This window comes from Motacilla alba, chromosome 23 (genome assembly GCF_015832195.1).
Source record: "Motacilla alba alba isolate MOTALB_02 chromosome 23, Motacilla_alba_V1.0_pri, whole genome shotgun sequence".
NCBI classification, from domain to species: domain Eukaryota; kingdom Metazoa; phylum Chordata; class Aves; order Passeriformes; family Motacillidae; genus Motacilla; species Motacilla alba.
Genome location: NC_052038.1, coordinates 3,779,343 through 4,050,504, shown reverse-complemented (window position 1 = coordinate 4,050,504; position 271,162 = coordinate 3,779,343). Strand labels below are relative to the sequence as shown.

The following is a 271,162-nucleotide window of genomic DNA, read 5'->3' as shown; positions in this document are numbered from 1 at the left end:
CCAGTGCCTGTGCCACTCTCCTAGTGCCAGTGACACTCTCCCAGTGCCAGTGACACCCTCCCAGTGCCAGTGACACCCTCCCAGTGCCAGTGACGCCCTCCCAGTGCCTGCAATGCGGGGGGCAGGATCTGTGCTTGAGCAGGAGCTGCGGGCGCGTGGGAATGCACAGAGAGCAGAGCGGGGTGGGAGGAGGGGAGCGCACGAAGCCAGAGCTCCCCCCACGCTGCTCCCGATCCCTCACCTGGCAACAGGGACCGGGTCCCAGCGGGACTGTGGCACCGGGGCAGGGGGGGCAGGACCCTGGTGCCCACCCCGCTAGGAGGAGGTGAAGGAGGATGCTCGGGCGCCAGGCGCTGGCCCGGGCGGGGCCGGCGGGGGAAGCGGGAAGCACCGGCCGAGCTTGCGGAGGGTCCGATGCAGGTCGGCGCGGAAACGCCGGATGGAGAAGCAGTAGACGACGGGGTCCAGGCAGCTGTTGAGGCTGAGCAGGGCCACGCTCAGCGTGTGCAGCACATCCAGGGTGTCGGGGGGCCCACAGAGCGGTGCGGGGGGCCGGCTGCCCACCCAGGGGGCCAGCGTCAGGTGGTAGGGGGCCACACAGACCACAAAGACCAGCAGCATCCCCAGCACCATGGCACGGGCCTGCTGCCGGTGGGAGCCCGGCGAGGCAGCGGCGGGCACCGAGAGCGCCCGGGCGATGGAGGCGTAGGTGCCCAGCACCACCAGGAAGGCGGCGGAGAAGAAAGCCACCATGGCGTAGGCATAGCCCCGCTGCCGCCCGTGCTGCTCAAAGCAGGCGGTGGTCCCGGCGCGGGTGGGGAAGGTCTGGTGGGTGGCCAGGGTGGGCACGGCGCAGCCCAGCCCCAGCAGCCAGGCCAGGGCGCAGGCCAGCGCGGCGCCGCGGGGCCCGGTCAGCGGCAGCACCCGCCGCGCCGCCCGCACCGCGCAGAACCGGTTGAAGCTGATGAGGGCCATGAAGGTGATGGCGCTGTAGGTCGCCAGGTAGTAGGCGGCCCCCGCCAGGCGACAGGTGGCCTCCGAGAGTAGCCAGTCCCCCCCAGCCAGGTAGTAGTGGATCCAGAGGGGAAGGGTGAGGTTGAAGAGGATGTCAGCCAGCGTCAGGTTGATGAGGTAGATGCGGATGGCCTTCCTCACCTTGCCGCTCTGCAGGAAGACCAGCAACGCCACCAGGTTGCCCGGCAGCCCCACACACAGCACCAGGCAGTAGGTGATGGGCACCAGCACAAACTGCACCGGGTTGTTGGGCACACACTCGCCGGGGTGTTCCACCAGCAGCGGTCCCGGCACCGAGCCGTTCATCCCGGGCTCCTGCAAAGATGGGCAACAGTCAGTGGCAGCCCTTAGGGACAGGGGAGGGACGCTGACCTGGACAGGACGACCTCTCTGGCTGGCACCCGCAGTAGCTGCTGGGCACTGGGGGCAGAGCCCTGCCGGGATGCCATCGTGTGCTGGAGGGGCTCAGTGTACACAAGAGAGGAGGAGACCCCAGCTCTGTCCCCCCACACAGCAAGGGAGCCTAAAGGCCACTGTCAACTGCCCAGCTAGAGCTCGCAGGGAGTGGCAGGCACAGCTGCAGCACAGCCAAGGGACAGAGCTGCAGCCGGAGGCACCCGAAGGTGCCACACTGGCTCCAGTCAGCAGCTGCAGGGCTTAACACCTCCCACACAGCACGTGCCTGTGGGGCCACCCACCCCAGCCCTCTCCCAGCACCCCAAATTCCCCATGGAGCCAGGCATGAGGAAGTCACTGACTGGCTCAGTGAGCTGCAGAATGGAGAAACCCAGGTAGGGACAGGGGGTACAGACACGGGGCCAGCATCCCCCCACGCCCCCCAGTCCTGCACAGCAGGGTTTGTCTCCGGTCCTGGCCATGGAAAAGCACACTGTGCTGCAGTGGCTGTATCCAGGGCTGCAGATATTTCACCTCCCATCACTGCCTGCCCACACCTCGCCAACGAAGGCACTGAGTCACCAGCTGGTGTTTTCCAGCACAGCAGGGCTGGATTCGGCACACGCAGCACCTAGCCCCGGGTTCAGGCACGGAAAGCACGAGCTACTGAGCCTGGGAGACCTCATTTGGATCCCAAAGGAACCTCTGAATCCCTCAGTGGTCCCCTTTTCCTCCTCCTTCCCCATCACACACACAGTGAATGCTCCATCTCACCCACACCACGATTGTTACTTACCTCGTCGGGTCAGGCAGGAGCGGCTCCGTCCCCTCTGGCTGCTCCTCACTCTGACCCAGCCAGGCTGGGGACGGCTTTAAGTGCTGTGGGAGGCAGGGGCTGCCTGACCCCCACCCACCATCCCAAGCCCCGCTGTGTGTTAGTGCCTGTGGGACAGCAGCTGGAGCGGGGAGAGCACCTGTGTGTGTATGTAATGGGGAATTCCCTGCTGGAGCCACCCTAAGATCCCCTGCGCCGGCTGACGGGGCTGGGGACGTGTGGGAGTGGCCAGTACTGGCCTGGCTGACCCCCTCCCGTGCCCCCAGCCACATCTAATACCATTTCCCAGGGCCCTTCTCCCACCCACGCCTGGATGAAAGCAGCAGAGGGTCAAGTTTCTGCAGCCGGCAGCTGGGGAGAAGAGGGATGCCCCAAAGGGATCAAAGCAGGAATCTGTCTCCCCCTGGCTCTTTGTGCCTTTGTTGGCTTCAAAGCTGGTTTTAAGGGGAGCAGCCCTACAGGCCCCCCCAAGATCTGTGAGCATCTGACTCGCTGCTTTGTGTGGCCCTGCAATTTGTGTGTGTTCCTTTGGGACACCAAAGATGTCACCCCGAGGTAGTTCAGGTCCCACTAGGGGAAGAGGGGTGTCTTACACCCCTTGCTCATCCCAACAGCCAGATTCCTCACCCAGCCATCCCAGCCCCCTTGCTGGGAGACACTTCAGGTGAACTGTGGTGCATCCCGAGTGTGCTGTGCCCACCTGGGGTGGCAGAGGGTGACTCCTTGTGGGAGCAAGATCCACAAAAAACACATGCCTGCCTGGGCACTCACTCCTGTCACTCCCTGGGTGTGCAGCAAGGGGCCTGGCACGTTGTTGGGGGGCTGTGGGTGGCTGAGGGATCCCACCCCAGATGGGCTCTCCCCACTGTCCATCTGTCTCTGTGCCAGCTCCTGCACCAGCTCCCACACATGCCCAGGCCTTGTGTCCAGGCACTGTCCCCAGGGACTGGGTCCTCCTGCCCCAGGACATCCCCTCAGCCCCCAAGGCTCAGCGTGGAGGGAGGCAGAAATAAACGGGGAGGCAAAACATTAAAAACAAGAGGTTTTATTCCAAAATTTGAAAGCCCCCAAGAGAGCAGAGCCAGCCCCTGCTTAGTGTAGCCAAACACTGGAAAGAGCCGGACACGTCGTGCGAGTTCAGCAGTGGAGCAGTGCCACGGCAGCATCGCAGTGGCATGGCCACCATCCCACAGCAGCAGCCCAGGTCCCACAGTGCGGGGACAACCAGCACCAGAGTCACTGGCAGAGGCAGGAGAGGACACACTGTGTCTCATCAGCAAGTTATCCTGCAGGATGCGACGTCGTCCCTGAAAACACCATAGAGGCGTCGCTCCCCAGCGGCCGCGCCGTCTGTCCTTCCTGTCTGTCCTTCCCGCCTCTCGTCACTCGAACTTGGGCCGGGGGGCAGCTGGGTACCCACGGATGTTGAGCAGCAGGAGGAGGCCGAGGGACACGGTGGCTGGGGCACACATGGCCAGCGGCTCCTGCAGCGCCAGCAGCGTGTAGATGGCACCTGGGCGAGGAGCAGAGCATAGGAATGGGGGTCTCTGGCCACGGGTGTCCCAAGACCCCACAATGGGCAGTGGGCGCCCGCTGGCTCTCACCGATCATGACGACGCTGAGGATGAAGTTGCTGATCTCCTGCAGCAGCTGGGGCCCAAATGCCAGCAACAGCCCGGCCGTCACCTCCACCCAGCCCACGGCCGCCAGGTACCTGCCCGGCTCTGGCACAAACCCCAGGTCCTTCAGGGGAAACACCTTGGCAAAGCGCACGAACTCCGATGCCTGGGAAGGGTGGGAGGAGAGCAAAGCAGCCCTGAGCCTGGGGCTGGGGAGATACAGCCCCTCCAGTGTGTCTGCTCTGCCCTGCCCTGTCTTCCAAGGGGATCAGTTCTACATCCTAAATAACTCCAGCTCTGCATCCTAAATAACTCAACCGCACACCCTAAGGGGATCAGCCCTGCACTCCAAGGGACTCTGGCTGACTCACAATGAAGGGCTCAGCCTCGTACCCAAGCACTCCACCCTGACCCCTGTAATCCCAACCTGCTCATTCTCACCCAAGGCTCAGCCCCACACCACAACAGGATCAGCCCTACACCCCAACCTGTTCCTTTCCTTTCCCCTGGGGCTCAGCCCTACACCCCAACCTGTTCCTTTCCTTTCCCCCGGAGCTCAGCCCTACACCCCAACCTGTTCCTTTCCTTTCCCCTGTGGTTCAGCCCTACACCCCAACCTGTTCCTTTCCTTTCCCCTGGGGCTCAGCCCTACACCCCAACCTGTTCCTTTCCTTTCCCCCGGAGCTCAGCCCTACACCCCAACCTGTTCCTTTCCTTTCCCCTGTGGTTCAGCCCTACACCCCAACCTGTTCCTTTCCTTTCCCCTGGGGCTCAGCCCTACACCCCAACCTGTTCCTTTCCTTTCCCCTGTGGTTCAGCCCTACACCCCAACCTGTTCCTTTCCTTTCCCCTGGGGCTCAGCCCTACACCCCAACCTGTTCCTTTCCTTTCCCCCGGAGCTCAGCCCTGAAAGCCAAAGCGCTCTTTGCTCTTTGCACTGCCCCCATCCTGCTCATTCTCCCCGGGCTCGGCCCTGCGGCCCCCGAGCCCGCCGAGCCCGCGGCCGCGCTCACCATGTGCCGGTGCAGGTCGGCAGAGAGCCAGTCCGAGACCTTCAGGACGCCCGTGAGGAAGAAGAAGAGCCCAAGCAGGACACGGAGGGCGGTGAAGGCCGCCGCCATGGCGGGACGGGCGGGCCCGGGGGCGGAGCGGGGCGGAGCGGCCCGGCCCGGTTCCCAGCCCGGCGCCGTTCCGTGCCCAGCCCCGTTCCATTCCCAGCCCGGCGCCGTGCCCAGCCCGGCCCCGTTCCATTCCCGGCCCCGTTCCGTGCCCAGCCCCGTTCCATTCCCAGCCCGGCCCCGCTCCAGTCCCTGCCCAGCCCCGCAGGCTCAGGGACCCCCTAGCCCTTGGGGGCTGCCGGGGGCAGGGGTGCTGATGTGCAGCGTCACCCCCCAGGCTGTGACACGTCCTCTCCCGAAACAGAGCCGGAGGAAAAAGGGAAACTCCCACCCCCCCGCAGCTGGGGGCTCGTGGGCTCTGTGAGCAGCGGCGATCCACGGCAGCACCGGCCGGCTTGGGGTGCGAGGGGCCCGGAGGCCGATGGCAGGCAGCGCACGGGCAGTGCCGGGCACAGCTCCGGAGCAGGCTGCAGCCCGTGGGGCAGGCAGCGAGGGGGCCCTGGCCCCAGGGAGGCCGCGCTCCCCCGGGCTCTGCGGCACCGCCCGCGCTGCTCCAGCAGCGGCACGGGCCGAGCGCCCCGGCACGGCAGCTCGGCATCGGCGAGAGCCAGGCCCAGGGCAGCCGCGGGCGCTGACGCTTGTGTAATTCAAGTGGAAATATTTTTTTTAATGCCAATAAATCATGAGAGCCCGAAGTGTTTTCCAGGCACGAGGAAGCGCTGTGGGGCACAGAAAGCACGGCCAGCCTGGACCAGCACCGGCCCCAGCTCGGCCACCCGGTTGCAGGGGCTGCCACAGGCACTGGTTGGACAGCGGCCAGGGGCAGTGACGCTATTTTTACTCCTGGCAGCACATGATTCTTCAGCTGCTCAACATGATTCGGAGCTAGGGTTGGCACACCATGCAATGACAGCAACAGGCCAGGGCAGGCTCCAGGCCTTCACGGCTTGGAAAGCTCCTTGGTTACAAAGGAATTAAAAAATAAACATCAAAACCTGAAAAAATGAGTGCAGCAGCTCAGCGCACACGCAGGGCTGCGGGATCAGGGCAGCACATACTGCTCCCAGGATATTGTTCAAGTGTATCTGCTCTCAGTCTCTGATCTTTTATTGATTACAGAGGCTACTTAATGAACTATTTGGTGGAACAAGGTGTCAGCCTCAGCAGAGGACACCTCAGGTGATGGGAACAGCCAAGAGCAGCATCAGGGAAAATCCATCCTGTCCCCACAGGACACAGGCTGCAGTTAGCTCGTAGCAGGGAGCTGAGGAGATGCAGCTCAGCACATGGAACGCTGGAACACTTTCTCACAGGAAGCAGCCAGTGCTGCAACAGTGGAAATGAGGACAAGTTACTGGAAAATAACAGAATCTGAAGAAAAAAACGCTGCACAAGCTGCAGTAGCTGTGGAGACAAAGACACTGAACCCCAGCCCCTGCAGGGCAGCTATTGAGGAGCCACAAACCTCACTGAAGCTCTTTCAGGATCCACACAATACCACAAAGTCATCAAATCAGAGTGAAACACCTCAGACTGCCCTCAACCAGCACCCGGTTTCCTGAGAGAGAACAACAGCAGCTCCTAATGCAGCACCAACCCTCCCGGCCACAGGCACTCCCAGGCATTCAGACCCCTCTCAAGCGTTTCATACCACTTTGCCACATGAAAATCCATTTATTTTCATGCTTCTGATCTGGCAAAGCAGGCCCCAGCCAAATGCTGATGACTCTTTGTGCCACTGCAGGAGGAAACCCTGCTACAATGAGCAGAGCCACCATTGGTGTATTTCACCACTTAAACAACTTGATATTTGAACAAAGGATTGTATTTAATCAGTGACAGCATGAACCACAGGGCAGTTGCCAAAGCATCAAGTGAAGCAACGTGAACCACTGCAATTTGTGCTGCAACAGCTAAACCCAGCACTGCTCTGGGTTTTAGAGAACTCTAACTCTTGGCATCTCAGGCTTAGTTACTACAGTCATCACCAAGAAAGTTATTACAAACCAACCAGGCACAGGTAAACGTGGGATTCTACAGTACAAACTATCTAACACACAAAATGGGAGTAAGGAATAAGTGAAGTTTCTAGAAATTTGTGTTTCTCAGATCCAGCCATACCACTCCACACTCTCAGACTGCTTATTCACTGAATACCCTCTGGAATAAAACAGAAGGAATTTATAAAAAATATTTAAATATTTTATTTTTAAAAGCTGTATGTTCCTGGTTCCTCTTCATTGCACTCAGACTTCTTTTTCTGCAAGTGCAAAGCACACAATTAGAAAGATCTTGAAAGAAAGACAGAAAACAACAGCAGAAACTACATGACATGGAATCACCATTCAGATTCACAGGCCACGGGCCTGCCAAATAGTCTCAAGTATTCACATCAGACTTTAGATTAAAAGAACAGAATTCGTGTATTTTTAAGATCAGATATGGCTTTGGTTTTTTTCCTACCCCACAGCAAGGAGGAGCAGTGACAAACCACAGAGGATTCAACAGGAATTCACCCACTGAATCCCACTGGCTTCACACTTTACAGCTCTATTGTTACTTACCTGTGACTCCCGAGTTAAGGTACTCAGCATGTTGCTCCTCAAACAAGATTTTAAATAGCTGAAGTTTCCCCTTGTAGTTTAGTGGCAAATTAGAGGGAACATGTCATTAATTCCAGCTCTGGAAGTTGGTTTACTTCCCTGAACTGCTATTTGCTTTACTCCTATACATGCTGATTTATACTCCAGGTTATTTTTTTAATTCCTTGTTAAAGTATTTCAGCAAATAGCTTTTTAACAAGGTTTAGTTGAATTAACATCTGAGAAGCAGCTGTTCTATTTTCCTTTTCCCATGCTGACAATCACCAACTGCAGCCTGAGTGCAGGAATGGTCATTTCTTGTTTGACCACCTGCTGCACACAAAGGACAGAATTTATTTGCTGCTGCGGGGCTGAAAAGCCTCAGACAACGGTTACATTTTGGCTCTACAAAAGCAAGATGCAGAAACTTTATCTAGAACTGAGATTAATCACACGTTTCAGGCAGGAATTACATAACCCAGCACAGGGTGATGGGCTACAGAGCCCTCACAGCAGTGTAAGGACACCAACTACTTACTTGTCCACCTGCTCCCTTGGTCCCTCCACACACCACTGGGCACCGTGCTGGATGTGCTCATGTTCAACTCCTCAACTGGAAAAACATTCCCAAGTTATTACACCCCCAAGTGATTTTGAAATCTTTTGTACAAACCCACGTCTAGAAAGGTATTTTTAGCTGCTGCTGTCAAGATATCAAGCCCAGGTGGAGTCAGGGTGCTCAAGCCCACAGTGTGACAGCAGGAACTGTGTTCTACCCTACACATTTAATGTATCCATTCACCCCAACTTCTCCGTGTCCCCCAATTCAAAGGTACCCAGTGACTGAACAGCAAGTGTCCAAAAACCTTTTTTATTTCATCCATCCAGGACAAAAAAGAAATACTTACTTCCAGTGGATGAGCACTCCGGTGTCACTCAGCTTTCATCTTCACCTAAAGGATAACAACTGAAGTTATTAGAGTCATACACAGCAAATTGTGACCATTTCAAAACTAACTTTAAAATAAGGTTTTAACATACATGGACTGATTAGTTATGAGGGGGAACTTATCAATTATTCCAAACTATTACGTGGAAGAATAAGGGGCAGAAATAGGCTAGCCTCAACACTCATCAAGAGCTGAAGGAATATGCAGGCAGTTGCCTGAAGAACTGCACCCTGAGCACAAACCGTAACCCCAGTCTGAGCACAGTGAGGTTTGATTGCAGCCAGAGGTATACTATCCCTTATGTGAAGGCTTTAATTTCGTCAGCTACTTCAACTCTGTGACCCTATTTGTCTCCTGTAGCGATGCCCTCTCTCTTCCCCTTCCTGAGGGAGTGCAGTGGTCCTGGCCTCTTGGAGCTCTCGTGCTCTTCAGTCGAGCAAGTGCTTCAGAAGCCAAAGGCAGACGCTAGAGGTTGGCACTGTCACTGCTTTTATCCTCAGCAAGTTCTTCCCTCCTCAAGGCCTCCCTTTACTATAGCTGAGGGCAGCCTGCAGTGGTGAGAGCTGGGGATGTGGTGCAAGGCTCTGCACAGCTCCAGTTGGGAGGCAGATCCCACCATGGGCACAGCATGATCTGACCAGGCAGGGACAACTTCAGCCTTTAGTCTCCAACCCACCACCCACCTGGGTTTCCTCACAGCCCTTGGGAGCAGGAGAGTTATGCACGTTTTGTTTTCTCTGCCATAGCAACAAACACCATGCATAAGGGATACTATATCTTTGTGCATCCTTTGAACGCTGCAGATTCCCTGCTAGCCACGCTCCTCCCAGCCCTCCCCAGTTAGCTCTTCAGTACTGGTGTTCAGAAGCAACATTTATAGAGATGGGGTGTTCACAGACCACTGCGGGATTGCACAGCCAAGTCCTAACGTGTCAATCATTACCTAGCAGCAATGACACAGGTGGGAGAAGGCCAATCCTCCCTTTTTTCCTTTTCCAGGCAGCAGCTATTTAACAGCCCCACTAGCTGGTATGGAGAGTGAAAAAAAATCTGAAGCTAATTAGCCGATTCCAAAACTTGCTGGTAGTGGAAGAAGCCAAGTGATTCCCCAGAGCAGCATACTTGGATGCATCCTTCCCAACATGCTCAGCCTCATTGAACATAATGGAACAGAACACTGGCCTTCCTGATCATGTCACTGCAGCTGGCAATGATTAACAGAGACATGCAACCCCAGTACTGCTCCAGTCCTAAAACTACTCACAGGCCTCAGTGTTTAGCTATGGGGAGAACTGCAAGCAAATCAACACTTTGTATGCTTAATGTTACAATAAAGCCCCATCCACGCTGTGCTGTGCTCTCCTGCCAGCACCAGGCTCTGCTCGGAGGGCCTAGCAGTACGCAGATGTATTCTGACACCACACTTCTGAGCTTCAGGTAAGCTTTTGAGAAAAAGTGTATTTCACACACAGATAAAACCAAGATGAAACACAATGCAAGCACTTGAATGTCATTTCTTGTACCCACTTGTTACAGACTGACTTAGAGCAGACATGACTAAGTTTGCTACCACACCAAGTTTCATTACTGCAGCCAGAGCTGGTTTGAGCCCCATGGTTTCAGTCACAAATTGCTTGCTCCAAGAGTGTCAAAAACCTGCTTAGTTCAAGTACGTAGAATGAGGCAGATGTGCCAATAACCCCTCCATGACATTCCCGCAGGTCAAGTATCCAGAGCACAATGGAAAAACTTATGTCAGATCTTGAGCAATGGTTTAAGATCACTAATTCAGTTTTGCTACCTGACAGCACAGTGGCTGCCAGCAGGTTTGCTACTGGATCCCAGTCCCAGGTAAGGATAAGCCATCACAAAATGGATTCAAGTCACGGGTAAAGGTAAACCATCATGAAAAGCCAAACTGACTTGGTGACAAGGTGTCACTGTGTGACCAGCTGGCGTGGGCTACACCGACTGTGGTGTAACCAAAGACCTGTTGTAATTAACTTATGGTGCACCTGCTACTTCAAGGGTTCAATGGAACATGGAAAGGTGGCTACAGCGGAGGGTAAGGTTGTCCAGCAAGATCCCTGTTCACCAGCAAGAGTCCTGCCTGGAAGGTAACAAAGAAGGGTCCAGAAGTGACAATAATACCAGAAACAAGTATGCAAAGCAGAACTTTGCAGAACAAGGGAAAACACATTACAACACCTGTGAAATAAAACTGAGTATCAGACAAGAGCCAGATCATTCGCTGGAACAAGGGACCTTGAAATTCAGGTTCAAGAGCTAATGCAAAAGAGCTGGAGATCAGCAAGTCTGGATGTCTAGCAACGTAAGCATGTTAATCCTGGAACACTATAGTCAGGAGTTCTAGTAATGAAGAGTTTAGAATTACATCCCAAGACTGATGAAAAATGAAATTGTACATTACACTATCAAGATGACTCTACGAGGCAGAAGTACAGAATCTCATCACTGTCAATTAAAGCAGAGGAATATATCAGGCTTGTCAATCAAAGTTTAAAATAAAAGACTACTGCAATGTCCAATAAGCTCTATGAAACTCACAGGGATATTCAATCAAGCACTCATTTATGTCCTCAAAAATATTCTGGATCAGTCTCAGAAATGCTTGTACCAGTAGCTTGAGGTGACTCTCACACAGCATACACGAGGCAAGAGCAGTGGTTACTAACACATCCCCACCGAGCCAAGCAAGACTCTACACAAGGATGAGCTGCAGATGGGCCAACTTCATCACTACAGAAAGTTTCAACGTGTTCTTTTGCAGGCACTGAGAGCACCTTGTCAACTACTCAGCTGAGCGTAAGATCACATTCCCTCTTTCCCCACAGAGCTCATTTAAGAATATCTTCGTTACATCGGAACTAAGAAAAATCCACCCAAGCCAAGTCGTAAGCACAGAGGAATCGGGTCTGGAAATCCTCAGCTAAGAACCACAGTAAGTTACTTGTTGTCTCTGAACGAGACAAAAGCTTCAAACCGAAAACCACACAGCTTTGATGCGAGCTCAGCATACAGGTATGGAGTGCTGCACTGTAATTCCACAGTCAGAAGTGTGATGTCAGAATACCCACAGTATAAGATTACATAGAAAGTCACCAAGTTATATGATATTGCTTGTTACCTACCTGTACGCAGTCGGCAATGAGAATCTTGGAGCAAGCAGGAATACTACATCCGGGTCCTAATGTCCATTGCCATTTGTGGTACTACGTTCCTCACAGTTATGAACTGCAGAAATGCTGGCTAAGTGCAGTTATGTAGCAGGCCACTAGTTTAAAGTGTAAATTGCAGTCTCAAACTCCAGCAAGAACTTGCTGCCACAGAGTAAATGGTTGCCAAGGAGAAGCCAAGATTTTGTCTACCACAAAAATACCACAAAATCTCAAAAGCATTTTCAATTTCTCATCAGCTGTATAAATGATTAGTGTATCTACGCCAGAAGGTAAGATTATTCTGTATTCATTTCTGAGAAAGTGTGAAGACATATGTGTAACGATACCAGTTTCTACTTGCTGCAGTTTTTAGAGCTCTGAGTGTCAAAATGGGCTCAATTTTGATAAAACAAGCTAAATTGCAACAGCCAATGTCCTCCAAGTCCAGTACAAAAATGTTATGTGATCCAGACCATCCAAAAACAGGTCTGACCAGCAAAGCACTTCTCTGATTTTAGAAGATTCAATTATATAAATCTGAGTTTATGAAAGAAGTCCAAAACCTCATAGGAATAGATCAAAGGAATGTCACTTTCTTGCCTCCCACATTTAGTAACTTTTATCAGATTTTGAAGTTGACATGTTTGCCAGCTTTTAAGACACCATCTTTAAAAGGTCTTGAAAAGAAGTTGGCTAGTTCATCATATGCCTGTTTAGTACATGCAACTCAAAGCAGAACTTGTTTTAGAAATTCTGCTTATGCAGCTACAACAAAGCCAGATTTAACCAAACTTTCAGATCTTTTGAAAACTGCCAAATCTTTCAAATATATTTACTAATCATGGTTTTGCAGCTCAGCTATTTTAATACCTAGCAACAGTAGCTTACGTACAAAACAGGGGTACCCAAAGAAAAGCTCTGTAAGGTACAAAGACAGCAGCATCCTTCACTCTTCCAAGTTACAGAACTATAAAAGAACATACTTTAGGATATGCACCAGCATCTCTTTTAATAAAGAATGACATGTAATCTGAAAAATAAACTGAAAAAATTAATTTAATGATCACGTTCAGAATTCCCCACCTCGGACACCTTCACCTTTTGAGGGTGTCCCATGAACACCCTCCAGAAAAGATAACGTTTAAACCCGCTTCAATAATGCAAATTGCATCGATACTGCTCGTTTGTAAACTAGCCAATACAAGTAACTTCCAAATACTTGGGCTGCAGTTTAGGAACTGCCAATTTAGAATTTCCTCCTCAAGAGCAATTCATTGTTGCAGCATGTTATCAACCCCCAAACTTTTCTGGGTAAACAAAAAGCATTCACCAAACGAGCTGAATCACTCTTTAGTGAGCTTCGTGTCCCACGTCAGTGTTACCTGTATCAGCATTTCCCAACTTGCTATTCTGGCATTTCAGGGGTAACAGTACTTCAAGAGGGATCAGCCATCTGTACCCTAAAACCCTGCAATCTGACACTTTAGGTTTAAAGCACAGGGAAAATTTAGCAGAAAATTTAGAATTGGCCAATGCTCAGCACGAGGAATGGAAGGATATTGGGAAGATTAAAGCTATTCACAGAACTCAGGTGGTTGGGGATCATGTGAAGGTACAGCCAAGCTAAGTTTACCTACTTTGTGCCAAGCAGGTTGATGTGTCCTGCGTTAACACTGAGGCATTTGACACTGGGAAGTCACGTTCCCAGTTTACCTGGTACATTGTAATAACAAGCAAAGCAGCTACCTTACCAATGAGTCCAGAATGCTTTGAAATTCTTCTGGGGCTAAATAAAATGAACAGCAAACTAACGAATTCATCAGATCTTCTACAAAAAGAACCTTAAAGGGAGTTTATTTGCACTGTGTAGTAGTAACTCTTAAAACTCCAGATTCAGATACTACTTTTGAAGCATTATCTCCAAACATCAATAATAAAAAAGCGATAACCATCATGCAAGCAAGCTGATTGCTGTATTTTACATACAGGATTTTCGGATTTGCCCACCAGCTACACAATTTAAGAATAGTTCCTGCAGTCCCCATAATACAGATGATTGTATTCTGAACTAGGCAAATTAGTCCACTGTTAGCATGAGGACATAAGCAAATTAACCTTAATCACTCGAGTAACACTTCTGGTCTTTTTGCCAAGCAATTTCAGGCAGGTGTACAATATGGAGCAAGGCCAGATCCTGTAATCTCAAGACAGCTTAAGAGCATATAAATATCACATTAACAATCCTTTAGTGAGGAAGTCAGCCAATACAAGGCATTCTATGAATTTATTTTAAAATAACCATTGCTAGTCTTCTGCTTAAAGTCTTTGAAAGATTCCAAGCAGTAACTGCCAGGGTGGTAAGTGCTACCATCCCACCACCCATAGCTAAAATATGGAATTCATTACTGGTACTGCTTGCAGTGAAGCTTTAAATAATGTATCTTACAGCATTTGTAAGATTTCCATTTGCTTCCTTGTTGCAGCACAATTACTGCTCAAAAAATCTGCACCTACTGCAAAGTTCGGCTACAATTTAACCCAATCTTTGGCTAGAGAGGCACTGTGGGAAGAGATCTCACTCTTCACTGCAGTTCCACACCCTGGTCTAGGTCCGACCTCAGCTCGAGGCTCTCAGGTTACTGTGGCAGGTGTGGTATTTGGCCTCGTTTGTTTAACCACGACTGGCAAGAAGAGTTACTACATTTAGTTTTCTATTTATTTTAAGCACAGTAAAAAAAAGGTTGGTACACTTTGGGAATTCAGTGGCACAAGGTACACTGCCATCAAGTTAGGGACGTTATACATCAAAAAAACAGCTAAATTTGATTTTGAAACACTGCATTACATAATTAAATTGTACTCGCCCAAACAGACCACTTACAAATATTAGGTCAGTAAGTTTCTAACATCCATAAAAACGTAGCTTTCTTACTAAAATGCAAGAATTAAGAAGTCGGTGTCTAAACAAGACAGACAAAAACAAACTGGAATGAAACTACAGGTCACATCTAAAATCGGGGCTTTTTGTTTGGGGCTTCATATTCTTCTCTCCCTCTACCATATCCTGCTGGTGTTCCAGGCCCCATTCCTCTAGGACCCTGGCCACCCACGGGCCCCGCACCTCCCTGCCCAAAGCGTTCAGGACGCTATTGGAACAGAATTAACAGTTCATTATAAGTAGTTGATGTCCATGTGTGTTAAGTATATATTTTTAGAAGGTTCCGTAGTCAAGGTTCGTCGATACAATCACCATTGAGCCGATCCACAGGTACCGGGAACATAGAAAGGAAAAAAGGGTAATTTAAAAATTAGTTTATTGTAATACATGCCTTGAGGTATGTTCCCACTTGATGCATTCTCATACATCTGTTACAAAGAACAGATCCTCCCTGCAGTGCTAGAAATGTAAGCATTAGTGCAGATGTGAATTAACAACTTTTCCAAATGAGCTCTAGCAAAATTTTCAACCAAGTTAATGCAAATAGCTTGTGAACGTCTCACCTTTAGTGCAGTAAAAGCTCAGATTACATCACTGTCATTTCCAAATAAGCCTAATGAGAGAATGCAGCTCCAGTTGGCTGAAGCGGGAGCTGACATTCATCAAATGTAACAGAATGCCTACTCACCAGGACTGGCATGTGCTGTCTAGAGACCATGTGCTTTTCAAGATGGGGTTAAGACTACGGTCTGCTGCCTAAACTGCAGAGGCCTTTGGCAGTACCAAAACTCATTGTGAGCACTACTGCATTGCAAGAAGAAAAAAAAAAAATGTGAAAAAAGCTACTGACCAGTGCTTTACCTAACCAACGCAACTGCTCGAGCAAAGACTGGCACTTGTTCAAACCCAACGTACTCCGGAGCTGCTGGTGCTGCATCAGATGCAAAACGTGTTCCAAGCACTCAGTGTTTCCAGTTAGAGCTATGCACAGAGGGTTGTGTGCATCCAGGCAGTATCTCCCTTCCCACCCCACCTTCACCACAAGCTCTTGGAAAATTCACAGCTTCACAGCAATTGAAAAGGTTTCACACCAGGGTGTAACAGCTAAGTTACTCTGCAATAAAGCAGAGGCTTTAGGTCTATTTACTAGCACCTCTAGTTGCATGTACTTTGTTCAGTTACTGTATTACTAGGTGTGATCAGCATTCAACCTACAGAAGTTACACATTATGAGGTCAAAGAGAGCTTTAAATTTTCATTTCAACCAAGGTTCCCACTACCGAGTCACAGAACAATGGTAGGTGGTTTGTTACAAAAACTATCTGCAACTGAAATTGCACACTTCAGAGCTCCTGACTTCTGAAAGTCAGCATCAATCCTTCCAAGAAAGGAGTTTCACAAATATTACTTAGGTTATTTCTGCCTAGTTCATGGCAGCTTCAGCTCATCTCCAGTTCTGCTTAAAGGTATCAGCCCAGGAACTGTGACCGCATTGTGTGGCAGAGATCCCCAAGCTGAGAAACTCCAGGCAGTTAATCCACCTCACTGTCACATCTTTTGACCAGATCACATTTCAGGTATTACACAAGTTCAACATGCACCTGTTACCATGGTTTTCAGGAGAAAAATGTACATAGTATCCACCACACACTGCCTAACTGCTCACAGGAAGCTCAGGAACTGCTCATGTATCAGCAGGTTATTGAGGTACCTTAAGGCCAACAGCACTGCCTACTCAATCAATGATGCTCTAGGAAGTTACCATTCCAAAGATATGTTCCCCAAAAAGATAAAACAGAAGGTTTCTGACAAGCTACTATGGTAGCTCAGCTCATTAAGGCAGAGGCCTAAACCCACCCAAAAATCATTTAGTTCAGCTTGTGCTGCAAGTGTACACCCTTTCAGGAGGGTGAAAGCACACTGGTATCGCCACCTAAGCCAACAGATTCCCATCCTGCCCATCAAACACCTCTGTCATCTGCATCCGTGGTGCTTCAGTGTAGGAACACCAAACAGGCTCCAAGCCCAGTCACACATGTAGTGTGCCAGGAATTAGTACAGTTTGGAAACATACCTCGGAACAGGAGATATGCTGCAGTTTTAACAGGCTCTACCTTTGTGTCATGCCCAACACAGGAAAACAGACCGGGCCAGCATTCCTTTGGGAGACAGGACCCACAAACGGCTACAGTCCAGGATAGCTGGAACATGCCTGAAGCTAAAAACCAGCACTTCTGCTCTTCTACAGCAACATCAGCACAGACTAAGGGATATGCTGTTTACCATAGATAATTTAAGTTTATCTGCTGCTGGAACAGACCTGAGCGCAGATTTTGGACTGAACAGCACACCCAGACCAACATGCATCCAGCCTACCTAGGCTTGGAAGGGCCAAAACAGTGTGACACATTGGGAAGGAGAACAAAAAAATATCTCTTGTCCATCAATACAGAACAGCAAATTACTGAAAAACTACCGCATTAAGTATTTTGATGAAATTTGTCAGATTCTCTAGAATTCATAAAAAATCCTTCCAAGCCTAACAGTGACGCAGAATTTCCAAAGTCCAATGAAGTCAGTTAATTGCAAATATGCTTAAGAGCACATTTGAATCCACTCACAAACAATTTCTGAGTGTGTAAGCTACCATAAAGGTCATCAACTACTCTAGTGCTACACACTGCCACGTTGTCCTGTGTTAAACACCTGACAAGAGAGTCAGCAGTTAACAGTGACATTTCCACAACCATCCGAACACTGGAGAACTCATTCCCAACCACAACAACTCCCTTGTGCTAAGCTAAAGCCACCACAGGATACGTTACCATGTCACTTCCCATCATAGAACCACTCATGGCTGCTTGGCCAACTCCTGGATTAGCTTCATAACCTATGCCGCCACCACCTCCCAGAGGTGGAAATTTCTGGGCTGCTGAAGCATAAGGATCTAAGAGAGAGAAATACATAATCATATTCTGACAATTTCTAAATTAGCCACACAAAGTAATTACTTGAAAGGTTCTTTACCTCCCATGTTCATTGTGGCAGCACCACCCATTCTCATGTCTCGCTCCCTCTGCATAGAAGAAACAACTTTTAACTTGGATAATCAATCACCAAAACCCAAACTTTTCAGGAGACAAAGCACACGTACAGCCAACTCCTGCCACTGCCCATACACACACAGTGCAACCGCCAACCCAAAGGAAGCAAACAGAGCCATCTTGAAAATACGTCTACAAAATTCCTGAGCGTGGTAACGTGACCCAAACCCACCACGACGCCACTTACTGGATCCATGTAACCCATTCTACTATAATTCTCTTCCCTCTGTCTTCTCATCTGCTCTTCCATCTCCCGCTGACGGATCATCATCTCCTCCTCCCGCCGGCGACGCTCCTCCTCCTGCCTGGTCACCACAAAGCAGATGTTAAACCCCACGAGTGGAGCACACTGAACACACACTAACATCAACTTCTCCAGCAATGTAAAGGCACTGAAGGATTACACTTCAGAAAAAAAAAAATACTCTATGATGTCAAAATATTTAAGGAGAAACTTACACAGGAGTTCAATTTCGCAAACACAAACTGAAGCAGCAATGGTGTTTCTTGAAAAATAAAAACTTTCATATGTAAGTAATTGAAAAAAGAAAAAGGTAAATGTAACTTTGAATAAAATCCCATGAAAGCCAAACTAACCTCAGCTGAATTTCCTTGCGTTTCTGCATTTCCTGATTATGAAGTTCTTCCATACGCCTCAGCTCCTCCTGGCGCCTCATGAGGTCTGCAGGAATGAAGCCTGTGAGCAGCTTTTCCACACAAGGTCTCATTTTAACTACACCCGAATTACACCTGCCTCAGCTGCACTGTGGCAGAGAAGAACCTTCCAGTATCACCGTTCTTACCAACACTGAAATATCAAAAAACTACCAGTTCCTCTTTAACTGTGACAATCTCAAGTTCACAGTCAGAAGCATGGACTTCCTCACTCAACCATTAAAGAGCCATACACTTAAGCCAGCATTCAAAGCATAAAGACAGTAAGAACTCAGAACCCGTTACCTTGACGCAGGAGGTTTGCCTGATGCTCATGATAAGCATCTTCCATCTCACTTTCAAGTTTGTCCTTGGCATCTTTCATGTTTTTTGCCACTTGCTCTCTCTGCTGCTTTTCCATTTCATCTAAAGATTTCCACCTTTGAGAATACTCAAATTCAAAACTGCCAGGCTGAGCAAAACGGGGAGGAGTCTCTCTTTCCCTGCAGAAAGGAAGATACTCAGAGTGGGCCATCCTGGAAACTCAAGGTCAATACAAGATCACAAGCAAAATAACTGAATTATCAGGGAACATCGAGGACACCCTGAGAGCACCTCACAGCCACGGGAGAGAGCAATGGCTCTGATGGAACTGCTGCATCTCACACACTTAGACAACAGCACTGAGCACAGATAATTATCACAGCACATGTGGACACTCCTGCACCATCACATCCAAGCAAATCTTCAGAGCTCCTGCTTGTTTGCCTCATTCTTAAATGTCTTTAGACACTTCACTGCTGACAACTGCAGGTGGAAATTCTTCAAAAAAGACAGGCCTTGGCCCAAGCAGGCACAAGCAAGGTGGGGTTTTCCAGTGCCAAAGCACTCTGTGTCAAAGGCAAAGAACAGCCTTCACTTTCAGGTAAATAGTTATAAAAGTGCCCGAGGGCCAACAGGTTGTTTTGTCATATAAATAAACCCCAATTTAAAATTCAGCCATTTATGGAACAAAACTACCGAGTTCAAAAGCTTTCATTGCATTGCCAATATGAATTATTCCAACTTTGGAATACTGGGTTAATCCACATTGTTCTCAAAGCTGCCTTTAAAACCACTTAGGTTTTGATTAAAGGAAGGAATTTTGAGCTCTTTCTAAGCCAAGCAAGACTGACTGGATCTCCCTCCCTGCACTCCTTTTTTGTGATCTGGGAAACTATAAAATCCCTACAACAGGTTTAATATACAGATTCTAAGACAAAACTGCTGTTTCAGAAAAGATTTCCCTTGATTCTTTAATACTCCTCTAGACTCTTTGTTCCTTTATGCCAGCAGTCAGCTCATAAGGCAAATCCACATGCAACAAGTTTATACAAATCAGGGAACGAGTTAAAATTTTACTTTGTTTCTCATTTCAAACCATGAATGTAAATTTTCAAGCTCCCCATGGGATCATCAACCCGAGACATGCCTTAAGGGAGATGACAGCTTTTAACAATAGCATGAAACAGTTCAAGTCTGATTTTTCAAGTTTCTACATACACCAAAACCATGTGTCAAGCTGCTATTTCTTTGTACTACAATGTAGAAAACTGCTTGTGTAACACTTAGTGAATACACTAAACAAACCATTGTTACTTTCAACTATGAACAAACAAAAAAAAAACCCCAAGAACTGGCAATACAACCGAAAATCTAAAGCCTGTTTCTGAAAAATTTTCCATAGTCCTCAGCACTAGGGACAATACCACTTAAAACATCATTAATGCCCTCTTTATATCAAAAGACAGTGCCTACTTTTGATACATCGGATTCTTCTGAGCAAGCTTTTCTGGAAGACCATCTTCATCATCCAGTTGTTCCAGTGGTTCCACAATAACTGGCCTGGGAGTGCTGAACAGAAAATACTCGTTTTACTCCTCTAAAAGCCCTTATTCTGAAAAACTAGATTCCTACAGTCTTTATTCAGCTTAAAAGTAAAAGATCCTGACAAAGTACTTACGTTGTCAACAAAAACACCCCCTCAGTACACCGTTCAAACGCTTTCCTTGCAGCTGGCTTTGATGCAAACTCAACAATGCCTTTTCCTGTTGATCTACCTCGATCATCTACAATCACAACAGCTCTTTCCACCGGACCGAACTGGGAAAAAGCCTCCTCGAGCAACTCGTTGGACACGTAGGGTGAGAGGTTCCGCACCGACAGGGCAGCGGCGTGAGTGGCAAAGCGAACGCGGAGCTGCCGGCCCCGCATGGGGGTATCGTCCAACTCTGCCTTTGCGATTTCTGCAAGAGCTCTAGATTCCTGGGGGAAGTGCAAAACCCAGCCTTAGAAAACCAAGCTGTACATCACCACACCGCGAGAATGAAACGGACGAACACACAACACCGATGCCTACCAATTTAATGAATCCAAAGCCTTTCCCTTTGTTGATAAAAACCTCTCCCGGCTCCCCATATTTGGCAAACAGTCTTTTAAAGTCTTCATCTGTGATATCGGCAGGCAAATTCCCAACAAACAATCGGCAGCGCTGTGTGTACGTCTTCTCCCCGGGCCGCCTCAGCAGAGAGAGGTTCGCTTTAAACCCCTACAAAGAATCAGACCAGACCGAGCTATCACTGAATGCTACGCACAGAATCGCGGGGAGCCCTGAGGACCCCCAGAGAACCCAAACCGCAACCCCGGGACCGCCCGGGCGCTGCGAGGGGATCCAAACCGCAGCCCTGTGGCACCGCGAAGAGACCCAAACCGCAGCCTCGGGCAAGGCGACGGAACGCAAACCGCAGCCCCGGGGCCGCCCTGACACCGGGGACCGCTCGCATCCCGCTGAGGCGCCGCCGCCTCAGCCCCGCTCCTCCCCTCAAGATGGCGGCGCGGGCGCGCGGAGCCGCCGCCATCTTGTGCCTGAGGGAGGTGTGGGGGGGCCGTGACTCACCTCGTCCGAGAGCTTCTCGCTCCTGTCTCCCGAGCTCTGCTGTGTCCCGAGGCTCTGCGGACCCTGGTGCTGCTGCCCGCGGCCCCGCGGCTCCCCGCCCGGCCCGCCGCGGTGCCCTGGGCCGCCCTTGTGGGGCCCCTGCTGCGGGCCGCCCGGCCCCTTGGGGCCGCCGCCGGGAGACTGTCCTTGTCCTTTCTTAGGGCCGCCGGCCGGTGTGGGGCTGGGGCTGGGCTTGGATTGCGGCGGTGCGCCGGAAGGAGACGAGGAAGGAGCCGAAACTGGCGGCTGCTGCTGTGGCTGCTGCCCCGCGGGAAGCGCGGAGGACGGAGGCGCTCCCGCCTGGCTGCCGGTGGGTCCCGCCGTGGTGGCGGAGGCTGAGGAGGATGAAGAAGGCGGAGCAGAGGTGGACGTGGGCGGCTTCGGCGGTTCGGGCTTCGGGCCTCCTCCCGGCGGACCGCCCGGGCCTTGCGGGCCGCCCGCCATCGGGCCCCGGTTCTGTCCCATGCCCATGCCGGGCGGCGGAGAGCGGAAATCGTGGTTGGGGCCGCCGCGTCCTCCACCGCCGCCACGCCGGTGAAAGCCGCCGCCACCGCCGCCACGGCTACGGAAGCGATCCCGCGACATGGTGTAGCGGAGGGAGGAGGCGGAGATGAAAAGAGAGCTCCGGCCGCCGCGGCTGCTACTGCTCAGCGACCGCTGCGCAAAATGGCGGTGAGCTGCACGGCCTCGCCGCCGCCTTTGTCCGCCCCTAATATAGTATGCCCGCCCCCGGAAGCCCCCCTCCTCCCCACCAGCCAACCACCGGCACCGGCGGCGGTGACTGACGAGCCAAGCCACCAATATCGTGTCGCAATTCCGCTAACTCTTTGATCTCATTGGTAACGAGCCTGCCCTCTGTCCATTGGCGCGTTTGACCGCCGACGTTGGCACGGGACGGTCCGTTAACCCCCCGCGTGCTGATTGGGCAGTTTGAGCGGCGGGAGGCGAAGTCACGGCGGGAGCGCGCATCGTGATTGGCTGGCTCGGCTGTCAGTCAGGCGGAGGCGCGGCCGGGCCCGGCTGCGCGGCCCCTCAGGGCGCACTCAACCCTGGCCGCGGCTGGAAAAATGTCAAATAAACGTATTTTCAATTACAGTTCGCTGCTTCAGCGCGGCCGGAACCTTCGCTTCTGCTTTGAAACCCAATCTGTGATAGAAAATATCCGGTTTATGCATTCGAGGGTGGTAGTGGAAGCCCGGCGCCAGCGTGGGGAGTCACGTTCAGTGTGTTTTGTGTGAAAAGTCAGGCAGGGAAGCGCCTAAAAAGAGCCCCGATCTGGGAACAGCGATCCGCAGTTACCTTCCAGACGCCCTAGGAAAGCAGGACACAGCCTGGTGCGAAGAAAAAGCGATGCCAGCTCCCCAAAATGTCCACGATGCGTTCTGAGGTGAAAAATAAAGCAGCTGTACGAAGACTGTAGTGGACACAGTCCCGACGTTCCATGTTCCATTACAGAAAACACGCCAAAGGCACATTCCGGCTCTTCAGTGTCCCTGGTTTCAGCAGTGCCACGCCAGAGAAACAACGCGACACCAGCACGGCGTTTTTATACCTTCCTCTCAGCAGTGTTTCCGTCCATCCCCCTCTCAAGCTCCCAGGAATGTTTCACATTCAGTTTCAGGTCTGAAATAAAATAAAAAAAAAAAAAAAATCAAACTCCGTGTGAAACCCAAGGGAAAGTCCCACGTTAATTTCACAGACCTGGAACTGTGGTAGTGCTGTGGTAAAACATCATCAATTGCATAAATATTTCTGATACCCTGGGGAAGTCAAAGGCCAATTCTTGATTGAATCATGGAATCACAGAGTAGTTTGGGTTGGAAGGGACCTTAAAGCCCATTCTGCTGCACTCCCTGCCATGGGCAGGGACATCTTCCACTGTCTCAAGTTGTTCCAAGCCCCATCCAGCCTGGCCTTGGGCACTGCCAGGGATCCAGGGGCAGCTACGGCACCCTGTGCCAGGGCCTGCCCACCCTCCCAGGGAACAATTCCTTCCCAATATCCTATCCATCTCTGCCCTCTGGCACTGGGAAGCCATTCCCCCTTGTCCCTTGTAAATTGTCTCTCTCCATCTTTCCTGTCAGCTCCTTCAGGTATTGGAAAGAATCAGCTCTTCCCAAAGTCTTTTCTGCCAGCTGAACAATCCCAATTCTCCCAGCCTTTCCTTATAGGAGAGCAATAAAATAAATCTCTCTCTGGCTTTTTATATTTTAAACAAAAAAATAAAGGAGCCACAGATTGATTCTGGCCCCGAATCAATGTTATACTGGCTGTGGGACTTCAGCCACTTCCAAGGCCTGCAGGATGGCAACTCCAGGTTGTTTTAAAATGGATTCTGGCCGTGGCCCTGCTGCCGGCAGTGAGTGTTTCCACCACGAGGTGTCTCAGAGGTTAAATCACTGCAAGAACAAATTTGGGACTGGCTCTTATCACGAACTAACAACTGGCATCGCCTTGCTGTCACATCTGGATCTGTCTCTTCAGGAAACAATGTTGAGTGGAAAAGGGTTGATTTTGCCTGTGTTGTGTATTAGGTATAAGGGAACTGTATTTTCTACTGGTTTTTATCATTCTTCAAAAGAAATAAAGAGTATAATTCTTCTCCTAATTCTGCAAAAATCGGCACAACAAAGATCAGAACAGAAAAAGTGAGGGCCAGCTCAGATCTCTGCTAGGTGTGACCAGGGACAGGACCCAAGGGAAGGGCTGGGGTTGTGGCAGGGGGATTGATGGAGTGTCTGGGCAGGACCAGGAGTTGGACTCAATGATCCCTCTGGGTCTCTTCCAACTCGAGATATTCTGTGGTTCTATGACTCAGTGAAAAATCTCTACAAGAATCTGTAGAATTGATCTGGAATCTGCAAAGTGGCTTTGAATTTCTCCAGATCTAGTAGAGGGTAAGAGTCCATGTTTTGCAGCTGCAATTTGAATGTTTATGTTGGTCTTCAAATCAGAGAAAAACTGATGCCTGAGCAGGACTTGAAGTAAAAACAGCCTCTGCTTACAATCACCTGTTTTGTAAGTGTTTGTGCTGGGCAGCTGCTGGTTTTGTATAAAAACAGGCACTGAGGAAAAAATCTTGGGATGTTCTTCCCAGTATGTTCCACTGTAAACAAATATATCTGAGACTGGAAATTCTCTGTGACACTTAGAGTAAGAGTCGAGGAATTTCTCCATCCTTACGTTGATCTGTTTATTGGGATGTTCAGTGCACACATACATTTGTTCAGTTTAATAGGGGCCACAGAGAGAAGCAAAAAAGGAAGAACTCCAGACCTTTCTTGCCCTCAAAATATTAATCTATTTAAAAATAACACTAGTGTTACTAATTCTGAGGATTTTTCATACTGTACAACTGATCTAAAAATTGAATTAAGCCATGGTAAGAAGCAGTCTGTGACTAATGAGGAAAAGACCTTAGAGGAATAAGACAGGGAATCGGGCTGACATGGAGGTGCCCAAAGTTCTGGATGTCTCAGCTGCCACGAGCACAGGATAATCCTCAGGTAATCCCTGTGTGAAGCTCAGCAGGTGATTGATTCAGATACATTTTTTTCCCTAAATTGTTTCCTCCTGTTGTAAACATAAACACAAGACTAGCAAGGAGAAATCTGAATTATGTCTGTATTATTAATTGCAGATTGTAGGAGGAAGGAGCAGCGTGTGTCCAAGTTGCTAATTAGGAATAATTACCCCATGAGGTTCTGTAAGTGTCCCAAGTACAAACAAACACAAATCCCACTAACATCCCTTCCTACTAAAGAAGCAAGTGAACGCTGTGAGGAGATGTCTGCACTCCCTGGGCATTCCCTGGAAAATTTTGACCCAGAAGAAAACAGTTAAAGGGCTGTGTGCACAAATTCCAGTACGTCCCAGAACTAGAGGTGCTCAGGAATTTAAAGAATCAGGAAGCAAAGGGAGGAGTGGGAAGGGAGAGGAGAGCAGGGAGGCACCCAGAAGGTGCAGGGTAGAGTCCTTGCCCTGCTGCAGGCTCTCCTAAACCAAGTCTGTGGTGCACTGGGATAAACCTGCCTGGAAGAATAGGGACTCCTGCAGAACCTTTCATCATTCTGGGGCTCACCACAGTGTCATGAAGTGACCTCTGATAGAATAAAGGAGGAAGCAAAATGCCAATAGCATCACCTGGTATCTGAAGGTGAGGCAGGATTGCAGGAGTGGCCAAGAGCTGCTGCAGAGGCTCTTCAGCTCACAGCAACTTTCCTTGGCACTCAGTGATGAGGGTTCTCCTCTCCCTCCAGTGCTGTTTTCACCTCTCCTTGAGCACTGATTAAATCTGCTCTCCAAGAGGTTTTTCCTCTGTACCATCACAAATCTGCTTCTAGGCTTAAAAATAGAGAGCTCTGAGGTTGGGAAGTTCTGTGACTTGACGAGATCACACAATCTGCATAAAGTGGTCTTTCCCTCCTCTTGCTGCCTGTTTCTCCTCTCTCAGCAGTAGCTGCTGTCAGTGGGCAGAGTGATCCTTGGACAGCTGAGCATGCCAAGACTGTCTTCAGAGAGGCTCCAAGAGCCCTCCGTGCCCAGTGATGTTAATTGGAGTTAAGGATGCTCACTGCCTTGCAGGAACACTCAGCACAGTTGTACGACGAAGCTGTCAATCCAGACATGTCCTTGAGCTGTGGAGAGAAATGAGATAGACATAACTAGAATATATCCCACTGCCCTACAGTTAACAGCATCCGTGTCATCTACTAAGAGAATTTCATTTTCTGTGGTTTTCTACTAGAAAGGATTTAATTTTGTATTTCTTTGATTAAGAGAATTTAAAACTCTGTCACGTTTTGTCACCTACTGGCCACGGTCCTTTAGATGCAGCCCTGAAATCCAGCTGTGCCCTGGGCTGCAGCCAAAGGACTGAGGCCAGCAGGCTGAGGAAGAGGATTCTCTCAGACTACCTGGGAATACTGCATCCAGTTCTGGTGCCCCCAGCATAAGGGGAACATGGAACTGTTGGAGAAAGTCCAGAGGAGAGATGTGAATTTGATAAAGGGGCTGGAGCACTTTCCCTATGAGACAGCCTGGGAGAGCTGGGGCTGTTCAGCTGGAGAAGAGAAGGTTGGCTGGAGACCCCACAGCATCTTCCAGGACCTGCATGGGCCTCCAGGAAAGCTGGAGAGGGACTCTGCATCAGAAACTAGAGTGACAGGACAAGGAATGGCTTCCACCGAAGAGGGGAAATTTAGGCTTGATACATGGAAGAAATTCTCCCTTGTGAGGGTGGGCACAGGCTGCCCAGAGAAGCTGTGGCTGCCTCTGGATCCCTGGAAGTGTCCAAAGACAGGCTGGACGGGGCTTGGAGAAACCTGGGATAGCGGAAGGTGTCCCTGCCCATGGCAGAGGGTGGAACTGGGTGGGTTTTAAGGTCCCTTCCAACCCAAACCAGTGTGGGATTCTGTGACAATAAATACGTGACAAGAATGGGATGTAACTGTTACAGAGAATCCTGTTCTCCCATCTGACAGAGACAAGCAAGGAAACAGATACCACAACTCTGCAAAATCCCAGCAGTTCTGAGCTGAGCTCTGGTTAATGTTTGGCTATGCATGGAATGTCAGTGGGGCAGAAGGGAGTAAACTCACAATGCTGTATTTCATCAGGCTGCCATGACTTCCTCAAAAATCTGAAGACTGGCAATGCCTTCTCTATAATTATTTTTTTTAATACACTGCTATTTCCAAAAGACAAATACAAAAGATGAAACAGAAAATCAAAACCTTTTTTTCTTCATAACACAAAAATGGTGGAAAAATTATAATAAACAGTTTTATTGTGATGTAGTCACAGCACAAATTCAGGATGATACTAAAAAGCAGCAACCAGAGTTTGTGAGTGGGCAGTAACTGCCAATAAAGATTTGAGAGGAGGTCTCCAAACAACACAAATGGCCAAAGAACTCCAGGGGTTATTCATGTCATTCTTCAGTGGCTCTCTGAAGACAAAGATAAAATTAATCCTGCTGTAGCAGCAGGCACTTGAAGAGACTTCCCAGGGGATGACTGCTCTGACAACCTGACACCTATCCCAGACCTTGGGCACAATCAGATTTTGCAGAAGTTTAACAGTTCCCTTTTGGAAAATCACTTTTGGCATCTTATTATGGCAAATAATAAGATCTAAACATCACAGTAACATGATGGCTAGCAGAGCCTGCGAGCAATCTGAAATGTCTTGTGCAGGTTTTACTGATCTCACCTCGTTTTACTCTGGGTGAGCTTGGTGCCAGCATGAACTCTCCCTCTGCCAAAGGACCGCGGGGTTGTCACAGGGAGGAGGTTCACTTGGGGTGGGAGTTTGGATTTTCTGCAGGGAGACAAGAGGAGATAGAAAATCCTGGCCAGTATCAGGAATGGTGTGGCCAGCAGGAGCAGGGAGGTCATTGTGCCCCTGCTCGGCTCTGGTGAGGCCACACCTCGAGTGCTGTGTCCAGTTGTAGCCCCTCAGTTCAGGAGGGACATTGAGAGGCTTGAGCACATCCAGAGGAGGAATGGTGTGGCCAGCAGGAGCAGGGAGGTCATTGTTCCCCTGTGCTCGGCACTGGTGAGGCCACACCTCGAGTGCAGTGTCCAGCTCTGGCCCCTCAGTTCAGGAGGGACGTTGAGATGCTCGAGCATGTCCAGAGGAGGAATGGTGTGGCCAGCAGGAGCAGGGAGGTCACTCTGCCCCTGTGCTTGGCACTGGTGAGGCCACACCTCGAGTGCTGTGTCCAGTTCTGGCCCCTCAGTTCAGGAGGGACCTTGAGATGCTCGAGCGTGTTCAAAGCAGAGCAACGAGGCTGCTGAGGGGCTGGGAACACAAACCCTGTGAGGAACTGAGGGAGCTGGGGGTGTTCAGCCTGGAGAAAAGGAGACTCAGAGGTGACCTTATCACTCTCCTCAGCCTCCTGAAGGGTGGCTGTGCTGAGCTGGGGTCGGTCTCTTTCTCCGGGCAACAACAGAACAAGAGGACACGGTCTCCAGCTGCACCAAGGGAGATCAAGGCTGGAATTAAGGAGGAAGTTTTTCACACAAAGAGTGGGCAAATCCTGGAATCATCTGCCCAGGGAGGTGGTGGAGTCACCATCCCTGGATGTGTTTAAAAACAGACTGGATGTGGCACTGGGTGCCATGATCTGGTTGAGGTGTTAGAACATGGCTTGGACTCGATGATCTTAAAGGTCTCTTCCATCCTAGGAATTCTGGGATTCTGTGAAAAACAAAAAGACCCAAAAGCTAAGAGAAAACTCACATTTCCATTCTTCTCCTTCAACAAAAGAATCTGCCATGAGCCTGCTACAAAACTTCTGTTACCATAAACTGGATTTCCATTAGAAAAACTTTCCTGCTAGCACAAGAAATGCATGAATAGAGCTGGGAAATAGATAATGACTGTATAAGAAGTGCAACAAAGAGAGATTTTCTGCTTGCTCTTATGGCAGACCACCAGTCTGCTGTGGATGAGATGCACCCATGTTCCAAGAGGGTGGTGTTCTACAGATAAATAAGAAACTCAGTTCTCTGTCTGGGTTTTGTGCTTCTAACGTAGAATTTTTCCCCACCAGATCACCCAGTACAAGAAAAAAAAGCTTCAAAATGGCGCACTGACAATTTTTAAGGCTCCAGAGTAAGAAAGATACAGAGTCCCTGCTGCAGAGCAGCATCAGCTGTTTGTAACACAGAATTAGCTATAAAAGTCTGCATCCCACATGTGCACATTGGTCACTGTCTGTTTAAATATTTCATGATGTGTGCAATTAAGTTCTTTCCTCCCTGTTGACTCTGTGACTTTAGAAATCCAAAGTACTTATCTTGACCCATGTGCTGGGCTTATTTTCACATTTGCACACTGACAATGAATCAAAACAATTTCTTTTTTATTTATAACCGGATTCACTTTGGGGAGCTGAGAGCTGCCATATTTGGTGTGCAAAAACTGCTGTCTGGCATGTTTGGAAACAAAAGCCTGCGTTATTGAGACTTAAAAAGAGGATGCAAAATAGATTTATAATTATTGTAATTAGAATAAAAGCATGATTGCACTGAACTTAAATCCTGGTCCAAATTTCATACACATGCACAAACCATCCAAACAGAAATTCTTAATTAATATTGGATCATTCCTATTACAAAAAAGGCATTATTAATTATTGATGATGCTTGTGCTTTTCCCGAGCTGTTTCCATCTTTTCCCCTCCAGCTCATGGAGTGCTGGGGGTAATGCAGCATGAACAAATAAATCACTCAGAGGTGTGTAAGTTACTCCACACTCCTGCACGCAGGAGGACCTGCTCTTGGATGTTCTTATCAAACAGAATACAGGGGGGCATTTGTTTGTACGAGCAGAGCTAGAATATTCTCTTTAGAGTTCAGCTTCCTCCTTTCATCCCACCCACCACCAGACACTTCCTGACATTTCTCCTGCAGGCAGAGCAAGGCAACTGCCTTTTTTTTTTTTTTTTTTTTCCTTTTTCAACGGCTGCTCCTTCAGTTATCTGTGTGTGGTGGGGGAAGGGGATGTTAACAGCAAACACAGCCAGAGCAAGTCTGGGAATGAGGGGGAGTTTCAGGATGGAAATAGGCCCCTGCCAGCCCTCCTGCGTCTGTGTGTCTATGACTAAGCGTTCGCTTTTTAAAACTTGGCTTTTCTCTTTCCTTGATCCTTGTTGTTTCCAAGCCTCCTGTTCCCCTTTGTCCTGGCAGCTCCTGACATCACCAGCGCCAGGGAAACCAAATCCCACCCAGCACGTGGAGGGACAAACCAGAGCAGCCCCGAGCTGGGACACAAAGCCGCGTCCTCACTGCCCCCGGGTCTCCCCTCTCTGCTCAGGGCTCAAGAGGAGACACCACTGCAATTGTTTTTCCCCTGAAATATTCCCTGTATTTTCTTACAGCATTACAGCCTTGCTTTGGAAGAGTCTGCAGTACGAGAGCACCTAAAATTAAGAGGTGTCCACAGTTTTGCCCATCTCTGGGATAGAAATGGCCACTGGCTGCTCATCTCCACATCCCATTTCAGCCCATGACAACAACAAGGACAAAGAAGAGCCCAAAGCACCACATGGTTAGTGGTGAATGTGGAGGTACTGCTGTGCTGATGGTTGGATTTGGTGATCTTAGAGGTCTTTTCCAACCTCAACCATTTCATGATTCTTTGTGGGTACAACATCTTCAACAGCCATGTTTTCCTCCACCCATCTCCCAAAGCTGCCCTATTTGGATGCTCACTGGAAAGGAAACAAGATTATTTGTTGTTACTAATTCATGTTTGGCCTGAAACACACAGCAGGGCTGTTCCACCTGCAGCTGGAATTCCCTGTGCTGGAGCAGAGGCAGGAGTGCCCAGCCCTGATCCACAGGGCTGGCAGCTTGGCAGGAGTGCCCATTCCCACTCGAGGGGCTGGCAGCTTTGCAGGAGTGCCCATTCCCACTCGAGGGGCTGGCAGCTTTGCAGGAGTGCCCATTCCCAATCCACGGGGCTGGCAGCTTTGCAGAAGTGCCCATTCCCAGTCCACGGGGCTGGCAGCTTTGCAGGAGTGCCCAGCCCCGCTCCACGGGGCTGGCAGCTTGGCAGGAGTGCCCATTCCCAATCCACGGGGCTGGCAGCTTTGCAGGAGTGCCCATTCCCACTCCACGGGGCTGGCAGCTTTGCAGGAGTGCCCATTCCCACTCCACGGGGCTGGCAGCTTTGCAGGAGTGCCCATTCCCACTCCACGGGGCTGGCAGCTTTGCAGGAGTGCCCATTCCCACTCGAGGGGCTGGCAGCTTTGCAGGAGTGCCCATTCCCGATCCACGGGGCTGGCAGCTTTGCAGGAGTGCCCATTCCCACTCGAGGGGCTGGCAGCTTTGCAGGAGTGCCCAGCACCACTCCACGGGGCTGGCAGCTTTGCAGGAGTGCCCAATCCATGGGGCTGGCAGCTTTGCAGGAGTGCCCATTCCCAATCCACGGGGCTGGCAGCTTTGCAGGAGTGCCCAGCCCCACTCTGTACAGCTGGCAGGTTTTCTGGGTGATCTATATTCAGCTGTGCATGCCCGTGGGGATGTGCAAAGATCATTCATCCAGTTCACTGAACTGCAGCCTGCATGTGGAGGGGGTTTCGTGGTTCCTTTTTAAATGTCACTGGTTTCAAGAGGAATAGTCTCACTCAGGATTGTGCAGCAGATTGGAATATGGGCACTCCAGAGGTGAATTAAAAAGCAATTCAAAAACAATAGTGTGGAACAATCTTATCTTTTCCCTGCCTTATCCAGGCATTTATCTTGGTCTGTTCTGCTGGAGTTACCTACGTATTCTGCAGTGTCTTTTTTAGCCACATTAGTGCACAGACAGTTCCTGTAGAATCACAGAATCATGGAATGGTTTGGGTCGGAAGGGACCTTAAAGATTATCTTCTTCCAAACCCTGCTGTGGGCAGGGACACCTTCCACTGTCCCAGGTCCATCCAAGCCCTGTCCAGCCTGGCCTTGGACACCACCAGGGATCCAGGAGCAGCCACAGCTTCTCTGGGCACCCTGTGCCAGAGCCTCCTGTGAACACACAGGGCCCCCTGTTCCTTCACAGGGAACAATTCCTTCCAAATCTCCCATCTAACCCTGCCCTCTGGCAGTGGAGAGCTGTTTCCCATCGCCCTGTCACTCCAGGCCTTGGAAACAGCCTCTCTCCATCTTCCCTGTTGTCCCCTTCAGGCACTGGAAAGCCACAGTCAGGTCTTCTCAAAACTGGGCCAAGAACACCCAAGAGTCACGAGTCTGGAGAAGCTGAAGAATGTCCTGCTCTGGTTCCAACACCCGACAGAGAACGGGTTTGGATAGCTCAGCTCACTCCAGGGTCCATCTGGCTTTAAATGGTGGCTCTCACTGTCACCCCTCGTCTGTCCATTGTGGCATCACCCTCAGCAAACCCGCAGCAGGCAGAGATTTCAACAGCACACGGCCGGTTTATCACCTGCTGTAGTGACAGGATCTGTTTCTCACAGAAGACTTTGGACAGTGGTCTGAAAGCATTTTCTGTTGGATGTTCAAAGTTCAGATATTTCCATCACTCCCTGGTTCACTTAGGTGTGGGGTCTCACCCCGGATTGGGGTGACCCCGAAAGATGGAAAAGTCTCTCCTCCAACCCGTGCCTTCAAAGAAAGGCTCAGCAGTCCTCTGTTGTCCGGTCTCAAGGTAGTTTATTGTTGGTTATCTAAAATATTCTTCTCCTGAGCTGCTGTGGCCCGTTCAGCAGGTCAGACAAAGGCACACTGCCCTCCCGGGGGCTGGTGCCATCTTTTATATCATATATTATGTGTTAGGTGTTTATATTTTTCCCCAATGCCTACTATCTATACTGAACGGTGACTTTCTACTCTAAACCAATCTGTGAGTGCCAACATCACCAAAGACATGGAGGCTAGGAAGGAGAAAGAAAGAGGACAGGGCACACCCAAATCCCTCCATCTTAGAACCCCTGACCCCCATGTACAAAACTTGGACCCCTGCATACAAGGCTTAAAACTCTGTACAGCACTCAAAAATCCTTCCTTTCACTTCGTGTACTTCTACTACAACACCTAAACTTCTGTGTGGCTTGTAATTCTTCATACAGAGCTGGTAATTTGCTCCACGGGCTAAGATCAAAACCCCACGTGTGTCTTTGGCTGCATGCCAGGGTCTCAGAGCCCCCTGCCAGCAGCTCTGGCCATCCAGGGCACCCAGAGGGATGTCCTGGGTTCTTCCACTTAGGAGAATCACACAATGGCACAAAGATGCCTGTTCCCATTAAAATGCTTGAACAAGTTCATTTTGTACCATACTACGGACATTTACAATGTAGCCCCAAGAAGTTACAGTGGTTTTCTCCAGTTCTCGTGGTATTTGAGGTTGTCCTGAGTGGCTGAGCATTTGGCACTGGGATGACACGAAAAAAAAGAGGTTTAGTCAACACAAAAACACCCAACATTTCTAAACTTCAGCCTGAAAACATGAAGGCAGCCTTTGCAAAGCCTCAGAAAGCAGAGGGCAAAAAGAAAAAGCAAGTTTTTTTTCCTAAATATCTGAATTCCTAAACCAAACTCAAAACTTTTAAGGTCTTCCTCATACTTGAATTTCTCAGCATTTTCGTGTATAAATATTTATTCTTTGTTATATTTATTATCTAGTAAATTCATTTCTCTATTTTCTGTCTTCCTAGAAAATCTCATTGAGAAATCTGTGCATCCCATTGAGAAATCTGTGCATATCTTCCTCATACTTGAATTTCTCAGCATTTTCGTGGATAAATATTTGTTCTTTGTTATATTTATTATCTAGTAAATGTATTTCTCTATTTTCCTAGAAAATCCCGTTGAGAAATGTGTGCATTTTCAGCTGGTCCACACAGGCACAGCACATCTGTGCTGGGACCCCACATGCTTTTGGGACAGCTGTGTGTTCACAGTGGACTTTGGTGCAAACACCTGGGGAACCCTGATGTGCAGCCCTAACCTGAGACAGTATAAGAATTTCTAACTGTTAAAAAATGAAATCCCTATTAACTTTTTGTTGTTATTCTATTTTGTCCCCATTAAAAAAACTAAAATATTCATTATTTTCTCTTAAAATTAGATAGCTACAAATAAAATAATTTTTTGAAAAAAATTTTTAAATTACTATAAAATTTCACATCAGGCTCACAGTTCCCATATAACACTTTTTGCCATTAAAAAAAACCCAAATTTTTTGGAGAAATTTCACAAAACAACTCATCAACTGTAATTATTTCAGACTTCAGGATAAGGATAATTCTAATTTACACTTGAGGATGAGGATTATTGCATAAGTGAAAAGCATTACTTATTAAATTATCACATTAATTATCTCTCTGTCCTTGGAATGCCATGATTTCTGAGAGAGACCTGACAGGATTTCCTAAATGAATCCCAATATTCTGCATCCAGCATTTCAGGCCAGCTGAAGGACAGTGTTTATATAAGGATCACTTCAGTCACCACTGAAATGCAGCTGCAGCTCAGCACCAGCCTGTAATTGTGCAAATCAGATAAACTGGGAAGTGGAGATTTCCTTTAAGACCAAGTTTTAATTAGCAGATAGATTATTTAATTATTAAAGAGACAAGAACACATTGTCCTTATCAACTTCTGGGTGCTGGCAATGTCCAACATCGCTTATAATAAAAAAAACCCTCAATAATCTGAATATCACATATGGCTTCAAAGGTTTTCTTAATAGGCCATCAGCGTTCATTGGCTACATGTTACATAGTTCTCTTTTAATTAGTGTTCTACTGGATAATGATTCTCTTGCTATTTGTGCTAATGAGTGCCATGCTCAGTGTTTCTTTTGGGCTGGTGGTTTCCTGGGTCAGTGGTCCGTGGGTTGGCAGTGATCTCCCCCTGCCATCATTACCCTTCACCCAGCTGCAGTCGGTTCAGCACAGTGGCCAGGTTGGTTTATCAGTTCGTTCCTTATCTCGCCGTTCTGCCAGATGTCTTTGTGGCCATCGATTGTGCATTTCCTGTGTCCACCGCCATTGGCACATCCTTCTCGCCAGGCTTTGTTCAACTCCCTCCAGGTGTGAGATCATGAAGTATGGCCAGGCCTAAACCTGAACAAGGCAAGTCTACCAACAATAACTTGTTTCTCTAAGGCCTGGACATCGCTTACATCCTGTGAGCTGCTATTTGTTCCACGGATTAAACCTCCCTCCTTGCTGACCAGGCTTGAAAGCGCCCACGCATCGAACATCGCAGAGCATCCTTAAGAAAATTTGACGTATCTCACCTTTTGCAACAGTACCAACACACGTTAAATTCACTTTAAAAAAAATTACTTAATTCAAAATTCATTCATTCACGAATGACGCAGCAGAGGCACAATAGGCAGGACAGGTGAGGTGGGCGCCGTGAGGGCGGCGCCAGACGAGCCAGGAGACCACCGACCACCTGCCGCCAGCTCGGCAGCCACGCCACGAGGTGGCCGCCGCCGTGTCGGCGCCGGCAGCGCCGTGAGGGCAGCGCCGTGAGGGCAGCGCCGTGAGGGCAGCGCCGTGAGGGCAGCGCCGTGAGGGCGGCGCGGCTCCGGGGCCGCTCCCGCCCGGGCTCCCGGCGCGTCCCCCCCGCCTCAGGGCACCCCCGACCCCGCGGCCCCGCCGAGCCCCCGCCGCGCCTGCGCGGGGCGCGCGCGGGCGTGCGGCGCATGCGCGGAGCGGCCCCGCGCTGGGCTGGTCGGGGCAGCTCCGGGAGCAGCGGCCGCGGCCTGGCGGGTCCGAGCCCCCCCCCCCCCCCCCCCGCCGCCCTCGGGGAGCCGCCGGGCCCCCCCTCAGCCCCGCCCGCCGCGCCGCGGAGCCCCCCGGAGCCGCCGCCCCCCGGAGCGCGGGGGAGGCTGAGAGGGAGTGACCCCCGGCCCCTCGCCCCGGGCTGGGACAGCTGAGGGGGGGCGCAACATGGCGGAGGCCAAGGAGGAGGGGCCCGGCCCCCGCGGCAGGGTGAGTGGGGGGCGCGGGGGGCGCGGGCGGGGGCGGGATGCGGCGGGCGAGGCGCGGCCCCGCCGGGGGTCGCGGGGGCACCGAGCCGCACGGGCTGCCCGGCCGCGGGCCAGCAGCGCTGCCCCTCGGGGCCCTTCAGCTCCCTCTCCCCCAGGGCAGTGTCCGAGCATCATCGCCACGAGCGTCTTGGCATCACTTAAATAATAAACTTGCAGCTAACCGGGAGCTGTCGTCACCGTCCGTCTCCTTGTTTAAAGCACGATGTCCTTGCTGCTCCTCTTAATTTCAGTTGTCCGTGTCAGGCCAGAGTGAGTCAAGATGGCAGCACCATCCAGTTCTTGGGTGCTCACGCTGTAACCATTGAATGACTTCTGTCAGCCGTGGCCATCCCAGGATTTGGCTGCAACCCTTGTGTGACTTGTGTTAGCTATGCCCCTTCCAGGACTTGGCTGTAACCCTCGTGCCAGTACCTTTAGCCATGAACATCCCAGCTCTTGGTCCTTCGGTGTCACAACTTGAGCCGTCATTGTCACCTCTTGGTCTCTAAGCACACTGTCCATTCTCATCTATTTGGTTTCATAGAATCATTAAGGTTGGAAAACACCTCCAAGATGATCAAGTCCAACTTTACTTGAAGAAATACTTCATCTCTTAAACCAGTGGAAGGTTCTTGGTGGCCAACACTTGTAGCTGTGAAGGATCTGTGGGTGAATGTTTTCAGCAGTGCTGAAAATTATCGTGCCATGAGTCCAGTCCTCTTCCCTGCACACATGTAGCATTTAGTTGAAAGCTTTTTGCCAGGAATGAGGTTTCAATCATGTTTCTGCTTGTGTGGAAGAGTCCATAGCCCACTACAAGACTGAGCTGTCCAGTTGCTTTTCCCAGAGATGAAGATTTCCCATCCTCCAGCCTTGGGGAAGACCAGAGCAGAGGCTCAAGTGTTCCGTTGGTGGGCAGGATTTGTATCAGGGAACTTGAAACTTGTGAAAGTAATTGTTGATAAACATTGAAACTAATTGTTACCAAACAGGACACGACCTCTCAGGGTCTCACTTGAGTGAGTTGTGTAGATGCCTGACTGCTCTGCAGTTAGGAAATGACAATCATCTGTGAATTTCTTAAACCTGTGTCTTTCCAAGCACTTCACTTACAGGCTCCAGGAATTTTGTGCAATTGCTCACAGAGTACACAAACGTGCAGGTCTTTGGGGCAATCAATATTGCCTAGCTGCAAGAAGCGCGAAGGGAAATGGCTGCATTTAGGACATTAGGACAGTGACTTGAGAAATCTTGCATGAAACTTCATTGCCAGTGATTGAAATGTTAGTGGACATAAAGAAACACTTGTACAGCATGAGGACTGTCACGTGTTGGAGCAGGTTGCTCAGAGGTCGTGCTGTCTGTCCTGGTGTCTCTGTTTTCTTCGTGCTCATTGCCTCGACATGCTCCTTTCATCTGTGGAGTTACTTGGTGTTACCTGCAGAAAAAGAGAATGTTGTCTTTTTTCTTCCCAAGCTTGTCACTTACCCACTGAGGAATAACAAATGTATCTGGTCAATATCATCTTTGTTGGTCTCAGGAAAAATCATTTCTCTCTTCGTTGGCTAATTGTTCCCTGGGTGCCAAGTGTGGAAGTCTCCATCACTTACTGCTCCACGTGTAGGGTATGGAAAGCTTCCCATGCTGTTGGCATTGACAACATTCTCTGCTCCTGCTGAAGCAGAGGACTCCAGTAAAATTTAGGAATGATCCAGGGAAGTAGTGTTGCCCTGGGGAAGTAAATTAGGAAAGAGGAAACACGACTTGCCCGTGAGGCATCGTCCCAAAGCTGGTTTTGCCACGAGATGTTCTTGAGGAACACGGGGAGAAGTGAATCCTGGGCTAACCTCACTCCTCACAGGCTCCATCAGCCTTGGGAGCAGCCCAGAGATCTCCTAATAATTAATGAGGTCATGGAAGACCTGCATATCCCAGTTCTCCTCCCCATGGTGGCCCAGTTCCCATTCTACAGGAGGTCATGATGTTGGATTCTCCCCAGTCTTGTGCCTAAGGCATAGCAAGCATTTCTTGTAAAAATCATTTTCCTTTGTGTGGAGAAAATAAAGAGTGATTTAATGATTTCTTCAGACAGGAGCTTAGCAGTTGGTGGTGTTTTCAGAGTTGTTCTTTTCAGTATTGGAATCTCTGCAATTATTCCAGAAACTGGCACGTTGCAAATCCCATGGATAAGCAGTCACCATCTTTTAACTCAATCCATGAATGAGCAACAAACTATAAAGAATAAAATTTTTGCCAGTGTAAGACTGACAGCAGTTTCTCTAATTTAATTTTTGATAGGTTTTGGGAAGTTTTTTATGGCTAAATTGTTTTAAAGCAGGTTAATTTCTGCCCTAAATCAAACTTGTGTATGCTAAGGAAAACATTTACTGCATAGGATCAATATTAACTTGAAAGATTTTTTTTTTGTGTAGTTTATAAAAATATTTTTGGCAATTCAACTTTAATTTGTGTATAATGTCATTGTTTTGAACAGTGAATTGTTTGGACTGGAATGCTCATTTATTTACAACAGTTGTGGATAACCCCTTGGACCAGGCAAGACAGTTTGGGCTGTACTGAAATTTGACACTTGGACTGTTGGAAATTCATGTGGTGTGAACAGGTGAACCCTTGGGCGTCCACATTAATAAAACAGATGTTTGCAAAAGATTTTTAATTTTGCACGACTGTAATTAAAAATTGAAGGAGATCGTCTTATTTAGGAAGTTTTGTGGCCAAATTACTCCAGAATGGTAGAAAGATTATGAAAATGTTCCTCTGCCAAGCCTTGCGCACCTCTCAAAGGATGTTTTAATGTCATAATCTTTGAATTCTCTTTCCAAAAATGAGCATAATGGATCCCAGGCATTTAGGTTAAGCCTTTTCACATTGTATAAAATACAGGAAGTTAAGTCAGCTATTTGTGCCCAATTCAAGGCCTTTGGCATCTTTAGGATTGTGGAATTTAATTCTGAAGTCGCTCACAATGTTCTTGAAGTGGTTATCTCAACTCTTCTCTCATTAGGGGTTGGAACTGGATGATCTTTAAGGTCCCTTCCAACCCAAACCATCCGGTGATTCTATGACTGATGACTCTTGTACCCCATCATTCCTTCCAGAATGCCTTGCCCTCAGTCTTACAGGAAGTTTTCTCTCACAAACTCTCTCACAAACACATTCTATGACTGATGACTCTTGTACCCCATCATTCCTTCCAGAATGCCTTGCCCTGAGTCTTACGGGAAGTTTTCTCTCACAAACTCCAAGGTTTTCTGTCAATGTCTGACTCATCAGTTCAGATGATTTCCATCATCCATCCCATGAGTGTGGTAAAGGCCTTGGACCTCACTCACATAACATTTGTTCTCTGGGATCCTCTGCGCTCTTCAAAAGAAGGTTTCTGCAGCAGAGACTATTTCATTGAGGACGTGTCAGCAGAACAGGGGTGCTTGCAGTGTCCATCCTCTCAGCCTGTGTTCTGCCTGTAGTGCCCATTCTTTTTTTCCTCTGGAAGAGTTCCTCAGAAATTCCAAGGGAAATAAGAAGTTTAAGAGAGTGTAATTTGGTTTACCAAACTGATATCTATCCAAAAATTATGTGTTGTATCTGTGCTTTCTGCAAATACTGATTGAAGAATGATGGTAATGTGTTTCATTTTGATTACTGTGTTTTCTACTGTTGTAGATAAATTCGTTTAATTTTAAAAGTAGCTGGGTGTATTATAGGCTTTGCCTCTACATTAGTTAGTTTAAAAGTGTGTTGTGTTTAATGCCTTTGAATTTTTTTTTAGTAAAAGAAGTGTGATGAGCAATTGTTGTCATAACCAAAGTTTAATACATCAGATTTTTGGTGACAAAGCCAAGACTTTAGTTCACATTTGGTCCTTTTCCCTTTTGATAGCTGGTCCACAGTCCCAGGGCAGGATAAATTGCTGCTGCCAGAATCCTTTAATTTCCTTTGGAAAGAGAGGAAACCTGAATCATTAGCCTAATAAACTAATGTTTAGTTGTCTAAATTTAGGTGAGAAGAACTTGAAACAGAATTAGCACAACTCTACAGAGTTATTCCCACAGGAGACATTTTGGAGTACTTCCTTTTTTTATTATTATTATTTTTAAAATAACTCATTTGTGTACTTCTGTGAATCTTGGTATTTCTTAAAAGACTTGAGAGCACATGAAAAGATTTCATCTGCATTGAAATTCATCTTTATATGGTGTTGTTTGCTCAGAAAGCTTTATGAAGTACAGTTAATGCAGGCTATTAACAGGTTTTTATTGTGTTTAATCGTGGAAGAGGCAAAGATAAAGCCAGAGTTAGGAAGGTACTTTGAAGAATGAAGTAGATATTTTGTCTCTTTAAGGACACAAATACTGAAATAGAATTGGATGTACATCCAGGCTCTCCCATTTGCTCCATCAATTGCTGTTGGCACTGAACTCTCAGGAGAAGGGAGAGGACTTGCAGTACCTGATGGAGCTGAGCCCAGTCACCAGAGTGGGGCTGGGAACACAAACCAGGCTGGGCAGGAGATGGTCCCGCTGAGTTTGTCAAGCAAAAAGTGCTACAGTTGTAAATGTTCCCAATTTGTTCACAAAACCACCTTGTGGGTTTCTTAATTGAGGACAGATTGTAATGAGGAGCAGAGAACTTCAGGTTCAAACAGTTCACTCTCTTTAAAAATTAATTTACAACGGGTTAGGTTTATTTTTTTCTCCTATTAGTAATATAGCTAGTAGCAACTAATTACTAACATAGTTAATCATCTTTCTGGAAGAGACGTTGAGTAGAGTGATCTTCCTGAGGTTCAGTGCTGCTGCTCCACCCTGGATTGTCACCCTTGGCACTTCTTAGTGTGATTCCATGGAATGGCTTTCCCTAAAGGACACAGTGATGGCTCTCTCTGAGTGAGCTGTTCAGCTTCTGAGCCAACTGGAATGAAGGGGATTCCATGCTTTGCAGAACCTAATCTTCTCACTAGCCATACTTTTGAAAGCTTTGGCCAAAAGCACCCATTTGTGATCTGGACAGTGCTGGCCTGCTTGTGGAAAAACCCAAACTGTGTGACTGAACTGAAGCACTTGGTGTGGAGTAAGTGACTGCTGAGCATCACAGCATAAACATATTGTGACACAGCCCCTGCTCTGATTTTGGGCATTTTTACATCCTTGTAATTTCCATTTAGTTCTCCTGCCTTATGCTGTGAGAAACTGGAATTATTTTGATTTCAGCTCATTTACAGCCTCAGTAAAACCAAAATCCCAGTCTTAGTGGTTGTTTATGTCTTACCAGCAGCAGAGAAGTTCAGCACAGAGCCAGGGGTGAGGTTTTGAGGGAAGAAGTTCTTTGTTTGGAAACAAAGTCTTTCTTGTGGATGTCTTTGTTTGTTTGCTTGCTGTGTGGTTTGTGTCTGTTTCTTAATTGAAAAGCCCAAAGCACATCAAAATCTGGTGTCTCTGCAAAGACCATTGCAAGGAAATTTGTTGTTAATAACAAATATTAGGGAGAAATTCTTCCCTTTGAGGGTAGTGAATCCCTGGCACAGGTTGCCCAGAGAAACTGTGGCTGCCCCCATTCCTGGAGGTGTCCAAGGCCAGGTTGGACAGGGTTTGGAGCAGCCTGGGATAGTGAGAGGTGTCCCTGCCCATGGAAGAAGGATCTTTAAGATCCTTTCCAACCCAAACCAAGCTGGGATCCTGTGATTGCCAGGTGAAACCATCACACGTGGAGCTGCTTCCTCCTGAAATCCATGATTTTGTGTGTGAATGGGAGAAGGGCTTGGATCATCCTATGGTTTTTGTAGGTACAGATTAAACCCACCAATATTCCAGAAAAAATAAGGTTCTCTGCAACTTCTGTGAGCTTGACAGATTCATCTTGGCCCCATTCATGTTGGTAACAGTGTGCAGGCTCTGTGTGTGTGCTGGGTGGGTATGGTAATGTTATGAATGAAGTTTTATACTTTGTTATTTTATCATAATTTTGCTCTTGCAAATTATTGATTCGATTTGATTGGCAATTTCATACATAACAGTTACTATAAGGTTTGTTTGGAATCGGCCTGTGAATATTCCAAAAGCTCAGGAATATCAGAAGAGCCTGGTGACAGAAAGGGACGATAAAATTCCATGCTGAACTTCCCTGTGAATAATCCAGAATTCTTAAAATGCAGAAATGACAGGGGAGCAACACATGCCTAAATCTTCTGTCCTGACACTTAAAAATTGAAGATGTGTAAGTGAGATGCGAGGTAAAATTGTATTTCTGGAACAGAATGTAGGGAGCCATGAGCAGCTGGGGAATACCTGCTCTTTTACATGGTTGGGATTTGCCTTTAAAAACTCCCATCACCATCTCCACTGTATTACGAGATTAAGAACAACCTTTTCAAGTGTTCAACATGGCTCGGGGAAGCCTCGGAGACACCCACGCTGCCGAGCTCAGGCTGTCGCTGTCCCCAGAGGGACTCGGAGCCTGTCCCCAGGCAGGAAGGCGCCGTGTCCCTGCGGTGCCGGGGGTCCCGGAGCCGGCTAGGGGGGGCTCTGCCGGCCACGCTCGGCTCTATGGCTGTGACCCCGGCAGGTTCTCTTCCTGCCGCAGCCTTTCTTTTCCTGTGGCAGGTATGTGCAGCAGCCTGGCTCTTTGTTACCCCGTCTCTTCCCTCCCCAGGTGCTCCGAAGGTAGGGATCCCTAGTTTGGCCGTGTTTCGGGGGGAAGCAGCTCCGGCAGGAGCCGCTGCGGAATTCCACGCGTGCCGCGGAGTTGAGCGGTGGCAGAGGTGCAGCGCGGCTGGCTGCCTGCCTGGCATCCCTCCTGGCATTCCTCCTGGCATCCCAGCCAGGGCCCTGCCATGAGGAAAAGGTCAGGGGATGCTTCCTGAACTCATCCACCTGCCTCAAGAACAGCGATTGCAATTTCAATTCTTTTTTTATTTGTTTTTTTGGTTTCAAACGGTGTCTCGTCAGTTGAATGAATTCTGGAGTGGGGGTTGCGCTGTGCATAGAGGGACAAGGAAACTACGGGCAAACTGAGAATCATTTCTGACTATTTTTAATTGCAGTTCTCTTAACATCTGCTTCCTTTCCACAGTTTGCTTATGGATATGTTAAAATCTAGGATCAAACTTCAGAAGCTTACTAGAAAGACATTCTGTGTGTGTAATGTGGATACACTGTTTTGTTTCTTTCTTAATGGAATTCTCTGTTTTGCATACAAAGCAATACTCTAGCCGTAGGCAGCTTCTCTCTTTATATTGCACCAAAATAATCTATGAATTGTTTGATTTATGGATGACATGGCTATGTTGAACACCATGAAGGTATGGATCAGCTTTTTAGTTATTTCAAATTAGCATGTTGTATTGAAGTGTAAATATGTGTCCTTCTGTTCCCTGCTCCCAGCAAAGGCAGGTTAGTGCTGGGACTGTGACACTGCTCCCTCAGAGTCTCATGTACATCTATTAAAACCAGTGACATATCTGGTGGAATTTTATTTTGTTTATAAAAGCAACGCTGTCTTTTTTTATAGAGTATTACTTTTAAACAAGTCACATTGCTTTCAGAAATACTTCATTGTTTTGTCACCGTTTCTCTATTCTTGTTTCATTCGATTGATTCATTTATTTGTTTTTTTACAGCCTGAGTAGGCAGAGGACCACTTTGTGTGCAGTCCTAGCTAATGAGGCAGTCACTAAAAAGGTATAGCCTAAAACACTGAATTTCACTAATACCAAACTCAAACTGTTCTGTATTAAACTCTTACAGAGTTAAATGATTAAAACCACCAAGAATTATTATTCTCTGGCAAATATTTGCCGAGGTGATTTAATGAAGGTGGTTTAGAATATTGTATTATTGAGTTTTGTTTTACAACTGCAAGTGTGTTTTGAGGACTGAGATGAAGAGTTGAAGCCTCAGTATTTGAACAGAAAACTCTGTTCCTGAGACTTTTCCTTTTGTAGTTATCAAAAATTTAATGTGAGGTGTTGAGGTGCCTTTCTCCTTAGATCTGACAAAAGTGACCAGAGGAAATGCCATCAGTTCCGTGTTTGCCCCTCAAGTGCTTTTGCTCCACTTCTCACTAAATCTTAAAAAATCTGACAGAAGAAATAAAAGGAATTAACACTGATGAAAGGAGGAGGGAATTGCCTTGCAGAATTGTAATAGAATAATATAGAAATAGTGAGCTGGGTGGTGTTGTTCACATTTCTGTGTGATACAAGACCATAATCCAGTTCAAAGCTAATGTACATGATTTATTAAAGTGATACATTTTTTTAACTGGTGAGACACAAAATTTCCTCCTAGGATGACATTGAACAAGGCTGCAGTGACATTGGGGAAGGGACTAGAAGTGTATAACTGAGAAAATACCCCACATTAATGCTGAAAAAAAAAAACAAACCTCTAATTTCAGGGACAGTCCAGTTATAGACTTATAGAATGAGTAATTTGGTGGGGATATATATATGTATATTTATGTGTTGTAGATACATATGTGTACACACACACAATCCCAACACTTTTCCTGGTTTTATCCCTTTTAATTTACACTATGTGGGAGTTCTGATGCTGTTCACAGTCAGAAACTAGATGGTGGCTTAGATAAAGCTGCTGGTATTGTCAGATGCTGGAGTTCCTGGTTTATAAATATTTCCAGGGAAAGCTTTAGACCACAGACACAGATCTTCCTCTGTTCTCAAAAACCTTTTGGAAGAAGAAGATATCCAAGAGGATCTCTTCTTTTCATATCCTCACAAAATAATGAGTGAAGAAACAGAACAGGGTTGTTTTTTTCCCTAGGATGACCTGGTGTTTGGGAAGTGTCTTGGGTTCTTTCCAGGTAGATTGTAAATGTTTTCCAGCTTCTCCAGAATGTTTATTAGGGGAGGGGAGTCCCTCATGCTCTTGCAGGTGGCCTCTTGTGCTGACTTGCCTGTTAAATGTTTCTTTGAATGAAACAGTGAGAGAGATCCACGCTGCAGAATGTATCCCTTGGTAATACAAGCATTCCTGGGCTTGTCAGCTGTTGGCAAAAGATTTGTTACCACCAGAAGAGGAGAAGGAATACCTAGGGTTTGGGTGTGTAAGGCAGCCAGGGTTGTGTAGGACCTGGAATATTTCCCCCCAGGTGCTTTGGCTCTCAGAAGAGTTAAAGAACTACTTTGATATAAATCTACTCTGAGAAAACGATGAGCTCATGCTTCATCTCAACTGAAAGTTCCCTTTATCCTACCCTCAAATTCTGTTGTGACATTTTTGGAGAGGGTAGAGAATTCCTGACAGGAAGCAAAAAAGGATCAAAAAAAGGTCAGTGTAGAGTCAAGGACCTGGGCTATTGTTTTTGCCTCCTAAAATTTCATGCTCTGATATTATTATCAAATGGCAACAAGTTCCTTTCCGTGTTCTTCTCTGAAAGCAGCCCACCCCTGCTGTCCATGTCCTCAGCAGCTGGTATGAGCACTTAGTATGTCCAGTATTTATGGGGATTAGTTTTACACCTGTGGAAACTTAGTTGACTGTTAATGGGCTTCTGGATCTACATTAAACTTCCATCTTGCAGACACTCCTGAGGTCATTACAGCAGGAACAGAGCTCAGGCCTTGCAAACCTTCCTGAGAGGTGTTTCCTTACTCTTTCCCCGTAGATAATTACATGGAGAAGACTTGCATCAGCCTTGTGGAACTGTAACCTTTTTTTTTTGTTTTGTTTTGGTTCTGTTTTACTTTTCCAGCCTCAAGTGTCTGCTCAGAGAAACTAGAAAGTTCTGGGGCAGTATCCAACTGACTTGATGCCATGCTGGACATGTCCTCACTATTCCATGTGTGTCCAGTTAAGCTGAAGGAGCTACCTTGTCTTTGCAGACCTGCAAGTGGTATTGGAAAGGGACATTTTGCCATCAAATGACCTCTAGGACAGTCTGTTGTCATCCTTTCCTTGAGCTGCCTGCTGCCAAACTGATAGCTCCCATCACAGTCCCGAGAAACACCGGATTTATCAGCTAAATGACTTGAGTTAAATGAAATTAGGGCTCATCCCTCTGCTATCAAATCCCATTACTTTCCCTAAGATGGCTTAAGAATTGCAGTGTGAGCAGGATCTAGCAGGAAAGAAGTGTAGAGGTGGCGACGCAGAGAAAGGAGAGAGGGCTTAAATGAATTCCTGTTATCTCTTGGGCAGAAAAGAAGGCTGCTAATGACTTGGACATTCTGAAGGAAACTTTAATTATCCTTCTCCAGGCAGCATCCAAGCATGCCAACAACTTCAACATCTGTCAGAGGATGTTTAATGCAGGCAGATGTTTGTGCAGCACTCAGCATCTGGGTCTTCTGTGCTTACGCTCACACTGGCTCTGGCTGTGTTGGGAAGTTAAGCACTGCATTTCCCTGTTCCTGGAAAGGGGAGAATTCCCTGGAAGAGAGGTGAAACCCTTAGGCCTGTGCAGCCCATGGCAGTGGGAGCTGCCCATGCTCCTGGTTTTCATTTATGCTGTTCAGAGGGAATGAAGGCTTTTGGAATATCAGGGCAGAATCTGTGGCCTTGACCTGGTACTGGTATCCCAGGCAGTAGAGAAAATTGACATTCCCTTTCCTCTCTCCTCTGGGAAGCAGCACTATTTCTAAATTTTCCTTGTGTGCCTTTTCTATGTATTCTGAACTCATTAGGGTTAGTGTGGCTTCTCAGTGATGGAACAGTCTTAATTCATAAAAATTTGCTTGGGGCAAGGAAGGAAGGAGGAGGAGGAAGAATTGTGATCCTTCTGCTTGGTTTTGCTCAGATGCTTTTTAGCAGAGTACATGGCAGCTGACCAAGACAATGACACAGTGCTTTCCTTTTTTACAGTTTGAAGATAAATCTGATGCGGTATTTGATATTACAGAAAAATGTAAGTATTTCTATTTATTCTCTAATGTCATAGTTTCACAAAGCCTGTCTTGGAAGTGTCATTGCTGCTGAACAAGACTGTCTTGCCCTCATCCCAGCCCTTCCTGCTCATTCCCTCCTGCATTGCCTTCTCCACAAGTGCTACAAGTGAGGTGAATGGAAATTAATATTTTTTGCTTTCTTTGGTTAGTTTTACTCAGTTCAGCTTCTGCTTCGGAGTGGTGAGGGCGACTGAACCATTCCTATGTCAGCAATGTTTTCACAGTAATGTTGGCCTGAGAGGGCTGAAAATATTCAAGGAATTAAAGCATCAGCCAGAATAGGACACTCACACTTCTCCTTCGTTACACATGAAATGGGTCCATTTTCTGACAGTTCACTGGGATTTTTTTCTCCCTAGGTGGTGAAATTCTGGATGCAGAGATGACTGAGGACGCTGACCACAACTTAGCACCCGCCCTGGGCAGCTTGTCTTACGGAGTAGCGAATCGAGCAGGAGCTGAGAATTCACTGCAGGGTGATGATCATGATTATTTTCTGAACTCTGGGGATCTTGCAGGCATACCTGTTGTTGGGAGTGACAACGAAGATGATCAGAATTTCACTCCAAAAGACACTCTTTCTTCAGCAATTCGTGATGAAGATCATCTGGAAGAGGGCAAGAGAGTTCCAGATCGTGAACTGGACGGTGAAAAAGAAATTCAGGTTCAGAATGCGATCCAGAAGGATCTCACTTCCCCTTTTGAGCAGGGCCCCGTATTTAAATCACTTCGAAAAGATTTTAGCATAACACGAGATAATGGCAAAGAGACTTTTTCAGCAAAGGACAAGAATAGAGAAGGACATTTTCAAGAACGTGAAAAACGGTTGGAAAAAATCCCTAAAGATATGGATTCTAGATTGAAAAGCAGTTTTCTTGACAAAGCAGGTAACTGTTGACATCATAGACCTGGCTGCCCAGCCAAGAGGAAGAAAGAACTAGTGAGAAATCAGCAATAGGGCTAATTACTAGAAACATCACCTTGATGTTGAAGAGAACAGGCAGAGCTGTGTGTAGGGGAGCATTTTGTGAAGAACCCTGAAATGCAATGAACTCTGTGTTAGGAGGAGGAGTTGCAAAGGGCTTGGCAGTGTCAGGGAGGTCTCATCCTCCACAGCTTGTTACAGAGCCTCAACATATCCTTTGTTGTTCTAAACCAAGCTGGGTGACAATTCAAGCTTCCTTTTGGTTTTTCTCACTGTTTTTTGTAGACCATGGAGCTTCTTAAAAGAGAAGGTGATGAAGTTTAGGTTAAGTTGATGGCCAGTAAAGATTTTTCAAGCAAAGCACCATTTCTTCACTAATGCCCAGGCATTTAAAGCAGTGTGGATTTGATAGTATCAGGGAAAGGCTTGCTAGGAAGGAGTTAGTGTCTGCAGGAACTAAGCCAGAACATAGCTTGAAATCTGCTTTTCCTGGGAGACTGCTCCCCTTCTTCCTCAAATACTTGTGTCTTGGACTTCATCCAGCCAACATGGAAAGAACCAAAGATGCCTAAATTCCCTTTCTCATTTGACAGCCTCCATAATCTTGCTGCCCACACGCTTATTTTTGTCTTCCCAAGCTCTGAAAGTTACAGCAGAACAGTGAATGAAGGAGTTAAGAATAACCAAGCAGGAACGCATGGTTTAATCTTATTCAGCAGAGGGAGGGTGAGCCAGCACGTGAGGGACTCCTGGCTGCTTGTTCACATTCACAGCTTATAGTTCTGAGGCTTAAACTTTAAATGTTCAGCAACAGCATCTTAAAATCAGTGCTTCCAGGTGGCACCAATGATAGAGAAGCAATAAAGATATCTTTTAAAATAAAATAACAGATGTATCTCTACTTTTACCTTCAGTTAGAAGTCAAGGGAAGAATGTTTCTGTACATAAGATGTATTTCAGGAAGTTGTAAACACCTACGGTTTAAAGATCAGGTAAAGTAGTCAGTAGTTGAAACCAGAATGATAAATGCTCATGGTAGCATCCAGTATCTAGGCAAATCCAGAGTTTTTAAATGATCTATTCTAAAAAAGCAGAAGATGCTGTTTCCTGAGAAGAGGGGAAAAGGCAAAAGAACAGCACAGCAAAGAAAAAGCTGGAAGATGTTGCTCTGAAAAGTGTTTTCTGACTTAAATGTCAAAACAGGGGAGTTCAGAATCTGCTGAGGTGTGGAAAATTCTGAATGAAGAATTTGCATCGGAAGTTTACAACTGTTTTGCTGGAATGGGAAAATAATGATCCAGTAGAACAATTAAAAAAGAGTCAATTCTCTTCAGGGATTACCACCTTACCTACAGGGAGGAGAAAGGGAGTAGTTTAATAGTGGTGAGGTGCTGTCAGACACTGGGGTTGGGGAGCAGGATGAGACTCTGATAGTTTTAAAGGAAATGCATTGGAACCTGTATTCATTTCTATTTAATGTATATGTTTTCCTCAGTTCATAATCAAGTAGAAGAAACATTACGGACGCAGTTAGCGCCACAAACTCCAGAAACTAACTTCAGGGTAAGCTATAGATCTTTCAACCACTTTTGCAAGTGCAGCAATATGCTGGAATAATTCAAAATACGTATTTTGTATTTGAGTGTAAATCTGAGTGTCAAGGAAACTGATCTTCTGACTCTTAGACGTCTTTGCTACTTAAACAGTAGATATAATTTTGTAAAATTTTCCTGAGCCTCTCTTTGGATTGAGGATTCTTTTGGTAGCCACTTTCCCGTTCAGCACGGTTGGAGTGACCGGTGAGCCGAACCTACAGCTGGATGCATCCACCTGACCTGCTGCTTTTTTTTCCACATGAGCCAGGGAACAGCTGTATCCACAGGAGACACTCCCAAACAACCAACTTACAGAGCTGGGTGTCTTCTGCTTTGGCCAGAGGAGTGGAAAGCATTGGGGGTGGGATGAGAGAGGGGGCTGCAGGGAGGTTGAGGCAGCAGCTGCTGCCCAGCATTTCTCCCACCTTGGCAGGACCCAAATCTCTTGGTCTGCAGCACAAACTCCCCTTGGCAGCAGCCCAACTCCTCATGGCAGATGCAGGAGGGTGAATTCTTTTTCATATTATTGTTTCAGGAGTCTAGCTACCTATTTTCTAGTAAGGAATCTATTGGACAAGAGCTGGGGAATTCCTTTGCACCAAATATTAGAATTAAGAAGGAGCCTTTGGATGACGAATATGCTAAAGCTATGGCCCCACAGCAGGGACTATTAGACAAAATTAAAGATGAACCTGGTAATTCTGAGGTAAGTTTCCCATTGCATTTCTCATTTTGGTCTGACAGCTGGCCGCTTAAGCTGAACAAAAATTCAGCCATTTATTTGGTTTGTTGGCCGAAACTTAGCTTGAAGAACATAGTTTAGTAGAAGGGTTTTTCCCTCTTAAACTACTATGAAAAAATTACCCACCCCCCCCCTCAGCTTTTTGATGTCTTGTTACCTTGTCTCTGAAAATGTTTTTCCTTTCAGTTAGAAACAAAGCCAAGTGCTCTAAAACTTCTGTAACTAAATCTGTGGCAACATAGACACTTTATCTAACTAGGAAACAAACTGTAAATCACATTTTGTTAAATAACTTATGAGTGGTCACAATTAGAGATATGGATTAAAGCAGCTATTGCTGCTGCTTCCTTCTTAAAAGCTGCCTTTGCAAGCACAGTAGTTTGTTCTTGTTTTAAATTAGCACTTAAAGGACTTAGCAAAATATTGAAATACTTACACATCAGTGAAGTCAATTTAAGTACATGTTTAAGTGACTTTCTCATTCAAGACTGACACTTTTTGTGATGATTCAGGTAAAACTCAGTGATTGCAACTTGGAGAAGGTCTGACCTGTGGATTTGAGCAGTGCTGGGGCCAGGGTTGCTGAGCTCCAGCCAATCTCTGTGCCACAAGTTTGCTGTGTGACACCAGGGAACAAGCTGTGCTGCAATTCCTGTCTCCTCACTGCTCATATCTGGGTTACATATCAGATTTTATATGTTAAAGGTGTGCAGAACTTCCCAAAATGATGCATCCCTTTGTGCCAACACGGCAGTGTTGGTGTTCCTGTGCAGGTGTTAGTTTTTAGCATCAGTCTTTGTCCTTCTGCTGAACCTCCTCTTCTCTCTGGGCCTGTCTTCCCAGCACTTTTTCTTCTTTTCCCATAATACTCTCAATTCAATAAGTAAAATATTTGCAACTTCACATTTTACTGTCCTTCTGATTTGTTCAGTCTCTGTGGGATTGTTTGGGTTTATTTTTCCTTGAACCTGTAGAATGTCAAACCACGTGTAGATTAGTTAAATCTGTCTCTTCTTTTGTCCTCCCAAGATGGCATCTGCTGTGTGGATTTGTGTGGAATGCAAGGCGAGATGTCTGTGGTTATCAAAGATCATATTAATAAGTAAAAATGAAGACTTGAAGAATTTAAATGTCAAATATCGTATGGTTCAAAAAATTCCTTCCTGGAGTAAAATCCTGTGATTATCAACTCTGCCTGATACTGGAAAAGTAGGAGAACTGAGTTAATTTTGTTTTGCTTTAGATTGGAATTACTATGGGGGGGATTTTATGGATTTTTTAAAAATATTTCCTGAAAGATAAGAGCATTTCTCGCTGTAACCAATAGTTGGAGCTGAAGGTTTTTGGCTTTCAGCACTCTTAAGCTGCTGTGAAACTGCTTGATCATGCACAGTTGATGTCAGGATTTGCCTCCATTTCTTTTCCTACTCTTGACTAATGATACAATTACAGTTAAAGTGCTTAAAAAACTGTATGTCTGCAAATGAATAATTTTAAAATAATAATAATAATAATAAAAATGGTGCTTAAGAATTTCATCACAGCATGCCCATACCCAGCTTTGAGCTTCTCACCCTGAGATTTGCTTGTTTCAGTCTGATGGTTCACATGGTCAAGGAATACCACTGCCTGTCTCCTGGGAAACATGTTGGGAAATGGTTTGGTTGTCTAGTATAGAAATTTCAAATTTTCCCACAGGAGCGAGAGGAGTGCTCAGTTTGAGCACGTGCTCAGTGGAGGTTGTTGTGGGATTTTGGGAGCTGGCAGAAGCCGGGGGAGCATCTCACTGCTACTGGGAAGGGAGAGCTTCCTTTTGCTTAGTGATTCTGAGTTGGTTTCCCTGGCAGCCAGGCAGCAGCTGTGAATTTAGCTCAGTCATAACATGACATCATGCCTCACTACTCCCAAACGACTGTAAGTAGGCTAAATCTTATCATCTCTGTAGTTCCAAGAGATTATGCTATTCAGCCTATTAAGATTTACATGTGGAGTGTTCCAAGCTGCTTTCTGGCTCAGATTTCTAGGGAGAGCAAGGCAGGAAGTGTGCTGTCAGTGTGAATAGCTGCTGGGGACTAAGCCAGTCATTTATAGCATGTCAGCTATTCCACCAGCAGCTGTCCAGGGATTTTCTCATCCTCTACCAAATGGGAGGTGATTCCCCTCGTGCTGGAGCTGGGACTGTGATGGTCTAGCCCTGCTGGTGCCAGCCTTGGTCTGCTGCAAAGCTTCACCTTAGGCTGCTCCAAGGTCCTGACTCCTGGTTAATACAGAGTGCTCCCCTACGAGGTCCCAGCTCTATTTCATTGCCATCCTCCTTTGTGTGAAGATAAAACTTCTTTCCCAGAACAAAAGCACTTCCAGCTGGAAAGCTGGAATGGAAAGCAGAGATTCCCTTAAGCTTTGGCTGAATTCTGAGGTGTCTTGGAGTGCAGCTGGAGAGGGGGATGCACCAGGCAGCTCCACCTGTCCATTTGTAACCCCCTCAGGTGTGGTTTGCTGTGGAGCTCTGAGCAGGAGCTGTGTGTGGTGCTCACTTGTCACCCAGCCTTTGGAGCAGGCTTAGGACACCCAGTCTTCCCCGAGGTTCAATGCAGCATTGTGAAAGAATGGAATCATGTAACCTGTTATTACATGTGTGTATTTGTTCTCCTTTTCCTTTCCCTTTGTTTTAGGAGTACGGCCAACAGCCAAAATCTCAGGAAGGGGAGCTGAAAATCAGTGCTGTATTTTCAGTCAGTGGCAATCCTCTTGGTAAGGAATAGACAAGACTAATTTCATTTAAATCTGTAAAATGTGTCACCTTTGCAAATAGTCTTGCAGGTCACTCTGCATTTCATTCGCCGTGTCTGATCCCAGTAGGAATGAAGAACTAGTTTGGTTTAGAGAGAATGAAATTGAGATTGTGAAATAATTGTGGTTTTGAGGCATAGGAAAATTGAATGTGAAGTGCATAGGAGAACTGAATGTTTTAAATAGTCTTAAGCTGAAGGAGGGCAGATTTAGATTAGGTCTTAGAAAACAATTGTTCCCCTGTGAGGGTGGGGAAACCCTGGCACAGGGTGCCCAGAGCAGCTGTGGCTGCCCCTGGATCCCTGGCAGTGTCCAAGGCCAGGTTGGACATCGGAGCTTGGAGCAACTTGGGATAATGGAAGGTGTCCCTCCCATGGCAGGGGGTGGAATGGGATGATCTTTAAAGTCCCTTCCCCCTAAACCATTCCATGATTCCATGAAAGGGATGTTAAAAGCGCATTCTCCATCTTCAGAGTAGTTATAAAAATCTGCTATGCAGAAAATCAGCACAGGGCATGTATTTGTGGAGAGTTCATCTGCTATTTGATTCTCCTCTAGACCCTGACAACCCAAATAAAGCCATGAGCCTTGTGCTTGCCCCTGCACACCAGTGAGTTCTTTGTAATGGATCTGTAACGCTTACTCTGTGTTTTCTCTGTGTGGTTTTTTTTTTAGTTCCACAGCTGTCATCAGGTTTCCAGCCTGCTGTGGCATCCTCTGGCATGAGTAAAATGCTACCCTCAGTTCCAAGCACAGCTGTTCGGGTTTCCTGTTCTGGCTGTAAAAAAATCCTGCAGAAGGGGCAAACTGCCTACCAGAGGAAAGGCTCGACCCAGCTCTTCTGCTCCACACTGTGCCTCACTGGATACACCATTCCAGCTTCTCGCCCACCAGCTTCTACCAAGAAAACCTGCTCAAGCTGCTCAAAGTAGGACAGTGCTTTCATTTGTTCTGCTAATAATTGATATTCAGGCAGATAATGAAAGGCTTCAGTTCTGTTCTTGTGCCCCTCGCTGTGTCGGAAGCGTTGCTCCTCTTAGGCTCCCCTTCAAAAATTGGTGGCTGATGCTGTTCTTTGTTAATTGGTCTGTCTGCTTGCAGTTCCATTTCCTTAATTGGGTTTTACACACACATAGATTTAAAAGCCTCTGTGGTGCAGAATGCATCTTCTCTTGTTTTGATTTAAATGAGCCAAATATGAAAAACTGTATTTCAAAAGGTCCAGCATCTTCCTGCCATTTCAAAATGTTATTGCACTCTCAGAATTACTAACAAGAGTACATTTTCAAAAAGTACTTTATGCATTATTTCTTCTAAAGAAAAATGGATTTATGAATCCCTAAAATGAAGTAAAACATGGGTGAGTTAATGTATTCAAGGTTTCAATTAAATGGATCCACATTCCTGGAGAATTAAATGGATCTAACATTCCTGGAGAAAGTTTCGTCTCCAGAATAAGCAAGAACAGCAAGTTGACATGAAAATCGCATTAATCCTTTATCTCTGTGTTTGTTTTTCTTTTTCCATAGAGAAATTCTAAATCCAAAGGACGTAATCACTGCCCAGTTTGACAACACAGACTTCAGTAAGGATTTCTGCAGCCAGTCTTGTCTGTCCACGTATGAACTGAAAAGGAAACCCATTGTGACTATCCACACCAACAGCATTTCCAGCAAGTGCAGCATGTGCCAGAAGAATGCAGTGGTAATTGCCAATTTCCTCGTTAGGATTTCTTTAGCTCAGCACAACTTGCTGTCTCAGAGATGCCCACGCATACTCTTCCTGTCCTTGCTGTATATTCCTTTTCTTCCAGATCAGGCACGAGGTGAATTACCAGAACGTGGTGCACAAGCTCTGCAGCGACGCCTGCTTCTCCCAGTTCCGCTCGGCCAACAACCTGACCATGAACTGCTGTGAATATTGTGGGGGATACTGCTACAGTGGCTCTGGCCAGTGTCACATCCTGCAGATAGAAGGACAGTCCAAAAAGTTCTGCAGTTCCATATGTGTGACAGGTTACAAACAGGTACATGTGATGGGACAAGGGGGAATGGATTCCCACTGCCAGAAGGCAGGTTTAGATGGACATTGGGAAGAAATTCTTCTCTGTGAGGGTGGGGAGGCCCTGGCACAGGCTGCCCTGAGAAGCTGTGGCTGCCCCTGCATCCCTGGCAGTGTCCAAGGCCAGGCTGGATGGGGCTTGGAGCAACCTGGGATAGTGGGAGGTGTCCCTGCCCATGGCAGGGGGTGGAACAGGGTGAGCTTTAAGGTCCCTTCCAACCCAAAACATTCTGGGATTCCATGATTCTGTATTTGGACAAAATACTAAAAATAGAATCCATCTAATTTTTTATTAGATTTTAAGTGTTTTAAGGAACACCCAATTTACTGGTTGGTTATTTCAGTTACTGTAGTGGTCTAAAGTAACTGCTTTTGTCATTTCAAGAATAACAGAATCATTAGGGTTGGGAAAGCCCTCCAAGATCATCAAGTCCATCCTTCAACCAAATACTCAATGCCCACTAAACCATATCACAAAGTGTCACAGGTCAAAGCGGGTTTTGAACACTTCCAGGGATCATAATTTGCTGCCTAATCTTTGCCCAAATGTGTTGCTCTGTTTTTTTCTCACCACTGGACCAGCTACCAGAGAATTCCAGTGTGGGAGAAGACACGGTGGGACCCCCCCAGCAGCAGCCTCCTGTGACTGTTTTCAGCCTTGAGATGCTCCTTAAAGAGTATTCTTTATTAAATTGTAGCCTTTGAATTAAGTGGAAAGGAAAAGTAATAATTAGTTGATAATTAGGATTTTAACTTTTAAACTTTTCATATTTATTTTTGATTACTGAAGACCTGAGTATTTAAGAGAACCTTAATTTATTATAATAGCTCAATTATTTTTGAATTATTTATTCTTATGCAATTGCTTCAGGAAAAATTGCCCTCTGATAAAAGAATGGAACTTCATTTTATGACTTGACTCTGCTGTCCCATTATCCAGGCCACTTAGGTCAAGAAGGCCTAATGAATTGAAAAAAAAATTATGGTAAATGTATTTCATCCAGAAAATTACCTTCAGAATGAGTTGTCCTCTGAAACAAATCTGGAGATAAAATTAAATAAGCTGGAAACATTTTCGTGCTGCTTTTATATCACACATCAAAAGCCCATATGTGATAGTTCTCTTGAAAATACAGTATGTTCAAAGCTTATAAGGTTAAGTCAAATCTATTTTTAATTGATTTTTAAACAGTATTCAGCTCAATTGTCAGGTACATTCTGATAGTTTCTGGAGGTTTGTGGGTGTTTTAAAATCCCTAAAAGCTTGTATTCTGTTCTGTCCTGTGAAGAGCTAGAATAGCTGGTGATAGAACAAAGTGCATTTTTAAGGCTGTCATACTAAAATAATCTGGTGCACGAATTCTCAAAGTTTTTTCCAAACCTAAAGACCTTAAAAAAAAAACAACCTTACACACAGATAATGTGTCTATGAAAATCAGGCTTTTTCCTGTGTCTCTCTTCAAAAGAAGTTTGTAGACCACACACTGAAAATGTGATTATTACTAGAATAAGGATCTCTTTCTCATTTTGCTATCAAACATCATCAGGGGGACCTGCTTCTCCCTGTTCCTTGTTTCCTCATCTCTTCAGTGGGAATATTATTTATCTACACAGCTGATGCATTAAAAACCAGAAGCAAAATGTCAATCCCCTCAGCAAGATGTTGGAAGCTGTCTGATACAAGGTGCTGATCTGTGCTAGTACCTGTAGGAGTGTTTGCAGTTCCCAGACAGCCTGGTACTGGTTAAAGTGGCCTGGGGAGCTGCTCAAACCACAGCTCAGATCAATGAATCTGCACCACAAATAACAGCTATAAATATAACTAATAGCTATAAAACAATTGCTGTTTCAAGCCCCTTTTATAAATATTTTAATATTAGTGAACAATTTCCAGGTTAATAAAAAATGCCGGGTTTCAAATGAACAAGCAATTTCCCTGTTTCCACAGAAGTCAGCTAAAATTACACCCTGCACACTGTGTAAATCTCTGAGATCTTCAGCTGAGATGGTGGAGGGCACAAATAACTTGGGGAAGATGGAACTGTTTTGTTCTGTTAACTGTTTGTCAGCATACAGAGTAAAAATGGTCACTTCTTCAGGTAAGCTTATCCTTTTACTTCTATAGAAACCTCATTTCCTGAGGCTCATATCCCAGCTTGATTTGTCTTGAAAGTTAAGCCTGATATTCTTTTTTTGGGAGGGTGGGAAGTGTTTTTTTTTTAAAGGGAAGTGCTGAGATGGGAATGACAGGGCATTCTATTGTAGATAAATGTAGCAGTGACAGTACAGCTATTTCAGTTTTGATTTTAGGGAACTCCACATGATAACCAATCTTAAATCTATTTTTTTTCTTGCTCTTGCAAGTGCAGCCCATGGGTTTTCCAGCTAGACAAACCTCTTGTGTGGACATGTGCCATACCACTGCTGGGACTCTCCTGGCCTTGTTCCCTGGGGTTGATCAGCTTTATTACCTCTGCCCAATGTTGCACGGAGCTAGGCAAATATTTTCAGCTCTTTTTCATGTGGAAATAGACAAATGCTTACTGACATCCTAGGGAAACTGGGAGATTAATTAGATTTCTGGCAAGCAACAGGCATAGCAGCTGCAGAGTCTGCTTCTGAATCTGTGGAAACGTCTCGGGCTTCTGTCTGTGCCTTGGCTCATCACTCAGCCTCTGTTTTTGTATGCACGGTGCAAAATTAGCTGCGATACAACTTGATGTTGCATAAATCACTTTTTCTTCTCTGTTTCACCCTCAGGTGTTCAAGTTCAGTGCAACAGCTGTAAAACCTCAGCAAACCCTCAGTATCACTTGGCCATGTCAGACGGGAGCATACGCAATTTTTGCAGCTACAATTGTGTAGTAGCTTTTCAGGTGTGCCATCTAGGATTTCTTCTTAGCTGAATTAACAGAATGCTCAATTGATGGTGGAAATATCCAGGTGCAAGATTTAATCCTGTAAAGTCAAGCCTGTCTATTTGCTTTCCCACAGAATCTGTTCAACAAACCTACGGGACTGAACTCCTCGGTGGTGCCCCTGTCTCAGGGCCAGGTCATTGTGAGCATCTCCTCGGGGACAGTGGTCTCAGCCACTGGCACCACCTCAACCGTGTCCCCCAGCTCCACGAGCACCCCAGCTGCAGCAGGGCTCCAGAGGTTGGCTGCCCAGTGCCAGCAGGTCACCTTTACCCGCTCTGTTGTGAAAATCAAGTGTCAGCACTGTAACAGATCGTTTGCCACCAAACCAGAACTGCTCGACTACAAGGTAATAAAGATCAGGGCTTGCAAAGCTCTTTTTTCACAACAGAAACTCAAAAAATTGTCGTTTATGTGCACTGGTCTGTCAGTACTGCTTTGTTGCTTTGCAAAGACCTGCTGTGGAGGGTTTTGAAACTGATTTGGTTTAACCAATATCAAATTAAACTGATACTATCTCTATGGTCTTAAAAGCAGAAAAAAAAAAAAGGTCTCCAAAAAAAACCCCAAACCAAACAATTGCCTGTCTAAATAAACACATCCTTGCCTCTTGGACCCAGGGATGTACCTGTTAATCCAAGGACAAAGAACATTGGTGAGGGCTTTCTGCAAGAAATTTTGCTTTATTATAAAACTAAATGGGGAGACTCATCTGCCAGTGCTCTGTTGCTGATTTCTAAGGGTATAAATACTCTTCTGCGTTTCTATTAACAATTTAAATGTATTATCTGGGATGTGACTCACTCAAACACTGAAACCAAAACATTCTGGCTGTGTTGCAGGGTAAAATGTTCCAGTTCTGTGGGAAGACCTGCTGTGATGAATATAAGAAGAAGGGCAATATGATGGCGTTGTGTGAATACTGCAGGTTTGAGAAAATTGTCAAGGAGACAGTGAGAGTCTCAGGCATAGATAAAACATTCTGTAGTGAAGGTAAGAAAGGGCAAAACCCTGCCTCAAAGAAATCAAGTGTTTTGCCTAAAAATTATCAGTAATACTAGAAGAAATCTAATATTTTTAAGTTAGGCATCTGTTTTTTAGGTTTAGGAACACAGAACCCTGTTCACACTTTACATTTTAATGGTATGTTTCAATGAATTATTACAGACTTCACTTAGTACAGGACTTAGGAGTGCTGAGGGATTATCATATTGGTATTAAAGAATGTTTTTGCTGTTTTCTTTTAGTTTGTAAACTGCTCTATAAACATGACTTGTCTAAGCGCTGGGGAAACCACTGTAAAATGTGCAGTTACTGTTTACAAACTTCCCCCAAACTGGTCCAGAATCACTTCGGGGGGAAAACGGAGGAATTTTGCTCAGAGGAGTGCATGTCTAAATTCACTGTTTTGTTTTACCAGGTAAGCTATATTCTCCCATCCTCTCGGTTTTTGTACCTATACCCCTTGCTGGTGTTTCCAAACGTGTTCAATTTCTCCCTGGCTCTGTTTTCCTAGATGGCAAAGTGTGATGGTTGTAAGAGACAAGGTAAACTCAACGAGTCCATCAAATGGCAAGGGGAGATGAAGCATTTTTGCAATCTGCTTTGTATTCTGTTGTTCTGTAAACAGCAAGGTGCTCCTGACCCTCCAGTCCCAAACAACACAGGTAAAGCAGGCTGGGGATGGCGTTGCCTTTTGATGTGTGGGGTGGTGAGATGGATGTTTATCTGCAAATTCACTTCAGTGAACTCTTTAAGATCTGTCTTCTCCTGGGGAGCTTGTCTGTTGCTGTTGAGTGGGCTTAGTTTAGATACCCTTACTTGAGACCATTTCAAACTTCTGGAGGTATGAAATGCAATTGCTTCGTGGACCCAACAAATTTTAAAGAAGGTGAAGCAAAACCACTTGCTTTCAGTCACTTTCATAAAACAGAGGCCTGTTTCATTGGGGTAAAATCTACTGATATCTAGTGCAGAAGTGTTAAATATCTAGCCTATCTTCATAACACCAAGAAGATATGGTAGAATGTTCATATTGTTTTAACAATCAGTGGTGAAATGAATAGACCTAATGTTGAAATTAATAGACTTAATTAGACTTAATTGGTATCCTATATATGCACTCAAACCAGCCATTTCTGTGCAGTCTGTAGGCATATGAAGACTTCCCATTTCTGTGTTGATTCTTGGGAAGTGTCAATCCCAAGGTGTACAAGTGCTGCAGCTGTTTCCTTGAGCAGGTGGAATGGGAGTCAGGGTAGAAACGAAGCCCACAGGAAAAGGAACGTTGAGTTTCTGTAGGGAATGAGACACAAAGGGATGAAAGGCCCTCAAAAACAGGAAGAGAAAGGAAAACAAAAGGCAGGAATATCACTGATCCTAAAGAGGGGCATCATTTCCCACTGAGTGGCTGCAAGAGTAGAATACCCAAAACCAATAAAATATTAACTGGCAGTTTTTGGTGTGCACCAGCCCCTGCTCAGCTTGGTGCACATTGTTTCAGTTTGGTGCAATCTGCTGCTTACATTGGTGGGAGCTCTTTTCCCTTCTTGCTTGATTTGCTTGTGGAACTAGCTCCTGTTTAAACTGAAACGCTGCAACTTGACACCTCCATCCCCTTCTCACACAGCAGCCTCTTTCATCTGGAGACAGATCTGAAGGGGGGGTGTTGTTTCAGAAATGCTTTTTTTTCTCAATTATCTTACTGCTTATTCTCATTTTCTTCTATCCACTGTGTCCAGCAAACCTTTCCATGGCACCAGCCTCCTCCTCAGGCCCTCCTTCTTTAAGAAAGGACTCAACCCCTGTCATAGCAAACGTGGTGTCCCTTGCAAGCACCCCAGCTGCCCAGCCTACTGTTAACTCCAACAATGTTTTACAGGGTAAGGCAGCTGAATACCATGCCTGTACTTTTACATCTCTATTCCTGAACATTTCTATTTGCTCAGGGATTTTACTGACAACAACGGCCACTTCTTCATTATGCTTCACATCAGTGCAGATGATTGCTTTTGTCCTTCCTTTATCTAGGTATAAATAATGACTTAAATTTATGTACATACATCAGGGAATGAGTTTTAATTGGAATTCTTTTGCTTGACCTTGGCAGAATATGGATTATTGTTCTTGATAATAAGCAGACATGTTATTGTATGGTTTTTTTTCCTTCACAGGTGCAGTCCCTACTGTGACAGCAAAAACAATAGGAGATGTAAGTTTTACAAGAGACTTTTTTCAGTTTTGCCCAGATTGTATCAATAATAAGTAAAGTATCCAAGAATTTGGCACTATCACTTTGTAACTAATTTTTGATGAGGATTTAAAATTCATCCAGCTTGCAGATGCTTTTAAAAAATGGATAGAACTTAGATGGTACAAAAGTCTTGTGTCCACTGACAGATTGAATGCTTTAAGGCACAACTTGTCAGATTGTAGCTCTTGAGGTGTCTGTGGTTCCCAAGTAATTCATGTGTGGCTTCTGCACTTGAGGCTGCCTTTTGTGCCCAGAATTGGGATAGGATAGTGAAAGGACCAGCCTGGGCTGCTGGGACTGACCCTACCAAGCTTCTGCAGCTTCATTTTCCTTCCCCACTCCCTGGCAGTGTGGTAACAGAGCTGTGGGGAACCACTGTCACCACTTATCCAGGAATAACTCAGAGAGTTCATGTGCCTGAGCCCTTTGAGGTGTGTGGTGTAACATCTTGCATTTCCTAAAATACAGAGATGCTTTTATGTAGCTTTAGGTTCTGGAAGACTGACAGCTTTGCTTTTAGCTGGAGTGTCACTTATGGATTAGAGTCTGAGTTTTCCCTCTTGAAATAGATCCTGTTATTTGAATGCATGACTGAAAATTACATTTAGCAGGACATTAGTACAAGCATGAATAGTCAGTCTGTGTGTATCAGGAAATGATGCTGCTGCTGCCAGCATTGCTGTTCATTTTTTACATTTATTTGTTTTCAGTGCTTTCACATTAGTTTACTCAGTTTTATCGGTGTCTGTATCAGCCAGACTTTTAGTCATCAAAAGTATCTTAACGTAATTCCTCTTTATATCTCTGCCATCAGTAAAACTCCAAGGTCAAAAGTTTACAGCAGTTTTCTGACGACAGAAACCAAATATTCTTGCAGATTTGTTCACTGCACTGTTAACAAAATAAGCTTTATTAGCAAAATTAGCTTTAAACAACATTATTGTTGGATCAAAGTAAATTAAGCTGGAGACCAGAAAGCATCAAATAAGCAAGCTTATTTTGCAGTAGTTTTTAAATGATCATTTTTATCAGCAGTTTTAAATTGTTTAACTTCCTTTAGTATAGAACAAATTCCAGTCTTACGTTAGCTTTCAAACCAATACTGACTCGACCCTCGTTTGTGTTTTCCAAACAGGCAAGTACCCAGACAGATGCCCTAAAGCTCCCATCATCAAAACCACCCAGGCTTCTGAAAAACAAAGCTTTATTGTGTAAGCCAATCACCCAGACTAAGGCCACCTCCTGCAAACCTCACACACAGCACAAAGAATGCCAGACAGGTGGGTGTCTGATCCCCCACCCCTGCTGGAATTGTCTTTACTGCAGTTGAGAGATTAATACATGATTTATGTATCAGAGAGTATTTTTGAATGCATTGTTAAACCTTAACTAGTTTTCAGGTTGTTGGATGGTGTTTTCCAATTATTTTTTGGTCTGTTCTGTTTTTGGTATAACAGAAGGAGAAGAAACGCCTGCTCAGCCCCAGATCATTGTGGTACCTGTTCCTGTACCAGTGTTTGTGCCAGTGCCCCTCCACCTCTACACCCAGTACACCCCAGTTCCCCTGGGAATGCCAGTACCTGTAAGTTATGCTGCAGTTCACTACAGAAGCCAGTGGTTTACGGGCTTGTTTTGCATCCAGCACACCCAGCACTGTGTCACTGGGTGCTGTGTCTGCTCATGCAAGTTTATTTGCAGTCCTTGAAGCCATTTCCTTCCTTATTACATCATATTTGTTTAAACATGATCACACAAAACTACCAAATTGTAGAGAGAGTACAGAGCTGTCCAGTCTGGAGTTATTTTTAATTTCATTTTAGTCGTCCTAAAATATACATAAGGTTAAATGGGAGGGATCTCCTGAGTGTATTTGCTGTTTCCCCTCACCCCTAAGTATGTTCTGATGTTTCCATGTGTTCCATAGGTACCAGTTCCCATGCTCATCCCAACCACCCCGGATAATGCTGATAAGATCATTGAAAATATTCAGGAAAACAAGGAAAAGATTTCCATTAATCCATTTGAAGCTGATCTCCTTCAGATGGCAGAAATGATTGCAGAAGATGCAGAGAGAGAAAAAACACACTCTCATGGCGGTAGGTGGTGGTTTTAAAAAGGATATGAAATGCAGTGAGGTGAAGTCCTCTCACCACAGAATTTCCCTTGCCTGATTCTACATGCTGATTTGACTTGTGGTGACAGGGACAGCTTAGCAGAGGTAGAAGCCTCCAGATCAGCACATCATCTGTTAGAAGGAAGAGTCAAAATCAAGAAGGCAGAGCAGCTGCCTTCTTAACCTTAAAAGAAAATTTTCCTATCAGGCTTTTTATGGAGGGTGAGGCAGGTCAGAATTTCTTGGAGAGCAACCAATCCATGCAATGAAAGTGAAACAAGCTGGAAAGAGATAAAATATCCTCCTGGTCTACAGATGACTCAAATAATAAACAGAGAGGGATGGAAGCCTTTGGGAAAGCAAACCTATGTTAGTTATGATTTCAGTTTTCCCTGCAATAGCATGACCAAGGTAGAAAGCTGCTAGGAGAGCTCCAGTGGAGGAGAAGGCACAGCATGTGTGTTCATGTTATGACCTGATAGATAGGTTTTTGCTGTTCAAAGTATTTTATATGAGTTGTGCAAACTGTCTGTCATGTGTAGATACAGATTTCCTTCTTTTTCTTGAAGGATCTCAAACATCTGAGCACGAGCTCTTCCTGGACCCCAAGATATTTGAGAAAGGTCAGTCAGATTTCTTTATTTCGCGAATGGATTTGATCCTGCTGCATCTTTTCTTGCAAACTCCTGGTTCTGCCTTTCCTGTAGCACATGGTCCCTGTGGTCCCTCTCGTTGCAGACCAGGGCAGCACGTACAGCGGAGATCTGGAATCAGAAGCAGTGTCCACCCCTCACAGCTGGGAGGAAGAGTTGAATCACTACGCCTTACGATCCAATGCCCTGCCAGAGCCTGATCCAGAGCTCAAGCCGTTCTCCAAAGGCGATGTGGAACAGGACCTGGAGGCAGATTTCCCATCAGGTCGGTGTCACGTGAGGAAAAACTCATTGTTTTATAAAAGCACACACAATTTTCTGCGTGAACGTTGTCCCAGCAGCCTGCTTGTGCATTTTCATGTAGCGACAGTGGATGTTTAAAGCTGCAATAGTTGATCACATCTACAAAATATTACTATTTTTAGAATATTACTGCTGTTTTTAAAGACAACACTCTGCAGAACCCCTGACAGGAATAGCAAGAAGTTCTTGCTTACCTCCTTTGAATTCATCACTTCTGTGTCCCTGGGTATAATTCGTGTGGAGTGGCTGCTAAGATATTTGCCTGAATAAATACACCCACTGTTTTGGGGGCTTTTTTGTCCTACTGAGAATTCACTATCTTTATACAGATTGCTTTATTAGTCAAATGTCAGGATCACTTGAATATACAGGTGTGATTGTCAGCTGTAAGGTGTTCCATAGTATCTCAGTGACAGTGACACTTCTACCCGGGCTGCTAAATCATGTGATTAAACTCTTCATGGTGTTGATTTGACTCCAGACTCATTTGACCCTCTCAGTAAAGGACCGGGTTTGCATTCACGTTCACGGGCAAGACGGAGACACAGGGACGGCTTCCCACAGCCAAAAAGAAGGGTAAGGAAGTACTTCTGGAACACAAATCCCTTACATTTTGAAATAACCACGTTATGTGCCCTAATCTAACCATCCGTGGATGAGGAGCTGATGAAATGCTGCTTTGTTTGGATGTCTTTGCTTGCCTGTAGGGTCGGAAGAAGTCTGTGGTTGCTGTGGAGCCCCGGAGTCTGATGCAGGGCTCCTACCCTGGCTGCTCTGTTTCTGGGATGACCCTAAAGTACATGTACGGGGTAAATGCCTGGAAAAACTGGGTGCAATGGAAAAATGCACAGGAGGAACAAGGGGACCTGAAGTTTTCAGGTAAATTTGGCTCTGAGTGGAAACAGAAATACTTAGTTGAAGAGCACTTGGCTCGATTCATTGTTCAGGTGAAAATTAGGACTAGATACCACTGAGTTTTGCAATGCCCATTAGTAGGAAACAGATTTTATAGAATTCTGACTTGCATCTTTCCATGCGTTTAAAAATCAGAGCTATTACATTCTTAATTGATGTTTCCTTTAAAAAAAAAGTCTCTAAAGCATTAGAAATCTCCACTTTGCCTTCTTTTGCACGCAGTAGTTAATTTCCAGCACAGATGCCTTATGCAGCTGCAGAGCTTTTCTGAGCTATTATAGAACCATGGAATTACAGATCCATCAGACCATAATTCTAAGTTGACAGCACCAACTTGGCCCCATCCATTTTATCTGTAGCTGGCACATTCCCAAAGTATTTGTTGGTCAGCAGAACTGTTTGCTGTAAAAAAAATTGTTTGATCCAACATCAAAATCTTAACACTTCATTTCTAGACTTCACAGCTGGAAAGAAACATTTCAAAAGTCTGCCCACTCTGTGCTGCAACCTGCCTGCAACTTAACTTTATTACACCTCCTGTCTCACAGGGGTGATTGATAATAATGACAATTAAATACAATTTTGTTTATTTTTTCAGTGATGATTTTTTTTACAAAAGCCCAGCAGAGCTGGGATTTGGCAGTGTCTAACTCCCCTTTCCCTGGTCTCAGATCTTACATCACTGCACTGAGTTTTGTGGGCAGATTTTCAGAGTCAGGCAGAGAATTTAAATTAGGAATAGAATTGAGCTCTTTGGGAATGGTGGGGAAGAGAGCAAACCATAATAAATACTTCTGCAATTCAAAGAACTAAGCATGGCAAGACTTAGATAAGAAAGACCTGCAAAGGGAAAAATCCTAGTTAGGATGAGATCTGCTTTTTCATCTCTTACTTGGAATTTTTGTTGTCACTCCATGAGAACAGCTGGGGTTTATTTCCCAGAAGAGGAGTATTCACCTGAGTTACTATGTTTTCTTCTTGAGGCCAAGGAAGTAAATATTACAGTCATTTCCAGGAAACTGTGCCCACTCCCAGAAAGATTTCCTGCTTATTTCCAAGCAGGAATTTCTGAGGTGTGGAGCAGCCAAGCCTGCTAATTCCATTGCAGATCATTTGATCAATCAGTTCCTGGTTGTGCTGCTTCCCTTTCCAGTCCCCTGCACGTCCCATTGAACCCTTCCTTCCTTCCTCCTTCAAGGGGGATATTTATTGAGAATTGATTGAACTGCACTCAACTCATGGCCAGAAATACTCAGGTCTTTCTCTGACTCTGGTGAGTGTCTCACTCCCCTGAGTCCAGCTGGAGGGGTGAAACCCATTTCTCAGCCTCGAGCTCGTTGCAGCCATTGCTGTCCCACATTTTGGGTTCAGCAGACTCTTAAACATTTACACGTCTGGGCTCCAAATTCCTGCAGCCTCAGTACTCATTGCAACATTTACACTGATTGCTCATGCAGCTGGTCTGGGTTTTATTGGCCAAATCATTCCATTCTCAGCCAACAGATAGCAAGGAGTTCCCCATTTAATCATGCAGGGTAATTCATGTATGAGACAGGAATTTAGGAGTTCTGCCTACATGGAATAATAAGGAAAGTGGCAAGATTTAATGTGCTGAATTAATTTTCTAATCATTTCCTCAGGCCCAGTTCATCCTGTGAAGCTCAAGGAGGACATTCTCTCATGCACATTTGCTGAGCTGAGTTTTGGCTTGTGCCAGTTTATTCAAGAGGTGCGGAGACCAAACGGAGAAAAATACGACCCTGACAGCATCTTATACTTGTGCCTTGGAATTCAGCAGGTAACTCTAGGACTTAGGGCACTGCTGAGAACACACAGAACTGCTCTGGGCACTGATGGGACATCCACAGTCCCACAGAGCAGCTTGGGCATTGTAGAGGAGGCAAGAATGTCTCTTTTTTGGGTTTCATTGTTTGCCTTAGTCCTATATAGAACCCATTTTTCTGGACTTTCTTATGGTCACAATGACCAAGTTCTTCTGTCCTTTTATAGGAGTGTGATGTTTGGGCTGAGCGTTTCTACCTAGACATAAGTGCTTGGATTTGGATTTTTTTTGGATAATTTTTCATATTTAGGAAAGATTTGCTCCTCAGAAATCCTTGTTTTAAGATGGAATGGTTCAGATCTAAAATAATTGCACAGAGCTCTTCCAATATATAACTTCATGTGGAAGAAGTTGCCCAGGAAGGATTCTCAGTGACAAGGCAGTACCTGTTGTGTTGGCAATATTTACAGAGAAAGTACACTGGGAATTACTGCATTGTAATTAGTGAATACTAAGAGTAAAGTAAATACTGCCAGCCTTACAACAGTAGCAGTACAAACCTTCAATAATGCTAATTTGTGTTTCAAACTCAATGTTCAGTACACTTCTGTTTCCTTTAGAACAGCCCTGTTCTGAAAGAGTCATTTTGAGATAAAGAGTCAAAAGCTATTTTGACATAAAACCTATTTAATTAGACATGGAATTATCTTAATTTTTTTTTCCTTGCTACGCTTGGACAAAGTGTAGAAAGAGTTAAAATTCAAAGTGCCACTGATAAGTTCTCAGAGTATCAGGGATTTTTGTGTCACAGTTTTGACTTATTTATTGATACAAACTCCTTTTAGAAAACATTTTTTAAACTGCTCCTTGAAAAGTTTAAGGAGTTTTTGTTCCTTGGTGCTGCAAATGGAGCAATTTCAGCAGCCCGTGTCTCTTGTCAGGAGGTATTAAGATGTAAAGTTCATTTCAACAGAAAAATTCTCAGTAACTATTCTGGGTTTTATAGGCAGACTCTTTCAAAAATATTTAGAGGAAGATGATTTTGCAGAAAACAGCTCTAGAGCTTGAAATATTAACCACAGTTCTTGCCTAGATCTCTCCTTTCATACCGGAGTGGTCCCAGTCCCTGCAGGAAATTTGATTTGCTGTTTTTCTGGAGATTCCCCCAAAGTGTTTGGCCCCATAAGCCACTGGGCCATAAGAAAGGAAAAGAATTTGATGTGCTGTGTCTTCTCCACAATGTTATATAACCATAAACTGCTTTTCTTCCTGGTTTTTTTTCTCTTGTAGTACCTGTTTGAGAATGGTAGAATAGATAACATTTTCACCGAGCCCTATTCCAGGTTTATGATTGAACTCACCAAACTTTTGAAAATCTGGGAACCTACAATTCTTCCAAATGGTAGGACAATCCTTTTGTTTTATGTGGCTGCATGACAAAGCTGTATCACAAATTCATGTTTTCTCAGGGCCAGGAAGAGAATGTGGTCTGAGGCTCTCACATTAGTCTCCCCTCTCCACACCATGGGTTTCTACCAGTTATGATTACACTTCAAAGTATCTTTGCCCCTGATCAATCTTTGGAAAAAAAAGGATTCCCATTCTGGCACTCAGCACATTAGTTTTCTTCTTTCCTCAAGTTTTAGCTCCTTTTTTTAATACAAGTAGCCAGAATTTAATACTATATTTGGGATGAGGTACTGCAAAATCTGTATACAGTTGCACTGATATTTCCCTGTTAGTGCTGGAAATACTCCTGGTGAGTTTGGGGATCACATTAGCAAACCATTGGAATCTTGTCTCAACTCCAAATTAAGACTTCCCAAATTCTGCAGATACTTTTAATTGGTTTTCAAGCCTGATTCTGTGGTTTATAGAGCTGGACACCAGCCCTATGAGCACACAACATCTTTGGAGTATCAGTGAAATTTGAATAAGGCTGGCAACTCCACAACTGCCTTTTTATTTAGAAAAATGAAGTTTTTATTTAATACAGAAATAATCCAATTACCTATGGTTTGCTGCACACAGTGATATTTTTTACAACTAATTTTTTCTAAGCCCCCACATCTCCCTTTCCTGATTTAGGATAATCACAACAGGCTGTTTATACATAAAATGGGACATTTTAAACTCATAACTCACATTGTAGGAATTACACATTGCTGCAGTTGGCTGACTGTGGTTTAATACAGTCAAATTGGAACTTAGTGAGAATCTGCTGGTGTCTGCAGTTCCTTTTTATCCTTCTCTTCAGGTCTTGGAAGATCATGCTGTTCCACAGCTTGGTTCTCCATGCTCCCTCTTCTGTTTGCCCCTGCAGTATTCTGGTTTTATTGGATTACAGTTGCTATAGGTGTGAATTTGATTTGGTATGTGGTTCATTAACTGAGGTGAGCTGGCAGAGGATTTATATCCATGAACAACCATTTTCTTTTTTCTTTGCTCGTTCTTTGTAGGTTATATGTTCTCAAGAATTGAAGAGGAACACTTGTGGGAATGTAAGCAGCTGGGTGCATATTCCCCCATCGTTTTGTTGAACACCCTTCTGTTCTTCAACACCAAATATTTCCAACTAAAGAATGTCAGTGAGCACCTGAAACTGTCCTTTGCCCATGTTATGAGGCGCACCCGAACTCTGAAGTATAATACTAAGATGACATATTTACGTTTTTTCCCACCCTTTCAAAAACAAGAGGTAGAATCAGGTGAGTGCTCTCTGATCACTGGTGTTTGGGCAGTCACATCTGTGTGGTCTGAGTTACAGAAGCAGAGAATTCTGTCATTTTGTGTTGTCTGCTTCTCTTTTAAAAAGGATTGGGGAGAAATATGTTCTGCAGTGAGCAGAGCTAAGCATATGCTGTTATCCTGAATGCATTTGCAGTATTTTTCACTGCTTTAAAGAGAAATTCTGAATGAGCCAAGGCACCCAGGAAAAACTTACAAAGGTGTCACAGATTTGGCTGTGAATTTGTTTAATAGTCTTTCATTACATCCTCAGCTTGCATAAAACTGTATTAAAGAGAAATTCTGAATGAGCCAAGGCACCCAGGAAAAACTTACAAAGGTGTCACAGATTTGGCTGTGAATTTGTTTAATAGTCTTTCATTACATCCTCAGCTTGCATAAAACTGTATTAATACTGCAAGAGTTAAAGGCCTTTTCTGAAGTCCTTTTCTCAGCACTTCATAATCTTAGGTTTTGCAGATCCAGACCTTTATTGTGCCTTTTTAATTCCCATATTTGTCCTGGGTTTGTGTGGGGAACAGACCAGGCAGCCCCAGTGCAGAATAACAGTATTGGGCTTGCACTCAGAGACAAAGACACACAGATTTTTGTTCTGTTAATTTTGGCACTTGGGAAAGGGAAGTCTTTGATCATTTTGGCTTCTTCAGTTCATAGTTTCAGTGCATTACATGAAATTATATCCTCCATATTTTCCTGCTAGTTCTTGTGGGTTTTCTAGGTGAGGAATGGGCTGTGGACCTGGCCTGTGGGATGTGCAGTCCTTGCCCACCCAGCAGATCACACCATGGTTGGATGGTGACATGTGACAGAACCAATTCAAGGAGTGGGTTTGGGTGGTGCAGAGTCACCACTGGGTGCTGGGCTGAAACACCAGGCCTTGTTTCTGAAGGTGCTGCTTTTCACTGAACTTCTGTGATGCCATTTTTGTGTATCCAGATAAATTATCAGTAGGCAAGAGGAAACGCAGTGAGGATGAGGAGGTTCCAACAGCAGTGGAAATGGCTGAAAACACAGATAATCCCCTCCGGTGTCCAGTCCGACTTTATGAATTTTACTTATCAAAATGGTGAGTGACAGAACTTGAGTTTTGGTCTGTGTGTAGACTAGAACAGGCATTTGGGCAAGGAGCTCACTCAGACCTTCTGTGCCTGTGCTGTGGTTCCTCTCCCCAGTTCCCAATCCCTCAGAGGGAGCAGAACAGGCATTCCAACAGCAGCTCTGCTGTGAGACCCCCAAACAGCTTTGTTTTGGTTTGTTTGTTACTGATGTTGTGTCAAGAACAGAGTTACAGAGAGAGGTGTAGTCTTTAAATAAATAAATTCTTTGTTATAAATGTGAGACATTGCTACAGTGCCCATGGCATTCTCATCTCCCTTAATTCCTATACACCATCCTTGTGAGGAGATTATAACTAATACCCAAGGAACCTCATGTTCCTTGTGAAGGAGTGTAGGAAAAGGGTGAAGTAGGTAAAACTCCTGATAAATTTTGCCTGCTGGGACATGAGATTAACTTGTGTTTAAGAGTTAGGAAGGAGACTAAAGCAAGGACAGAGATATAAATCATTTTTCTCTCCTGTTTCTGTATAAACTTCAGCTAGATCCTTGAGCAGGTGGAAGATGATGTTCTTCTCTCTTCAAAGGAAATACACGTGTAAAATGAAACAGCATCTCATTAATGTCAGCTGAAACTCAGATAAATCACCCTCAGAAATGTACCCACTGAGCTTACAACAAATATCCCATTACTGAGGCAGAGACAGGCGTGCAGCTCTCCAGCCTCTTTCTGTCCCTCTTCTTACCTTCCTTGTCTTCGCTGGCACATTATTAGAAGCTTTTAGTTGTTCTTGGGCTGGGGAAGCATTTTCCTGCTCCCCATCATATCTCATCGCTGAGCTTCTGAGTGGTGCAGGCAGCAGTAGAAATTCCCTTTGCTGTTTTGGTGTGATTATCCCAACCAGGCAGGAGGGACTTAGAACCCTACCAGAGCCTGGAAGCTGCCCTGGGGTCAGTCAGGCTTTCAGGCAGATGGGCTCAGCATTGCAGCATGGCCAGGCAAGCTGGGATTTGGTTTCACTCACTCTTAAACACCACCTTAGAATCATTTAGGTTCAAAAAGCCCTCTAAGCTCATCAAATTCAGCTGTTCCCCCAGCACTGCCAAGGGCACTACAACCCATGTCCCCAAGGGCCACATCCACAGGGCTGTTAAATCCCTCCAGGGACAGGGACTCCACCACTGCCCTGGGCAGCTGTGCCAGGGCTGGACAACCCTTTCAGTGAAGAAATTTTCACCAATTTCCAGCATCTGGAGTCCCAGAACCAGTTTCACTCAGAGATTGCCTGTCAAATGTATTTATCTCTCTCCCATTAATTGGATGACCCTGAAGAACCACTGCTGTAAAGAAGTTACTTTGATTTTCTTTGTTTCTTTAAAAGCAACTAATGCTGAGTGACCTGGAAACAACTTAACTGTTCCCTCTTAAGAAGGGGGGAGACAGTGTTGCCATGCCAATGTAACTTTTATTTCTTTGCCGACCCTCTCTTAAACTGTTGGTAAGATTGTAAACGCAGCCTGATGATCCTGAACCTCGTTTGCTTTGCCTTGGCAGCTCTGAAAGCGTGAAGCAGAGGAGTGATGTGTTCTACCTGCAGCCCGAGCGCTCCTGCGTCCCCAACAGCCCCATTTGGTATTCCACATTGCCAATAGACCCAGGAACCTTGGACATCATGTTAACAAGGATTCTTATGGTGAGGGAGGTACACGAAGAACTTGCCAAAGTCAAATCAGAGGACTCTGATATTGAGTTATCAGATTAACTGCAGCGGGGTATTTTCCTTTGAATACACATCAGAAGCACCAAAATGTGAATACGTCCAGCCTTTGGAAAATGTGTATCAAACAAGCCAAGAAAACGTCACCTACAGGCAGATTTTGTACCACAGTGGATGTACAAACTGGAACTGGAAGGAAGCAAGCTGCGTAAGCTGCAAATCCCAACGTCCTGCAGCACCAATCAATCCTCAGAACAAATCCAAGTGGAACTCGCCCATTGGATTGGTGCAGAAATCCTTTATCTGTTTAGGATTTTTTAAAGTTGTGAGATATTTTTAAGGAAAATGGTTGTGTAAAATCTACCCTCACACTGGTGGGTATGGAGAGCTAGATTGTGGCTCAGGTGACTTCCCAGCCTGCTGGCTGGCAGCCCTTGCTGCCAAGGAACACGTGGAGATCCTTGAGCTCTTCCAGAGGATACGAGAGAAAGGGGTGAGGTTTAGACAAGCAGACACCTTCCGTTATAAATACACCTACACTTTTATATTTTTTTTTTTTTTTTTGGAAACTGGGATCAAATGTTAGGAAGGCAGGAGCCACTGGCCATCCCAAGGGACAACTCTGGCTGCTGTTAACTGCTCACACGAGGCCGGGCTCCAGCTCCCGCTCCGGGCTCACACCAACTCTAGCTGTGTTGGAAGAGGTGCTCTAGGTCAAACTTCTGAGTGACCCTTGGGGAATGTCCAGGAGGGAATGTCCTGGGCTCTGTGCAGAATTCCTTTCCCAGCCCAGTAGCTCTGCAGTCTGTCCATATAACCCAGTGAATACTGTGGTGCACGGAAAGTTCATTTCCTTCAGGCAGCTTTCCTTTCTCCTCTTTCCCTGCTCCTACGGTTTGGATTCTTTTGTAAGGCAAATCTAGAGAGGGCTTTGTCATTTCAAACAGGAATACACACACACTCTTTCTCTTTCCACCTTTGCGACACGGGCAGTGTTGTACAAAGGATGCAGTATTACTTCTGACAGCAGAACTGTGGTAGAAAATGACCATGTGTGTTTTTATCCCACCCCACCCAAAGAGATTTAGTCATAGTGTTGGAAATTGAAAGAGATTTTTTTTTTTTTTTAAGGCTTGGCTGTTACTGAGTCTTTTGGAAGAGTAAAGCTCCCATGTGGTGTTTAGAGGACAGGACATTATCAGATACTGTCTGTAGCTCTGTTTTCTCAAGCTCTAGGTGTGTGTTTCTGATGACCAGTGGTCACAAATTCATTGGAAACTCAAGCTATTTTTGAAGAGGAGAATTATATGGTTTTTATCTAGCTCTGGTCAGTTATCCATCTTCTATAACAAGGGTCTGATATTTGAGCTTGTCACTAAAATTTCAAGAGATGAAAATCAACAGCCTTGAATAATATTTCAGGTTTTTTGTTTTGTTTTGGTTGGTTGTTTTTTTTTATTATTATTATTATTTTTTTAGCAGTTACAAAAGTAATTTAACAAAAATAAAATCAGAAAGTAGTCTATTGACGTTGTGTACTCGGTAGTCCTGTCCCTGCCTGTAACAGATTTCACTGATGTATTTTTTAATACAGAAAATTATGTGAAAAGTAAAACCTGCCCCTGATTCTGTCTGACCAAAGCTCATCCGTGTCTGTCATTTTTGAGCAAAGGTTCTGCTTTCTCCATGGCCTGGCGTTCCCAGGGGAAGTGCTTTGGCCACTCCTCATCATGGGATGCTCCTGCAGGCTCAGTTCTTGCTCCATAAACACCAACCTGCCCCTGATTCTGTCTGACCAAAGCTCACCCGTGTCTGTCATTTTTGAGCAAAGGTTCTGCTTTCTCCATGGCCTGGCATTCCCAGGGAAGTGCTTTGGCCACTCCTCATCATGGGATGCTCCTGCAGGCTCGGTTCTTGCTCCACGAACACCAACCTGCCCCTGATTCTGTCTGACCAAAGCTCACCCGTGTCTGTCATTTTTGAGCAAAGGTTCTGCTTTCTCCATGGCCTGGCATTCCCAGGGAGGTGCTTTGGCCACTCCTCAGCACAGGGATGCTCCTGCAGGCTCGGTTCTTGCTCCATGAACACCAACCTGCCCCTGCCCGTTTTACATCGAATAGTGACACTGCAGGCAGGGTGGTTTGCATTGGGAAGGTTCAGGGAAAACAAAATCCTGCTGGAAAGATCAGTTTCTAGGGGATTAAGGATGTCTGAGGCGTGTCTGCTGCTCACAGGTGTGCCCAGAGCCTCGCTGGCCGTAGCACAGGGGAGGCTCCAGGAATTCCTGTGTCTCCTGGGCAGCTGCTGGGGGTGCTCCCTCCTTCCCTGACCCCCCGGGAATGAGCAAGGCAGCAGTGAGGACAGGCTGTGGGGAGGGCAGGATGGGGATGGCGTGAAAAAATAATCCCAAAGTTGAGCATTCCTCAATAGACCCTAACAGAAATATTCCCATAGAATAACGTGGGATATCTGTACCCTATGAGAAACACTTTTCTTCCCCTGAACATCCTCACTGTTTCTTGTCTGGGAACACATTCATTGAGGTCATTTTTTTGCAGGCACCTAGCAAGAAAGGTACTTGCCTTTCAGATTCTCTCAGCAAGGCAAGTGAAATCACTTTAACTTTCACTGGCTGAGAGCAGAGCTGTTAAACGTTGTGTAAACTTTGGTGTGGTGGCTGTGACATGACAAACATTTCCTTGCTGTTCCATGGTAATAATTAACACAGTAAGTAGTTTTAGTTTCTATTTCTCTCCTGCTTGGAGGCCCTTTGGCAATGGTCTGCTTTTCCCAGGGTCTGCCTCTGGGCTGATTTTGCCTCTTGAGGGATTTCTTGTCAGCTCAACTCAAGTTCACACTGATAACACAAGAAGGATTACCATGAAGGATTAAAGTCTATACAAATTATACACACAGGCTCAAAGTTCTGAACACAGACTTGTTTGTAATCAACATTTCTGACTGCTGAGCACACAGAATTTATTGAAATAATCTTTTAAACAAAAAAAAAATCATGCTGTGTCCTGCTGAATCCTAGATTTAACTGGGCTGGAAAAGACCTTTGAGATCATGGAGTCCACCCTGAGACCTAAGCCCAGCTTGTCAACCAGACCATGGCACTGAGTGCCACATCCAGTCTTAAACTGGAGTTTCAGTGTGGACAGAGAAGCAATAAAGATGGGTGTGAGAAAGAAAAATGGAAAACTTCCTGCTGCCAGGGTTCCAGCAGCTCCCAGGGCAGGAGGTGCTCGGTGCAAACCTGCTGCTCCATCCTGGCTTCAGTTCACTAAAGAAGGGAACTGGGGGCACTCTGAAAGCCACAGAACTGGGTGCAAAAGGAACTTCAATTACCTTGAGAATTATTTTACCAACTGCTGCTAAAAAAAACCACCCCAAGATTTCTCTGGAATAGTTTCCAACTCCTCAGAGACTTAAAACAGCAGCAAAGTCCCTCCTCTTGTCCCCAGCTGTGCTGCTGCTTCAGTGCCAGGGCTCACAGAGGTGACTCACAGGAACGGGCAATAAAGTCATTGGGTTTTGGTGACAATCTCAGCAACTCCCCAGTCCCCTGAGCAGCAGTTTCACTGTTGCCTTAACAACCAAAGAACCCAGAGCAAACGCTCGTGTGCTCATAACCCTGCCATGGCTGGAGCTTTGCTGCCCTCAGCACAACAGGTTCCTCCCCATTCTTCCTTGGCCTCTTGTCCTTTTTAAACATTCCAGAGGCAAAACAAAGATTTGCTGCCTTCATTCAAGAGCTGCTCCCTGGCAGCACCATCAGCCCTGTAAGATGCTATGTAAGGAATACGTTTTGAGCCCTTGAGCTCCCAAGCATTAACTCTTGGGGTTTTTTTTTGCTTTACCTGTGTATGAGCACCAAAAGTCTGTAAAAATCACAGACCATTGCTGAAGAGAAAGGCTAGAAGGAGTTTTGGGAGCACTGAAATGGGTGTGTTGTGCCTCTGAGAGCTGCAGGTCTTGTCTCATGCTGCCAGAGCTTCCCACCTGCAATGGGTGAGGTGACAGAGGAGTCCCCACGGGATCCCCTCCTTTGCCTTACAGGGAAATCCCTTTGCTCCAGCTCCACAGAGCTGGGCAGGACTGAATCTGCTCTTGCACCTTCCCCAGGAGGAAACAATTGGTTTGGAAATGATGTGGGGGTCAAATGGTTTGGCACAATATTACTTTGTTTGTTAGGAAGTCGTCCCCAGCCCTTTTTTAGGTGTTTTTTTTTTTTAAACTAAGGAAAATAATCACTCCTTTAGTCTGACCATTAGCACCAACTTCTTCCAGCAGCAGAGCTATAAGACCTTGCCTTTTTTATCTTCACTTGCACCACCACAATCCCAAGGAGCATTCCAGAAGTTTTCTGTTGTGTTGTGCTTTCAGAGGGAACAATTTTGGACATGCCAGGAAGAGCAAGTGGCAAAAGAGCTGCTGCAAGGTGCTGGGAATGTGCTTTGGGGAGGCAGGTAATTGATGGTAGGTGGCAAAACACTGATATAAATATTAAGTCCCTAAGATTAATGGTTTTATATTGCAAACATCTCATTGAGGAGGTCCTTGGTGCTCAGCCACTGGCACCAGCGCTGGCTCTGCTCCAGGGAGTGTTGCACAGATGCAGAATGGTTTTTAAAGTCATAAAGGCTCAAAAGAGCTTGGGCAGCTTGGATTCCTCTAGCCACAGAACTGAGATGTCCATTGGACACCACATCACCTAAGCTGATGGATCTTCAGGAGACACTCATCTTTTATTAAAGAAACAAGACCTGGGGTACCTGACTTTCACCTCTCAGGTGGGAGAAGGGAATTTGTGACAATGAAACAGTGAAGTCAGACAGAGCTTTACAGCCCACATCTCAAAATGAATGCCAAGAACATGGTTTTAATCTTGCAAGATCCAAGTGGATGTGGGCAGCACAAGCCACACACCCCAGCTTGGTTGTACTGGTTCTTTGTCAACCTTTGGATTTGTCAACAGAGGAGCTTGGGCCTGTGAGTGCCGGGCTTTTTATCCTCTCTTTTGCATATTTATGGCACAAACAGCCAGAGCAATTTGCAAAGGTCTTTTTGACCTGCTGGGAGCCAGGCTGCAGCTTTGGAGAGAAGGGTGAGGGTGGTGGCACCTGAACTTTCTCCCCAGCTAAGCCACAGACTCATCCCCCAGCCCCAGCACACTGACAGATCCTGTCACTCCTGAGGATCGATGACCCCTCATGTCTTGTCCCTTCCAGTCTGTACCTGGGTTGTACCCTCTGCAAATTGGCCAGACTTTCCTACCTCGTTTGGGCATTATGAGGCAGAATTCCACAGGATGCTTTGCAGCCCTGTGATGAACGGTGCTATAGAACTGCAAAGTGTTACTTCAGAAGATGTAACTAGCTCACCTATATTAAACAGACATTTTCTAATATGGGAATTTCTAGAGTCCAATGTATGCTATTCATAAGTGAATTATTGAGATCCTTAAAAGACTCTTTGTTTCAATCGTATCTGTATTCTGGAAAAGTGATTAAAAACCTTTTACCTTAATAAAAGAGTGCAGCCATCCTCCTCTCCTCTATGATGTTGGAATCTAAAAGCAGTTTACAAACCAGTGCACAGTTTGAAAGCAGAACCTCACAGATTTCATATGGGGAGGGCTCAGCAGTGTCCAAGCCACAGTTAACACTGCAGCTGATCACCTGCACAGCAACCCCTGGTGGTGCCCATGTGGATTTCCCACTCACACTCAGGTTTGTTCCTCTGGCGCGGGCTGTAGCTACTGCCCTGCCCCAAACTGAGTGCAGGGGAACTGGGGGCACCAGCAGCGAGCAGCTCAGTCCTGGGACTCAACATCCCCTGTGCCCTGTCCCCCTCTAATGCCACCATCACCCTGAGCTGCAGCCACACAGGAACACCAACTCTGCTGCAAGCAAAGCACATTTATTGGCTTCAGGGAAATTGCTGCTCACAAGAATCAAAATATTTTAAAAGGGGAGGCAGAGACCTGAGGGGTCTCTGGGGGTTTCCCAGCACCTGCATTGTGCATGGCAAGGCCTTGGGATCAGGCACCTGCTTGGCTTCTCTTGGCTTCCTCCTCTGGAGTTGTCTCCTCCTCATGTTTGTCATCCAAGTTACTTTTTCTTGGATTTGTCACCTGGACTTTTATCCTTTTTTACCTTAGTCACTTGGAGGTTTCTTCCCTTTGGACAGCAAGGCACCGCCTGCTGCACCAGCAGAGCCAAGAGAGAGACCTGCAGCTCCTGCAGAGACAAATCGAGATGTGAACTCCCAGGAGCATCAAGGCTGCCTGCTGAGGGACCGAGCACTGGGCACAGCCAGCCAAGGACTCCTCCTGGACACGGAGAGCCCGGAGAGTTTGGAGCAACTCACACCAGGGAGGAGTTAACGGGTGGCTTTGGACCCAGCCTGTGCTCCCTGGCATGGAGATGAAGCCCAGCTCCCCTGCCCTCCCCACTCACCGACGGACTGCAGCACGGCCACGGTGCTGCCAGCAGCCACTCCGCCGCCGTTGGCGATGGCAGCTGCCGACATCATCTTGGCAGCGATGGAGCCAGCGGCGATGCCGGCCCCGGTGAACCCCAGCGCGCCGAGGCACACCGGGAGGCCAACCAGTGCCAATCCTGAGGGAGAACAGAGCAGCGTTAGGGTGCTGGCTGTGACCCACATCTCCCCCTGCCACCAGCACCTGAACCGGCCTCCCCAAAAGCACCCAGGGACCAGAGCGGGGAGCGAGGGCTGGGGCTGCAGGGACGGGGACACCCATGGGCGGCAGGAGAGGAACAGTGTGCAGGGCTGCAGCAGCGGGGACAGGCAGGATTCCAGGCCAGAGCTGCCCCTTCCCTCCCACCCGCACCCCAGTTCTCCCCAGCTCTGGTACTTGCAGCACTGGATGAACAGAGCCCTGTTACTGAGCTCTGCTCATCCAGTGCCAGACCCTCACCTGCTCCCACTGTGGCTCCAATGACAGTTCCAATGACACTTCCATTGTCCCCTGAGAAAGAAAATGGCAGAAGGGGAGGAAGGACATCAGCACGGACAGCAAGGCCTTCCTGACCAGCAGCAGCTCCTCCAGCCTCCCCCTGCCTTCATCTGCCTTCAGCCACTGAAGACCCCTAGGAAGAGGGCACTGCTGGGGTGGGTGCCACTGCCCCCCAGGCTGGGAGGAACAAGGAGAAGAGGAACACCCCGGAGTGCCCACCCACCCTGCTGTTCCATGCTCTGCCCAGCCCTGCTGTGCCCACCACCAACCCGGAACAGCACAGGATACACAGCACGTGTCAGCCCAATTTGTCACCTGCCACCAGCACGAGATGAGTCAGAGTTCATAACAAACTCACCCACTGCCTTGCCAGCCCTTCCCTGTGCAGGGCGAGAAGGAGCAGGGCTGGCCACACTGCCCACTGGAATCCCTTCCTGGGGCACAGCAAATCCCAGGGCACTCAGCAGGTACCAGGTCCCAACTGCACACCCACCACCAGTACAGCCCCTCCTGCAATGCTTCTGCTTTCGGGGCACCTATTGCCCCTGCAGCTCCTCAGAGGGTGCCCAAGCTGCTGGGGCTTCCCAGTGCCTACCAGGCTGCCTGGCAGAGATCTTGGCATCAAGCATCTGCTTGGCTTCTCTTGGGAAGTCACAAAGAATGACAGAATGAACTAGGCTGGAAAAGACCTTTGAGACCATCTAGTCCAGCCTATGTCCCAACACTCCCTTATCAACTTAACCATGGCACTGAGTGCCACATCCAGTGTCTTCTTAAACACATCCATGGATGGTGACTCTACCACCTCCATGGGTAGACAATGTCAGTGCCCAATCAGTCTTTCAGTGAAGAATTTTTTTCCTGATGTCTCTCCCAAACTTCCCCTGCACCTTACCTGGATTATCCCCATCCTTGGGACCATTGCCAGCACCATTGCCATGACCATCTCCAGGACCATTCCCAGGACCATCCCCATCCTTGGGTTTGTCACCATGATTTGTCTTATCCAAGGGTTTCTCATCTGAATTTGTCTCCTTCTTGGGCTCATCACCAGGAGTTGTGTGCTCCCCAGATTTTGCATATATAACTATCGGGATCCTGCGTTCCTCCTCTAGAGCTGGCTTTCTGTTGGACAGCTTGACAGAGTCTCCTGCACCGAGTGACAGCAGGGTAGGTGTCAGCCCAATTTTGGTACCAAGAGAGAAACCTGCAGCTCCAGGCCGGTGCTGCCCCTCCCTCAGCAGCGCCCCGAGTCTCTCGGGGCCCAGCACTCACAGCCCCCAGCCTGGCAGTGAACCCCAGTGCCAGACCTTAACCTGCCTGGGCAACCGCTCCAGTGGCAGCTCCTTTGCCTCTGTGTCTCACAGCTGAGAGGGAAAAAGGCAGAAAGACAGGAGGGAAAAGAGGAAGAGGAAAAGGAAAACCAAGAGGAAAAGGACAGGGAAGGTGGAAGAGGGAAGGCCCACGCTGCCCACCTGCCAGCAGTGCCCGATGGACTGGAATGGTCCCGCGGTGCCCGGTGGACTGGAATGGTCCCGCGGTGCCCGGTGCGCTGGAGAGGTCCCGCGGTGCCCGGTGGACAGGAACGGTGCCACGGTGCCCGGTGGACTGGAATGGTCCCGGTGCCCGCCCCGGGGCCGCCCCGTCCCGGCCACGCCCAGGCCGGAGGCAGAGGGCTGAGGGCGAGTCTTCATTCGAGCGGTCAGGTACAGCAAGGGGGGCACGGGACAGAGGTGGGGGTCCCAGCCGCGGTACCAGGGGGCTTCCAGAGTGTGGGGTCACGGCAGACAATGGCGAGGGTCCTGTTGTGTACCGGAGGGTCACGGCACGGCAGCCAAAGCAGAGCCCCGTGTGGCTGTCGAAGCTTAACCCCAGCCACCCCAAAGCGCCTCGCGGCCGCTTGCTCATCGCTCCCACCCCTCCACCCCACATCGGGACCAGGGAGAGAACGGAAGGGTAAAAACTAGAAAACTTGTGGGTTGAAAGAAACAGTTTAATAGGGAAAGCAAAAGCCGTGCACGCAAGCAAAGCAAACGCAGGAATTCCGTCCCTGCTTGCCGTGGGCAGGGAGGGGTTCAGCTCCTCCGGGAGAGCGGGGCTCCTGCAGACGGGACAGACGCGGGAAGAGAAACGCCATCATTCCGAATGTCCCCTCCTATATCCATTCATGTTATGTCACACGGTCTGGGATATCCCATTGGTCACTTGGGGTCACCTGTCCCTCCCGCGTCTCCTCCCAACCTCCCACACACCCCCAGATCCCTCCCCGGCATGGCCGTGTGAGTGCCTGGAAGTGCCTTGGCTCTGGGCAAGCTCAGCACTAACAAAACCTCAATATCACCAACCTCGTGTTTGGCAGAAAACCAAAACACAGCCCCAGAGCAGCCCCTGGGAGGAAAATTACCCCTATCCCAGCCCAAAGCAGCACGGTGACCAAGAGCTGTGAGGAGTCCTGAGGAAGAGGAGGAGAAATCAGCCCAGGGCTCCCCAGGTGGCCCTGCCTGAGCTTAGGGCCCCCACTATCCCCCCAACAAGGGGGAGCACCCTACGGAGGAGCAGATCCCCCAGATCTCAGCTCCCTGCTGCCATCAGGTGTCCCCACATCCAGGCAGCAGGGCCACACGGGGCACCCCTGGACCTGGACCCTGCTCCCATGGCCACCCCAGGCCTGGACATGGGCACACCCCTGGGAGGCCAAAGCTCAGGGTGCTGGGGAAATGCCGTGCTGCCCTGTTTACCAACACTGCTGCAGAATGAGTGTATTTGAGCTGAATAATAGAGACAATGCAGGAACTGAAACTCTGCTGGCTGTGGTCACACACGTGGCACAATACAGAACACACAGCCCTTGTCAAAGCAGAGTCACCTGTCACCAGCACAAGGTGATTCAAACGTGGTTTATACCAAAGCCATCCAATGCCTGGATGGGAGCCAATGGCCAGAAGTTGTGGAGGGGCTGTGGGGGGCACCTCCTGCCCACCCCCAGACCCACCCACAGCCCGTGCCAGGTGCAGCCCAGGCAGAGGCACTGCCCAGATGGCCCCTGTGCCTGTAGCCACCCAAGGGCTCCTCCTGTTTGGAGCCATGGCCAATCCATGGGTGCCTCAGAGCCAGAGCCCCTCAGTGGCTGGAAGGTGTTTTGGGGGGTGGCTGCCCTTTGTGGGTGATGGGATGCTCCAGGATGCAGCCGAGGCTCAGTGGTTTGGGTTGTAGGGGCACCCCACTAAGGGTGTCCCCAGTCTGTGTCAGAGAGTTGGCCTGCAGTGAGCTCTGCTCCCTGAGCACATCCAACCCCTTTCTGCTCTCCCTTTCTGCCTCTGACCCCTGATGCCAGTGGACACAGGAGTTCTTGCCACAGAGCAGTCACCTCCCTGCACAGCCCCTGATGCCCTCAGCACTGACCCCTACCCCAGCAGGTCCTGGCTCTTCCCAGCACATCGGGATGCATCCCTTTGCTAGATTCCACTTGTGTTCAGATGACTGAAGGGTTCAAGGGCTGCTTTGGCTTCAGAGTAAGGCCAGGGTGCAACCCCGTGTTCCCACCCAGCACAGCCCAGTTCCTGCCCTCCCCACTCACCGATTCGGAGACTGAAGCCAAAATACTTGAAATTCATAGAGAAGTTGAGGGTCTCACCTCTTACCAGTGCTGCAGGGAGGACAGAGCAGCGTTAGGGTGCTGGCTGTGACCCACATCTCCCCCTGCCACCAGCACCTGAACCGGCCTCCCCAAAAGCACCCAGGGACCAGAGCGGGGCGCGAGGGCTGGAGCTGCAGGGACGGGGACACCCATGGGCGGCAGGAGAGGAACAGTGTGCAGGGCTGCAGCAGCGGGGACAGGCAGAATTCCGGGCCAGAGCTGCCCCTTCTCTCTCAGCAGCACCACAAGCAAAGCTGAGCACTGCTCAGCCCGTGCCAGACTCTCACCTACAAGTGCAGGTCTGATGATGATTCCAACGAGGAATGCAGCGACAAGCAGAAGAAAGTCTAAGGAGGAAAATGGCAGAGGAGCAGGAGTTTGGGCACTAAAGCTCCTCCTGACTGGAGCCCAGTGCCCTGTGCCAGGCAGGGCAGGACAGGGACCCACTGACAGCAGCAGCTCTCCCTGCACCACCCTCCTTCAGCTCTGCAGACACCCGAAGGGATGAACCCCAGGGTCCCTGTGCCCCCCGACGTTGTCCCACTGCAGGTCCCGTGTCCCCGACCCCACAAGCCACCCAACTTACCCATGGTGGGCTGGACGGCAGCAAGAGCTGCACTGGATCCTCTGTGAGCCTGATCCTTCAAGAAAGGAGAAAAGACTCTTTTCCACGGGCAGTGAGTGGGGCTGGGGGGGCGTTGGTGTCCTGGACAACCGTGCTCAGCCACGCCTGGCCCACCCAGGAGACCCCGGTCCCCCACACAAGCACAGAACCCTCAGACTCTGCCCAGGCTGCTGCCCAGCCCAGAACTTGGTGGTTGCTCCGCTGATACAGCGAGGTGAGCAGCACCTCGTTATTGTCCCCCCTACACAGAGAAGGGCTGCTGTCCCCAAACATCCCCTGTGGGAGCACAGCACCCCACAGCACCAACCTGTCCTGTGTGCACTGTGCTCTGAGGGTCAAAGTGCTGCAGGAAAGATATCAACAGGTAATATCACGACAGGTAATTGCCGAGAAATTGCTCAGTCACTGAGTTTCAGTTTCATTTCCATCAACTCTTGATGTTCCTGTCTCAGCTGGAGCGGGGCTGGGGCTCCCCCATCTCCAGGACATTGGACCTTGGGGTTGTCCCTGCAGGAAGCCTGTGGCTTTCCACTGTGGGGAACTACGAGGAATTCTTTTAAAGATGGATGATCTGGAACGAAGTTAAGTCAACAGAGACAACAGTCCATCTGAAAACTGTTAATTGATAATGGAAAAACAAACAGAAAAAGAAGTTACCCTACTGAAAAGTGCTAGAAAAGACAGAGGAGAAAGGAAAATGGAAAAGGAGGGGAGGGAGAGAGATGAAGGCAGAGACAAGAAGCAGGAGTGAGCAGCAGCAGACCGGGGAGCGCCGCGATGCCCACAGGACGCGGGACGTGCTGCGGCTCCCGGCGGGCGGACACGCGGGCAGCGAGCGGCGCTGGGCCAGGAGGGGCGGGAGCCGGGCCAGGGGCGCGGCGGGGATCGGGCGGCTCGGTGGGCTGGGGCGGAGGAGGGCAGGGTGGGACGCGGGCGGCTGAGGCAGGGACACAGGGACCGAGCGGCAGGGACACAGGGACCGAGCGGCAGGGACACAGGGACGCGGGACAGACGCCCCGGCGAGCGAGAACCTGCCAGGGCAGAAGAGCCAAAGGGCAGGCTGGAGCCAGGACAAAAAGGACAAAAAGCGAGCTAGGGCCAGGGCAAAGAAGCACAGATGTTTGGCAGGCTAGAGCCAGGGCAAAAACGCAAGGCTCACAGGCCCCCAAACTCAAAAAGCCCCAGAAACACCAAACACAAAAAGCAAAAGCACGAAAAAGCCCCCCAGTAGATGAGCCCACAGCCAAAGAGCAGGTGTCCAAAGCCCCCAGAAATTGTGGTGCAAGCCATGCTCATCCCAGGATGCTGTGCCAGCACCCCAGGAGCTGCCCCATGGCTGGTCCCCAGGGATGCGGCCCTGAGGATCCCAGACTCGTCTCCCAGGAGCCCAGACAAGTGCCCAGCCCAGCAGCAGCAGCGGGCACAGCGTGGCTGGCAGGACCAGCAGCCCTGTCCCACCCCAAATCCAACAGAGTGGGTGTCCCGAGCCCCAGGCTGCAGAGATGCACCCACTTCAGCCCCGGGGCTCTGCCGGCCCTGCACTGCAGTGCCATGCTGCCCTGAGCAGTTGCTGCAGCAGTGCTGGGCTCCCAGGGACTGCCAGGACTGTCAGGCTGCAGTGGGAGCTGCCCCTGGCTGTGCAGGGGCACAGGGAGCAAGGCTGGAAACACTGCCTGCTGCAATCCCTTCCTGCAGCACGGCACATCCCCAGCTGTGGGGCAGGAACCTGAGCCACAATGCACACCAAGCAACTCGTTTGGGCATTATGAGGCAGAATTCCACAGGATGCTTTGCAGCCCTGTGATGAACGGTGCTATAGAACTGCAAAGTGTTACCTCAGAAGATGTAACTAGGTCACCAGTGCATCATAACCTATAGTAAACTGACATTTTCTAATACAAGCATTTCTAGAGTCCACTGTATGGTGGACTAATTCATAAGTGAATTACTGAGACCCTCAAAAGAGTCTTTGTTTCAATCGTATCTGTATTCTGGAAAAGTGATTAAAAACCTTTAAACTTAATAAAAGAGTGCAGCCATCCTCCTCTCCTCTATGATGTTGGAATCTAAAAGCAGTTAACAAACCAGTGCACAGTTTGAAAGCAGAACCTCACAGATTTCCTATGGGGAGGGCTCAGCAGTTTCTAAGCCACAGTTAACACTGCAGCTGATCACCTGCACAGCAACCCCTGGTGGTGCCCATGTGGATTTCCCACTCACACTCAGGTTTGTTCCTCTGGCGCGGGCTGTAGCTACTGCCCTGCCCCAAACTGAGTGCAGGGGAACTGGGGGCACCAGCAGCGAGCAGCTCAGTCCTGGGACTCAACATCCCCTGTGCCCTGTCCCCCTCTAATGCCACCATCACCCTGAGCTGCAGCCACACAGGAACACCAACTCTGCTGCAAGCAAAGCACATTTATTGGCTTCAGGGAAATTGCTGCTCACAAGAATACAAGGTTTTACAAGGGGAGGCAGAGACCTGAGGGGTCTGTGGGGGCTTCCCAGCAGCTGCATTGTGCAGGGCAAGGCCTTGGCATCAGGCACCTGCTTGGCTTCTCTTGGGTTGCTTGTCTGGAGTTGTCTCCTCCTCATGTTTGTCATCCAAGTTATTTCTTCTTGAATTTTCTACCTTTTTTAGCTTGATCACTTGGAGGTTTCTTTCACCCAGTGAGCCAGGCAAAGCTTGCTGCAACAGCTAAGCCCAGCCCAACTTTGGCACAAATTGAGAGACCTGCAGCTCCTGCAGAGACAAATCAAGATGTGAACTCCCAGGAGCATCAAGGCTGCCTGCTGAAGGACCGAGCACTGGGCACAGCCAGCCAAGGACTCCTCCTGGACACGGAGAGCCCAGAGAGTTTGGAGCAACTCACACCAGGGTGGCTTTAGAGCCAGCCTGTGCTCCCTGGCATGAAGATGAAGCCCAGCTCCCCTGCCCTCCCCACTCACCAAGGGACTGCAGTAGGGCCACAATGCTGCCAGCAGCCACTCCGCCGCCGTTGGCGATGGCAGCTGCCGACATCATCTTGGCAGCGATGGAGCCAGCGGCGATGCCGGCCCCGGTGAACCCCAGTGCAGCGATGCCCAGCGGGAGGCCAAACACTGCCAATCCTGAGGGAGGACAGAGCAGCGTTAGGGTGCTGGCTGTGACCCACACCTCCCCCTGCCACCAGCACCTGAACCCCCTCCCCAAAAGCACCCAGGGACCAGAGCGGGGAGCGAGGGCTGGGGCTGCAGGGACGGGGACACCCATGGGCGGCAGGAGAGGAACGGTGTGCAGGGCTGCAGCAGCGGGGACAGGCAGAATTCCAGGCCAGAGCTGCCCCTTCCCTCCCACCCACACCCCAATTCTCTCCCGCTCTGGTATTGCAGCCCCCAGCCCAGCCCAGTCCCCAGGACCACGTGGGGCTGGGACCGGGCAGAGAACCTGAGCTCTGCTCATCCAGTGCCAGACCCTCACCTGCTCCCACTGTGGCTCCAATGACACCTCCAAGGACACTTCCATTGACCCCTGAGAAAGAAAATGGCAGGAGGGGAGGAAGGACATCAGCATGGAGAGCAGACCTCCCCTGAGCAGTGCTGAGCACTCTGTGCCAGGCACAGCAGGGTCCCAGAGCCAGCAGCAGCTCCTCCAGCCTCCCCCTGCCTTCATCTGCCTCTGGCCCCTGAAGACCCCTGGGAAGAGGCCACTGCTGGGGTGGGTGCCACTGCCTTCCCAGGCTGGGAGGAACAGGGAGAAAGGGGCACATCCCAGAGTTCCTGCCCTGCCCTGCTGTGCCATGCTCTGCCCCACCTACCGCACCCACCTACCCAGAACTGCACAGGACGCACGACAAGTGTCAGTCCAGTCTGTCACCTGCACTGCCCACATGGCCACTGAGCCCGCAGCCACCCGTGAGCACGGAGCTCCTCGTATTTAGAGCTGTGGCCAACCCATGTGTGCCTCAAACCCAGAGCCCCTCAGTGGCTGGAGGATGCTCATGATGGTGTTTTGGGGGTGGCTGCCCTTTGTGGGTGATGGGATGCTCCAGGATGCAGTCAAGCCCCAGTGATTTCGGCTGTGGGGGCACCTGGAAGGCTGCACCCCACTAAAGGTCTCCTTAGTCTGTGCCAGAGAGTTGGCCTGCAGTGAGCTCTGCTCCCTGAGCACATCCAACCCCTTTCTGCTCTCCATTTCCACCTCTGGCCACTGCTGCCAGTGGACACAGGAGTTCTTGCCACAGGGCAGTCACCTCCCTGCACAGCCCCTGATGCCCTCAGCACTGACCCCTACCCCAGCAGATCCTGGCTCTTCCCAGCACATCGGGATTTATCCCTTTGCTAGATTCCACTTGTGTTCAGACAACTGAAGGGTTCAAGGGCTGCTTTGGCTTCAGAGTAAGGCCAGGCTACAACCCCGTGTTCCCACCTAGCACAGCCCAGCCCCCCTGCCCTCCCCACTCACCATCAGAGCTGTGATCCTTTGCTGCTGCTCCAGGGAGAACAGAGCAGCGTTAGGGTGCTGGCTGTGACCCACATCTCCCCCTGCCACCAGCACCTGAACCGGCCTCCCCAAAAGCACCCAGGGACCAGAGCGGGGAGCGAGGGCTGGGGCTGCAGGGACGGGGACACCCATGGGCTGCAGGAGAGGAACAGTGTGCAGGGCTGCAGCAGCGGGACAGGCAGGATTCCAGGCCAGAGCTGCCCCTTCCCTCTCAGCAGCAGCACCAGGAAACTGGAGCACTGCTCAGCCCGTGCCAAATTCTTACCTACAACTGTACATCCAATCACGAGTAGAGTGACGATTGCAACGGTGACTGCACTTGTACCTAAGAAGGAAAATAGCATAAAGGCAGCAGTGCGGGCAGTAATGCGCCTCCCAGCTGGAGCCCAGTGCCCTGTGCCTGGCAGGGCAGGGGCCCGCTGGCAGCAGCAGCTCTCCCAGCACCGCCCTCCTTCAGCCCTGCAGACACCCGGGAGGAAAGGGGAGAAGGGGCGAACCCCAGGGTCTCTGTGCCCCCCCCGATCTGTCCCACATCAGGGTCCGGGCCCCAGACCCCACAAGCCACCCAACTTACCCATGGCCAGCTGGACAGGATCAGTCTGCTCTAATCCCAGTACCTTGGGAAGCAAGAACAAGATTTTTTTGCATGGCTGGCAGCCACGATCACCGGGGTTTTGCTGCCTTGCATGATCGCCCCAGCCCCCCCTCTCCCACCCAGGTGACGCAGGCCATCCCATAAGAGCAGAGACCCCCTCAGTCCCAGCCCAGCCCAGGCCTACCTGGGCTGTGCTGCTAGTGCACGGACTCAGATCCGCAGGGACACTGAGATATTTATTGAGGGAGAGGAGCTGGTTTTATACCCTTCCTCAAGACCCATTATTTCCTTGTACATTTTTTTCTACTATATGACCTATCACACATTGCCACATGAGTAATGCTGTAAATTCTTTCTTATCATCCTTCTATGGTGTGATCTCGTGCTGTTCAGGTGTCTGGAAGATTCCAGCAAGCTCCTCTCCTTAGGGCGTCTACCAAGTGACATTTCTTGCCAAGGTCACTCAAGCTTCTCCATGCTGCCATGGCATTCTGCAGGTGCCTCCCACAGCCTATTTTATCAGTTAGATCTTATCTCTCCCCACTGGTGCAGGGAGGTGAGCAGCCCCACATTACTGGCCTCCCTACACAGAGAGGCTGCTGTCCCCAGACATCCCCTGTGGGAGCACAGCACCCCACAGCACCAACCTGTCCTGTGTGCACTGTGCTCTGAGGGTCAAAGTGCTGCAGGAAAGATCCCAAAAGGGAATGTCAGGACAAGTAATTTATGAGAAATTGCTCAGTCACTGAGTTTCAGTGTCATTCCCATCAACTCCTGATGTTGCTGTCTCAGCTGGAACGGGGCTGGGGCTCCCCTATCTCCAGGACATTGGGGTTGTCCCTGCAGGGAGCCTGTGGCTTTCCACTGTGGGGAACTACGAGGAATTCTTTTAAAGATGGATGATCTGGAACGAAGTTAAGTCAACCGAGACAACAGTGCATCTGAAAACTGTTAATTGATAATGGAAAAACAAACAGAAAAAGAAGTTACCCTACTGAAAAGTGCTAGAAAAGACAGAGAAGGAGAAAGGAAAATGGAAAAGGAGAGGATGGGAGGGAGAGAGAAAGAGATGAAGGCAGAGACAAGAAGCAGGAGTGAGCAGGAGCAGACCGGGGAGCGCCGCGATGCCCACAGGACGCGGGACGTGCTGCGGCTCCCGGCGGGCGGACACGCGGGCAGCGAGCGGCGCTGGGCCAGGAGGGGCGGGAGCCGGGCCAGGGGCGCGGCGGGGATCGGGCGGCTCGGTGGGCTGGGGCGGAGGAGGGCAGGGTGGGACGCGGGGGGCTGAGGCAGGGACACAGGGATGGAGAGGCAGGGACACAGGGACGGAGCGGCAGGGACACAGGGACGGAGCGGCAGGGACACAGGGACGGAGCGGCAGGGACACAGGGGCCGAGCGGCAGGGACACAGGGACGCGGGACAGACGCGAGGGCGAGCGAGAGCCTGCCAGGGCAGAAGAGCCAAAAGGCAGGCTGGAGCCAGGACAAAAAGCGAGCTAGGGCCAGGGCAAAGAAGCACAGATGTTTGGCATGCTGGAGCCAAGGCAAAAACACTAGCTCAGAGGCCCCCAAACTCAGAAAGCCCCAGAAACACCAAACCCCAGAAGCAAAAGCACAAAAAAGCCCCCCAGTAGATGAGCCTGAGCCAAAGAGCAGGCGTCTAAAGCCCCCAGAAACTGTGGTGCAAGCCATGCTTCCCCCCCAGGATGCTGTGCCAGCACCCCAGGAGCTCCCCCATGGCTGGTCCCCAGGGATGCGGCCCTGAGGATCCCAGACACGGCTCCCAGGAGCCCAGACAAGTGCCCAGCCCAGCAGCAGCAGCGGGCACAGCGTGGCTGGCAGGACCAGCAGCCCTGTCCCACCCCAAATCCAACAGAGTGGGTGTCCTGAGCCCCAGGCTGCAGAGATGCACCCACTTCAGCCCCGGGGCTCTGCCGGCCCTGCACTGCAGTGCCATGCTGCCCTGAGCAGTTGCTGCAGCAGTGCCGGGCTCCCAGGGACTGCCAGGACTGTCAGGCTGCAGTGGGAGCTGCCCCTGGCTGTGCAGGGGCACAGGGAGCAAGGCTGGAAACACTGCCTGCTGCAATCCCTTCCTCCAGCACGGCACATCCCCAGCTGTGGGGCAGGAACCTGAGCCAAGACGCACACCCAAGTACCTTCAACACAGACATGCCAGCACTGCTCATTTATTGTTTTACATGATTTTATAAGTAAAATTAATCGAAACCATTTAATGCGGAAGTTGTGGAAAGGATTTCTCCTTCCAGCACCTGCTGTTTGAAGATGAATCAGCATGCTTTGAAGGAGGGAATCTTGCTTTTGCTCCCTTGCATAGAACACAGGTAGTTGTTTCTGCGGTCTGCATGATATTGGGTGCTTCTTGGAGGGAAGAGTTATGCCGTTTTTTTCCTCTCTGCAAAGACAGAAGTGTGATGTTCCAGGAGCATTGACAGTGCCTGCTGAGGGACAAGCATGCGGCATGGACAGGCAATGACTTCTCCTGGGCAGGAGAGGCAAGGACCTCCATGGACTGTGGCAGAGAGTTGGCCTGCAGTGAGCTCTGCTCCCTGAGCACATCCAACCCTTTCTGCTCTCCCTTTCTGCCTCTGACCCCTGATGCCAGTGGACACAGGAGTTCTTGCCACAGAGCAGTCACCTCCCTGCACAGCCCCTGATGCCCTCAGCACTGACCCCTACCCCAGCAGATCCTGGCTCTTCCCACCACATCGGGATGCATCCCTTTCCCACAGTTTGGGCACATTCAGAGCAGTGATGGGTTCAAGGGCTGCTTTGGCTTCAGAGTAAGGCCAGGGTGCAACCCCGTGTTCCCACCCAGCACAGCCCAGCCCCCCTGCCCTCACTCACCAGCTCCAATAGTGAAGGAAATTGATCCCTTGTGAGATTTCTTTACTTTGATTAATATCTTGTCATGGTGTACTGCTGCTCCAGGGAGGAGAGAAAAGCATTTAGGGCGGGGTTTGTGACCCACACCTCCCCCTGCCACCAGCACCTGAACCGGCCTCCCCAAAAGCACCCAGGGACCAGAGCGGGGAGCGAGGGCTGGGGCTGCAGGGACGGGGACACCCGTGGGCGGCAGGGGAGAAACAGTGAGCAGGGCTGCAGCAGCGGGGACAGGCAGGATTCCAGGCCAGAGCTGCCCCTTCCCCCTCAGCAGCACCACAAGAGAACCCAAACGCTGTTATCCCGTGCCAGACTCTCACCTATAACCGTAATTCCTGCCATGACGGCAATCAATCCAATGACCTTTAAAATTCCAAGGATGACTGGAACTGGAACTAAGAAGGAAATTGCAAATGGGCAGCAGTGTGGGCAGTACAGTCCCCCTCCCAGCTGGAGCCCAGTGTCCTCTGCCGGGCAGGGCAGGGGCCCGCTGGCAGCAGCAGCTCTCCCAGCACTGCCCTCCTTCATCCCTGCAGACACCCCGGAGGAGAGGGGAGAAGAGGCGAACCCCAGGGTCCCCGTGCCCCCCCCGGGCTGTCCCACTGCAGGTCCCGCGACCCCCACCCCATGAGCCACCCAACTCACGCATGGTGCGCTGGGCGGGAGCGAGAGCTGCGGTAAGTCTGCTCTAATCCCGGAACCTTGGGGAGAAAGAACAGGATTTTTCCCTTAGGCAGGAGCTGGGGTCAGCGGGGCTTTGCTGCCCTGCACGATCGCCCCCAGCCACCCCTCTCCCACTCAAGAGCCCCCGGCCCCTCCCCTCCCAAGAACAGACCCCCCAGCCCCCGCACCTGCTCCTGCCCTTCCCCCGGATCAGCGCCTGCTCCGCGGGCACAGCGGGGTGAGCAGCCTCCAGTTACTGTCCCCCCCGCTCAGAGAAAGGCGCCTGTGCCCAAACACCCACCGTGGGACCGCGGCACCTCAACCTCTGCTGCGTCTTTTGTGCTCTGAGGGGAGCAATGGCGGCCGAAGATCAGTTGATCCACCCCTGCCCCTGCAATGGCAGGGCTGGGTCAAGTGATTTCCGAGAAGTTCGGAAGCCTCTAGCTCACATTTACTTTCGGTTTAACTCCTGATGTCGCTGCCTTTGCTAGGGCCGGACTGAGGCTCTCCCGTCCTCGGGGTCGCACATGTGGGCATATGAAGAAGTGTGTAGGGTTGGGAGGGAGAGGCGCCGCGGGGCTGAGGGCGCAGGGCACGGGGCTGCCCCTCTGCCGGCCGTGTCCCCCAGCCCCAGTGAGATCCTGCAAGGAGCCAGAGGCCATGGTGAAACCCTGACTGGGCAGGGGCTCTGGGTGGCACCTGCTGCCCACCCCCAGTCCCATGGGCCTCTCTCCGGTGCAGCCCAGGTGGAGGCACTGCCCGGATGGCCCCTGTGCCCGCAGGCACCCCGCAGCTCCCCGTGTTTGGAGCCACGGCCATCCCATGTGTGCCTCAGACCCAGAGCCCCTCAGTGGCTGAAGAGTTCTCAGGCTGGTGTTTTGGGGGGTTTTGGCACCCTTTGAAGCTGACGGGATGCTGTGGGATGCAGCCAGGCTCAGTGGTTTGGGCTGTGGGGGCACCTGTGGAGTTGCACCTGCGAGGAGATGGGGGCACAGCCAAGGGCAGTGTCCTGTGAGCCCACACAGGCCAGCAGGGATGGATGGCAGAGGTGGGTGCCTGTGCCTGGAACCACTTCCAGAGGGGGAATCCTCCTTGGCCCTGGCTCTTGGCTTAGCAGGGGTTCCCCCTGCTGCTGCTGGGTCAGGATGCACCAACTCATTCCCCTGCAACGCTGCATCCCACCGGACCCAGAAACTCAACATTTCCCTGTCCATTTGTCAGAGCAGGGGTTGAAGTTTGGTACAGTTGGGCCGGCATAGGGGGCCACCCACCTCCCACACACCCATGGCCCTGCTCACCTCGCTTGCAGTGATTCTGCACCAGCAGTGTCCCCGTCTCTCTGGGTGCCACTCAGGAACCCCGGCCAGCCCCGACACGGCAGACAGCGGGGGGACACTCTCCCGCGCCCCGGGGGGACAGCAGGCAGCTAGGCTAGTCACCTTTGCAGCAGGGGAGACACTGCTGAGATCGGGGAAGGATAAAATTGGAGACTCTTAGCAGGGGTCAATCCAAGGTTTTATCCGGAGCTCCTGGAAGCTCCTACAGCCTCAGCGGGCCTCCTGCTGAGAGCCCCAGGGAAAGGTGCCAAGGTAACTTTTAAAGGGAGGTGGAAACCAAAAGTGGATACGTTTGCTGACCAATAAAAAAACTTAAGGGAGGGAGACCGGGGGAATGGACATTTGGGATAGCGAATGGGGTAGCACTTGGAGGGTGGACCCCTGGCTTCTGAATAATCACTCGAGGAGCTGGACCGAACATTCTGGATAGAGGGGCTGGGCTGCCGAATGATTGACAGAGAGCCAGGGCGGGGATTTGGGAATGGTGTCAGCTAAGGAGGGGGCTTACATGGGTAGAGGGGGAGTATACAATCTGGGGTAAACCGTTTGGGAAAAATACAGGATACAAAGACAAAACCATTTCAAAGTATAAAATCACACTACAACACAGCAACTGCGGCCACACATGCCACAGCTCCCTGCAAGGAGCCCCCCGGTGCAAAGTACAGCCTCATGTCACCAGCCCTGCTCACAGCAGCCACAGGCAGCAGAGTCACTGCTCAGTGCCACCCCTGAGACACCAACCATTGCCGTGAGCCACCACAGCCATGGTCCCCCAGGATGCTGTGCCAGCACCCCAGGAGCTCCCCCATGGCTGGTCCCCAGGGATGCGGCCCTGAGGATCCCAGACACGGCTCCCAGGAGCCCAGACAAGTGCCCAGCCCAGCAGCAGCAGCGGGCACAGCGTGGCTGGCAGGACCAGCAGCCCTGTCCCACCCCAAATCCAACAGAGTGGGTGTCCCGAGCCCCGGGCTGCAGAGATGCACCTACTTCAGCCCCGGGGCTCTGCCGGCCCTGCACTGCAGTGCCATGCTGCCCTGAGCAGTTGCTGCAGCAGTGCCGGGCTCCCAGGGACTGCCAGGGACTGTCAGGCTGCAGTGGGAGCTGCCCCTGGCTGTGCAGGGGCACAGGGAGCAAGGCTGGAAACACTGCCTGCTGCAATCCCTTCCTGCAGCACGGCACATCCCCAGCTGCGGGGCAGGAACCTGAGCCACGATGCACACCAAGCACCACCACACACAGCCACACCAGCAAAGCACTTTTATTAAAGCTTTCAAAAGCATTTATTGCTCAAGGCCATCCAAAACTTTTGATGGGGCTGCTGGGGGTCTCCGGGGGCTTTCCAGTTTCTGCAGTGGGAAGACAGCAATCAGGCCACTTGGAAGGAAGAAAATCACCTCCTGTTCGCTGGCAGTGGGCACCAGGAGTTCTTCCAATGGACAGCATGATGTCTAATGCTGCTTGCAGGGCAGAGTCAGTCCTTTCGTTTCCCCTCTATAAAGACAGGAGTGTCATGTCCCAGAAGCATCGAGGCTGCGTGCTGAGGGACAAGCACAAGCCAGGGACAGCCAAAAATGTCTCTCCAGCAAGGGTCTCCATGGACTGTGCCAGAGAGTTGGCCTGCAGTGAGCTCTGCTCCCTGAGCACATCCAACCCCTTTCTGCTCTCCATTTCCACCTCTGCCCTCTGCTGCCAGTGGACACAGGAGTTCTTGCCACAGAGCAGTCACCTCCCTGCACAGCCCCTGATGCCCTCAGCCCCTACCCCAGCAGGTCCTGGCTCTTCCCACCACATCGGGATTGATCCCTTTCCCACAGTTTGGGCACATTCAGAGCAGTGATGGGTTCAAGGGCTGCTTTGGCTTCAGAGTAAGGCCAGGGTACAACCCCGTGTTCCCACCCAGCACAGCCCAGCCCCTCAGGCCCTCCTCACTCACCAGCTGCAATAGTGAAGGAAAAAGATCCCTTCTGAGATTTCCTTACTTTGACTAATATCTTGTCATGGTGTACTGCTGCTCCAGGGAGGAGAGAAAAGCGTTTAGGGTGGGGTTTGTGACCCACATCTCCCCTTGCCACCAGCACCTGAACCGGCCTCCCCAAAAGCACCCAGGGACCAGAGCGGGGAGCGAGGGCTGGGGCTGCAGGGACGGGGACACCCATGGGCGGCAGGGGAGGAACAGTGTGCAGGGCTGCAGCAGCGGGGACAGGCAGGATTCCAGGCCAGAGCTGCCCCTTCCCCCTCAGCAGCACCACAAGAGAACCCAAACACTGTTATCCCTTGCCAGACTCTCACCTATAACTGTAATTCCTGCCATGACGGCAATCAATCCAGCGAGCTTTAAAATTCCAAGGATGACTGGAACTGGAACTAAGACGGAAATGACAAAAGGGCAGCAGTGTGGGCAGTACAGCCCCCCTCCCAGCTGGAGCCCAGTGTCCTCTGCCGGGCAGGGCAGGGGCCCGCTGGCAGCAGCAGCTCTCCCAGCACTGCCCTCCTTCATCCCTGCAGACACCCAGGAGGAGAGGGGAGAAGGGGCGAACCCCAGGGTCCCCGTGCACCCCCAGATCTGTCCCACTGCAGGTCCCGCGACCCCCACCCCATGAGCCACCCAACTCACGCATGGTGCGCTGGCTTGGAGCAAGAGCTGCGATGAGTCTGCTCTAATCCCGGAACCTTGGGAAGCAAGAACAAGACATTTCTGCATAGGCAGTAGGTGGGATCAGCGGGTCGTTGCTGCCGTGCACGATCGCCCTCAGACACCCCTCTTCCACCCAGCTGGCCGCCCCTGCACCTAAAAAACAGAGACACCCGCCCCATTCCCCACCCAGGCTCCTGCCCGGCCCAAGGCTCGGTGGCTGCTCCCCGTGGTGGTGGCCCGGCAAGGTGAGCAGCCCCCCGTTACTGTCCCCGATCAGAGAAAGGCTGCTGTCCCCAAACACCCACCCTGGGACCGCGGCACCTCACGCCACCAACCTCTATTGTGTCTGTTTTGCTCGGAGGAAGGAAAGGCGGTGGCCGGAATTTCCCGTTAAATATCTTTAAACCCATCACTCAGTTTCGCTTTCGGGTTAACTCTTGCTGGTGCTGTCTCTGCTAGAGCAGCACTGGGGCTCTCCCGTCCTCGGGGTCGCAGCCTGGGGGTGTCCCCTCAGGAGCCCTTTCGCCCCAAAGGCCCCGGGCGGGAGCTGCGGAGCTGAGGGGGAAGGCCGCGCCGGGCTGGGGCTGCTCAGGCCTGTGCCAGGGCTCCTGCGGCTTCACGGGGCGTTTCCCCAGCAGGTTTGGGACCCATGAAACTGTGCGGCTCCAACGAGCACCCACAAGAGTCTGGAGAGTAGATCTGAAGCTCTCTGCCTGCCTCCTTCCCAGCGGGCAGCCTCCAAATCCAGCCGAAGCCCCTCTCTGCACCCCGCGTTTGCTGCTGCTGCTGCTGCTCTGGGTCAGGATGCACCAAGTCATTCCCCTGTCCCCCTGTACCCCACAGGACCCCCAAACTCAACATTCTCCTGTCCATTTGTCAGAGCAGGGGTTGAAGGTTGGTGCAGCTGGGCCAGCATAGTGGGGCACCCACCTCCCACACGCCCATGCCCCTGCCCACCTCGTTTGCAGTGATTCAGCACCAGCAGCCATGGCCAATGTGCCAGAGCTCCCTGCAAGGAGCCCCCGGGTGCAAAGTACAGCCTCAGATCGCTGGCCCTGCTCACAGCAGCCACAGGCAGCAGAGTCACCGCTCAGTGCCACCCCTGAGACACCAACCATTGCCATGAGCCACTACAGCCATGGTCCCCCAGGATGCTGTGCCAGCACCCCAGGAGCTGCCCCATGGCTGGTCCCCAGGGATGCGGCCCTGAGGATCCCAGACACGGCTCCCAGGAGCCCAGACAAGTGCCCAGCCCAGCAGCAGCAGCGGGCACAGCGTGGCTGGCAGGACCAGCAGCCCTGTCCCACCCCAAATCCAACAGAGTGGGTGTCCTGAGCCCCAGGCTGCAGAGATGCACCCACTTCAGCCCCGGGGCTCTGCCGGCCCTGCACTGCAGTGCCATGCTGCCCTGAGCAGTTGCTGCAGCAGTGCCGGGCTCCCAGGGACTGCCAGGACTGTCAGGCTGCAGTGGGAGCTGCCCCTGGCTGTGCAGGGGCACAGGGAGCAAGGCTGGAAACACTGCCTGCTGCAATCCCTTCCTGCAGCACGGCACATCCCCAGCTGCGGGGCAGGAACCTGAGCCACAATGCACAGCAAGCAACTCGTTTGGGCATTATGAGGCTGAATTGCACAGGATGCTTTGCAGCCCTGTATTGAACAGTGCTATAGAACTGCAAAGTGTTACTTCAGAAGATGTAACTAGGTCAACAGTGCATCATAACCTATAGTAAACTGACATTTTCTAATACAAGCATTTCTAGAGTTCACTGTATGGTGGACTAATTCATAAGTGAATTACTGAGACCCTCAAAAGAGTCTTTCAATCGTATCTGTATTCTGGAAAAGTGATTAAAAACCTTTAACCTTAATAAAAGAGTGCAGCCATCCTCCTTTCCTCTGTGATGTTGGAATCTAAAAGCAGTTTACAAACCAGTGCACAGTTTGAAAGCAGAACCTCACAGATTTCATATGGGGAGGGCTCAGCAGTGTCTAAGCCACAGTTAACACTGCAGCTGATCACCTGCACAGCAACCCCTGGTGGTGCCCATGTGGATTTCCCACTCACACTCAGGTTTGTTCCTCTGGCGCGGGCTGTAGCTACTGCCCTGCCCCAAACTGAGTGCAGGGGAACTGGGGGCACCAGCAGCGAGCAGCTCAGTCCTGGGACTCAACATCCCCTGTGCCCTGTCCCCCTCTAATGCCACCATCACCCTGAGCTGCAGCCACACAGGAACACCAACTCTGCTGCAAGCAAAGCACATTTATTGGCTTCAGGGAAATTGCTGCTCACAAGAATACAAGGTTTTACAAGGGGAGGCAAAGCTCTGAAGGGTCTCTGGGGCTTCCCAGCAACTGCATTGTGCATGGCAAGGCCTTGGCATCAGGCACCTGCTTGGATTCTCTTGGGTTGCTTCTCTGGAGCTGCCTCCGCCTCATGTTTGTCACCCAAGTTACTTTTTCTTGGGTTTGTCACATGGATTTTATTCTTTTTTCGCTTGGTCACTTGGAGGTTTTTTTCACTCAGAGAGCCATTTACCAGTTGCTGCACCAGCTGAGCCCAGGGCAGCTGTCAGCCCAGCTTTGGCACCAAGAGAGAGACCTGCAGCTCCTGCAGAGACAAATCAAGATGTGAACTCCCAGGAGCATCAAGGCAGCCTGCTGAGGGACCGAGCACTGGGCACAGCCAGCCAAGACACGGAGACACCCTCCTGGACACGGAGAGCCCAGAGAGTTTGGAGCAACTCACACCAGGGAGGAGTTAACGGGTGGCTTTAGAGCCAGCCTGTGCTCCCTGGCATGGAGATGAAGCCCAGCTCCCCTGCCCTCCCCACTCACCGACGGACTGCAGCACGGCCACGGTGCTGCCAGCAGCCACTCCGCCGCCGTTGGCGATGGCAGCTGCCGACATCATCTTGGCAGCGATGGAGCCAGCGGCGATGCCGGCCCCGGTGAACCCCAGCGCGCCGAGGCACACCGGGAGGCCAACCAGTGCCAATCCTGAGGGAGGACAGAGCAGCGTTAGGGTGCTGGCTGTGACCCACACCTCCCCCTGCCACCAGCACCTGAACCCCTTCCCCAAAAGCACCCAGGGACCAGAGCGGGGAGCGAGGGCTGGGGCTGCAGGGACGGGGACACCCATGGGCGGCAGGAGAGGAACAGTGTGCAGGGCTGCAGCAGCGGGGACAGGCAGAATTCCAGGCCAGAGCTGCCCCTTCCCTCCCACCTGCACCCCAATTCTCCCCAGCCCTGGTATTGCAGCCCCCAGCCCAGCCCAGTCCCCAGGACCACGCAGGGCTGGGACCGGGCAGAGAACCCCAGCTCTGCTCATCCAGTGCCAGACCCTCACCTGCTCCCACTGTGGCTCCAATGACAGTTCCAAGGACACTTCCATTGTCCCCTGAGAAAGAAAATGGCAGGAGGGAAGGAGGGACATGAGCATGGACAGCAGAGCCCCCCTGAGCAGTGCTGAGCACTCTGTGCCAGGCACAGCAGGGTCCCAGAGCCAGCAGCAACTCCTCCAGCCTCCCCCTGCCTTCATCTGCCTCCAGCCGCTGAAGACCCCTGGGAAGAGGCCACTGCTGGGGTGGGTCCCACTGCCCCCCAGGCTGGGAGGAACAGGGAGAAGGGGCACATCCCAGAGTGTCCACCCACCCTGCTGTGCCATGCTCTGCCCTGCCCTGCTGTTCCCACCACCACCACCAACCCGGAACAGCACAGGACACACGGCACATGCCAGCCCAGTCTGTCACCTGCACTGCCCACATGGCCACTGAGCCCACAGCCACCCCTGAGCACGGAGCTCCTTGTATTTAGAGCTGTGACCAACCCATGTGTGCCTCAGAGCCAGAGCCCCTCAGTGGCTGGAGAATGCTCATGCTGGTGTTTTGGGGGTGGCTGCCCTTTGTGGGTGATGGGATGCTCCAGGATGCAGTCAAGCCCCAGTGGTTTCGGCTGTGGGGGCACCTGGAAGGCTGCACCCCACTAAGGGTCTCCTCAGTCTGTGCCAGAGAGTTGGCCTGCAGTGAGCTCTGCTCCCTGAGCACATCCAACCCCTTTCTGCTCTCCATTTCCACATCTGGCCTCTGCTGCCAGTGGACACAGGAGTTCTTGCCACAGAGCAGTCACCTCCCTGCACAGCCCCTGATGCCCTCAGACCTGACCCCTACCCCAGCAGGTCCTGGCTCTTCCCAGCACATCGGGATGCATCCCTTTCCCACAGTTTGGGCACATTCAGAGCAGTGATGGGTTCAAGGGCTGCTTTGGCTTCAGAGTAAGGCCAGGCTACAACCCCGTGTTCCCACCCAGCACAGCCCAGCCTACCTGCACTAAGCTCCTCCCAGCTGGAGCCCCGTACCCTGTGCCGGGCAGGGCAGGGGCCCGCTGGCAGCAGCAGCTGTCCTAGCGCTGCCCTCCTTCATCCCTACAGACGCCCGGGAGGAGAGGGGAGAAGGGGCGAACCCCAGGGTCTCTGTGCCCCCCTCGATCTGCCCGCGTCAGGACTCACAGCCTCCACCCCACGAGCCACCCAACATACCCATGGTGGGCTGGGCGGCAGCGAGAGCTGCGATGAGTCTGCTCTAATCCCGGTACCTTGGGAAGCAAGAACAAGATTTTTTTGCGTAGGCACCAGGTGGGGTGAGGCCTGCACGATCGCCCCCAGACACCCCTCTCACCCCGGAACGCCCGCCCCTGCCCCTTAAATGTAGAGACTCCCCCCCCCCCCCCCCCCCGCCCCAAATTCTACTCCCCGCCCAAGCCCCGAGCTCCTGCCCGGCCGGGTTTTGGTGACTGCTCCGGCGGCGCAGAGAGGTGAACCGCCCCTGCTGTCCCCCCATTAGAGAAAGCCTGCTGTCCCCAAACACCGACCGCGGGACGGCGACACCTTACTCCACCAATCTGTCCTGTGTGTACTGTGGTCTGAAGGGCCAAGGGCTGGGGAAAAGATCGAGCTAGGGTGTGTCTGGTCAAATGATTTCCGGGGAATTCTGTAGCCCTGTCGATCGATCATTTTCACCTTCTGGTTAACTCTTGCTGTTGCTGTCTCTGCTAGAGCAGCACTGGGGCTCTCCCGTCCTCGGGGTCGCAGCCTGGGGGTGTCCCCTCAGGGAGCCCTTTCGCCCCAAAGGCCCCGGGCAGGAGCTGCGGAGCTGAGGGGGAAGGCTGCGCCGGGCTGGGGCTGCTCAGGCCTGTGCCAGGGCTCCTGCGGCTTCACGGGGCGTTTCCCCAGCAGGTTTGGGACCCATGAAACTGTGCGGCTCCAACGAGCACCCACAAGAGTCTGGAGAGTAGATCTGAAGCACTCTGCCTGCCTCCTCCCCAGCGGGCAGCCTCCAAATCCAGCCGAAGCCCCTCTCTGCACCCCGCGTTTGCTGCTGCTGCTGCTGCTCTGGGTCAGGATGCACCAAGTCATTCCCCTGTCCCCCTGTACCCCACAGGACCCCCAAACTCAACATTCAACTGTCCATTTGTCAGAGCAGGGGTTGAAGGTTGGTGCAGCTGGGCCAGCATAATGGGGCACCCACCTCCCACACGCCCATGCCCCTGCCCACCTCGTTTGCAGTGATTCAGCACCAGCAGCCATGGCCAATGTGCCAGAGCTCCCTGCAAGGAGCCCCCGGGTGCAAAGTACAGCCTCAGATCGCTGGCCCTGCTCACAGCAGCCACAGGCAGCAGAGTCACCGCTCAGTGCCACCCCTGAGACACCAACCATTGCCATGAGCCACTACAGCCATGGTCCCCCAGGATGCTGTGCCAGCACCCCAGGAGCTGCCCCATGGCTGGTCCCCAGGGATGCGGCCCTGAGGATCCCAGACACGGCTCCCAGGAGCCCAGACAAGTGCCCAGCCCAGCAGCAGCAGCGGGCACAGCGTGGCTGGCAGGACCAGCAGCCCTGTCTCACCCCAAATCCAACAGAGTGGGTGTCCTGAGCCCCAGGCTGCAGAGATGCACCCACTTCAGCCCCGGGGCTCTGCCGGCCCTGCACTGCAGTGCCATGCTGCCCTGAGCAGTTGCTGCAGCAGTGCTGGGGTGCCAGGGACTGCCAGGACTGTCAGGCTGCAGTGGGAGCTGCCCCTGGCTGTGCAGGGGCACAGGGAGCAAGGCTGGAAACACTGCCTGCTGCAATCCCTTCCTGCAGCACGGCACATCCCCAGCTGCGGGGCAGGAACCTGAGCCACAATGCACACCAAGCAACTCGTTTGGGCATTATGAGGCTGAATTCCACAGGATGCTTTGCAGCCCTGTGATGAATGGTGCTATAGAACTGCAAAGTGTTACCTCAGAAGATGTAACTAGGTCACCAGTGCATCATAACCTACCTATAGTAAACAGACATTTTCTAATATGGGAATTTATAGAGTCCAATGTATGCTATTCATAAGTGAATTATTGAGATCCTTAAAAGACTCTTTGTTTCAATCGTATCTGTATTCTGGAAAAGTGATTAAAAACCTTTAACCTTAATAAAACAGTGCAGCCATCCTCCTTTCCTCTGTGATGTTGGAATCTAAAAGCAGTTTACAAACCAGTGCACAGTTTGAAAGCAGAACCTCACAGATTTCATATGGGGAAGGCTCAGCAGTTTCTAAGCCACAGTTAATACTGCAGCTGATCACCTGCACAGCAACCCCTGGTGGTGCCCATGTGGATTTCCCACTCACACTCAGGTTTGTTCCTCTGGCGCGGGCTGTAGCTACTGCCCTGCCCCAAACTGAGTGCAGGGGAACTGGGGGCACCAGCAGCGAGCAGCTCAGTCCTGGGACTCAACATCCCCTGTACCCCGTCCCCCTCTAATGCCACCATCACCCTGAGCTGCAGCCACACAGGAACACCAACTCTGCTGCAAGCAAAGCACATTTATTGGCTTCAGGGAAATTGCTGCTCACAAGAATACAAGGTTTTACAAGGGGAGACAAAGCTCTGAAGGGTCTCTGGGGGTTTCCCAGCACCTGCATTGTGCATGGCAAGGCCTTGGCATCAGGCATCTGCTTCTGCTTGGCTTCTCTTGGCTTCCTCCTCTGGAGTTGTCTCCTCCTCATGTTTGTCATCCAAGTTACTTTTTCTTGGGTTTGTCACTTGGATTTTATCCTTTTTTAGGTTTGTCGCTTGGAGGTTTTTTTCACTCAGAGAGCAACTCACCAGTTGCTGCACCAGCTGAGCCCAGGGCAGCTGTCAGCCCAGCTTTGGCACCAAGAGAGAGACCTGCAGCTCCTGCAGAGACAAATCAAGATGTGAACTCCCAGGAGCATCAAGGCTGCCTGCTGAGGGACCGAGCACTGGGCACAGCCAGCCAAGACACGGAGACACCCTCCTGGACACGGAGAGCCCGGAGAGTTTGGAGCAACTCACACCAGGGAGGAGTTAACGGCTGGCTTTGGACCCAGCCTGTGCTCCCTGGCATGGAGATGAAGCCCAGCTCCCCTGCCCTCCCCACTCACCGACGGACTGCAGCACGGCCACGGTGCTGCCAGCAGCCACTCCGCCGCCGTTGGCGATGGCAGCTGCCGACATCATCTTGGCAGCGATGGAGCCAGCGGCGATGCCAGCCCCGGTGAACCCCAGCGCGCCGAGGCACACCGGGAGGCCAACCAGTGCTAATCCTGAGGGAGGACAGAGCAGCATTAGGGTGCTGGCTGTGACCCACATCTCCCCCTGCCACCAGCACCTGAACCCCTTCCCCAAAAGCACCCAGGGACCAGAGCAGGGAGCGAGGGCTGGGGCTGCAGGGACGGGAACACCCATGGGCGGCAGGAGAGGAACAGTGTGCAGGGCTGCAGCAGCGGGGACAGGCAGAATTCCAGGCCAGAGCTGCTCCTTCCCTCCCACCCACACCCCAATTCTCTCCAGCCCAGTCCCCAGGACCACGCGGGGCTGGGACCGGGCAGAGAACCTGAGCTCTGATCGTCCAGTGCCAGACCCTCACCTGCTCCCACTGTGGCTCCAATGACAGTTCCAAGGACACTTCCATTGTCCCCTGAGAAAGAAAATGGCAGGAGGGGAGGAAGGACATCAGCACGGACAGCAGAGGTCACCTGAGCAGAGCTGAGCACTCTGTGCCAGGCACAGCAGGGTCCCAGAGCCAGCAGCAGCTCCTCCAGCTTCCCCCTGCCTTCATCTGCCTCCAGCCACTGAAGACCCCTGGGAAGAGGCCACTGCTGGGGTGGGTCCCACTGCCTTCCCAGGCTGGGAGGAACAGGGAGAAGGGGCACATCCCAGAGTGTCCACCCACCCTGCTGTGCCATGCTCTGCCCTGCCCTGCTGTTCCCACCACCACCACCAACCCGGAACAGCACAGGACACACGGCACATGCCAGCCCAGTCTGTCACCTGCACTGCCCACATGGCCACTGAGCCCGCAGCCAGCCCTGAGCACGGAGCTCCTTGTATTTAGAGCTGTGACCAACCCATGTGAGCCTCAAACCCAGAGCCCCTCAGTGGCTGGAGGATGCTCATGCTGGTGTTTTGGGGGTAGCTGCCCTTTGTGGGTGATGGGATGCTCCAGGATGCAGTCAAGCCCCAGTGGTTTCGGCTGTGGGGGCACCTGGAAGGCTGCACCTCACTAAGGGTCTCCTTAGTCTGTGCCAGAGAGTTGGCCTGCAGTGAGCTCTGCTCCCTGAGCACATCCAACTCCTTTCTACTCTCCATTTCCACCTCTGGCCACTGCTGCCAGTGGACACAGGAGTTCTTGCCACAGGGCAGTCACCTCCCTGCACAGCCCCTGATGCCCTCAGCACTGACCCCTACCCCAGCAGGTCCTGGCTCTTCCCAGCACATCGGGATGCATCCCTTTCCCACAGTTTGGGCACATTCGGAGCAGTGATGGGTTCAAGGGCTGCTTTGGCTTCAGAGTAAGCCCAGGCTACAACACCGTGTTCCCACCCAGCACAGCCCAGCCCCCCTGCCCTCCCCACTCACCATCAGAGCTGCGATCCTTTGCTGCTGCTCCTGCAAGGGAGGACAGAGCAGCGTTAGGGTGCTGGCTGTGACCCACATCTCCCCCTGCCACCAGCACCTGAACCCCCTCCCCAAAAGCACCCAGGGACCAGAGCGGGGAGCGAGGGCTGGGGCTGCAGGGACGGGGACACCCATGGGCTGCAGGGGAGAAACAGTGTGCAGGGCTGCAGCAGCGGGGACAGGCAGAATTCCGGGCCAGAGCTGCCCCTTCCTCCTCAGCAGCACCACAAGCAAAGCTGAGCACTGCTCAGCCCGTGTTAAATCCTTACCTACAATTGTACATCCAATCACGAGTAGAGTGACGATTGCAACGGTGACTACACTTGTACCTAAGAAGGAGAATGACAGATGGGCAGCAGTGTGGGCAGTACAGCCCCCCTCCTGGCTGGAGCCCCATACCCTGTGCCAGGCAGGGCAGGGGCCCTCCGGCAGCAGCAGCTCTCCCAGCGCTGCCCTCCTTCAGCCCTGCAGACACCCAGGAGGAGAGGGGAGAAGGGGCGAACCCCAGGGTCTCTGTGCCAACTCCAATGCAGATCTTGCGCCCCCCACCCCACGAGCCTCCCAGCTCACCCATGGTCGTCTGGGCGGGAGCTGCGATGAGTCTGCTCTAATCCCGGTACCTTGGGAAGCAAGAACAAGATTTTTTTCCGTAGGCAGCAGGTGGGGTTAGCGGTGCTTGCTGCCCTGCAGGATCGCCCCCAGCCACCCCTCTCACCCAGGAGACCCCGGCCCCCTCCCCTCGCAAGAAGAGCCCCCCAAGCCCCCCCAGCCCTGTCTCCTGCCCGGCCGGGTTTTGGTGGCCGCCCCTCCGGCGCGGCGAGGTGAGCAGCCCCCCGTTACCGTCCCCGATCAGAGAACGGCTGCTGTCCCCAAACACCCACAGCGGACCGCGGCACCTCACGCCACCAACCTCTGGTGTGTCTGTTGTGCACTGAGACACCAGGGCTGCAGGGAAGATGCAGCTGGGGGAGTGGCGGCCGGCCATGTGATTTCCGAGAAATCAGCAAGGAAGCCGCTCCCTCAGTTTCGCTTTCGGGTTAACTCTTGCTGGTGCTGACTCTGCTAGAGCGGTGCTGGAGCTCTCCCGTCCTCGGGGTCGCAGCCTGGGGGTGTCCCCTCAGGGAGCCCTTTCGCCCCAAAGGCCCCGGGCAGGAGCTGCGGAGCTGAGGGGGAAGGCTGCGCCGGGCTGGGGGTGCTCAGGCCTGTGCCAGGGCTCCTGCGGCTTCACGGGGCGTTTCCCCGGCAGGTTTGGGACCCGTGAAACTGCGGAGGGCAGAGCTGAAGCTCTCTGCCTCCCTTCTTCCCAGCCTCAAAAATCGGCTGAAGCCCCTCTCTGCAACCCCCATTTGCTGCTGCTGCTGCGCTGGGTCAGGATGCACCAAGTCATTCCCCTGTCCCCCTGCATCCTGCAGGACCCCCAAATTCCACATGTCCCCGTCCATTTATCAGAGCAGTGCTGAAGGTTGGCTGTGCAGGGGCACAGGGAGCAAGGCTGGAAACACTGCCTGCTGCAATCCCTTCCTGCAGCACGGCACATCCCCAGCTGCGGGGCAGGAACCTGAGCCACGATGCACACCAAGCACCACCACACACAGCCACACCAGCAAAGCACTTTTATTAAAGCTTTCAAAAGCATTAATTGCTCAAGGAAATCTGAACTTTTGAGGGGGCATGTGAGGGTCTCTGAGGGCTTTCCAGTTCCTGCAGTGGGAAGAGAACAATCAGTCACTAATCAGTCACCAGTCTTCATCTTGGAAGCAAGCAAATCTGTTCACTGGCCACGGTGATCAGAAGTCCTTCTTCTGGACATCTTTGCATAAGTTCAAAGGGTCATCCTGTTGTTTTTCCCCTGTAAAGACAGGAGTGTCCTGTCTAGAAGCATCGAGGCTGCGTGCTGAGGGACAAGCACAAGCCAGGGACAGCCAAAAATGTCTCTCCAGCAAGGGTCTCCATGGACTGTGCCAGAGAATTGGCCTGCAGTGAGCTCTGCTCCCTGAGCACATCCAATCCCTTTCTGCTCTCCCTTTCTCCCTCTGACCCCTGATGCCAGTGGACACAGGAGTTCTTGCCACAGAGCAGTCACCTCCCTGCACAGCCCCTGATGCCCTCAGCACTGATCCCTACCCCAGCAGGTCCTGGCTCTTCCCAGCACATTGGGATGCATCCCTTTCCCACAGTTTGGGCACATTCGGAGCAGTGATGGGTTCAAGGGCTGCTTTGGCTTCAGAGTAAGCCCAGGGTACAACCCCGTGTTCCCACCCAGCACAGCCCAGCCCCCCTGCCCTCCCCACTCACCAGCATGGAAATGTGCACCCCTGGCATTCATGCAGAAGTCCGATTTCGATTCATTCTCAGTACTGTTGCTCCGGGGAGGACAGAGCAGCGTTAGGGTGCTGGCTGTGACCCACATCTCCCCCTGCCACTAGCACCAGAACCCCCTCCCCAAAAGCACCCAGGGACCAGAGCGGGGAGCGAGGGCTGGGGCTGCAGGGATGGGGACACCCATGGGAGGCAGGGGAGGAACAGTGTGCAGGGCTGCAGCAGCGGGGACAGGCAGGATTTCAGGCCAGAGCTGCCCCCTCCCTCAGCAGCACCACAAGAGAACCCAAACGCTGTTATTCCATGCCAGACTCTCACCTAAAAATGCACCTACAGTGACGACTGCAAAGAGGATTACACCTGCCCCTAGGAAGGAGAATGGCAGATGAGCAGGAGTTGGGCACTAAAGCTCCTCCCAGCTGGAGCTCAGTGCCCTGTGCCAGGCAGGGCTGGGACCCTCCGGCAGCAGCAGCTCTCCCAGCGCTGCCCTCCTTCAGCCCTGCAGACACCCCGGAGGAGAGAGGAGAAGGGGCGACACCCAGGGTTTCTCTGCCCCCCTCCACTGCAAGTCCCGTGTCCCAGACCCCACAAACCACCCAACTTACCCATGGTGGTCTGGACAGGAGCGAGAGCTGCGGTAAATCTGCTCTAATCCCGGTACCTTGGGAAGAAAGGACAAGATTTTTCCCTTAGGCAGCAGCTGGGGTCAGCGGGGCTTTGCTGCCCTGCACGATCGCCCCCAGCCACCCCTCTCCCACTCAAGAGCCCCCGACCCCTCCCCTCCCAAGAACAGACCCCCCAGCCCCCGCACCTGCTCCTGCCCTTCCCCCGGATCAGCGCCTGCTCCGCGGGCACAGCGGGGTGAGCAGCCTCCAGTTACTGACCCCCCCGCTCAGAGAAAGGCGCCTGTGCCCAAACACCCACCGTGGGACCGCGGCACCTCAACCTCTGCTGCGTCTTTTGTGCTCTGAGAGGGGCAATGTCCGCCGAAGATCAGTTGACCCACCCCTGCCCCTGCAATGGCAGGGCTGGGTCAAGTGATTTCCGAGAAGTTCCGAAACCTCTCGCTCAAATTTACTTTCGGTTTAACTCCTGATGTCGCTGCCTTTGTTAGGGCAGGACTGAGGTTGTTCGGTCCTCGGGGTCGCACATGTGGGCATATGAAGAAGTGTGTAGGGTTGGGAGGGAGAGGCGCCGCGGGGCTGGGGGCGCAGGGCACGGGGCTGCCCCTCTGCCGGCCGTGTCCCCCAGCCCCAGTGAGATCCTCCGAGGAGCCAGAGGCCATGGTGAAACCCTGACTGGGAGGGCTCCGGAGGGCTGGGAGACTGGGCAGGGGCTCTGGGTGGCACCTGCTGCCCACCACCCACATGCCCAGGCCCCTGCCCACCTCCTTTGCAGTGATTCAGCACCCGCAGCCATGGCCAATGTGCCAGAGCTCCCTGCAAGGAGCCCCCCGGTGCAAAGTACGGCCTCATGTCACCAGCCCTGCTCACAGCAGCTACAGGCAGCAGAGTCACTGCTCAGTGCCACCCCTGAGACACCAACCATTGCCGTGAGCCACCACAGCCATGGTCCCCCAGGATGCTGTGCCAGCACCCCAGGAGCTGCCCCATGGCTGGTCCCCAGGGATGCGGCCCTGAGGATCCCAGACAGGGTTCCCAGGGAGCAAGGCTGGAAACACTGCCTGCTGCAATCCCTTCCTGCAGCACGGCACATCCCCAGCTGTGGGGCAGGAACCTGAGCCACAATGCACACCCAAGTACCACAACGCAGACATGCCAGCACTGCTCATTTATTGCTTATTTTTTGCTTAATTCCAAATCATTGAAAGCAGAAGCTGTGGGAGGGATTGGACTTTCCAACACCAGCCGTTTGAAGACGAATCCGTGTGCTTGGAAGGAAGGAATCTTGCTTTTGCTCCCTTGCATTGAACATAGGGAGCTGTTTCTGCTCCAGCATGCAATCGGCTGCTGCTCAAAAGGCAGAGTCAGGCCATTTATGCAGCCCCTGCAAAGACAGAAGTGTGATGTTCCAGGAGCATTGACAGTGCCTGCTGAGGGACAAGCGTGAGGCAGGGACAGCCAATGATTTCTGCTGGCCAGGAGAGGCAAGGGTCTCCATGGACTGTGCCAGAGAATTGGCCTGCAGTGAGCTCTGCTCCCTGAGCACATCCAACCCCTTTCTGCTCTCCCTTTCTGCCTCTGACCACTGCTGCCAGTGGACACAGGAGTTCTTGCCACAGAGCAGTCACCTCCCTGCACAGCCCCTGATGCCCTCAGCACTGACCCCTACCCCAGCAGGTCCTGGCTCTTCCCAGCTCATTGGGATTGATCCCTTTCCCACAGTTTGGGCACATTCAGAGCAGTGATGGGTTCAAGGGCTGCTTTGGCTTCAGAGTAAGGCCAGGCTACAACCCCGTGTTCCCACCCAGCACAGCCCAGCCCCCCTGCCCTCCCCACTTACCAGCATGGAAACGTGCACCCCCGGCATTCATGCTCTATAGCTTTTTTCAAAATTTCTCCATACTTGTACAAGGGAGGACAGAGCAGCGTTAGGGTGCTGGCTGTGACCCACATCTCCCCCTGCCACCAGCACCTGAACCGGCCTCCCCAAAAGCACCCAGGGACCAGAGCAGGGAGCGAGGGCTGGGGCTGCAGGGACGGGGACACCCATGGGCGGCAGGGGAGGAACAGTGTGCAGGGCTGCAGCAGCGGGGACAGGCAGGATTCCAGGCCAGAGCTGCCCCTTCCCCCTCAGCAGCACCACAAGAGAACCCAAACGCTCTTATCCCGTGCCAGACTCTCACCTATAGCTGCCAATAGAGCCACGATTGCCATGAATGAAACTGGAATTTAGAAGGAAAATGGCAGATGAGCAGGAGTTGGGCACCAAAGCTCCTCCCGGCTGGAGCCCAGTGCCCTGTGCCAGGCAGGGCAGGGACCCTCCGGCAGCAGCAGCTCTCCCAGTGCCAGCTCCCTTCAGCCCTGCAGACACCCCGGAGGAGAGGGGAGAAGGGGCCAACCCCAGGGTTCCCGTGCCCCACTCCGGTTTGTCCCACTGCAGGTCCTGTGTCCCTCACCCCATGAGCCACCCAACTTACACATGGTGGGCTGGACGGGAGCGAGAGCTGCGAAGAGTCTGCTCTAATCTTGGTCCCTTGGGAAGCAAGAACAAGTTTTTTTTTCAGTAAGCAGCAGGTGGGATCAGAGGAGCCTTTGCCACCTTGCACCATCACGCCAAACCACCCCTCTCCCACCCAGGAGACCCTGGCAGCCCCATAAAAGCAGAGACTCCTCAACCCCCACCCAGGCTCCTGCCCGACCCAGGGCTACCTCTGCACCGCTGGGGTGTAAATGGAGGAGGTGCAGCCTCAGCCCCGGAAGCAGCACTGAAGCATTTATTGGGAGAAAGGAGCTGGTTTTATACCCTTCCTCAAGACCCATTATTACCTTATTTGGTTTTTTTCACAAGTGACCTATCTAACATTGCCACATCAGCAACAATCTTAATGTTCTTCTATGGGGTGATCTCGTGATGTTCAGGTTTCTGGAAGATTCCAGCAGGCTCCTTTCCTTAGGGCATCCACCAAGTGACATTTCTTGCCAAGGTCACTCAAGCTTCTCCATGCTGCCATGGCATTCTGCAGGTGCATCCCACAGCCTGTAACTCAATTCTATCTTATCTCTCTCCACTGCTGCAGGGAGGTGAGCAGCCCCACATTACTGGCCGCCCTACACAGAGAGGCTGCTGTCCCCAGACATCCCCTGTGGGAGCACAGCACCCCACAGCACCAACCTGTCCTGTGTGCACTATGCTCTGAGGGTCAAAGTGCTGCAGGAAAGATTCCAAAAGGGAATGTCAGGACAAGTAATTTATGAGAAATTGCTCAGTCACTGAGTTTCATTTTCATTTCCATCAACTCTTGATGTTGCTGTCTCAGCTGGAGCAGGGCTGGGGCTCCCCCATCTCCAGGACATTGGACCTTGGGGTTGTCTCTGCAGGGAGCCTGTGGCTTTCCACTGCGGGGAACTACGAGGAATTCTTTTAAAGATGGATGATCTGGAACGAAGTTAAGTCAACAGAGACAACAGTGCATCTGAAAACCATATATTGATAACGAAGAAAAAAAAAAAGCACCCTACTGAAAAATGCTAGAAAAGACAGAGAAGGAGAAAAGAAAATGGAAAAGGAATCGGGGGAAGGGAGAGAGAAAGAGGAAGACAGAGACAAGAAGCAGGAGTGAGCAGGAGCAGACCGGGGAGCGCCGCGATGCCCACAGGACGCGGGACGTGCTGCGGCTCCCGGCGGGCGGACACGCGGGCAGCGAGCGGCGCTGGGCCAGGAGGGGCGGGAGCCGGGCCAGGGGCGCGGCGGGGATCGGGCGGCTCGGTGGGCTGGGGCGGAGGAGGGCAGGGTGGGACGCGGGCGGCTGAGGCAGGAACACAGGGATGGAGAGGCAGGGACACAGGGACCGAGCGGCAGGGACACAGGGATGGAGCAGCAGGGACACAGAGACGCGGGACAGACACGAGGGCGAGCGAGAGCCCGCCGGGGCAGAAGAGCCAAAGGGCAGGCTGGAGCCCGGGCAAAAAGCACAAAAAAGCGGGCTAGGGCCAGGGCAAAGAAGCACAGATGTTTGGCAGGCTGGAGCCAGGGCAAAAAAGCAAGGCTGAGAGGCCCCCAAACTCAGAAAGCCCCAGAAACACCAAACACAAAAAGCAAAAGCATGAAAAAGCCCCCCAGTCAGACACCCCCCAGCCAAAGAGCAGGTGTCCAAAGCCCCCAGAGCTTGTGGTGCAAGCCATGCTTCCCCCCCAGGATGCTGTGCCAGCACCCCAGGAGCTGCCCCATGGCTGGTCCCCAGAGATGCGGCCCTGAGGATCCCAGACACGGCTCCCAGGAGCCCAGACAAGTGCCCAGCCCAGCAGCAGCAGCGGGCACAGCGTGGCTGGCAGGACCAGCAGCCCTGTCCCACCCCAAATCCAACAGAGTGGGTGTCCTGAGCCCCAGGCTGCAGAGATGCACCCACTTCAGCCCCGGGGCTCTGCCGGCCCTGCACTGCAGTGCCATGCTGCCCTGAGCAGTTGCTGCAGCAGTGCCGGGCTCCCAGGGACTGCCAGGACTGTCAGGCTGCAGTGGGAGCTGCCCCTGGCTGTGCAGGGGCACAGGGAGCAAGGCTGGAAACACTGCCTGCTGCAATCCCTTCCTGCAGCACGGCACATCCCCAGCTGCGGGGCAGGAACCTGAGCCACGATGCACAGCAAGCACCACCACACACAGCCACACCAGCAAAGCACTTTTATTAAAGCTTTCAAAAGCATTTATTGCTCAAGGCTATCCAAATCTGTTAAAGGGGCAGCTGCTAGTCAGTGGGGGCATTCCAGTTCATGCTGTGGGAAGACATGAAGCAGGCTGCTTGGAAAGAAGGAATTGTGCTTCTGTTCAGTGGCCATGGTAATCCGGAGTCCTTCTTCTGGAGCTCATGGCATGGGCTGCTGCTTGAAGGATCGTCCTCTTGTTTTACCCCTATAAAGACAGGAGTGTCCTGTCTAGAAGCATCGAGGCTTCGTGCTGAGGGACAAGCATGAGGCAGGGACAGCCAAAAATGTCTCTCCAGCAAGGGTCTCCATGGACTGTGCCAGAGAATTGGCCTGCAGTGAGCTCTGCTCCCTGAGCACATCCAACCCCTTTCTGCTCTCCCTTTCTCCCTCTGACCAATGCTGCCAGTGGACACACCCAGCCCTGTCCCCTCACAAGAACAGACCCCCCGCCCCACCCAGGCTCCTGCCTGGCCCAGGTCTCGGCGGCTGCTCCGCAGGCACAGCAAGGTGAGCAGGCCCCCGTTACTGTCCCCCCTCAGAGAAAGGCTGCTGTCCCCACACACGGACCGCACACCGCACACCACCAAATCTTGTGAGTCTTGTGTGCTCTGAGGAGCCAATGGGTGCAGGAGACTTCCTGCTGGGGGGGCGTGAGGCTGGGTCAGCTGATTTTCCAGAAGTTTCTGGAACCGCACGATTAGTTTCACTTCCTCCTGATGTTGCTGACTCTGCTCGAGCGGTGCTGGACTTCTGTCCTCGGGGTCACAGCCTGGGGGTGTCCCCTCAGGAGCCCTTTCGCCCTGATGGCCCCGGGCAGGAGCTGCGGAGATGAGGGGGAAGGCTGCGCCGGGCTGGGGCTGCTCAGGCCTGTGCCAGGGCTCCTGCGGCTTCACGGGGCGTTTCCCCGGCAGGTTTGGGACCCGTGAAACTCTGCAGCTCTAAGGAGCACCCACAGCAGTCTGGAGAGCAGAGGTGAAGCCGCTCTGCCTGCCTCCTCCCCAGCGGGCAGCCTCCAAATCCAGCCGAAGCCCCTCTCTGCACCCCGGATTGTCCCGCTCCCTGCGGCCGCTCCTCAGCCCGAGCCCGCTCGGGGCAGCACGGTGGCAGCGGTCAGGGCCAGCGGGTGCCGTAGCTCATGCGCCACTGCAGCTGGTTGAAGGGGACCAAATCCAGTTGCAAATTGATCTGGTTCCTTTTTACCAGCCGCAGGGACGCATCGTCTCTCCGGAGGTGCTGTCTGGACGCTGCTGGTGATGGGGGCTCCCGGCGTGGGGGTCCCAGCCCAAAAATACATACTTCTTAACATTCCATAGCACCGGCCGGCTCCATATGGGCATATGAAGAAGTATGTAGGGTTGGGAGGGAGAGGCGCCGCGGGGCTGGGGGCGCAGGGCACGGGGCTGCCCCTCTGCCGACCGTGTCCTCCAGCCCCAGTGAGATCCTGCAAGGAGCCAGTGGCCATGGTGAAACCCTGACTGGGCAGGGGCTCTGGGTGGCACCTGCTGCCCACCCCCAGTCCCATGGGCCTCTCTCCGGTGCAGCCCAGGTGGAGGCACTGCCCGGATGGCCCCTGTGCCCGCAGGCACCCCGCAGCTCCTCGTGTTTGGAGCCACGGCCATCCCATGTGTGCCTCGGACCCAGAGCCCCTCAGTGGCTGAAGAGTTCTCAGGCTGGTGTTTTGGGGGGTTTTTGGCTGCCCTTTGAGGCTGACAGGATGCTGTGGGATGCAGCCAGGCTCAGTGGTTTGGGCTGTGGGGGCAGCTGTGGAGCTGCACCTGCAAGGAGATGGGGGCACAGCCAAGGGCCGTGTCCTGTGAGCCCACACGGGCCAGCAGGGATGGATGGCAGAGGTGGGTGCTTGTGCCTGGAACCACTTCCAGAGGGGGAATCCTCCTCAGCCCTGGCTCTTGGCTTGGCAGGGATCTCCACTGCTGCTGATGCTGGGTCAGGATGCACCAACTCATTCCCCTGCCCCCTGCATCCCACAGGACCCCCAAACTCCACATCCCCACATGTGTCCATGTGCCAGAGCAGTGGTTCAGGCTGGTGCACATGAAGCCAGTGTAGGGGGCCACCCTCCTCCCACACCCCCTTGTCCCTGCCCATCTCATCTGCAGGGCCAGAAGAAGGACACAGGACTCTGGGCCCCTCCCAACCCCTCTCCACCCCCTCCCCACGCAGCAGCTCTGGACTGGGAAGGCTGGAGGTGCCTTTGCCCGTGGGAGAAAGGATTCAGCTGAGAACTCCGAGTCTTGACAGTCTGAGGGGACTGTGGGGCCTTCCCAACCCCAGCACAGCTTGGCCATGGCAGGGTGACAGAGCGGACGCACCTTGACTTCAGTGACCTTCCCAGCCCCAAATCTGCACTTGGAATGGGACAAGGCAGGTACAGGGAGTGATCCTGGGTTCCCAGGGCTGCCCCCTCTCAGGACAGTGGAGCGAGGGGTGTGTGGGGGTCTGGCAGTGGGCAGGAGGGGCTGGCTGGACACAGCGTGGCCGTGACTCAGCACCGGGAGCCGTGGCCACACACGCCGCAGCTCCCTGCAAGGAGCCCCTGGGTGCCAAGTACAGCCTCACGTCACCAGCCCTGCTCACAGCAGCCACAGGCAGCATTTGCTGCTCAGTGGCCTCCCCAAGACACCAACCATTGCTGTGGGACACAGCCAGGCTCCCCAGGATGCTGTGCCAGCACCCCAGGAGCTCCCCCATGGCTGGTCCCCAGGGATGCGGCCCTGAGGATCCCAGACTCGGCTCCCAGGAGCCCAGACAAGTGCCCAGCCCAGCAGGAGCAGCGGGCACAGCGTGGCTGGCAGGACCAGCAGCCCTGTCCCACCCCAAATCCAACAGAGTGGGTGTCCTGAGCCCCAGGCTGCAGAGATGCACTCACTTCAGCCCCGGGGCTCTGCCGGCCCTGCACTGCAGTGCCATGCTGCCCTGAGCAGTTGCTGCAGCAGTGCTGGGGTCCCAGGGACTGCCAGGACTCTCAGGCTGCAGTGGGAGCCAAAAGCTCAGGGCTGAACCCACCCTGAAATCACTAAGCCAGGGCTCTCACATCACCGCTGAGTTCATCTCCAGTCACCTCGGCTGACCTTGGGCAGCCTCCCAGTGCTGGGTATTAGAGACACCCCAGCCCGAGTGGCCCACGCAGCCCCAGCCCATGGCACTGTTCCCACAGCCCTCGGCCAGGCTCTCCCAGTGACCTTGGAGGGCTGCACCCAGCTCCACGGGATGCTCGCTGCATCCAGGGCACTTCGTGTCCCCTGCTCCAGCCCGGGCCCCCCCTGCCTGTTCCCACCACCCGTCCTTGTCCCTGCCGTGTTCCACAGAGCAGTTCCCCACTGCCCTCTCTGTGCCCAGACATTCCCAGTCATCACCACCAGCCCCTCTGCAGCCCTGGGCGTGCTCCCCACCACCGAAGGCATCCCCGAGCCCTCCCCAGCCCCAGCGCTGCATTTTGCAGCTGTAGACCCCGAGCCGAAACCCACCAGGGAGCTGTGGCCTGGGGCAGCCCCTCTTCCACGAACTCTCCGTGCCCGCAGACCGGCTGTGAGTCCCCGGCCAGGGCAGCCCCCCGTGTTCTCTACCGGCCCCGAGAGCAGCTCCGTGCCCGGGCAGGGTGGTTTGTGGACACCAGACGGCTTTGCAGGGGGAGGCGGAGGAGCCGGGGGGCTGCCGGGGCCGGCCGTAGTGGCACCCACGCGGCCGCAGGCACCCAACAACCCCGGCTTGGCTATAAAAGGAAGAGTTTTTTTCCCCCCCGGCTCCGCCAGCGCCGCGTCCCTGGCCGAGCTCTGCAGCCGCTGCCCCGCAGGGGCCTTTCCAAGTTTTCCCATCCAGCGCTGCCCTCCCAGCCGGCTTCCCCCGGCTCATCCATCCCCGGCAAACCCACTGCAGCAGCTGCCGAGTGTCTTATAAAATACCAAGCGGCCCAGCAAGCAGGAAGGAGGTGGGTGCAAGGGGAGCGCTGCACAGGGTGTCTGGGGGAGCACCCCGGCTCCCGTCCTGCCCGTGTCGGGGGTGGGCGCACGACCCTGGTGCATCCGGCCGTGGTGGCCGGCACTTGCCTCCGTGCGAGTCCGAAATGCGATGCCGAGGCGCCCAGAAGTTGCGTTTCCCACCCTATCCCACAGGCGTGGGGTGTCCCCACTTTGCGTGGCAGAGGGTGCCTCGGCTCCCCGGGGAGGGGGTGACCGGCCCCGCTGCAGGGGGACACCCGCAGGCAGAAGGGCCGGGGGCTGCCCGCAGAGCCCGAGCATTCACCCCCCAGGACCCCTCTGCAGCCGGGACCCGCCGGGGGGGCCCCAGTGTCCCCCCAGCCACACAGAGACTTGCTGCCACCCCCGCTCCTCCGCCTCCACCCGGGCTGGCCCCAAGCAGGGGGGGCTGCCGTGTCCCCCTCCCCACTGTGTCCCCTCCCCGCCCTCGCCGAGCCGCTGCCGGCGCCCCGCGGCAGGAGCATCCCCGGCCCCGGCGGGCTCGGCACCGGCCGGGCTCGCTGAAGGTTAAACCTTGGCGGCGGGGAAAGCCCCGCTGCCCCCCGCAGACCCCGCACCTCCCGCCCGCAAGGCCACTCACGGTCCTGGAGGTGACACCGGCCGCAGCAGGCTGGGCTGGCGGCAGCGAGCTGCGGTGACACACGGTGCGAGCACGCGGCTTCCCTGCTCGCCTTGACTTTGCCACAGGACTCCTCCGGCTCGTCCGCAGGAGCTTGCAGCATCCTCCAGTTCAGCGGGAGAAGTTCCTCGCCAGGGAGGGAGGGAGGAGGGAGGGATTTAAGGCAGACCCTGCCGGGGATGCAACATCGACGGGTGCAGTTGGAGACCCCTCGCTCGCTGGGCACCCAAAGCTCCCTCCTCGCTCTCCCCAGCCTGGTCTCGGTGTCCCGGCACATGTGCCCGATTCTGGGTGATCTCTGCTGAGAAACCCTCTCCCTCCCGGACAGAGACAGCCGGGGCTCCAGCAGCACGCAGACAGCCGGCCAGCTCTGCCACCTGCCCCACGTCCCCCGGGTGCCCGGCGGGGGTCCCAAAGCATGTCGTGGGGGAGCTGGCACACACCCCTGGGCCCAGCAGCAGCCCAGGGCAGCCCGAGGAAAAAACAGAGCTCGTGAAGTGCACAGAAGGGTAAAACCTGTCACCACCTCAGCCACACGAGATTCCCATGGCCAGGGGATCCTTAGGGACAGGGATCCCTGAGGACAGGGATCCCTGGGTCTCCCCAGGCCACCCACTTGGGGTGTCCCCAACCACGGGGCAGTTGTTCCAGCATCCCCAGCCGCCAAGTCCGGGGGTACAGGGCTGCTCTGCCCACCCGGAGCCCCGCCTGTCCTACCTGCAGAGAGCTGGCAGGGCAAGGGGGACCCCCTGCCCGGGGCAGGATGTTGGGAGACACCTTAGCGTGGTTCCCAAAGGGAAAAGCCAGGGCCAGCAGTGTGGCATCCCTCCCGCGGCGGTCCCGGCGGCTCCCTGCCTGCCACGACACCCTCCCCACCCCGGGTGCGCTCTGTTTGCCTGCTATTTTTGGCAGCCTCCTAAGAGCTCCTCTCAGGCTATTAATAATGAGAGTGAGAAATTCGTTTGGCCTCTCCTATATAAGGAAAGGTAGAGGCTTAGAGGCAGCTAAATATACTGGCGCGTGCGGGAGCGAGCGGGGAGCCTTTGGCACCGCGTGTGGAAAAGAGATTGTTTGAACAATGGAAAGACGGACTCACTCGGGGCACGGGGCCCCGCCTGGACCGACGGGCGGACAGACGGATGGACGGAGGGTGGCGGTGCCCGCGGGCATCCACCGCAGCACCCGCATCGCCCCCGCTGCCCCTCGGGGCTCTGCCTCAGCAGCAGGAGCAGCGGGAGAGGGGAGGCAGGAGCAGGGATGCTCTGCAACTCCTGCTCCGAGCCGGCCACGCTCGCCCCAAAATGCCTGTAACAACCCCCACCGGGCCAGCAGCGAGCCGGGGAGTGACGCTGGGTCTGTGCCCGCTCAGGAGGGACGTGAGGGGTGCTGGTGGCCGGGAGCAGGTGAGCTGTGGTGGGGCGACCAGTTCGCACCGGGACAGGGCCGGCACAGGGTCGGTCCTCCAGCCGAGCCCCCGCAAATCCCGGCCTCTCCCAGGGCCGTGTCCAACGCTCCTGCCCGGCTCTGAACAGCCCCGGGGGCATCACCAGCAGCCGGGGGTGGAGGTGCCACATTGTGGCATCTCTGCAGGGTGCCACGATGCGTCCCCAGCTCCCAGCGAGCCACCAGCACCCCTGCAGTGCGCCCACACCCTCGGCACAGGTAATTTACGGAGCACATCGTTACTGTGACTGCGTCCCCCCCGCGGCTACGGGAGACCCGGGCGAGGTGCGGGAGCTGCTGCCAGGGAGAGCCCGGCGGGAGAAGGGAAGCAGCAGCAATCCAGGGAATCCTGATGACAGCAAGGCGCTGGGGAGCAGCGCCAAATCCACACGGTCGGAGCAAGGACAGCACATGCAGCAGGATGAGTACAAAGAGAGGAAAAACCGGGCTCCTCTGGCTCCGGAAAGAGCCTTTTGGGTTTTTATTTTAACTCCTCGTAGCCACGGCGCTGCTTAGGGAGGCACAAGTGGTGTAGCTGCGACTGCAGCCCCGACCTCCTCGGCTCCGTCGCGGTCCGACAGGCGCCTGGCCTTGAATCCCGGCACCCGAGGGACTGCGGGGCTTCCCCGGGCTGCTGAGCCACCGAAACACCGGGGCAGCCGTGCTGGGCAGAGCCCTCGAGCTGCTGCCTTGACCACTGTCACGGCTGCCTCAGTTTCTGTGAAATTCCAGCAATAAAACCCATTTCACAGACTGCGAGCCTGGGGCTGCTCTGAGGCTCCAGCCCAGGCCCTGCTCCCACCCTGGGGATGTGACACAGACCAAAAACTGCTGGAGGCAGGAGCAGCTCTTTGCCCTCAGGGCAGTGAGAAACCCCATTCTCCTGGCACTGCCCCAGAGCTGCTGCAAGTTCTCCCCACCCACCGAGCAGAGCCAAGCTGGGGAGCTCAGCAGATCCGGCTTCCTCCGTCCTTAGGTGACATTGAGGGAAGTGAACTCGGAGGCTCCAGCCCACCCCATGGACCACGTGAACTGTGCATGGACAGAAGGGCAACTCTGAAGGTGAATCTCCTTTCTGAAAAACCTGCGTCCGGGTGCCATCAGTCCCTACTGACTGCCATGGTGCTAAAGGGTGCTCCCCACCCAGGCAGCCCCAGCAAGAGCTGGGTGGCCACAGTCACGTCCTTCAAGGACTCCCCTAACTAATAAATGTTCCTCTGCTGCATGAGGAGGTGATGCTCTCCAGGTGTGGGGCAGCTGCTGTTTTGCTTTCCTGTGAAATCAAGTCTTAGGTGAGAACTGTCCCACAGCTGAAAGTGGACAAAGAAGCAAAACATCTTCCCCTCTGCAAGAAACATCTTCCCATTTGCAAGAAGCATTTTGTTTAAAAAAAAAACTTTTAGTCTTGACCCAAGTAACACTGGAATCACCAAACATCAGACAGTTGGGCACCCCCAGCTATGCAGTAGGATGTGGAAAAGATTTAAGAGCAAACTATTTAAAAACTACAGAATTTGCCTCAAACATCTTCACCAGCACTTGAATATGTTCAAATAAACAAAATTGAGTGAAGGTGCTGGTTCATCTGACAGATGTCTCAGCCTTTAACTTCCACACATGGGCAACTTGTAGCCAGTGTCTAATTGTGAAATCATAAAGCATAGCAATGCAGAAACCTTCCTGAGCAAGGTCACGCTCACGGCTCGGGTATCAAACCAGCAGCAAAATCAGTGACACTGGGAGAGAAGGAGAGCAAGGAAAGGGATTCCAAAACCCCAGGGAGGCTCTGTGCACTCACCTGGGGAGGGCTGTGCTCCTGGGGCACTACAGCAGACAGCCCATCCTGCTCCTACCTCGGGCCAGAAGTTCCCACCTTCAGCCTGGGGGGTCTCCTCGCCTCTATCAGCCCCACATGTCCTTGGGACCCCCAAAGCTGGGGTGCAGAGCCTGTCCCCATTCCCAAGGGCTGGTGGCCCTGAGGGTTAACACGTGGAGGAGGAAGAGGCTGTGCAGCCAGGGAATACTAATGGGAGCCAGGAATCTAGTGTGAGCTTGTGCTGTGCTGTCACAAACCTGCACTCGGAGGTGGCAAGTGACTTGGAGCTGCTGGGCACAGAGGGAAGGCCAAAGACCTCCCCAAAGCCCAAACTTGGGTTGGGGTGCAGCCCCTCAAGTACAGCACCCCTGCCTGAAGGGCTGTGACCCCACAGTGAAACACAGGGGTGAAGGAAACAACCACAGCTGAACAAAGGTGTTGGAGGCAACAGCTGCAGGGATTGTAATTCCCTGTCCTGTAACAAGCAGCCAGGCTCACTGGAAAGCCCATCCTGGGCCTGTTGAGAAGGGCACAGACCCCTGCAGCAATGTCCAATGGCTGAGTCCCCACCTGCTGCTGGGGGCCCTCCCTGGGATGGGCAGGAGAGAGGGACCCAAAGACCCCAACCCCCAAGGATCAGAACCAGGCAGAGCCCAACAGCTCCCCTCTCCCAGCACAAAGTGCTCCCAGGTGCAGCCTCAGGGCCACACCTGGTCGATCCCTGCAGCTCCAAACCCTCCTGTTCCCACAGTTTGTTCACTTACATCCAAATGAAGGGCCATGCAGGGGGTGGTGTCACCCAAGAGTTCAGTGTGGGGCCATGGGACAGCCAGCGCTGGGCTGTGCCCTCTGAGGAGCATCCCAGGGCCAGCCCTCCCCGTGGGTGGTCCTGCGTGGTTTGGAGGGAAGGAGCCCTGGGGAGAGCGGGTGCAGGAGCCTCCAGGAAGGGGAAGCCTGAGCCAAGCCCCAGCTGTGTGCCAGACAGCCCAGGCAGAGGGTGGCCCGTGCTGTGACGCCAGCAAATGCCATGGCCTCAGCACTGGGAGAGCTGCAGGCTCCGGTGCTGGGCCCGAGGAACAGCTGATTGCCCAAAAAATAAACTCAGCAGCAGCCATGACTACATTCAGTGAGGGAACATCCCCTCACGTTCAATAGTGTTTAATCTTCATCTAGCTCAACACAAATCAGTAGTGCAGCAATATAAATACAACTGAGGAACTTAAAGCCTTTTGGCTTTCATAGCTCAATAAGAAGGAAAAAAAAAAGAGCCAATGAAACCAGTTTCCAGTTTTTAAATTAAACACAAAGAAAGGCAATGAACTGCTCACCCATCCCCAGAGAAGCAGTGGCATCCTTCATGCCAGCACAAGGCTGAGCTCTGCCTGAGGACAGGGTGCAACTCACGACAGCAGCACAGTGAGATAAGGGAGTGGCAGTGGGAAAGGACCTCCCTGCTTGCCCTTGGGCTCAGGCAGCAGGGACACAGTGACACGCTGTGCCACGTGCTGCTGGCACTGCCCACCACCCTTGGTTCCCTTTTCCACCACGAAAGGACACCACGTGTGCTCTTGACACTGTGACAGGAGCACACAGGGCTCTGCAGCCACAACAGCACAATGCCAGTGAGCTGCCAGCCTGAGGGAGCAGCCAGCTGGGGACTGCAGAGACCAATCCCCATCACCTGGGATGTGCAAATTTTAAGGGGAAAAAAAAACCCAAACCAAAAAAAACCACAGTACATAGTGTTCCATAACTGAGATATGGTTAACGTCCAGCCTCACGGACGGCCTGGTGACCAACAGAAGGTGCTGGGGCCACAGAACATGTCACAGCTTTGGAATGAAGCCAGACGTTGGACACAGGTACCAAAGGTGGGTGTGTGTCCCCCAGCTCTGGTACCAAGCAGGAATTTGCTGCAGGAGGGGGTCTCCCAGCCTGGGCAGTGACCACAGGTCAGCTTTTCACACACGAACAGGCACCAAGTCCCAGCACTCCCCGTGAGAGCGGCCTGACAGCGATTTGGAACAGCCACAAACCCCTCTCCTACCTGCAAACTGCCAGTGTGGCCAGAGTGTTTACATTGCCCTGCTCTACACTCCAGCAGCAGCCAAGTGCACGTGAAAGGACAAGTCTACATTAAAATAGTGCTTAAACCATTAGGGAAGGTGGGAGTAAAGGAGAAGAAAGTTGTTGGACAGCACAAGTAGCCTGTGGTAGGCTATGGGAGCCTGAAGGGAGCTCAGAGCACAGCTCAAGGACTTGACTTTCCTTCTCCAAGGAGCTCCAAGGCAAGTGAGCTGGAAGTCCACAGGTGCTCCCTCCACTGCAGTCTGAGGTGCCTTAGGAGGGTCCTGCACATTCACAGTTGCTCCAAGTGGTTCTGTCCTGCCCTCTCCAGATGCCAGCTCCATCCTTTTCTGACTCTTCTCCTGGGGTTCACAGTTGCCTTCTCCTCCCTTTGATTTCCCTTGAAGTTCAAATTCAAGTACAACCAGTTTTAACCGAATGAAAAGAAACCCACAAAACCAAAGTTATTTTCTGTGAAACGAGTTAGCAGCGTTGTCCTAGTCAAAGCGGCCTCCAAAGGCCCTGGTAGGACAGGGAGGGGATTGGCCTTCCCTGCTGAGCTCCAGCCAAGGCTGCCCAAGGGGAGCTATAGGATTTCCTCCCTCTGGCCCTTGGCTTTGAGGGTCAGCTGTCCATTGCGCAAAGAGCCGTTCTGGCTGCGGAGCAGTTTCCCTTTCTCCCGGTCAGGCCACGTGAAGATGGCTTCGTCACTGTCCAGCTCGGACTCTGAGTGCATCAGGCTCGTGTTGAGGACTTGGGCTTTCTGTCTGCCGCCTTGAAGGGGAAACATTGCCAGGTTAGAAAAGCTTTTAACACCAGTGAGCCACCTCACCTGGCTCCATCCCCTCTAAGTCTCCTTTTTCTGATCACGTCTAAGAGGCAGCAGAATCTGACTTTCCTCTGTGTGTCTCTTATTCCCTGAGATGCTGAAGCCAAAGTGATCCTGTCTCAGACACTCTGGCATGTCAGAGGTCACAACAACACTCCAAGGCAGCACGAAGCACAACAAGCAGACAGGAAGGCAATGATGTGGCCAGAAGGGGCTGTGAGTACATGTGGGAACTCTGTCTCCCTGACCTTGCTCGGGGCATTGCCTAGAAAACGCTTGGAGGGCTCACAACTGGAGTAAGAGAATATGCAGGTGTGTGAGGGAAGATCTCTGCCACCTCACTGCCCTCTCCCTACTCTCCTCTCTGCTACTCCTGCCTGCAAGGGAAGAGAGATAAATTAGCAGGATGAATTTAGATTAATGCACAAGGACAGGAGAGAGACATTTACTGATATTGTCAGCAGAGGAAATATTTAAATTTAGCTTTTCCTTAATGGAGAAATGCAACATTTCCTCTGTTAGCAGAAAGCTCCCTGGACATATCTAGCAGGAAAAAAGACTTCAGTCAGCAGCCAGGCTCAGAAGCAGCAAGATGAGTTTAGAGAGCAAATGGTGAGGCACATTTAGCACATTTATTGCACAGTGGGCTCTGAGGTGACAGATGGTCAGATTAAAGCAGAGTTGGGTGCTGAGGGAGGGAAACACAGCCGGGTTTCCTGCAAGGGTATCCGTGTTTGAGCAGCTGGGACAGCCTGGTCCTCAGAGGAACAGCTGATCAGTCTGTCACTGCAATGCCCTCCATGCTGCTCTTGGGCACTGCTCACTTTGCTGGAACACCATTAAATGGGATAACACCTGGGTGAGCAGTCATTTTCTGCTAGCAAACAAGGATCAGGGACTCTTTTCCATGCCCAGTTAACACATCCCCTTCTCTAAACAAAACCAGGACACACTCTGATATGAAACACACACTCAGCAGCTGCAGAGCTCCCTGGCAGTCAGCAGGGCTGTACTTGGCACATCCTTCCCAACACTTCCCTCTTTTCCTGGTCAGTCAGCAGGTGGCCATGGCTTGGTTCATGTATCAGATAAAAACACTCCAGCCTGAAATAACTCCCTGATCTTCACAAAGCACTGACAAGCACTCTCAGGTCAGCAGTGCAGGCAGGAAAATGCTGGCTGAGAACACTGAAGACAAACCCTGCCTTTCTGGAATGGGCCACCAGACCTGTAGCCACATGGAGCACTGAGGAATTCATGGATCTCCCTCTGAAATGCACCTGCTTACTGGAAAACTAGAGGGTGAGCTAAAATGTGAAACCTTCACAGCCTGATGCGCACAGGAGCAAGAATGAATAAGGTGATGAAGCAGTTGTTTGTGGTGGGTGAGTAGCAGAGCAGAAATGAACCTCAATCTCTCCTGTACACAAGTATTTTGATGCTGATCTTGGGTATTGATCAGTTTAGTGTAATGTTTAGTGCCACTGAATTCCTGCTTTGCTGTAGAGAATGACCAAAGAATTGCACATTGGCAAGAAGGGAACTACCAGAACCCAGGGGAAAACTTCAGAGCAGGAGTTAAGACCTTACAGTTAAGACCCAGTTTTGGGCTTCCTGAGTCAAACTGTTCTGCACAGCTTAATGCATCCACTTCCTACTTCTGAGGTACCAAGTGGACCCATCAGGAGCAGGCCAGTTTCAGCCTTAATTTCCAAACCTAAAAGTTAGATGACTTTACTAAATACCCCGTATACAGATCTGAGACAAGCTCTCAGATCTTCTGAGACCCCTCTGTCAGTCCCTACATCACGTTTGTTTCACTGTGATTTTAAGTCCACTGAGGAAGAGTCTTCAGTCAGCACTCTGGAAGTGCTGAGCTCTTCCTTCTCATGTTTTACCTGCTTTGGGATTTGGTTTTAACTCCAGGCTTTCTTGATCTGTTGCATCCAAAATCTTGTATTTGCTTTTCCTTTTGGATTTTCCTTTCCGTCTAAAGGGGAGAAAAAGGAATTAAGGAACAGTCCATTTCTAAAAGAGTCAGAAGAAAAACAACTCTGATCTTCAAAGCTAAAGCACTTGCTATTTAGGATTATGTTCACATTACAAAGTGAAACACTGAAATGCTGCTCAGTTGCACATTTATAGGTTAATCCAAACTTTGCTTCTTAGCATAACCCAGAGTTCTGGAACTTCAACATTTAACTTGAAACACTTAGGTGAGAAAACCCAACATCCCAAGGCTCAGCAGATGACCTGCTGGGACAATGGGTTTGAATCTTTAACCTCCTACTGCAGACACTTGGCTGTGAAACCTGGATAGAGCAGGGGTTGGGTCTCAGTCCCACCTCTTGCAGCAGCAGATCACCATCCACGACAAGATCCCGAAGGCAACCACGATGACAAAAGATGCAATGATCACATACAGCACACTCCACTCTGCAAGCAAAACCCCGGAGATAAACCACATTTTGGCACCTCATACAATTGACAGTGCAAAATTGAGGGGACTGGTTTTGGGAAAGAAAAGGCAAGGCCTGCCTCTTTGCAGAATTAGAGGCCGGCGTTCCCCACTGGCAGCACCACCAGATCCCCCTGGGAAGCTCAAGATGCAGGGTGTGGATTTGCTGGGCAGTGTTCACTGTGTGCTGGTTTATAAAAGTTGCTCTCCTGTGGCAGGACAGAGATGACAGAAGAGAGCTGTGATTTATGCACCCAGGACAGACTCAACTCTTAGTGAGTGTCCACCGGGAGGGTGTGAAGGGGACTCCCTGCCCTGTCAGGCATCACCTGCCCAGAGGCGAGACAAGGGTCTGTGCCTGGTGTCAGCAACGGGGAGACAGCAGGTGCCTGGCACGTGCCCACCCTGGGTTTCACACACAGGTTCCTCTGCCAAGGTGCCCACCCCGGGGGGGTCACATACCACAGTTGCTCTCGCCGTCCCCCATCTGCACCCTGAGGAAGTTCTCCATCCAGAACGGGTCACACACGCAGCGCTTGGTGAAGGAGTCACAGCGCCCGTGCTCAGAGCAGTTCAGCTGACAGGCTGGGGGCCAAAACCAGCAAGGTGAACTAAGTGACTCACAGGTGAGGCAAAAACGGGACAAAATACTTCAATAGAGCCACCCCCTCCTGCAGGCTCTGACCTGAACGTGGCCCCTCTGTAGCTCATTCATAGCTCACAAGGGGTGAGAAGTGCAAAGTAAGCACCTGGGCCTCCTGCCAAACTGAAACATCCCACTTCACCAGCAACATACATTTTGCCTAATAAATCCTCATTTTGATATACAAGTTATGGAATTTATGTATTAGTCAAGCAAATGTTTTTAAACGAAGTTTTGATTTTCCAATTCAAACCCCGCTTGCGAGACAGACAAGAAACAAACAGATCCTTTGGAGGCACCAAACAGAACTGAAAAATGGCTACTGAAGGCCACAAAATGGTAAGATCAGGAAGTAATGAAAATAATTACTTTACACAATTCTGGTTTCAAATCTCTAACCGATCAGCAAATGATCCTCACAGGATGGATCTCATAAAAGAAAAGCAGTGCTAATGTAAAGATGTAAAATAATGATAGAAGGGGAACATTTCCTGCAGACTGATGTTTGTGCTGCACAGGAAACGAGTGGGTTCACAGCTACCAAGATGTGCAGTTTGTTGTTTTCAGGATGACACTGATTTCAGTGGCTATAGCCCATTAATACTGTATTTTAGTTTCATAAGTATCAATCTGCTTTTGGTTTTGTGAACTCTTATCTTCACAGCAACACTGCAAGTAATTATTTATAAGAAGTTGAATAGCGGATAAACGGAATTAATTGGTAAATAAGTGATTAGTGAATAGTCTAATAGACTTAATTTTCTGTTTCCCATTTATTAACATGAAAGTTCCTGCAGTGAGTGTAAGTGTGTGGGCATGTGGGTGTTTTTAGCACCCTTATTCTGTCAGACAGCTGAAAAGAAGGTAAAAGATGTTCAGTCTGTCCCAAGAGACTCTCACTTACTGACTGTGTTAATCTCCAGTGCCCGGAAGATGAGGAAGTCTGACTGCTGTTTCCTCAGCTCGTTCTTCAGTGTCCAGGCCACCTCTCGTCCTTTGAATATCTGGTGGGGAGGCTGGTTCTGCACAAAGAACACCATCTTCGTGCTGGAAGAAAGGCAAGAATTATTAATTACCTACTGCTTCTCCAAACATCAGGTGGAGAGCCACACTCTCCAGTCTGTCATGAGACGGACTTACTCAGAATCCCAAATTTATTTGAAGACCAGGCTTCTGGCTCTGTTTGAAAGCAGCAATGGCAGACCTGGTCCTACAGTAGAAAACTCTTCAGGATATCTGATCCATTCGTATTTCCCAAGCTAGGGCTGCACTGTTCTTGAATTTGCACATCCAGCAGATCTTTGCACGTTCATGCTAAGCATCAAATCCCCAAACTTTACAGTCTTGCTGTTTTCATACTCTCCTTCCTTCCTCCCTGTGGGACTCTGAGACTTTACTACACCTGGAACTTGGGGGTCCATTTACATGCTCAGCACAGAGCTCCAGCACCAGACAATGGAAATTTACAGTCTTGCAAAGTTGAGTTTGAATGCACCAAGTGCTATAGCCCAAAAACAACCCAGGTGTGAAGGATTCTGTATTCTGCAGCTTTACTGCATTAACTTCATGATAGAAGAACTTGTTCCTCATGGCTTGCTCACCTTGCAGAGCCCTGTGGATCCTTTAGACTCACAGAAGGATGCAGGAATGTTTGGGATTTATTATCACTAGTGAGCTTATGAGTCAATGGCATATCAGTGAAACCCTCAGAGTATGTGAAAAAGAGCAAACCAACAGTCAGAGGAACAAGATCTTTTTAACAGCACAAGTTACTTTGACAGTGGAAGCAAAAATGGGATCTTAAAGCCATCTGTCAGGAAACAATCTCTGCTCCTTTATAACACTTCCCACTCTTTTGTCTGCTCGAACACATAAACAGATGAAGCATTAATGACAGGAATCCCTTACTTGCCTTACTCAGGGGCGACTGGCTTGCTCACGGCAGAGACAGAGAGCTACAGTTACAACAGAAAGTGCTGCCTCCCCTGTTCTCAGCTCTCTAGGTTTGCATGGACAATGAATTCTGATTTTCCTGCTACAGCAGGCCGGGTGGACACGAAGGAATCGATACATCAGAGCACTCAGCTAGGTGTAAAGTAACAGCAGATTTATTGCTGACTCGCTGCAGGACTTTAGGCATATCCCTTAAATCTTCTTCAATGCTTTAGGTACTTTACTCCCCTTTTAATAAAAACTAAGTGCAATATTGCACTTATTTCAACAGATTTCCACTCATGGTTTGTTGCCACTCTCCAGGCAGGCAATACCACCCCGACCTACAGCCCTGCTCAGCAGCCAACTTCCATGCGTTTAGGAGAAATGCAGTTTTCTGTAAGCCAGTTAGCAATCAAAATGAAGCTTTTCTATCTCTTCAAACAGAAATTACATTGGCTTTTAATATTTTTTATACATTAAGTGGAAGCAGTCGTGAAGGCAATAAAGCTGCTGCAGAATTAGTGCAAGACATCCCTGCCTGGGGCTGTGTGGTTGGAACTGGATGATCCTTAAGGCCCCTTCTACCCAATCCAGTCTGTGATTGTATGAGCTACCAATCTGGCATGGAGGGGGATTGTTACACACTCTGCTGTGTTGTAAGTGTTTCAGCAAACTCCTGCACCAAGCCGCACTACTTCTCCAGCTGCAGAACTTCCCCTCACACAGTCTCCACAATTTTCAAAAAACAAATCGGATTTGCTCTTATTTTACAGGTTTGATGTGAAAAAACATTAGCAGCAGCAGTTTTCAAGGGCAATGCACCATCTCCAGAGGGGAAAGATATTCAAGACCTGCTTGGCAACTCTGATCCCAGCAGGAATATCAACGTTAAGCAACAACTCCACATGTCCCAGTGATCCAATCTGCCTTCCAAGAGGTCTTGATTTTCCAAACCCTCAAGCAATTCCTTGCTGTGTACCCTCCCAGATGAATCCCACCTTTGTTCAGTGTAGGGCTGGATCTTCTGCACGGTGATGTCTGAGTCCAGGACCCCCAGCAGCACCCCAATCTGCCGGATGAACATCCCCTTCTGCCGCTCCGTCAGCTGGCTCACGTTCACATCCAGAATCATCTCCACCAGGTTATTTTTCCTAGGATCTAGAGAGAATGTAGATTGTACAGATCTTTAGAGTTTCTATTTAGCAGCCTGGGCACAAGGCAGGTTTTTAGCTATCTTTCCAGGATGTTTCTGATTTGAACACAGAACTACAGAGTGGCTCTGTGGGAAGGGACACAAGTATGGCTTTCACAGGTAACAGAAGCAGTGAGAGTCAGCCCTGAAAAACCACAGGAAAACACAACCACATCCCCCAAACTTTGATGTTTACAGTTCTAAACTGGACTTGATGACCCATTTTAATCCCAGTATACTGTATTAGAAGGCTGCAGGCAAATGTGGTACAGCACAAAACCCAGACTCACCAGGTTTGACCTCCACTGTGGTCCTTTCCACATCACTTTCTCCTTTGGCATCTGTTACTCTGAGGTGAAATGTGTAGGTCCCTTCTACCAGATTGGACAGGAGGAGGACAGGATGATGGTCTGAATTATTTAAGACTTCCTGGAAGGCAGAACAAAGTAAGTATGAGGAAACAAAGGATCAAAGTAGCACCATGTATTGTCATACTTCAGGATATGACAGAGTAACAGCCCAACAAGGAGCTTTGTATTTCCTCAGGAGCTGTCAACACTACCTTGTACTGATTTTTGTGATCCTTACAAAAGAAAGCTCACCCCAGCTGCAGGGCTTCCCTCGTCCCGGGTCCACAAGTAGCTGACAATGCCCTTATCATCAGAGGACTTGGATCCATCCAACTCTGCTGTGTTTGTGGGCAAGGTGATGACAACATTACCAGCGATCTTTGCAACGGGCGGCTTGTTTATCTCTAAATAAACAGAGAGAAAGCACTTGGAGAAGGATCTCGTAATGCCCAATCAAAGATTACTGCATTAGATCTCAATGTGCTCCAGAAATCCCAGTCTAACCCTAGGGAAGAGAAGGGAAATACTGCAGGATTTAGCTGAAAATACCATTCCTCCAGAAAAGGGCAAACCTCAAGGCCACTTCAGTGCTTTCCACATTGTCTCCCTCCATTCCTCACTTTTGCTGTGTCTCTGAGCACAGGGTGTGCTGAACTGCTCAGAGATAACCTGACTGAGCAGCTCTGCTCATGGCTGGACGTACCTTCCTTGACGATGACGTTGACGGAGCTTTGGCTCTGCAGGTTCCTCTCATCTTTCACTGTCAGAGTGAACTCATATGTGCCAACCTGGAGGCCTGTGACAGTGGCAATGCTGCTGTTGGCATTCTCCAGCTTCACACCATCTGGACCCCTAACCAAGACACAAGGGGTTTGGTTAGTTTTGGACCTTTTTCAGGGGTTTTGATAAGTTTAAGCTTTGCACAGAGCACGGGAGGCAACCTCACTCCAAACAGGAGCCTGGAAATAATAGTCCATTATAAAAATCAAAATTATGTTCTCCAGTTACAGCGAGATAATCTAAAGAATAGGTGCAGGATCCAGAACAAAAGGCATTATTTCTGGCAGGTTAATATTTTGGTTAATTTTAAACCAGAGGAACAATGATAACAGCAATTAAGTGGTGTTTACAAATAGTGGTACTTTCAGCAGCTTGGCTTGTGAACTGCACAATGAGCCAATTTTGTAAAGAAAAAAAAAAAAGGTGCAAAGCAATAACAGTTCTTCATTTCTAGGGCTTTGCACGGACTTTGCATCAGCAAACAGAAAAAGCTACTGCAAGATGATCATAGGCTTTTTCCTGAATTCCCTAAAGCATTTCAGGGAATTTAGAGCTGGAAGAGAACTCTGCCTCCTTTAAACAAACTGCAAAAGCATCGAGTTAGGAGGCCCTGCTGTTGTTTGGTTACAAGGATCAGTCTCTCCATGAGACCAAGCCTGAACTCCAGTGCTGTGAATGGAAACACAGCTGAGCCACACCACGCTCAGAGTGGGAGCCAGGCCTAGAGATGAAGGCAAAGCTATTTCTCACGCTCAAAGAAAACTCCCCTTCTTTCCAATCAAATATAAATCCTTGTCTTATTCAGGTAAAGCTTGTCAGGCCCCACGTGACCATGACTGAACACAAGGGAGGTGTGGGGGTGTTTTAAAGGAAAAATTTGGATACACAAGAACATGGAAGGTGATACACACCGTGTTTTTTCCCAAAGATAGGAGACTATCTTCTGGTCATCTGAGCTCTTGCTGCCATCTAGAGTGGTGCTGTCCACAGGAAGAGTCAATTCTTTATCTGGACCAGCATCTGCCTTTGGGGGCTTGTTGTTCTCTGGAAAAGAATGCAGGATTTCTCAAACACGCACCATAAAGGTGAAGCTTAAAACACCACCATGAAGATTTTCTCCACGATCCCCAGTACATCCCTTGCCCACTGCCTTGTACTCAGATAAAGTGAGGTTAAAAGCAGTTAAGAATCCCAATGAGCATTTCATTCACACATCTGCAATAAAATGAGACTGAAAACTAGGAGCTCTGATTTTTGCTCTCATTCTCTCAGTACTGCTCCACTTTTCCTGCCCCTGTGCCAGGACCCAGAACTGTGGGCAGACACAGCTGTTTGGAAATACAATCCTGCCTTTATTGTAGGAAAATATCAATTAGGTTACACTGTGTAAAATAAGAGAATGGCCCACAAAGGCAATATTCCTATAAGCTTTCTTTTGCTCATTTATCAGCAATATACCAGCCTAGAATGTTCCTAAATCAGAGCAGCTTTTCTGAAAGTCACCGTAAGATCTAGAGGTTGCTGACAGATTGCTGCTCACCTCCAACCCCTGGAAAGGAAGCAGCAACAGCAGATGAAGGCAGCTTACCTGGCTGGACTATCACAGTGACCTCTGCAGTGGACTGGTGCCCAGCAGAGTCAGTCACTATGAGCTGGTAGGTGTAATCACCTTCCTGCATTGCAGAGAGCTGCAAGACTGGTGTCCTCACACCCTGTGAGAAAAGATATTCATGGATTAAAAACAATCCTCATGAAGATGATGGACCAGAAGACTCTGATTCTGAAGTAACTATTAGCAGCACATTCTAGGGGGTTATTACCAACTCCTGCTATGGGAGCAGGAGTCTGTGCCACTTCAGCGTGCAAAGCTCCTGCAGCTAAATTTATGCACACTGCAAGAACACTCTTGTGGGACATAACAAGAGTAATGCCATCCAAGCAGACCTTTAGGGATTCAGTAGTTCCCAACTCCAGTAAAATCTCTGGGGAGCCCAGTGCAACTCCCACACACTGTGAACCTGACTTCATGGACTTTTTTATTCTATAAATTTGACAGTAGTAATAATCTTAAAAGAAAAATGATGACACAGAAACAAGTTCCAACATTTACTGTTTAGCACTGAGGAGAGTCTCGCCAGTATCAGCAAAATTTAGACTCCAAGATTCAGCTCGGAAGTTCCCACCTCTCTCAATCCCCCTTCTTCAGCAGGTTTTAAAACTGCATTGCTCAAGAGAGGAACAGGATGCCAGTGGTGAGGCTGGTGCACCAGCTCAGCCACTAAACCAACACCAGCTTCACAAGGATTTAACTTTAAGCACATACTTAATCATCACGCATTTGCTCTGTAGGATTCTGAAAGACATTTGCCAACAGTCCATTAAAACTGGTTTGATTAGAGATAAAATCCCAGCCAGTGAGCAATCCAGGTGGAACACAGGAGACACCGACCTGCATCTCCATCACCTTCCCTTTGCTGTTGGGGCTGAGCAGCCACTCGTAGCTGACGATGCTGTGGTCGTCCGTGCTCTGGTTGCCGTAGAGCGTGATGGAGTTCTGGGGCAGGGTGATCACCTGGTTTGGGCCAGCATTGGCCACTGGAGGATAATCCACTGCCTTCTTCACGGTCAGGTTGGCAGTGGTGGAGTTGCTGGCACCATCTGAGTCCACAACTGTTAGACTGAAGAGGGAAAAAAGAAGTGAAAGCACTGAAGAGTGATGGTGACCAAAGCTGAATACAGCCTTTTCTGAATAGAAACTTGTCATAATACGACACGAAATGACAACACGGGCACTGCTGCTCTCCAGGTGAACAAAAAAGAGGCACCTTTATTTTCTGACTCTAACATTTATAGTTTTCCAAAAGTGACAGTGGATTGGAGGGTGACAGTGCCACCTCTCCAATGACATTGGACAGACCAAGAGTCCATCAATTCTCTCCTCCATGAAAGAATGCAAAACATAATTTGTTTACAGAACTGTGTGTGACAAAGTTTGTTACAAGAATGCAAACATCAGAAGGCTTAGCAAGGTCTTAGAAAATCAGGGGGACATCAACTTCCTTCAAATGTCCAATTATCAGCCTCAAAGTGATGCAAGGAAATCAACAGTCACATCCACCTCTCACTTGAAATCTAACAACCAGTTCCAAGGTAAAACACAGAAGTGTATTACTAACCCACAAGTGGCCTGCACACAGCACATCTCCTCAGGTAGGCTGGTACCACAAAACAACTGCTTTCTGCTAAATCTAGATCTGAACATGGATCTGATTAGCTCATGCCAACTGCTTAACAAGAAAGCAGTGCTCAGTAAGAGGTACTCCAGGTTATTTTCCTTTAAATAGATCTGCTGATGCAGTGATGGACATCACACCAAAATACAGGCCAAAGGAAAACCACAGGACAAATACAAAAGTAAAATCAGCTACTACCTATTGCCCAGGCTGTGCATCAAACCATTAGACCTCATTCACTTATCTGAGACCAACACATTGCATTTAAAAACTGGATTTGAAGACTGCATTTCTTCCTAAGCCTTTACCCAAAGAGTTTAGATTTGACATTTCAGGAGACATTTTGTAGCACTGACACACCAGCCATCATCTTAACCAGGGCTACAAGTCAAGAATAAGAAGTAGCTGGACAGCTTATCTCTCCTGAAGTGCAAAGCTACAAAACTACTTGAAAGTGTAGGAATGGAGAGAGGGAACATCACAAAATGGAGTTCTCCCCATGTTTTGTGTTGGCTTTTTTTAAACCAGAGTAACACTTCAGGAATCTCATACATTTCACTCCTAAGAGATGAGAACTGATGGACTCTGCCAGGTGGGACCTACCTGAAAGTGTAATTCCCAGGGACCAGGTTGGTCAGTTTCAGTATGGGAGTGTCACTGGAAACCTTCTCCTCCCGCAGGGGACCCTTCAGCTCTTCCCAGTGGTAGCTGATAATTTTATCATCATCAGTGCTTTCTGTTTCAGTAATGGAGGAAAACACACACACACACACACAAGGAGTTGGGAAATGCTGCTTCACAGATTCCAGATGGTCAGTCCCTACTTCTAGCCTGGGCTTAGTGGGCAAAGGTATTTTTGGTCGAAGGCCAGAGTCTCTGTTATGCTCAGACACCCAAACTGTAACAAATCAATGCTAGTTGTGGCTAAGACAACCTGAAATTATTTAAAGGAACTCTTGAAAAGCTCTAGTGCAGGCCAGGATCACTAAAGGTGGCGTGTCAGTAACTTACACATTTGAAGTTTAGCCAAGAGCCCAGCAGTTTTGACTGACAGTAATTATTTTTTGATTCTAAGCAGCAACCTCCAGAGCTTTTCCTTTTTTAGATTGGCTCAGGCCAGTGCCCTTCAAAAGGAACACGGAGAGGTGCTGTGTGTGTTCTGCTCTCCTGGCCAGAGAGGCTAATTCTTTTCACTGAATTGTGCTTGACAGTGTCACTGTTTCTCCTCAACTTTATGCAGAAGGCCAGCCCAGGACCAAACACAAAGCCCCCCTGCTGGATGCTGCAGTTAACCCTGCAGGTACTCACTGCTGCCGTCGATCAGAGTGGAAATGGTTGGCAGGGAGATTTCCTGGAACGATGGGGACACGATGGCAACAGGAGGCTGATTCACCCGGGGCTCTGCAACAACAACCCAGCTGTTACCATGACACTACAGGCAGAAAGTTCTGGCAGAGGAACTGCAAAGTTATCAGCAACAGTGATCTGTGCTTCCAGCACGTTCTACACCAGCCTGGGGAATCAGTGCTACCAACAGGGGGTTCAAACAGTGTGCAGGTGAACAGCCAGCACACCAGGGCTCTGGGAAGGCATCAGTTTTTCCCTACTGGGCCAAGCACCTACAGCTTCTTGCCACAGTGTGGCTGCTGTTCTGAAAAGTGAAGGATTTTGGTGCATGCTGCCAGCTGCAAAGTCACTGCTTATAAGGAAATGATCAGCCACAGCAGCCAGAAGACCAGCCACACACTCTTGCTAATTTAGGGAGTGCAAGAGCCCTTCTTTGCCCACAAAGTACAAGAAGTCTTGCTGAAGACTGCAAAATGAAAGGGTTTTATTGACACCTGTGGGTGTCTCTTTAAACAGGCCACCTGCAGTGTGAGGCAGTCAGCACAAGATGCTGTATCTTCACCAGCTCACCTGCAAACCATGTCTTACAATAGGGAATGAGATTTGACTTCAGCTGCCTGTGGCTGGGAATGATATTCCTTATGGACTGGAAAGAAAGGAACCTCCAAAGGAGCTTCAAAGCTCCGGCTTCTCTTCAGTTTTTGCTCCTGCTGCTATAAGCTTTTTGTCAGACTGCAGCTAGTTTTTATGGAAGCAGTGGCCTTTCAGGGTGAGGGGTTTGCTGAGCGCTTCCCTATCAGGATTAGAGCTCTTTTATCAAGTGGTTGGCTTGATACAGTACAGCAAAAATAGTGGTGTGTTAGCAATAGCTTCTGCTCTCAGGAAATTATTTAATATATACAAATATATATGTATGTGTGTGTGTGTATTAAGTTCACAGCACAATGAATTATCACCACACCAAACCAAATACTCTAACCCCATGGTACAGCTGCCTTGGCATGTCAGAGATGGGGGAAGTCAAGGAAAATCCAACCCCAGCACTCACTTGGATTCACTGTTACATTCACATATCCCTCTCCATGAGCGTTCTCCCCATCCACGACGACTTTGAACTCGTACAGGCCAACAGTAAGCTGGAAACAAACACAAAGGATTATTTACCTACAGGTTGGTGGTACCTTGTCAGAACCTATTGGAAGGTCAAGTTCCTGTGCTTTGGCACAGGAGCACCCAGGCAATTGTGCTTCAGCCTCTGCATACACAGCAAAGGAGGGTTTCCAGGCCAAAATGGCATTACAGCTATTTTAGTTTACAATGGCTATGCAGAAACCAAAGACTCGTATTTCTCTCTGCCACAGGATTGTCAGTCAAGCTTTATTTTCCAGCAACAAAAGGCAAACAGAAGAGAGATAACAGAGATTAGTTCAGGTTGTCTGGCCACTGGAATCTGAACTAGCAGATTGCATTTGAGGTGAAAAAGGCTGCATGTAAGAAGAAAATATCTCCTTGTGTGTTTTTATAAATGCAAGTGCTCTTCTCCTTCTAGGTGACACGAGCCAGGCAGTCACCTCTTCACATCCACTATTGAGGCAAAATGAGAGGGTGAGGGACCAGGTGCTGGATAACAATCTCGATACCCAAAAGGCTGAAACCCTGACAGAGACCTGCACACTCCTTTCTAAAGGTTTGGCTCTGCATGATATCCTTACTAAAGCCTGTAGGTTTTTTTCTGAGTGCAGTAGAATCCAGGCTGCTCAGAGGAATGTCTCAAGTACAGAACTGTATATTCACAGTACTCAGAGTAATTTCCTTGTTAAGAATCCCCACGTGCAGGAACTGGCAACCCTTTCCCTGTTAGAGCTTGTCTAAGAGCAGCAGCCAGGGACATACCACGAGGTATTGCAGGGCTCTTGTTAATGGAAGCAGCAAGACCTTCTTCCAGTGGGCAGTACAAGGTTCAGACTAAGCAGACTACCACACTGCTTCAGGAATATTCCCACCCCTTGTTACTGTCCAATTGTGCCATTTGTGTGCCTTGTCACACTGCTTGTAGGCAGCTTGTACCTCCTGAAATCAATTTCTTCCTTCCCTCGTGCCAGATCAATCTCCTTTTTCTAAGAGCCTCAGAAGAGGGCTTGCAGTCAAAAGCTGGCTGCCTGCCCATCATGCAATTTCCTCTTCATCCTGAAATCCCATACGAGTCTCTCCTGGCTGCTGGGGTCCCCATCTTCTCCACTTGGCATTTCACAGGACAGCATAGGAAGTAGCCAAAGCTTTACCTTAGACAACTTCAGGGTCTGGGAGTGCTTCTCTGCCATTACTCCACTGTAGTCTTTTGGATGAGTAATCAACTCCCACTCATAGGAATATGTGGTTCCTTAAAAAAAAAAGAAAAAGGTCCAGATGTTTGTTTTCAAAGCCTGTCTTTCTGCCACGCTAAAGAACTGCAAAGGTATTAAACATTTACAAGGCACATTCTGCTGCACTGTGGAGAAATGAGACAGCCTGGGCTGTGGCTTTTTGGGAATATACCCAGGAAAAGAGACAATCTGTGCTTCTAAACTCATTTACTCTGGAATCAAAACCCATCTTTCAGCCTCCAAGGCAATAAAGAGCTTTGGAACAATCACAGCTCCAGGATAATAAGAGAGAAAAGCCTTATCACATCCTCAGATCCTGCAGACACAGGAATGCCAATTTTTGAACAGGAATGAATCAATCCCTGCTGCTGCACAACATGGAACACACCTGCCTCTACAGCTCCCACTGCCACAGTGGACAGAGTTAAGATAAGAACTTTAAAAATACCTGCCAGCAATTTGCATGATGAAATGAGTGTATAGAACGTGTTCCTCAGCAGGCAAATACCCCAATTCAGATTTCGATCACTTGCTAATACAGCTCAGTTCCTCTCAGCAAATATCACGAATAGATGCTAGAAGTCCAATTCTTCCTCACACACCACCCTGAGAATGTGCCACCTCTTCTCCCATCCCTTCCCACAATCTCCCAAATCCACTGGCTTTGCAGCACTTTCCATTTTTTTGTCTCTCACTATTTTCTCTGAGAGGCAGCACAAGGTAATAGCTGAGGATGAAAAATTTCCACAGGAAAGTGCTCTCTGACAAAAGACATTTTCAAGATTGCCCTTATTACATGCCATACATAACGACTGTTTGCCTTTGCACATCCCAAGCCCTCAGCAGAATTCCCAGGGAAGCCTTACCAGGGGGTGGTTCAGGAAGCGCAAATGCATTCAGCTGAACTTCATTCTTTGGCAGGGTCACCACAACACTGTCTCCAGCAGAAACCACCAGCTCCTTCACAGCTGCAAGGGACAAACACAGAATTGGAGAGGAACAGGAGAAAAAAAAACCCTCCTCGGTTTCAGTTTATGGAATAAACCCCAGTTACAAATGATGATGTGTTTTGTAAACATCCTGCTCCTCAAGAGCCCTCCCGTTCCAGGTTTTGCTCTCCTTGTCAATGCAAAAGCACTAATGGGGGTTTACAATTTTTAGCCAAGCCCAAAATCACTCAGTCACCTCTCTCTTTGCAGTTACTGAGCTGAAATGTGGCCCTTGGGCCCTGTACAGGGAGTCTCCTCACCCAGGTCCAGCAGGATGGGAAGGATTGTACTTGACAGCTTTTTGGCAGAGAACTCAGCTGCAGGCTCACGGCACAGCAAGACAAACACTGCTACTTCCAAACTGCAATTCCAGAGCTTCACAAATATATAAAGAATCCACAGAATTTCTTTTTTGAAAATTTGCTTGAGGGCTAAGAGAATTTTTTTAAACTTGCATAGCAGCCACAGTGGATATGGAAGCTCAAGATACAAACCTGGTCTTTTATTTGTATTTTCTTTTCCACCCCCGCTCAAGTATTTTCTTGCCATTCCATTTCAAATAAACTGACAGGCTCCTTTTAAAAACTACAGGGTAACCTTGAAAACTAGAGGCAGGGACATATTTTTTCTGCTTTTTATTAGCATTAAGATAACCTGAAAGTTCAACACATTTCTTAAAAACACCTCTCGGCCTCCTCATCTCTCTCTTCCCTTCCCATTTGCTTTATATTTGTCTTTTGATTATTGGACCTGGGAATTGTGAATAGAAAATATTCTTTTTTTAGTTTGACCCTGTCAAAGACAATGTTTCAGAGGTATGCACAAAAAATCCAAATTTTAAAAATGGGAAAAAAGGACCTTAGACATTCAGCTATTTTCCCACCATTATTATCTATTATTTATCTATCTTCCAATTTTAATAGCTAATGGAATTAACCACCTTTTTTTTTCCCTCTCAAATACTCCATCAATCTTTCACCTTCAAAGAGTTCCAAGGCAAAAAGCAATCAGATCTCATTAGGAAATAATAAAAACAAAACGCGGACAAACAGATAAAAAACCTTGGAAAAACTACTCTTTACATCATCTTTGCATTGGTTAGCAAAACCAGGAGGTCTTCCCAGACAAGCCAATGAAGATGTTTAAAGCATATTTTCCAGTTTTAGCAGGGGTAAGCCCTTAAAAAAAAAACCAAAAAACCCAAAACATTAACTTGTCAGCACAAGCAGCCAATGAGCTTCCTGCCAAAACCATCTTTGGATGCAGTGCTTCCCTCACACTTTCCATTTGTTCCCTTGTAAGGGAAAGGAACCCTAAATTCAAAAGAAATTCAGCTGTGCAGGCTACAGCCCACTGGATGAGCAGAATGCTGAGCCACCACACGAGCAGGACACGCCATTCCCTGTGCGTAGCCATGCCTGCAGGGAGAGCTGACAGCCTGCCTGAGGGAACAGAGCTGCTGCCAAAGGGCATTCTGGCCTTTGTGCATTCTCAACAGTCTGTTTTAGGAAATACCAGTGTGAACAGAAACCTCATCATGCTGCAGAGCAAAGCACGGGCTAAGAGCCAAGTACACTGCTCTCCACGGCTGAGCTGGGCAGTGACACTTCAGGGACAGCAAAGAATCAGTGACACCCTTGTTTGAGCACACATTGAGATTGCTGCTCGATTTGATGGATAGCAGCGTGCCAAGGCTACTGCAAAAACACTTCCCAGGACTCTGCCCTGCATCACATCTCAGCCTTCACTCTGGGAACTAAGATATCCTCATCAGTCCCCAGCTGTCCTCACATGCAATGGTCACATGCAGATTTATGATGCTCAAGTCCCATTCCAGACCTCAGGAATTAATGGGATCCCACAGCACATGTGCTGACACAGATGCATCAGTATTTTCTCCAGGGTACCATAATTATCTATCTATCTATCTATCTATCTATCTATCTATCTATCTATCTATAAATATATATATAATGTATAAAATATATATAAAATATATAAAATATATAAAAAATATATAAAATATATATAAAATATATAATATATAATATATAAAATATATAATATATAATATATCTATATATTATATATATATTTATATATACACACATATATATAGATTTATATATAATTATGGTACCTTGCTACCACGTATTTATAGCTTTATTTATAATATATCTATATATATTTTTCCACACTGCTGAGGCTTGAAAAAGCCTGAGCAGGTGACATTTGCTGGAGCCCTGCAAGTCCTCACCTGGAGTGGTGGCAGCAGTGCTTGGGGCTGCAGCAGTGCTGCTCTGGGCTGTAGGAACGCTGCCATTTGTGGGGACCCCACTGGGCACAGAAGTTGCTGCCTGTGCCTTTGCTGTGCTTTTCACTGGCACGGGGCTGGCAGTGGGAAGCTGAGGATGGGCATCATCAGGCTGCCCAGGCTTCTCAGTCTTGCCTGGAGCTGTCAAGTCCAGTGCCACGGGGCTGGAGAACGTAGCCAGCACTGATGATTCTGGTGCAGATGTTCCTGTGTGGATCTGTAAAGGAAGAAGTTGTCTGAGTTTGACCTGAACACTTAAAACATTGAAGTTTTAAGTTGCCCTTCTCCTCCTCCACAGTTACGGAGGCTGAAAAATCCCTCGTTTGTTTTTCCAGAAGTCGGAATTTTTCCAGCTTCCCCTTCTCTCTTCTGAAGTGTTTCTCTTTCTTCAACCAAGGCTGTTGAAGTGGCAAATACAAGAGAAGATCCAGGTTCAAAACTGCAGTGAGTGGAGCTAAAAGAACAGAAAGGTGGGATAAGACAGCTCCTGAAGACAGGGACCACAAACCGGGGTTCATTTACTCTGGCTGTGATTTCCTTTTCCTGAAGCCATGCGCTGGCCAATCCATGAAGCAGGAGGATTGCAGTGGCATTTTTATGTAATAACTGAATTGTTACAGCAAGAGGAAATTTATTTTGGAATCACTCTTCAAAGCAAGGTGAGCTGACACACACAGCTCCCTGCGTGCCTGCCTCAGGAGATGCTGCTGGGGCAGGGAGAGGAGCTGGAGGGCACAAAGTTTGCTCACATCCACACAGGATGAGCCACTTGATTGAAAATGATCAGAATGGCAGGAACAATTTCCTTTCTTTCATCAGAAAATTCCTTTTACCCAGCCCCATTCCAGTTCCCAGCCTGCCAGGCCATACTCCTGATATTCACTCTCCACCGTGAAGCCCATGTGTGTAGCACAGGTTTTTTTAGCTAACTCTATTTTGAGAACATCTGTTAAATATTTAAAACGGAGCAATTTACCATCTTTGACTCAGAAAGTGCTTTGGAGCTGGATTTCCCACCACTTCTGCCCATTAGAGGAGTGATTAAAAGCTCATATTGGAGGAAATACACTCAATATACTTTTGAATCACGCTGCTGGCATTCAGTCCAGGAAACAGGAACTGGGAAAACACTCCAGACCATGGTGGGCAACATCCTTGTTAGCAAATGGGCTGGGCTTTAGAAAACACTAAATGTTGATTGTAAAAATAAAGCTGTGCTGACCACACTGGACAACCAGCCAAGCCAGGAGCAGCAGTGAAGGCACTGAGGGCTTCTCTGCAAGGTTTTTGTTTCAGCCTTGGGCAAAGAACTTCCTCTCACCATATCTCAGCTCACTTTGCTCACAGAATGTAAAACAATTGTTTGATTAACATCTGAGCTTTATGTACCAAGGAATCAAACACTGTTTGTTAGTGTCACAGACACAAGCTGTCTTCCTTTATTTGGTTAATTGCTAATGGGGTTACTTAAACAGAAGTATGGATTCTTTGGAATCCATGCAGGAAAAATCTGGCACGCTGCTCTTCCTCAGTGGCCTCAGGACAGCTGGATGTCCCAAGCTGGATCATCTTCCACCCACTGACAACTGCAAAGGGCACTGACTCCCTTTCCTCAAGATTAAGTTTGAAATGCTGGCAGGAGAAAGAGGGGAACAGGCAGGCTGGAACTCAAGTGAGACAGACTCTTTAGGAAAGGCACAGGAGCAGGATGCTGCCATGACTTCCTACCACTGTGGGAAACAACTTTTTGCTTCTCGAGAATCAACCCAGAAAGGTCACAAGAACAAGAGTCACAAAAAACACACAGGAGATCCACATTCACCTGCTGGCCACAGCAGAGTCCCCACTCTGCTTGGCAATATTTCCAGTGAGCTGAATGCTTTCTTGACTCACTTTTAATTCCCAAAAAAACCCCACTTTACAGTTAAGAGAGATCCTCTTCCTTCCAAAAACCTTCAGGATGAATTGACAGCCAAATGTCTGTGGAGAGCTGGAATTAGATAAGCTTTGCCTGGGGCAACACAACAGTCAAAAATGCCTCCAATGCTTGCAAGCTGAGACATTTCTTATCTTTGCTCCATAACTCTGAATTCTTTAAAGCAAAGAACAGATTATTTCATTCTTGGGGATAAATGACAAGGAGACTAGAAGTTTGCCAGCTGTCCTATCTTATTAGCTTAGAAAATAGAGAGGAGTGACACATTGGCCTGAGTCAACACAGGAGCCTCAGACAATTTTGATTCCACCCCTAAATGCCTTTGGCCTGAGACAAATAACCCAGTGTCCTTGTCTGAGAGTCCCATGGCTGGCAGAGGGACTAGAGCAACCCTGTGCATCAGAATCCACACTGAGCCCAAGTTACTTGAGAGAAAAATACCTCTGTCCCGGAAATTACTTTTATTTTTTAATTTAAATAGGCCTGGTCTGAATTCACAAAATGGGCTCTTTTCAGCTTCGATGCTTTCCTTGCTGTCTGCACCGAGTGCCACATCTGTGAAGACTCTTAAGACACTAAAATGTAGGTAATGTCACAAACCATTACAGAGTTAGTGCTGGTGGTGAAGAGAGACATTTCCTTGTTCCTTGTGGATGAAAAGCACCCAGCACTTGCAGGAAGTGTGACAGCAAGAGCCAAACAGTGGGCTTGATGTGTGGGCAGGAATGAGTTCTCCAGCTCTGTTGCAACACTCCTGCTCCAGCCTTTCCCAGTCTGTCTGCAGAGCTGCTGCAGTGCTGCAGCAGCCCTGCTCAGCAGCAGTGCTACAGTTAAATACTTCTCCTGACTGGCTATTAAACTGGCTATATTTTAAAATTGACAAGGAATTTTACAACGAGACAGAAAAAAACCCTGGTGCCTGGAAAATGTCACTCACTTTAATGAAAAAGAACCAATCTCCCTCAGTTAAGGGCTGACGAGCAGGATGCACCGTGGTTTATCCTGGTTCCATAGCATGGATACAGAAAAAACAGGAATTAATGCTCACTGCACATCAGCAAATGCCATTGCAGAGGGCTGTGGAGCCATCAGAACTGCGAGAGGAAAATTAAAGCCCACAGAGGCAATGTTTTCCCAAAATTATAATTTTCCTTCTCTCTCAGCCTGCAAAAGCAAAGATTTACCTTCCATCCATTCAATGCTCAGTAGCAGCAGAGGAGAAAAAGCACTTTGATTTCAAATGTCCTTTCCTACTTCAGGGGTTTGATGCTCTCAGGTATGAACAGCCAGTACTGTCCCCATCTTCCAACCCCTCCTAAAGAACAGCACTAAACACCCAGCCATGTGCTCCATGGATTGGGCCAAATGTGGCCCAGGAGAAATCCCACTGATTTCAGCATGGGTGTAACTTTATTTTGGTCCCAGCTTGGAATACCTCTCTCCTGGAAGGTCTGGCCATGTCCCAAGAACACAGCCCCCAGTGTTTTATCCTTGGCTCACATTAAACTGCTCTTGGACTTGAAGGGCAAGGACAGCTGCAGAGCTGGCTTTGCATTCTGCAGGTAAAGTTGAATGGTTCAATAATCCTGGAATTAGCTCAGGTAGATATTTTAATTCTTCCTTCTCCTCAAAAATGCAAATGCCAGGAATTCCCTCACATCACTATATTTTTGTAGAATGTTTTTATTTTTAAGAACTTGCATGTTGTTAAGAGCCATGGACTTTCTTACTAACAAAAATCATCAAGGAGAGTAAAAACCTTTCCCCAGCACACATTCAACAGTGCACATTAATGACAATGGGAGCAATTCCTAAAGATGGGAAATCCTGCATGTTCAGCAACATTCAGTAGCTGATTAATCAGTGTAATTAAATATTTGCAACCAATTTACTAGACACACATTGGACAGCAATAGCAGGATAACCTGGACAAGCAAAACTGCAAAAAGAACAAGCAGGGAGGTGTAAAAGCTGTTCCCCAAGAGCAAGAGAAGACATTTAAGAGTGGCTGCAAAGACATCTCCTCACATGTGTGACAGCTGAGAGAATGGGGTCACCATGCTCAGCTCAACTCCTAGGAGGAGGAGAGAACAGGGAGGGTGGAAATACTGCAGCATTGCAGGGGAGAAAGAAATCTGAGCTCGAGTCAGCCTCGAATGCTGGGGGGGCTCTGGAAAATCAAACATTTGCCAGGTTTTAGTGCCTGGTTTCACATGTCACCCTGGCTGCCCAGGAGCTCTCGGCAGTGTCCCTTGGCTGCTTGCCACATCCTGCTCCAGGGTGGTGGCTCGGGCAGTCACAGCCCTTCCTGCACCCAGGATTTGAAAAAGTCAGTCATTTCCAGAACCAGAGGCACCAGTTTTGTACACAGCCAAATCCCTGAAACATGGCAAAAGCTACTTCAGGAGCAGTTTAACAAAGTAGAATTCTATTTCACCATCAGGAGTGCACAAGCATTTTTGAGATAAGGCTCAAAAAAATCATTTGCAGATGTAAAAATACAAACATCACTTAACAATTCAAATGTGCCAAATTCTCTGTAACATCATGATGTACTGGCTTAACACTGCATGTATTTGGAGTAGAGACTAAACTGATTTCATTCACCCTGTGCCAAGGTAAGCTTTGGAGGATTTGAGAAACTGGAGCACTCTTCAAAAAAGAGAACATTTGGAATTAAGATGCCAACTCAAGCAAGCAGATTGACATCGAAGTACACTGTGAGCTCTATGCATGACTCCATAAAATAATGTATTTAACTGCCTCGATTCAGCATTTAAATGAAAACAGCTTTTTTTATTGTGTGGATTTGAACAGGTAATTTTACAGGTAACAGTTTTCAGCTCCCAGACAATTCCCACTGACAAATCACCTTTCCTTCTCATCTGGCAAGCACACTGTGTGATTACACAGAGGACAAGCATTATCATAGACTCCATCCTGCCTCGCCTTCCCACTTCAACACTGTTTATCCTAGCTAAGAAAAGGGGGGCAAAAAACCTACCCCAAAACCCAAACGAAACCCAAACCTATCCCAAAACCCAAATGAAACCCCCCAAACCTACCCCAAAACCCAAACGAAACCCCAAACCTACCCCAAAACCCAAACAAAACCCCAAACCACTGGCTGTGCCTTGCTGATAGGAGGCTGAAAACTGATAACCTGAAAAGGTATCCCATCACTGGGCAGTTCCAAGTCAAAATCTACCTAAAGCCAGACTGAGGAGGGGTACAGCTGTCCCAGACAGCCTCACCCCAGCCCCAGCAACCGCTTACCTGGGGTAAGTCACCATCAGCATCCTGTGACCTGTTCACATTATTGCTCTTAGGAGGGAGTGGGCTTCTGGGGTTCAGTTCTCTTGGATTCTGTCCATTTGTCAGCAAGTCTTGCTTTTGATTTTCTTTCTCAGGAGCAGCTCTGTCAGCCACTAAGTGCCTCAGGACCTGATCCTTCAAGCGTTCTGTTTCGCTCTGGCTGCTTCTGGAGTTCTCTGCCAGATCCCTTCTCAGGAGCTGCACCCCGTTACCTGCCAACCTCCACTTCTGGAATGATCTCCGCAGTCTTTTCTTCCTCTGGACAGGGATGTCCCAGTCCAACCACTTGTGACTCCAAGTCTTCGTGTCACCTTCCACATGGGAGTTTAACAAGTGCTCTGTGCTTTTGGATTTCTTTAAAAACACCAAAACGGAATCTGAAAAGCCAGTCTTGTTGGCCTGGCACGTGCCAGGCATGGTGCAGTTCACCTGGATGCACATATTTTCCAAGAACCAAAAGGCATCACAGGTGGGGTGCTGGCAGCAAGTGGTCTGACAGGAGCTCAGAGTATGGAACCCTTCCAGAAGCTGCAGGTGGTGACCTGCCCACGATCTCAAACGGCCACCAAGGATCCTCCCCAGCTCACATTTAGATCCGTTCCAGTTTGCCTCTGGGAAAAGAGGAGGGAAGACAAACAGACAATTCTCAGTCCTTTAAAGCAGTGGGTAATAGATCTCATCACTGTTGTTAAGATGAATTTGGGGCACAGGAATTATGCGGGAGAGAGTGAAGGAAAGTAAATCTGACTTCTCAGAATTTCTACCTGGCCTTGCTACCCAGTACTTACACAAGATTTTAAGGAACAATCTGCTCTTCCTACCTAAGCCACCACCACCCTTTCCAAGAGGGATGGAGAAGCAGAAGTGAAGCCAGAAATGCTCCTGTTTCAGAAGAGCCCATAATGCCCACACTGAGCAGCTGGACCAAGGCCCCACAGCAAGTTCAGAGCCAGAAACTGAACCCAGAAATCCCGAGCACAGCTCTTTAACCAGTTGTGGCCTTGCCTCTCTGCCCGTAGTCTGCCTAGAAATAAAACACTGCAAACAGTGGCACTGGCTTGGTGCACAGCACAGAGGCATTTTTAACTCTTCCATGCTGATATTTCACATCAGTTGCTTATTCTGACTGAATTTGCTCCACTTGGGAAGTTGTTAACAGCTTCTAGAAAAGAGTTCTGCAAGGCAAACCCTTGCCACCCACCCTGCCATAGTGTTTTTCATTTAAAACCCTCAAACATTTGACATAATTTCTGTTAAGAGTCAAGTCACTTCAGGTCTCAGCTCTGCAGTAAAGCAGCAACTGCTTTGCATATGGATTATTTTTTTTCTTAGCATGAAAATTTTGAGTGCTTGCAGGGATCAATGGATTAAAGGCTTCCAAAATTCAGAGCTCTGCAGATTAAGGACTCCCTAAAAATAGCCTAATGACCTATGGGACTGTTACACTGTGCTGTGATCAGCATCCAAGCGATAATAGGTCATTGGAAGATTACTTTACAAACAGTGTTGCTGGACTGGGAGTGGTGCAGCTGGAGAATATGCTCCAGATCTGGCTCCCTCCCCGTCAAGAATGGAGTTTTTGAACACAACACAAATGGGAAACATTTTTCTCCATTAAAATAAAGTCTGAATTTAAATTACAATATCCTGATTGAGAACGAACTGGAGTTTAGTGACCAAGTCATGGGGGACAGAGCTCCCAGTGGGTGTCTGAACCCACCACTGTGCACAAGGGGGAGAAGATCCTCACTTGAGCACTGAAATGTGTAAAAGAAACTCTGCAAATGTTCAACAGCAAGAGAAGTTGTCACCAGGATCTTTAAAAACCTCAGCACCCTTGTCACACCTCATCAACACACAGCACTTCCTTGGAGAGAGAGCAGACAGGGAATCTGTGTGCCCAGGGCAACAGCCAAGCTCATCACACCTCAAATGCCTGGACTGCCAGTCCCTGGCACTGTCACTGTCACAGGCAGGGACAAGCTCCTGGCACCAACCTGATGGGGGTGGAGTTAGAACAGAATATGGAAGGTGTGTACACACCAAACCCGTGTGTATGCACACACTCTCTCTCCAGACTTAGAGAAACAATAACAAATTCAAGAATTACACCATCTTGTGAATTTCAACAGGATCTCATCCACTCAGATTGACATTTTGCCTGTAAAATTCCCTTTCTGTTAAAGGTGAATCACTGTCACTAATATATCCTCAGCATCAGGGAAATGTGCTGCTTCCCACATTCCTAAAATCCTTCCTCCTCCTCCATCACTGCTCATCCATCTCTCCTCATGTGTCAGGCCTGGCTCACACATACCACTCAAATTAAGGCTTGAGATGGAAGCAGTGAAATTCAGCAGCAGTTTCTAGTATCAGGATTAAAACTGGGGCATACACAGAATGAGGCACATTTAAAAGAAAAACGTTCCCAGGGAAGATATGCCTTGTGACAAACCACCACATAACACAGGTATTATATTTACTCATCTCAAATGTAAAGCCTGGATCCCCAGAAACATCTCCTGTGTTTCTCAGGAACATCCCATCTCGTGTCAGAGCCATGACTTAGCCTGGATGACACAACACTGCCATGCTGAGAACATTCTGCTTCTCTTTTAACACACTGCTAAATCAAGGTTTGAATAGTATTTTGGCTACATTTCATTTCCAGAACTCTGTTAATGGCCACTCGGGACATATTTATTTGAAATTAGCCAGTATGTTCTTCTGAATTGCTGTACGTGGACAGCTTAAAACTGAGGAATGAGTTTTAAGATAACTCTCAGCAATGACAGAAGTGAACAGGCAACTCCCAGCATGCCAGATGTGAATTTTCCACAGAGACATACTGATTTTCACTTTGCATTTTCAGATTCCATGGCCTTTGGTGGGCATCAAACATTCAGACAACTCTACATGCCCCGGGAGAAAACAAAATCTACACTTGCATTGGTCTGTGGAAAGCAGGAACAGTCCTGAGGATGAGTTCCCTCCTAAGCTCAGCACCACACAAGTCACAAGACACCTGCACAGTGGGTGTGCTTAGTCACTTTTCCACACTGTTTTTGTCACATCAGTGGAGAAAACTGCTCTTCCCTGGAACTCAGGAGTTCCTGTCCCAGGGATGCAGCTCGCAGCTTTGCTGAGCAGCAGAATGGAACACACAGGAACAGCTTCTATTAATAACTTCAGGTTTACAGACTTGCCCAGGCAGTTAATCCTGCCTGATAGCAGATTAATGATTAAAGACTTGACTCTGTGGACTTTTTAAAGCTGCCACACAGTCAGTCAGTCAGTCATGTCAACACAGTCCCCCTTGCGTAACTCCACATGACCACGCTCATTTCTAGGCAGCCATAACTCCTCCTCAGCCTCACAAACTCCGCTGCCTGAGTGACACAAACAAGCCCAAAATAACAAAAACTCTGCAATGGAAAAAATGTCCACATCAGGGTTACCATGCCCATATAATTATATTTATTTCTGCACACGCAAAAGCCTTAATTTAATGGACTCTTCACTCATTTAACTGTTGGACTTGATGATCCCAGAGCTGCACTGTTCCAACCTTAACAATTCTGTGAGTCCTGGCTTTAACTCTTCCAAGCAGAGCAGCCCTTAAACACACCAACACTGTCTAGAACACCCTCTAGGAGTCTCACAGGAGCTCTAGCTCTGAACTTCCAAGAAATTACTAAAGCCAGGAAATGCAGGCAGGAGGCTCAGCTGACAAGGAAACACCATTCAAACAAACACACAACCCTTACCAGGAATACAAACATGTTTTTCCAGGGTCTCAATTAGCTGATTAAGATCACCCAGCTCATTAGCTTAATCAAATCTGCCACTGGGAACTATCCAGGAAGGTCCAGTAACACAAGGTCCAGTAACAGATGCCGCATCTGCCTGGAGAACATGTCCACATAACTGGGACACAAAGCAAACCAACCCCCTTCCCAAACCAAACATCACCACAATCCATTAGAGGAAAACTTCCTTCCAAGCCACTAACTTGTTATTTACTTGAGCAGGAGGTTGGTTGCTCCAGTTTGAACAGGAAATAAAAAAAAACTAAACATAACCATTGCGTGTAGGCAAATAAAGACTTCTGACACATTGCTCTTGGGAAGAGCATTAAACATCTTAGGGCTAAAAAACATTCCTGCCTTTCCAGGTTGGTTTCCTGAAATTAAATTGTTTTCCAGATTATCACTTGTCCCTTTTGTCAAAAATTAAGGTCAGAAAAAGCTCTCTCTGAGATACAAGCTACAGTTTTGAGAGACCATTTAGTAACTGCTGAGGGTGGTGCTTTGGTTTCTCAGTTAAAAAAACAACTAAAAATGAAATCAATAAAAAACCAACCCTATAATGTCTACCAGTAAATCAATTCCCTCTTCTCTCAGAGTATTTTAAACAAGTAAAAGGGATAAAGACCATAAAAATCCATACACACAGTCCCAGAGAGAACAGAAGAGTCACCTGCAGAGGAGCACGAGGCACACAGGCAAGTGCACAGGTAGAACAGCTGCAGAACTCCCAGCTCCCTCACAGCTTTTCCCAGGCAGTGTTGGGACAGGAACCGGGTGCTGATGCTGGGCTTGGCTTCCAACCTCTTCTCCATGGCCTTTGTGGGCAGCAGCAGGGTTCTAGAAACACACAGGGCATGAAACACAAAACATCCCGTGGTAATTGAAACGTTCCTGCACAGATCCAGAGAGAGTGCAAAGTGAACAGAGCATTTGTGGAGGAAAAGGAATGTCTTATCAGCTGTGATTAGTCCAGCTGTTGCTAAGGAACTATCAATGCCTGATACCAAAATGAAACCTGTAGTGGCACAGCTCCCAGTGTTGAGTGCAGAGAGCCTTTCCCTTGTGGTTTTCTCCTCCAGACCCCATTTTTCATCTGATATCACAACAGCTGTCCACTGGTTTCCAAACAGGCATTTAGGAAATTTCAATTTCAAATATGCCTGAGGACTGGACACCCAGCAGCAGCACGAGGATAACACAGGCAGGGACAACCCCTGCACATGTGCCCGGCGATGTCACCACAGGCACGATGTCACCACAGGCACGATGTCACCACAGGCACGTCCGTGCTGGCTGGTGCCAGCCAGGAACAGGGAAACGAGAGCACAGCAACGCTGGGAAACTGCGAGCTCACGCCCTGGTTTGCTTCTTGTTTTGCCCCACAGGGCAGAGAGCACCAAACTTCTCTGCCTTTCTAATGCCAAAAGTTATTTAACAGCCCCATATGCTAATTGAATGTAAATTATCTCTGGGTGATGCGGTAGGAGAACATGAGTTATTTCACAGGTAATAAACAGTATGTATTCTAAGGGAGCAATGAGAGCATCATTAGGCACTAAACGGCATTAAATAGGCCGGTTCTGAAGCATCCAAAGGGAATGCTGATCCAGGCAATGCTGTCACAGCCGGATCCAGCACTCACAGCTTCCTACACCTCGAGAATCGCACTCAACCGTCCGCAGCAGAGCACGAACAGACACGGGAGGAAAACTTCACGGGGGAGGATGTAAACACGCGCCCGCTCAGCCAACAGGTCCGTGAGGAAACTTTCCGCCGCCCCGGCCCCCGGTGTCCGCTGCTGCCCGGCCGGAGCCCCAGCACGGAGCCCCCCGGGCCGGGCCCGGGCGCCACGGGAGGCGGCAGCGCTCCGTGCCGCCGGCGCGTACGTACCAAGGGCGCATGGCGAGGCTCGGCGGCTCCTCGGCGGCTCCTCGACGAGCTCAGGCGGGCACCGGGCGCCGGGCACGGCCGCGGCTCCAGCGCGGCGGGCCCGGGGGCACCGCGGCCTCCTGCCCCGCGGCCATGGCGGCGCACGCTCACCCGGAAGCTGAACCGCCGCCTCCCGGCGGCAGGGCTGCGTCCGGCCGTGCGGGCGGCGCCGGGGCTGCGGAGCCGCGGGTCCCCGCCGCTCGCTCCCCCGCCGGTCCCGGTCGCACCGGGCGGGGCGGGCGCGGAGGCCGCGCAGCCACAGGTGATTTGCCCACAGTTCCGCGCGGAGGCGGCGGCTTCGGGCACAGCCCAGCAAGGCCGCACGCGGTTGGCCGGCGGCGCGGAGGCGGCGCGCGGATTGGCTGGAGGGGCAGGCGGGGCAGGCGGCGCGCGGCCGCAGGCGGGGCGCCGTGAGGGAAGGAGCAGGAATCGTGAGGGACGAGGCCGGGGCCGGAGCCGTGAGGGAACAGGGCCGGAGCCGTGAGGGACAGGGCCGAGAGAAGGTGCCGGAGACGTGAAGAACAGGGCCGAGAGAGGGGACCGGAGCCGTGAGGGATGAGGCCGGGGCCGGAGCCGTGAGGGAAGGAGCAGAAACCGTGAGGGACGAGGCCGGGGCTGGAGCCGTGAGGGAAGGGGGCCGGATCCGTGAAGGAAAAGGCCGACGGAAGGCTGCCCGCGTTCCCCTCTAGTCCTTCAGCCGCGCTTCCAGGCCATGGCCTCGGACTCCGGGGACAGGCACGCCACGCTGAAGCGGTGCCTCAGCGTGCTCAGAGATGCGAGCAATGACAGCGAGCAGTTCGCAGCGCTGCTCCTGGTAAGGAACCGTGGGATCGCCTCAGGAGAGGGCAAAGGGGAGGCCAAACACCTTGCTGGACACGGGTGTGTGGGGAGGTGGGGATTGGGAGCTCAGAGTAAAGCTGCTTCAGAGCTTTAAGGTTCCCTTCAACAAAGCAAGAGAGCCTGGCCTTGATCTGGGAGTGTGGAGGGTCAGTCAGTGCTGTCATACTCTTGAAACACGTGGTAAATGTCTGGATTAGCGCTCAGACCAAGTGCCAGCTCACTGGGCACTTTCCTGCACTAAATAAAGTTGTTTTGGATTCTGATTTGCAGCAGGTCCATCCTGTACATGTACCAATTCCTTTTCCTATGCTCATGCTCACTCCTTTTTTGCCTCGTAGGTGACCAAAGCCGTCAGAGCCGGAGAGGTGGATGCCAAGACCCGCCGCCAGATCTTCGACGCGATCGGATTCACATTCCCGACCCGCCTGCTGATCTCCCAGCAGCCCCCAGCCGACTGCCCCCCGCACACCTTCCGTGCCCTCGGCCTCACCCTGCTGGCCTGTTTCTGCACCGACCCAGAGCTAGCTGGGCACTCCCAGATCCTGAACAAAATCCCGACCTTCAATGAGGTCCTGCTGTCCCCCTGCGACCCAGACTGCACATCCATGGTGGATGACGTGTACCAGTGCCTCAGCGCTATCCTGGCCACGGCCAGGGGCCCCAGGGAGTTGGTGACCAAAGGGACAGTGTCTGCCCTGTGCCGGGCCTACCTGAACGGTGGTCACGGCTCTGAGCGTGCCCTCACACTGCTTGTGGGGCTGTTGGCCATAGCAGAGGCCAAGTGCTGGCAGAGAGATGCTCCCCAGCTCCTGGCTGTGCTCAGCAAGCTCTCCAGTGACTTCCTCGAGGCTGAAGACATCACCAAATTTGAGCTGTGTGAGGTTCTGCCTCACTTCATCCCCCTGTCACCTCCTCTCACAGAGAACTCGCAGGGCTCTGAGTGCCTGTGCAGACTTTACAAAGGGCTGGCTGAGGTTTTGGGCAGCAAACTCAGCCAGTCACAGCGGGACCCCGCTCTGAAGCTCGCAGCCAGCCTCGTGCAGGCCTGTGGGGCTGAGTGGATCCCAGCAGGGAGTGCTGGCAGCAAGTTCCTGGCCCTGCTGGTGAACTTGGCGTGTGTGGAGGTCCGCCTGACCCTGGAGGAGCCAGATCCCGTGGAGGTGGAGGGGAAGAAGGAAGTGGTAACAGCCTGCTATGTCCTTATGGAGATGGGGATCCAGGAGTGCCTGAGGGAAGAGAACCCTCTGCTAGAAAATGTGCAGAAAATGCAGCTCGTGAGGGTTATGGAGGAGGCATTTGGAGCTGTAATATTCTACTTGAGACAGGTAATGCAGGGCTTTTAACAAAGAGCAGGTGGTGGGGGTGGCTCTGTGTGGAGCAAACTCTCCCTCTTGTCCCACTGTGGTTTCCAGACCTCTGGTAGTTGATGTACAGTGACAATAATGCGTCACTTTGCTTTCTTCATGCAGGTTAAACAGGAGGAGCTGCAAGATCCTTTTGTCTTTGCCTCCGTTCGAGTCCTTGGAGCTTGGATGGCAGAAGAGACATCGTCCCTCAAGCAGGAAATCTGTGAGCTCTTGCCTTTCCTTGTTGATTATGCCAGGAAGCTTTTCAAGGAGGGCAGCCCAGCTGTGAGTCTTCCCCAAGCAGAGCTGGTCAGCGCCGAGGGCTCTGCCTTACTCCAGGATGCTCTGAGGTGAGCATTTTAAGCACACATTTGTTGCATTTTAGTGCGAACCTGCTCAAATATTTTTTCTATTTTCATTCTCCCTGCAGTGCCACTTCCGTGGGGCTTTCTCCCCTGAGATGGATGTAAATGCAGGGCTTAGACCATTCTACCTCATGCTCCCAGTTTCTTTCCCCTTCCAGATTTCTGCTACCTGGCTTTTGCCATTTGACAGCAGAGGACAGGCCCCGGGACATCCTCATTGCTGAAGGGGCACCAGCGCTGCTGTGTGAGTACTTCCTGCAGCAGTGGGAGGTTCTGACCTCTGAGTCCACGGCCCCAGCGCCTCTGACGAGCACTGAAATGAGTCTGCAGACCATGTGTGGGATTTTCCTTAACCTGGTTGTGACTGCTCCAGACCTGGTCAGGTAACAGAGCTGTAGGAGCTGGCTCCGAGCTTGGCAGTGGGAAGAAAGGGTGCCTTGTGCATCGAGCTTGAGGATCTGTTAACCTGCCATGCTGCAAAGAGATGTCCCTTTTTCAACCCCAATTTCATTATATTTTTGGTGCTCTGTTTAACCCTGACATTCTCAGATGCTTTTGGCTCTGCTCAGGAAATGTGTCAAAAAGGGTTTATTTTCTCTCTAGGCGTGACAAAACCTTTTCCTCCTTGATGGATGTGTTGCTGAAGTCTCTTCCACTTCTGCTGCCCCAGAAGCATCACCTGGTTCTGGCAGCAAACGTTGCCACTCTGGGCCTGATGATGGCCAGGATCCTTGCGGGGTCAGGAGGTAAAGGAGGTTTCCACTGGCAAAGCCCACGTTGTGCTGCATGGCAGAGACCAGGAGCTGGGAAGCTGGGCTGGAGAAAGTAAATAGAAGGGAAACTGGTGCAGTTTGTCATTGGAAAAGCGATCAACCAAAAATGTTTGGGAGCCGGGAATACATGAAACAATCAGCAGGCTGATGTGCTGGGGTGAAGAGATTTCTAGGGCAGGAAGATATTCTGCTCCACACAGCCCCACCACGGGGCCCTTCTCCGAGCGAGCAAACTCTGCATTGTAACATTCATTTCCTTTCTTTCCAGCCCTTCAGGGGACGCGGTGTACCGAGGAGTTTTTTGGCGCTGCCATTCGCTTCCTCTCGCAGGCCCACACGGCGCAGGCCGAGCCCGGCAGCGACGGCCTGGCCGTGGCCGTGTCCCCCGCCTACGCGAGCGCCTGGGACGACATCCGCGAGCTCTGGTTGCTGGCCGTGCAGGCCTGGGCCGGCTGCGTGCCGCTGCTCCCCTGGCTGCCGCGCGCCGCGCTCCGGGCGCAGTGGCCGCAGGGCCTGGCGCAGCTGCTGTCCCGCGTCGCTCCAGCCTCCGTGGACTTGGAGCTCGTCACCGCGTTCCAGGCCGTGCTGGTGGAGCTGGCCAGAGCCAGCCAGCAGTGCAGGGATGTGATCCTGTCCCACCGCGGCACGGAGTGGGCCAATCTGTATGGAATGGCAGCTCTGGAGCAGTGTCTGGCTGAGCAGGGAGGAGCCAGCAGCACTCTAGATGGGAAATGAAGCCAGACGCCTGCGCAAGGTCTGTTTAGTACTTCTGCCGTGCTGTTTCACAAAAAAACCCATTTTAATGACCAAACTTTATAGAACTGGCGTGATGCAGGAGTGCCCAGCATCATCAGCACTGTCCACATCGGTGTGCAGAGCTGCTGCTGCTGCCTCAGAACACTTCACCGTGCCCTTGCTCAACCTGATGTGAGGATTTCTCTGTAAAAACAGCCTGTTTTGTTATTAAAGACATTTTGTTTTTTAAACTCCTCAGTGCTGGGATTTCTTTCTGCCCTGGGCCCTGACAGGATGCTTGCTTCTCCCATTAATATGGTCACAGTAAGCCCTGCAGGTTTTCACCTTATTTTCTCTGAGTCCTGCATATATTAGTAACTACACATAGAACCCTGAAAAAGGCAGGAATGGGAAAATTTTCATTATTAGCACTGGGAATAACTCCTTGTGACTTGAAGATGCTGTGCTGCTGGATGATCCCCCAGTTCATATGCATCCCAAGTTCACACCTAGAAAACCTTCCCAGCCCCACTTGCTTTGCCTGTTTTGCCCCATCAAACACCTGCACAAAGTACATCCATGGGATTTTCTGTTTGCTCCCTCTCACTGCCAGGATGGGATGTACAGGGAGAGATTTCCACTCTTGCAGCATGAAGGATTCAGTCTGCCTCTGCTCCATTTAGGGTGTGAAAGCCAAAATGAGTGAACTCCCCCTTGCTGATTCCCTGCAGACCAAAGAACGTCCTGCTTTACAGAAGAGAAAGGCCACATGTACCGTGGAGTAAACCTCTTGTAGCACCGGCTTGCCAGCTTGGCCTTGCACTTCTCGGGTCCCGCGTTGTCCCGAGGGTATTTCCCAGCGGGAGCGGCTGCGCAGGGTGGCTGCTGAGGCCCATCCGAGCGGCGCTCCCTGCTCCCGCTTTTCCACCAGGTGTCAGCCGAGGAGTTCTCTGGGAGCTGCTGCCTCGCCGGGACCGGCTCTGCCGCCAGCCCGAGGCGTTGATCAGAACTCATTGGAGGGGGGCTGTGGAATCGTCTGATCAAGGGAAAATCAAGCACGAAGCTGCCTCAAAAGGAGGGCTGGCTCTGGGTGTATTCCTGCTTTATACTGTGATTTTGGCTCGCTGCTTTGTTGGAGCGAGTGCCTTGCACAACCGGAGAGGAGGCTGCTGCTCAGGGAAAGTATCTTCAGATCTTTCCAGCTCAGCCCTGAGCAGCCAGTGCAAGCTGGAACAAAGGCAGGTGCTGCCAGCAGAGCAGTGCGAGCCAAACCAGCAAATGAGCCTCGTGGCCTCGGAAAAGAGCAGAACTTTGTGGAGCTGGGCTGGGAGAGGCTCCTCAGCCTGCCGGGAGCACATCCCTGCACCGCAGGGACACAGCAGCAGGAAAAGCTGGGAATACAATGCAGTGGCAGAAAAAACACCCAAACCCTCAAAGCCTTTCCCTTCAAGTGCTCCCAGTCCTGTACGCTCTCTTGCCTCTGGTCAGGGGTGTGGGCTTCCCATTAATGACAGCCACTAATTAGTGCTAATGAGAGATATGACCTGTATCACCAGGAGGATGTTCTGCTATCCCAGCGCAGTGCTGGGCTTGCTGTGGGCAGCTGATCTGGTTTGGCTATGGTTCATTCCCGTGGGCAGTGGTTGGAGCTCCAACACCTGACCAGAGATCCAGCCTGTGCCAGCAGTTCCAGCACTAGCACGGTCCTAACCCACAGGCCTTTGGTTGCTGGCCTTTAATTTCCTGAGAGGCTACCTGGGAGCAAACCAAGAGCCCAGCAGGTTCTCCAGTTTTATCCTTCCCCATCTCAGGGAGTGGGGTTTGGCCACCAGCAGGTGCCTGGAGAGGAGCATCTGCACCTCATTCTCACACTCTTTGGTGTAAAGTCCCCTCAGGCATGAGCAGGACCATCTGTGCCCTGTGCCCAGAGCTGGACCCTCCCTGAGACGCTGATATCTTGTCATGTACTTGTTTCCTTGCATGAAAAAAACACTCTCCCCATGAGCCCCTCACAGCTCTGAGCTGACAGTGGAAGGGGTGAGACACCCACATTTCTCTGGGATGTTACCAGGCTGAATGCCAGCAAAGGGGGCAGAGCTCCTTGAGCACTATCATCGCTCTCTTGTCCCAGGGCACTTTCTAAACATTCTTGGGCAGAGCACCTCCAAAAAGACTGTTTTGCCTTCCCAGGACTGAGTGCTAACAACATGAGCGCCGCATGCTCAGGAGGGGAGGGCTCAGGAGCTGTTGGAAGCCTCCTGCTGTTGGAAGCCTCCTGCCACGTGGGCATCTCCGCTGGCTCCATGTGCCAGTCCACAGGCCCCAGCACGCCCGGCTGGCCCAGCCCACGCAAGGGAGATGGTGCCCTGGCAGCCTGGCCGAGGCTTCAAAGGCTGCAGGGTGTCCTCAGCCACCCCGAGCTTTGCGAGCCCAACCACAGGTTCTGCCTCTGGCAGCTGGCATCCATGGGCACTGATGATCTGGTGCCAGAGAGGTGGATGTGGCATCATCTAACATCCCCTCTCTGCCAGTGTTTGAGATCCCAGCACGGAGTGGGATTGCAGCCAGCAACACCCAAAGCAAGCTGTGCTTTATCTCCCAGTGCCTTTCCAACACCAGGGCAAGCTCTCCAGGAGCAAGATGATTGTTCACTGTGCTCCAACGAGATGGACAAGGCCCCAGAGGAGCAGATCCACATTCTGTTTCTCTTTGACAGCTTAAATGTCATAATGCCATTGCAAACCTCACCATGGTATAGTTATCTTACAGCATTTATTCATCTCACCCCAAAAGCCCTGGCAATAAAATTAAATATTTCATAAAGTTGTTATTTGGCTGCTGTGCTGCCAGAGCCCAGTGCAGCCCCCTCCGTCCTGCCAGGGGTGGTCAGATTGGAGGCCTGAGGAGCGAGGGGGCTGCCACACTCCCTGGCCACCCCTCAGCAGGGTCCCTGATCTCCCCAAAGCCCTGCCTGGCTCTCCAGACCCATAGCAAGGACACTCCTTCTGAGAAGGGGACGTAGGAATTAATAAGGGCAGCCTGTATTTCCCTGAGGTGTTGGTGGGAGCTTCTGGAGAAGAACTGGTTCATCTTTGGCTAGGGAAGATCTCTGCTCACATATTTTAGTCTCGGTGCTCTCATCACCCTGCTCCACCAGTACCTTTGTTGCTGACCCCCAGGAGCAGAAGTTGCTGCCTCAAGCCCCTCACACACTCCTGGCAGTGCTGGGGATCTCCTGGGAAGAAGCTCTGGGACCTTTGTTACAAAACCAGTTTTTCAGAGATTTCTGGCTTGGGTCCACGTGCGAGAAGTGGTCCCTGGGGTGGAGACCTTGCCCAGACTCACAGCGAATGCTCCCTGCAGCTGGGGAGTGAGGGGACAGCTCTGGTGTCCTCAGCAGGACCACGTCACAGTTAGGAAACACAAAGGATGCCTGGCAGAGCAAACCACAAGCACAGCTGGACTGGTGGTCCTTCAACAGGGATGCTGAGGAACAGGTAGTGGGGAGCTGTGTGTGAGCCTCCTGTGCTCAGGTGACCCCAGCAATTGTCCTGACCAGGCTGAATCAGTAACAAAACCAGGCAGCTGCTGGGAGAGTGTGCTGACAACCCCTTGTGTGACAGTCCTGGGCCCTGCCTGGGACCTTGGGACAGCAAAAAATGAATAATTGTTCATCAGCAGCACTGGTGGCTTAATGTCTCTGTCCATGAGAGGCCCAGGGGTTTGGTTTGCCCTCATCATCAGACAGGTGCTGTACAGAGGGTGTGGAGCAGTGAAGGACTCAGGTGGGTCTTGGACATCTTGCAAGGACAATTCTGCTTCTTGTAGGGCTTTGAGGGTGCTGCTGGGTGGGACACCAGGGCTGGGAAGGTGCTGATTGTGCTCCAGAGAAGGTGAGAGAAGGTACCAGGGCAGGGTAGCTCCTGGGGGTTTCCCAAAGCCCAGAGTCTGTTGCAAGGTCCCTTTTCTCCTTCCTGAGCACTGCTGTGCTGCGCTGGGGAGGGCAACACCCCCCACAGCCCCACAGCTCCAGGCTGGCCTGGCACTGCCCCAGTCTGATGTGTTCCCACAACCCCAGTTTGCCCAGCATGTTCTGTGAGGGGCGGTGGGACAGCTCTGGCTTTTGTTTTTCCTTCCCTTTGTCTGTCAGTGTCGCAGGTTTCCTCTGCTCTGTCTCATTTTTGGGTGGAAACAGAGCTTCCCTCCAAGCTGCTGCAAGAGACCATCCTCCTGCTCGCCTGCTGTCCCGTGCAGGCTGACTCACATCCCTTCCTGCTTGGATTTTGCACAGTTTCACCTCTTTCAGATGAATAAAAACTCGACATTATACGCACTAGACGAGCGGGGGACATTAAGAATGAACTGGAACATAACTGCAAAATACAGCATGTCCAATCCAATTTTTCCTAGCAAATGAAATGGATCTGGTGGAAAATAAATACAGAACTTCCAGGAGCAGCGTCCTTGAAGAGCATTTGAGGGGGATGAAGAGATTTGAATGGATCAACCCTCTATACCTCTTCATATCCCTCCTCCCACCCTTAAATGCCATCTTTAACAGAAATAAATTAGAATAAACGATCAGCCCATGCCTCCTAAAGACAGGTGGCAGGGTAATATTAAAAGAAATGAATAAAAATTCATTTAATGAGCATTGTTAATTAAACCTGGAAATCAAAGAGGTCTGAGTTGTGGGAATTCAGAGGAAAAATGAAAATGAAGGGAGCTGTAGCTCGGGGCGGGAAGAGTGGAATTAAATTAACTGCAGTGTGGGGCTGTGTTTGTTGATGTCGATCACACAGCGCGGCGTGCTACAGCTGGGGGTGAAGGGTTTGCGCTCTGCTCCGCGGAAAACACGCGCTGCCGATGGAACGTCCCGCCCAGCGATGGGTGGCCGGCACCCTGCGGGTGGCACGGCGGGGACCCGCGGTGACACGCCACCCCACCGCCTGGCCGCGGGGAGCTGTGACCGCGGTGTCCGGGAGCCGCGGGTGTGAGCGGCCGAGGGCGTGCGTGTGCCCGTGGGGATGGGCATCGCCGCTCCGCCGTGGCACCCGCGTGGCCGTGATATCGGGGGCAGGGGGGATGTCACTGGGGTCACTCAGTGCCGCTGGCGGGGCCTCCCCGTCTGCCCGGCTGGCCCCGCTGGTGTCCGGTGCCCGGTGCCGCGCCCAGGGACCCGGCGGTGCGGGCCCGCCTCGTCCTGCCCCGGAGGGAGGGCTCAAACAGAGAGTGAGGGAGGGATGGGGAGGCGGAGGGAGGGACGGAGAGGCGGAGGGAGGGATGGAGGAGGGCGGAGAGGCAGGCGTGCTGCCCGTCGGTGCTCCCCGTTTTCCCCAGGCTCCGTCGCACCCGGTGCCCGTCCATCTCTTCGGGCAGGGAGCCAGACCCGGAGCACCCTCAACAATTCTCGCTGTGCCCAGTCCGGGATGCAGCTCCCCGCAGCTCCCCGTCGGGGAGGAGGGTGAAGCGCCCCGGGAGGAGCCCCGAGCTCTCCCGGCAGGACCGGCCCCGGTCCCGCTCCCGCCGCGCTCGCGGGAGGTCGCAGCTGCCGCCGGGGCCCTCGCGGCGCTCCCGGAGGGGCCCCGCACCCGGCTCGGGCTAATAAAGTCAAACCGTAGAGCATCGCCGCGGCCCCGCAGCCCGCCCGCCCTTTTGGGCTCTCCCGACCCTCGGGGCTCGCTCGGCGCGGCCCGGGGCGCTCCGCGGCAGGACTCCCAGGCCCGGGGCAGGGGACCCGGGGCGGCACCGGGGGGAGGGTGTGCTGTACCGGGGACAGGGGACCGGGGCCGCCCGACGGCGCGGGGGGTAGCACCAGCCACGCTCCCAGGGGGCGACGGGTGTCCCTCGGCCCCCGCCCCGGCCGCCTCCCGCCGCCGTCCCGCCGCGCCCGCTGTCGGGAGCCGTCGGGGCCCCGCGGGAGCGGGCGGCGCGTCCCCGTCCCCCGCGCTCTGACGCGCGCTCCCGGGGCGGCGGGCGCGCCCCCGCCGCTATAACTGGCGTGCATGGAGTCGGGGCCGGCGCAGAGGAGCGGGCGGGCGATGGGAGACGCCGCTCCGGCGGGATAGAGGGGCGGAGACGGGGGGGGCACCCCCGGGGCCCGGCCCGCCCGGGGCTTGCCGCGGGCCCGCACCGATGCTTGTGCACAGCTACCCGGGCATGGTGAGTGCGGGACGAGCCCGGGTGGGGCGGGACGGGACGGGACGGGGGGTCGGGGACTGGGGCCGGGGGTCCGTGCCCGCCTCACCGCCGCTGTTTTCGCCGCCGCAGGACCGAGCCGAGGGGCTGCCCGGGGCGCCGGCCGGGGCCCGCCTGCCGCAGCTGCCCTCGCTCAACCAGGCGCCCTATGGCTCGGCGCCGCCGCTCTGCCACACGCCCGCCGCCGACTTCCAGCCGCCCTACTTCCCCCCGCCGTACCCGCAGCCGCCGTTGCCCTACCCGCAGGGCCAGGAGCCCGCTTACCCTCACCTGGCGGACCCGTACGCGGCGCTCAGCCCTCTGCACCAGCACCAGCAGCCGGCCTGGCCCCCGCAGCGCGGCCGGCAGGACGAGCCGGGGCTGCTCTCGCAGACCCACCGCGCCCTGGGGCTCGACCCTCGCCGCGAGTACCCCGCCGTGCCCCGCCTGCTCCACGGGCTGCCCGACGGCGGCCACGGCCTCGCCGACGGCCCGCTGGGCCTCCACGGCCTCGGCCACCACGGCCTCGAGGACATCCAGGTACGGGGGGACGGCGGCAGCACCGGGAGGGTGCCCGGGGTGGGTTGTTTGCGTGGGGACGGGGCCAGATCCCTCTGCCTGTGCGACCGGGGACTCCAGGCCGGGACGAGTCGGGCCCCACGGCGTTCGTACCCCCGGGCAAGCAGAAACACCGGGTCGGGGATTCCCATTACTGGGGCTCGCTCGTGCCCTCAGAATTCCTTCTGGCCGGGGGCGGCGGGAGGAACGGGCCGCGGCCGCGCCGTCCCCGCGCCGCGAGCAGCCGGTGCCCGGAGCAGGCTGACGGCTCTTCCCTCGGTGCTTTCAGGCCGTGGACGACGGCGGGATGAACCTGCTCGATCAGTCCGTGATCAAGAAAGGTAAGAAGAGCGCGGCGGCTCAGCGGAAAGCGGCACCGGACCGGGCCCCGCTCCTGCCCTCGGGGCTCCCCAGCGCCGGGTCCCCCCGCGTCCGCCCTCCCGCGGGGCCGCCCCTCGCCCGTCGGGAAGGGCTCGCTGCTGTCCCCGGCGAGACTAAAACGAAAGCGGCAGGTCCCGGCGGGCCAGCGCGCCCACTCGCTCCCGGCCCGCTGCTCTGCCTCGGGCGGTACCGCGGCCGCCGCTCCTTCCCGGTACCGAAGGGCCCGGACGGGACCCTGCTGTCGGGGAGCCCCGGGGCCCGGCCCGCCGGCGGCCGCGTACGGTTTGCGTGGAAAGCCCGGGGATGCCCCGGCGGCGCTCGGCTGCAGCTCCCGGTGCTCTCGGTCCCGCCGTCCCCCGGTCGGATCCCCGCTCCCGGCGGCGGGGGAGGCAGCGCGGGCCGCGAACCGCTCCACACCGGCCCGGACCGCGGCGGATCGGGCCCGTTCCGGCGGGACTGGTACCGGGGGGAAGGACGCGTTTAACGGAGACGAGAAGTGGCGCGGCTTTGGGGCCGGTGCTGCCCGTCCTTGCAGCCGGGAGCGTCCCGCATCCCCACCTCGGCAAAACCCGGGTCTGCGGAGACCCCTCTCTGCCGCTCCAGAACCGGGGCTTCGCTCCGGGAGCGGAGGGGAGGAGCAGCCTTTCCCTCCGGGGCCGGCGCGGGGAACGGGCTGCTCGACCCCCGAGATCTCCCGTGTCCGGTTCTGCCCCGCACCCTGACCAGTCCCTCACATCCCAAGGAACCGGTGGGTGAAACAGCTCAACTCCCTAAAATATTTCTGTAGGAAATTTTTCTCTTGGAGTTGTGAGAGCGAGGAGGGGGGCCCAGGAGCCTCCGGTGCGGTGCTCGGGGCGATCCCTACTGTGGAATATTCCAGCACTGCTCTTGGCTTCTCCCCGCGATTTTTTACAGAAATATGTGGACGGGAAGGACGCGTTTAAGCGCCGAGCCCCGGTGCGAACGGAACCGCAGCCACCGGGCCGGCTCGGTAACGTGGGCCGGTGGGTGCTACGGCCCCGCAGTCCCGGGGCTGCTCCGGCCCGTAGCCGATCCCCGGTAATTGCATGAAAAACCTCCCGATCGTGCGGCTGCCAGCCGTCGTTTCGAGGGGAGCGGCGCTCCCGGTGCGCCGCAGCCCCTTTCCTTAGAAAAGGCCGCTCTAGGAACACGCGGCTGCCAGCGGGACATTAACGACCCGCATTAATTGAGCTTTAATCAGAGCGCTGGAGAGGCGTTTCATTAAACATTCGCGAGTGAGGAATGGTTGCAAGAAGCTGAGGGGTGCGTGAGCCGGCACCGACCTTACCTCCGTGGTTTGGGCCGGGCAGGAGCACCCCGGAACGCTCGGGAAATTTCCCGCAGTGGGAATGTTTGTCTGGAAGTTCGGTTGGAGTTACAATGGTTCATTGGAGTTTTCCCCCTCCTTTTTCCAAAAGCGCCATTACTTAAAATTTTTTGTCTCCTATCGGGAGGATTTGTCGTTGTTTAGTGCCTGTTTTTTTTGCCCTTGGAGCTTTTCTAGTTCTCTAGGCTTGGAAAGAAAAAAAAAATGGAAGGAAAAATAAAATTAAATTTAAATATCTCTGGCTGAAGGCAGGAACGGTGCAAAAAGCTCGACCGCAGCTCTTGTGCTCACGGACACTTGTTCTTCCACGCCCGTTCTTGTTTGGGTATTTTAAATTTTTTTCAATATTAATTTACCTTTTCTGTCCCTGTTTTTGCCCTCTTTATTATTATTTTAATTTTTTTCTATTATTATTCCTGTGTTTGGAGCGCGGAGCTCCGGATTTGCTGGAGAAATCGATAAATCCAAAGCCAAGAGCGTGTTTGTGGGGGGATTTGGGCAGCCCCACTGGAAGCGGCGGGACGGAGCCACCGGGGCTTCCCGGAGCGGGGGTTCTGTCCCGGCACCGCTCCGTCACCCACCCCGCTGGCAGGGATGAGGAGAACGGGGACAGGAGCTGACGGCCACGCTCCTCTTTCCCTGCCCCTGGAAGCTCCCAAACGGGCGAGTTCAGCTCTAAAGAAATCGGAGGCATTATGGAAGCCGCAGCCGTGATCAAACGCCTCTGCCCTCCGCACGGCCCGGGGAATAAATTCCTTTACATTCGGCTTTATTTAATTTTTTTAGAATGTTTAAAACGTGATCGTTCTCACTCCGCTGCTCTGTCAGCTTTGAGCTGTGTTCTGGAGCCCCAGCGGGGCCAGAGCCGAGCCCGGGCCCCCGCGGGGGAATGACACCCCAGGAAAAATAAAATTAAATTAAAGCCATCGGAGGCAGCTCCCGGCGGGTCCCGGGCAGAAAGAGCCGGAGGGAGCGGCTGGGCAGCAGGGCTCGAGGACCCCCTCTCTGAAGGGAGCGAGGGTAAACCTAAAAAGCTCAGTTTTGTCCTAAATCGCACCGAGATCCCAAATACCGATTAATCCTGGATTTCCTGAGGGGATGGCCGTGGGACAGAAACCTGATAGGAATCTTTGCGTGTGGAAACAGATTTATCTCGCCTAATTAGGTGCCCAGATACTATTGTCCTGGTTCAACAAAATATTAATCACCTGCCCCAAATCCCCAAACCTCCCTTTTAGCTCCCGTCCTTGGAGTCGCGTTCGGTCCCCGGTCAGAAAGCTCGGAACGGGAGGGCAGAGCCCGCAGCCCCGCGCTGTCCCCGCAGCCTGTCCCCTCCCGTACCCCGGGGGTTCGGGGCCATCCCCGCGGCAGGGGGGTCACTGCCGATGTCCCCCCGCCCGGACGGGCCCCGCGGCGGGGAAGATGCTGCCCGGAGCCTCGGAGCGCTGTGCGGGAGCATCCCTGGCTGCGTGTCTCTTTCCCGTCCTTTTCCTTCTCAAATCAACTTCCAGCCGTTAATATCATTCCGGGCATTTCGCGGGCATCTCGGGGACGCGGTGCGTTGCCACTCTTTGCCCTCCGAATGTTTTCCCCCAGCCCGCAGCGCTCCGGCCCCTCGGCTGCAGGTAACCCCGAATGAAACGAGTGGAGAGGAAAAGCGGGGATTCACCCCAGCCCGCCCCGGGACCCCGATCCCGGGACCCCCATGCCGCAGTCCCGGCCGTGGCTGCGCGGTGCCCGCATCGCGGCGGGCAGAACCGGCTCCCGGCGGCGGGTGCAGCCCGGGGAGGCAGATCCCGGCTGGGAACCGGCGTTCAAACACCCGTTCCCACCGCTGCCCTCGGGACCGGCTCCGGTTCGTTATCGCCGGGCTGATCCCAAGGGCTGGAGGCGCCGGGCGGTGAAGGGCACCCAGAAATCCCCGCTGAGGGGGTCCCGTTTGGTTGTGGGGTGCGCTGTGTGAGCTGGGATTTCACTTGGAGCAGGGAGAGATGTGATAGCTCTGACAAACGGAGGATGAGTTTTCCCCCCGTGCTGTAGCGACAAATGGGGTGATAGATTTCGTTTGGGAATTAAATGGATAAAATCTTGGATAGGGCAGCCGAGCATTTATGGATATCTTGTACCCCCATTTGTTCATTCTCCCTTTTTTCCCAGCAGTATTTCAGAAGTTGTTTTCTTTGCCTTTCTTTTGTTGTTGTTTTGTTTGTGTTTGGTTTATTATTATTATTATTATTATTATTATTATTATTATTATTATTAATTTTTAACTTTCCCTTCCAATCATTTATGTAAGACCAGGAAATATTAGACTAGGAAACATTAAAATTAGCTCTGAAAAAGTTTCGTTGGGGCTCTGGCTGCTTTAGTATACAACAGCTCAGGAATTTTCTGCTCCACTCACCTGCTGCCCTGATGTTTAGTTGCCCAGGTCAGCTACCGAGCTCTGGCTGTGAGACCCCCCCAGACATAAAACTGGGGACTCAGCAAGTCCAGAGCTTCTGGTGCAGGGTGCGACCTTCTGGTTATGAAACCAAGCATTTAGGTCGTTGCGCTCAGTAGCAAAAAATCCTGCAGCTTGGTTGTAAAATAAGGAGGGGTTTTATTGCTTCCACATCCTTTTGGGATCAGCAGAAAGCTTCTGGGAGAGCCTTTTTATTACAAAGAAAAATACAAATCTCTTTCCCTGGCACCTGGGGACACGCTGGGGTGCAGGAGCAGCCCTGGGTCCTGCTGGCGCTGGGCAGGAGCGAGCTGGGGCCCCGTGGCAGCGGGAGCAGGGCGAGCCACAGGGCCCGGTGCACCCGCTTGCGGGCACGAGTTTTGGCTGTGGCATTTTACAACCTGGAGTAGAGGCAGAGCAGGGTGTGACCAGCGTGGGCTCTCGCTGACACCCAGGCACGCACAGCGCACGTCCCAGGCTCCTTCCTGGAGCAGGGGGACCTGCTCCTGCCACTGTCCCTTGTGTTTGTGGATCTGGTGCTGCCACTGTCCCTTGTTTTTGTGGATCTGGTGCTGCCACTGTCCCTCGTTTTTGTGGATCTGGTGCTGCCACTGTCCCTCGTTTTTGTGGATCTGGTGCTGCCACTGTGCCTTGTTTTTGTGGATCTGGTGTTGCCACTGTCCCTTCTGTTTGTGGATCTGGTGCTGCCACTGTCCCTCATTTCTGTGGATCTGGTCCTGGCTGCTGCCGCCCTCCCTCATGTTTGTGACTTGTTCCAGTTCCCATCCGAGGCTTCCGAGCCGCTCCGAGGGGCAGTTAGCGTTTCTGCTCAGGAATGTGGACCTGTTTGGCTGGATGCTGGACAGGCAGATGGAAAGCTGTGCCTCAGAGCCCACAGTCAGGAATATTGCAAGAAGTAGCTGTCACTACTAAGGAATGCGGCAGAGGAGGGAGATTAAGACCGAGATCCTCAGATCCACTCGCCACTGCACGCGAGCTCCGGGTTTTGAAGCTTCTCAGCTTCTTCTCAAGCTGGTGGGACTGGCGTGATGGCAGCAGTGCCATTTCTTCTTTGTTTTGGTGCGAGGAGGAGTTGAGCTGAAAGAAACCTAAGAAGCCAGATGTGGCAGGGGAAAAAAAAAATCCTGAAAGAATGGTAGATTAGATAAACATCATTTCCTGTGATGAGCAAGGTAATAAATGAGGTCATCCTGTAAAACACCTGGGGCTGTGAAGACACAGCTTTTATGGGACTGTCCAGGGCTGTGGGTGGAGGTGCTTGGCTTCCAGTCAGCTGCAGGGTGCTGGGCTCCCTGGGGAGCCCTCCCAGCTCCCTGCAGCTTCATCTGCAGAGTAGGAAAAGGGGCTCACCCGGGACAAGCCGGGTCTTGACTGGAAGTTTTGCTGCCTTAGTGCTGCTCATGAATGCTTTAAAGTTTCGACAAGCCCTCGCACACACCGGGAGACAGAGCAGCGTTCCTCAAAACACAGTCACACCTCCCGAGCCCGGCGCTTCTCCCTCGCGCGCACACGGTGCGCGGCAGGAACACCTACTAATCAAACAGAGAAACTTAAAAGAAAGTTTTTACTCTGAACTGCATCCAGATCACCATTCCTCCATTAAAATTATATTTTTAATGCCCTATAATTGCACCAGGATAAGCCCAGGTGTGTGTTCATGTGAGATAACACACGCGGGTACTGGTGAAGGCGCTGGGCTTTGTCTCAACCTCCCCAGTGCCTCCCAGGCATGTGTTATCTCCAAGTTTCATGTACCTTGTCATGACTTACTGTTTAATTAGATGTTTCTAAATGAATTTTTTTCTTTGTTTGAAATAAAGAGCAACTCTTAAAGGGTAGGTTCAGGAAAGCCAGCTTGGGTTGTTTTCTGGCGTGTGGCTTGAGCCAAAGCAGCAGCACCTCTGCTCTGGGAGGAGAACCCCAGGTGAGGCTTCTCCATGGACAGCACCGAGCGAGCATCACGGACGTGTTGGGATTGCTCTAGAGCACCTTTCCCTTCATTTTGGGGCTACTAGGTATTTTTGCAGTTCAATGGCCACTGTCACATCACTACCCTGGCTCCCACAGGGGCTACTTCACTCACAGGTGGACTGGCAGCAGGACAGTCTCAGCCAGGTGACACCTGTGTCACTGCAAAGGAAGTGGTGCCAAAATCTTTATTTGTGTGACAGCACAGGTACCTGCCTCCCTGGGGTCCATCAGAACACATACCCACAGCAGCACAGACGTAGGCAAGACCCCTAGGGACCCATCAATGTCACTCCAGACCAGGTTCACACTAAACCTGCAGCAGAGCAGAGGCAAACACAGACTAGTCCTCCCAGCTTCATAATATTCCAAGATACGTGATCTCAGAGAAAAAATGTTTGCAATCTCTCTTGATTATTTGAAGAGCCTAAATGAGGTTCTCTGAAGTCCTAGACTAGGACTCTAACCACTAAACCACCCTTTCCTGTGTGATCCAGGGAATTACTCACTCTTGCTGTCCTTCCATTTGTTTGTTTATTTTAATTCTTAATGGAGGAACTAATTAGCAAACCTGGATGTGAGGCTTGGAGCTGCTGCATGCTCAGTTCTCATCTGCCTGGTCTGTCCCCAACCCAGCTCCTCCGTGCCTGGGTATTGCTTTCCCTTTGGTTGTGGTTTGGGGGGAAAGGGCAGAGATGCACGTGGGAGGGAGAGGGAGTTGCCAGAAAAGAGCCCAAGGTACCCATTTCAATCAAACAAACCCAAAACACAGTATGGCAGGAGCTTGGGGCTCAGAGCAGGACAAGGGGAGCTGGGAGCAGGTTCACCTTCGTGGCTTAAAAATCCATCACAGTGTCTGTGGTGCGTGCTTGGGATTCCAGCCGGGCTGAGTCTCCCCACCCTCTATCTCAGGCATTTATCTGGCATCAGTCACCAGAGGGCCGAGGCGCCAGGGAGAGAGGGACTGGGTCAGGCCCTGTTCCCTCCGGACTGGTCAGACAGGTCCCAGGGAGCAAGTGGTGTCCCCAGGGCTCCCTGCGAGCCCCAGAGTGGCCACGTGCGTGGGAGAAAGCAGAGCCACCATCCCAGGGCTGGAGAGGTGCGAGCAGAGGATCTGACCGAGGGTGCTTCGGGAGGTTTCCAGCACAAGATCCCAGTTAGCAAGAGATGGGGTGGCCATTGAAAAACCATCATCAGAGGGTTTGTCTCACCGGTACACTGGTGTCAGCAACCCAGGGCATCTGAGCAAGGAAAAGGAGAAGCCTTTTTTGCTGTGGCAGTGGGTGAGCAGTGCCTGTCCCCAGAGCAGTCCCTGGACGAGCCGGCAGCTCCGGAGGAGCCGCTGAACCGAGAGATTCGCGCTGCTGCGGTCAGACCCAGACTGAAACCCACCAGCTCGGCGGGCTGGCCGCCAGCTCAGAATGAAGGGAAGATTTTTTTTCTATTATTATTCATGTCTAATCTTTGCTGGATGGTCTTTTGCCCTCCAACAACCTGAATAGATCTAACAAATTGACAGGAACATCGCAGTGGCTTCCGCGGGATCGGCCACCGCTCACTGCAATGTCACAGCTTTGTTCCCCCCTTTTAGCTTATGGAGATCCCAGCCACACAAATTCAGGTGCATCCGTAGGGAATACAGGGGAAATCTCCCCTGCACGTTATTGTGAAACGGATTAAACTGTTTAAACACATAAAGATCTCACAGACAGTGTGCCAAAGCGTTTGTGCTGCGAAAGGAGTAGATTTGGGGTGGTTGATGCTGCAGGCAGAGTTAGGGAGTGTGTGGGGCAGGAAGAACTTGCTGCAGCACAGCCAGGGGTGACACTGGATGGGGAACTTCCCTTGGTGTCAGCGTGGAGCAATGTGGGTTTCCAATTCCTCAGGATTAAATCCCCTGGGTCTCCAGCCTCCCGTTTCTAAACCTTCTTGGTTTGTGCTGTGAAACATGAATTCTATACGGGCAGAATTTGAACTGGATTTTAAATAATTATTCAGTAATTGAAGTGAAATTGAAATAGTTAATTTTCTAATGTAGATATGGAAAGGCATAACTGCAGATTCAGAAAAAGTAATTTAGAATCAAGGGGGAGGGAAATAATGTGAATTTCCAGACTAAACTGGCTTCTCCAATGAAGTCGCTGCATCGGGGCGGCTTCCAACCAATGGTGCAGGAAATATCTCCAAACACTTTGTCACTCAAAAGCAGAACCCAAATAATTTTCATTCATTCCCTTTAAAGGCTCAGACACCTGAGTTCTACTATTTAGGGGGACATTTTAATCACTGATGTTTGGTGCCTTCCAGTGAAGTGTTTCTGCAGTTGCTGCTCAGGCTGTGACATCAGGGTTCCCCAGACAGCAGAATCCACTCCATGAAATGCAGCATGGAAAGGAAACATGTGGGAACTCACCACTAATTAATTGTGAGCAGTTTCCAAAAAACTGACAAGCTATTCTGAACAGCAGCATATTTGAGGCCGAGTCATTCCTAAATGGTGAAGCAGAAAATGCATTAGCTGAAATTATCAATTGCAAAGCATTTTCTAGCCCCCTTCCCAAGTCCTGCAGGAGCACAGGGGGCTGAGTAAATTTTGATATTATATCAGCTGGCCATTCCTATCAAAGCATGGTGTACTCAGCAGGGACCATTCTTAACCAAGCCATTGTACCCATGAATTTGGGGGGGTCTGAACCTTCCTGCTCTGTAGATCCATCCCAAAGCTCCCCAGGAGAAACCTGCAGTGACACATGGTTGGGACTTCACTGGGTCAAACAGAGGTACAGAATGAAAAATGGAATTAATATCACATGGCAACTTTGTATTTCTTTCCCAAGCTGATGAATGGATTTGCATGGGAAACAAAATGTTAAATATGGGAGTTTTGCATAGGCATGGGACCTCTCCTGATCAGCTTTCTCATGGGAATAGATTGAGATTGTAACCCCGCTCTCCTCTGAGGGTCCGAGATTCATTTCCCTATCAGAGCTCGGCAATCTCGAAAACCCACAGATAAAACCAAGATTCTTTCCATCCTTCCATTTGAAAAGGCCAATGGTGGTGGTTCCTAGAGAGGCTCTTTGACACAGCGGGACTTGCTTCAGGTTGAGCATTCGAGATAAAGAGAATACCTGTATAATCCCCTCTGGGAAGAGAGGATAATTACAGAGTGCGTTTGAAATACAGCTGATGGCTCTGACCTCCTTCCCTGGACCATCAATAAATACCTCTCTGCTGAAACACCGGGAAATTGGTGCAGCTGAACTCTGCAGCACCTTCTCCCTGAAAAAGGGCTTTTCAAGGGATGGCAGGAGCAGCTGCCCCTGGCTCACACTCACATCCAGATTTTTTTTAATACATGTATCTCCATCTTATAATTTACATCAGAGGCATTCAAACGAAGGTTAGATGAGCTCGCTGACAGCTCTTCCCGGAAGACAACAGCAATCCCTCACCTCGCTGCAGCACTTTCATCAGGGGCTGCCCACAAACATCCATCAGCCTGGACCCGGAGCGGGTCACAGCAGCGGGACCCCCGGCCAGGGAACAACCAGAGACAGAGCTGTCACCGCTGCATCTGCAGAGCTGTGGAACCAAAAGCTCGGCACCTGCGGCAGGTTTGGAGGGTGCAGGTGTGCCCTTGCCGGGCAGCACGGCGCAGCTCTGCCCCGCAGCCATGCCCGAGGCAGCCGAGCCCAGCGGGGCACGGCCCTGGAGAGGGACGGGGGGCTGAGAGGCTTTAGTGGGAGGCTGGAGACAGAGCTGTTGTGCCTGAAGATGAGCGATTGCTTTGTCCCAGGTTGTCTCCTAAGGCGATTCACTGCTACCTCTTTAAAATGCAACCTCAACAGTAGCGCGCTCCCACTTTTAAAGGGATGTCGCAATAAAAGCTCCGATATTCAGGGATTCCGCCTTACCGAGGAAGAGAATTTACCTGTAGTGAATCTGCAGAGAGAAGAAAACAGACTCGTAAGACGGGAAGCGATTTGCATGTTCCCTCTGGACCTGTTTTTCCCCTTACAGCACCCCGAGCCCCAGCTGGAAATGGAACAGAACAAATAACACCACGATAAGCGACTCAATTCCCAAGTACCACAAATTCTCCGGCTTACAGATAATTTTGCAAGCAAGCAGCACATTTCTCCTATGGAAACGAGTCTGTACTTAGTATTTTTCTCTTTTTGTAGGCAAAGTTTCTTTTCCTTTAGACCCAAAAGCCGATGGTTTGCTGCCAGCCCTGAGCACGGACACCGGCTCCCGCAGCTCCCGGCAATCCCGGCATCGAAGACTGAGCCGGGCTGCAGCTGCACCTTTTCCGCCGAATATTTACATTTCAAAGTGCCCATTCCCAGGAATCACAATGGTAATTTCACCCACAAACTTTGGTGAGCAAATATGAGGCAGGAGAAGGAATGCAGGAGCTGAGGGATGGAGCATCCTCAGCCCGGACCGTGCGCGAGAGGGAGGATGAGGAAGGGAGGCGCAGGGCTGCGCATCGCCTCGTGCTGGATTTCACTGGGCAAAAGCAGGGAATTCTCCAAGGCTTTCTAGGTAAAAGCCTTTGAAGAATGGGTTTGTTTTGCTCCTTCTTTTTACCTCTTAAACTTAAAAGCCAAAGGACCTACCTCTGCAAGCCAGAAGTGGCAAAACTTTGTGCTTTCTTTTGGGACACTTTGAAGGCATGAGGCTCCTTATTCCATTGGATTCACAGCCAAGCAATCCCTTTGGCAGTGTTTTTATCTTTCTCCCGGCTGTCTCCTGAAAAACCCTCAGGGACACGAGGCTGTGACATCCCAACCCGTGGGCTGCAGCATCGCTGGAGGTGTGGGACTCCTGTTCTTCATGGAATTGCCTTTCTGCTCCAAGGGGCATCATCACATCCCATGCTCAGGGGCTGGACCAACTCCTCCTGGTGCATTCAACACCCAAGGACTTCTCACTGGAGAAATCTCCCACCAGAGATCACTTGGAAAGTTTTAATTTGGTATCATAACATCCCTCCCAGGTAGACATTATTATATTATTATCTGCAATTTGTTGCTGGAGACAGTCAAGCCCAAACTGGGATAGTGATTTGTCCTGTGTCATAAGGCAATTTCATGCTGGCTGTGCCAGATGCAAAGAGATAACCCCAGGCAGGCAGGGTGTTCTCCAGCTCAGGGAAGTCGAGGGATGAAACCCTTGGTGGTTTTGGACACCAGGACTTGTTTGAAATCTCTCTGCATCGGGATTTTCTGAGCCACAGCGAATGAAGTTGTGGGGGTTCACCGTCTGACAGTTACACCAGAGTATGTTTTAAAGACAAAGCAGAGCTGGCTCAACACAAAAGGCTCCTCAGACGGGAGATCACAAACCTTGAGCTTCACAGGGAAGATGGAGCCATGGGTACCTGCTCCACACATGGGGGCAAGTGACTCACATGGGAGTCTGGGCCTCTCCAGTGCTGCTCACACACACCTGGAATACCACAGATTGCCAGTGGCACCTGCCCTGTGAGGTTCAAGGCTGCAGTGAGAGGCTGAGTCTGATGGAAACACTTCCTGTGAGGTGTAGAGAAGAAATGAGGATCATTTAATCATTTCCCTTCCCACACTCAGCAAGATTCCGCTGTGTGCCTGTTCCTGCCACGCTGCCCTTCTCCAAATCACAGCAGCACCAGGAGCCAAGATGATGTGGTGACAAGCAGCCTGACTTCACAGCTTCCTACAGAAAATCCAGAGCTATGAAAGCAGAGGCTGTACATAATCAGCCTGCAGCACAGCACTTCCCAACACTTGGGCAACAGCTGAACCTGGATTGCTTGGAAAGGCATTCCCACAGGCTGGAATTGCACACACAGATCATGCCCATGCGCCTGAGCTGTGGTAAATCATTTAACTTGCTCTGTGCCTCAATTTTCCCCAGCTGCACACAGGATCTGGCTTGAGTCAGGAGTGAGTTAATGGCTTTGGTGGCTGCTGCTGTACCAGCACTGGGCTGAGGATCAGCAATGTGTGAAGCCCTTTGAGGTCTGCCAGCATAACCTTAGTCCAAAATCTGTGATCTGACCCCTCTGACCCGTGCCAGTGTTTACCTGTGTCCAGCCCACCTGCAGCATCCCCAGGGCAGGTCAAAATGTATCACAGGGGCTTTAGTTTTTGAAATGTGCAGCCAAGCTCACCTGAATTTGCTGATTTAGAAGTAGCAGGAATAATCTGAATAAAAAACACTTCCATGGGAAAAACCCTCTAAGAAATGCCAGGCAGTTTAAGAAAGGAGGAGGACAGAGTGAAACAATCAAGCATCAATAAATAATAATTGATAAATAATAAGAACAGATAACAAAAAGGATCTTGCATTCCCCAGGAGTGCTCTGAGCAGTTTTTTAAGGTCTAAGATCTCCTTCTTCCCCTTTCTTTGGCTGAATCAACCCAAACTCCTGCTTGTGCCCTGTCATTTATAGCTTCCTGGGGTGGGCTGGGGTGACCCAGGGGTACCCCATCCCACTCACCAGGCAGGGCTGGAGGTGTGGTTGTTTGTGCACCAGCATCCAACCCTTCCTCATCAGCCTTTCCAACGTGCCACTGCGTGCACGAGCATCTCTGGGATGTGTTTCTGGGTTTCCATGGGCAGCAGTGGGACCTGAGCCCGCCCAAGCTCCTGCCAGGGGGACGAGGGAGGGAGAGCAGGGTCACTGTGGGAGAGGTGACGTCCTACTCTGCCAAAACCAGGCTATCCTATGGCTGATCCTGCAGAAGGGATGACGGGTGCAGTGGCACAGTGTGACATTTCTATCCCCAGCTGCAAAGCCACATGGGTGGGTCTCAGGTCCTTGTTGGTCATGGTGGGTCTCAGGTCCTTGTTGCTCATGGTGGGTCTCAGGTCCTTGCTGTTCATGGTGGTCTCAGGTCCTTGTTGCTCATGGTGGGTCTCAGGTCCTTGCTGTTCATGGTGGTCTCAGGTCCTTGCTGTTCATGGTGGTCTCAGGTCCTTGTTGCTCATGGTGGGTCTCAGGTCCTTGCTGTTCATGGTGATGTCAGGTCCTTGTTGCTCATGGTGGGTCTCAGGTCCTTGCTGTTCATGGTGGTCTCAGGTCCTTGTTGCTCATGGTGGGTCTCAGGTCCTCGTTGTGCTTGGCTGCTCCTTCTCTCGGGCACTGCAGTCCCCGCTCACATCGTGGCTGTTCAGTGCCTCAAACCTCACCGTGCAGACCCTGTCTCTGCTCCAAAGGGTCTCTCCCCTGCGCCGTAGCTGGGATGAGCCCTCGGCAGGAGGCTGTGGGAGCAGCTCTGAGCGCTGCCCGCCGGGCTGGAAGGGCGCAGGGGGTCGGCGCCGGGGCGCGGGGCCGTCGCAGCGCTCTCATGCTTCCTTCTTGTCTGCAGGCTGGCTCAGGTGCTCCGATCACCTGCTGCTTGCGGGAACAGGAAAGCAGCAACTGAAGATCGAGGGGGACTTTTGGTTTACTCAGATGACAAGAGACAATTTTGGTTCCCCAAAAGCCAAGGAAACAAAGCTGTCAGGCTTTAATGGTAGCTTGTCTCCCTCCTGCAGCATGTTTATGGGCAAACAAGCTGCAGATCAGACCAGGCAAACAGCAGCAGGTGAGGCTCGATAACAATAATTCGTGATTAATGGCGAATGTGGCTTTGTTTATTCTTGTTGTATTGAGGCGACGCTGTCTAATGGATGAAGCACTGCTGCAGGACTCCGGGGCCCGGCTCAGCTCCCAGCACTGCTGCCTGCTCCGTGCCTCCCTCACGTCCCCCGTGCGGGCACAAGCTCTGCGTGACACAGCCACCCTGTCCCACACCTGCACGTGCCCAAAGTGACGGGGCTATGGCCTCGGCTGAGGCTTCGAGGCAGAAGAGCAATGCCAAAATCCCCGCTCAGTGCTGGTGCCTGCCTGGTTTGCTTGTGGCACAGAGCTGGGCTGACCCAGCTGTGCTGGGCTTCACCCTTCACAGCAGTCAGTTTGCCAGGGCTTTCTTTCTGACAGCAGCATCATTCCTAAAACCTCCAGTACGTGTTTCCCAAGTGTTGTGTCTCCATGTTGCACATCAACATCCTCTGTGCCTCCTTGTCACTGCCTGTGGGGCGACTGGCAAACACAGAGCTGTGTCCGACCCTTCTCCAGCCCACTTGTCCATAGGCTCCAGTGTTAAGTCACACCGGTACCAGCTGGGCTTGCCTCCTCCCCTGACACCATGTCCCACGGATGTGTGGTGAGGCACGAGCCCTCTCCCTCTCCCTGCATGGCTCTGCTGTCCCTCGGGTGTGTGCAGGTCCCTGGCCACGCATGCGGCTTGAGCGCAGGCACGGCATGATCGCAGGCATGCACGGATGTCCCCAGAGAGGATCGGTTATGCACAGCTCTTCACACCATACTACAAGCAACACCTGCTCCCCGGGGGAGTCTGCTTTGGGGGTGGCCCTTTCTGCAGCAGAACCCCATCACTGAGACGCTGCGGGGCCTCACAGCTCAGCAGCACTGCACGGGTATTTGCAAACCACGATCTGACTTTTGATTTTAAGGGATCCCCTAGAGACTAACCTAACCTGTTCTGGGACTGCGGAAGAAAGCTTTGAAGTTGCTTCTTCCTGGAAATAATTCTGGTTTCCTCCGTCTCAGGGGGATGTTGCTGTGTTTGTTCTGCCCTAGACCAACCTCAGTCACGGGCTGGCAAACACTGACCGCAGCTGCCGGCTCCAGCAGGGCACTGGTGTATCTCACCCTTTGCTCCCTGACTTTGTGCAAGTTTTGTGCTGGGGGGAAACTCCATGTCCTTCAGCTCCTTTCCGTTCATCCCTTAGTCTTAAAACATGAGTCATTTTTATGTAGCATGTGCTGATTTTCATTGCCATGCTAGCAAGTCGTTGAGCTGGATTTACAATATGCCGATTGTAAGCGCCTCCTCAGAGGTCCAGTCCATGTACCCTCCCTGGGTAATCCTGGGGCTTCCAATTCATTTGGGCATTTGTATTTCCTTTCTAAACCCCGGCAGCCACTGCTGCATTACTTGCAGGAACCATCTGACTGTGGAACAGTCATTCCTGAGGAAGCACAAAGAATGCCAGGGCTGAAATGATCTTTGGATTCTTTCAAAACCTGCTTTTTTTCCCCCTTGAGTTAAATTGCTTATTAATTTCAGAGCATAAAAGCCAAAGAGATTTGGCACAAGTTCCTCCCACAGTTTTACCTTATAAACCTTTATTGTGTCTAAGAATGTTTCTTATGGAATGACAAGTGGGAAAGCCGAGCCCCTTTGCCCCGGTGTGATGCTGAAGGCCCAACAAGATGCTGCAGTTACCAGTGCCTGCCTAACCTTGTGTTAATTGACTTTTGCCCATTAAGCAAAGGGAAGTTTGTGCTGGATTAATTTGGTTTCATCTTCTCAAGCTTCCTTTAAGCCAGGGATGATGAAAGTTCAGGGCTGTGGCTATTTGTGGGGTTAATCCCAGAGCTGAAGGCAAAGAAACTCTTTCCCCTGGTTCCCGTGGGCACATGATGGAAGCAGAGCTCTCGGCCAGCCCAGCAGCTCCTGGGTTTGGGGCAGGGAATGGAGGTGGTTGATCCTGCCTGGTGGGATGCAGTGTGTGCTGGCACAGAGCTGGGCTGCAGCTGCAGTCTCCCTGGAGAGGATTGGCATCCTGGCCAGCGGGATCAGCCACGTTTTGCCCGGCCATCCACCTCCACGGAGCACCCAGAGGGGACAGGGAGGGCAGCTGGCCACAGGTCCAGCCAGCCACACTATGGACAATCCTCAGCCTTCCAGGAGACCAGCCCAAACCTTGGCTTTAATTACAGCTGGGCTGGGAGGTGTGGGAACGCAGGTGAGGGCAGCGTCCAGGCTTCTTCCTTTCCTTTAACCTTTATTTAGTTTAGTTTCATCACCCCACCTCGCTTCTCTCATTGAGGAAAATAAGGAACTAATGAGACATCCCAGCAGCCCTGCTGCTGTCTGGGATGAGCTGGAGAGCTGCCTGGAGAGTCTGGGTCTCTCAGCCATGGTCTCCTCTTCTCTCCCTCTTCCTTGTCTCCAGTGCCCATCCCCTCGAAGGCCAATGGCACCACCATCTCCACGCTGTCCATGAACAAGGACGGCCTGATCGGAGGGGTCACGAATCCCAACGAGGTGTTCTGCTCCGTGCCCGGCCGCCTGTCTCTCCTCAGCTCCACCTCCAAGTACAAGGTGACGGTCGGGGAGGTGCAGAGGAGGCTCTCGCCCCCCGAGTGTCTCAACGCCTCTCTCCTCGGCGGGGTCCTCCGCAGGTAAGCTGCCCCAAGAGCACCAAAATCTGTGTGCAGCACCAGCTCTTGCCCCAGATAAAGAGATGAGAAATTCTGGTGTGTGGTACATCAAGGAGTAGTATTTTTATTGCTTTTTCTTCTTTCCTTTCAAACCTCAAAGCTTAAACTAGGATTACGGTTGTTTTAACATGAATGATGTGGAAATTTGTTTTCCCTCTTTGTTTTCTCTTTTCAGAGCCAAATCAAAAAATGGGGGTCGGTGTTTAAGGGAAAGGTTAGAGAAAATTGGACTAAATCTACCTGCAGGAAGGCGCAAAGCTGCCAACGTCACCCTGCTCACATCCCTTGTGGAAGGTAAGGGTCTCTCCCCGCTCCCGTGGAGGGTGGAGTGCCAAAACCTCCATCCCCTTAATTTCCAGCTTTCCACAAACCAGAACTCTTAAAATATGGAGTGGTCACCACTGAATGAGCGTGGCAATGTCCTTGTGTAAGTCTCTGCACTGATTCAAGAATGTGTCCTTTTAAACGAGCAGACTCTTGGGAAGGCAGCGGGCAAAACACAAATGAAACCAAGACAGCAAATGTCCAAGAAAATGTCCAAGCATGGTTGCCCTGCCTGTGGTAGGAGGTTGGAACTGCATGATCTTTAATGTCTTTTCCAACCCAAACCATTCTAGAAGTCTGTGCTTCCGTGTCTGTTTTCCAAAACTCAGCCATTTCTGTTGGATCAGGTGTGGCCCATGGAAAAGGACTCCTCATGGGCGCCCAGCAGGACCGTGAGCATCCCTCTGGCTGGAGCTCAGGGTGTCCCTCCTGTCTTTGAGCTGTTTTAACAGTTGGTCACAGAGACCAAACGCAAAAAAAGCCTGAATAAAGCTGCCAAGAATTTCCCAGCTTCTCTGCAGCCCCGTGTGCCCACCTAAGGCACAGCTCAGGTGCTTCCAACCATGCCAGCCTTGGGCAGCATCCCAAGCTCAGGTCCGGGTCATGTCGCCTGTATAGAAGGAAATGCCCCACATCCAAGTCCTTCCCTCCTCCAGGAAATGAGTGGGACACCAAGGAGATGTCAAACTGCTCTGAGGTTTTGCAGGTGGAGCTCAGGTGTGGAGCAGCCACCCTCAGAGCTACGGAAAAGGTGCTGCCCTGGCAGGCAGAGCCCTGCCCAGACATGTCAGGTGCCCCTGCCTAACTCGGTTACTTCCTCCCCTCCTACTTCTCTCCACCATGGAAATGATGATGTTGCCTCTGCATCCTGGGAGAAAAGCGCACGGGGATGCAAACAAATGGGATGACAGCTCTGCCTCCCTCTGAGCTGAGGAATCCATTGTGTCCCTGCCCAGCGCGGTGCAGGCAGCTGCCTTCGGATCCTGAATAGAAAATCATCTCCATTGTGGCCAGCAAATTAAATGACCCGCTTCATTAGGCGGAGGTTGTTACCCTGGGCAGTTGGTTCGTGCTGAATGAAAGGCTGATTTCCATGAAAAGAAAAGAAAGAAAAGAATGAAGGAAAGAAAGGAAGGAAGAAATGTACGGTTTGATTTCGAGTGGCTGCTGATGTTTTGGTTCCTGCTTCCCAGCTCAGAGCAAATAGGAGTGGTGCCATGTGTGTTTGATGGATATAATTTCCTCCTGCTTGTAAGCATGATGGAACCAGGGGATGTTTCACCCAGAGGAAGGTGCTGCCGCACTGCCATCACCCAGCACACACTCCCCTCTGGCCCAAACACACTCTTTCCTGAACATTTGCTGTCTTGGCTTAATTTGTTTTCTCCCCTCCACCTTCCTGAGGTCTAGTTATTTAAAAGAGCCAATGGATGGGGTCTTGAGTGCTAAGGAAATATTTTTTCTTACACTGACCCACAGCCACTCATACAGATGGGGAGGATGTTCCTGGAGAACCTGGGAGCACCAGGTAGAAACAGCCCCCTTGGGAGTCTTCACCACTTACACCAAGCACTCACCCTCTCTTGGGCAAGTGCTCCAGGAGAGCACCTCCAGCCTGGACCCAGGGGAGCAGCAGGGCTGTATTTCCACTCCAGAAACATCCCTAAGCTCTTGGGAGGAGGTTTGCCCTCAGCCAGGCTCTTGCTGCCCTCCTGCCCACCATGGCCCTCTGTGCACTCTCCTGCAGCCTCTTCTCCTCAAGGTCTGGCTCAGTGTGTCTTTAACACTAAAGCCAGAGTGTCCTGTTCCCCCGGCACCTCTCTAATCCAGCATCCAAACTGCCTTTAAAAAACATTAAAATGTGCAGCCACTCACATACTCATGGAAGAAATAAATCCTGGCTCCAGCCCTGGCTCTGACATGAAGTCACTCAGCTCTTTTTGATTATCCCAGGATCAGTTTTTCAGTGGTTATTCCTTTTTCAGCAGTTATTCCTCTCTGACTGGTTTTTTTTTAAACATACAAAAAACTGCAATTCTGATTCTTTAGGTTTACCTTATTTGCTCTTTCTCTGGAGGACGAGATGAAGTGGAAAGTACTGTTGTTATGTGGGAAGCAGAGACACTTCCCTGTAGCAGGGACTGAGCTCCAGGAGCTGGGCAGGCTGGGATGGGATCTGGGTTAATGCTGTTAGGATGGATGGCCTAATACGTGTGAGCAGCAGGGGGGCAAGGCAAATTAGCTCTGCCTGCCCGACCGGGATTTCGGGTGTTGGGCATGATCAATTGCCATCAGCTCTGATTATTTCCACGGGGACGCCTGGAGATGGATCAATTCCATCAATGGGTGGGCATTTCCACGGGGTGATGGATACGCTGCCTGCGCGTCCAGCCCGAGGGCCCCCGGGCGCTGTGGGGGATGTAACCCCCTTCCTCCTGCCCCTTCCTCCTGCCCTGCCTCGTCCAGCAGCCATGGGGCTGAGGTCACTCTGTGAGCCTCCGGTTTCCCTTTCAATCTCTTCTCGGTTTGGAGAGGCCAAGCAGAAAATTTGGGAGGAAATAGGGAAAGATGCAGCAGGGGATGTTCCCAAGTAAGAAACGCCTCTGCTGCTCTTCATTTTGCAGCAGGTGCCCAGAGTCACTCCTCACCCTGCTCCACGACCAGCACTGTCTTGATGCTCTTGTATAACAGTAAAGGAAAGACCCAGCTGCTGTTTAGAACTGGAGCTGGCTTATTTAGGCCACACAGACTAATTGCCTTACAGATGAGAATAAGAAACTCAGTGGTGTTTCTGTGCAAGACGTGAAGGTGGGGAGAGCTCTTGGGTGGCCACTGAGACAGGGAAGGGTGCCAGTCCCGCCAGAACTGAGCCCCAACAGCGAGATGGCTGAAGCTCTACAGCAGTTCCCAGCTCCCAGTTCCCTGTCCCACTGGTGCTGGCACAGTGCTGATGTCCCTCTGTCCTGCCCACAGGTGAAGCCATTCACCTGGCTCGGGACTTCGGCTACGTCTGCGAAACCGAGTTCCCGGCCAAGGCGGCAGCAGAGTACCTGTGCCGGCAGCACTCCGACCCCGCGGAGCTCCACACCAGGAAAAACATGCTGCTGGCTACCAAGTGAGTACAGAGGGCAACGAGCCGCTGCTGCATTGCGTGTCTGCAGCCTGGGAGGGCAGCATCAGCCCCCAAACTTTGCTCTTCTGTGGGGAAGAGATGGGCTCACCCTGCAGGGAGAATGGCCTGCATGGATTGAAGGGTTTGTTCCTGCACGGGACAGGGTAACCCAACCCCAGAGAGCATTTTGGTATTGCCTCATGTGCCCTTTCAAAGCCGCAGTGGCTCCAGTTCTGCACTCAGGGGCTTTGCCCAGGCTGGAGCCAAAAACTCCCAGTGGGGAGATGGCTGTCCAGGCAGGGAGCAGGAAAAGAACCCCAAAATACACCCAGAGAAGTTGTGGATGCCCCACACCTGAAAGCATTTAATGCTAGGTCGAAGCTCTGAGCTGCCTGGTGCCCACACCAGAGAGGTTGGAACTCGATGATCTTTTATGTCCCTTCCAACCCAAACTGTTCTGTGATCCTATGACTGTGTCCTGCAGCTTGCCACGTGCGTTACGGCGTTAGAGTGACCAAACTTCTCTCTTCCAGGCAAATTTGCAAGGAGTTTGCAGACCTGATAGCCCAGGATCGCTCTCCGCTGGGGAACAGCCGCCCCTCGCTCATCCTGGAGCCCGGAGTGCAGAGCTGTTTGACTCATTTCAGCCTGATAACCCACGGCTTCGGGGGCCCGGCCATCTGCGCTGCCCTCACCGCCTTCCAGAACTACCTGGTGGAGTCCCTCAAGGGGCTGGATAAAATATTCATGAACAGCACGGGCAACGGGCACACGACCGGGGACTCCAAAGCGTCAGACAAGGAGGTGAAGCATCGGAAATAGCGGCGCTGCCTCCCCCGGGGGAGCTGCCCCCGGGCACCAGCGGTGGCTCCAGGGGCAAGGATGACCCCAGCACTGTTTTCTGAACTGTTGAGCTCCAACGTGTGGGGGAACTCGTGAAGCAAACAAAGAAAAGACAGGAAAACAAGAAGAGTTGAAGAATTTAAACAGAAAACAGTGCTAATGAACGTAGTGAGATTGAGAGAAGCCAGGCTGATGGCTTTGGGTTTTGCCTTTTTTTTTTTTTTTTTTTTTTTTTTTTTTTTTTTTTTTTGTAACGTGGATGCAGGAAGCCAAGTCATGTGCAATTTGATTTTATTTTGCTTTTTAAAAAAAAAAAAAAAAAAACCCATAGTGAAATCCTGACGTGCTCCAGGAATTTGTTCCAACTGCGAAACTGCGAGAAAAGAGCAAAAGCCTCATCAGTGCAAGAGCCAGAGCAGGAGCAGCCGGGGGCAGGGGGATGGAGCTGGCTCTACCTGGATTTATCCGCTGGTTTTGAGGCTAACACCCAGGAAACCTTCCCATTTCCCCACCCACAGCCCAGCCCTGACACCAGGCCAAGGAAAACTGCTGGCAGAACTGCTGTGGATTTAAAGCAGGTCCAGGCTTTGTTTACAGCTTCAAACTGAGACTCCCTGTGGATTTTCCTGTGGGCTGAGGAGCCCCAAGCCACGGCACGAGGGAGGAACAGCCACACAGCCGATGGGTCCCCGGGCAGGATCGAGGGGAGTCCCCCTGCCTGCTGCCCTCCCGGCTGGGGATAAGGCAGGTGAAGTTAAACCCAGGACTAAATAAACCTCCACAACCCACAGATAACAGCACACAAGTTTCTAAATTTAGTAATAATAATAATAATAAATAAAGCACAAGGAGCAGAACTTGAACCAGGCCAAACGGAACTCTTCTAAATCTGTATATATTTATTTATGTGTAATTAAAATCTGAAAGTTTTAAAATGTCCAGTGCAAGTTATTTATATCAAATTGAGTTGGGTTTTTTGTTTTGCCTTTTTTTTTTTTTTTTTGTTTGATTGTTTGTTTGTTTGTTTTGGGTTGGGTTTTTTTCTTTTGAAAGACGAGAATCTTTGGATTTTCTGCCATTAGAAATGGGAATGAAGTTTTGGATCCACCAAACTGTAGCATTGGGAAGCTAGGCTGTGATGATGATGACTCTAGAAGTTCTGCAGGATTTTGTACTTGCTGTTGTTTCTCTTAATGCTGCAATAGATGTACAACACCCACACTACAATGTCATTCTCATTCTCTTAATAAACCTCTTTTTATTTGAAGAAAGCACCTCCGTCGTCTTTGTGAGAAGATCCTTTGCCTCTGTGGTTGTATGTTAAAAGGGATTATATAATTTATTAGATGGAAATTATATAAAATTGCATAGATTGAAGAAAGAATTCTCCAGTTTCATGGCTGGGGGTTGAGTGCTGCCACAAAGAGAGCTTGGGGGTGACAGGAGCTGGCGTTCCTGGTGTCCCCAGCCCTCGTGCTGGGCCAGCTGGCGCCAGTGGAGATGAATGAGTTTGCTGATGTTTCAGAACTACTCAGGGTAGTCAAATCTAAACCTGTCTGTGAGGAGCTGCAGAAGGACCTCATGGTATCAGTGATTAAACAGAAGATAAAGCAGCCCCACTGATCTGCAGGCAGTGAAGCTCCAAATTAATTGTGTTCGTTCACCACGAGCAGGACTCTGCACCAGCTCCCAGAGCCTGGAAATAAACACGGTGGGAATGGTCAGGAAAAGGACTAAGAAAGCAAAAACCAGATTGTGTGTGCTAGCCCTGTATTGCTCTGTCCTGAATAGCACCTACAGGAGCAGGTAAATCCATGGGGAACTCAGGTGGGAGCAACTCCCATGCCAGGCAGGACCAAGGGCCGGAGCTGCAGGAGGAAGAACACGAGCAGGATGTGACAGAGGTGTGGAAAATTATGGGATAAAAGGACACAAACAGGGAAAGATGACACCAAGCCAAGAGGCAGGACACCCGTGACATGGTCAGGAAGCAGGTTTAAGTAAATCTTGCGTGCCTTAGGTAAGAAGCTGAGACTTTTCATGGGAACAGGTGTAAAAATGGCTTTTGACACAATGGAAGAGGGTGATTTTAGGGAGCCTCCTTGCTGCCTTCCCTACACATCACTGCTCCTCACAGAGGAGCAGCTGCAGGCAGCTCTGGCAGCACTCCCTGCATTGGACCCTCCTCAGAGCTGCACCCCACAGGTTTCTCTGGAGGTGCAGAACAGGCTGATGGTAACAGAGGGAAAACCCCAAACAGCCCCAGAAGAGACCACAGCAGGTTTGAAACACAAACCTCCATTCCAGGAAAGTGGGAAAACCCCAAACAGCCCCAGAAGAGACCACAGCAGGTTTGAAACACAAACCTCCATTCCAGGAAAGTGTGAAAGGAAACATTTAATGTCCTAATATAATCAGCGGGGATGGCTCAGCGTCAGAAACTTGCATCTAAATATTCCCTTCAAAGCTTAGGGAGGCATTTAAATTGGGAATTGGATTGGAAACGTCCCTTGGTATGAGGTTTGTGAAAGCAAAGACCTAAATGACGGGCTCTGCAGGTCTGGTTTTGCTCTGGACCTTCCCAAAGGAAGAGCCAAGGAACAAGGAGGAGTCAGGGAGCAGAATGGAAATATTACAGACACATCAGAGGCTTGTTTACACTTCAAAGCCAGTTTGGATAATGCAGGGCGTGAGCCAAAAGCACAAAAACTATTCCTATTTAAAATTATTCCAAAGTAGGAGCGCCCTGTTCTGCATCAGCATAATCCACATTTAAATGGATTATGATAAAGGAGAGTAAGGTGCTTTTGTGCTACAATACAGGTTTCCCTACATGGGGTTATTTAGGATAACTATCCTGAAATAATTCCATTTGCAGACATCCTCTGGTGCACGGTATCAGAGCAGAGCAAGCGACGCTCCAGCACAGGATGAAAGTGTGTGTGTGTGCACACTGTAATATCCAGGCATGAAATATCATTTCCTAATTTAATCACATTATGCAAACCTGGCTTGGCTGGGGCACTTTGAATATCAAGGAATTCTTAGACACAGCACGGCTGAGCAACGCAGACAGAGAATCAGGATCTGCCTCCAGTAATTACACACCACATCCATGGGGTGGAAAACACCTCCCTCCTCATTTTCCTTTTTGGGTACCTGCAAGCCTTTGGAATGTTTCATGAGGAACAGTCTGGTGCCTGAAAGGCCAGGACACCTCCAATGACCTGTGAGTGGGAGGAAGCTGCATGATTTGGATTCACTTGTTGATTCCACCACAGATGCTCAAGATGAGTAATGGGCGTGTCACAGAGGAGCAACTTTCTAAAAGCATCAAGACTGCCCAAAATTTTGGACACCCTCATTCCTGCAGGCCCACAGAGACACTTAGAAGAGTCAGGGGTCGTGCAAGGCCAATTCTTGTCTGTGCTGGAGTCCCCTCCCAGCTCACTGTCAAACAAGGCCATCCCCTGACCTGTCCTCTCCCTTTCCATCCTAAGAGGAAAGAAACATTTTACACAATTCCAGGCTCAAGCCCAGTATAAATTCCCACACTGATTACAAATCTCATCGTGGGAAAATACATAGGATTGTGTCAAAGAGTAAAAATAGATCCAGGCTCAGGGTTTCTATGCTTGTTACAGAACACGCTGGAATTTCAATTCTAAAGGGGAATGAAACAAAAAAGAAAATATTTTTTGAATTAATTTTAAATGAATGATAAATCCAGGGAAACCTCATACCAATCCTTGACAAGTGAAAAAGAGAAACAGAGAAACTCTTCAATCCCTAAGAGTCAGCTGTCCCAAGGGCAAACCAAGGGGAACGTGGAGCTGTGACTGTGCTGCATCATTAACACAGGGAGCAGAGGCTGTGCTGGAATTCCAGCTTTGGACAGACTAAATAATTACCTTTAAACGGGCACCTTAAAAGCAGCAGGGTAATAACAGCTCTTGGTGTGAAACAACCCAATAACCAGGGTTTGCTGACCTGTAGTTAATGCATTCCTTCCTACAGGAGAGTCCATTAAATTCCCAGCTTTACAGGCAGAGCCCAGGAGCCTGTGAGCAAGGGAAGCTTTTCCTGGTGGTGCAGCTGAATCAAAACACCAACACCGGACGTGTTTTCAAGTCAGGCAGTGAAATAAATGTTATTTGTGAGGGTGACACGATGCTCCTGAGATTATTGGTGTAGGCCTTGCTCTCCCTGTCCAGGTGCAGGATGTGGAGCCTCCATTATCCAAACAGAGCTGGCACAGAGAGTCTGACCCAGCCACCACCCAGAATGGGGCAATGCTGAGCCACAGGTTATCACTTTGGTCTTCCCACCTCAGCTCCTTTCTATGGAAAAGAATTCCCACTGTGGCCACCTGAGCATTTCCATAGGATACCCTAAATTGCAATAATAATTGCAGACATTGGACATCCATCCAGGCTTTGTCCCCATGATTGTGGTGCTGAAGCATCCCAGAACTTTTCCAAGGCAGGAAAAAATTATGGTAGCGAAGATGGTTCCTTTGTATGTTTTTATCCTGACATCTTCAGATGTCAATCAAATTATGATTATTTTCAGCACAGAAAAGGCTAAAATCCCTGAGATCCAGAAGGATTTCTCACCAGGATAGCTTGGTTCTAGTAGCAAGGGTTATAGCCAAAGAAAATGTTAAGTGGAGACAACTCAGCTTTTTTTGCTGTGTGAAATGAGTTCAGAGAAAGATCAATTTATTGCTCCAAGCCAAGAAGTTCTGCAGCACCTCAAGATGTGTCTGGATGCTGCAGCTTCTCACCTGACAATGGCTCTGCTGTGCAGAAGTGCCTTAAATCCTTCTTGAGTTTTTCTGCTGTTTCGAGCCTTAAATCCACTAAAAAATCCCCAAGAGGCAGCATTTTCTTGGTGTAACTGAACAACTTGCACCCAACAAAAAACAACTGGTCCATCCTCCTTCCTCTGGCCCAAAATTCCACGTGTTCTCTGTGATTCCATTCATTATCTCACAGAACAGAGGAGTTTCAGCTAATTCTGCAAAGGCGTCTTGGATTTATTTATCATTGAACACATGCTATAAGTAAATCACATTCTTCCCATTGGACACTCAAAGTCTTCCCATCAAACTTTTCCTGTCACAGACCCGATCAAAGTGGATCCATGGGTTCTTTCACTGGATGAGACTCAGAACATCAGTGGCTGAAATGCCAAGTGCCTTTATTCAGGAGTTCTGAGAGTTTCAGCGTGTGCTGAAGACCTCATTGCCAGCCACATGGAATTCTGACCAGATTCCTGTGCAGATTGGGTCTTCCAGGGATGTTGCTTTTCCAGAGATACTTTTTTCCTCAGCATGCAGAAAATACTTCCAAAAAAAGGAGCATTTCTTATGAAAGCATTTTTTCCTATCCAAGTATCTGCCTCTGCTTCAGAAAGGTTACATTTATGTTCCCACACAACGTTGTTGTGGCATCAAACATGAAATCCTCATTGTATTAGACCCTGTGCTGAAACATCTTACCTGCACATTTCTATTTCAGTGGATAAGTTCACAAAGGAAACAGTTACCTGCACCTCACTGAAAGCAGATGTGACACAGAGAGCTGAAGGGCCGGGGGGAGTTTAGGAAATGGTTGGGATTAAACACAGATAAATCAACTTGAGCACCATAATTACAAAAAAAAAAAAAAAAAACAAACCCAAAATTAATTTCACCAATCTGTTTCAAAGATATAAACTGTATGTTTATAATTTCATTTCCAATGATAAAAGCCTGGCACCTTTAAGAGTCTCTGTTCTACTTCACTACCTGCAAAAGCTTTCCAGCAGGGAGGCAGGACACAGGATGCAGACACTGCTGAGGAGGAGGAGGCTGGTGGAAAGGCCAGTTTGCTCAGTTTGGACCATGAAAACAACCTTTCTTACACCCTCTTGGTAATGTGCTGCTGTTTTGCCTCTTAAATGGACCCTGGCACCACAGGGAATTATTTCAGCCCAGGCCTCCCACCCCTGACCCACTTTCATTTCATTTCCTCTCCCAGCCCTGTCATATGGCAGCAGCACATTATATATTATATATTACAGATTATGGCTTTTGGAGTTTCCTGCTAATTTGGTCATCACAGGGATCCTCCAGGAGCACACAGTAATCACCCTGAGAGATGAGACCAGTCCTGTAGCACAGACAGCCCTGACCCGGCCCTGTTCAGGTTCTCTTTGTGAGGAAGATGGGGTCTGGCACAAAACCTCTCCAAAAAAACTTCTCCAAAGTTCTCCAGAGGCAAAACAGGCACCGAGCATCCACAGCCCACCCCTGCCTTGTCAGGGCACTGGGAAAAAGGGAAGGTTTCAGACAAACCGAAGCGTTCAGCTCTCCTCAGGAAGGTGAGGAAGGCCCGAGAGAAGGGAAAACGCTGTGGATCATCTTTCAGAATATTTGGTATAGGGACCCTTTGGAGAATACAAAGGTCTCTACATGGTAAAGCAGAAAACTTAGATGAAATGCTAAAAAATTCAAGGAACATTCTTGTTTTAAACCGTTCCTGAAAAAAGTTGTCGATGCCTTTGAACCTGCTGAGCCAAGGAGTAATTCAGCAAATCCTGTGAGGAAAACCAGCTCTGTTCAGCTCAGCTTGAGGCAAAAAATGTTTTCTATTAATACCACGTGTTAATAAGCTTTTTCACAGCTTTTGAACATAAAGAACCTTTTGCTTTAGTACCCTGTAAATTTTGGAGCCAACATGGAAACCAAAACCAAAACTGTAACTGTGTGGCTTCACAGCTCCTAAACACATCAGGAGGGGTCGACCTCAAATCCTTTCCTGGCTTATGTGAACATGGAGCTCCCACAAGCAGCTTTCCCCTGGTTCATCACAGCACAGGCCATCAATCCCAAGGCAAAAACCAACAGGAAAACCTTGGAATATCAGATGTGCCCGAGCAAAGCTTCCAGAGTGATGCTCTGGGCAGGTTTCTCACGTGTGTTGAGTGAACACTGCAAGACCAATCAAATTAAACCCCTGTTTTAATTATTTTAATCTTGAAGGTGCTCACTAAGAACTATGTGAGTTTAAGGATGATTGCAAAAAAAAAAAAAAAGATAAACAGGTTTGAACTGTATAATTTAAAATCAGATAAAATAAGGAATAAGTAAACCCTGGAAATCCTTTCATATCCCAAACTCAGCCTTGCCCAGTAACAAAAGTTTCAGATACAAGGAACTGCTGTCCAAAAAAAGGAAAACCACCAAATGAGCTGACAGCTCTGGAAATGTTTCCCTAATTCCCATGTCAGAGTCTGGCTATGTACTTGAAAGTTTCTGATTCCCATATAATCCAGCTGGGGACATTTTAATTACACAGACAAGTGCATTTTCTGCTCCAGCCAGGCCCATAATGCCACCCTTGAGCCCCAGCCTGGGCACACTGCAGGCGTGTTGGGAGGGAGCAAATGAATGGCTTGTGATAGCCCACATTCCAAAACAGCCATTGCAGACTTTCCCTGATTTATTTTCTTCAGCAAATTTTGCTGTGGGATCACAGAAAGTCCTTGGAAAACAGTACCATGTGGTGGAGGAGCTTTCCCTCCCTGGCACGGCTGCTGATAAAATCCTGTGAGCATCCTCACTGCGAGCACACAGCAGTGAAATGTCCAGAGCAGCTCTGCAAGGGAGAATTGTAATATCCTAAAACCCCTCAACATTTACCTTCACACCCCTGCTTGTCAGTGCTTGGATGAACTAGGACAGGATGGATTCCAGCTGCTCTTTTTTTTGGGATTTTGGCGGATCACTGGCTATCTTCCTTTGTGAAAATATGGATCATTACCTGTTTCATGGCACAGCTGGCCAACACTTGTGAAAAATAAAATTGTTGAAAAATAAAAGAAGGGAAAAAACAGCCCTGTATGTCCCACCTGCTGCAGCTTTGCCTGGCTAGGTGGTGTCAGGCTGCCACAGCCCCTCTCTGCTCCTCCGATCTCCCAGCTGCCAGGGAAGGCACGGCGCAAAAACAGAAGCAGCAGTCACAGATCCTGGGGTGCTTTTATTTGATGTTACCACTCCCCTTTCTGCTTCTCCAGGACCCCGAACTCGGGGCAGACAATAGGTTTTATACCAGGGGAGGGTCGCAGGACAGGATACAGAATTCAACAAATCAGGAGAACCAGAGATAACATACAGGTGGGCATTCAAACCTCCAGCAATGAGGAATCCCAAGGGAAAAGGACAGTCTAGAGAAATGCTGAATTGACAGAGAAGTTTCTGGAGAAGGCAGTTTTCTTGGGGAGAGAAAGACATTTCCTGCCAGAAGGAGTAAAGGAAGTTCTGGGGGAAGAGCCAGAAGAGATTACAAATCAAACAATAGTCATATTAATCAAACACAACGCATCCCTACAACCTGCCACTGCTGGACAAGGCTCTGGGGCTCTCTCCATGGGTTCTGTGACCACCAGCTGGTCTGCAAGGCAGGAAGAGGACAAACCAGTTTGGGAGAAGGCAGCAGCGTGCGGGATCACTGCCCTCTGCTGAATCCAGAGCTGGGGAGACACACAGGTGCTCCCTACAAACCAAAAACTCTGGGAGCAGGGAATGGCATCAGCCACATTCCCAGTGCAACGTTTGGAAAGAAGAGATCAAGCCCCACTGAGGGTTTTGGTGGTATAGTAGCAGGATATTGTCAATAATCCCCAAAATACTGACACAAAAAAAAGGACAGAGTTTCCTTTGTCTGATGTAAATTAACTCGAGGAGATCCACAATTTTCATGTTTGTGCATAAACACGAGAAATATTTAACAACATCAAGGAAACCTCTACTAAGCAACAGGTAATTTAACCAAATCCAAACACACCCAACCAAGAAATCACTTCAGAGGATTCAGTGATTAGGTTGGCCCCACCTTGTAGGGCTGTCTTAGAGTTGATTTATAGATCAAAAATTATTCCACACTTGCTGGCATTCATTTTGATTTTCTCTCTATAGATCTGATCAGCAGAATTTAGTTTTTCATCAATCTTGCTAACTTCACTGTATTACACAGGGGAAAATACCATCCTGGCAGTTCTGAAACAGATCCTTTTAGACACCCTCTCCCCATGCCCCAACAGCCAAGGGTTTTCTCTGCCTTCCACAGCTGTCTCGAGTTAAACTACATGAATCAGCTTATTGGATAAAGACCTAATTGCACATTAGCACAGAAACAAAACACTTAAACTGTCAGTTTACATTTTCAAGACAACTAACTTATTTTTTTAACATAGTCCTCAGCCAGTCAGATCTAAACCATCATAGTCAAGGGCATGGAAAATAGACAAGTTATATATTTTAATTCCACCATTTACATTCTGCTTTTTTTTTAATCTGTTAAAACAACTGATGTCTGTTTAGCTTGATCAGTGAAAATTTCCTGCACTAAATTACTGTTGATGGCCGATAACAACACATGGAAACTCTGTGTAAGGTTAAACCCTGAAAGAATTAAAAATGGTTTGAAGGATAAACTTTTTGCAAGTAGGATAAATTAATTTTTCCTTAAATATATAAATATAGTGCTTCACAGGTAGCAAACAGAGGTCTTTTATTCCTTAAATGCCAAGTTATTTAATACAAAAGGAATATTCTGTCCCTGCTTCAGATGGGAAAATGGACTCAACCAAATCCTATGAGCATAATCCCTCATGTCAGCCTTGGCATGGGCTAATGCCTCTTGGAGGAGCCTGCTGTCAAAACTAGAGACAAGAGCAAAGCAGAACACATCCTTGGGAGAGCTCAGCCTGATCTCTCCCCTCTGCTCCCGCATCTTGACTCTGGGAAGTGACAGCTCCAGTTGGTGACAAAGCTTCTGCCAGTGACTGATCACCATGAACAGAAGTTGAACTCAGGAACTGCTGAGAAGATGCTGTAGGATTGATCACACACTCTTTATTTCTATTTGTTGTTTTGTTATTAATGTTATTATTATTATTAGGCAGTCTCACTAATTTCTGCTGAGGACACTCAGGGTTGCACTGAAACCCAGCCCCTGCCTGAGGCTGCTCACCTGCCCAGGGCTGGAGCTTCTCTTGGTTTAACAGAACAGGGCCATGGATTTCTTGCAGAAACCCTGGGGAAAGGAAGGTGAACCAGCCTGGGGGGGCTCCCCCTCACCAGCAGCTCCCCACGAAACTGAACACAGCAGGATGGGAGGCAGTTTCACCTGCCAGGCATTTCAGGTTTTGATTGATGTCCCTGCTTGGCTGTCACTTCACTCAGGGAGGACTTTTGAGTCGTGGAGTCACTTTTAGGCAGCAGAACGGTCTTGGCACCATTACAAATTTCTGTGAGACCAATTCCACCAGGCAGCTGAGCTTTGATGGCTCCTCTGGGCCAGTGCTCCTGGTCACAGGGAGGTCTATCCCAAAACACAGATTTTCTTCCACGGAAAGGGGTAATTAACACCAAGAAAAAGCCCTGTGAGCACTGCACCTACGCTCACATTCCTCTTCCAGCAAAGCACTGTGGCCTAAGGCACGGAGAATCTGTAAACTGATCTTGGAGCTAACTCCAAGCTCTGGAGAGATGAGCTGGTGATGATCTGCTCCCCAGGAACAGACCATCCTTAAACAGGAAACCTAACACGAGAAAAAGGGCCTTGTTAACTCTTTGGGCCCTGAGGCTTTGAGAGTAAAACATATGGTCAGAATTACCAGGCAGGGCAAGGCAGAGCAGCTCACCGTGGCCACAGTGCCCCAGGAACAAGGTACCTTGACTACTACATTCATTTCTCATAATATGAACCACAAAAATTAGTACAAAGCAGTATTTTCTTGCAGCGCTCAATTATTTCAGAGATTTCTTATGAAAGAGGTCTGTCATGACAAATACAAATGGAGAGGTGAATTCTTTGGAAAAGGGATTCCTGGATTCCAGGCAAAATATGGTTTTCAGAAGCTTTAGGGCTAAACTTGAAGCAGGTAAGAAGTTTTCTACACTTTCATTAACTTCAGTATTGGTTTTTCAAACAGATTCCATGTAACACTGTCAAAAATGAAAACTTGTTTCTGAATTTGAATATCAGCACTGTAGACATTTTAAAAATTAAGTTATACAGCAAAAGTATCACACTTTTCCTTAAAAAGCATGAATTCTTGGAAAGTCCTCAAAAAAATCTCCTTTGTTAGAGGCTACAGTCCAATCTCATCGTGGCCCAGCTCTTTTGTTCCTGGTTTGGAATCAAGGGCTGTGTTTATTCATTCCTCGAGGTTGCTGCTCCATTGGCTTCAGATGCAACCCCTTGGATCTTCCCTTCCGTGGGGGATTCAGATCCTGGGCCCTGCCCTTGGGCAAAACATATGTTCCACTGCAACCTGGATCCAACCAGAGAATAATTGTTTTATGTTTATTAATCACCTGCATGCAAATAGGTGCCAATAAAAACTCCAGGCAGATTCTCTGCCAGGCTCACATCATCCAAGAGCTCCGCACCACGGTTTGGTGTCTGAACAATGAATCCCTCCAATGAAGAGGCATCGCTGCTTTGATATGCAGTGACAAAAATATCACATCAGCTCAGCCCCTCTGCAGTGATGAGTTTGAAACGAGACAAGAAACCTGCAAAAACATTCAACATCAGTGGTAAAATAAATTAGAGATGCTGCATTAAGCTAAACAAGTACATTAATGCAACACGAAGGGGTGAGATTTCAGCGGCGGAACGACAACGCTCCGACTCTGCTCGTGTTAAATGTGACCTGCCAAGAGGAAATCGTCAGGCTGGGGATTGCTGAGTGTGAAAGTTTAAAAGGTTTTCAAGAGATAAAGCGAGTTTTAGCAAAATGTTTTAGAGTTCTGTGCCACTGGCCGTAAATAAAAGCCATTGCAGGCATTACAGCAAAACCAGCTGGAATTAAAGTCATCCTGGGAAGAATTAAACTACAAAGCCTGATGGGACTCCAGGGAAGAGTAAGATTTAAGTAAGAGGCAGGGTGAGTTAAGGCACTGGAGCTGCAAATTTCTTCTGTGTCATTAGGCAAGTCTCAGTCTCATCCAGTTCTCATCCACTCCAGAAGACAGGAATACTTTAAGACTGACAACTTTTTTTTTTTTTGGAAGAAACAAACCTCAAACAGACCACTGAGGTAAGACCAAAAACTTAGACAAATGAACAGTTAAGTCTGTCACTCACCTTCTCCAGCTGAGAACTTGGGTGTTGTGCCTCAGCACACAACTATCAGTCTGCACACTATCCTGTACACATCCACCCTACTTCCAAGATTCTTATTCTGAGCTCATTCAAACATCAAAAAAGCACCCAGAGCAATTTTAATGCCAATTCAAGTAGGGCAGGAGTCACACCAAAAACCGTTCTCAGAAAAATCACTTCTGGGCAGACCACAAGTATCAGCCACATGATAATTATCTGAGGCTGTTCCATGAATGGGGGTTTTATAGGGAAGCAGCATCTCGAGCCTAGCTGGATCATCAGGGATTATTCTCAAGGAAATAAAGCTCTAGCTAGCTGAGAGTAATTCAAAGATTTATGAGGAGTGCTGCAGTTCAATTTCTCACTGAACTGCTTTTATGTACTTCTAAATGTACAGACACATCAATTAAGAAACGTCACACAATTGATATATTAGTTTCTGTTTAAAATACTACTTAAAGTCTATTTAATGGAGTTGTGAACCCACTGTGCCAGCAGAATGCTCTTTGCCAGTAACAGAACCATTGCCAGGTGAGTTAAAAGTGCATTTCAAAATCCGTTCTACTTGGAAACCTTTGTATCAATCTAATTCAAGTGAAAAAAATAACTCTATCAAAAGCAAATTAGGTCTTTGAAAACCTGCTTAATATTTTATACAGCAAAGAGTGGTAACATCTTTGAAAAAATAACGTAGGTGCTGCATGTTTGGCATGGACCCCCACTTGCCTGGGGTTTGATGAGCTTTAGTGATGAGAGGGATGACAGCACAATGTCATCTAGAAAATACAGTTTTCCCACAAATAAGAAATTTGGAGAGCAGTAAAATCTCAGAAGAGGAAAGATAAATAACCTGAATGTGCCCCCACGAACTGTAAATCAAGTTTCACCTTCACTGTGGAACAATTTACTCAAATCCTCTCGGAAGGATCAGTGGAATAAAAAGATAAAACTGGCTATATAAATGTCAGGCTTTATTCGAGCTCCCACTGCAGTACATTACTGGTGTACTTCAAATGAATAGAAAAAAAAAAACAAGAGAGAACAAAACAAGATTGCTGAAGAAAGATCTTGGGGTTAGGACTCCACTTTGGCAAGGGGTATATTGTCCACTTCGTGGATGCCCTCCTTGTCAATGAACCGGGCGTTGAAGGAGGTCAGGTTGAGGATGAAGCGTTTCTGAAGCTGTTCAGAAAAGACAAAAAGAGAGAAGAAATAAGATTCACTCAAAGCTTAAATAAAGTAATATACTTTCCATTTCCATCCTGGTTCTAGTGACCCAAAACATTAGGAACTAGGGTGGGTTTTTTCACTGCTCAGGAGTGAATTAGTGGGAGTTTGTTGTGAGATGGTTCACATTAAATAACCTCGGGTAGAGATGCAAGATAGGCAGGCCTCTTAACAAGGAGACATTTAAGCAGGAAAACTAGAGTGGGTTAAAATTTTGGACACAAAGTGTACATATCACAAAGATACTTCAAACAGGACCTCTTTGGAGCACTTCTTCTTGATGTTACATTCAAATCAATCTCTTAAAGACAAGGATAAAGACTATTTTACTACAATAAAAGCCTTGGTGTCTGAAATGTCTGGAGTCTAATGTTGACACTAAAATTGGTCACAAACTTTGAGGTCAAGGCTTTACCTCAGGTATCATTTCACAAGCTGGAAAAGAATTAGTATATGCTTCTAGGAGTTCTTAAGAGTAACACAAGTGACAAGGATGCTTCAGGATGTTCAGAAGAAACAGAAGAGGAAAAAGTCTGGATCAGTATTATGCTAGGCACGCAAAAAGCTCCAGTTTACATTCTGGAGGACGTGAACCGTGCAAAGGCAACCCAACTGCCTGAAAATCCTTTTCCTCAGTAGCTCTTCCACATCTGGCCAGTGCCTTTATTACCCTTCTGGCAAAGGCAGCAAGAAACGCGACAGGAGGAACAGGAAAGTATCAGCGAATGAATGCAAACAAACATTCCTTTCTCAGGAGCATCAGGGCCTGAGTTCAGCAACTCACCTCCTCTAGACATTTTTTTAAGAGCTCCACAGCTTCCTCACGTGTGATACCTGAAAGGGAAAACATCCACAGATTGATTTCATTAGAGGCCATCTCTCTCCACAGAAACTTTTATTAAATTTAAACAACTTTTCAGCTGAGCACCAAAACCTCTCCTTCCCAGCTCACAGAAAACACTTTCCAGATGTCCCAAGGACGCCCCGCACCGCAGCGCTCACGCCCCAACAAGCCATTGAGAATCGATTTGTTACAGGGAATGGGAAGCATGACGGAATTCTGCCTCCCATGGCCAGGGTCTGGCTCAGAGAAGCCCAGCCACCTCCCTCTCCTACAGTTTATTGCAGCTCTAAATCAGCTCCAGCTGCCCCGGCCGGCTGCGAGTCCAGGGCAGGAGGTGGAGATGGGTTTAGTGGATGTTCCTGCTGGGTATGAGCTCAATAAAGGGCAAGGCACGTGTGGGATGCTCCTGCTATTCTCACACTTCAGGATAAAATCCAGCACTCTACAGGGGTGACAAGGCATGACAATGAAGTTCATTCTTTTCCTCTGTTCCACAAGGAATGGTGAAAATGGAACAATAGATTGTTGAGGGACATGACTAGAGAACAAACAGGGTCGGTGGGTCTAAAACTTCTCTCTAGGCTTTGTTCCAGACCTGCACCCACTGCTCAGGCAAGTTAAATGAAAATGATCAGTTTATAGCTACATTTCTTGAAGGAGGCAGATGAAAGGATTTCTAATCTCAGAGCAGAGATAGTAACTTAAACTCAGCTTTGCACACAGGAGTCAAGTAGTTTGTAGCTAAAGCCAAAGATGTCAGATTAACAATATTCTGTGCTTTGCACATTTCCTTATCTGCACAGTGGGGATGGGGCCATGTATATTCCTTGGCACTGGATTATATGTCTAAACTAAAAGTTTAGGCAGGTACAAACAAGTGCAGGAGTTATGATGAGCAGCTGCCAAGTGCACTGAACTGTGAATCAGTCTAAAACCTCTCTGCTGCCCACAGAAGCTCTGTCTGCCCCATCCCTGGAAGTGTCCATGGCCAGGGCTTGGAGCACCCTGGGATAGTGGAAGGTGTCCCTGCCCATGGCAGGAGGTGAAATAAGATGAGCTTTAAGGCTTCTTCCAACCCAAAGCATTCCATACTCTGTGATTCATCACCATCACTTCAGAGTGCTGGAGATGATCTTGCTAAGAATATCTTTCCATTTGAATGTCTTTAATTTATCATACACAAAGCAAATCCAAGATATGGAGCAATAGGAGCTGGGACTGACCTCTGAATATTGATACTCTGGGAAAATGTACATGTCAGAGCCAACAGACAAGCAAGAAGATAGAGCTGTCAAACTGTTATTTATTAAAAGCAGACTACCAGCTGCCAATGGTCCAGGAAAGTCTAATCATGTTTTAGAATAACTGAAATGTCTTTTACTCCCAGTCTGTTATGCTGCAAACAGGAAAAAAATTAAGGAGTTGACTAGTTTTCTGTTACCATGCTAGCAAAACCAAAGGCAACCTTTCGAGCTCCATTTATCTAACAAAAAGTCAAGTTCCAATCTGTTGCACCACACCTGATTCAGCAAATGTCAGTCGCACTGGTTAATAAACCCATGGCCTAAATTGGAGCAGGAGAATTTTCCTGTCCAGTGGCTCCACTCACCTGGCTTGTAGTAGCGGTCAAGGATGCTAAGGGTAAGGAATGCTCCATATCCATGTGCTGCAAAGGGAGCCTTTGCCAGAGCTGCCAGGTAGTCCATGTAGTACAGGGCAGGGCCCTCGTGGTCATCATAGCCAGCCAGGAGAAGGTTCACATGGTAAGGGGTCTGCCAAGAGAAATGATGTTTTTGTTAGAGCACTCACAGCAAACCTTTGAATCCCGATTTCCCGTGCACCAGAGCAGCAGCAGAGCTGATCAGCCAACTCCTTATCACAAAATGCTGCATCAATCCTGTCTGCAGCACATTGTGGGTCTCAAGCTAAAAGTGATCGGGTCTTCTGCTAACATGGACTGCACAAGCAAACAAAAACATAGAACTCTTATTCTCTTGAAAGCCAGTGTCTTTGGGGTTTTTTACAGCTTCCACAACACACTCAAACTTTAAAAAACTTGAATGCAGTTTTCACACCAGATTCTTTCCCCTCAACATAAAAATTGTGGATTTTTACTGCTGACACGTGAGCACACTGTGAACATTTTGCAGTTCCTAAGAACTCTTTGTCCATTTAACCTGCTCTTTGCTCTCTTCCCACTCCCCTCCCAGTGAGCTCGGCCTGTCTCAGCACGTATGAAAGCTCTCACACGGTGCAGTCACACACAGTGTCCTGCTCACTGGCAATTTGGTTTTTATTGCGTGTACCGAGTTTAATCTTTAATATTTGGCACTTTACTCCATGTTCTGGGTTTAGTGTTCCACCATCATGAGTAAATCAGACATCTCTTCTTCTCCTACATCTCCTTCCAAGAGCTGTGCTTTGTAAAACCATGAAACACACGTGCACTGTGTTATTTTTAAATGTAGGATCAGAAAAAAATTGGGCATTGTATGTATTTTTAAAAGCAGCTTTTATATACTTCCAGTATTTCCATATCTACACAATGTTTCTTATTAAATTAATTGTACTAACAGGATATCTCCAAACTGCTGGAAAACCTGGATCAACAAAGCAACAAAATAAGAAAAAAAATGATGATGCAACTATCAGATTAAAAAAGCAAACAAAATTTCACCCTAAAGCCAAAACATTAACTGCATCATAGGAAAAGTTCATTTTGATACTCAATACAGTAAATTTCCACACACAAAAAAAAAAATCACATATCACTATATTTTTACTTTCAGAGAGTATGAAAGAATAAAGCAGGCTACAGTTATATATAAAACATCACTTTTAATTGTGTGATTTAATCTTCAAAGCATCCAAGAATATTTGGAAAGAAGTTACCATGCAGCTGTATTGGTTTAATTAGGCTGTATTTCATCATTTATTTATTCTGAAACATCACACAAGTTGATATTTAAGAGCCATGACACAAGATCACTCAAATTATTGTGTGACTTGGAATTACCAACATTGGCATATGCGAGATACTCAACCATAAATAAATGGTGTTATACAGACTTAAACCCATCTGTAAACTGATTTGCAGTTTTAAGTTCTCCTGCTAATGGTCTCTGAGACTTCTTAAAACTCAAATGTAAATAATTATCCCCAATACCTTATTCTAGAAAGGCAGGATTTAAACATTAGCAAATACACATCATCTATTTACTGCTTCCATGATTATAAATGAAATTTGCAGCGCGACACCTCAATGCTGGGACTGGAATTTCTTGTACATCCCAATCCTTTTGTCCATTCCCTCCTTGACTTCTCTAACTCGGGGTCCATGCCAACAATTCTCAACTCCTCACAAGGCTGGTGTGGTTAAAGGGCCATCAAATGAGTGATGACTAACACTCCAGGACATTATCTTTAACTCAAACTTCCCTTCCTGCACAAGCACAATTTCTCATCCCGAGTAGTTTTGCACTTGGTGCTGTTTGATTTAAAATAACGACAGCAATTAGGAGATGTGTGAAATTGTTCCGAATTTACAGCTGAAGAGCACAGTTGTGCCAAACAGCCCGAGCCCAGCTCGGTGGTGACACAGCCCTGTGACATCTGGCGGAAGCCAAAGTCACAGCGAGGGGGGAAAGGTGGGAGCAAGGAAGCCTCCTGCCAAGTGTGGACATGGGGAGAGGAGCTGAAAGCTGCCTCTGGAATCCAGCCAGACCCTGTCACCTATAATTAAACAGCATCACAATCAGAGACTGATTGTCACCTTGGGAGGGCAGGGGGCTTCTTTCCCTACCTCCCCCCACACATACACAACCTCAGCAGTGAGTTCAATGTACCAAACCCTGCACTGGAGTCAGCAGTGAACCAGGTGAGGTGCTGGAACAGGTAACAACAGAATCCTGAAATGGTTTGGGTTGAAAAGGACCTTAAAGCTCATTCCATACCACTCCCTGCCATGGGCAGGGACATCTTCCACCATCCCAGGTTCTTCCTCTTCCTGTGTCCTGAGACACTTCCAGAGATCCAGGGGCAGCCACAGCTTCTCTGGGCACCCATATCCAGGGCCTCCCCACCCTGGATATTCCCAGGTTAGTTTGGATATTCCCAATAACCTTGTTCTCCTTCAGTTTAAGGCAATTCACCCCTCTCCTGCCACTACACACTACAGCACCACTCACCTCCATGAAAGCCAAAGCACCTTCCAGGTTTGCCTTGATTGAAAATCACAAAGATTATTTCAAATCCTGCTTTGGAGCAGAAATCTCGTGTTTTAAAGAGAGAAATGTTATGAAAAACCACATAGTGACTATCAAATAGAAGCAAAGATGGCAGTGATGTAATGGCCTTAAGATACAAGCTCAGTGTCATTACATTTGATATTTTCCACCAGAAGAACAATTTCAATTCAACAATTTCACTGCCTTGAAAGCCATCTCCAAGACATCAAGAATTTGGAATACAGGAGTCATGAGAATCCTAAATGAAATCAAACTGGATAACAGGGAGGGGCCCAGATGGTGATGAACAACGCAGAGCAAACTATTTTGATCCTGGCCACAAGAAGAGTCTAAATGCTTGAGAAAGTCCTGCTGCAGTTTAACCTTCCCTTTCATACACTTTCTGGCCTCTTATAACAGCTTCATACAGTGAGTGACAATAAAGCAACAAACTACCTTTTCCCCACCAAACCTTTTACTTGTCAGCTATTTCCCCACACCTAACAGGAGGTGCTGGCATGTTTTACCATTTAATTTTTATTTTCATGATCCACATGGTTACATCAGTAGCTTCCAGGAATCCTTTATGCAGTTTCAAGTACCAGGGTTAATCCTTCTGGTAACCCACATATTATGATGAAAATGTAACAAAATTCATAGGGGAAAAAAACCAACTCTGAAGGCAAGGCTTGTATTGTAAAATCCTGAATGCCACAAACAAACCATGAAGTGCTAAGTTAGAGGAAAAAGCTTCTGCCTGCAATGTGGAGATCAGTGTAGTGTGACAGCAGTGTCAGAGAGCGCCGCGCGCCCTGGGGCGTTGCCATCTGCACCAGAGCAGCGTTTTGTCTCTGGTAAATAAACACATCTGCCTCTGCCAGTGTCCTCCCCACTCTGCTGCCCATCTGGAGAAGGTGAGCTGGAGGCAGGCGTGGGCTCAGCAAGGAGTGCAGCCCCAGGGAGGATCAGGCCCCAAGGGACAGAGGAAGACAATGGTGCCACATCGGTGCTGCCTCCTGATGGGCGGGTTCACCAAAAAGCCTGTTAAAGGTACTTTAAATCATCTGTAAGAAATAGCTGCCTCTGCTGAAGGGGACAGGACACCCAGACTCATCTGTGCAGGTCATGTCCCTGAGATGAGCTATCAGCACCAGGGCCAGGCCCCAACAGCATCACTGCTTCACATCAGCCTTGAGAACTGCACAGGAATGCACAGAAAACACACAGACCTTCCAAATCACACCTCAACACAAGCTAAAGCAAACAGCATCACTGCCAACTGCCACCTGCCAGCCACGCAGCTGGATGAAGCCATTTAAACCAGAACAGTAGTGTGGAACCACAGAATATCCTGAGTTGGAAGGGACCCACAAGGAAACATTTCTACCTGCAGCTGTGATATGTGTCAGAACGGAGAACAATAATCTCTGGCTGTTCCCGTGCATGAGTTCTGGAAGAACTCTCACTCCACATGAGCTCTGAGGTTAATTCTGCCCTTTATTTGCTACTGTAAAACCTGATTTCAGGCCCGAGCAGTGCACTGTTAGAACAGCAACACAGTTTAACCCACACTCTATCCCTGACAGAGCTGCACAACTTCATTCTCAACATCCTTTTTCTTCCTGTTTTCTTTCATGTAGCACATTACATTCTCCTCAATGAAATGCTTCCTAACCTTAGATCATTAAAGGTTTGTTTGCCCCCTCACAGCAGCTTTTCATACTTTGAAAAAAACCACCCTGGGAAACATCGCTAATTGCAGTTCAGTAACTTGAAAACACAACCCCAACTTGGATGTGGTATTTACCAAAAGCCTCGTGTTGCTGTTTACAAAAGGCACTTGTTTTCCTAAGTACATCAAACAGCTTTGCTCTACGAAATCATTTTCCAAGAAGATTAAACGGATTTGGAGCATTTGCATGAAAACCCACAACCTTATCTCGAAGTTCAAGAAGTTTAATTCACTTCACGTCTGCAGCGTGTGACAAAGTGCTTACTGGGCCCAAGGCTGGAATTTGAAGTCTATGGCTGTTATCAGTTATTGATAAGTGATAAGTTTTTAAAATAAGCAAATCAAGCTCTATTTTACTAAGACATTATTTCAGCAATGTGAACTCACAGAATCAGTGATGTTGGAGAAGACCTCATCAACCCCTTGTTAGCCAGACCAGAGCACTCAATGCAAGATCCAGCTGTTCCTTGACCCCACTACATCCCTGAGCAGCCAGTTCCAAATTCACCACTCAAGACAGCAGCTCCCACCTTTTTCAGACTCCATTGTTTGAGGATGGAGTGCTCCCTGGAAGCCAAACTCTCTCATCTTTACTCACCCGACTCCGGAGATAGTCCGCGAGGTTCCGCCGGGTGAAGTTTGCAGCTGCAGTGGGAGACAATTCATAACCTGGGGAAGAAATGTGACCTTGTATTTGGTACCAGCCCAAATCGTTCACGGTTCACCTGCCACCTTCCCATGCCTTCTTTGGAAAAACAAAATGTAGTGACAAAACACAGTGCCTTTGGTCTAATTCTGGTTTGTTCTGAAAGCTACAGGCATGAACAGGGCCCTCAGACCCTGGGTATTTCATATCTGTATGGAGCTTAGAATACATGGCTTCCAAAAATTAAAGTATTAAGGACATGTAGCTTGACTTTTTTGTCCAATATATCAGAAGCCCTGGTGACAGTCAGCATGCAATGGACATATTAAGAGAATAATAAGTCTGTCAGTAAAATATGTGTGTAATTTATATTGCAAAGAAGTTTGCTAGGATTAGAATAAACCATTTAATTTATACAATCCAGACTCTATTTCTGCATCCTGCCTGAATTAGCACCTTTGCTGGACACTAAAAATGCAGAAATCTTTGCGGAAGGTTTGAGAACAGCACTTTCCACCAACATTCACCTGCAAACCACCCTTAGCTCTGCTCCCAACCCCCAGGGCCTGTCCTGCTTCACTCACCATTTCTCATTTTGTAGAGCTGAACATTTTTCTGGATGTATTCTGCAAACTGCACCGTGTCTCCAGGCTCCCCCACACACAGCAGTAAGATCTTTTCACTCATCTTAAACATTTTATCATGGTCTAGGCAAAGAAAAATAACATTGAGTGCCACGGTCACGAGAACAAATTATTTTGTCAATATCATGACACACCAGGACTTTACAGAAGCAAGAAGGAGATTTGGATAACTGCATTATGACCTGGAGCAGCAGTAAAAAGCCTTTCTGAGCACAGACTGATATTTGGTGTCTCACAGCTGGTGACACAGAACACAAGAGGTGTTAAAGTGAAACAAAGCCCTTCAGGAAGGGAGGCATCCCAGAAATAGATAGGATTTCCTACCTTAGAAGCAAGGTAGGAAAGAATAAAGATTCACACAGAATATTGTGTTCGAAGCATAAGGTTTGCTTCCCGGGATCAGGAGTAAGAATTTTGCTCAGTGACTATTCAACTTTATTCAAATATGCTGCAACAGAAGCAAATAATTTATATAAAGCTGAAATATCAACACATTGAGCAAAAGCAATCTTAGGAAATCCAGAAACAAATTCCTTGTCAGATGATGCTCTTTTCCTCATATCCAGCAGTCCCAAAACCCAGAAGTTTATCGGAATGAAGCTTTTCCAGAAACATTTCTTTTGCTTGTCATTCTTTGAGGAAAAAAACAAACCAAACTACCAAAGAGAATGCAAATTAAAGTAATGATTATAAATCATAATGAAGCCGACCTACGGGCAGGAAATTAAGGAACAGCAATCCATATTTTTAGATGTAACTGCAGTTTAAAACAGGTTTAAGTTTGTGCTGAGGGGATCCAAGCTGTTGCAATGACAGTGCTGAAGACAATCCTGTGCTCACGGTCTCCTCTCACCAGAGCAGGTATCTGGCACTTGGATATCCCAGACAGACACTGAGGAGCTGCTGGAGTGAAGGGAAAATCCCTTCTCTCCACTAAGGGCTTGCACAAACACCAAGCCTCCACCCCTGAGCTTCCCCTCCAGCTCACTAAAAGGTGCTGAACAATCTCTGCAGCAAGGCAGGCACCAAGTGTCACAATCCTCTAAAACGATGTCAAAAGTCATCGCAGCACTGGAGCTGCTCCTGGAGCTCAGAGCCACTGCCCAGCCCTGCAATCCCAGACTGGTTTGGGCTGGCAAGGAGCTTGAAGCCCATCCCCGCTGTGGGCAGGGACACCTTGCACTGTCCCAGGTGCTCCAAGCCCCATCCAGCCTGGCCTGGGACACTGCCAGGGATGCAGGGGCACCCTGTGCCAGGGCCTGCCCACCCTCCCAGGGAACAATTCCTGCCCAAAATCCCATCCAACCCTGCCCTCTGGCAGTGGGAAGCCATTCCCTCTGTCCTCTCATTCCAGGCCCTTGTAAATTGTCTCTCTCCATCCTTCCTGCAGGCTCCCTTCAGGCACTGGAAGGGGCAATCAGGTCACCCCGAAACTTCTCCAGGCTGAAATTAATTTACAAATAAATAGTCTAAATATAGATCTGAAATGTATGGGTTCTCCCCCAGCAAAAGCAACTAAGCCCTATGTTCAAAGTACGTATTTCTTAAAGCTTGTGAACAAACCTATGTGGAACCAATATTAACTTAGAAAACATCATTTAAAGGGATTCAATTTTCATTGAGTACGTAGCACCAGCTCTGTACCACAGCCTCTAACACTGCTCCAATTGACTATCACAGACTTGAAGTGAAACATTGGATGTAAAAGCAGTGCTATACCATTTCTATATAGATTTACTCATATTCATTTGTATGGATCTAGCAGTGTTCTATTCTACAAATCTTTTTAAAAGAGCTACTAAAGCACAGTCTTTAGAATAGAACAAGCTTCAGTCTAGTAGGAAAAAAAATATTTTAGAGAATTCCAGAGACTTGGTGATGCCCTATGTGTTTCAGCATAGAAAGAAACCAAAGCCATGTTTGAGTCTGGCTCCTACCTCCTGTGCTGTGAATTTCACTGATACTTTTAGTCCCCATAATGCCTTTTCTCCCATTAATTACGTTTTACCCGTGAATTAGGCACAAGTGAGCACATCGTTATTCCTGTGCAGGTTTTAAACGCTTTTACATTGCTGTTCAGAGCGAGGTGTGGGATCACAAGCCGACGCTCACCTGAACAGGTAAATTAAGCCGACAACCCAACACAGAGCGGTCACGCTCGGTCACGATTGGGGACTTTACCCGGAGCAAGCGGCGATTTCAGCCCCGCTTTGGCTCCGCGCTCCAGAGGCCGCCCGGCACTCCCTAGAGCCCCTACACCTCCCTGGTGGTGTAGAGGCTCTAGGTGTACCTCCCAGGAGGGTCCTGAAGGGCAGCGCCCAAACCGAGAAACCCCCTCGCCGTGCACAGCCTCCCCTCAGCCCGAGCGGCGGCCCCACCGCACCCCAACCGCGGGCACGCCCGGGGCCCTGCGACACCCGACCGGGCCGGGGCTCGGCACGGGGCCCCGGCGCCTCGCAGGGTCTCACCATGCTTCATCTGGATGATGCTGGTGGCCGCCACGGTGTCCGCGGCCACCAGGACGTAGTCGGGGCCCTGGATGCCGATGAGGTACTCCATGGCCGTGACACAGCGCGGCCCGGCCCGCCCCGCCGCGCCTGCGCGCCCGCGCGCGCCGATGGCGTCACCGCTCGCGAGAGCCGCCGCGCGCGCGGGGCCGCGGAGCCCTGAGGGGAGTGGGGGGGGCGGGAATGGGAGGAGATAGAGTGGTGTTCCTTTGGGATAACGGGGTGGTTAAAGGTGGAAAAGGATTGGGTGCCCTCGAATGTGAGGGGTTTGGGTTCCATCCCTTTGCAATAAAAGGATGGGGTGGCCTCGAATCTCAGGGGGTCGAGTTCTATTCCTTTGGAATCACGGGATGGTTAAAGGTGGAAAAGGATGAGGTGGCCTCGAATCTGAGGGGGTCAGGTTTCATCCCTTTGAAATAAAAGGACAGGGTGGCCTCGAATCTGAGCAGGTCGAGTTCCATCCCTTTGGAATCATAGGGTGGTTAAAGGTGGAAAAGGACAGGGTGGCCTCAAATCTGAGGGGTTTGGGTTCCATCCCTTTGGAATCATGGGGTGGTTAAAGGTGGAAAAGGACAGGGTGGCCTCGAATCTGAGGGGTTTGGGTTCCATCCCTTTGCAATAAAAGGATGGGGTGGCCTCGAATCTGAGGGGGTCATGTTCCATCCTTTGGAATAAAAGGACAGGGTGGCCTCGAATCTGAGGGGGTCGAGTTCTATTCCTTTGGAATAACGGGATGGTTAAATGTGGAAAAGATCCCAGAGACACAGGGCAGCTGAATGAGGCACTGAGTTTGGAAAAGACCTCCAAGGTCATCCTCAGCCCATTGCCACCACCATGCCCTCCAGTAAACCATGCCCCCAGGTTCTGAATCCACGTATAAGCTTCTCACGGAATCATCAAGGTTGGATTTAAGATCACTCAGTCCCTCAACCAGCACTGCCTCTGGAGCCACATCACCCAGCTCCTCTTGGACACCTCCAGGGACAGTGACTCCACCACCTCCCCAGGCAGCCCGTTCCAATGTCTGACCATGCAAACAGTGGAAATTTTTTTCTGATGTGAATCTCCTCTGTCTCAGCTTGAGGCCGATTCCTCTTGTCCTTCCCTGAGCTCACTCTTCTCATAGCAGGAGAGATGGCCCCACCTCACCCACCTGCCTGTCAGGGAGTTACGGAGAGCCAGGACGTCCCGCCTGGACCTCCTTTTCTCCAGGCTGAGCCCCTCCAGCTCCCTCAGCCATTCCTGGTGCTCCAGCCCCTTCCCCAGCTCCGTTCCCTTCTCTGGACACGCTCCAGCCCCTAAATGTCTCTCTTGCCTTGAAGAACTCCCCAGGATCTGACATGCAGCCCAGCAGGGCCGGCACAGCGGGGTGGACAGTGCGTGTGTGCCCCAAACCCATTGAAGGTGGTTCCCCACAGCCAAAGGGACAATCCCAGGCCTACTCTGTCTCCCAGCCTGGCAATCCCAATATCCTGTTCTCCTTCCAGAAGGGCTATGCTGAGCCCTCCTGGGTGCATTGCTGCTGCCTTGGGAAACGCTGTCCTGAGGGATCTGGACTCCGCTTTCTGCTCAGTCTCCATCTCATATGACCAGTGTGGGGCTGTGGTGTGGCCCAGGATGGTGGGATTTGTCGTTCCAGGGGTTGTTTGAGCAGTGCTTGCACCAGCTTTTGTGCTTTGTTGTCTCTCAATGTAGTGTTAGTAAAGATGATGTTACAGTTACTAGAATGCCTGGATGAAATTTCCTTCAGGAGCTTCTGCTTGCCGAAGAAGAAAAGAATCTGCACGTTCCTGCTGTTTCAGGTGCAGGAAATGAAGGTGCAGAGAGAAGTGGTTTAGGAGATCACAGGGCCGGGTAACGGAGTGGATGGGAATAGAAATGTCTTGATTCACTGAGCTTCTCTCCAGCTGCCGGAGCGTGCGGTTCGGGTCACCAACCCCAACATGAACCCTGCAAGGCTTACACGGGGCTTTGCTCCTAATCTCCCTGTCTGGGCTCCACAGAGCTCCCGGAACTGACTTTCCATAGGCCTAAACATGGTGTCTTTTAACAGCTTCCCCTGAGGGATGGGCAGGAACAAGCCTTGCCTTGCTCGTCCCATGCCCAGCCTGTGGAGATCCTGGTGCCAAGTCTGGCTCTGTCCCTCCCACCACAATGCCTGGAGAGCAGCTTTTGCTGAATGTTTAGTGAGCAAAGCTACAGAATCTCTTTCACGTGTTTATTTTGATTGTGTTAGACACTACCTGGATGGAGGTGTTTGTCAGTGGGATTTAAATCCTGAGCCTGGGTCTCCCGGCATGCAGAGCAGGCTGTCGGCATCTCCCTTCAGTGCTTGCTTTTAGGGTCACAGCAGCATTCCAGAGGGATTGTTCTGACCTTGGGGTGCCCTATTTCCCTTCAGACATTTCCCAGGCTAACATCAGTGTGCAGACACCGTCCTCCTTGCCCACCACCAGCAAAACTCTTTCCAAGGGTCCTCATTCTTGGCAAACATGTCAGGGAATGTCAGTGCCTGGTTCTGTGAATCCTACAGGCATCCCTCTGCCTCCCAGAGCTGCTCTGCTCCTCGCTCCCAGGCTCACTGCAGAGTGTTTTCCCTGCACCTGTGATGGCAAGAACAGGGCATCCATCGGAGTGTGCAGGTGAAAATGGATTGTAACCTGCCCTGCCAGCAGCTGATTAACGTTTGTATCTCTGGCGGGATTGATTTGAGGGTGAGAGCATTCCAGAGTCCAGCTGGGGCCCTGCTCCTCAGCTGGATGCTCCTTCCCTGTGCTTCTGTCATGGTCACCATTGTCTGCTTGGGGTGGGGAAAAGGATTTTCCACTGTGAGCAGCTGGGATGGCTGAGGACAGAGTGTTATTTCTCAGTTTTCACTTTTCTCCCTCCCCAGCAGTGCAAACCATCTCCCCACTGTGGTGACTTTGGGTTCCCTCTTCCAGTCTGATTTGTCACTCAGACCTCAGTGAGGTGGGAAAGCAGCAGGCACTGCAGGATCTGCTACACAAACCCAGGCTGGTAACCCCAAAATGATGTCCAGCATTGAGTTGTGTGTGGCTCATAACTGCATATAACAGCAGGACGATCAATTTCATGATTGTTACTAATTATAAAATCAAACCATAAAAGTAAAAGCTGCTTTAATCCAATGAATAGGATTTTTCTTCTTGTGGAGGCACAAATCAAGAAATCTAAATGTCTAGCCAGAGATTTCTGCAGTGCTGTGGGGGATTTATTGACAGCCACATCTAGTCAAAGCTTCCCCCAGTTCCTCTAGCTCTGTACTGTTTGAATTCCTGCTGGTCACTGAATTATTTCTTTTCCTACTATTTCCTGTGCTTTAAAAGTGGGGAAAGCGCAATCAAATTATCGTCATGCTCATTTGGTTAATCACCCATTTAGTTACTTATTCAGTTCATTAACAAGATGCTGGCTAGTGTCAGTGTGGAGGAAATTCTGAGAGGCAGGCAGTTAGGAGACAGGATATAGGAGAAATAGGCCATTACTCCAGCCCAGTGAATGGCAATTTCTGTCCCTCTTTTCTGCTACGTCACTTCAGTGCACAGTTTGTTCTGGATTTAAAAAAGCAGCCAGCAAACACGAAGAAAGCATTCTGCTGCAGATCACTGTTGTTTGTTAGATTCCATTTAGGTTCAATCCAAAGCTCTGCAGAAGACTAAACCACCTATTTTAGGACTCCTTTTTTTTCAGTTGAGAAAAATGTGCTGCTCCACAGGTCATAAGATGCCTGTAATTATGACCCCGAATGGATAGAAATGTTGCTTCTTGAGACAAATTCTATCTGACAGTTTTTACAGTACGTTCGTTCAGAGCAAAATGCCCTGTCCCCTGTCACCCGGATTGAAATTATTAAGGAAGACAGACATTTCACTGACAACTCTAGCCTCAGGGGGGAAAATATTCCTTCTGTTCCCCTCTGAAGGTCAGAGCTCACATAATGCAAAACACTTAGAACACGCGCGTACACATGCTCACGCACATGCGGATGAAACTTTCTCTTCAGCAGAGCTCTGGATGGGTTTGATGGAAAACAGGAACCCGCTGTGCAGGCAACTCAGGGAGTTTGGGCCAAAAGAGACAAGCCTTGCATTTCTTCAGTGTTAATTCTCATTGTCTTGTAAGTAATCTCTTTCTCCTCTGCTTGTAAATCACATCAGGAGATGGTCATGTGTCCTCACATGTTCGTACTTCCCCTCACATGATACGCCCAGACGTGGCACATCAGTCGCTGGCAACTCCTCCGACAGTGTGGGATCTGTGGGATAGTCACACTTCCCCGGTATCTGTTTATTCTTTCAAAACATTTCGTGCCTTCTTTTCCGTGCTGTTAAAAGCCCATTTGCAACCTGTATGTCCCATTTCTCACATAAGCTGCATTGCCAGCTGTCATTTGGCCCAGTCTGTCACCCGGCAGTGTCCCTGTGCTGGGGATGTACAGGTCCTCTCCTGTCAGAACACCAACTCTGGCTGCTCCAGAGCTTTTTCATGCTGGAGAAAGGGCAAAGCCTGGCCCTTCAGTGCCTCCCCAGCCCCGGCTGGACGTGTGAACACAGCAGTGCAGCCACAGATGAGCTGTCAGTCACCGTGTTGTGCCTGTAGATCACCAACCTCACTTAATCTAGGGCTGAAAATTGGACCTGAGCCAAGGTGACTGGAGGTGAGAAACCAGCCCACAGCTCATTAACCTCTTCCCATTGCACAAAGGCTCTGTCTTCCTCAACTTCCAAGTGATTTGGATGGCATCAGGCTCATGCTGGGTCCCTGCTGACCACACACGTGTCCTGGTGTCATTTGCACCACGTTTCCCTGGCAGGACCCAGCTCCCAAGCACTGACCCTGCTTTTCCAGCCTGTCCTAGAAACACTTTCAGGGTGTTAATGGGCAGCTGGTTTGCAGCTGCCCTCCCAGCACCCCAGGATTGAGCCCTTCACAGAGCTGGCCTGCTCATCTTCCAGAGACCCCTGGATTAATGCCACCTGTGGGCCTGTGGACCTGAAGGACCTGCCCAGACCAGCTCATTCCCATAGCAAGGATGCTCTCAAGTGCACACTGGTACCAGTGGCAGAGTAGGAAACAGAGCTGGGAAGCTTTTGTGCTGAATTTACTCTCAGGAAAAGGGTGGAAATCCCAAATCCCGCTCTGTACTGTCTCTTCCATGCATCCCGCCCCACTGTGCTCCTGCCAGGCAGGAACACAGCCCTGTTCTGCCCCAACTCCTGCCCCTGTCCTGGCTGCCCTTCCCAGAGGGACACCAGCTCCTGCACAGCATCTTCTTTCAGATCTGCAAGCATCTCCAAACTTTTCTTTCTTCTTTCTCTCACTCCCTCTTTTTCTGAGTTTAATTCCGAACAGCCGGCTGTGTTCAGCCTGACTGGTTTGTTATGGCTTATAATTTGTGTTAGGATTAATTAACTAATTACCGACAAATGTCCGTTGGCAAGATTCTGCTTCTGCTTGTCAACTTGAAGTATTTAATTATTTTAATCATTTACTTTCATCTTCAGAATTTATGCTCTTCCAAGAGCGTTTCTAGGCATCTTTTAATTATTATTCTGATTTTTTTTTTCAGAGGGGTGGCGAGCTGGGGGGAGAGAGCTGGGGGATGGGATCAGTCCTCATTAACTATTTCAGTGAGGAAATTTCCTTGGAAAGCCCTCTGTGGTTTTCAGACACTGGTGCACAGAAGGGACAGTCTGGAATGCAGGTGTGTGGGAATGCACAGAGAGGGATGGGCTCTCACTTCCCAGTAAGAGTCCTCCCTTTCCCCAAAGGATTTCAGGGATGTGGACTGAGGATGACACGGGTCCTGTTCCTTGGTCTAGGGGTCGAGCAGGTGTTGATTTACACAGATGCTTCATCCACCAGGAATAAGCCCTAAATCCAGGGGAGTGCTCAGCACACCCTATAAGGCACAAAAGAGTCTCTGCAGGATGAAAATTGAAGTGGACTCAAAGCCACTGTGCCAGCAAGGAAATAAAACAGCATCATAGGAAAGCATCCATTGATATATGTTTTTCATCTTTAAAAGATTGTGAATGTCTGAAAAGCCACAAACTGAACCCTGCTTTGATCATCCCTTGGGTTTGAACGTGGAAAGCGGGGATGCAGCAGATTTGGGCTGGGATCCTGTCCTGGGGCTGGGGGCATGTATGGAAATCCCATCCCACATCTGTGAGCATGCACAGGAGTCCCAGACCCTGGGACAGGAGGGCAGCAGGTAACTGGAACAGTAGAGAATCCAGTCAAGGACATCTTTCTTTATATCCATATGGGTGCCACAGACAAGATCCCACCTGAGCACACTCTGAATGAAAAGTCAATTTGCTCAGAAAAACAATGGACCACCTGAAAATATATTGTATAAATAATTCAATGTATGCATTTAATTCCTTCCTTCCAAACACACTGGCCTTGCTGTTCCTTCCCCGTTTTGATCTCCAGGTGGGGCAGGGCACCACAGTGATGTGAAGGTTGTGCACTTTTGATTTGCACCTGCTCACACAGTATGATCCCAGACTTTGAGTGTCTCCCCTCTTTTTCCTTCACACACCGAAGCTGCAGCACTTGTGTGGGATTAAAACACAAGAGAAGGAAGTGTAAGAAGCTGATAAAAGACAGTGAAACTGAGTCTTTCACTAATACTTTCCAGAAGACTTCCAGGCTTTTTTTTCCCTGCCAAATGCTTTATGCTGCCAAGAAACCAAATTCCGAGGGGCTTGTAAAATCTTCTGGGGTGGGCACTGCCCAGGCAGGCACAGCCCCACATCCTCCAGTGGGACACACATACCCCGCTGACTTCAGCAGGAGTCTCTCCAGGAAAGACTAATGAAGGATTCAGCCCCAAGAATATTTCTTTCCTGAGACAAATGAATCCCTTGGACCGGAGCACTGAGGAGAGTGTGCTATTTAAAAGGTTTCTTGAGGGTACATAATTATATTGAAAATAATTAGGGGCAAGGCAGCAGTATTATTACTACTTATCATATCACTCTAAACTTAATCCAGACTGATCTTTGGGAATGCATTGGGAATGCAGAGGATGGACCTTTCTTGAACAAGATGGGTCTGTAATGTTGCTGGGTTTGGGTTGACATGAGAGACAAGGGTTTCTCCTTGGGAGTCACCTATGGAGACAGCAGCTTTGTGCAGAGGGGAATGGAGGAGCCCAGGAGGGCTGGAGCATGGCCCTGGAGTCTGTGGAGTCTGGACTTCCATGCTAGTCCTTTGGTCCTTTGGACAGACATGTTCCAGGACCTGGCAGCCTTTAAGGTGACACCCCAGACCCTTTCCCAAAGACACAACAGCCCCTGGGGTGTGATTTGTGAGGTGAGCAGAGGCTTCCAAGGAGCCCAGGGAAGCAGCATTGCCCTTGTGAGCACTCATGGAGAGATCTAAATGAGATTGTTTTAATTAACTTCAGAACCCTGTTAATTAGAAGCCTCCCTGCATTAAAAATTGCTCCAGAGACCAGACCAAGTCATGGCTACACGTGAAGGCAGAGGAAGAGGCAGGTCAGGCATGGATGGATCACAGTCAGGACCTGTTTGGAACAGAGGCTGCCAAATGTCAGGGTTAAAAATCCAGCTGGGGTCCCAAGGCTGCTCAGGAGGCCCAGCTGAGAATCCCAGGGCAGGTCATGACATGGCAGGAGCAGAGCAGGACTTTTTGGAGAGGCTAAGAGCTGCCGTGGGACCTTGGGAGACAGGAGATGGGACCAAAACCCCAGGAGAGCTGGGCTGGAGGGTCTGGGAGAGCCTGCAGCCAGGGAAACCGAGGCATGGGGGGAGCACAGGGTCAGGGGAAGGTGCTGTAAAGCTGTGAACAGCTCCAGGGGTGAGCTGTATGTCCCCCAAGAAATAATCCCTGTGGAGAGCGCAGGGGCTCTCCAGTGGAAGGGGAACAGCTCTGGGGTCACAGGAGGAGCTGGGCTGGAGCTCAGGGTATGGACGGTCCTTGTGGGAAGGAGAGCCTTGTCCTATTGAAGGCTGACAGAATGAACTTCAGTTTATGCCCCCGGCAGTTTTTTACAGCTCAGCTATTCCATTTAGGGGTTGGGAGCCAGTGGAAGGAAGCTCGGATCGCTTCACTGACCAGCCATAACATCCAGCCAGTACATTAACTGCCCTGCTGCCCTGATCTGATGTGGTTTTACAGACAATAGCTACTGGCTATTTAGGCAATGTATAAATTAACATATTCTGCACAAACTAGGAACATATTTAAATTAAAGGAAAGTGCCCTTTATTTGTCAATCATCCAACATCCACATTTTTACATTCCTTTAAAAAGACAATTTCAGCCGTCTTAATCCTACCTCAAACTGTTCATCTTCACGAGGGAAAAATGCTGTTTGATTGCTCGATTGTTGCTCTGCCCCCCTTCCCCTGCCTCTTTCCTTTAATTAAAACAATCCCGATCTGCTCTCCTGGAATTTCTTTCCCAGATTGGCTCAGTAACTTGTGACCTTCATTTCTGCCCAGTCTGGAATCTGCTGGCACGCAGGGTCAGAGATGAGGAGATAACAGAGTCACCCCACAGGGTCACCAGCAGAACATGGGTGCACACAAGTGTTTGGGGTGTTGCAGCAGCAAACTTTATCTGCTGCTGTTTCAATATTGATGCCTGACATGGCAGTAAAGGAGAAATGGGCATTGGGGAAGTGTTTGATTTGACAAAATCATTCTCAAAGGGCGAGAAAAATGACCTGAGTGATATTTTCCAAACTGCATCAGCCTGAGTCACTCAACTCTCAAGTGCCATTTCCAGTAATTTTAAGACCTACATGATGCTGGTGAAAAACATTTCCAAGAAGCTTGGGGTTCCTTGGAGCTCTGCAGCTCTTGCAGATGTGAATTGCCACAGCTCAGCAAATTATCAAAGGGCTTTTCTCTTGACAGCAGCTGTCAGCAGTGAAGCACCTTTCCCTGCTTGATGGTCTGATCAGGCACCAGCGAGATCCGGTGGCTCTTAGCAGCACAGTTCTGATTGAAGGTTTGAACTCTATTTTTCTTTCATTCTGTGTTTACAGAACACGTAAATTAAAGGAGTAAAATGCAAAATAATTCTGTTCTGAAACCTTCCTGACTGCCCTATTCCAGCTTCTGCCCAGCTCCCATGGCATAGTGCTGATAGAAGGGAAATCAATTTCAGAAAAGGGAAATATTACTAAGAAATGCCCATTTGGCAAAGTTTGCCTCTCTCTGCCTGTCAGCCAGATGCCGACACCTCGCTCTTCCCAGCAAACCAGGGCCAGTGTGTTTATTTAAGACCCAGATCAGCATTGATCAGGGTCTGTCAGTCACTCTCCCGGAATAAAGCGCCGGGGTCTGGAGCATGGACAGTAATGGACACACGCTCCAATGAGCTTGCAGCCATCCCACCACATGCCCCAAGGCTGGAATTCTTTATTATTATTATTATTATTATTATTCAGAAAATAAACGTTTTGTTTGTTAAGAAACTGTATTTAAGGTGCTGGAATGGAGCTTTCTTTAGCACTGAGGGGCCTTTCCTGTAACTCTCAGCTATGGAGGGGGTTTGGAGAAGCTGGGTGCTGAACCTGGAGTGTGGGTCAGCCTCAGCTCATCCTACAGTGATCCCAAGGGATGAGGAGGATGAGAGCTGCTCCAGCAGGCAGCATGGATCCTACATAGTCTGACAGCATCGTGATGCTGGCTGGAACCAGGCTGTGAATAATGTCTGAGAGGTGTGAACGCTGCAGCATGCAGGAGCCTCCAAATTATAACAACTCACCGAGGGAAAACCACCCCGACAGCCTTCAAAATGGAGTTGCCTCCTCCCTGCTGCCCTCCTCCTCCCACCTGCCTTTCATTTTTCCTCATGCATGGAAGGTATTAATTACCCAACGTGCTTTAATGGCTCGCAGGAAGTGCCCTGCAGCGATCCCGGCGCGCAGCGAGCTTTGCCCGGTACGTGGCCAAGGAAGAAGAGCACGGTGTGACGCTGCTGGGGCATGAGGTGTTTCCTGTGGCCCTGTGGAAGGGACCCCATTTTTCTGACTCCTCTGAGCAGCTCTTTTATCTCTGGTGTTCAGCTAAAGCAGCTCCTGTGCCCTCAGGGTGGCTGTGCAGGGTTTGTTAACCTCTGGGACAGGCAAACCGTGACCTCTCTCCTCCTGGGAATGAGCACGGCCGCTTGCTCCTGCTCACTGACATTTGCTGCTGCTGAGCTGTTCCTAACCTGGCTGAACTGTGCCTAACCTGGCTGAGCTGTGCCTAACCCTGTTAATCTGTGGGGAGAAGCCAGAGGATCGTGGCCAGGTAACCCACCCCACTATGGGAGAGTAGCCACATTCCACCTGCATCCCCCAGGAAAGTGTCCATCCTGCAGCAGAATGCAGTGTTGAGATCAGCAAGTGCTGGGCTCCAGGACTCCCCCTTTCTGCTTCCAGCTCTGTGCTCCAGCTGTCAGAGGAGGAGTTTGGGCACCAGGCTTGTGTCTGGCATGAAGAACTCATCACTACCCTCCTCCTGCTTGCAAGGACTGCAGAAACCTCCTACAAAATTGTGTTTGTACCAGAAATTTTAATAAAGAATTTGGAAAATAAGCATTTGGAACAGCAGGGCACAGGGAATTTTTAACCCCAGCAACCCCTACCTCAGTACTAAAACCTGGGATGCCACTCCCTGGGGAGGCCCTGAGCTTAAATCTGGGCTGTCTCCTGTGCCAGACTCTGCTTTCATTTCACCATCCTAAAACCAACAGCAAAGCACTCAGCAGATGTGGTGGACATGGGCCAGTTCCAGCCTGTCCGAGGCTGCATGAGGCAGGAACCAGGTCTGAGTCTCAGCCCTGGGATTCCTGAGATATGCTGGCCCTTGACAGACACAGTGCTGTGAAGCTCTGGGAGAAAAGGTGATAAAAACCCTCTCCCGAGAGCAGACATTAATTCACAGACTATCATGGCCAAAGATGAACCCTTTGGTTCGCTCTGCCCTGCCCTTTTCCACCACTGCCAGCTCCATCCCTGCTCTCAGCACGAGGAGAGCTGAGCACCATCCCTGCGGAGCCTGCTGCCCGCCGGTGTGGGACCTGCCGAGGCAGCAGGGCTGAGCAAGGGGAGCACGGCGCGGAGCAGCGGCGCACGGGAGCAGAAGGGCATTAATCACCTCGCTGTGATTAGGGGCTCAGTGAGCACAGGCTGCCTCGGGGCCTTTCTGCTCCCTCTGAATGCCCCAGTTTGCCACGCTCTCCGACAGATGCAGCCCGGCCGCGTGCACCAGCCCCGGTGGCTCCAGCTCCTGCCCACCCTCTGCCAGTGCTGCTGCAGGTTGTGTGGCCAGGATGGAAATGGTCATTTCTTAACTGTTTTAGTGCTTTGCTGCACTGGAGACTGGTAAAAAGCGAGGGTGGCTCCCACTCTGCTCCAGCTCCCACTCTGCTCCAGCTCCCAGCTGTGAGTCCCCTTTGTCGGAACTGGAATCTTTGGTCCGTTCCTTGTGGAGAAATGAGGTGGCAGCAAGGACAGGATCGCCAAGGGTTGTCTGGGAGCTGAAGCCCAGGAGGGACCATCAGGAACACACCAGGGCACAGAGCTGCTGGAGGAGATGTGGGAAGAAGGAACAAGGGGACACAATGCTCCACTAAGAGAGAGTGTGGCCTGGGCCACATTGCCCTGGGGAACAGCACCCACCTCACCAAGTCAAGTGTCAGGAGATGCAGAGATGGTTTTTCCCCATCTACAAATACACAACTTTATTCACTCAGAGCCATCCTTTCATTGCACAGAGATGGATGTGGCCGCACACGTTATTTTAACTTCACGGCTCTCCCATCCGTACATAAAACAGCCCAGGGAGCTGGAGTTGATTCATCTGTTTGCCACAGAAGATGGATCAGTTAGCAAATTATTTTATTGACCCGCAGCGCTGCTCAAGGTCATTTGTTTCAGTGGACAAGCAGCATGCCTGGCATGCAAACGGGGCTGAGAGGGAACCTCCATATGCGACTGGCATATCCCAGCCCCTGGCCTCATCGTGGAACCCTCAGCTCAGGCTGGAGCCCTCACAGCCCGGCTGTGCTCATCAGATAAGCTCAGCATTTGGGCTGTGATGCTGTAGCTTGCTCAGCTGTCTCCAGGCTTTCATCCCTGGCTGCTGCTGGGAAAGAAAATCCATCCTTCTCTACCAGAATGTGGTTTGGAATCTTTTTGCTTTGTTCTTAAAGGGCAACAAAAACCATTTGTGGTGAGGAAGGGAAGAAAAGGAATTAAGTAGCTCGGTCCTCATCCAGACATAGCCCAGATCTGTAGATTGTAAGGACGAGACATGCACTGAAAATCACACTGTAGAAAATCCAGGCCCTTCCCAGGCTGTTGATTTTCTCCCAAAAATCAGGCAGTGAGAAAAACATATAATTTCTTACAAAAATGGGTGTGCCTCTGCAAGTTTGGTGAGCATCCCTCCTGCCCCACAGCCTTGTAAGGTCCCACCAAGTGCAGAGCCCCCTGGCTGCCCTGGCACATCTCACCCTCGGTGTCCTGCTGCCATCCACGGCTCCGGAGAATCTCTACTTTCCACTGTCCTCCCTGAGCTTCCCGTGGAGCTGGGGCCTTGCTAACCTTCATTGACTTGCCTAAACATTTATTAATTGATTGCTGCAGGGTTACCACAGGCTTCTGCCGGCGTTCGGGGGAGATGGGATGTCCACGGAGTATCCTCGCATGAACTCCCGCCGTACCTCCGGCTCCGCGGGCTCCGTTCTGCATCTGCTGCTCTTGCTGCTGGAGCAGCTTTTAACCAAAGACATATGGGGCCCATTAACACGGTTTTGCTTGTTTGCAGAGTCTGATCTTGGGAAGAACTGGCTGATTTCAGCTCATACTTAAAAGTCTCAAGCCTAAGTGATGCAGGAGAAGAGCTGGAGCCAGCCCTGCAGCTGGCTGTCAGCACACAGGGGTTCCTCAAGCTCAGGATGAATGCGGGTGAAATCCACAATGGACAGAGACCAGATTAGTTATATCAAAGCCACGGATGTCTCCTTTTGCCCAGCTTAGTGCTGGCTCCTTCCTATGGTAGGTTTCATTCCACCTGAAGCCTGTGTGGATGGAGGGGAGGGGAACTGGGAGGAATGCCCAGGCTACAGGGATGTGCAAGGGAACAATCCTGATCTGAAGTACTTAAGAACTCTGTCTTGCACCTCTGCCTCAAGAAATGGATCTAAAGTAAAAGCTGGGCTTTCTCCATCTGTTGCCCCACCCCAGTCTTCACACTTTTTTAACTTTACAAATGTGCCAGATTTAAAAAAAAGAGAAGGAAAACCAAGAAGGGAAAGTAGCACATCCCTTTGTGCAAGGCTTTCTTCCAGTCCCTGTTAAGTTCCTGTACATGCTGACAGTTTTACAATTTACATGACAGCTGGCTTGCTTGGAGGAGATCTCTGTTAATTAAAATAACACAAAGGGAAAGAAGCGAAATCGTGTCAGCGGATAATTAATTCGGAGCAGGGCACCAGGCTGTGCGCCGATCCCGCTAACAAAACTCTGCAGGAATTCGCAGCTTTACAGTCCCAGTCCTGCTGAGCCTCCTGGAGCCACTCACTGCTCGGCCCCGTTCTCCACACCAGGCTGTCCCTTCCCCCAGGACACCCTGCCCTGCCCTGGTGCACACTCTGCATCCCAGAGAAAGCTGGGATTTGGACACGCGCTTTCCTGAGGTGCTGGGTCCAGCCCCGGTCCTTCTGCCCTCCTCCTCATTTCCAGGGCTCTGCCTCTACCAAAGGGATCCTTTCTGCTCCTGCCCCTTTGTCCTGAACCCACGGGCAGAGGCCATGGAGAGCATCTCATCCCCCGCTCCCTTCACTGCTCAGTGCTGGGACTTCCAGGGCTGGGAGCAGTCAGCAGGTACCCGGCCAGGGGCCAGCACAGCCGAGGCCAAATCCTTCCTGGCGGCAGCCGGGCTGGTTATCTCTTTCCTCCAGCCCCACTCAGCATCAGAAGCTGATCCAGAGGCAGCTGGAGAAGGGCTCTGTCCTTCCTGGCCAAGCAGCAAATCTGTGGCAAGATGAGCCATCGGTGTCTCTCTGTTAGGATGCAACTTATGGGACAGGCAAGGAATGGGTGCATGAGGGTGAGCCCTGGGAAGATTCGGGGAATCTAGGGGGCTGGGGAGCAGGGAAGGCATTCCTGCATGGAGTAACAGGGGATTTAGTGGGACTGGGGACAGTGAAGCGAGCCAAGCCCTTGGCTGCCGGCCGCAGCCCTGGGGCGCTGGCTGGGTGCAGGCTGTGCTGTCACCACGCTCATGTCCCTCTGTGCCACGCCAGTGCCAGCGGTGGCACCTCACAGTGCCCCGGTGCTCTGTGTCCACGAGCAGGGACAGTGGGTGCTCCCAGCACCCTCCCCAAAACCGGCCACTCAGCGCCTCAGCAGCGGAGTTGTGCTTCGTTAAGGATTCTGCAGCTCGCTCTCGCTGCCTTAGTGTGCTGATCAGGCGGGCTCGGAGATGGGGAAGAGGAAAAAAACATGGAAAGAAAAGAGAAAGAGCAGCCCAGGGCTCCAAAGCAGCTGAGGTGTCAAAGACAGAGATTTAATGAATGTGCCTGCGGTTCACCTGAACAGATGAGCATGAGCTAGAAGGAGAGAAGGAAGAAAATGGAAAAAAGGAAGGATCATTTTTCAGATTGGCAGCTCCCCTCCCAGACATCTTTTAACAAGAGAGGGAAAAAAAAGGCTTTAAAGGGCCAGCCAGCTGCTTCCCTGCGTCGTGGTGGGGACCTGGGTGCTCTGCACCCATTACAGGGGTCAGGCTGGGTTGAGGTTGTGATTCCCGGTCTCCCGTGTCCCCTCAGCTGCCCGGCTGCTGTAGGATCTGGGTGCTGTGGGACCATGGTGGAGAGAAGGATGGGGGGCAACTGCTGAAGAGGGGTGAGAGGAGGCAAAGCTGCTGGCTCATCCATCCCTGCAGCAGCCCCATGGAAAGGCAGCCGTGTCTGCCTGCAGAGCTGCTCTGTGCCCAGAACATGGCAATAAATGGGGGGTTGGCAAGGGCCAGCCCAGGACAGCAGCTCTCGCGTGCCCAGAGCACCCAGCACACCTGGGCTTCCCTTGGCCCCCAACACTCCATGACTCTGCTCCATTGCATCTTCCAGAAGTTGCTCTGGGAGAGCCTCATTTCCAGAGTTTCTTTGCAGTTTTCCAAAAGAGAGACATTTCTTTTCCAGTGCAGCTCCTTTGCTGTAACCATTTGCCCTGCATAAACCAACAGTCTGTGTCCGAGCAGTTGGCCATCAGTATATCCAACGTTGCACTTTCAAATATCTAGTGGGAACAATATTAATAAAATACTGTATTTATATACTAAATATTAATACAATTTTATTTAATACAGTTGTATTAAGTGCAATGTGTGATTTGTCCCAAGCCAGCACCTTCCCTCTGCTCCTTCACATGAGGACCACACTTCGATTCGCATTCAGACATCACTGCTGAGCTACATGGGCCTGCAGCATCAGGGACAGGAGTACTCCAAAAATAAAAGCAGCAAGGCCAGCATGTCCCCATTGTGTTCCTGCCCCTCCCAGCTGGGTGCTGGGGCCTCTGGGTCTCCCCCAGCCCGTCCCCCACTCCAGCGCCGTGCCAAGCGCTGCGCGTGCTGCCGCAATTAGGGCGATCTGGGTTTCTTCGTAGCTGCAGGACAACGTTTTTGAAAGCAGGACTTTGATCTTATTTCCTAAGAGTTTCTCTTTCCCTTCCTTTTCATGTGTATTTTCCCTGGGTTTTGTCTCATTACTCAGGTGAAGGCTGATGTTCCCCACGGCAGCCGTGCCGGAGCGCGGTCCCCATTCGCCCCCCGCCGTGGGGACCCGCGGGCTCGGGGACGGGGCATCCTCACGTCCTGGAGCAAGTTTGTCCATGGGCCTCTCCTGGGCAGAGGCTGCCAATTATGCTCAGCATGCCGAGCTCTGTCACATCAGGTTCTTGTCAGGGAAAACACGGCACTGGGGTCCTCCTTCCCCGTGGTTTTTTTTTGTCTGTGGTTGCTTTTTTTCTTGATATTTTTAATGATTTTGCAAAGGAGCCCTAACAACAGAGGTGAGGGCATTGCCCACGTGCTGCTCTGGGGAGTCTGGGACTGTCACCCCCTGGCAGGAGAGGATGGGCACAGGGACAGCCCTGCAGCCTGAGGAAGTGCCACCAAAGTCCAGGCAGCCACAGGGAAGCTGTCAGTCTCTGAAGATGTGCTGTTGGCTCAGGCCTGAATATCAAAGTCATCCTGGATAAATAAATAAGCAAATCTTGTCCCCTGAACATCAACATTTCTTCTTAAAACAGGCCCAGCCTTCTAGCTGCCCTAATCCTACCCAACACCAATCTCCAATTAAAACTCCAGTGCTGAGTGAGTTGTAATTCTCAGCACCTCAGGGCCATTTTTTTATTATCTTTTTTTTTTACCCATTAAAACCTGTTTCCTCTAAATGAAATAAAATAGGAGCAGAGATAACAAAACTCATTGCTTTTTCGTATATATACATATATATATATATAAAAGAAAGAAACAGTTTGCATTAAAAAAAAGAAGTTAATAAATGGCCGAGCCCCAACAGATGGGGGTGTGTGTGGAATTTGCATTTTTCAGATTAACATGCACGAGCAAAGATAGAAAACGCACTTGCCCCGGGGAAATAATTTGAGAAATCTTTGCATATTTTATTTAAAAGCATGCCACGTTAGGCAGGGTAATAATGCAGAGCGATGGTGATTAGGTTAGGCCTGGAGGGATTGCAGCCTGGGACCCTCCCTCCTCTTGATCCGGCTCATCCTTTTGCTGAGCCCCCCTCGAACCCTTGGTGTTACAGCCCAGACACCCATCCCAAAATCCAGCCCTGTTGGGCTGTTGGTGGTTTAACCCCATGGATTTGGGGCAGCTCCTGACATGTGGTCCATGAGCTGCTTCTCTCCTCACTTCCAGGTGACAAAAGGATGCCAGTTTAGTTTCATCCCAAGCTCCCGAGCCATGGGATCCCCACACGTGTTGGGAGGGATGCCCTGCTCAGGGTTCAGCCCTCTCACAGGTGAGGTGTCTCCCTGGAGCTCTGGAGATCCTCTGGGATTTACAGAATTCCACAGGAGCAGTCAGGGGTCCCAACACCCCAATCCCTCAGGATTCTTGGGAAATCACCGGGTGGAGTTCAGCTGTGGCAGCACCGAGGTCTCGCTTCTGCCAAAGCTTTTGTGCCATCATCTCCTGTTTGAAGGCAGGGAGTAAATCAGGGCTCATCCCTAAAAGTTCTGGGGACGCTGCACATGGAATGTGCTTTAAAAATTCATGGACTTTCCTGAGGGATTCAGGCAGCTTGGGACAAATTGGGTGATCTCTCATAACCTCTGACAGCCTGCTCATGGCATTTATAGAGCCCCAGACCTCTGAGCTGAAAGGGGTTTTTTCTCTTATCTCCCAGTGAGGAAGAGGAAGGTGAAACAAGCCCAGCTTCAGGTGCCAGGGGCCCTTCAAGACACGCTTCCCCCAGACAGCAGAAATGGGCAGCCTGTGCCCTACTCCAGGGTCACAACCCCATCAGCTCTCACCAACACCAGGGCTAGGATGCTGCTTTGGCCTTGAAAGTATCATTCTCCTTTTTAATGCCAGCCCCTGCATTCTGGTGTTTAAAGCTTAAGATCTTGTTTGCCAGGTCTCTTTCTGGGTGTTGAGATCTTGCCATCATTCAAGAAATTCTTCAGCTGGGGGTTGTAGGGAAGACAGTCCTGTGCAGTGGAGCAGAGCTTGGAGCAGCTCCCGAGCAGCCAGACCAGTGGTGGGCACTGCCCATTCCTTCCCAGCCGTATCTGGGGGGTCCCAGGTGCTCAGCAGCCCCAGTGCTCCTCAGAGCCACCACCAGCACCTCCACACCCAGCTGGAAATATGGCAAAACCAGGCCCTTGGAAAGCTCCTGCCACTTCCCCGGCTTTGAAATCTGACCCAGAGCCTGACTCTCTCCCTGTCTGCTCCCATTATTAATAAACTTTGAAGGGCTCCCTTCTGTCCTTAATGAGATTAGTGTTATTTTCATGCATTGCTGCAGGGCAAAGGACTGAAAAAGTGGCTGATCTGTAAACTAAAGGGTGCTAATCTATAGAGGGTGGGTCCCCCATTCTCATGGCCTCGGGGGCTGGGTGAGAGTAATCAATTAAAAGAGGGGATTAGAGGTGCCGTGGTCACCTACTTTATTGAGGTCACCCTGACACCCTCCCAGCCGTGGGCACACGCGGGTCCAGCTCGGTCATTGAGGCTCTTAGAATTAAAAAAGCCTTAATCACCAGCCCCTGCTCAGGCTCTGGACCCAAAGGAGCAGTAGGGAAAATCTGTTGTTAATATATTAATGGGCACAATTTGCTTAGCGGGTCTGTCTGGGCTTTGTAAATTAATGCTAATTTAAAGCACAACCTCAGTGTCTTGTGTTTATTTTTTTCAACTTTATTCAAGTGCCTCCTTTTTGCCAGGAACTTGGGGAGGAAAAAACACTTGACCTGGCCAAATAGGGAGTTGCTTTTGCTGTGATTTCATGGATGTTCTAAAGGCAGACTGCTTAAGGAAGGAAAGGGCGGCCTTGTGCCAACTGAGTGTGTCCAAACACTGCTCCAGTGGCCGTAATTGTGGAGAGAAGAGATTTTCTCTCTGAGGGTTTCTTTACCAGAAATGCCTTGGGCAGCTCTGGGCAGGGATTGAGTCACTGCCCCTGTGCCCTGTTGGTTAAAAACCAGCTGCACTGTGCATGTTGTACTCCTGGGATTTCTGTCCTTCACTTTGGATCACAAATCTGTGCCTGAAAATGGCCCAAAGCCCTGACCTGCCCCTGGCCCATCTTTGGGGAGAGGGAAGAGCAGTTTGCTGCAGGACTCGGGCACTGACAGTAATTAAAAGCCTCTTTGCAGCGAGCAGGAGCCTCAGAGCATCCAGCAAGGACTGCAGCACACCTGAGCCCTGGGGAGTGGCATGCAGCACACCCCTCACCTGCCCTCTAATGTCCTTCCCCTGGGATGTCCCACCCACCTCGGGAGCGCCCAGGGCATCTCCCAACCCCGAGCCCAGCAATTCTCCTCGCAGCCAAGCCATGCCCCAACAGCAGCCTGGGCATGGCGGGCGTGGGAAGCGGGGCAGGGGTGCCATGAGGGGTGCCAGCGTTGTCACCCGCAGGCGCGGCTCGGTGGCACTGCGCTGACACTCTTTCGCCCTGAGCCGCCGGGAATTGTCACTGCCACCGTGACACGTCCCCAGCACGTCCCCACCCGCCCTGCTCCCCAGAGAGGACCCTGCCGTGCTTCTCCCCTTGCTTCCACGTGTGAAAGGGATGTCAGGTTGGGTCCATCCCGAGCCCCGCTGCTGTCTGGGTGATAGTTCTGGAGCGCTAAAGGGATTAGCAGCCGTCTGCTGAGCCAGGCTCATAACACTCAGACTGTGAAAATAATTGCCTTAATTTCAAACCAACTTTAGGCAGAGGAAAAAACTTATGCTGTGGGGGAGAAAGCTCCTCTTTTGGGTGCTAGGGGAATGTCAGGCCCAGAGGAAGGAGTTTTCCAGAAACTGAGGATGGGCAGCATATGCCAGAGCCAAGACTGTCCTGGATGCCACCAGGAATTTGGGGTGTGTGGGACTAAGAGGTGTGGGACTAAGAGGTGTGAGCATCTTTAGTTACCAGTCCTGGTGGTTGTAAGACTGCTTATATGGGTTTATATGGGGGCTTGTGGCTCGCCCCATCCCTGCTCCAGAGGGGAGATTCCCCCTGTAGAGAGCTTTATATTGGGAATGTGGGCACCCACTCCTGGCACGGAGCTGAGCTGGGAGCTTGGAGGCAGCAGCCATTAGGGAAAAGCAGCTGGTCCAGTGACTCATGGCACAGCCTTGGAAGGCCTCAGGCTGGGCAACTTAGGAGCTGTCATTTGCTATGAACACTTTCAGGAATTTTGTCTAAGGACGGGAGGAATAAAGGGTTTTCTTTAGGCTGGAGATGCCACTGGGGACACAGAGGCTCTTGCTCCACCCTCAGCATCTCTGCTGAGCCCAGCATCAATCAGCTCCCAACATCCCACCTCCTCCAGGGGATCCACACCAGCCCTGGCGCTGCTCCCTGCCAGGAGGGACAGGGTGAACCGCCCTGCCTCCACCCCACCTCCTGCGCCAGCCCCTGGAGGGACGGATGCCCCGGAGGGCTCTGGTGGGCCGGGAAGGGGGGACAGCCCTCGGCACCCCCAGCCCTGCCGCTAAACCCCGGCGTTGGCAGTGGGTTTAATCCGCAGCCCCGCTCCGGGCTGCATTGCCACGGGCGATGCTGGATTAGGGACCGGCCGCCGCACGCCTTTGTCCTCCCTTTGTGCAGCATTTTGCTCGCCTCTGCCTTAAACCTTGTAACCATTTTGCTGCCTTTTAAAACCGCCTTGAATAGGGGGTGGGATGCAGAGGGGTGCGGGGGAGAGGGGCCGAGGCTTTGAGGTTGAAGAGAGGCATTCAGGCTGCAGCTGCCCCGTCTCAGCACATTCCCCGTGACCCCCACGGGCACCGCCGTGGCCACCGAGCAGCATTGGCAACGCGGCCGCTCCGGGACAATCCACCTGCTTGCTCGGGACAAGCACTTTCATGCCTATTGGGATTAGAGATTTTAAGTGTCGTTCCAAATTGTGCGGATAAACAGTCTTGTGAAAACTTGTTATCGTGGGCAAACGGCCCCGCCACCACCCTCCGTCCCTGGCCTTTTGTTCGGGCAATTTTTATTGCCGGATTGGATTTGATGAGGTTTAAGGTTTATTCTTAGGACTCCATTGAAGAGCTGATCCTTTGTCTCCCGCCGTGGAGCGTGAAGAATATGAAACGTAGGCAAAAATAAATCTGCTTTTCACACGTATTAGCCCCTGGTACACGCGGGGACCACCAAACGCAGCTGAGAGCAGCAGCACCCCCGGCCCTCTGCCCCGGGCCCCGGCTGCACGAGGTCCCTCTGGCCTCCGCACCCTCTGCCCAATTTCCATAGTCCCCTCTGAGCAGGGACACACCTGGGTGGTCACTGTGGCCTTCTCCCAGCACAGTTCCCACTGCAGGAGCCACCCAGGGCTGCTCCGGTGCTGCGGGTTTAGGAGGTGTCAGGCCTGTAAAGAGCCCAAATGGTGGTGGGGGGGAACATCCCTCCCTGCCCACCCCCACAAAACCCCAAACCCACAGGCAGGTCAGTCCCTTAATCGCTTCATTCATCACCAGTGACTCCGGGAGACATTATTCAGCAGGGTAATTCCTGAGGAAAGCTTGCTCCAGAGGCTGCTTTCATTTCAGAGGAGCTCCCTGCAAATGTCACCTTTACTGCAGGAACCTGCTCTGACACGCTCCCAGCAGCAGCGGGATGAGCCCTTGCCCCGGGCTCCTTGTCCCCTGAGCCACAGGGCTCCTGCGAGCCCCGGGTAAGGCTCGTGCCTGGCTTTGGGCTGGCGACTCCTGAGCAGCCTCCAGGGCAGTTTTGGCAGCACCAGGAGCCAGCAGCAGGCGTCTGGCACAAGCCTGGAGGTTGAGTTTCTGGAAAGTCTGGAGCTGGAGGCAGAAAATAATGCAAAACTGGGCGCATTGAGCTTGTTCCAAGCAAAAAAAAAAAACCCAAAACTAAACCCAGGGCATGGAAAACTTGTTCAGAGCTGAACCAGAGCCGGGCTGGCCTGGAGGAGCTTGGCTGGCTTCAATCCACACCTCTCCTGGTGGCTCCCAGTCCCTGGAGATCACTGGACACAACTTCTCCCTCTGCCAGGTCCCACAGCTGGAGCTGCCACAGCCTCATCCTCCACCACGAGGAAGGTGCAGGCTCTGGCGTGGCAGCACCAGCAGGGATGCAGCCTCCTCTGACAGGGCTTGGAAAGAGCTGGCAAATGAGCAGCATGGGACAAGAGCTTGCCATCCCAAGCACTTAGGATGTTTGGAGACGAATATCTGCTGTCTGGATGGTTGTCCCACCATGATATATCATGGAAGGTGCGGCAGAGGAGGAGCTTGGCCGGGGTCACCACACTGGTGGCATGCCCTTGGGACATTTATTGTCCCCCTGTCCCACCAGGCAGCCTTGGGCAGGGTTCACATCAGCCTGTCCCCCATTCACCACATCGTTTCCTGCTTTGCATCTCGTGAGATGATTCCCCAGATACCCAGGGATGTTCCAGCTCCTCCTGTTTGGATAAAATATCGGTAATTACACGCATGCCTAATTTGAATTATTTCCACAGTGCAATCCCGGCGCTTTGGACCTCACTGAGTAACGTGGCAGGAGACTCCTTCCTCAACAAGGAGATGTTGGGTGGTGGCGCTTCTGCTTCTGGCCTGGGTGGCCAGTGTGGCCATCGGGTGACCCCCATGGGGTGCAAACAGCTCATTCCCTGCACCCAGAGAGGGCGCGTTCCCAAATGTACTTTAGGTGTCCCTAAAGGTGAGTGGAGAAGGGGATTTGACATCTGCTCTCAGACCTGCCATGGGTGTCCCCACATTGAGGGTGTGGGGGGTTCATTGCTGTGCCCATGGCCTCGTTTGCTGCCACAGAGCTGACAGATGCTTTCCCAGCCACCACGCTGCTGTCAGGAGCTGTGGGGCTGGTGGAGAAGGTTCTGGGTGAGGTTCCTTGGCCTAGGCTGGGTAAAATGTCAAACTTGATTCATGTCATGGCTCCTTCTGGCCCCGCAGTCGCTGAGTGCAGAACTGGGGCTGGCTGGGAAACATGAACTGGTTCATCAACTGTTCAAGGTTTTAAAACTTGGTTTTCTTCCAGCGTGCAACCAAACCAAGTCCTTTGGAAAGTTTTCCACGGCGAGCTGCCTGCGTGTCCCCCTTACCTGGGGGCACAGCAGAAATCTCCCACAGCAGGTGGAAGTTTTTGGGGTGCACATCGCAGCCATGGGCATCTCCAGCCCCCCGTTCCCTCTCTGCTGCCTGCCCACACTGATCCCTGCTCTGGCAGGTCCCTGCCCACGCTGCTGGGCACATTCTCTGTGCATGGTGGGTTGCCCTCAATGCAGGGGTCTCTGCAGCCCCTCGCTGTCACATTGTGGTATTTGCTCTTGAAAAGTGACTGACGAACCTCCTCCTGCCATTCTCCCGGCTGCAAAATTCCCAGTGGCCACCTGGAATTGCCAGGGCACCAGGGGGGATGCTGGAAAGGGGACCTCAGCACCCATTGCCTCCCACCCACCAGCATCTGCAGTGGGTGCTCTGGGATTGCAGAGGGGTATTATTTGGGGATTAGGAGGTGACACCTCAGGTGGGATTCATGCCCTGATGCCCTCCTGGGCACACCCCAACCCAGGTTCCTGCCCATTCCTGGCTTTGTGGGCAAGGGTCCGGGCAGGGCTGAGCCCCTTGTCCGGGGCACAGCGGCTCCCCCTCCACGTCTCCTCAATTCTTAATTCCTTCTCCATCATTTTTGTCTCCCCCTCCTCCCCCTCTCTGTCTCAGCTGCCTGATGAATGAAGGATGGGTTTTTAAGCCTTTTTTGCCCCCAAGGCCTGCAGCTCTGGCTCGGCTGCTATCGCTGGGATAAATGCAGCTTTTGGGCCCGGAGCAGCATCCGCTGGAGCCGCGGCCCCCCGCGCCGGGTTATCAATCCCCGCTCAGCATCGCCAGCGCCGGCCTGGGTCCTCTCCACTGGGAGCCCTTTTCCTACCCTCTGGCCACAAGAAAGACCAGTCTGACTTAATTCTGCACAGTATCAACACCAAACAGACTCAGCCCAGCACTACTGGCTCTCCTAATTCGGCTTTGTATTCCTTGGTTTTCATGAATTTTTAAAAAGTTTCCATTTCTCCCGGGTTTTGGGGGGTTTGCTGGGGTGTGTGCGCCCCAGTGCTGGCTCCACGTCCTCCTCCTTGCCCTCCTGGAGCAAACAAAGGACTCAGAAAGTCAGCTTGGTGCTCCTCACCCTGGGAAGTTTTTGGATGGCTTGAGAAACCAAGGGTGCCACAACTCAGGAGAGGAAAGGGTCGGGCGGTGATCGGGTCCTGGCACAGCCACTCCTCCCTCTGGCAGCACTCAAACGTGAAAACACAGATGGTGCCACTTGCAGGGCAGGGCTGGAGACTCGGGGAAGGAGGCTTTGGGAATGGAAAACAAAACGAGCCCAGCCCTAAATGGACTTTAAAAACCCAGATGCGTTTCTTTGTTGTTTCACTTTGTTGTTGGTGTGAACTGCAGCCTCCATCCATGACTGGGAGCTGGAAGCTGCCTTCTCCCTCTGGCCCTGTCCAGAGCAGAGAAATTAAGCCAGGACAGAGGAAAATGGAGATTCCAAGATGGAAAACATAGAGTCTGTGAAGGCAGCCAAGCCAGGCACTTCAGTTTAAGTCTAAGCAAAGACAAGCTGGAAGCCTCACTCTGCCACACCAAGCTGAGCTTTTGTCCATTTCCAGTGGTCCACAGAGAGCTTAGACACCAGCCTGGCCATCCCAGAGGCTGAAACCTGGGCCCAGCCTGCACCCCAGGGGCTCCTGTCTGCAGAGGCTGGCAGTGGTGACACTGCAGTCCGTGGGGAATGGTGTCCCCCCATCGTGGCCAGGAGGAGCCAGCAGCACCCCCAGGGAGCCCCTGGAGCTGCACAGGGGTTTGTTGGCTGTGCAGGAAGAGCCTTTGTTTTTAGCCCTCAATCAAACACTCAGGGACAGGCCCTGTGTGCGTGGCACTCGGATTATTATCATCTTGAAGGAATAAAATGCAGCACTGGGGCTTTTGGGATTCAACCCCATGCTTCCAGGGCTCCAGATATTCCAGTGCTGATGCTGAAACCCAGGAAGGCATTCCCTGCAGCGAGACAGCCACTACATCACCCAGGACCCGTGCGAGGAAATAATGATGTACGGCTGGCCTTGGGGCACTCTTTGCAGCTCGATTGGCCTCCCTGGCAGAAGAATAACCGAGAGTTTATTGCCTCTCTTCCAGTGATCTTTACTCCCAGCTGTTTTCTCAGGGAGGCCTGGATCCCCATACCTCATCTGAAGAGCCACGAGCTGCTGGTGAGGCGCTGATTTGGTTCCCAGGCACTGAGGTGCTGGTTCCTGGGACAGGGCTCTGCTCTCACAGGGGAAATCCTGCCCCACCTCTGTCCACAGCAGAGGCTGGGAGCCCTTTTCCCCTCCTCCTGCAGGTGCAGTGAGCTCCTGGAGCAGCACCAGCACCCTTGGCCTCAGCACCCAACCATCCCAAAGGGACAGCACCCAGGTCCTCACTCCTCCACACCACATCCCCTTCCAGCACTGAACACCCAGTGCACCTGTGTCTCAATGCTGCACCTGGGCAAAGCCCCTGGAGGGGTCCAAGAGCCCATTTCTGACATAAATCCCACCTGCCTGGGCAGGAGAAAGGGAAAAAGAGCCCCTTCATGCCAAAAGCTGGTGATTCCTAGCTCCTGGTGCTGTTTACAGAGGGCAAAGGTGAGGCGGTGCCAGGTGATTTTTTGCCCCTTTCCCCGGCCCTGCTGTGAACAGCCTGATTGCTTCCATTGCCACAATTCCCCTGTCATTAAAATGTAAATGAAAACAGACACAAAAACAATCTGAATTTCCAGCCGAGTTGCTCTTGCTTAATATTCTACCCCGAAGGGGGATGTGCGGAAGCAACAACATTTCAAAGGGAATCATTAAAGAAGGGAGGCTCAAACTGCGTTTCCATCAGATACCACGGCAGAGCCCGGCGCTCGGGTCCCGCCCATCCCAACGCCGCTGGAAAGGACGAGCAGGAAACGGGGCCTGGAAAAACGAACCATCCAGGATGAGGAGGATGCTCACACTGAGCTGGGCTGTGCTGGTCAAACCATTTCAGGGTGAGGAGGATGCTCCCACTGAGCTGGGCTGTGCTGGTCACACCATCCAGGCTGAGGAGGATGCTCACACTGAGCTGGACTGTGCTGGTCACACCATTCCAGGGTGAGGAGGATGCTCACACTGAGCTGGGCTGTGCTGCTCACACCATCCAAGGTGAGGAGGATGCTCACACTGAGCTGGACTGTGCTGGTCACACCATCCAGGGTGAGGAGGATGCTCACACTGAGCTGGGCTGTGCTGCTCACACCATCCAAGGTGAGGAGGATGCTCACACCGAGCTGGGCTGTGCTGGTCAAACCATTTCAGGGTGAGGAGGATGCTCACACTGACCTGGGCTGTGCTGCTCACACCATCCAAGGTGAGGAGGATGCTCACACTGAGCTGGACTGTGCTGGTCACACCATCCAGGGTGAGGAGGATGCTCACACTGAGCTGGACTGTGCTGGTCACACCATCCAAGGTGAGGAGGATGCTCACACTGAGCTGGGCTGTGCTGCTCACATCCCAGCATGATCCAGTTCTGCCTGTGATGCTCCAGGTTCACATTCCCAGCTGGGATGATGCCCAGATTTTAACACATTCCAAGGTTTTAGAAATATCCTGGAAGGGCATCAGGGTTTGAAATGTGTCCTGACACTTCAGCAGCGCAAGGTGGGGGGAAGATCCTGGTATTCCAAGTCCTGCTTCCCACCTTGTCCACCTCAAGCTCTTGGCCCTGGGGCTGCTCTGCTCCGTTTCAAGCAGGAGGTGACTGTGTTTCTTCTGTATTTATTCCACCAGTGTGAGGCAGTTAAAATGAAATACAAAACATCAAGGAGTGAGAATAGCCTGAAGAGTCCTGTGAATGGTGGTTCTGTCCCAGTGGATGCTGCTGGAGCAGAAGGGATGCACCAAGGCTCAGGGCCACGCGTGAACTCCCAGGATCTGCCTCCAACCCTCCAGTGCCCACTGGTCAGTGCCACTTACCCAGGGCTGCAGGAAAAAGGAGCTTGGGTAGACAAGGAGGATCTCTCTTTGGGAGAAACTGGAGCAGCAGGACAGAGCCCCCCTGCTCCCCACCACCCTCCTGGACCTCCCAGGCAGTGGCAGGTGCTCCCAGCACGGTGGCACATATGGATCCTATAAGGGCTGAGCTCATCTCCCCAGGCAGCCTCACTCCTCCATGCCCCAGGGAGCAGCCTGGAAGGATGGTGACAGTGGGACACGGGGTGCCCAGGGGGGTGGGACCCCTCAGCACAGAGGGTGCTGCCTGGATGTGACATTTGGGGTGAGGGGAGCAGCTCTGGCTGTGCTCACCTTCCCAGCTGAGAGCAAGGAAAGCCCTTTTCCCACTGCAAACAAACATGTGGGATCTGGAAGTCTTCGAGACACAATAAACAAGGGATCCTGGGATGCTTTAAGTGTGTCCCAGTCTGGATCTCTGGATAATGGCCTGAGATGATGAATTTTCTTTTGTACTTTCATTGCATCAGTTATCACATCATTCAATTTTATTTTTAAAGACTTTTTTTAAACCCACAAAATACTGGAAAGGGTTAGAGTGGATTCCAATTACAAGGTAAAATATTTCCCTCTAAAGCTTTATAAATACTTCATTTTGGTTTAATGCCATTATTTTAACTTTCAAAGCAAGGCAGCATTTGCCAAACCCCACTTTGTGCAGTAAAAGTAGCCCGGCCTCACAGGGATTTGAGATAACAGCAATAATAAACTTTCAGAGGAGGCCTTGAAACCAGAGGGGCCGTGGGTCAGGCATGGGAATTCAGACTTGGATGCTGTGGGGTCCACAGCTCAGATCCCCCCGTGCTGGGGGGAGCCCCAACGTGGCTCCAGGTTTCTGCTCAGACCAGTGGCTGGACCCAGATTCTGACCTGGAGGTGTTTGGGACTGGAGCATCTGCCCTGAGAGCCAAGTTAATCCCTCTGGGAGGTGAGAATTCAGCCCCTTAACTGAGGCTTGGCAATCCCTGAGGATGGGGAAATCCCTGGCATGGAGTCCTGGGTCAGACCCCTGTCCCAGCCCCGAGCTGGTGCCTGCCTGTGGCACCCATCCCACCTGAACTGCACCCACGGGTGCAGGGGATGCAGGGTCAGAGTGTCCTGGGGACAGGGACCCTGCCCCTGCAGGGTCAGAGTGTCCTGGGGACAGGGACCCTGCCCCCTCCAAGCTGGCCTGGGCTCAACCCTGCAGCATTTTGTGTCTTTGTTGCTTTTACCCCCGCAATTGGTCGGGTTTTTAATTAGTTCCCAAATCTCATTTGGGGCACGGGAGCTGTGGGTGGAAAAGCTCTGTCTGAAGTTGATTCTGCAAATCAGTTCTGGCCATCTCCAGCCAGGTCCTGGGGCAGGAGCATCAGGCTCCCAATAACCAGGGAGGAAGCCTCTTGTTGCCAGAGCAGATCCACCTCTTTGATGTGCTCCCGCAGTTATTCTTTCATTTCTTGAGCAAATAATCTGGATTTTCACAATATTTACCTTGGAAATAATTATTTGTGTAAAGCATTTGACCAAGACAAACAGAGAATCTCTCAGTCTCGCTGCAGGGCTGGGAGGGCTCACGTTCCCCCAAACCTGAGGGAGCATGGGCTCCATGGAAAGTGGATGAGGTGAGAAATGGGCTCTGAGAGGAGCACCCCACATCCTGTGGGAACCCCGAGGGCTTGGACAAATCTCCTGGATGGAAAAATGTGGCCACTCTGCCCTTCAAGCCTTGCTGTGTCTGTACATGGACCCCTGAATTGCACCCCTGGATTCCCACAGGCTGGGAGGCTGGAAAGGAGAAGCAGGAAGGGGTGGGGGGAAAGGTGAGAGAGGGTTCAAAGGGCTGCTACAGCCTCCGTTTTTCATCTCTGGTTAATCTCTGTGAAGCCTGAGGCAAAGTCACCTTTGGGTCAGCACTCAGGTGTTGTTATCTGCCACCCCCATCACCCGGAGCTGCCCCCAGCCCTCCCCACGAGCAGGGCCGGGAGCCAGGAATCCGGGAATCCGGTCCCCCCGGTTCCAGCCCCGTTCTCCTGGGGCAGAAGGAGAATCCTGCACTCCCACCGCACCCCAGCTGCCCCACGGGAGACAGGGGAGGAGCAACACACACCGGGGTTTAAAAAAAAAACCTGGAAAAATTGAGCAGGTGGTGAATCCTGCACTCCCACCGCACCCCAGGTGCCCCACGGGCGACAGGGGAGGAGCAACACACACCGGGATTTGAAAAAACCTGGGAAAATGGAGCCTGGATGAACAGCCAGCGCTGGCACAGCGTTGCTGGCCCAGCAGGGCAGCGTGCCCAGGGGTGCAGGGATGGGGGAAGGTGCCAACACCTGTGCCCTCCACCTGCCATTCCCCCACGGTTCCACCTGCACACGCTCCAGCCTCCACGGCGAGCACGGGGTGGCTGCTCCCAGCCTGGCAACCTTGGGAAGGGAAAGGAAGGAACAAATCCAGCTGGGGCTCAGCTCCTTCAGCTCCAAGGCTTTTATTAAGGTGTGCAACATGCCCACGATCACAGGTCTGGGATACAACAGAGGCAGCAGGTGCTGGACACGAGCAGAAGGGAGGTGAGGGCAGCGTGAGCCTTGCAGGAAGCTGCCAGAATCCTCCAGAGCTGGCACAGGTTGCTTTGAGCCGAGTGCACCCTTTGCCACCAAAATGTCCTTTCTGGAAGAGGATTTTTGTGGCTCTCCTCACTTCACCCACTGGCAGCAGCCCCAGGGGGAGCAGAGACTGTGCCCTGTGTGGGGCAGGAGGAGGCTGGAGCTGCCCCTGGCCTCTGGGGCACTGGGCTTGGCCACAGTTGTTTATCCACAGTCCAGGAGCATCTGGTGGGTGCCAGGATCTGACCAGGCTGCCAGGTCCTGCTGCTCGCTGGGGTCCTGCTGAAGGGGCTCCTCGGATGGCAGGCAGCAGTTTGGCTGGGAGGAAGCTCTGGAATCCCTCGTCACCCTCCTTTGCAGATGAGAAATGGAATCAGTGCCCGGCTCTGCCTGGCAACCGAGGCAGGACAGGGAGTGCAGACCCCTCTGGCTGAGCCCTCCCTGCCACTGCTGCTCCTCCACATCAGCACTCAAATGGAATGTGTGTCCTGTGGATGCACAGCAAACACACACACAGCTCCTTTTCCGTCTCCAGGTAAGACAATTGTTCCTTGGATTCTGTGTACAGCTCTCACTGGATAAAATGCAGATTCAAAAAAAAAAATATTCTTTTTGCTCCCAAATGATAAGTTAATATAAACACCAACACCACAAGTTCATGAGCAGCTTTGGGATCATGCACTGAGTGAATTTCCCACAGCAGACAGATATGCACACACACATCGACCTAAATTAACTTTTCTCTAATACTGACATTAAAAACATACATTGTGTTGGATCATTTGACTTAAATTTACTCTCCAGCATTCTGAGGTCACTTTTCAGAATTATTTTTTTTTTCTCTTTTACAGCCCAGGACACCTCACTGTCACCAACAAGCAACATTTACCAAGGGCTGGGCTGTGGCTGCAGGGATGCACCGGTGCGGGTGGGATGTGGGGATGCAGCACGTGCTGGAAGTGCTTGGCCCAGGGAGGTTTAGAAGCCTCCCTGCCCTGCAGCTCCAGCACGGCCATCCCAGCACTGGTGTGGCTAAGCCAGGCTCAACAACGGACTAGCTTAGGTTTAAAGATGAGCCTGGTCACCTCGAGCTCAGCAAAGCCCACGCTCCTGAGGTCAACCCAGCCCAGTGCCACCCCAGACCTGGATGCAGGACAAAACAAATCCCAGTGCAGAGGATGATGGAGATGAACTCTTCGGGGACTCTTGGCTGCGTTGGAGAGAGATGGGAAGGGCAGGGTGGGCACCCAGGGCCCCGGTGAGCCCTTGGCACAGGATGGAGATGCCACCAGCCAACACCACGCCATCCAGAGGGTGAGGGCTGGGCCGGGCTGTGCTCGTGGCACCTCAGGGGCCAGGGGCGGCCGCAGCAGCCACGCAGGCTGGGCCCTGCTGCATGCAGCGGATGAGCTCCTTGCGATTATCCAGGATGGTGTCGAAACTCTCCTGCAACCGGTTCTGCTGGTCCACAACCTTCTGCTGCAGGCCGTGGATCCAGCGCAGCAGGGCCAGGCGCCGGTACATCACCAGCTGGATGTGGTGCTTCTCCTTCTCCTGCTCCTTGAAGCGCTCCTTGTCCTGCAGGTGCTGCACGGCCTCTGCCAGCACCGGGAAGAGGGTCCCCAGCTCCGGCTCAGCCAGCTCTGCCTCAGGGGGGCTCTCGGCTCGGGGGGCAGAGGCAGGAGGGTCCCAGGCGGTGCTGCAGGTGCTGTCGGGGCTGTCGATGCTGAGGGAGCTGCTGGCGTAGCCGTTGTCCTCTGCAGGGGAGCTCGGGGGCTTCACGCGTGCCCCGGCCGCCTCCTCGGCAGCGCTGTGTCCCCCTGCCCCGCCGACCTCGGCTCCCTCGGGGGGGCTGCGCTCCCCCTGCTCGGGGTGCGTGTCACCCAGGCCCGGGGCGGTGTCCCTAAGCCGGCCCTGGACCATCTGTCTCTGCATTAATAACAGCAGATTATCAGACGGATTTGTGGTGTTTTCGCTCCAGCTGGAGCCCTCCTCCGGCGGGGACCCCGGCGCTGGCTGGCTCCAGTTCTCGTTGCTGTCACACACCTCTCCCACGAAGTTGGAGTTGGAGTCCGGCCCCTGTCCCGCCCCTGGGAGGGCAGTGCCCAGCGCGGGGCCCCCCCGGCCCTGCCGGAACGGGGCGTTTGCCGGGCACACGGCAAACATCTCGCCGGTATCCTGCCTGGAAGAGAGACACGGAGCCGTGACACGCCTGCGGGCACCTGGGCTGGCACAAGCAGAGCTCAGGGCAGCTACCGTGGGGAAAAACGTGCTCATTACTTTATTTACCTCTTTAAAGGCACTGGACCTACCGTGGGGTCAGTGTTCCTGGGTGTTTGAGTGCTGCTCTCAGCCTGGCCCCATGCAACATCATGGAATCATGGAATGGATTGGGTCGGAAGAGATGTTAAAGCTCATTTAGTTCCCACCCCCTGCCATAGGCAGGTGTGCCACCCATCCAAGGGCATCTTCCCACCTGAAGCAGAAGCTCAAGGAGCCACCTCCCATCCCATCTCTCTTCCCTGAGCGCTCCAGTCCCAGCCCATGTCCCTGCAGCATCCCTTGGGTGATGCCAAGGGCATCACGGGGCTCAGGCACCTTCTGCACCTGCTGCTGGCAGCATTTGGGCTGCGGCTGATGCAATTAATTCCACGCTGGTAAAGGTGTGCTTGCAAGGAGATGCTTTTCCCAACAAATATCTTTCAGCAGCTGAGACTGCTTGGGCTCCTCTGCACAACCTCTGTCACCAGCGCTGCGCCAGGGTGGGGGGCTGGCCTCAGCCTGTGCCCAAACTGGTGACCCCACTGTCCTTCCTTCTCTGCAGGACTGGGGACGGGCTGGCCCAGAAAAGGGAAGGTTATCCCAGCGTTCCTTGCCGGGTCACCGGCAGCGAGAGGCGCTCTCCAAGCCCTCTCCTACAAGGAATCCTCTCAGCAATGGCAGGAAGGAGCCCATCGGGCGTCCCGCTCTGAGCCCGGCCGGCAGCGGGGCAGCAGGAGGGGCGCAGGAGCCCGTGCCCAGCCCGGGGCTCTGCCAGAGGCCTGGAACCCCGGGACCCCCGCCCCGCAGCCCCCCCAGTGACATCGGCTCGGTCAGGGCTGGGTGGCACCCCCATAAAAGCGCTGTACCCCATAGGAGTGCATCCCATAGGAGTGCCCCCCATAGCAGCGGGGCCGGGCTGCTCCGCCGGGGGGTGCGCGGGCGGGGGGGCCCAGCCGGGGAGCATCCCTGCCCTGCAGAGCCCCCCGGAGCCCCCCCAGGAGCCTCCGGGACCCCAGCCCCGCCGGGGGGGATCCCGCTGTCCCCGCAGAGCCCCCGCAGAGCCCCCCGAACCCGGGCAGGGGCCAGCCGCGACCCCCGGGAGCCGCCGCTCCGCTCCCACCGCCCGCCCGGCCCCGGGACTCGACTCACCGCCCCGGTCCAGCCCTGCTGCGGCCCCGGCCCCGGCTCCGGTCCCAGCCCCGGCCCGGGCTCCGTGCGCCGCCGCCGCCGCGGGTGGGAGCGGGAGCGGAAGCGGCCCCGCGTGGGGAGGTGACACGGCCGCACTTCCGACAGCGCCGGCGGGGCTGCGGGGGGAACAGGGATGCTGGGGGGACAGGGATGCTGGGGGGACAGGGATGCTGGGAGGGGAGAGGGATGCTGGGGGAAACAGGGATGCTGGGGGGAAACAGGGATGCTGGGGGAAACAGGGATGATGGAGGGAAACAGGGATGCTGTGGGGGGACAGGGATGCTGTGGGGGGACAGGGGTGCTGGGGGGAAACAGGGATGCTGGGGGGACAGGGATGCTGTGGGGGGACAGGGATGCTGTGGGGGGACAGGGGTGCTGTGGGGGGACAGGGATGCTGTGGGGGGACAGGGGTGCTGGGGGGAAACAGGGATGATGGAGGGAAACAGGGATGCTGGGGGGACAGGGATGCTGTGGGGGGACAGGGGTGCTGGGGGGAAACAGGGATGATGGAGGGAAACAGGGATGCTGTGGGGACAGGGATGCTAGGGGAGGACAGGGGTGCTGGGGGGGACAGGGATGCTGGGAGGGGAGAGGGATGCTCGGGGGGAAGCGGGGATGCTCGGGGGGTGACTGGGCTCTCGGGGCCGCCCGGTCCTGCCCAGCGAACCCCGCCCCCAGCTGTGTGTATCCCTATGGGATATCCCTGTTCACCCGCAGCATCCCTCGAGAAACTTCCACCGTTGTCCTCCCCGGGAAAGGGGAAAACTCCCACGCGTGTCAGGGAGAAGGAGCAGCAGCCCCCTGGCACGCACAGCCCGGCGCTGGGTGGGTGCTGGGGAGAGCTCCCCGACAGGGGCGGGGGGGCTGGGTTGGGACACTCTGGCTCCTTCCCACCGGCCCGTGGGTCCCGTGAGCCTCAGCAGGGCCCCGTGGGGATGGGGACGGAGCTGAGCGCTCAGTGGGTTCTTTTATTCCCCTCGCCCGGAGCCGGGGTGTCCGCACTGGGAAAGGAAAAGGCTCAGGAACATCAAACGGTTCCCACGGGCCCCCGCCCGGCACGGGGGTCACATGAAGCACCGGGAACTCTCAGGAGATAAAGAGGCTTTGTGGGGCTGGGAGCCGCGGTAGGGGCAGCCACATACTCCTCAATCACCCACAGAGCTGCCCCGGGCGGGGATGGTCCCATCTCCTGGGGGATGGTCCCATCTCCTGCCGGATCACCCGAGGTGGCCTTCCCTGGCATCCTGTGCAAGCTCTGGGATAGACGTGGCACGAGCAAAGCACCCTCCACAGCCCAAACCCAGGCTGGGCTCGGCACCTCTCACCTGCTCCGAGGGGGAGGAAGAGGGGTGGAGGTGTTTTCAGGATGGACAAAGATCCTTTGGAAAGCTCTGAATTGCTTGAGGTGGGATGTAGGGAGCAGATGTTCCCCCACGACATGGTGAGGGTTTGGAGCAGTGGAATATGTGAGTGATAAATAAGTTGGTTTAGTTTCTCATCTGCCTGACAGGGCCCCTGACAGCCTCTCCTGCTCCTGGCTGCTCCAAAGGCTTTGTCAGCTCCATGGAGGAGCAGTCAGAGGGGCAGGACCAAGAGCTGGAACTGGGACACTTGGGCTGCAGCTCCAGGGGAAGCCTGGGATTAAAGGAACAAACCCTTCCTGACACACAGGAAAGGCAGGAGCTGACTCAGGCATCGGGGAATGGGCAGGACAGAAAGGGAGTTTGGGCACACAATGGGCTCAGCTCAGCCTTTGCCATCAGCCAAGCCTTTGCTGCTCTGGGCTTCACTCCCATCATGGCCTGAGCTCAAACTGAGTGAAATTTTCATCACTGAGAGCACAGAGGGAATTTTGATCCATTCAGGGACCTTCTCCCTGGTTTACCAAGAGGCACATCCCAAACAGGCCTTTTCCATCTCCAGTTTAGATTTCAGCAGCACAGAAAACCGTGGGTGCCACTGGAGTTTGGCTCCAGGGCAGAGCAGGGTTTGCTCCTCTCTCAGCTTTGCTTGTCCCCACCCCGGGAATCCCCACAGGCCAGCGGGTCCCAGTGCTGGAGCCTGCTGCAAACCTGCTGCCCTGCCTCTGGCTCCACTGGTTTGGGGGGTTTGGGGTTCCTCCCCCAAGTGCCAACCATGATGGGAGCCAGGGAAGTTCTGGGTTCACAGAGGGATGCAGAAGCAGTGTTTTTAGGAATCTGTCTCACTGGGACTTTGCCCTGGCGCAGCTCAGGTTCAGCCCAGCTCCTGAGATTGTCTGTGTCTGATGGAGACCAGCAGGATTTGCTGCTTCCTGTGAAAACAGTTCCATTCCTCTGCAAGCCAGGGTCCCCCCAGGCCCAGCTGTCTCCTTCTACAAGGACCTGCCCGTGGGGACACTGAGGGGAACCCCAGAGCAGGGGACCCCAGCTTGGGGCACAGGAGAGAGGAGGCAGAGTGACTCAGGGAGGACTGGTCTGGTCCTTTTGGGGACAGTGGGAATGTTTGGAAGTGGAGAGGGCTTAGTGATGGACTTCAGAGCCATCTTCCCCTCCCCTTCCCTCACTTTGTTCCAGAAATAAATTAAAAGCTCTCCCTCCAGGAAATTAAAAATAATTTAAGAAGGCTGAGCGCAGGACTTGATGCACTGGGGTTTTGGAGCTGGGGATCCTGGGCTTGGAAGGGAGAAGGGTGCTGGGGTGACCCATTGGAGCTTCTCCAGAAGGCACTGGCACCAATTACCCCACCAGGTCCATTCCCAAGGAGCCAGCTGCTGTGCCCTTCCCTGTCCTGGCTGGGGTGGCCTCTGTGACCTTGCACCAGCAGAGAGCTGCTGCCCTCAGAGGGACGTGCCAGAGATGACAGCCTGGCACTGGCCACGGTGGAATTGGTGGAACTGGCCCAATCCCAGGGCCCAGCTCCACTCCCTGCTCTCATCCTGCCGTCTGCCTCTCATCTGCTGTGTGTCCTGCTCGCAGCGTGCCACGGCTTTGAACCCAACTGGTCCCAGAAGGAGCCCTGGCACCTGGCCCCGTGCCCACATGGCATCAGCCCCGTGTCACAGCCCTGGCTGGTCCCAGCCCCTCTGCTGGGAAGGAGGCAGCAGAGTTTGGAGCCACCCGGTGCAGAATGAGCTGGGGGTGCACGGCCTTGCTCCTGCACGAGGCCAGTGCTGGTGCTGCTGCTCCTCAGGTTCTCCTGCAGCCCCGTGCCCTCTGCACAGAAACACCCTGAGGCTCCCACCGTGTCCCTGAGAGCGTTGTCCAAATGCTCCTGGAGCTCTGGCAGCCCCGGGGCTGTGACCATTCCCTGGGAAGCCTGCTCGGTGCTCCAGCACCTTCTGGGCATGGAACTTTTTCCTGCTATCCAGCCTAAACCTCCCGGTGATGCCCAGATGGGGTCATGATGGCATCTTCAAGCCTTGAGCACTCCAGGTCACAGCTCGCCCAGGAGCCACCATCCCACTCGTGGGCTCATCTTGGTAGCCCAGTGCTGAGATGGGCAGCTTGTCCTGAAAGAGTTAAGGGAGAAACATTACAAATATGAAAAAAAAAAAAAAAATTACAAAAGAAAAAAAGTGCCCTGAACCACATGCGACCTAACCTCCCCAGCGGCTCATCTGAGTTTAATAATGGAGGAGGGAAATCTCCCAAAAAGCTCTCAGAGAAATTAAAGTAAACAGTGTGCTGACCTCCAGCCCGCAGTGCCCCGACGCTGACTCGCTGGCCACGGCGCTCTGCGCTCCCTGGCATCCCCTGTAATTGTAAACACATTCGGGTAAATACAAGGGGAGGGGACTGAGGGGGTCCTGGGGCAGCAGCTCTCCCCACAGCCAGCTGAAACTGGGGCTGAGCATCGGGTCAAAGCCATGGCTGACGTCTCTGGGCAGCGTGCCCATGGATGTCCCTGCCTGTGAGGGGCTTCACGAGGACTGGGGACCGTGAGGATTGAGGTCCAACGTTGCCAGTGGGAACAGGAGCCGCTGGGACCACCATGCTGCCCTGTGACTGCAGAGCTGGGGCTGGAAAACCTCGTGTTGGGAGCAGGTCCTGCAGATGGAGAGAGCAAGAGGAGGAGGAGGAGGATGCTATTAACAGGTTTGTCCTCTTGGCCTCACAAAATTTAAAAACAACATTCTTATTTTCATAGACCCTGGTCATTTTTTTTAGGCTGAGGAAAAGAAAAGCAACCCCGGGCTGTACGAGAGGGGCTGGAAAAGCCAGAGGTCTGGAGGGAGGAAGCATCTCTGCCAGCCCAGCCTCATCCCTGGCCTTGCTCCATCCTCATCCCCAGCCCCAGCCCTCTCCTGCTTTCACGTGCAACGTCCCATGGTCTGCATTTCCCGCGGGATTTTCTGGGGAAAACACCACCTGGGGAAGGGGCAGAGGGGGCTGGGTGCAGGTGACCCCATTGCCTTGTCCACAGCCCCAGCCCCTGCCCAGTCCTGCTGCCTGGTAACTCGAGTTCCTTCTCAATCAGGATCCAAAGCAGCGGCAAATTCGCTGTATTTGGTGAAAAATGCCAGGGATCTGCAGCCAGATTGCATTTCAGAGGAGCTGGGAATCCCACGGAGGTCAGAGCCTGCTCACGGCAGCAGCTCCCAGCCCCAAGAATCATCCTTTGGGTAGCACCGGGAGGAGGAGGAGGAGGAGGAGGAGGAGGAGGAGGAGGAGGAGGAGGAGGAGGAGGAAAGGGCTGCGGGGCCGGGGAGCCCAGCGCAGGTGTGACCCTCTCAGCAGTGATGGGGACGTGGGGACCGGCAGCTCTGTCACCCAGCAGAGACCCCCTCCCCAAAGCACTCATTCTGAGGAGGAAGCCTCCTTGCTCTTGGCTTTCCTAAACCCCCCAAAAATGGCTTTCTCCTGGCCGAGGGAGCCGGGCTGTGCCGGGGGAGCGGGGCTGCGTCCCGCTGACGTTTCCTTTTATCCGCTGCTGAGCCGCCAAAGAGGAATATTGCTGCCGACTCCACCCCTTCCATCCGACCAGGACCCAAAAATCACCATTTCCTCTTGGCCTGTGAATCACTAATAAACTCCAGACAGAAAGGTCTGATTAGGAAATTGTTCGGGAAATGGAAAGGAAGGGGGAGGGACGCCACAGCCGGTGCCCCTGGGTGGCTTTGTCCCTCGGCGTCGCCTCCCAGAGCCGCCTTGGGGTCCCCAAATCTGCTCCAGCCACGGTGGGGCTGCAGGCAGAGCTCCCCAGCGGATGGATCTATTTCCCTGCAAGGATTCCTGGGTGAAATCTCCGCGTACACTGAAATAGATATGTTTTCTTTGATCGCCCCCCGGGATCCTCAGCAGAGTGTCCCTGGAAGGGCTGGTGTCGCTGATGGGGAAGGGATGTGTGACATGTGCTGGCCCCCCCGGGACCGTCCCCTCCCTCCCTGCCCACGGACCGGTGACGGCCCCGCAGCTCCCAGCACCCCCCGAGTGCTGCACGCTTGCTCTGACACAGAAAGGCCCCACATTTGGACTTCATAATGCAGAAAAAAAGTCAGGATTTTGAAATTTCAGCCTTGGACCCAAATCTGATACATTCCAGAAATGCTTTAATTTATCCCTTTGTCACAACATTCAATAAAAGGTTTCATTTCAGCTGCGCCGCTTTGATTAATAACTGTAACAGATTCTAACCTGAAGGAATCCTCTGATATTGTGTCCATGGAAATTAAATGTTTGATTGCACATAGTCAGGATTTTCTGGTGTGGAAACAGCTCCACTGGAGAACTTTGAACAAGCTCTACTCAAGAAACACTTTGAGTTATTTTTCCTTCACCTCTAACAAGTCAAAACATCTGTTAAAAATTCAATCAGAGCACACAACTGGCTAAAAAAAATATTAAAATTTGGGGTGTAAAATGAAATGACTGTCCAGGTTGAAGCCAGGTGGGATGGCTGGACACGGGCTCAGCATTGGGGGCCACCTGGCTGCAAGGAGCAGGATCCCCATGGGGAGGTCCCACAGCCCATCCCTCCTGCCCTGGCATCATCCAGGTGCCACTGTGCTTGTCCCCGTGTCCCTGTGACCTCCACACCACCAGCACCTGCCACAGCATCCTGGGGATGGTGATGGAGGCAGCAGGAGCCACTTGGCATCCCCACAACAGAAAACTGGAGCAGAAGGTGCCTTTTGGGCTGACGAGGATGTTCCCCACATGCTTGAAATCCTCTGTGCTTTAGTTAAAATGGAAATACTGGGATTTCCATTGTCTGGATACATTTTCCTTTCTCTATCTTCCACTTCCATGGTGTGACACGGGGTTCATATCTCCTTAAGCTGTGGGAGAAGGCAGACGGATGGGAAGGAAGAGGGAAAACCAAAATCCCATGAGAATTTGGGAACAGGAGCACTTTTCCACAGGGCTCATGGCTGGCAACCACTGCTGTGAGCCCTGATCCCAGCTGAGCTGTGCCACAGGTGCCCCTGTGCCAGATGGGGAGCAGTGGCACATTTTTGAGGTCAGAAAGAAGAGTTTTCAGCAATTAGAGCGGCGTGCCAAGATAAACCCCCGCTTCCTGGCGGATCCGTTCCCATCAGCCATCGTCCCAGCGAGACGGACCCCGGCCAGGGGAACAGCCCAGCAAATTCTCTCTGCATGGGTGAAATTCCCTCCGCTACCGAGGTTATTATCTCCCAACAGGAACCAACAATATCCTTTCATTTAGGCACTAATTCGAACAATGTGCGCCGGCCGGGGGAGGAAGGGCGCTCGCTGCTCCAGAGCCTTTGAAAAATCCAGGCAGGAGCCAAGCCAGGGGGAAAACAAAACCCTGGGATGATGCGAGTGGCTCAGCAAGGCAGGGCCAGGACCAGAGCAACGCTGGAAATATGGTGCTGCCAGTGCAGGGCATGGCACAGGGACACACAGGGCACCTTTGTGCCAGCTCCTGGCCAGGGAATGTCATCCTCCAGGCTGTGCTGGAGCCAGGAACCCCATCCATGGGGGGTTTGCCCCCTGGCAAGGTCACCTTCTTTACTTAACCAGTGTGTTCAGCCTCGTAATTCCGATCCCCATTGGGCAGAAGCGTGCAGTGAAAGAATTCTAAACTTCTTGTATCACAAAGCCTCACACGAGGCACCAAGAAAAACTGAAGTGTGTAACTGAGAACAGTGAAAATATCCTCATTTCTGGTTTTCAGGAGCAAACAGGACAAACACAGCAGGGGAAGGGAGCCCTCACCAAGTGGGGCTGTTCCACCACCACTCCAGCACCCAGGGGCTGGTGGCCATGTCCCATGGGCTGTGCCCACCTCACTCCCTGTGGTTTGTGAAGGGACCAGCGTGGTTTGGAATTGCTCCTCAACAGGGAACTCTGCTGGCATGTGTCTGGCTGAAGCATCCCTGTCCTCATTCTCATCCTCATACCCACTTCCATTCTATTCCCATCTCTATTCCCATCTCCATCTCCATCTCCATCTCCATCTCTATCTCCATCTCCACCCTCCTTCCTGACCTCATCCCCACCTCCATCCCTGTCCGAGTTCCTGCTGGGATGCTCCCTCCCATTCCCACTGGCTGTCCCAGTGCTAACCCCTCCTGGGCACACCTCACAGGGGTTTCCAGGGGAATATGGGGGAATTCTCCCATATTTGCTCTTCAGGTGCTGCTGTTAGGAATATTTGCTCCCGTGTGGGCAGAGCAGGCTCACTCCCTGGCGGGGATATCAGTTGGAACATCATCACATCGATTACCTGGAAATTGCTGCTGGTGGAAAGGGAAGCCCTTGCCTTGCTCTCGGGGAATTAATTTTGCTTTTGCCATTCTTGGCTGTGCTCAATTAATCTTGTTAAAGTGATAAAGTTTTAGCTCGCGCTTCACTCACGGGGTACCAGGGAGGCTCCTGGAGCCGGGAGGTTGGTTAATCACAGAGCAGAGTCATGGAATATCCTGAGCTGGAGAGGGTCCACAAGGATCATTGAGTCCAGCTCCTGGTCCTGCACAGGACACCCCGGCTGTGCCTGGGGGTGTTATCCAAAGGCTCCTGGAGCTCTGGCATCCTCGGGGCCGTTCCCATTCCCAGGGGAGCCTGGGCAGTGCCAGCACCCTCCGGGGGAAGAACCTTCTCCTAATTTCCAACCTAACTCTTCCAGCGATGCCGGGATGAGCTCACCAAGGCCCTTCCATGGCCACGAGCCCTCTGCCCCCAGCCCGGCCAGCACACAGCTGCCCCAGGAGCCGCCGTCCCACCGGGACCCGGGGCGCTGTCCCTGCCGGAGGGACCGCGGCCACCCCCGGGATGCGGGATGCGGGATGCTGCTGCGGGAGCCTGGGCTGTCCCGAGACAAAGAACGGCGGCCCCGGCAGCTGGCGAGGGGGGAACGTAATCCCACAAAAGTCCTGCTCCGGGGGGCTCAGCGGGAGAGGTGAGGGACACGCCGCCGAGCCCCCGCCGCCGCCGCCCCGCTATTGACTGCCTGAACAGTTCTTTGGTGATTACAATGTAAATATAGCTTTTCATGGAGTAAAGGCCTTTTATGGGATCCACACACACTTAACCACTTAACCCCGGCGACAAAAAGAGCAGTGAATGAGCTGTTTAGAGGCTGCTCGTGCAGAAAAGAGGGGTCTGAATAGGATTTGGGGATCTCTGTGTATCAATTGCTATGCTCTGGGGGCCCTCAATGGGGCTTCAGCGTTCGAGCATGTGCCAAAGGGCTCCGTGGGTACGGATGGGTGTCAAAAAAAAAGAAAAAAAAAAAAAGAAAAAAAAAAAAGAAGAAAAAAAGCAGCTGCTTCTCTTTAATAAAACAATGATTTATTCATAGCAACTTGGGGAACGGGCAGGGGGACACAAGGACATGCCAAATTGATGCTCATCCTGCTCCACGCTGCCGAGAAGCTGAGGGGATGAGCCTGCCTGGGGAGCAGGAGGCATGGAAACTCCCCGAGCAGCCCCTGGGGACCCCGGGGCAGCCAGGGTGGCAGAACCAGGTCCCACTGCAGCCCCAGCCAGGTGATGAGGGCATCCCTGTGGCTCCACTTCTTCACCCCAGGCACTGTTGGGGAGTATGAGCTGGGGGTTGGGGACACCTCCCTCCTCTTCCTCTGCCACAAGGGCACCTTTGGGGTTGGTGTCGTGCCCGGCCCAGGTGCAGCAGTGGGGCCACGCAGGGGCTGAGGTGAGGCTCAGCCTGACATCCCCCGTGGCCAGGACTGAGCATTTTGGGCTGGGAGCAGGGAACAGTGCCCAGGGCAAAAGTCAGGGGTGCAGGTACCCCTGAACAGCCACTTAGCATCTGTGGCAGGAGAGTGGTATCTGAGGGTCCTGTCCCCACCTTGTCAGGCCACAAATGGGATCATACCCGAAATCCCGACAGGCTGATGAGGCACAGACCGAGTCTGGCCACGGCCCTATTTTTAGGCCTGTGCAGATGGAGGGATGAAAGCAGAGGGGGGGCAGGGCAGGAATGGGAATGAAAGACAAACAAACGCCAAGCAGATGTTGGGAGCAGGGCTCTTCCCCCCGCAGGATGTGCACGTGGCTCCTGGCAACACCGGCTCAGCCAGCCCCGACCCCGGGCTGGGGACCATGGGGGACCAGGGCAGAGCAGAGGGCAATGTCCCCTTCTGGCTGTCCCCCATGCCTGGGGATCACGCTGGCCCCCCAGGGCAGTGGGACACCATCAGCCCCATGCCCTCAACAGGGGTCCTGGCAAAATTTGTGTGAGGATTTTGCTGTAAGGTCCTGCACTTTGAATGAAAAACACTCCATGGTCACTGTGGCACAGCTCTTGGGATGGAGCTTGGTTTTGGGATGGAGCCAATGCCTGGCTCACCTGCCAGCCCACAACACCGGCCTCTCCAGACTGGGCTCTCATCACCAGCACCATGATGGGATTAGGTTTGGCACCTCCAGTTTCCATTCAAGCTGGAGACCCCAGCAGTGTCACTCACAGGAGCCATGGGCAAGCCCCAGCCACCAGGAGAAATCCCAGCCCTCAAGACTTGTGTTGGCTGCTGGCTCAGGAGTACCAAACACAGCTCCTCCAGCCCTGCCTTTGCCCCTGCAGGTGTCCAGGGGTCTTTGCCAGCCACACTGATGCCATCTAATCCTTTCCTTTTTTCCTTTCCTTTCCTTTCCTTCCCTTCCCTTCCCTCTGCAGCATAGGGGGTGGACGGAGCACCCGCTGTGGGTCGGGCTGGGGGCTGCTTGCAGCCACACCTGGGGGATGTTCTCATCCTTGGGGGCTCACATCCCAGCCCTGGAGATCACACACCCTCACAAAGCTGTAGGTGGAGCAAAGGACACCAAAACCAGCCCCGTGCTGCCTGTGAGCTCACCCTGGATGCCTCACTTGGAGATTTGCACCACCAGCAGGCAAAACGGGGACCACGTGGAGGGCTTAATTGCCTGTTGATTTAATTATCTTCTCACAGCAGGGGCTGGAAGGGTTGGCATCGCCTTTGGTTGGAGTGTCTGTGCTGGCACTGCAGGGAATGCCAGCTGTGGTTGGGATGGGATTGGGGATGGGATGGGAGATGTCTTGGATACCAAAACCTCTCTCTGGGTCCTTGACTGGGAGGTTGCCGAGAGAGGCTCATTGGGGCACCCAGCACTGCCAGCCAGGGGGCTCAGGGGGTCTCACTGAGCCACAGCAATGTCTCTTCCCAGCACGGTGCCAGCCTGGAGCTGGGGCTGGGAAAAAGCCAACTCAAGTGGCAGCTCCTGCTCTTCACATTCCCAGGCACAATTAGGCCCCTCTGCCCCATCCAGGCTCACTGAGGAGCAGGAAGAAGGAAGGAAAAGCTGTTTTTTCTCTGATCTGGTGTTATTTGGGAAGGGTTGAGGGTTTCCTTCAGGCTCCATGTAAAGCAGGAATGTGGAAATGCCACCTCTGGATCCTGAGCTGCCAGAAAGATGGCATTGGAGCCATTAATTAATCTTCCTGCACAGAAATGAGTGCCTGCAAAGTGGCAGCTGGAAATTGGGCAGGGCAGGAAGATGCTGCAGGGCTGGCCTGTGTCCCCTCCAGCTGGGACCTCAGGGCTGAACCTGGCCTGGCACAGCAGCCACAGAAAGCCATGCCGGGATGGAGTGGGACCTCTGGGCTCTGTGCAGCATCCCCATGGCAAAGGTGAGGGCGGGGATACCACAGGTGGCTTTTGGGGCGTGAGGACACACGTGAATGTGCCCCTCAGATACTGATCCCCCAGGGCCACGTGCACAAACACCATCAAATATTGAAAATCAATGGGCCACTGCAAGGGGAGCAGCACAGAGCGTGTTGCATGCAAACAGCCCTGAGGAGCAGAGAGAAATATTAGCTAAAAATAAAATTAATCTCTTGCAAAGCTGTGAGATTTGCTGATCCCCCTCCCCCCCACACCCTGCAATCTTTTATGTCGTTTTCTTTAATTACAGCTGGTTTGGATCTCTGCTGCCTGGAGAGGCAGAGCTGGAGTCAGCCCTAAATTGGGCTTCTGGATGATACAAGAGAAAATAACAACCCCCAAGGACTGAACATCTGTCTGCAAGGAGCACTGGAATTAATATTAATGACTAATAGTTAATTCAGAATGGAACTTGTGCTTTACAGGTCACCCACTAAACCCTGCAGGTCTCACAGAGCTGTTTTCTGAGCCACGAGCTTGTCTGGACTCTGCACAGCCAGGAGCCCCCCTGGTGCCAGGGGCAGTGCCAGGGGGCTGCTCCAGGCTCAGCTCTTGGGAATGCAGCAGCAAGCAGGGTGTCCAACCCACCAGTAACACAGGGCTCTTGCTTTTATTACATTTCCTTTTTATTTCTGTATTTCTTGCATTATCTATTCCCTTTCAGCCGTCCGTGCTGCTCTCCAGCTCCTGTTTTTCCAACAAGAAAATTCAAAGGAGAAAAAAAAAAAAAAACAGACACCAAAAACCATCACCTGCTCTGCTCCCAAACCCAACCAAAACGTTTATTTACACCCAAAAACCCACCCCATCCATCCCTGGGGAAGGGATGCACCAGTCAATGAGCAGAGTGAAAGCCAGGGAGGGTAAATAATTGTGACATGGCTGCTCTGGAAGACACCCCCGTGGGTGCCTGGGGGTCTTTTTGTCCTTTAACCCTCATAATGGGTCTGGGACAACTGATTAGAGGCCCAGGACAGATGAGGTGCAGAGCTCACGTGCTGAGTGCTCACCAAACCTGCTCCATGCTGCCTTTTATGTGTCCACTCCAACATAATTTTTCACATGTTGGAAATACAGATGATTTTAGCCCGGGTCCATCTGGTTTCCCAAATAACCTGTCTATTTGATAAATAACATAAATTAAATTAGACAAGACAAACAAATAGTTTTTTTTCTCTCCCCTTTTCAGTCTCTTGGCAAAAAAGGAAAAGAAAACATAATTCAGTGAGTGCCTTGAGCCCCGAGGAGCCGTGCAGTGGAGGCAGCTGGGATTATAAACGTGTCTGCAATGTCAACCTTTACCACACACACCTAGGGCCGCTCCTCCCTCTGCTTTTAAGGCCTTTTTTTAAAATTCTCCATTATCATTTGGGTTCCCAAAACTCATTCTCTCTGCAGACTCAGCAGGTAACGTGTGTGAGCAGCACTGCTCTTGTCAAGGCTCCTGTGGTGCAGTCAAGGATCAGGAACTCGCAGCCCATGGGTTTTATTCCTCCTGTCTCCTCTGTGGGAAAGGGAAACTGAGGCACGGAGAGGTGTTATGATTATTAGAGCTACCCAACTCGGATGAAAATCTCAGGCTGCAGCCACTTCTGCACCAAAGTCACACCCAAACCTCACTGCTGACAACACTCAGCTGTCACTCCTGAGTTATCCCAAGGCACACTCAGGGCAGAAAAAAGGGAGGGAAGCAGAAGAAGTGGAATCAGCTCTTCCTCCAGCCCAGGACAGCCCCGCAGACACCATTCACAGAATCCCTGAGGTTGGAAAAGACCTCCAGGATCACCGAGTCCAACCTTTGAGCAGCTTCTGCTGAGTGCCTGGATGCAGGACCCTCGTCCCCACCCCGAGCCATTCCCTCCTTCCCAGCCCGCTCTTGGCACTTCCAGCAGCAGTGGGGAGGGTTTTTCTCCCTGCTAGCACAGCAGGAGGGGGGAGCTGAATCCACATCCCATGCCAGGAGGGGGGAGCTGAATCAATACCTGAAAACGAGAAGGCAAAGCTGAGTTAATGTGCCAGACGGGAGCAGAGGGGCAGCCCTGGAAGAGCTGGAGGCAGGGGATGGATGGGAGCAGGGCAGGGCAGGGGTGGGAGCACGGGTGAGGGTCAGGCAAGCCCCCAGCTCTGGCACAACGAGAGCAGCAGCATCTCAGCACATGGCTCAACTCTCCCCTTGATATTCCAGCTCCCACAGAACCTGGCCCTGGCATGGAATATGCTCCCAGGCAAGGGATTTTTAGGGTGCAAGGCAGAGCTTCCAGCAGCAACTCACAAACCCTGAAGTACTGCAAAGTTGTGGGAGAAATGCAGCCAGAAACTCTCCCATTCCCTGTATTTCAATGTCCAAGCTTCTCAGGCTCAATGGTATTTTTCTACCCTTGGCTCTGGAACAAGGAAAATGTATTGGGAAGGGAAAATTCTACAGGGAAAGCAAAATAAAAGCCATAATTATGGCTAGTAGCATGTGCTGAGGAGAAGCCAGGAAAGCACCAGGACCCAGACAATCCTCTAAAGGTGCTCTTCAAACCACCACTTTCTAATGCAAAAATGTGGCAATTATAGGTCTCTATAAATTTAATCCCTTGCAATGCCAGAGCATGGAAAACTGCAAGAATTTCCCCTGGAGTCAAGAGACAGTTTAAGCTTTCATGATTTTGCTTTGCCCCCGTGCCAGAGCAAGCACATGCTCTTGCTGCACTCTAGTGGCAGAGCAGGAGCAAAATTCAGGGAAAATGCCCAAATTTGGAGCTTGAATGTTTTTACCCAACAAAGCTGGGCTGAATTAGTACAACTTTCATATCAGTGAAACACTGATCAAGAACGAAGTGGGTGTTCAGGAATCTTCTAGTTACAGGTTCCTTCAAGAAAAGTCTGATAAGGAAGAAGGAAAGGTCATTCCTGTTCCCTAAAGCTCCAATCCCAAATCCAGGTACAGCAATCATTAGAACTGCAGCACTGAACTGAAATAGACACTTCTTAGGAGAAGGATAAAGAAAGTTTTGTCTAGGAACTAAAAAATCCAAAACTATTGAAGCAGGAAAAAATCGTATTCTTCAGGCCAAGAATTTTATGCAAACCCAAGTGGAAGACTTGAGGAGTTGAAAATCCACACTCCAATAAACACAAGGGGTTGTTTTTGTTGTATTCCAATATTATTGCAGCTGTTCCTAGTGAAGGGCTGAGTTGTGGCTACAAAAAAAAAAAAAAGGCAGCAATGAAAAAACAGACATAGAAATAAAAAACATTGGGGGAAGAAACCCCAAGACATGAGTGAAATCCTATAAATCAATTCTAACTGCCTCCAAAATTAAAACCATGTTTTATTGTAAAGTTGCACTTCGATTAGTACCATAATTCTTTATAACATACTGTACAATAAAATATTTTACACACAGCACACCAGGCATGTGCTCAAGATGTTACAAAATTTACAGCTCAGACATTTCTCTGTCGGTGTCAGCACCTCAGGCATGTGACATCCAGTCCTAGAGAGGTTTAGGTTTAGAGCAGGACCCTGTGGCACCATTATCTGCTCTCCAACACCTTCAGCTTGGGATCAGAAACACCAGGAATGCTGGACACTCTGGCTCGTGTTTCTCTCACACTGTTTAGAATAGTTGTGAACGACAGCTCCTTATAAATTCCCTCGTCCTAGAGCAGCCTTTTCCTTACTGGCTGCTCAGCAATGGATGGTTTCTCTTGGACGAGTGCAGCTTCCATGAAAACAACAGAATGGATGGGTAAAGACAGCCTGGAGTTGGGCAAACCAAAGCAACCCCAGCAACTCCCCCACCAATGCAAATAAACCCCCCCAAACCTTTTCCTCTCCCACACACACACATTCTTCCCCTCTCCACACACACATCCATCTGCAAGTTTAAGGACATCAACAGTAATAAAAACTTGGAAAGAAACCCTTCTCATACTGCCTCAGAAGAGGCTGGGGCCTTTTCCACAAAGTAAACATTTCAATGATAAATTAGAGCTTCGAAAAAGGAGAAGCTTAATAAATGCTCAACATGAAAGAAAATAAGACACTGGAGGGAGCCACAGCTACAACTTTGTGCTGCAAGTGTAAACAAATGTCCTGCCATGGCCAACACTGCTTCATTCTCTCCCAGAGCTGTAGAAATTCTTCCTTTATTGTGCTTTCAGCTACTTGAGGGATTTCCTCGTCACACCAATGGCATTTCCAGGTGGAACTGATACCTCTGGAGCACCTGTGAGGGCAGCCCCCAGCAGTGGAAGTTTCCTTAATGCTTGGGAAAGATCAAGTCAGCATTTCATTCCAAACCAGGAATGGATTTTGTGCTCCCATTTGTCACAGAGGACTGAGAGAAAACAAAGCACAAAACCACTGCCTGGAAATTACTGGAACTTGTGAAGGAGGTGGCACCCATTTGTTTCCTTGCTTGGTGATTTCTGGCAGATTGGCAAAATAAACTGCAGCTGGCAAAGAGGAGACAATCTCTGGCTCCAAACAGGAATATTCAGCTCTCCAAGTACTGGAAAATGCTTCTACTTTGACTGGATTCCTCCGAGCTTTCTACCCTGGGCCGCTTTGCTGCTGATGTTATCACTGCAGAAGGGCCTCTCTTCTTCACCTAAGGGCAGTCAAATACATTAGAATACACAATATGTGCAAAAAAAAGTTTAAATTCTGAGTTATTAGAGAAATATTTATTATTAGAGAAATATTCCCTGTGTGCTCTCACGCCAAATATTTAAGACAGCAGAGCTCTTAACTGCTTGGCAGATTTCAGTGTATTGAAATAATCTCCACAACTGGCAGCACCTGCTACCCAAATCTTTACCTGAGGTTTGGATTTCTCCTTCGTCTCTTCACTCTTCTCTGGTGAAAGTGTATGAAAGACAAAATTTCTTGAATTTCGAGGGGCATTTGGATTTAGATCTGACATTGCTGCCAGCTTCTGAAGGACAGCTTTAGGTCTGTTCAAGAGTGACCCATTTTTTATCTGAAAGGCAAAGAAAAGCTGCATTAAACCACTCTCAGAAACAAGGCAGGCTGTTTAGTAAGTTACTCTGCAGAGAAAAATCTACTCTCTACTCACACATTACAACAACACAAACCAGGAGTGCCCAGAATTCAGGGGCAATGTTGGGAAATGCCATTTCTGGGGGTTGGTACCCACCTGGGTGTCACTGGCAGGTCTGAAAGCTTCAAACGGGTTCCTGGGTAACAGAGCTGTGCCTTGTGCCACCACTGCTGGGCTGGCTGCCAGAGACACGGGGGAAAGATCAGGTTTTGAGCTCTTTCCCCCTCTTCTTTTCTTGTCACTTCAATAAAAATCAAACTCACCTTTCTTCTGCAGGGACTTGGCAGTCACTTTTTTGGCCAGCTTCATGAATTCGCTGTCTCCACCAATTTCTTCCTCCTCCTCCTGCTCTTTATTTTTTTCTTTCTGTAGCAGAAAGAAGACAATTGGAAAAAATTCATATTACAAATGGACATTTCATTCAGTATTTTAAGAAATTATTTTCTTTATGTAAATTAACTTTTATTTACTTTCTACTGTAGGAGGTTATTGCAATTTCTGAGATACTTCATCATCCTTGTTCTATTAATGAAACCATGACATTCAGCTGAGAAATCTGACTCAGTACCGAAGCTTAACTTGAGGAATAAACAATTTCACATCCAGCAATGATACAGAGACTGAGCAAGCCCTTCTAGCAGCTCACCACACCTGCTCACGGAGCCACTGCTCTCGCTCAAATCGCTCCTTCCTCCACTTCACTTCTGTCTCATCAAACTCTTCGTTCTCCTCCTCGTTATCTGAATCTCTCTGAAACAAGTCCATCTGTGAAGCAAAGTCTAGGCAACAAAACAAGACAGTCAGCTATCAATTTTGAAAATGGAGGCTACAAACAACAAAAAAAACCCCAAAACCAATCAAACAAACAAGGCAAAAAAAAACCCAAATAAAAAAAAAAAAACCCAGAGTCATCCCCCCCACCAATTTATTCCTGATATATTTTGTTGAGGACCCCTAAGTGCTACTTCACACACACATAAAAGCTCTGTTTTCCCTTTTTCTCCCCCTCTACGAACTCAGGATCATGGGTCACCTATGTTTTTCCATCTGAACCTCCTGGTCCTGCCCGGGCCATCGCTGTGCAGGTCCCCATCCAGCAGGTACCTCTCCTGGTAGAGGCGGAGCTGGCGCTTGTCATCGTCCAGCATGGCCTTCCTGCCAGCACAGGGGACAGGGACAGCTTAGTCCAGGTTAGCCAGGGCCTCCCACACCCAAAGATCTACTGAGAATGGCACTGACATGTGGAATTTCTGTATTTGGTTTCCTAATTCTGCCTCGTTCGGGAGCTCCTCGTCGATAATTTCTTCTTCATACTCGTTCAGGTCTTCACCATCATACTCATCCTCGCTTCCCACGTCACTCCCTGACAGCTCTGCCTCCTCTTCCATGAAATCCTGCAGTTTTCTAGGAAAAAGAGTCAAAAGGGTTCAGTTTGGGAGCAAAACAGCCATCACACAAATCTTCTGAAAGCAAGATTTCTCTTCTGACATAAAATGAACATTTTTCCTAAGGATGTGTCCTAATTTCTCATGTAATTTTTGGAAAGACCAAGCCTTGAGTTCTTGCACATTTACACACACAGTAATGTACCACCCCAAATCATTGTCATCCACCAGATTCCAAAGATGATGGCAATAACTGTCAACTCTGTGCTTTTCTTGCTAGAATAAGATCTTAAGACATGAGGAATGACAACAATATTCTTGCATCCCTCTTTTTGGCCAGAAGAAAATGCTGCACTGCTTTTATTGTGGCTTTTTGATTTCCATATACAATGGAAATCATCTATAATCCACAAGTGACACAGTTAAATTCATGTAACAGCTCCAAAGTAAAAAACCAGACCATATCAACATCTGCTAGAGGGGGAATGATTCCAAACTACACTTCTAGTGCTATTAATATTCTCTTCTCTCTGGTAATTAAGATTTTTAAAAATAATTACAGTTTTTTCTTTGAGCCTGGTCTATGTCTCAGAAGTTCTTCTTCTTCATCACTCACTTCTGCTTCTTCAGCAGCACTGTCTTCACTTTTTTCATCCTGTCAAAGAGAAAGTTCCCAGAAATAAGGCATTTCTGAGAGTGGATTGCTTTGTAATGACAGATTTGTCTGCTCTTCAATTAACAAGACACTAAAACATCAGGCATATTTCAGAGGATTTGCCTTTTTCACTGTACCATTATATTAAAGAGATCTTTTAAGTGATCCAAAGTTTGCTCTGAAAAAATGTTTCAGTAGCTTGTTGTGGAAGTTGTGCTACTTTGCACTGATGGGTACATTAAAAACCTAGGAAGAAAAATGGAATTATCCATTTTATCCAGCAGCTGCCCGGCTCCATCAGTTCACACCTCTTCACTTGCAAAGGCCTCGTCATCTGTCAAAAGCTGAAAACCACCAAGTTCTTCTTGTTCCTCCTCTTCTTCCTCTTCCCTAGGGAAAACACAAATGGGAGAAAGGCATTTTCACTTTACCTCCAGTAAATGAAGGCAAAATTTCACCACCCACCTCAGCTATCAAGCAATTCCCTGTGAGGGCTCAGAGCTACAACCTGCCAGCAGCATTTAGCAATAAATGCCTAAAATCCCCATCTGAGTTAAAGTTTTTAAAGACTTTCTTCCTACTTGCAGAAACCATGGGCCAAGCACTAATTTTTCCAAGTTTTTTCCTCCTCTCAAATTCCTCTTGGATCCCCTTAACATTCCCACTTATTAAGCCTCACTGTCCTTTTGTCAGGCAGATATAAACTTTCCAATTCAGTCAATAAAAACCTCCAAGCATCCAACTTTACACTTGGTTATGGCAGTTTGGCAACAGCCCAGAAGAGACTCCAAAAAGTCCCCCTTTTAATCATTTTTTCTCAGTTTAATTAAAGTTCTTCGTTGTTTCTTTCACTATCAGTGTAAGACACAGAATTTCCCTTCACAGTTAGCTGTGGGAAACAGTTTGTGCTGCTAATTAGAGAGTAATTGCTGAGCAATTTGCAATATTCCTCCCCTTCACCTCCAAAACAAAGCTCACTCTCACTGACAGCAAATTGATGTTAAACAAGAAAACACTTCTAAGAGTGAAACAAGACAGTTACCAGAATTAACTTCTGTGAATTTTAGGAGAGCAATGCTAACCTGTCTGTGGGAAAGGAGCCTGAGCAGAGCTCCAGAGCCTCTGCCATTGGATCTTCTATGTCACTGTCTTTTTCTGCCTTGGAAAACACTGAAGAAGCCCATGTTGGAGAACCTGCTACAGAAAGAAATAAGATGCAACTTATTTCTGCTCTTAAAGTGTCAGAGAACACCCCAGAAATAAAACTGCATATGCTCCCAACAAAGACAAAATTCCCCATGTGGCATCAGCACCCAGACTTGAAGTCACCTCAGCTAAAAATTTCTAAATTAAGTAACCAGCAAAGCTGAAAAGAGAACTCAGGACATACTCTGAGACACGAATTTCCCTGAACAAAGATTGAGCAGCTCCTCCATGTTCTGCTTTTTGGTGCTGCTGGTGTTTGGCACGTGCTCAGCTTGGCTGCTGAACTGTCCAGAGCACAGGTCCAGTAACTCATCCATGTTGGCATCCATGGCATTCTCATCCATGCTGGCCAGGGGCAGCTGATGCTTTGAGGATTGGTATTTGTTCCTGTGTTGCCCAACGTTCAAGAACCTGAAAGAAAGGCTGCAGTTAGAAAAATCTTGCTGCTCTGCACATCCTGTTTCTGTGAAACACCATCCTTCACACCCATCACTCACCCATCGGCATCAAGCAGCTGGCTTTGAGTGTCATCCTCCAGGGAAAACTGAAACCTTGACTCCCCAGCCCCTGGAAATAAACTCTTGGGCTCAGGAGAGGCATTATACAGGTCCTGGGAATCTTCTATGGGAAGAGAAGGCTCAGAGGTCTTTCCTGAGCTCTAGGCAAGGGAATAAAAAAATACGTAAGTTGTTTAGCAAGCCTAAATTTAAATGCAAGGGGCACTGGAACAGACTTCCCAGAGAAGCTGTGGCTGCCTCATCCCTGGAAGTGCTCCTGGCCAGGCTGGATGGGGCTCGGAGCAGCCTGGGACAGTGGAAAGTGTCCCTGCCCGTGGCAGGGGTGGGATGAGATGAGCTCTGAGGTTCCTTGCAATCCAAATCTTGCAGGAGTCAAATTATGCCCATGCTGCTCCACTACACCACAGGAGCTGACTGACATCAGATGTTGTGTAGGCCATGTAAGCATTCTTAAAAACCATATTTATGATGCACATCTTTTAGATATAAAAGCCAGGTTGTAGCATCTTTTCTTTGATGCTTCAGAATATAAGTTTTATAATGTCATTTTGGACACAAACCCGGGGGGCAGTTTGCTCTTCTGAAATCTTACTGACACCAAAGCATTTGTCTGGGTTGATTCCTGTGATAGCTCTGACCAATCAGGATAAAATACATTTATTTACTTCCCACTGTGTTAGTATAAGACACGAGCAGGATTGAGAACCTCACCTTGGAAGCAGAGCTGATAAAACTGGTTTTGAAGAAACCTGGGGAGGGGGACCTGAACCCCCCTGCTGCAGGTAAGAAGCTCCCTCCCCTGGAGGCCTGCTTGTTACAGGGCTGGTAGGATGGGATCATGGAGCCAATGAACTCAAAGCTGCTGTTGTGGCTGTTCTCCTTTGGCAGTGCTGGTAGAGAAAATGAATCATCATCCTCTGGAAATTAAAAATAAAAATAGTGCTTAACTTGAATGTGTGTAATCCAGCAAAACCTCAATATAATATTTTGCCACACTGACACCTTGCTAAAAATTCATTTTGTGGTCATGTTGGATTTCCTTCCCTTATTGACTTCTGACATTTCATATTTCTTCCAGTATTATTTTGAACAGTATTTTTCCCTCTGTTTTTTTCAAGCCCACCAATTTTTTCGTCAATCTAAACTTTTAAAATCATACTGTATGTATACACAGGTGATGAAATAACAGAAATACTGAATACCAATCTTAACCAGAAACTTTTACATATGCTAAGTGAAAAAAAGAAAAAAGAAAAAAGGGCAATAATTTTACTTTACCTAACTTGTTATGTCCTTTGTCTACAGTTTCTTCCATTTCCAGTTTTTCATCAGGAAGAGAATATCTGCAATTCATGAAAGGTATTTGCTAATAAATTTAGGATTAATTGCAAAAAAAACCCCAAGGTAACACTTATAAAATACACTTTATATTAAAAAAATCTACAGATGCTGATCAAATTTAAAAGTTCTCAGTCACCATTTTTAAGGCTTGGATTATTTACCCCATTTTTGAGGAGCTGTCCTTAAAAAGCATCAATGTAGACTCTGTTGAAGGATGTTTTAGAACAGAATCACCATGTTCAGATTTCTCCAGCTTTTCTCCATCGATTGATTCTTTATCAGTTTCTTTATCACCATCTTCTGTGTGTTTCTCTTCTGTATCTTCATTGTCTTCCTCTGCTTCATCAAGAAGAAATTCTGAGTTCTAAAAAACATCCCCAAACACAGATAATGATTATTGCCATGGCAAACCCTACCCCAGCTGAGGCACGTGAGCTGTTTGGCCCTGCCAGTTTTTTTATAAAAACAGGGGGCATCAAAACCTTTTCAACACTTCCATTTGGTTTTATAGCGTTTAGACAAATAAAGAAAATCCTAATTAATTCAAGGTTAGACAATCCACATGAATATGCCAAGTGTAGAAATTTTTTAGCTGCTAGGAAGAATTCTTAAGCAATTCCCCCAGTCAGAAGTGGATCCACTGGGGAGAAGAAGCAGAACAGAGAAGCTGCTGAGGTTATGGAAAAATGCTGCATACAGACCTCGTGATCACCTTCTTCTTCTTCTTCTTCTTCCTCCTCCTCAGACTCATCTGTCATCTCTTCCTCCTCCTCCTCCTCCTCTTCCTCCAGCATCTCCTCGTTGTCCAGCTTAAAGAGCGCCTGCCGCTTCTGGCGCTCCTCGCTCCTGCGCAGCTTCATGGCCTCCTGCAGCTTGGCCTTCAGGGCCTGCAGCTTTTCACCTGCACAGGAAAACGTTCAGGGGAGGGCTTGGGTTGGAAGAGACCTTAAAGTTCACCCAGCTCCACCACTGCCATGGGCAGGGACGCCCTCTACTAGACCAGGTTGCTCCAAGCCCCATCCAGCCTGGGCTGGGACACTGCCAGGGATGGGGCAGCCCCAGCTTCTCGTGGAAGCATGAAAAATCCAAGGAATTAATCACAAAGATCTGACTGAGGCTGTCCTACACAGGCCACTGCTATTTCAGTGGTCTACCAAGAATTTTTTTATTAAAACAGGGGCTATCCTTTAGGGGGAACATACCCAGCAATCTCACAGAAGAAGATCCCTCCACCTGTATTTTGTAGGGCAGCATTGAGAAACACAGCACGACAGGAAAATAAAGACAAAAGTGTTTTCCAATTCAATCCTTGTCTCTTCTTCGCCCCCACCAACCTGGCTTTGTGTGGACTGTTTCCTCCAGGCTCTCTGCAGCCAGAACTGCTGGCACCACATCTGCTCTCAGCTCCTCCTTCCCATCAGATGTCGTTTCCTTACGGATAATGTTCATGTTTATGGCCCGCTCCCCTTTGGATTTCGATGTCTGCAGAGTGTGCTTCAAGAAACGTGCTTTCAGGGCTTCTAGTTCTTGAAATACATATTAATTCAATCAATGTGATAGCATGTAAAAGCATTGACTGTTAAAAGAGTAGGTCTTGAGCATTTGATGCCCGCTAAGTTTAAAAAAGGACAGTTTAAAAGCTAAATCTTGAATACTAAAATATTTGCAAAGCTATTCTATTAAACTAATAATAAACCACCACAGAATATTTTTGCTGTAGCTTGTATTTAATTGATATTAGCTAATATTAAATTATCTTACCATTGACTACCACTTGTCCACAAGACCTCAGTTCACTTCCAGCCCAGCCTCCCATCCACCAGGCCATTCTAAATTTCTGTTAACATATCTCAAAGAATCCACACTAATAAGTGAATGTGCTTGACTGTTCTATCACCTAAACATTTCTGAATTTTCCAGCCAAGCTCAGATCAATCCCACTTAGGAGTACAACACAAGTGATACCTTTACTTGAATCAGCTTCATCGAGGTTTATGAAGGACTCATTGTCAGAGCAGATTCTTGGCTGGATGGACAGGTCTATTCCCAGCTCACGAAGTTTATCCAGCTTGGATTTCCTCACTTTTTCAGGCTGTGCCACCATCCCAGGCCCCACTTGTTGAATGTTTGTTTCCCCTTGTACATCTGGTGCTGTTTCTCCTCTTTCCATGAGGGAATCTCCAGATGCTGGAGGACTCTCACTCTCCTTTGGCTCATCACAGTCAGCGCTCAGGCAGCTGGAGAGCTGCTGCTCCTTTGTGTTATCATCAGTTACAGTCTCTGTAACTGCATGAGAATCCTCCCTGTCCCTCCTGGGCTGCTCAGCACAGTCCTCTGGCAAGTTCCTCCCTTCAGCAGCAAGAGGCTCAGTCACAGAGGCATCAACATCTCTGCCCAGGTTCCTTTCTGGTTCAGCAGCTGCTGATTGATCACCTTCCACTGGCCCATCTTGGCAATCCTTGCTCAAGCTCCCAAAGGCTGCAGATCCTTCATTTAGGGGCAGCTGGTATTTAGAGGACCTAAAAGAGGCAGAAACAAACATACCACCCGTGGTTAGTGTGAAAGGGAGAGAAGGCTGAGGACAAACTGAGAGGAAGAAACCATTTCCTAATTATTGCCATTAATGTGTAGGAAGACATGAAGGACAGAAGTTTGGAAAACTTCATGAGAACTTCAGGAAGTGTAAAAGTTTTGTTACAGTATCAGAGCATGAAATTCCTGAGGGATTTTGTGACTACTGTAGCTTCAGTATTTTACTACACATTACTCAGAGAAGAAACAGCCCAAGTGAAATATTGGGGTTCAGCATAAATCCCATTAAAGTAACTCTGCATCAGCAAGTTCCTTCATATGAGTTACTCCTGGCCCTGATCACTTCAACAGTATGACTGTCAGGAGAGCAGCATTGCCTGATGTTAGCAATGAAATTCTCCTAATTTCCTACTTTTATGGATTTAAAGGAGCCTAAGAATGTCTGGTTATCCTCCAAAGAAAAGCTAGAGATGCTTAAAGTTTATGAAAAAATTGGATGAGGAAGGTTTAAATCCTTACTTCAGCAGGGCCATGGCATTTCCTTGACATGCTGGTCTTGGTCTGCTCTTGAAGAAGTCATGAACACTTTTGGCCTCAGGCACGTGATATGGGAGAGACAGAGATGATTCTGCCAGAGAAAGACAGTGAGAGAAGATTTAAAACATCATCTGAGCTCTTTATTTGATAACAAGTATCTTTGATTTCATTAGTCACAAAAATACCTTTAACTGGTCCTTCAATAAAATGTTCTTGCACCCTTCAACCCTCAATAAGTCACATTAGGTCTAAGAAGGCTCTGACCTTCTGGGTAAATTGTTTCCATTTCTCCTCTGAATTTCTGAAGAGTTCATAGCCCTTTACAGATAAAGAATTGAAGTTGTACCTCTAAGAAGTCGTTGGGTCTCACTGTGTAGTTGTTTAATGGCTTCTTTACTCAACCGTGCTGCTTTCCGCTCCTTAGGGGGAGAAAAGAAAGAAGAAGAAAGAAGAAGAAGTCAGGGAACAAAACAGGAGGCTCTTTCTCCATTTCTTAAACAGCTTATTTTTCCCTTTCAAACAGCAAGGAATCAGAATAAAACATCCAGTTAAAAAAAAAAACCACCAAGCACACAAAACCAGTTTAGTCACGGCAAACAACAATCCAGAGCTTTAAAAAGATGAAGACTTCACCTTCCTTTTTGGCTCCTTCAATAAAGGCTCCTCATTCTCCTCATCAAATACGTGTTTGTAGCCTTCACTGTCAGGAAAACGTTCTTTGTTCTATGGGGCATAAGAAATGCAATGGTTTCTCTCAGTACACTGGCACTATCAAGGGCAAACACATCACAAATGACTGTACAGAACCAGCACTGGTCACAAAGCCAGCAAGCAGCTCAAAAACCAGCACAAACCCCACACAGGGCAGATTCCAAAGCTCCTACTCCAGCATTAGCTTGTTAACCTGCCAGAACAACATCCCTGCATCTCTAAAAACAAATCCAGAAGGCTTTCCTCTCTTCTGCCACAGCAGCACAACTCTACACAGTCAGAGAGTTTTAGAATCTGCTCAGGTACAAATTCCTGCTAAATCTAGTAACCATGGAATGATTAGGGTTGCAAAAGACCTTAAAGCTCATCCCATTCCAGCCCCTTCCACTGTCCCAGGGTGCTCCCAGCCCCATCCAGCCTGGCCTTGGGCACCTCCAGGGATCCAGGGGCAGCCACAGCTGCTCTGGGCACCCTGTGCCAGGGCCTCCCACCCTCCCAGGGAACAATTCCTTCCCAAAATCCCATCTAAACCTATTTTCTATCAGTTTGAAAGAGAGTACATTTACAATAATTTTTTGTATCCCAGCTAACTGTTACCTTCTGTCGTTTTATTTTGTTTTTCACAGCTGCTCGTATGGATTCTAGGGACTCTTCATCCTCAGGGGGTTGATCATCCTCCTCGTCCAAGCCATTGTCAAAGAGGTCCTTGTCATCCAGAAGACACCCACTGTCATTGAAGGGGAGCCTCTCCCCACCATCCACCTGCTTCCAGAAGAATAAATTATTTCTGGGATTCCTTTCAGAAGGTCCCTTTGGCTCGTTGATATTAATTTAAAACGACATTAAATCATCAGTGTTAGGTTTTGTAGGCCCTCAAACTGCAAGTCTAACTCAGTTTAATTGAAATGAACCTGCAGACTTTGCAGGCAAGGCTTGTGTGTTGTGGACCCCAAACCTGCTGCAGGAATGTGGACACAACACTGAAGTTTGCAACAGAATAACCACAAGCAATAATAAATTTAACTTAGTTGAGAAATTATGTGAGGTTTTGTGCCAAAACACCCACCTCTGCCACAGGCTTCTTCTCTTTCCTCAGCTGTTTAATGGACTCCATTATTTTCTCCTTCTCCTTTCTCCTTCTGGATTTTGCCACAGCTTCTTTTGCTGGCTCCTCTTCAACATCATGTTTATGTTTATGTTTCCTGTACTTTTTCCCAGATTTTAGGGGTCTCTCCTCTTCCAGCTCACCCTCAGGCAAGCCAGAGGTCCTGCCTGCTCCAAGGCTCTCGATCTGCAGAGGGTCACCAGTGTCACTGTCACCACTGTCCAGCAGAGCTGGGGGGACCCGATGGGATTTCTTCTTTTCAGCAGCAATGTTCTCCTTTTCCTCCCCATTTCCCTTGGCTCCACCCAAAGCATCTTCCCGCACAGGTGAGCCTCCATCCTCCTCCTCTTCACTCTCACTGTCCTCAAGCACTTTCTGGTTTTTTGCTTTTTTACGCACAAAAATTTCTTCTTCTGAATCTGGCAAAAGACATGAAAACAAAAAAGTGCTACAAGTTAATTAACAAACAACCAGATTTACATTTGCATCCCTCCAATTTGACATATGTCACCATCCACAGCAAATGAGCTTCTCGTGGAAGCATGAAAAATCTTTCATGCTTCAAACTCATCTTTCCAAAATCCACTTCTCCCCAGAGAAGAGCATTTAAAATTAACCCAAATTGATGTTAAAGGTTTTTAACCTTAAAAAAAAAAAAAGGCAAAGCTGAAAACCCTTCACTGAGAGTGTCTTGCCTTGAAATAGTAATAAAATCACACTACATAGATTAAACAAAACAGGGAAAAAAGAGAATAAGTAATTAAGACACATCCCATTCAGTCTTTTTCTTTCTGTAGCTCATAAAACACTCTTCAGAGGTTTAAAGATGCCTGCCCACATTCTGAGCAACAAGAAGAGTTTGGATTCCTACAGGTGAAGCAGTGACAGTGTCCTAAAAGGTATTTATGAAACAAAAAAAAGTAGTGCTGGATAAAAACAATTCATGGGAGTGTAACAGACCTCTGTCCTCGAAGGACGCTGTGCTCTTGCCAAGGGGCCCTGGGGAAGCCGTCTCACAGCTGCCCTGGCCACTGTCAGAGTCGCTGTCCAGGGGTTTCTGCAAGTCTGGGTTCAAATCCGCCACTGGAAGCTACAAAGCAAAATGCGATTTTTCTAAATGGGGTAAATATTTCTTAATGGGGTGACATATTATTAATGTGGTCATGACTGCTGGCATCCAAATTCATTCTAAAATCTTGGCTAAGCCCTCGCCCTCAATGAAATCCAGCCACAATGAAATCCACATTCACTCTCCTTATATTTTGATTATGATATTTACGTATTTAGTAATATTTATTATTATTATTCTTGATATTTACCATTACAAATGGCTACTCGCATATACGGTAGTATATTTGCGAGTTTACACAGCAAAAGCACACGATTGGCATTGGCTGATCGCATTCAGACCGGACGCCTTTTACTCGTTATTTTATTATTTATTAATTTAATTCAGAGCCGGCTCGGCGGGCCCAGCAGCCTTCCCGGCATGCACCGCGCCCGCGGCCACCGGCGGAGCGCGGCCTTCCCAGCGTGCCCCGCGGCCGGCAGGGCGGGCACGGGGCATGCTGGGAGCTGTAGTTCTGCCAGGAGGGGCGAGCCCAGTGAAGGCGCGGGACCGCCCGTGATCAAGGGCGGCGGGCAGCGGTGGCTGGTGGCTACTGGCTCCGCCACCGGCACCGCTACCTGAACGGGCGCCGTACCGGAACGGTAACTGGAACAGCCACCTCCCTCGCTGTCCCTCCCGGGCCTTCCACCTCGCCACAGCCAGAGGAGCCGCAAGGCCTCGGGCAGCTGCGAGCTGCCTCCGCCATCGGCAGCCGGTCGGCCATGCCGAACGGAGGGGACGGGCAGGACTCACCTCAACGGAAGCCTCCGTTGTTACCGGTACCGCCGCCATGGCCCGCCCGCGCTCCCGCCGCCCGGGGACCGCTTCGAGCCTTCGCGCGCTGCCCTGGCCCCGCCCCGCTCCGGGATCATCCAATGGCTGCCCAGATTACCGCCGGGAGCCCCGCCCCGGACCGCCTTTCTGGGCGGAGATCCTCTAGACCACGCCCCCTCTGCATGGACCAATCGCGGCTCCCGCTCTCAGGCCGCCCGCGCGCGCTGCTGCGCCGCCTGGCGGTGGGGGCGCCCCGCGCGCCCGGGCTGAGGCGGGACCGTGAGGGGACGTGAGGGGATGTGAGGGGACACGAGGGGATGTGAGGGGCCGTGAGGGGATGTGAGGGGATCTGAGGGGACACGAGGGGATGTGAGGGGACGTGAGGGGATGTGAGGGGATCTGAGGGGACACGAGGGGATGTGAGGGGCCGTGAGGGGACGTGAGGGGCCGTGAGGGGATGTGAGGGGCCGTGAGGGGATGTGAGGGGACGTGAGGGGACGTGAGGGACCGAAAGGGATCGTGAGGGGACGCGAGGGGATGTGAGGGGACGTGAGGGGATGTGAGGGGTTGTGAGGGGCCGTGAGGGGCCGAAAGGGACCGTGAGGGGATGTGAGGGAACACGAAGGGATGTGACGGGCCGTGAGGGGATGTGAGGGGCCGTGAGGGGATGTGAGGGGACACGAGGGGATGTGAGGGGATGTGAGGGACCGAAAGGGACCGTGAGGGGCCGAGATGGGACGAGAGGGGATGTGAGGAGACGTGGGAGGCCGAGCGGGACGTGGGGGACTGAGAGGAGTTATGAGGGCAGGAGAGGGGACGTGAGGGACCAAGGGTCCGTGAGAGACCAAGAGGAGAAGTGAGGGACCAAGAGGAGAAGTGAGGGGCTGGGAGGGGCCGTGAAGGGCCCGGAGATTCACAGCTCTGTCAATTATCGACTTTGTGGGGACAGGGCTCTGCTGCTAAAACATTTCACGTTGTTTCATGGGTTAAGCAGAGCCTATGTTTCATTTTGATCTTCGGGGTATGCTACATGTCGTGTCTCTGGGTGACCCTGCGGGTGAGAGCACACGAGTCGAGCTCATGGATATTAGATACACACAGCTATTACTGTCAGCAGTGTCCTATTTACAGAATAAAATACATGCATTTTCCGTTGGCTGCTGTACAGACATACTCTGAGCCAGCCCCACTCATGTTAGGTGAATGAAGGCTTGAACCTTTTGGGCAAATTCTTTCGATTTCTTTCAGTTTCTCCCTTGAATTTCTGAATATTCCCTCTACATACAAAAGATTTACCTCTCATAAGTCATCAGGTCTCATTATGTAGTTATTTAACTTCTTTACTTAACCTTGCTGCTTAATGCTCCTTAAGGGAAGAAAAGAAAGGCTTCTGAAGCCAGAAAAAATTACTGAAAACACAGAAGTCGATGAAGAACTACTCAACAGATGCAAATCACTTCATACTTCACAGATTTCACAGAATATTCGAAACTGGAAGGGACCCACAAGGATCATCGAGTCCAAGTGCAAGGTGAATGGCCTGTACAGGGATATTCTAGTATAGAGTCAATCCAAGTATGAAAACATTCTACTTTATCCTTTTTTGCTACATTTAGTTCTGTAGTTCTTTTGCAAGTAGTTGGAGGGAGAGCCCTGAGCTGGGGTGAGTGTCAGGAACCCCGTTCTGGTCTACAGCTGGGGGGATTTGGCATTTTTTCCATAATTACAATTAGTTTGTGGAACATGCTGCTACAGTAATACAATTCCTTCCGAGTCACCCAGTGGGAATCTGCTATCCCTGAATGCAAGGAAAAAATAAAAAGTGTTTTGGGGTGTCTGGTCAGTTTTGGGGGTATTTTTTTATTTGGGGTATTTTATTGTTACGGTTTTGTCAGGGACAAGGAGCAGATAGACTCATCCACCGTGGCAGTTCACATGGAGCCAACAAGCCTGAGAACAAAGGAAGTGAGAAAAGCAGATGCCCATGAAACCCACCACAAACACCACGGTTCTGCTTTCTTCTAGCTGCTGCAGGAGCTGCAGTAATTAGTTTAATAATTAGTGTTTAGGAACAGAGGGCCAGATGCTGGCTCTGCACAAACACACCTCCTCGGGGCTGCGCTCTCACGCAGGCGTCAGCATGGGAGTCACAGTCAGCTGACGAGAAAAAGGTGACAAAAAGATTGGCCTTATTAGGTGATTTCTGATCCTGGGTGGTTGCTCACAGCTGGCACGCAGAGGCAGCCGTGGAACAGGTGAAACGTTTGCCGTAAGGAGGTTCTCAGTGTCACACAGACTTTCAGCACTGGATCAAGCCCCGTGTTTAGACATTTCTATTATGACAGCTGGTTTAGGAGTCTGTTTTTTTACTAAACATGCTCCTTCCCCAGCTTGTAGCAGATGAGGTGTTCAGAAGGAAATCCTCCGAGATAATCCTGTCATAACTCTGATCTGTCATTCCCAAATCCAGTCTTGACCCTGGAAATGGGGCTGGTTTTGAGATGAGGCTGGGTTAACATAGAGAAATAGGGCTCTGACTGCTGTGGCACTGGGGATGTCTCCCTGTGTGTGTAATATTAAGTTAATTCAATTTAAAATGCAGTGAGTAAAGGCTTTAGT

The 271,162-nt window shown here is 50.7% G+C and overlaps 13 protein-coding genes and 3 long non-coding RNA genes across 35 annotated transcripts; 3 read left to right on the top strand and 13 right to left on the bottom strand.

Moving 5' to 3' along the window:
- Positions 1-315: 315 nt before the first annotated feature.
- LOC119710983 (platelet-activating factor receptor-like) lies at positions 316-2,485 on the bottom strand. The gene is made up of 2 exons (XM_038160571.1): positions 2,207-2,485; positions 316-1,329 (listed from the first exon to the last, which is right to left on the bottom strand). The coding sequence occupies exon 2, from the start codon at positions 1,318-1,320 to the stop codon at positions 316-318; it is 1,005 nt and encodes a 334-aa protein (XP_038016499.1). The 5' UTR covers positions 1,321-1,329; positions 2,207-2,485.
- A 789-nt stretch (positions 2,486-3,274) lies between these two features.
- TMEM35B (transmembrane protein 35B) lies at positions 3,275-5,040 on the bottom strand. The gene is made up of 3 exons (XM_038160584.1): positions 4,878-5,040; positions 3,850-4,030; positions 3,275-3,758 (listed from the first exon to the last, which is right to left on the bottom strand). The coding sequence occupies exons 1-3, from the start codon at positions 4,983-4,985 to the stop codon at positions 3,628-3,630; spliced, it is 420 nt and encodes a 139-aa protein (XP_038016512.1). The 5' UTR covers positions 4,986-5,040; the 3' UTR covers positions 3,275-3,627.
- A 2,127-nt stretch (positions 5,041-7,167) lies between these two features.
- SFPQ (splicing factor proline and glutamine rich) lies at positions 7,168-22,080 on the bottom strand. 3 transcript variants are annotated; one of them, XR_005259644.1, is made up of 12 exons: positions 21,325-22,079; positions 20,788-20,976; positions 20,392-20,693; positions 20,187-20,282; positions 18,696-18,892; positions 18,333-18,417; positions 17,923-18,040; positions 17,659-17,707; positions 17,457-17,578; positions 8,473-14,839; positions 8,103-8,177; positions 7,168-7,242 (listed from the first exon to the last, which is right to left on the bottom strand). XR_005259644.1 is itself a non-coding variant. In XM_038160564.1 (11 exons), exons 1-10 carry the CDS (start codon positions 21,946-21,948, stop codon positions 8,497-8,499), a joined length of 1,803 nt encoding a protein of 600 aa, XP_038016492.1. In that variant the 5' UTR covers positions 21,949-22,080; the 3' UTR covers positions 8,103-8,177; positions 8,473-8,496. The 3 variants fall into 3 exon arrangements, 1 of the variants encoding a protein (XP_038016492.1); XR_005259645.1 differs by having other exon boundaries at positions 7,169-7,242; positions 8,473-8,517; XM_038160564.1 differs by lacking the exon at positions 7,168-7,242 and having other exon boundaries at positions 8,473-8,517; positions 21,325-22,080.
- Positions 22,081-35,554: 13,474 nt separating this feature from the next.
- On the top strand, positions 35,555-73,996 carry ZMYM4 (zinc finger MYM-type containing 4). 8 transcript variants are annotated; one of them, XM_038160550.1, is made up of 30 exons: positions 35,727-35,821; positions 43,496-43,556; positions 46,701-46,743; positions 47,143-47,670; positions 49,204-49,271; positions 49,839-50,009; positions 52,718-52,796; positions 53,511-53,763; positions 54,365-54,539; positions 54,649-54,861; positions 56,845-56,995; positions 57,657-57,772; positions 57,891-58,163; positions 58,657-58,807; positions 59,062-59,234; positions 59,331-59,481; positions 60,556-60,696; positions 60,988-61,025; positions 62,203-62,347; positions 62,525-62,649; positions 62,992-63,163; positions 63,750-63,803; positions 63,919-64,098; positions 64,618-64,712; positions 64,844-65,015; positions 66,692-66,849; positions 68,125-68,236; positions 69,294-69,542; positions 70,519-70,648; positions 72,193-72,670. In XM_038160550.1, the coding sequence occupies exons 4-30, from the start codon at positions 47,166-47,168 to the stop codon at positions 72,398-72,400; spliced, it is 4,458 nt and encodes a 1,485-aa protein (XP_038016478.1). In that variant the 5' UTR covers positions 35,727-35,821; positions 43,496-43,556; positions 46,701-46,743; positions 47,143-47,165; the 3' UTR covers positions 72,401-72,670. The 8 variants fall into 8 exon arrangements, with proteins under 8 accessions (XP_038016479.1, XP_038016477.1, XP_038016483.1 ...); XM_038160551.1 differs by lacking the exons at positions 35,727-35,821; positions 43,496-43,556 and adding an exon at positions 35,555-35,599 and having other exon boundaries at positions 46,738-46,743; XM_038160549.1 differs by lacking the exon at positions 43,496-43,556 and having other exon boundaries at positions 35,646-35,821; positions 72,193-73,996.
- A 4,521-nt stretch (positions 73,997-78,517) lies between these two features.
- On the bottom strand, positions 78,518-81,518 carry LOC119711235. Its single transcript, XM_038161172.1, has 5 exons — positions 80,816-81,518; positions 80,236-80,490; positions 79,302-79,352; positions 78,820-78,981; positions 78,518-78,600 (listed from the first exon to the last, which is right to left on the bottom strand). Exons 1-5 carry the CDS (start codon positions 81,270-81,272, stop codon positions 78,518-78,520), a joined length of 1,008 nt encoding a protein of 335 aa, XP_038017100.1. The 5' UTR covers positions 81,273-81,518.
- A 4,251-nt stretch (positions 81,519-85,769) lies between these two features.
- On the bottom strand, positions 85,770-89,474 carry LOC119710988 (interferon alpha-inducible protein 27-like protein 2A). 2 transcript variants are annotated; one of them, XM_038160587.1, is made up of 6 exons: positions 89,325-89,474; positions 88,657-88,699; positions 88,348-88,407; positions 87,060-87,110; positions 86,549-86,710; positions 85,770-86,342 (listed from the first exon to the last, which is right to left on the bottom strand). In XM_038160587.1, exons 2-6 carry the CDS (start codon positions 88,658-88,660, stop codon positions 86,263-86,265), a joined length of 357 nt encoding a protein of 118 aa, XP_038016515.1. In that variant the 5' UTR covers positions 88,661-88,699; positions 89,325-89,474; the 3' UTR covers positions 85,770-86,262. The 2 variants fall into 2 exon arrangements, with proteins under 2 accessions (XP_038016515.1, XP_038016514.1); XM_038160586.1 differs by having other exon boundaries at positions 88,997-89,472.
- Positions 89,475-90,847: 1,373 nt separating this feature from the next.
- Positions 90,848-93,828, bottom strand: LOC119710992. 2 transcript variants are annotated; one of them, XR_005259648.1, is made up of 6 exons: positions 93,540-93,828; positions 92,543-92,632; positions 92,224-92,279; positions 91,899-91,973; positions 91,543-91,617; positions 90,848-91,090 (listed from the first exon to the last, which is right to left on the bottom strand). It is a non-coding gene; the product is annotated as an uncharacterized LOC119710992 (long non-coding RNA). The 2 variants fall into 2 exon arrangements; XR_005259649.1 differs by lacking the exon at positions 92,543-92,632 and having other exon boundaries at positions 93,540-93,827.
- A 993-nt stretch (positions 93,829-94,821) lies between these two features.
- On the bottom strand, positions 94,822-96,643 carry LOC119710994. 3 transcript variants are annotated; one of them, XR_005259652.1, is made up of 5 exons: positions 96,552-96,643; positions 96,196-96,251; positions 95,871-95,945; positions 95,515-95,589; positions 94,822-95,072 (listed from the first exon to the last, which is right to left on the bottom strand). It is a non-coding gene; the product is annotated as an uncharacterized LOC119710994 (long non-coding RNA). The 3 variants fall into 3 exon arrangements; XR_005259650.1 differs by having other exon boundaries at positions 96,522-96,555; XR_005259651.1 differs by lacking the exon at positions 96,552-96,643 and adding an exon at positions 96,403-96,504.
- Positions 96,644-103,050: 6,407 nt separating this feature from the next.
- LOC119710989 (interferon alpha-inducible protein 27-like protein 2A) lies at positions 103,051-108,432 on the bottom strand. Of its 3 annotated transcripts, none has more exons than XM_038160590.1 (7): positions 108,299-108,432; positions 108,093-108,148; positions 105,438-105,497; positions 105,130-105,159; positions 104,138-104,188; positions 103,653-103,814; positions 103,051-103,425 (listed from the first exon to the last, which is right to left on the bottom strand). In XM_038160590.1, the coding sequence occupies exons 2-7, from the start codon at positions 108,094-108,096 to the stop codon at positions 103,334-103,336; spliced, it is 399 nt and encodes a 132-aa protein (XP_038016518.1). In that variant the 5' UTR covers positions 108,097-108,148; positions 108,299-108,432; the 3' UTR covers positions 103,051-103,333. The 3 variants fall into 3 exon arrangements, with proteins under 3 accessions (XP_038016518.1, XP_038016516.1, XP_038016517.1); XM_038160588.1 differs by lacking the exons at positions 108,093-108,148; positions 108,299-108,432 and adding exons at positions 105,739-105,788; positions 106,079-106,178; XM_038160589.1 differs by lacking the exons at positions 108,093-108,148; positions 108,299-108,432 and adding exons at positions 105,739-105,788; positions 106,050-106,081.
- An 831-nt stretch (positions 108,433-109,263) lies between these two features.
- On the bottom strand, positions 109,264-110,911 carry LOC119710991. Its single transcript, XR_005259647.1, has 5 exons — positions 110,820-110,911; positions 110,588-110,643; positions 110,294-110,332; positions 109,951-110,012; positions 109,264-109,494 (listed from the first exon to the last, which is right to left on the bottom strand). It is a non-coding gene; the product is annotated as an uncharacterized LOC119710991 (long non-coding RNA).
- Positions 110,912-121,799: 10,888 nt separating this feature from the next.
- On the bottom strand, positions 121,800-152,429 carry KIAA0319L (KIAA0319 like). The gene is made up of 21 exons (XM_038160557.1): positions 152,132-152,429; positions 150,912-151,078; positions 146,394-147,043; positions 141,125-141,398; positions 138,745-138,846; positions 137,798-137,895; positions 136,564-136,651; positions 135,477-135,569; positions 134,772-134,904; positions 133,385-133,613; positions 132,524-132,647; positions 131,847-131,979; positions 130,859-131,007; positions 130,408-130,559; positions 130,096-130,234; positions 129,612-129,771; positions 127,583-127,725; positions 126,498-126,620; positions 125,923-126,013; positions 125,476-125,567; positions 121,800-123,522 (listed from the first exon to the last, which is right to left on the bottom strand). Exons 2-21 carry the CDS (start codon positions 151,051-151,053, stop codon positions 123,335-123,337), a joined length of 3,303 nt encoding a protein of 1,100 aa, XP_038016485.1. The 5' UTR covers positions 151,054-151,078; positions 152,132-152,429; the 3' UTR covers positions 121,800-123,334.
- A 419-nt stretch (positions 152,430-152,848) lies between these two features.
- NCDN (neurochondrin) lies at positions 152,849-156,484 on the top strand. The gene is made up of 6 exons (XM_038160561.1): positions 152,849-152,984; positions 153,349-154,335; positions 154,480-154,706; positions 154,880-155,104; positions 155,325-155,467; positions 155,763-156,484. Exons 1-6 carry the CDS (start codon positions 152,883-152,885, stop codon positions 156,227-156,229), a joined length of 2,151 nt encoding a protein of 716 aa, XP_038016489.1. The 5' UTR covers positions 152,849-152,882; the 3' UTR covers positions 156,230-156,484.
- A 5,104-nt stretch (positions 156,485-161,588) lies between these two features.
- On the top strand, positions 161,589-184,959 carry TFAP2E (transcription factor AP-2 epsilon). 2 transcript variants are annotated; one of them, XM_038161011.1, is made up of 8 exons: positions 161,589-162,391; positions 162,500-162,946; positions 163,254-163,305; positions 176,487-176,705; positions 179,146-179,374; positions 179,589-179,707; positions 182,711-182,852; positions 183,383-184,959. In XM_038161011.1, exons 1-8 carry the CDS (start codon positions 162,365-162,367, stop codon positions 183,669-183,671), a joined length of 1,524 nt encoding a protein of 507 aa, XP_038016939.1. In that variant the 5' UTR covers positions 161,589-162,364; the 3' UTR covers positions 183,672-184,959. The 2 variants fall into 2 exon arrangements, with proteins under 2 accessions (XP_038016939.1, XP_038016940.1); XM_038161012.1 differs by lacking the exon at positions 176,487-176,705 and having other exon boundaries at positions 161,591-162,391.
- An 11,844-nt stretch (positions 184,960-196,803) lies between these two features.
- PSMB2 (proteasome 20S subunit beta 2) lies at positions 196,804-207,794 on the bottom strand. Its single transcript, XM_038160955.1, has 6 exons — positions 207,641-207,794; positions 205,113-205,235; positions 204,481-204,551; positions 199,534-199,696; positions 197,865-197,914; positions 196,804-197,035 (listed from the first exon to the last, which is right to left on the bottom strand). The coding sequence occupies exons 1-6, from the start codon at positions 207,729-207,731 to the stop codon at positions 196,928-196,930; spliced, it is 606 nt and encodes a 201-aa protein (XP_038016883.1). The 5' UTR covers positions 207,732-207,794; the 3' UTR covers positions 196,804-196,927.
- Positions 207,795-236,935: 29,141 nt separating this feature from the next.
- C23H1orf216 (chromosome 23 C1orf216 homolog) lies at positions 236,936-240,534 on the bottom strand. Its single transcript, XM_038161129.1, has 2 exons — positions 240,481-240,534; positions 236,936-239,251 (listed from the first exon to the last, which is right to left on the bottom strand). Exon 2 carries the CDS (start codon positions 239,233-239,235, stop codon positions 238,417-238,419), a length of 819 nt encoding a protein of 272 aa, XP_038017057.1. The 5' UTR covers positions 239,236-239,251; positions 240,481-240,534; the 3' UTR covers positions 236,936-238,416.
- Positions 240,535-254,927: 14,393 nt separating this feature from the next.
- CLSPN (claspin) lies at positions 254,928-268,700 on the bottom strand. Of its 4 annotated transcripts, none has more exons than XM_038161160.1 (25): positions 268,523-268,700; positions 267,622-267,751; positions 266,623-267,080; positions 266,154-266,321; positions 265,479-265,568; positions 265,192-265,264; positions 264,828-264,936; positions 263,742-264,295; positions 263,111-263,302; positions 262,478-262,677; positions 261,938-262,140; positions 261,714-261,778; positions 261,147-261,352; positions 260,415-260,575; positions 260,102-260,328; positions 259,794-259,905; positions 259,020-259,101; positions 258,617-258,711; positions 257,911-258,075; positions 257,705-257,826; positions 257,323-257,450; positions 256,935-257,037; positions 256,768-256,850; positions 256,429-256,590; positions 254,928-256,218 (listed from the first exon to the last, which is right to left on the bottom strand). In XM_038161160.1, the coding sequence occupies exons 1-25, from the start codon at positions 268,559-268,561 to the stop codon at positions 256,105-256,107; spliced, it is 4,041 nt and encodes a 1,346-aa protein (XP_038017088.1). In that variant the 5' UTR covers positions 268,562-268,700; the 3' UTR covers positions 254,928-256,104. The 4 variants fall into 4 exon arrangements, with proteins under 4 accessions (XP_038017088.1, XP_038017086.1, XP_038017087.1 ...); XM_038161158.1 differs by having other exon boundaries at positions 259,794-259,908; positions 268,523-268,699; XM_038161159.1 differs by having other exon boundaries at positions 259,794-259,908; positions 266,154-266,318; positions 268,523-268,698.
- Positions 268,701-271,162: the final 2,462 nt, after the last annotated feature.

What these genes read in the sequence shown, in the direction of transcription:
- LOC119710983 (XM_038160571.1), bottom strand. Translation starts at nt 1,320, where the DNA reads ATGAACGGCTCGGTGCCGGGACCGCTGCTGGTGGAACACCCCGGCGAG.
- TMEM35B (XM_038160584.1), bottom strand. Translation starts at nt 4,985, where the DNA reads ATGGCGGCGGCCTTCACCGCCCTCCGTGTCCTGCTTGGGCTCTTCTTC. An exon ending in CCGACCTGCACCGGCACATG is followed by an intron (nt 4,031 to 4,877) that starts GTGAGCGCGGCC and finishes CACCCTTCCCAG; the next exon opens with GCATCGGAGTTCGTGCGCTT. An exon ending in CCTCAGCGTCGTCATGATCG is followed by an intron (nt 3,759 to 3,849) that starts GTGAGAGCCAGC and finishes CTCCTCGCCCAG; the next exon opens with GTGCCATCTACACGCTGCTG.
- SFPQ (XM_038160564.1), bottom strand. Translation starts at nt 21,948, where the DNA reads ATGTCGCGGGATCGCTTCCGTAGCCGTGGCGGCGGTGGCGGCGGCTTT. An exon ending in GCTTTGGATTCATTAAATTG is followed by an intron (nt 20,694 to 20,787) that starts GTAGGCATCGGT and finishes CACTTCCCCCAG; the next exon opens with GAATCTAGAGCTCTTGCAGA. An exon ending in AAGAATCCGATGTATCAAAA is followed by an intron (nt 18,893 to 20,186) that starts GTAGGCACTGTC and finishes TCCTTTCTGCAG; the next exon opens with GGAAAGAGAGACTCCTCCCC.
- ZMYM4 (XM_038160549.1), top strand. Translation starts at nt 35,780, where the DNA reads ATGGCGGAGGCCAAGGAGGAGGGGCCCGGCCCCCGCGGCAGG. An exon ending in CAGAACTGCTCGACTACAAG is followed by an intron (nt 58,164 to 58,656) that starts GTAATAAAGATC and finishes GCTGTGTTGCAG; the next exon opens with GGTAAAATGTTCCAGTTCTG. An exon ending in ACCTACAATTCTTCCAAATG is followed by an intron (nt 68,237 to 69,293) that starts GTAGGACAATCC and finishes CGTTCTTTGTAG; the next exon opens with GTTATATGTTCTCAAGAATT.
- LOC119711235 (XM_038161172.1), bottom strand. Translation starts at nt 81,272, where the DNA reads ATGTGGGGTGGAGGGGTGGGAGCGATGAGCAAGCGGCCGCGAGGCGCT. An exon ending in CCATCGGGCACTGCTGGCAG is followed by an intron (nt 80,491 to 80,815) that starts GTGGGCAGCGTG and finishes CACTCGGTGCAG; the next exon opens with GAGACTCTGTCAAGCTGTCC. An exon ending in TGGAGCCACAGTGGGAGCAG is followed by an intron (nt 78,982 to 79,301) that starts GTGAGGGTCTGG and finishes GTTCTCCCTCAG; the next exon opens with GATTGGCACTGGTTGGCCTC.
- LOC119710988 (XM_038160586.1), bottom strand. An exon ending in TCCTGTCCAGCTGGCCATGG is followed by an intron (nt 88,408 to 88,656) that starts GTAAGTTGGGTG and finishes TTTCCTTCTTAG; the next exon opens with GTACAAGTGCAGTCACCGTT. An exon ending in GATTGGATGTACAGTTGTAG is followed by an intron (nt 87,111 to 88,347) that starts GTAAGAATTTGG and finishes TTTCTTTCTCAG; the next exon opens with GGGTCAATGGAAGTGTCCTT.
- LOC119710989 (XM_038160590.1), bottom strand. An exon ending in GATTGGATGTACAATTGTAG is followed by an intron (nt 105,160 to 105,437) that starts GTAAGGATTTAA and finishes CCTCCCTTGCAG; the next exon opens with GAGCAGCAGCAAAGGATCGC. An exon ending in GGCCGTGCTGCAGTCCGTCG is followed by an intron (nt 103,426 to 103,652) that starts GTGAGTGGGGAG and finishes TTGTCTCTGCAG; the next exon opens with GAGCTGCAGGTCTCTCTCTT.
- KIAA0319L (XM_038160557.1), bottom strand. Translation starts at nt 151,053, where the DNA reads ATGGAGAAGAGGTTGGAAGCCAAGCCCAGCATCAGCACCCGGTTCCTG. An exon ending in GGAAGGTGATGGAGATGCAG is followed by an intron (nt 132,648 to 133,384) that starts GTCGGTGTCTCC and finishes CTTTTCTCACAG; the next exon opens with GGTGTGAGGACACCAGTCTT. An exon ending in TATCTTTGGGAAAAAACACG is followed by an intron (nt 131,008 to 131,846) that starts GTGTGTATCACC and finishes TGTCTTGGTTAG; the next exon opens with GGGTCCAGATGGTGTGAAGC.
- NCDN (XM_038160561.1), top strand. Translation starts at nt 152,883, where the DNA reads ATGGCCTCGGACTCCGGGGACAGGCACGCCACGCTGAAGCGGTGCCTC. An exon ending in AGTTCGCAGCGCTGCTCCTG is followed by an intron (nt 152,985 to 153,348) that starts GTAAGGAACCGT and finishes TTTGCCTCGTAG; the next exon opens with GTGACCAAAGCCGTCAGAGC. An exon ending in TTACTCCAGGATGCTCTGAG is followed by an intron (nt 154,707 to 154,879) that starts GTGAGCATTTTA and finishes TTCCCCTTCCAG; the next exon opens with ATTTCTGCTACCTGGCTTTT.
- TFAP2E (XM_038161011.1), top strand. Translation starts at nt 162,365, where the DNA reads ATGCTTGTGCACAGCTACCCGGGCATG. An exon ending in TGCACAGCTACCCGGGCATG is followed by an intron (nt 162,392 to 162,499) that starts GTGAGTGCGGGA and finishes TCGCCGCCGCAG; the next exon opens with GACCGAGCCGAGGGGCTGCC. An exon ending in TCAGTCCGTGATCAAGAAAG is followed by an intron (nt 163,306 to 176,486) that starts GTAAGAAGAGCG and finishes TCTTGTCTGCAG; the next exon opens with GCTGGCTCAGGTGCTCCGAT.
- PSMB2 (XM_038160955.1), bottom strand. Translation starts at nt 207,731, where the DNA reads ATGGAGTACCTCATCGGCATCCAGGGCCCCGACTACGTCCTGGTGGCC. An exon ending in CATCATCCAGATGAAGCATG is followed by an intron (nt 205,236 to 207,640) that starts GTGAGACCCTGC and finishes TTCTTTGCCTAG; the next exon opens with ACCATGATAAAATGTTTAAG. An exon ending in GCTCTACAAAATGAGAAATG is followed by an intron (nt 204,552 to 205,112) that starts GTGAGTGAAGCA and finishes TTTCTTCCCCAG; the next exon opens with GTTATGAATTGTCTCCCACT.
- C23H1orf216 (XM_038161129.1), bottom strand. Translation starts at nt 239,235, where the DNA reads ATGTTTGCCGTGTGCCCGGCAAACGCCCCGTTCCGGCAGGGCCGGGGG.
- CLSPN (XM_038161158.1), bottom strand. Translation starts at nt 268,561, where the DNA reads ATGGCGGCGGTACCGGTAACAACGGAGGCTTCCGTTGAG. An exon ending in GACCCAACGACTTCTTAGAG is followed by an intron (nt 264,937 to 265,191) that starts GTACAACTTCAA and finishes TTTCTCTGGCAG; the next exon opens with AATCATCTCTGTCTCTCCCA. An exon ending in CAAATACAGAAATTCCACAT is followed by an intron (nt 257,827 to 257,910) that starts GTCAGTGCCATT and finishes CTGTGCTGGCAG; the next exon opens with GAAGGCCATGCTGGACGATG.